The following is a 288,358-nucleotide window of genomic DNA, read 5'->3' as shown; positions in this document are numbered from 1 at the left end:
TAATCTGTCTTTCTATCTCTTAGCGTTACGTCTACTATTTTCCTTTCCATCGCTCGTTAAAAAATTAAATTATGGGGTTTTACGTGCCAAAACCACTTTCTGATTATGAGGCACGCCGTAGTGAGAGACTCCGGAAATTTCGACCACCTGGGGTTCTTTAACGTGCACCTAAATCTAAGTACACGGGTGTTTTCGCATTTCGCCCCCATCGAAATGCGGCCGCCGTGGCCGGGATTCGATCCCGCGACCTCGTGCTCAGCAGCCTAACACCATAGCCACTGAGCAACCACGGCGGGTTTTCCATCGCTCGTTGCCCGGTCCTCGGTTTGGTTAAAAACGTTTCTCTCCGACCCTAAAATATTTGATCCTATAGGTTAGTACTGGCAGAATTTGATTCCATAGAATGATATCGATAGGCTGTCATTTATGATGCGGTAGTGCCTGCCGAGTGCCACAAAATTCTACGTTGTACCCCTAGCTGTACTACGAATGTTAAGTAAAAAAAAAAAATAGAAGAAAACCTCACGTGAGCACAACATAAACCACTATGCAGGAAAATGCCGTGTTCTCCGAGAATTCAAATAGTCGTAGAACACATCTCTCCTCGCACGCTGTCGCACGAAGATGCTGCGTATATATGAGCGACCTATAACAACTTTCAGTAAAATATATGTTAGAACATGCAGAAACTGTAGCACAGGCTTGTCGCACGTGAAATGATAACAATGCGCAAACACGAAAGCTGGGAAACGCTCATATTTGAATTTGACACTACGGTTGCTGCCAAAATGACGGACCTGGCACCACGACATTATCGTGACGTCTAGACAAACAGTAAAATTTTCTTACGTTGTGTAGTAATGAGGCCAGATATGATGATGTTTCTAATAAAAAAAATTCAAAATAAAGTGCAGCAGACATTTCTTCTGGCTGTGGCAGCAGCAGCGATTGCAAGAATGGAGTGAGCCTATGTTTCATGACGTTATGTGGAATCCAGTTCGCGATAAGTAAACTCATTTGTCGAAAGAAGTAGTAATGTAGTAAATAATTTAGGGTGGTGTAACGCTTGTTTGGGCTAAGATTTAGAGGGTTTTGGTCCTCACATAAAGTGAAAAAAAAAATTACATGTCGGAAATCTTATGTCAAAACGCCTCAAAGCGGCTAAGCCTGCAATGAGAGTTTTTTGGCATCCACATCGACCACAAGCTGCAAGGCGGTTGCAGTAGTACATCCCTCACGAGAAAGGGAACAAATAATAAATAAGAGGCTGGGGGCGCTATTCATGCAGGGTGATAATGATGACGATGCTGGTGGTGGTGATAGCGATTATATGTCCAAACCCGCTGCACTCTCTAGGCGCAGTGTGGTGGGCTAGTCATATCATTGTTATCGCGTCTCATTTTATCACGATAGCGCGGCACCCTTGCAGCGAACACGTAATCACTGTTACCGTCCTGATTAGATAACGCGTGCCGACCAGTATTTACTTTCAGCTGCCTGACTAATGCATCATATCGGTCACTTTTTTGTCTGAATTACTGTTACGGCACTGATTAGATAACGCCTGCCGACTAGTATTTACTTATGCCTGCATAACGCACCTTATCGCACACTTGTTTCCGAGGAAAGCGCTGAAATTTAAAAGAAAAATGTGCTTTTGAGGTTTGGCAGAGGGATGCATCTCCTGGCGCGCGGACACCGTAAATGGCTCCCTGCAAGCGGACGGCGTGAACTATTTTGAGGCAAAATTAGTTTAATATTCGATTGAATACTAAAAAGCACTGAACAGTCCCCACTGTGAACTTCCGACTGGATGTTGCTGGACATCTGTTGCTGGACGGCACCGAGAAGATGGCGCCACGCGACACGTGGAGTTCAGCCGTGTCACCAAGGGCACGTAGCTGCGGGCGACGCGTACGCAGACGGAGCGATCGACGGGCCAGTAAAAACCTGCCTCTCACAACCAAGCAGCACTAACGGACAAAGGAAAGCACATCCTCGACATGGCCCAGACGTATGTACTCAAACTAAGAGCCAAATTCACAGCTTTAAGGTCGGTACTGACGTAGCGGGGACTCTGGAAAGTTTGACCACCTGCGGATCTTTAACGCGCACCCAATGCGTGGGACACGGGCGTCTTTGCATTTCGCCCCCATCGAAATGCGGCCGCCGCGCGGCCGGGATTTCATCCCGCGATCTCGTACTTATAGCAGGGCCAACAGCATGGCCGCTAAACGACCACGGCGGGTGACAGCGTCAAATGCGACGACGTTTACACAAGCTCAGCGATGGTAATCGCAAACAGCATTAATTTGACAAGTCGCGTTCAAAAGCACGTTACACAGAAAGGCCCGCGAGCAGTACAGTTCGCGCGGATACTTTTTTTTATTTTGGCTAAATACTTGCATGGTAACCTATATCAATGAAACCAAAAAACCCTCAAGTGATTTTTCGACCTTGCCGAAGGCGAAAGCCATCGCGATTTCACAAAAAGTTGCAGCGCTTTGCACGTATTACGAAATAATAATGGTAATTTATCCAAGAATTCCCACAACCGTTAGCCACGCCCCCCAGTATTTACTACTACTATCGGCTTACTTTTTATAACCAGGATGTTTTCATCAAGCGTTGTACTTCGATTTATTCCAGCTTGTTTTCGCACATACGGATGCCAGAATACGCGTAGCGCGCTCGTATGAATGCGCAGTTTGTTCCTTATCGTGACTCCCCTAACTGCCACAGAGGTGAGGAGTCGCGGAAACAGGGCTGACTCACCTATCTACAGAAGCAGCATGCTTGTAAACAAAGAGGCCGCTGCGACGCAGAGTGTAGTAATGCAGAGCATATACGAATGTATAGATATCAGCGTGCAAGCAAAAAAATAATAATAATAAAAGGCGGATGAGTCCTGTCCAATAAATTAAGTGCTAAGCGACGAGAGCGAATGCTGTAGCGCAGTAACCCGCGTATAGTTGCAGTGCTTCGCGCAGTAGCAGTTGCTGTGAACATCTGCTACGGTGCCCAATCGGCGCATCCCTGTTTGTCTGAAGCTGCGTTTTGTAGTCAGCCCTTCAGATACGACTGGTTCAGCACCTACAGGAGCCACAAACAAAGGATGCATCCGTGGCCGGCCCGCGGCGTCGGCCGTGCTTTCGGGCGAGCCTGCGGGAGCTCGTGCCGAGACGCGTAACACAGGCAACCGAACCGCGGCTACGAGATGCCGTGACAAACTCTCTGGCGCCTCTCCCCAGCCTTTCAAGTGCAACCGTGCGCCTGCGCAACCGCCTCTCTCTGCACATCAGCTCGACTTTCGTGCTTCCTCCGCACGGTGTGAAACTGTGGCTCCACCAGCTTCTCACACCACCAGATGCACTCTACTCGCTGTGATATAATTTCCTGGGCTGCGTTTTTTAGGCAATTAATTCTCCAACAAAGGGCACCGTGTTCGGAGCCCAAACTAGTGCCCTATGTCGGTGAGGTATTTGTCCTTCTTAAACTGCTTCTTGGTTTCGTCCTGTAGGCAAAACAGAGGCGTGCCGAAGGGCACGCCTTCTGTTCTTATTTATATATTTCTGATGATATATTGAACAGGGAATGGCATCGTCGTAGAACATCCGAAAAAGAAAAAACGAAAGTTATCGTCCTGCCGTTCGAAAAGAACCGCCATTGGAATACAGCCATCTGATATGCCTACACAGAAGCTGGCGGCAGTGCTGCCGAATCTTTGTGACGTCAAGCTCTACATTTTGTTCATAACGCGATTGGAAGACGACGTTATATACAGTTAAAACTCGATCTAAGGAAACCCGGTTTTACGAAGTTCCCGATCTTACGAAGAAATTTCTGTTCCCCAGCAGGTACCCATAGGGTTCGATGTTGTCATCAACCTGAATTAACGAAACTAACTTGGCCGAACTCAATTTAACGAAGTTTTTGCTGAAATAAATGAGTAAAAAAAAGCGGTGATTTCTTTCTAATTTTGACACAGACGGGTTTTTCTTCGAGCGTGCACTCTAAAGCTAACGTGTTAAAACATCTAGGTGCCCTAGTCGCGGCCCTAGCTTTATTTTGACGAGGCTGCATGCCGCGCCCATGCACGGAACTGCGGACTCAAGACCGCCTCGCTAGGGGCGGCGGTGCTTGCTTTCGTTATTTCGTGGTTTATGCAACAGATGGCTGGATTAGCGGCAAATACGATGCCGCAGTAACTTTTGCGTGTCACTACGTTACAATTTTAGATTTCGAAGGACCGAAAAAGTCCTTTCTCGATTTTACAAACTTCCCGATATAACGAAATAATTCGAGCGTGGTCACTAATTCGTTAAATCGTGTTTCAATTGCAGTACAAAGTAACGTCTACCGCATAACATGACTAAAAGAGTCGCGCATTGCAGATGGGTGGTGACAGTTTGTGCATAATAAGTATACACATATTCACCCACCGTTAAACTGCATTATATAATGCCGCACGGATTATGAAATGATACTACAATCCTAAGAACCGTGTTTTCCTTTTAATATTATTTTAGTGGCATCACCCGATTATATTCAATCGATGACCGTTGCGTATTCGACAACTTAATGACGTAATCTCGCAAAACCAGCAATCCTGGCTAAGCCTATGCAAGTTCACATCATCGCGTTATACGCTTAATAATAAACAGCGCAGAACCAAACTACCATACCCTAGCCAACTACCAACAACGTCCCGGGCCGCACGCTGAACTGACGCGAGTTGGAAATTCGAGTTAACCTCCTTACAGAGCGCACTAAACAGGCGCGAAACGGTCGAGCTATAGAGAAACTCCTAAAGAGTCGAAATGTATTTTTCCTGCATAACGGCCCCGGCGCTGCAAGTGCCAAAAACGGGCCTTACCACGAATTTATCGGCAGCGCCACACAGCGGTGGCGTGTGTTGTCGGAACCCCGCGCCACAAGCCGGCGCGCCTCGCGCTCGTCCTCCACCGCGACCACTGATCTCCCCCGCAAATGCGAAGCACGCAGCAGACCCGTGCTGGTCTGTCTCAACTGCAGTGCAACGCATCCAAAGCCAACCGGCAGATTAAGCACACATGCGTCAGAAACGATCGCGCTTTCGAGGGAAAGTTCGTTTCGTCTGGCGTTATACTTCCTGCCTGCCCGCGTTTCCGCCTCCTTTCCACTTCCGCATCGCACTCGGGACATGAGTCGCTCCTTCAGCACTGAAAGCCACCGTCGCGGGTTCAGCTTCGTCAAACAAAAATATCTAATTCCCTCCAACCAGGGGAATGTATGGCCAAAGAACGAACATAATAATTACAGCGCACACAAAGCAAGCGCTGAGTGGCCAAAGGTACAGTTTTCTCGTTAATTGAGGCACACAGCTGCCGCTACCCGAGTTAAACGTCGAACCCAACACTTTCTCACACTGACTGCAAAATGTTTGTGCCCCAGCAGTGGCGCCGATAAAAAAAAAATGAAAGCATCCCGTGGTGTTCGCCCCCCCCTCCCCTCCTTTTTTTTTTTTTTAAAGCCATTTTTCGCTCACCGCAATGTCCACACCTGCGCGAGGGAAACTGAGCCACTGCTTGCCCCCCTTTCGGCTCGATTATTCCGACACACAGGCGCAATTTAATCTTGCACAATGGCTAGTTATGAGAGTGCTCGCCACAGGCCAGTGCTTCCCTGGGGCATTACGTGTGGAGTTTCTCAGGCTCTACGATACGTATAAACGTTGTTCCCGAGCTTTCCGTGGACGAATTCAGCGCCATGGTTGCACGAAACCCTGCCCAAGAGAGCGACCTGCGTCACGTCAGATGCCAGTTATACGGAACACGATTACGTTGCTCCGGCCGCTCGGTACGTGCGTCATGCTAGCTTGCACTCCGAAGCGCTGTACAGCGCGCACATAAACAAAAGCAAAACACGCGTCTCAACGGCGTAGCGCGTCCGCTACCACTATACGGTAAAATAAAGCACGTTTATGAATGGAAACTGGCTCAGCTGGGAGAACTAGTAAGAGAAGGTCGGTAAGCGACAAAGAAACTGCAGGTTTCCCAAGAGCCGCGATCACGTAAGCACAGCAGTGGCAGCGATGGAATGGCTCACGCGCTTGCTAATAGACTATAATATAGATTCCAGCTGTTACACTGGGATCAACATACACAACACCTGAAACAGATCTGAAACGAACGAAACCACGTCCGGCTGATTTTGAGAGGCCGTATCAACGTACAGGGACCCAGAGGGGGCGGGGCGAGGGCAAAGCGTGACGAGCGCGCACTGAGCCCAGGCGATCGCCGTTGCCACAGGCACCAGCCCAGCAGTAGGCTGCACTAGAACGACTGATTACGCCAGGCGGCCCGCGACATTCCGGCACACACCAGAACGGCATCAGTGCATGAGTCTACCAAACTAACCAAACAAAGGCCGGCGCCTCCCTTCCCCGTTATTTCCCCCTCGGTGGCGGCATCCGTGCAGCGCTCAGAGCGCCTGGCCGCCGCAGTCCAGCGAACACGTCCTGCGGAGACTTGCCACGGCTTTGTGTCGGGAGGAAGCAGGCGCGCGCGTCAAAAGGAGAGGGGGCCCCGCGGGGTCCGATCGAGGCGTGCCCCCGGCGGGGCTTCGGGTCGCGAGGTGCGGGGACGCCCGCACGACCCCGGGAAGCCCCGTTCGTCAAGAGCCAACTGCGCAGACCGAGTGACGCGAGCGGGACCCCAGCCGTCCGCGATCGCGGCATGTGGGAAGCGGTTGGCATCCGACAGATAACGGCAAGTCAGCCGGCGGGTGCCAGTCGCCCCGTCAGGGACAGCTGACAAGAGGCTCACCTGGAGGCAAGCTTGCGGATCGGGTGAGAATCCATGGTGCGAGCCGGGCCCCGGCGACGGCAGCAGCGGGGGGCTGTGCCGGGGCGGCTTGGGGAGCAGGTAGCGGGACACGGTGCTAGCCGCACTCTCCTTGTGCTGAGGGCTGGCCACGGGCATCGCTGATCCAGCGAACGAGGAGCCGACGGCCGCCCGGTGCGCCCGCCTCAGCCTGTCGGCCACTCACACTCCGCGCTCAGGAGAAGCGACAAAACAACCGCGCGGCTGCCGCCGCCGATAGCGCCGCCGCTGCTAGGCTGCTCCCATTGCACGCGCCTAGGGGGGATCCAGCAGCCGCGATTAGTTGGCCATGGCGGCGGCCGTCCCGCGGACCGGCCTTGCAGGGCCACTGGGCCATTACGAGTGCGCTCGGTCACTGGGCTAGCCTGTACATGTGGGCCAGCTCGCGGGACTTTTGCCTGCTGCCGTCCCGACGGGCCCCACTCGGTAATACCTGTGCGCCAGCACGCAGCCTCCGCGCGTGCTACCTGACCGGCCGGGCGTTCAAGCCAGCTTGCCTGAACAGATATCAAATCATGTCAAATAGTACAGGAATCGCCCAGTTCATGTTCAATCAACAATTGCTTTTAAGTTAGAACATACTCCGATCGACGATTGCTCTCCCTTAGCTATGGCGTTCTGCTACTGACAACCAAGTCGCAGCATCGAGTCCCATCCACGGCAGCTGCATTCCGATTCAGGCAGAAAGAAAAAAAGAAAGAAGGGGAGAGGGGACCTTATCCTGTACCGAGCTTTGCATAAAAACCTGGTCAAAATTAATCCGGAGCCCTCAATTAAGGGGTCGCTTTAGACATCCCCACCAATAACTCGACTGATGCAATGTTTACCGCTGTAGTTGCACTTACGTTACTGAAACGAGGGGATGTGCTCGTGTTCATATTAAACAGGACTGTGTCAGACGTGAACTCTTATAACGGTGAAGTCGGCCACGAGATGCGGACACAGTACGCGTACAGCTAAGGCCTTTTTACGGCTTTGCTTGCCGCGGAAACATGCAGGGCAGGTGATAAAAAAGGAGGTGCTGCACACTATACGGCTGGAGGTTCAAGCAGCCCTTGTTGTCCCTTCTCACTACCCTGAACGAGTTCCTAAGGGTTGCTTAAGTGGCATAAGAGTGACTCTGAACGAGAAAGGGAAAGAAGCCCACTGTTAGAGAATAATCGAAAACGTACAAGCAGATTAGCAGATGTATTAGCATTATTAGCAGATGTATTAGATTATTAGCAGAAGTATTAGCAGATGAGCGAATCTGTACGCCATGGGCAAATTGCGAACGCAGTGCACAATCAGAGCCAGCGTGCCCCACCTTCTGTTTGCCCTACTGTTGGCTCAGTACTTTTTTCATACAGTATACACTTCACTCCACCTACGTTTTCAGGGTGCGTGCTGTCCCGTCAATGAATATGAACAGTTATGACAGTTTATCTGAGCATGTTTTGTGTGAAAAAATTTAAAGGAGATTCAACTCCAGTTGAAATCTACATAACACGAAGCCGTCTTCGTTTGGGAGAGAATGGTTCTTATGAATCATATAACTGTTCTGCAGCGAACTGTTTATGCTTTTGCGATGTCTTGCGAAATGATGCGGTGTGCAGGGCATGGTGTTGTTTGTTCTTGTCGTGATATACACAGTGACCCAATTCGGCGTCAAAGAGGTTCTTTGTGGAGCGGCAATATCCAGTGGTACATACCGACGGGAACGGCTGACATTCTGACTGCACCATCTTCTGCACTACCTAAGATACACTAGGCTGACCTACACTAGGCCCACTAGGCTGACTGCACTACCTTCGGGATCGGCCGGCCCACATTTTTTGACTGCGCTACCTTCGGGGATCGGTCCACAGTTTTCGACCTTCTGGGTTGGGCATTCGCCTCCAGCTGGCCGAATAGCACGGGCGCTTGTCACGGCAGCTCCGACGAGTGTGACACCTTTTACCGGTGCGCCGGGCCCTGGGCCCTCATCACCGGCGTTCGCCAACTCCATGATTTCCCCGACCACTGGGAGACGCCTTCACACGTCCCTCTACCAGAGAACATGGAGTTACAAGCCTCTGAAGCACTAGAAGGCGCGCCTGGAGTACTAAGCCTATAATCAACAGCTCAATGCACGGCTGTCATCGCTCTTCCGAGAACGCTGCGCGAGCCGCTCTCGGACCTCTAGAATTTACAGCGCATCGAAGGCAAGTTCAACGAACCTCCTCCTATATAAGACTCGAATTATTTCAACAACGAAGAACGGTCAGAAGCGAACACGTGGTACATATTCGTCAGCATCAGTGTCCATGCCAGCAAATAAAGCGTCCGATGTGGTTTGATGATGGACTGAGGCGAGTGACCCTTCGGGAAGGCATCAGCATGAGCGAGTTAGCCGAACGTGCAGCTGATGTGGTCTTCCCGCAAATATCATACCCATCGGCGACAACTTACGCGAAGGACAACCCTGACGATGATGACGAGGCCATAAACAGACCATTCACTATGTATGCCCTTAATCACGCGCTCCAACACCCAAAGCGCACGGGCAGCAGACGGAATTTCCACAGCGCACCTTGGCGATCTCCCCGATACTCACAAACAGACACTCTTGGACGAAATCAATCATTTGGGACAAAGGGGAACTGCCTCCGGCTTGGAAGTTTTCTATTGTGAAGTCAAAGCCCGGCAAGCCACCGCACTCCCTAAGCAACTTGAGATCAATATAATTAACATCACGCGTGTGCGAAGCTATGGAAAGTATGGTGAATGCACGTCTGAGTTGGTTTTTGGAAGAACAGAATCTTTTTGTACCAACTCAGAACGGTTTCCAACGGCCTCGTTTATCCACGCAAGATATCCTCCTACAGCTAAAGGAAGACGCACTCGATCATATATATATATATATATACGTCACCGCCGCCGAAGGTTGTAGTTGGAGTGAATATACGGAAGGCTTTTGACGGAGTTCCCCACGACTTTAACATGGCAGAAGTACGTGCCCTGGGTCTGCGAGAACGCACATTTAACTTTGTCGCGGCTCTACTTAAGGACAGAAGCTTTCAAGTCCAGATAGGGCAAGAAACAAGTTCGCCACACTCCAACAGGGTCGGTGTCAAAGTGATTTCACCGACACTGTTCAATATCGCTAGGCACCAACTACCCGACAAATTGGCGAAGATCCCGAACGCTCAGCATGCAGTGTGCGCAGGTGTCACCATATTGACACGGTCCGGATCGGGAGGTGAGCAAGAAGAAGCCTTACAGACAGCACTAAGCACCATTCATGAGTATTCTAAAGGGGTGGGCCTTTGTGCAGCCCCTGAGAAGTCGTACACGACGGAAGACCCACTAAGTCCAAAAACGAAGAGAAAGAAAGCGTTCACCCTTCATATTGGCGACAAAACCATAACACGTAAGGCGTCTATCCGCATTTTAGGCATGCACATCGACAGTATGACACGGCAAACACGTGGCTGTATACAACGCACAGTCAAAAGAGTCAAGCGGATTTATCACGTGCTTCGACGGATATCGAATCGCACCCGAGGAGTGCGAGAGCGTGAAATGCGTCAGTTTGTTCAGTCGTTTGTCATTTCGAGAGTGATGTACGGGCTGCCTATCATCCACTCTCAGCCGTACACAAATGCAAACACTGGAGCAACTCAACCACGAAACACGCCGCATAGCAAACGGCCTTCCTCACTACACACCCACCTGGACACGCTCAAAAGATGCAGTGGCCTCAATGACTACGCCGAACTTGTTGATGCACACAGACATAGTCTAGAAGTCCGCCTACGATCCACGCAAGCAGGGAGGCAAACCCTTGCTAACCATTACCGCGATGCTCTCCGCCTTGGGACCACACTCAGCTAACAGACCCCACAGCAGTGCCGCAAAATATGAAATCAGCGCAGACAGAGCGGCGCATATCGCACGTCAAGAGGCCCCTCAAGTGGACTACACTCGGCGACAACTTTCTGTGACAGCACTGCCAAAGCTACGCGGACGCGTTCGCACGTGCGGAGGTTCTGCTCTTGTGTGCCAAGCAGTGCCGACGTTTTTCTGGCGGCTTACGGGAAAACCGGACATGTACAACAGAAAACCAGAAAACTAGGAACAGCAAAAACGGAAATCGTTTTCCTAAGCAAGTTCTTTTATTTGTTATGAATAATTCTTGAACAAAAAAAATAAAAATAATAATTGGTACGGCTTGTTTTAGGCTACGTAGCTTCTAGTTGCTTACATTCGCGGACTACATGCAGATGCACAGTAAAAAATATTGCTGGCTCTACCGTAATACAGAGTAGATGTACGCATGAAATAGCAACCGGCAAAGCAGATTGGCTGGAGAAAGGGAGCTAAAAGCATGTTATGATTAAAAATGTGCTTTGACTCCGTATACTGACCACGTGTTTCAGCGAACACTTTCAAAATCTTGAAAGATGGCCTGTGGCAAATAGCATAATTCCAGTTCGTCAGCTGGTCTACTCGAAGAGGCAGACATTACTTGCAAAAAAATTGAAATGCATCATCAAATAATTAACAAAAATCGCTAATTAACTTCTAAACTAACTATCTTATGACCCATATTGCAATTCACAAATTTTAGCTGCGGAGTTCGTAAGGCGGATCCAGTCGGAACGAATTCTCAAGATGCACCAGTTTCGAGATATTAATTCCCAAACTTTGCAGAGAAATGCATTCGCGTTTCAGTTACTTTCTTAACAAAACATCGTTATATGCATTCAGGCCAAAAAGTAACTCGAACGCCAATGCATTTCTCCGCGAAGCAGTTGAACGCCCTTTCCTTTCCCAACCTTAGTCGCCGCAGCAAGATACTTGTGCAAAAGTGATATTAAAACGTGTTTCCGATCAACACTTCTAGGTCGGCCCAGGAAAACGGCCAGATACTCGTTATAGAAAACTGAGTTGAACTCGCCAAGAATGCTTCGCAATAAAAAAGAAAGCACTTTGCGCATGGCTGGCCGAGTACCAGTCATATTCCATATGCTTCACCGAGCCGTAATCGGACCCAATGCAATGACGAAAGGAGGAGGATAACCGAAATGGGGAGGAGGGGGGACATAAAGGATGAGAGCAAAGGGACAACTACGTGGGCCATAGCTGTTGCGGAAAGCATTTTAGCGTTAAGCGGGCGGTAAATAACACGGCGTTTCTTGCGAAGCTCCCACGAGCTCGCACAAATATAAACGAAATATCGCTCATATTTCACCCAATTAGCATGCTCCCTTACCCTGTTTCGGCATTTAAGGCTAACATTCCGCTACTTGAAAGGGCGAGCGTCTAATCGGTTGAAACAGTTCTACAGACATGTAGGTCAGCGGTTCTTTCTTTGTAAGAGACATGAAGGCGCGTAAACAGTGCTATAGCACGGCAAGAGCTACGAAACACATGGCTGCCACTTGTATCTTTTCGTCCATGTATTTCTTTTTTTGAGCGCTCATCGCGTTATTAGCACCAGTTCAGACCACTCGATTTACGGACGCAACGAGGAACCGCAAAGCAAGACCCGTCCAAGCCTTAACCAAAAAGCGCCCCCGCCCCCTCCCATTGTGGTGCCATAAGATCGGTAGGTTGTAGTCGAGAGTTATCAGTAATAGATTTATTTGTCATTCAGCGATTCTACAGCGAGCTTACCACTTTCATTGAAAAGAAAGGTGTACAATCATTGCATTCTGCCGGTGTGAACATATGGGGCAGAAACTTGGAGGTTGACAAAGAAGCTCGAGAACAAGTTAAAGACCGCACAAAGAGCGACGGATCGAAAAATCTTAGGCGTAACGTTAAGAGACGGGAAGAGAGCGGTGTGGATCAAAGAGCAAACGGGGATAGCCGATATTCTAATTGACATTAAGAAGAATGGAGCTGGGCAGGCCATGTAATACGTAGGTTCTATAACCGGTGGACCATTAGAATTACAGAATGACTGCCAAGAGAAGGGAAGCGCAGTCGAGGACGGCAGAAAACTAGGTGGGGTGATGAAATTAAGAAATTTGCAGGCGCAAGTTGGAATCGGTTGGCGCAGGACGGGGGTAATTGGAGATCGGAGGGAGAGGCCTTCGTCCTGCTGTGGACATAAATAGGCTGATGATGATGATTGTTATGATGATGTCACGCAACCATGCAAACTTACGTCACTCTCGTACGACATAAATGACGTCAGGAAGCGGTCGCTTGCTTGCCACAGAAGTTTACTAATTGGCGGTGTATCTGCACTGGCAGTGATCCCGAAGACTAGATGAGAGGATAGGGGAGAGAGGCGACCGCTGCATGGCCCCCCCTTCCGAAGCTGCAGACTCAACACAAGTATAATTTTCTGTGTGTTTAGCGTATTTGTGATTTACGCCCGACTCTGCAGCTAACTTATGAACCATACACGCACGCCGCGAAAACAATTCAGCGACGAAAAATCTACATACAGCATAGGCGGCGACTACAGGGGGGCTCTGGGGCCCAAGCCCCCACCCGAGTTTTTCGGGGGGGGGGGGGATTGAGGGCCACCTCCCCGGCGATGTCGGAGCCTCCCTCCGCCCACACACAAACCTAAAGTATCACTACTAGAGCTTTTTCACTCACATATCATTTGCGGTTTCTTTTGACTTGCCTCGACCTTTTCACTTGAAATTTTATTGTGGCTGATAGTTTACTGCATCAATGTTGGCGCGCACATGCTTGGCTTTTAATACATACTTTCGCTTTATTTCTACAAATCCTGACAATAGGAGGAGAAACGCATTAGAAGCACCAGCGGCGGCTGCCATATCCGTATTCTCTCACTTCAACATTATTTTAAATTTACACTATAAGCACTATGCGCATATATACAATGTATTTAAATATATACACAGGACAGATTTAATTATAGTTTTGCAAGAGAAGGAAGTAGCCAATTAACAATTATTTCTAAAGGTATGGATAGCCTATACCTAGAGAATGAATACGTTGCTGCATGTTGACCTCGCTTCAAAATGCTATGCGTGCTTTTTTGACCCTGAAACTAACCTATAGACTTCAGTGACCCCTTCGTTCGAGTATTCTATCAACGGCGTGTAAAATGCACGTGAATGATACGTGTCTCAGTATCGCTTCTCTTTCCAGTAAACAATGCTAACGACTCATGAAAAAAAAAAACATTTCTAATAATTTATAACATTTATTAGGGATGGAAACATCGTCAGTTGCATGAAAAGGTCACAAATAAATGCAGGTTGTCTTAACTATCATGCGCCAATATTTAAAAAAGAGCAATGTGTTACTCGAAAAAAAAAATCCAGTGCATATTATTTCCAGTACAGTGGAGCAGCTGCCAGTAATTTTTTCGTTACTGAGATTTAACTAAATCATTGTAATGATTGATTTAACTCAAGACGCACTATCCTAATTATCAAAGTATTAATGAGGCATATGTAGGCACAGCCAAGGGACATCTAAGTGCGGTATTTTCAGCGATGAACTAATTGCGTACTAATTTTTTACGATTGCTAAATAAACCCTGCGAAATATGGGGAATACCACGTGACTGCGCTCCCACTCACATCATAAAGCAGTGCCCTCGAACATGCTCCCTCTGAGTTAGCCAGGATAAAATAAAGGAAATAAAGAAAAACATCGAGATCAAACTAACACCAAACGGCCGCGCCCCGGCCGTTTGGTGTTAGTTGGAAACAAGCTGTGATAGTTGTTGTCTTTGCGTAGATAACGTGCACGGATGGATTTTTTTTTTTTTGCCACTAAACCTATCACCATAAAAGCGAATTGACAACGTCAGTGCAAATGTTTAAAAGTACGTTTTGTTTCGTTCCAGTCACCATGCCTTTCTCTAATAAGCAGAAGGTGAACATGATCCTTGCCTTGGAAGCTGCAAATGGCAACAAGAGGAAGGTCGCAAATATATATTAGTCATGGAGGTGTAGTGGTAGACCAAATGCGTCAACTATCATCAGAAATTATGAAAACCTGAGACAAACCGGCAGCTTCAAGAATCACCAGCGGAGGATTCCATCTTTGAGTCCTAGCGTACGCGCGGATGTTCTACCATTTATGGCCTCAAACTCTCCTGCTAGCGTGCGGGACGTTGTCGCCCAGGTACCAATTTCCAAGTCATCAGTTTGGAGGATACTAAATGACGGCCCCCCGTACCAACTTAACCAGCACCAATGCTTGGAAGATAGGGACCTCTATAATCGCCTCGATTTCTCGATTGGGGCTTCACAAAAGCCGATGCGTCACCGGACGTTTTGAGCAACATCATGTGCACAGACGAAGCCAATTTTCGCAGCAATGCCTACGTAAATTTGCATAATGCACACTGTTGGAGGGACTCCAATCTACACTGCAGGGGTAAAGCGCAGTCGGCACCAGTACCAGTGGTCACTCACTGTGTGGTTGGGAATTTACGCCGGTGCTATAATCAGCCCAATCTTCGATCACACACTGACTGGACAGCGTTACGTGGACGAAATCCTTGAAGAAGCGGTGGATGAGTTTCTCAGCGAAGTCCCGCTGTCCTGTCTTGCACTTGTGTAGTATCAGCAAGGTGGGGCACCCGCACACAGCAGCAGCCGAGCCTGAAACTGGCTGGATGCGACTTTTCATGCGCAATAAATTGGAAGACACGGGCCGGTAAATTGGCCGGCTAGGTCACCTGACCTCTCTCCACACGATTTCTTTCTTTGGGGTGATGTGAAAGATCGCGCTAACATGATCGAGACGGACGTCAGATTAGTTCAAGGAAAGTATAACAGATGCCTGCCGTAGAATTCCGGCGTCGGTCATCAAGAAAGCCATTGAAGATGTGATAACACGGACAAAGTACTGCGTAGCTGCATGTGTGTGTGTGTGTGTGTGTGTGTGTGTGTGTGTGTGTGTGTGTGTGTGTGTGTGTGTGTGTGTGTGTGTGTGTGTGTGTGTGTGTGTGTGTGTGTGCGTGCGTGCGTGTGTGTGTGTGTGTGTGTGTGTGTGTGTGTGTGTGTGTGTGTGTGTGTGTGTGTGTGTGTGTGTGTGTGTGTGTGTGTGTGTGTGTGTGTGTGTGTGTGTGTGTGTGTGTGTGTGTGTGTGTGTGTGTGTGTGTGTGTGTGTGCGTGCAGGCATCCCGATTGCCAATTCGGCTCATTTAGAAGTGGTATATTTTCTTCAACGCATCGGTTTAGCCTTTTTTTCTACACGTAAGTCTCTCCTCGGTCTGTTTGTTTCGCTTTTATTTTTGCTGTGAACCTGTTTTTGAAGCACGCATACACTTTCATGAAAAATAATATCGTCGCTTTAATTTGGCTTTGGTCCGAAGCAAGTATCTGGCGCGAAATATCGCGCTCACTCTTTTGATGCGGTGCGAGCAAAGACGGGATTTTGAAACATTCTATGCCTATTCTATTGCTTTTCGTGTTTTGTGCATTCTCAGAGCGGCGCTTCGGCCGCATTATCAAGGGGCTTTTGTTATCAGTGTGACCAGTCGGTCTTGGGAGACGGATAAGTGTGCTGTAGAAATGAGAGGATGGAATAGCTGCGAAACGCGAAATTTGCTGTTGGTGCTCCTTGCGTATCATTATCTAGGTAATGATGATGCGCTGTCGCTTCGGCTTTGCGACAGGCAATGCAGTTGCTTTTAATCAGTTTAATTGAGGGCGTTGCTTTATGATGCGGGTGGGAGCGCCGTCACGTGGTATTTTTCATATTTCATGAGGTGTCGTCTTTGCCAGTCAGAAAAAATTGTATGCAATCAGTACGTCACTGAAAACACCGCACTTAGAAGTCATTTGGGGGTGCCTACAACAAATGTTCCATTGACACTTTCATAATTAGAACAGTGCCTTGCTTAGAATATTGCCTTGCTTAGTAACTCAGGGGACCAATTGCAATGCATGCTCACTGACCTGGAGAGGCAAAGGAGAAGAGTGGGTCTAAAAGTTAATCTGCAGAAAACTAAAGTAATGCTTAACAGTCTCGGAAGAGAACAGCAATTTACAATAGGCAGCGAGGCACTGGAAGTCGTAAGGGAATACATCTACTTAGGACAGGTAGTGACGGCGGATCCGGATCATGAGACGGAAATAATCAGAAGAATAAGAATGGGCTGGGGTGCGTTTGGCAGGCATTCTCAGATCATGAACAGCAGGTTGCCATTATCCCTCAAGAGAAAAGTATATAATAGCTGTGTCTTACCAGTACTCACCTACGGGGCAGAAACCTGGAGGCTTACGAAAAGGGTTCTACTCAAATTGAGGACGACGCAACGAGCTATGGAAAGAAGAATGATAGGTGTAACGTTAAGGGATAAGAAAAGAGCAGATTGGGTGAGGGAACAAACGCGAGTTAATGACATCTTAGTTGAAATCAAGAAAAAGAAATGGGCATGGGCAGGACATGTAATGAGGAGGGAAGATAACCGATGGTCATTAAGGGTTACGGACTGGATCCCAAGGGAAGGGAAGCGTAGCAGGGGGCGGCAGAAAGTTAGGTGGGCGGATGAGATTAAGAAGTTTGCAGGCATGGCATGGCCACAATTAGTACATGACCGGAGTTGTTGGAGAAGTATGGGAGAGGCCTTTGCCCTGCAGTGGGCGTAACCAGGATGATGATGATGATGAATTAGAACAGTATTTATCAAGTTAGATAATTAATTGTAATTACCGAAATAAATCTCAGTAACAAAAAATTAATGGCGGCTGGAGTAACGCTACTGCTCTTTATTTAAGTCTTGGTGCATGACAGTTGGAGGACCCTGTATAATTCACTCAGTAACTATATATATATATATATATATATATATATATATATATATATATTCCGGGTATGTGCTACAACTGAGCGACTGTAACGCGACAGCATTATCAAGATTTCACTGCATCCAAGATCGGCTCATGCAGCCCGCCTCGATAGCCCTGTGGCTATGGCGCTACGCTGCTGAGTTGGAGGTCACGGGCTCGACCCCGCCGCTGTGGCCGCATTTTGATTGGGTCCATATACGAAAACGCTCCTTCGCTCACGCGGCGGCAACGGCACTGCGCTACGCAAGATAATTGCGAAAACCGACAATGCTTTTCGCCTCGTCCGAAGGGTCACGAACAGACATCGTGGCCTCAAGGAGGACAACCTGCTTCGGCTCATCAACGCCTTTGTGCTGTGTCACTTCGCCTACACGGTGGCCATGCACAACTGGCTCAGAGCCGAGCGGGAAAAGCTTAATGCCCTCATTAGAAAATTCTTCAAGAGAGCCCTCGGGCTGCCCGTCAGAACGCATACAGAGGACCTCCTTCGGCTCGGCATACACAACACCATGGAGGAGATGGCCGAGGCTCAGGAACGGGCCCAGCTAACTCGGCTGTCCACCACGCCAGCCGGCAGGCGTATCCTCGAGGAGATCGGACACGCACCAACCAAGAACTTGGCTGAAGACACCCAAATCCCCAGAGAAATAGGGGAGAAGATCGTGGTCGCCCCTTTGCCCCGCAACGTTCATCCCGTTCACAACGCAGGTCGTCGCAAGGCAAGAGCATTTAATATACTAAGGCAAATAAACAAAGACAATATCGCAGCAAGCTTCGTGGACGCAGCTGCATACCGAGACGGCAAGGCTTTTGCGGTTTCCGTCATTGACACGCTGGGCAAAGTCATCAACTGTGCTTCCGTCCGGACGACGAACCCAGAGGTGGCCGAGCAAGTGGCCATTGCACTCGCCATGCAAGACGGTCGGAGAGAAAGGGTGTATAGAGATTCTAAAGTGGCCGTCAGTGAAATCCAGAAAGGCCGGGTAGCCCGGCAGGCAATTCAAATTCTAAAAGGCGCCAAACACGGCAACACCTCCATACACTCAATCCTTTGGTTCCCTGCACACCTCGGGGCGATTGAAGGGGTTCCTCTGAACCTCAACGAGTCTGCCCACGAGGCTGCGCGTGGCTTTACCGACCGCGCTGCCCTCGGATCGGGCGACTCTCTCCCCGGACACAGAGACGCTCCTCTCACACACAACGAAATCACGAAATTCTTTTACTTAGAGAGAAGGGTTTTCCCCCCGCCTCACTCCAAGCTAAGCAGGCCGCAGGCGGTCACACTAAGACTTCTGCAAACGAACTCGTACCCAAATCCGGCGTCCCTTAATAGCATATATCCAGAGATTTATCCAAATTGTTCTTGCGTGGCCTGTGGTGAGGTAGCTACGTTGCCTCATATGCTCTGGGAGTGCGGGTCGCTGGGCCCGAAGTTCACCAAGGAAGAGTGGGACGCGCTCCTGCGAAGTCCTGTCTTTGAGGATCAAATCCTGGCCGTCCAGCGCGCCCGCGATCGGGCCGGCAGACTAGATCTGTCAGTCCCGTCGTGGGATTAGCCGGGTGCGCGTTTTATCGCGCTTTGCTGGACCGAATAAAAGTTTATTCACTCACTCACTCACTCAGATTCAGGCGCGCCTTCCGTATCACGGCGCGTGGGCGGGAATGGTTGAGGGGGGAAAGAGTGTCGCAGCGGTGCACGTGGCCTGCGCTTCTGTGTTTACAGCGTCGCGGAGGTTGCGGCAGATGCATCATGGGAGGTGCGGTGACCGCCGCGGCGCTTTTGTAGGCGTAGTGCGGTGCCGTATGAAAATCATAATGTATGCAGCCTAAACAGCTTCGCTGGTATAGTCCGACCAATATAGGAATGCTGCGGCTACACGAATTTTCTTGCATTTTCTTTAGGGGGGGGGGGGTACTTTCTATTAATCCTGCTTACAAGCAAGGTCAAGCGTACCTTGCTTCACGGTCAGAAAACCGACTGATATTGACGAACAAGTGAAGAAAACAATCCTTCCAGCTCGGCATATATGACGGTGGTGCTGCTAACAAGGTGTGATCAGAAGAATTCCGCCAAACAAGTGGATAGCTTTCTGAAAATTAGCCGTATGCGGCTTGTTCAAAAACCACTCCAACAATGTTCGACATCTGGTCAAAGAGTATGTTGAAAATTTCGTACTCTTTGAACTAAAGATGCACTTTGTGCACTACATTTATACATACGCTTTCAGGTCCCGAGAGATGACCAAATTCCTTAAAATCAGGAATGACTCTCAAAAATATGTCACAATTATTTATTACAACGCTATCAAATTGAACTATAAGCAGTACGCATTGACAGCTTTTGGGTTCTCATCTCCGGTAAGAGTTGCGCGTCTATAGATGAGTGCGCAATTCCATGCCGCCTTGAAATGCGGGAAATGATTCGACGCAGGAAGATACACCAAAGTAACAGCTTATGACTTTTCAAAAGCGCGTACACAAAGAACGCCACAAAACCACGACAAATGGCTGAATATTGCGCTGACGGCAATCGGAAAAGGTCACCCTAAAGTGAGCAAAATTATACTTAGCAGAACAGTTGGGCTTGCAAGCATATTTTCCAGCTGTTCTAACCCGGCTGCTACAGTGACGCAAAGGTGTCAGCGCTTTCCCGACAGAAACCACACGTGCAGTGCCCCGGAACACAGCATTGTACTTCGCACGCAAGTATTAAGTATCCATCGTGGGAAGCAAGAAAGGTATCAACACGTTCAGGGAATTCAGGCACCAATAAAATACAGAGATTTGTATATTGTTACCCCTGTAATATTATTTGTTCGAATGGAAAGGTCTATAACGCAAAATAAACAAATAAACAAATAAGAACACCGCCTTATTTTGGTCCTAAGCGACGAAAAGGCTTTGTGCCTTTCTTCTTTTTTTTTTCGTTGAAATGAAAATAAAAGATGTAGTGCACCTTATAATGCTGACGGCTACTCCTTCTCGCCCTCGCCATCCCCACAGTAGTAACAGTAATAATTAAAAAATATATTGTGGAAAGAAACAACGCGAGGAGTCTGCTTAAAGGACAACTCCGGCGTTTTTTTAACCATATTAGGATATTGTCATTTTCAAATTGCACTGACAGTCCTGTCACCGGTAGGGTGGTTCAATTTGCTTAGAAATTCATCAATAATTTCAAATAACCAATAAACGAGATACTGAAACGGGCAGCTGCTTCGTGTGACGTCATGATGAGTCGATTACCTCAGACCCTAGACTACCATAATGTAAACACGCAGTACACGTGGCGCTAACGCCAAAGAAGCGAAGCTGATGATGTGTCTTGACGACGCAGGGTGCTTTTACAGATTTTCCGAACTAGACAGCGGCGATTTCAGCGACAGTGGCGGTGTAGTCTCTGACGTCGCAAACACAGAGTGGCCAGTAGAAAGTTGTGAGTCGGGAACGCAACCAACCTTTAAAATTCATTTTCAGCAAAACTAAATGACTTGCAGCCATATAGTTTGGCACAGATAATCAGTTTGATTTCTTTCTTTCTTTCTTTCTTTCTTTCTTTCTTTCTTTCTTTCTTTTGCACTATACAGTAAGCGTAAATGGCCACCCTGCAGTGATCACAATCATACTGAGGAGAGCACTGACGCCAAATGGATAAATTGGGTCGATGCATTCTTGATTTCTTTGTGATGAATTCAACAACGAACACATTTCTCGCGCCGAGCCGTGCAGTCGTGGTCATACAAGTCCCACCGCGCGCATTGACACCGTGCCATGCGGTGGCGCCTCGCGGTGTGCGCTCAGCATGGCTGTGACGCGCAGCTTTCGGGTGCCAACAGCGCCGCTGGTCCACGCTGACCCCACATGCGAAAGGAAAACCAAGAAAGTTATATAGCTATAATATGCCGACATGGCAAACTCGTGGAAGCTCATCCTGCTAAATGTATCGATTTTGTCAGTGCAAATTTGTCAACTATTCCTCTCTATACCATTGCTCCACATGTGCTTATGCCAATAAATGTTGCTTAATGCTATCGATGCTCGTAACCACGTCGCACTGCCCTGGACGATACTGGCAGTTACTTTAGCTGCACTTTCCAACCAATCGATTGATGGCGCAGGCTGAAACACAGCGGCTCAACAGGCCAGCGTTTTCCCAGACTCAGCCACACAGTTACTCCGAACATCGACGCGGTTTAACTCTGGACAAAAACTCAGCAGACTTGAGCGATTGCTCTGAAGACGCTCGCTGCAGCAGGTTCTCATATAGCGGACGATGCCATCTTGTCGAGGACAACTCCTTAGTTGAAATATCGTCCGCTGCAGTCACTGCTGCTGCTGCGGCCTTCGATAAACATCCACAGACGCCTCCATTCTGCGGGGCGCTCAAAACGCCGCGACGCCAACGCTGCGCTATCGCGCAGCGGTGCCCAGCTCCCCACTCTGCCGCTGCATGGGGCAAACGCCCAGTGGTTTGTCATCTGAGGACGGGGAGGTGACCTGACGGCGACGTCGTTGAAGGAATGAAGCACAGATGCAGCGAAACCCAGCGTAGAACTTTCGGCTATATACCGTCGCAGTGTAAAACCGCACGCAGAAGTGCGCCTCCAAGCGACTGTGCCAACCACGCAGTGGGCTCGGCTACGTGAGGGAGCGAGCCAGCCGCATTTGGGTGCACCGTCCGGAAGGCTCCCCTCTTCCCACCGCGAAAAAATCGATGTTGCTGCTGAGCCTGCTGCCTGATCGATGCCCCGCAGCAACATCAGCCTCGGCCCCCACGTGCACCTTCGGCAACGAGAGAGGCGGTACTCTATTCGAAGGGAACAGCGAGCCGGTTCCATACAAGCAGCATGTTCAGCTGTATAAACACTGCCAGCCAAGTACTGGCCGTCTGGACTTTCATGACTGTCACGTCCGTGCTTTGAACACTTCCAGCGATCTTCTCTGGTCTGGAGACGGAACCGAGATTAGCTCGTTGTCGTAGAGACTAAGACTAACGAATGAAAGGAATTAGTGCCGGCAACTTTTGGTCCACAATCCAACTGAAGTGACGCAAATAAAACGTACGCTACATAACTCCGTCCTGCCCTGCCTATACTGCCTCTGTCTATAAGTCGGACGCTGCAAGGCATTTCCCTTCGCTGGATCACGATTGCTCACTGGAACACCCCGCCTCTCTCGCATGCGCACGCATTCGTGATGCTTCCTCGAAACGGGGGCTACCACAAGACAGTTACGATACGACATTGTTGTGTCTCTCTTGCGTACCGGTATTTTTAGTTTGAGCGATAAATTTTGAAATATCTTTAAACGTCGAAAGTTTGACACTTTTCGCGCATGAATTGAGAAAATAGAATATTCTCCGATTTCGATAAAATTTTCCCATAGTTTTCTACTGTGATCGGCTATCTGTTATATGCAAAAGCATGTTGCATCATTTTGTTCTAAGTACAAAATAAAGCAATGAATAGTGATGTGTATAGGCTGTGGTGTTCGGCGCCTCGTGGCATCATAATCCTCATCACAAAAACTTTATTGAGACTGGAGAGCTAGGAGCACGCCGGCTCCCGGGCCCCCGCACTCGCGACCCTGCAATGCACACGAGCGTTTATTTATGTTCCTTCGGTCCATAACGTTGGCAGCCCGGTCGGTAGTGTTGCGTACTCCAGGGTAGCGTATCGTAGTGCTCCCGAGTTGTAGCGACGCCTGCCTATTGAAGCTCGACCGACGTTACTCATTGGGTAGCGTGGCGTTGTCGGCGGGCTGCAGGCATCCGGTAGACCACGGCGACCAAGCAAGGGCGAGACGATTTTCTAGTGCGAAACTTGCACGGTTTATTCAAAGGTAGACGAAAGAAAATGAGAAGAGCATGAAGTCATTAAAAGTACATTTCGGAGCCCCTTAAATAGGCTCTCTACAATCGTGGGCAGGATCTTGCTTCCGTCGACGTCACGTGACCGGCACATAAAGAGGGCCCCTCCTCCTCTGGTTATACCGAGCTTGCTGAAAGGAAGAAGTCGTCCCGCCTCCTGGAATTGTAGACGCCTGTCCGCCTCTTCTGCGCGTTGCGGGTTCGTGGAAGTTCTCCTTTAGGTCCAATTCGAGAAAAGGGTCTCTCTAAACTCGCACACCCATATACACATACACACACAAAAGAGGCCTGTACACTGCGGGGCTTCCGGCAGACAGGCAGACACTCGAAACGGTCATGGCGAATTAGAAAGTCACGCTTCATTTCGATGAGGCCTGGTGGAAGAAGGTCGGGTGAGAGAAAGTTCTTTCTGCACGTGGATCGGGACACCAACAATTGCAGGCGAAATCACGCCTCATTTCGACGAGGCAGGGTGTGGTCGGTTGAAATTCCTTTCAACACGTGGTGTCAGACGCCAACCCTAACAGTAGCCATGGAACTTAGAACGACAGAAAGCTGAGCTAGTTGGTAAGGATTCATTATGCAAATAAAAGTGAGGCGTGCAGACAGGACACAAGAGTAGAGAACTTGGACAACACGCCATGGTCTGCCATGGCCACGCCATGGTCAGCCAGCAACACGCCATGGTCAGCCAGCCATGGTCTGCCACGACCGGGTCTCCCAGTCCCCCCAGGTCTTCAGGTGCTCTAGGCCCCGCGGGGCAGGATCCGCCGGGCAGTGAGAACGCAGATGGAGAGCAGAAGCGTGAGGTTCAGGACAGAGAGTACAGGCTGAAGTGAGGAAAAGAGGGTGATAGCGAGCTCTTTGAGAATGTTGCGCCGCGCAAAAGTTTAAATATGGCTTCTGGTTGCGCCATGAATAAGCAAACTCAAGTACTACAGAGGGAACATTGGTGACTTTTATAAGCAATACAAAGGCGTGACTATATCTCTAACTACGATGGATCATTGTATAGGGCGTGGTCCTGCTGAACATGATGTCGCGGGTTCAAATACTTGTCGCGGTGGCCGTATTCCAATAGAAACGAACGCAAAGATGCTCTAGTACTTAGATTTAGGTCAACACAAAGTAGGGCAGTTGATACGACCTAATACACAGCCTTCTACTTCGGCGTTTTTTCATAGCCCCACTGTTGCTTTGAGGCAATGAAAACGTTCTATCAACCAAACAATCAACCCTAAATATTAAAGAAATAAATAGATTTTTTTGTGTGTCGTGGTATGGGAGCGTCGTGTTTTGTGATGACTGCTAGTTGATACATTCACTAACAACTTGCAAGTGTTCAAAAAAGAAGGACGTATATTTGAGAATCTTGAAAGGTAAAGATGTAGCTAGTGGTCACGAAACTTTACCTCAAACGTCTAACGACACTGGTTGATTGAGACGCATGGAAATCCGTGTTGGTCATTCCACGACCCGATCTGACGCTAGATGAAAAAAGAAATGTCCCAAAATATATTTACTGCTCATTTCTGTAGTGTTGCAAACGTTCACTGCTTTATTTTGTACTCAGAACAGGATGGATGCACCATCATTTTGCATAGAACAGATAACTGATCAAAGCAGTTAATCCTGGGAAATTTGATCGAAATCTGAGATGATTATTTTTCTTAATTCGCGGGCGAAAACTCAAATTTTTGACGTCTTGCGATTTCCAGAATTTTGCTGCCAAAATTAAAAATACTACATACACTTTACAATAGGGACTACACACACTTTGCCGCGGGTTTAATATGTATAGCAAAGAATGCAAAAAAAATTCTCAAAAGAAACTCGCGGTAACAGGACAGATAAAAAAATTGCTTAAAAGATTAATTTTCAGCCTCTTGTTCAAAAGCCAAGTTTGTCATTTTCGTTTGTTAGGATTTGCCCAAACAATGCAGCGTTTTCTTTATTTTTCATTAACAGATTTGTGTAAAATAGGCACAAAATGTATGAAAGCATAGAAAAATATAATTTTTAAACTCTCACATGCGGAACATCGTGCAACTGCGTAAGCCGCATTTTTTACCTTGTCTCTGTAAAAAAATATATATTTTTTTCCATGCTAAAACAAAGCCATGCGCTGAAAAAGTAGGCTCGGTTCCAAGGTGTAGAAGGATTTCACTATATATACAGATATCGCTGAAATCACAAAATAGTTGGGACTTCCCTATCCTGTCCTTGTCTGAACACAGCCCGCTGCCGTTTTCTAACTGTGACAACCAAATGCGAGATACCCGAGTCGATATTTATGCATGAAAATGGTTGTACGGATGGCGTTCGGCGTTTCACGACTATCCTAATTTCATATCACCGCGCACGAAATAGAGAATCTGTTCGTGTAACACCCCAGGATGTCGCTGCCCACGGAATAGAAGATTTCACTGGAACAGTTAGTAAAGAGCGCCTGTATTCTGCATTCTCAGCTTGTCTTTGTCCTATTTTGCGCTTGGCTTTACTTACTTAAACCGGAAGTGTGTCTGGTTGACCTCCCTACTTTTTCCTTCTCTTTTCTCTCTCCGCCGTCTTGGCAGCCTCTCCCTCTCGCCACTTTCAAACAGCGGGGCAATCGGTAAATCGAACCGGTTGGAAGCTGAATCCTCTGGGCAGGCGTCTTGTGGACCAACGCTTATTGCGGGAGAAAGTGTGCAGTGCTAGTAGCGTGATGATGGCCAATGGCTGTATGCTGAACTATGCTGAATAAGAGACTCGGCCATCAAAACTTAATTGGTTCACTGCGCAAAAGCATAATGTCGATCATACATATGTTACTTAACTCCTTCTCTCTTTTCTTTTCCCTTTTTTTTTGGATTCACTGTTTCTGCATTCAAACGGCGCTCTACAATAAGCAAGGGAATCTGAAGGAATTCAAAATAACATTTACTTATTTATTTATTTACTTAGTTAGTTAGGTGGTTAGTTGATTAATTAATTAATTAATTAATTAATTAAAATAGCCGCAGGACCATATGGCATTAAGTAGGGGAGTGGTTACAAAGTAGTAAAGCAAACAAACAAGTACAGTGAGTTCTGGAAACGTAATTATTCTCCTGAGTATACAATGTTAGCTAATGTTTCGCGAAATAGTTTGGTATCGGTGATGGCTACGATACTTGGGGCAAGTGGTTCCGTTCCCGAGATGTAGGGGGATGAAATACTGAAAGAATGACTTCGTGTAGCATGAATCAATTCCTATCTTACTACGATGATCGACACGGTTTGAAATGTACTGGGGCCGCGGTATGAAGTCGTCGTGAAGTATGATGTGATGGAAGATTTTATCAAATAGCGAAAGGGGGAGTGGAGAGGGGGGCGACTTTGCGGCGGTTAGCTAGTGGAATAAGTTCTTGGTTGGTTCACATTGAGATTATACTCGCGGTACGGTTAGAATTAGAAAGAATGAACCGAGTAGAATTACTTTGTACCAGTTCAAGTGAAGCAGCAAGATTAAATCGACTGGGATCCCATATCGCAGGTGCATATTCAAGTTTCGAGCGTATTAGAGTCTTGTAAAGCTGTAGTTTTAAAGTAGACGGTGCTTTAGAGAAGTTGCGAGCATGCGATTAGCATTGTTAATTATGTACTCTATGTGAATGGTCCAATTTAAGTTATTTGTAATGTGTACAGCAAGATATTTATATGACATGACGAAATCTAAGGGAACGTTGTTAAGACGGTAGCTGCTAGGATTAGAATTAGATCTGGATACGCACATTATTTAGCATTTATTAATATTTAATTCCATTAGCCACTTCCCGCACCAGTCAACTATATTATCAGGATCAGCTTGAAGTGTTACAAAATCATCAGCGTTGGAAATTTCCCAATAGACACAATCGTCTGCGAAAAGATGTATGTTAGAGGACATTGTCAAAGTCAAATAGTTAATGTAGATAGCAAATAATAGTAGTCCCAGCACAGACCCTTGTGGCACACCTGATTGAACTTCAATGAGGGGGAGTTACGACCGTTAGCAGGAACGAACTGGAAGCGTTTAGTAAGGAAATTATATGTCCATTTCAGAAGGTTGCGGTCGATATTTAGTAAGCTTAGTTTTAAAAAGTAGTAGTTTATGGCATACTTTATCAAGTGCTTTGCTAAAATCTAGGAAGACACAGTCAGCACAGGATGAGCGATCCAGGATGCGATGCAGCTGATGAATGAAACATATTTGCTGAGTTTCACGGGAATATGTTTTTCGAAAACCATGCTGTGCGTTAGTGAAATATGAGTTAGACGCTGGAAAGCTAGCCATATTCGTGAAAACTACATGATCTAACAATTTAACTACTTGTAAGGAATACGGGTCGATAATTAACAGGTGAGGCTCTGGAGCCGCGAATCTATAGATTGGAACCACCTTCCCAATTTTCCATTCCTTTGGAAGCTCATAATTCATGGATTGTTGGAAAATTTTTGTGAGTATCATGGAACTAAAGAAGCTAGTGCTTTTAAGGAATTTGCTGTTAACGCAGTCGTAGGCAGGTGATGAATGATACTGTAAACTATCTATTAATTCGTAATTCCAGTTGATCCAACAATCATTTGCAAGCATTTGTAAGTATTTGTACTAGTAGGCGTTAGGAAGTTCAGTATTTCCAGTTTTCAAAAAATTGATTCGTAAATGAATCACTAAGAATGGTCGCGCATATGTTCTCGAAAACAGCATTTCCATATAAATCTTCTAATGAAATAGCATTGTTAGTTGTTGGGTTTATTATTTGCCAAAACTTTTGAGAATTTGTTTTTAGTATTTCAGGTATATACTAGACAAGTAGTTGTCTCTAGCAGTTCTTAGCGCTGCTATATAGATATCTGAAGTGGATTTATAAGCTTCCCAGCGCGCATCAGTAGGGGACGGTTTTGCTAAGTGATAGAAATGCTTTTTCCGGTTGGATAAGCGTTTTAGATGACCGGAGTACAATGGCGCTTGCGCATTTGAAATTATTGTGCGGTTAGGGATTTATTTCTCATTTAATCTGTGAACTGTACGTGCAAAGAAATCCCAGTTAGATTGGACTGAACGATCACCAAAATTTCTAACAAAACTATAATAGAAATGAATAAGTTCATTACTTATTGCTACGAAGTTAGCTTTCCAATAGTCGCGTATGGTTTTTCGGTGTTTCGTCGCTTCAAGGAAAGGAGCGTTAATTATAAAATTGAACGAGAGGGTGGTGACTAATTCCTGGTAAGTATGTGATACAGGAAGCGAGGGCAGCGTGTGTTGTAAAGAGCAAGTCGAGGGTGTGAGGTAAATTATTTGAAATCCTGGTGGCCTGAGTCACTAACTGCATGAGAGAAAAGACGGAGCATATCTTAAGAAAGTCGTCAGCCTGTTGTGAAAGTGGCACGAAAGACGTATTGGCAGGGCGTTCTACATTACGTTTGGAAAGTTAAAATATCCTAGCAAAACAAAGGGTGAGAAGGAAAACGAGAAGATACTATGTTGACAGTGTCGTGCAGTTCGTTAATAAATGTGGATGGTGAAGACGGCGGTCGATAACACGCGCCAAGAATCAGTTTATAATTACCTAGGGTTAATATAACCTATGTTATTTCTAGAGCGCCGTTAACTTGGTCAGGTGATGATGTTATGCCTTTTGAAATCGCAAGCAGGGGCGTTACAACGTAAAGCTATTCCACACTTTTCTATTCCAATTCTGCAATCAGCCCTCCGCGATTGGTCACAAACATTTTTGGACCACCTACACTTCGTCTGTCTGTCACGCGACGTCACGAAAACCGCGATAACTCGCCACATGATATGACGTGTACACACTGATTATGCATGATTGCACCAAACAAAAGAAAAATAGTTATTTCTGATGCGACGCCTCTTTGCCGTTAGACTTCGACTATTGGTCAAAAGCTTTAGGGCTGCACCCACTTCACCTGCCTGCCACGCATTAAAGATGCATTAATATGCCGAACAAAAGTGAATTTTTCTCTGAATAGCCGCAGGCTGCCCCGTTCCGAAAGGATTAAAAGATGGCTGCCGCTGATCGTTCAGGCATTGGCTACTCGCCCCTGCCGGATAGCATGGGTTTACTTGCGTTTAATAAAGCTTTCTGCGTGGCCGTGTAACGTTTTCAAAAACTTTCGGCACGTTTACGACCTCCTTCTGCCAACTATGCTTCGCTGAGGATCCGTTTTAGCGTCATTCTTAAGCTTCCGTTGCATGCCGCCGCGTTTGTCGACGAGCCACCGCAAGCTAAGTAAGTGAAAGCGGACCAATCGCAGACGCCGGCACCACCCTCTTCATCCGGTTATCGATATTCAGTGCAGTGGCTCGGCCCCATCGAATCCCTCTCCACTTGAGCATGCTGCTCGCCTCTTGTGAGCCAATTAGATAAGACAAGCCGCTCAGTCAGTACAGGCATTGTTATTCGTTTTTCAAGCAAACAAAAGTGACCTCCTATGAACGAGGGGAGCATTTCATTGGTTTGATCAGACAACCCTGCCGGTGACCGCCCGATGCTTGCGTCGGCGGTTACGCAAGTTTGACGTCAGGAGATTGGAACAAAAACATATTGGAATAGTTTTATGTTATACGGCCCCAGCACGCCTCCTCATCTGCGCTCGGTGCGGTCGCAGCAGTAAACAGTAAACTATAGTGCGCATCATGAAATATCTCCGAGTCAAGCGCATGCGTGGGTAACCAGGTTTCAGTTAAGGCGATCATTTTCGCACCGCATATATCTATCGCGGATGAGAGGGCGTTACGTTACGTCTGAGGTTAGTAAAGAGTACCAATATTTCAGATGATTGCGATGATATACCACCTGTCAATGATGTACGTTCCGTGCCATAGCGCATGTTGGGGATGCTTGGAATTACGCCATGGCCTCACGTGTGAGACGGAGGGAACTGTTGCGGTTTAGTGGTCAAATTGACCAACGTTTTTTGGAACAGGTTTCTCAGGAGTTAGAAAGTCACTGTGGTTTGTAACCAACACAACGGAAACGCATTTTTTTTATCGGGACAGAACGTGTCGATCAATCGCTCGACACATGACATACTTCTGCGCATGTGCTCAGTTTATCATTCAGAAGAACCGCTGTATGATCAGCACAGACGACAAAGCGCTCCGAGATGCCTTCGAGATACTTACATCGGGCGCCCGAAAGGATCTCGGAGCCCATTTTTGGTCTCCACTAGCCCCCTTTCAGGGATCGAAATAAATCAAGCCAAGTGTGACGATGCCTACCGTGTCGCTCACTGTCGCTGCTGTGGTGCTGTGTATTGCGGGCAGGCGCTGCGAGGTAAGGCCCGCAGTGGACCCTGTGTAGAGTCGCTGGATAGTTTTTTTTTTTTTTCCCAGTGACTCTAGCCTGTGTTCATACTTCGATCTATATCCTACCCCCTGAACTACTGACGGTAAGGCCTAAGCTACACGTGAAAAATTTCGCAGTATTTCTTGAGATAACACCGAAAGTTAAAGCACTTTTTCTGTCCCTATTATCTTCACGTTACAGATAATTTTTCACCGCGTACACTTGATAAACACTGTGCATCACTGCCAATCTTCCAGGCTCCTGTGTGCAAGGCACGCTCGCAGCCACCGCCAGTGGAGAGAACGAATAGGGAAGAGAATGCAGTGACGCTGAACGTCATACATAGAGTGCGGCAGGTTTGGTATAGGCGCGCCCTCGCTGCCGCGTCCAAGCGCCAGGGGCGAAAGAGTGCACAAAATCCAGCGTCGCTTGCCTTTGCACAGTGTCAGCGACTCAAGAAGCGGCCTATATACGACCTATTTGACCTATTTGACCTATTTGACCTCGGAGAACATGAAATAGCCTCGGATCACCCATTTTAACCAAGGTAAGCTATCTGGGTTCTGTTTTCGGGGTTCCACACTGGCGCACGCAGGTTTTGGGCGAAGTTCGTTCTCCACATGAGGCACCGTGCTCCGAGCGCAACGAAATTTTCAGATGCGTCTTTTCTTGTACAGGTGAAAAGAAATCTGATCTTTCTGAACACTATAACTTTCCCCGCGTTTCTGTAATTAGGAATTACGGTAAAACATGTTCTTATATACGCGTTAATAAATGCATCGATATGTCCCTGGTTCTTGTCCTTTGACCAGTTAATTATAATAACATAGAAGAAATGCTTGCACGAAGCCAGCACGCATCTGTTGCAAAACTTGCGCTTGTCTCATAGGAAAGCAGAGAGGTAACGAGAGTAGATGCGTCCTCGTTAGAACATGTTATACGTCACCAGAACTGACAACTTGTGTTTTCAGAAGGGTTCACCATAGCTCGCAAGGAAGTTTCACGTCTCCCTTTTGCATTCCTAAGAGTTTACGGGACGTCTGGGGACGCTTATTTTTATTCGGGGGACTTGCCGCAAGGCGTATATTTAGTAAAAATATGTACACAATGGCATCAAGTAAACGCATGCAGCCCAGTGTGATGCAGGTACTGCAACGATGCGAGCACTTTCCTTCCGTTGTCCAACGGGTAAAGTCATCTGTAACATTCGGCTTTAGTTTAGGCTCCCTCAGCACCTCGTACCTAATATCCTGTGTACAGGGTGCAGCCTCAAAGGTTCACGAATGTCCGCCGTAGACACAGGTGCCGATCACTTAGGACACGTTGCAGCGTTGTCATTTGCAGATCCCCAGGCGTAGGTAACATCAAGTGTCAGAGCCAGCTCAGCCCGAAGCCTTCGTGAAGACAAACTTCCTTCACACGGGAAAGGTTGCGGGGAAGGAAGCAGACACACGGATGCATAAGTGCACGTGTGTACATAAAATCAGCGAGACCGGTAGAAACGCTCAGGCAAGGAAAAATCGCAGCCCTCGATCATCAAGCTATAGCTGCTTGCTCCGCCACTACAGCCGCAGTTACAGGAGTCTGCAATAGACCGATAACAGAACGAAAGAAAAAGAAAAGAAAGAAAATTGTGCTATTTTACAGCGAAGCTGTATACCTCTATCGTCCAAGGAAATTTTCGTGTCGTTGTCGGCGTGGTAAGCAAGAAACTCCCCATATGTGGGCCGATCCAGGAGATAGTGCAAGGACGGGTTGACCCGCGGCGGAGGTGAAGCAGGCGTTAAGCACTTCCCATACGTGGGCCGATCCCGAAGATTGTGAAATGCTGGGCCGACCCGCGGCGGAGGTGCTGTCTTTAGCTCCGGCCCAGCTCCGACGCGGCCTATTCAAATACATGCAAAACGCAAAAACGTTTTTCTGCGATAACCCCTGGACCGATTTTAATTAAGTTTATTGCATTTGAGAGAGAAAGTTAAATTCTAGTGACTGTTGTAAGCGGAATTTCGATTCAGGCACTGAATTTTGTTAAAAAGATCTTCAAATACTCGAGCGTCTGAAAAAAAATTGATGCACGAAGTTTACAAATTCATAGCTCTGCATCAAGAAAAGATATCGCGGTTCTGTAAACGGCATTCATTAGATCATCCAAAGCGGACAAATTCGATATGTCATTTTACATGTTTCGTGAATTTCTTACGTTGGTTACAAGGGCTCTGCAGAAGCTGTATTTCCATGTTACTAATTTTTTTTTTATATTGATGTGTAACATATCAATTTTGTCCGCTTTAGATGTACTATTAGCTGCAATTCACAGAATTTTATTATCCTTTTTCATTGTTGAGTTACAGATTTGTAAACTTGATAGTTTCTTCTTCTTTTTAGATTTCTGTCAATTTTTAATTTAAAAAATTGACGAGCTAACTCAAAAATTCGAAACCAACATTCACTAGATTTTAAGTTTTTCTTTTAAATGCAACAAACCTCGTGAAGTTTGCTGCGGTAGTTGCCGAGAAAAACGAATTATCCTTTTATGTGTATTTAGATAGGAGCACCCGAGATAAAGCTTCCTTTTAAGGGGCCCACATACACAGCTTCGCTGGTCATCCTTGTTCACAGAGTAGAAGGGCACTGAGTTTTTATTTTTACAATGTTTTTGTCTTCTTTTTTTGCGTAATAGTGTACTTGTGACGCTTTCTTTCTTTTCCATGTACATTTGCATATGATGACGATGATGAATTATTGGCATCCCCTTTGAAACAGGGCAGTGAAAAATAGTCATCTAGCCTTCTTGAGCTAATCAGGTAACCTAAACCTGCTTATCAATCTAGCATTCTGCCTATATCTTTTTTTTCCTCTCCCTTAAAACATCTAAATCTATACACTGTACTGTTATACCTATACTTGAAACGGATCCGGCCCTATCAATCCCTTCGCTGTCGCCCCCTTCCCCCTGCAATACTCTAAACGTTTCTTGCTTATCTCGACTATTGACCGGTTAATTGTTTCCATCCGCTTTTAGTCTCAGTGCTTCTGGAAGGTGGATGTTACGTACGGGTCTGGGTGAATACCTTCACATTCCATTAGGATACACTTTGTTGTCTCCGGATTTTCACTGTAGTATGTATGTTTAGATCTTATGTTATATTATGTTATGTTACGTTACGTTATGTTATGTTATGTTATGTTATGTTATGTTATGTTATGTTATGTTATGTTATGTTATGTTATGTTAGTGGCATGTTTTATGTCCTTAGGCAATCAGCTCGGGCCTCAGATAGCAAGGCATTGCTATCTGTTATCGCACAGATTTTCTTTTCTAATTTCTTTCTTGCCGTTCTTGTAAATATCCGTGGTTTTTTTTACAGCGGAGCTGCTAAGCTTTTCGTAGTCCGTTTCGTGCCGACAGAAAACTCGGCCCAGCTGTGCGTCGCCTTGCCACGCAACCACCTCGCATCACACACGTGCAGTGTCGCCTTCCCTCTCCCCAGCCGAGGACAAGGAAGCGTTCGCTTAGCCGTGACGTCACTGATGTGCTAGAAAGCTCGGAGCAGCCTGCGCGCCGACAGAAGTGTTGCCTCTCTCGTCTAGTGAACCCGCGTGTACGGCTACCATGGGGCGGCCGACGAAAGGCAAGACTCCCGAGGAAGAAGCCGCCTACAAGGAAGCTCCGTGCGATGCTCAGCGGGACTACGATGGACGAAGGAGAGCCGATCCTGCCCATCGCGCTGAGCCGAGGATCCCGAATTTTGGGCCAGAGACAAGGAACGCTGCCGACTGAATGCTAGGAAGCCGGAACTAGCGCCGCTGTGACCCAGCCTTGCACCACTAGTGCAAACTGGCCACATTTTTTTTTGTTTCCATCCTTTGCATCCAATTTACTGCCTCTGTTCCTCTCATTATGCTTTTGATGACAAATCCTTGGTTAACTTACAACACCATTCATCAAGCGATTCCCCTTATGATCTGATTAGATTAAATTAGTGATTGGCGAAAATAGTTTATTTGCGAGAAAACTAGCAAATGTCAATTAACTACGACAAAACCGTATTCCCGAGAATAATATTAAACCTTCTCTTCTTCCCTCATTCTTCTAGCAATACTAATATGTACGAATTAACACGCTGTCAATACCGTGGGATAACTAATAATCTTTCTTGGGCACGTAGATACTGCCACTGCGAAATGTCTTCGTAATTTGCTTTTCCTTATGGCTCTCGTTAAAGTTTTCCACATCAGAGGTTCACTTCCTGGCATATAATATCGTAATTCGTCCTGCTTTAGAATATGCGGAAATCATTTGGGATCACTTCACGAAAGCAAATATTAACAAATCAGAAAGAATTGAAAAGAGAGCGGTTAGATTAATTTGCAATTCTTATGGTCGTACATCTATCAGTGACCTACTGAGGAAAAGTGTACTACTGTCTGTGGCAGATAAAGTCGCACTAACCACCTCAAGCTTTTTCAATTTCTAAAACGGTCATTATTAATTGATGTCTCGTGTATACTTACTTTTCAATCAGTCGTGAACAGTAGTCGAACAAGGATGTCGCCAACTTTTCGACGAGGGGACTTGTCAGGGCCCTGACGAAGACAAGTCCCCCTGTAGAGATGTTGGCGACATTTCTTCCTTGTTCGACTACTGCTCATCTCTTCAAGTTTACACTTGAACTTGTGCCCTGTTTGGTTTTTACTCTTCGAGCAGGCTACTCTACAAGAAATAAGCACTCTCTATCAATTACCACACCGCGGAACAATTGCTTTAAGAATTTTTTTTTTCATTTTCCAAGAACAATCGTACACCTTTCAGAACGAACCGTAACGCAATGTCCTCTCCTTTTCTTAAGGCAGCTTATGCTTACGCCCATTTCCGGTAATGTATTTTCGTCCTTTTTATTTTTTGGTCCGTGTAACGTGTGCGACGTGTGTCTGGTAAAGATCGAGGCAACTACACGATGGCAGGAACAAGAAGCAGCGAAGGGTTTATTGGCACGCACTTAAATAGTCAAACGCACGCGTGATATCAGTGCTGTCCTGATAAGGTAGCGCAGACAGCGCATGCCCGATACATCCTCTGATGGTTAACGAAGAAGCACAACAGTTCTGCTCATCTCTTCAAGTTTACACTTGAACTTGTGCCTTGTTTGGTTTTTACTCTTCGAGCAGGCTACTCTACCAGAAATAAGCACTCTCTATCAATTACCACACCGCGTAACAATTGCTTAAATTTTTTTTTCATTTTCCAAGAACAATCGTACACCTTTCAGAACGAACCGTAACGCAATGTCCTCTCCTTTTCTTAAGGCAGCTTATGCTTACGCCCATTTCCGGTAATGTATTTTCGTCCTTATTTTTTTTTTTGGTCCGTTCTTTTCTTACATTGTACTTGGTTACGCTTGTCATTGCTTAATATTGTATTTGTATCAACCTGCAGAGGTCTCGTATAAAATCGCAGTATTACACAAATAAATAAATAGAAGGAAAAACACCACCCTGTGGATACACTGCGAGGCACACGTAGAACAAACTTTACAGGAAGACTTTGACGTCATACCCCATGCACACGGGAGTGCTCCACCTCCAATATCGAATTCACCGCGGTCCCGGATAAACGCGGTACCAAGGCCTGCGAAGTCCTGTCGCTTATCGACCTCCAAGTTGGCAGTCATCCCATCGCAAAACGCTACCATGTGCTCACTCTTCGAATTATGACCACAAGGGTGCACCAAACTGAACGTCTGGATGGTCCAGGCCTCCCCAACAACTATACAGTCCGTCCTATCAACTCTGCGCACTGCAGCGAACGCTAGGGTTCGCGTTGGCCGATCAGTTCCAAAGAAGGGCTCGTCCGTTGTGCGCGACTCGTCCTTCTTCGCAATACTCCCGTAACGTCGCGCGGAGAGTGATCAGAGGCGGACAATAGAACAAGTGCCGTACTTGTGGTTGGCTGACGGTGGCAACGTGGAGAAAGCTTCATAATCGACATGAGCTCAAAAATAGCACGAAACTCTTTCCTTTGAGGAGGACGAATATACTTCATTTAAGTTTCCTTTGCGGCTTCGCACTACTTTTAGGGGGAAGATAATGACTCATTCCATAAAACTTTCTGCAACTCACGAATGCTCGCAGAAGTGATCAAAGTGTCCCTTCGCAAGAAGCAGCCGACCTTCAGGTCACAGCAGAGGCGACCATGCTACACCATCACAACCTTATTACTAAGGACGGATAGTCGGGCAGTGTGCAGGGCACATAACCTCCGTCAAGCTACACCCATCAGACGGGTGCTTTCCTGGGACCTTGAGTACAAACGCTCTCTGAGCTCAACAGACCAGTTCAATGGTACCTGTAGGGAGCAGGGAGCGAATTGCAGGGAGCGAAATGGCGCCTACCAGCTCCTAAACATTACTCCGGGTCCTCATCTGCTGTGGTCCGACACACTAGATACACACACGTATCGCTAACCCTTGCACGTTTAGGCCGTGGTATTCGAAGGGTAGCACAGCGCAAACATTTTCCCTACATTCCTCTCACTTCAAATCATAGAGTTACCTACGGACACTATAGGAACTCTATGCTCCGATAGCTTCGCCTGCGGTTCCCACTTAGTGTTGGACTGTCCGGGAAATGCGTATGCAACATCAGGAATTGCCTGGCCAAGTACTTTCCTACCCCAAGCTAACAGCATGGAGGAATACCTCGGCCACTACTAAGTAAATATACTTGCTTGCTATGATGCACCTACCTATGACCTTGACGGTGCACGACCTGAAAGGAAACGATGCAAAACGCGGAACCCTTAAGAGGAAGCTTTAGATCGGGTGCTCCTGTCTAAATACACGTAAACGCAGAATTCATTTTTCTCGGCAACCAGCGCATCAAACTTCCCGAGGTTTGTAGCATTTAAAAGAAAAAAATGAAAACTTATAGTGACTGTTGGTTTCGAATTTTTATTTATGACGTCAATTTTTTATTAAAAATTGGCCAAAATCTAAAATTTTCAGAAAAAAAAACGAAACTACCATGTTTACAACTCTAATTCAGCAACGAAATATGATCATACCATATTGCGAATTGCATCTAATAGTATCTAAAACGGACAAAATTGATGTCACACATTAATCTCAAAAAATTTAGTAATATGGAAATACAGCTTTTGCAGAACCCTTGTAAACAACATAACAATTTCACGTAAGATATAAAATTACATATAGAATTTGTCCGCTTTCAATGATCTAATGGATGCCGTATATAGAAGCGCGATATCTGTTCTTGATGCAGAGCTATGAATTTGTAAACTTCGTGCTTCTATTTTTTTCAAACTTTCGAATTTTTTAAAATCGCTTTAACAAAATTCAGGCCCTAAATCGAAATTCCGCTTCCAACAGTCACTAGAATTTAACGTTCTCTCTCAAACGCAACAAATTTTATTAAAATCGGTCCAGGGGTTATCTCAGAAAAGCGTCTTTGCGTTTTACATCTATTTAAATAGGCCGCGTCGGAGTTGGGCAACCTTGAACATTATTCAATGGTGTTTCACCCTTCCCGTTCTCGATAAACCAAATCTTTTCACTTCCCTCTCGTGGATACAGCATGCATTCTTTAAATATTTGCCCTGAACACACACTTTTTGTGGGTGCATTCGCACTTTATTTACGATTATGTACCTTTAAATGCAGCATACAAGCAGAAGCAGACTTGGAACAGCAGACTCACACGACGGCAGAATCATGATGGCTCACAAGCAAGTACCTACATGGCATACGACTTCTTAGGACAGCGCTGGTACCAGCACCAATATCATTAGTTATAGTTTGATGTAAAAAGGTCAAAAAGGAGGTAGCAAATGAAGGGCAGCTGGTATCGTAACCGTTTCACTTCTCAGTGCACACCTGAGCTGTGCCTCAGTCCCGGTACCCTCAAAATTTAGTTTTAGAGCGCAGCTCTTGGGCGTCCGCTCCTGCATTGAGCATCGGCGTCCCTCGGCGTAACAAAGCGAACGAGCACAGCGAAGGATGAAAGAGCGAACGCAGAGCGCAGCAGGGGATGAAAGACGGCGAGAGCGAAGAGCGAGGAGAGTATGGCAAAAGGGCGAGAAGGAAAGCGGAGTGCCGCACAAGACGTGCTCCACGGCGGCGACCAAGCATGTGGCGAGCGCGTCCACCGATACGTACCATATATGGAAACAAAGCGCTGGCGTGGGCTTCGGACCCACCGCGCATGCGCTGCTTCGCCTGCGCAGCCGCCGCTAGAGAATGCGCTCCACGCGATTTACGCGTCCCCGTGTTCACGCTTTCGTTCTGAATGGGCTACGCAACTGGTGAAAATGCTTCGCCTGCCCGAGCAGGCGAAGCATTTTTTTGCACTTGTCTTTTCTTCAGCGATCCTCTGCATGTAGAGTACACGAAGCCGACCGGAAAAGGCTCAGCGCCGCCGCCGAGAGGACCCTGTTGTTCAGTATGAAATAATTTGCCACAATATATCGCAAATTTAAAACACCTGAACAGCTGCGCTCAAAATTCGCATTAGGGAGTATCGTAATCGTCGGTGAATTTTTTCGTGTATGCATTTTTCGCAATATTGTCCTGCCCCATGTTTCAACTTCCCAACGTTCCCGAGAACAGAATTCATCTTTCGTGAAACTTTTTGAAACATTCATAAAGTCGTAAAATGAGCCCAAAATTTACAAAACATTACGAAAATTTCGGGAGAATTGGTAGGTATGATTGCCGGATCTCGGCAAGCCTGCACTCATCTCCCAAGCGCTGTCTAATTACTCACTGCCAGAAGCAGTGCGTAATTTATATGGGCGAAAGTTTGGGGAGAAATTGAGAATCTTAAAGAAAAAAAAAAGAACGAGAAAAAGACAGCGGTTTTTCTTTAGTTCTTCCCCCGGTCATACAAAAATTAGATGAATAAATGCAGAAATGAAAATAAATATTACTGATGCCAAAACGAAGGACACGGGGAAATTCTGCATAATGAGAATCAATGTTATGCGAAGCGTGATGTTACTAATGCGAAGAATATCGGACTCTCCCGACCTCCTGACCTCACCGCATAAAGCGCTTCATTCGTACTAATTAACTGGATCAGTGGCGAAGCTAAGCGCTCTCCCATGCATACCATTCAAACGGAGCAAGTGCGGCGGTCGCTCTAAGTAACTAAGCCCGTTTCTCCACGACAAACGAGATAACTTGCCTTTTTTTCAGCGATCCTCTGCATGTAGAGCACACGAAGCCGACCGGAAAAGCTTCGGCCAGAGTAGACACGTGCTTCGCCTGCACACGAGACTCGTTCAAACCATCCCACAACGGGTCTCAGACGGCGCACACCGCTCACAACTCGTCTGCAAAGTGCTTCGCAAAGTACGAGCTGTTGTGCGCGTAGTTGAACGTAGTTTTACTTGCTAACGTTCAACTGCGCCAACTACCGTTTACGCTCGACGCCCGTCTTGTGCATAACGTGATGATGATGATGGCCATGTCCTCTGTATCGGGTTGCCGTTGTTTCCGTCCAAACCGATTATAGGCCCAAGGTTATGAATACCCCATATTAACAACAAAAAACACACGATAAAACACAATAAAATGCGATAACTCAGTGTCGTCCAGTAGAACAGATACTATCATTTTTTGCGACGCTCTGCTCCATGTCGTCAGTAAGATACAACGTAAAAAAAGAACGCAGTTGGCAACCAAGTCATACGGACCACAAGGGGTTGTGTTACTGCCCCCATAGAGTTTAACTCTATGACTGCCCCAGCCAATCACATAAGCAAAAAAAATCGTCGTCATGCGACCTTTTCAAAATGGCGTCGTATTTGATACCTCCAGAGCGTCTGCTGTTCTTGAAAAGTCTTTTCATCGGCAGAAGCGATGAGGCGTGCAAGAGACATATGGACAAAGTGTATGGAGTCTGAACATATCACTCTTCAAAAGTCCACGGTACAGTCCATTTCACTGCTGAGCCCGTTTTACTCATTAAACTTCGCTGCCAACTGAATGAAACTTGACAATAAATATTTGTAGCGAAGCAAGTGTTTTAATTCAGTGCAATAAACAATACGGCTTTCAACGTTCCACTATAGAAGACGTGTTAAAACGTAGAAACTTACGCGCTTATAATTTTATTTTTGTGGTTACCGCCTTATTTACGCAACAGGAAAAGTTTGAAGTACGAACTATTTGCAGTCTCGCGGAGGAACAGTGGCTGGCGGTTATGAGGGCGTGGGTGGGGCTTCACTGCAGATTTAAGTTGCATCTGACAATAGTCCTCCAGGCATGCCTCCAGGCGCCTCTTCCTGTCCTCGATAAAATCTTCGGCCGCGGGGACTGGCCATACATCCGCCGGCTGGGCCGCTCAGCCACAGAACGCCTGGCTACTGTAACCTGGGTTAGCCCCCGATTCCGCAGCGTTCAGTCTGTAGTCTACTGCAGCAGGCAGGGAACACCAACGTTACTAGAACTAAGCTACTAGAACAAACAGCCAACACGCATGAACAGTCGCGGACAGTGTTTTGCCGCCCCGTCCGCGCCGTGCTGACCGAGCAAAGTCAAAGTGCGACAGCAGCGCCACGAGATGCGAGGATCCGTGGTGGGTCCGCGCAGTCGCAGGAGTTTGAAAACTGAACCTAGTATTCAATTCGAGCTCCACCACTGGAAAAGCTAGCGCCACCGTCGGCGTGACGTGCTATTAGAGATCACGTGGACATAGCGGCCGCGTCGGCTGCTTCGGGAGCGCGGAAGCTAGCTGAAAACGAGAGCTTAAATTCCCTCGTACGCTGTGGTCCTCATTTAGTGGCGAGATTTTCCCGCTTCGAGTGTCTCCTTTACAACGCTTGAAAGCACTACAATAGGTAGTGGCTGCTTTTGAAGGCGCGCAACATGGTAGGCTACTGCTCAGTGCCGCAGTGCCGGACGTACGCAACGAAGCCCGGTGTCAGCCTTATTCACACGTAGCCGCAGGACAAGAAGCTGCGTGAAGGTTGGCTCGCGAAACAAAAAACCGGCGAACAGACATCGGCTACAACTCGGGTATGCAGCAAGCACAGACAGCAAGCACAGACGCGAGGAAGATTTCTGCTACGGCGCCGGGTCTGCGATGGTCGGAAAACGCGCATTGAGACGCTCGCCCGAGTCCGCTTCCCGACTAATGTCATGATGGTTTGGTCTATGAACTTGTCGATGCTATAGATGCTGGCAAGTTCACTGGAGTGGAAAGGGAGCGGTAAGAAGCACATTAAAAAAAAGCATGGCATATGGTCATGTTTGTGTTATGAATTAATGCACTGAATTACAAGAAAGAAGCAGCGGGAAATCGCACGCTGAGAACACCGATAAACATACAGTGCGACGCAACTCGCGAAATAATATTGAAACGTCTAAGAATTTAGAAGGGAAAAAAATTGTATCGTCGCGACGGCACATCACAGTCCCCGTAGGCGTCGAAGTCTGTACAATGAAATTATTTTTGAACAGCTCTGATAGCGCCCACGCAACAATGGTTGCTTGTATACTGTCAAATGCTCATATTCTGCGGCTCATGGCACGGTGCGAAAACGCGCACGCGAAAGCGAAGCACTGCGCGGACAAGCATGCAGACGCGCAGTCGGCCGCTGCGAAGCTGTGCGATCGCTGCATTGAGGCTTCATTCTATTACGCTCCATTTAGTCATACAAACAATGTAAGAACATATTTCACATAGTTTGCTCTCAGCGTTTACCTACCTTTCATGCAAGAAGCCGGTTCGGGAGACTCCATCGCGGCGACCGTGCGCAGTGGCGTTCACTGTACGTATTCGGTAAAGAGATAGCGTTTGTAAACGATTCTGTGCTTTTAGTTTGCCCAAGATTATTATTTAGACAGTAAAAAACTTCTCTCGTTTCGAAAGTACTTACAGAAATGTCCGGGAGAGCTCGCGCGTGGTGTTTTCAGTGAGCGCTGACAGCAAAACCTACGAGGACAGCGCCGCGTGATCCCTCATACTACTCCAGCGAGGCGTTTCCGATAGATGGCGACTCCGTAACTCGTCGCCGCCAATAGTCATAGAGTTTAGTCAAGTAACATTGGGGAGCACGTCCTAGCTTGCGCTACAGTGTGCTACTACTTGCGCAAAGATTTTAGGGCATTCCATTACCGCATGAGTAATTGACTCTTCCGCTGCTCCACAGAGGGCGCATGTTGTATGCAGGCCCTGTACAGTATTGGCGGCGATGGGTTACGGAGTCGCCATCTGTCGGAAGCGCCTCACTTGCGTAGCATGAGGGATCACGCGGCGCGCTCCTCGTAGGTTTCGCTTACGGCACTCAATAAAAACACCACGCTGCAGCCCTCCTGGACATTTATGCAGGTACTCTCAAAACGAGGGAAGTTTTTGACTGTCGATATAATAATCTTGGGCAAACTGAAAGCACAGAATCGTTTACAGACGCTACATCTTTACCGAATACGTACAGTATACGTGAACGCCACTGCGCGCGGTCGCCGCGATGGAGTCTCCCGAACCGGCTTCTTTCGTGAAAGGTAGGCAAACCCTGAGAGTAAACTATGTGAAATATGTTCTTATAGTGGGCTGTCTGTATAACCAAATGGGGCATAACAGAATGGAACCTCAGTGCAGCGATCGCACGGGTTCGCAGCGACCGACTGCGCGTCTGCATGCACATGCATGCAGACGCTGTGCTTTCGCTTTCGCTGTAAGCGCGTTTTCGCACCATGCCGTGAGCTTTAGGCCGCACAATATGAGCATTTGACAGTACACTAGCGAACATTGTTGCGTGGACGCTATCAGAACTGTTCAAAAATAATTCCGTTATACAGACTTCGACGCCTAGCTACGGCGACTGTGATGTGCCGTCGCGACGATTCAATCTTTTTTTGTCATCTAAATTCTTGGAAATTTCAATGTTATTTCTCAAGCTGCGTCGCACTGTATGTTTATCGGTCTTATCAGTGTGCGATTTCCCTCTGCTTGATTTTCGTAATCCAGTGCATTAATTCATAACACAAACGTGACCATATACCGTGCCTTTTCTTAATGTGCGTCTTACCGCTCCCTTTCCGTTCTAGTGAACTTACCAGTATCTAGCATCAACAAGTTCATAGACCAAACCGTCATGACATTAGCCGGGCAGCGGGCGAGCGTCTCAGTACGCATTTTCTGCTACTCACCGAACGTCGCGCAGTCCCGGCGCCGTAGCAGAAATCTTCCTCGCGTTTGTGCTTGCTGCATACCCCAGTTGTAGCCGATGGCTGTCTGTCGGTTCTAAGTTTCACCAGCCAAGCTTCACGCAGCTCCTTGCCCTGTGGCTACGTGTGAATAAGGCTGACACCGGGCTCCGTTGCGTGCGTCCGGCACTGCGGCACCGAGCCTACCATGCTGCACGCCTCCAAAGGCAGCCACTACCTGTTATAGTACTTTCAAATGTTGTCAGGCAGACACCCAAGGCGGTAAAGCCTCACCACTTAATCAGAACAGCGGCGCAGGTGGGACTTTAAACCTTCGTTTTCTGCTCGCTTCGGCGCTTCCGAAGCAGCCGACGCGGCCGCTGTGTCCACGTAATCCCTCATGCCTCGTCACGCCGACGGTGGCGCTAGCTTTTCCAGTGGTGGAGCTCGCCGCCAATACATAATTAAATCGAGCAGGCACGATGACTGTCACCATTCCCATTTCAAACGGGATACCAATAAATCATCATCATCACCGTTTGTGTATCATGCATTCAACTGGCGCGTCTGCAGCCCTCCAGCTCTGGCCTCAGCCTAAAGTCTGCTGCTCCGTGAGTTGTCACATGTGGGCTTATTTTTTATTTCCGTCTTCCCTACACAGTAGAAATACAGAGAGGGTTCTGCCTTCGCCACTTTTTCCCATTAAGCCGCCTTTGCACGTTGTACAAAGGTGCCATCACACTCCGACAGGTGGTTTTCCTCTCGGCCAGTTGAGGGCCCTTATTTAGCCACACACAGAGTCGGCAGGGGAGTGTTGTACTTGGACGATAATTCCCGTACACTTCTTGACGACTTCCTTGTTGCCCCCGGAAACAACAGTCAACGCTGGAGGCAATGTACCGTCGCTATACCCTAGTGTGCCACGAGCACTGCTCAAAGCTCAGCTTCACCACTGCCTCTTTGGTATTAAATGTCGACTACCGCAAGGTTCCCCTGCACCGCTTCATTTGGGTAGACCTGTGCGTATTCGTCGCCTATCTCCCCGCTTCTCTTTGCCGCCTTTCCAGGTATTCACGCGTTCCTGCAGAGACACAGCACCGACGAGGCAAACGTTAGACTCGGTGCCACCACCTCCTTCCAGAGTCCACACACTACCTCAAATTGACTATACGCTCGAAGCGCCCGCGCTCTAAGCACACGCTGTACCCGCAATGCTTTCTCGCGGACCTTAATCGCATACTCTCCCAGGTATTCCTGGCGAGTGGAAAAGCGGACACGCAGGTGGCAATATGAGGGGTCCTATACAGGAAGCTTGTCCCTGCAGAAGCAATGGGTCAGCATCGATTTGCTGTCCTCGCTGTCTCCAGCCAACAGAGCACCGCACACTTCTGGGCACTGAAACGCAGCCCCAGCTCCCTCCCGTGTCTGGTACACATATCCAGGAGCCATTGCACGTCATACCTGGATACTGCCGTCAGGACTATGTCGTCAGCATACAACAGAGCCAGAACAGCCTGCTCTTTCACCCGGCCCTCTTCCTATAGCTGGCATCAAAACCTGCCGTCTTCTCCTCCATATAAGTCTCCAAGTTATAAGCCTCCAAAACTATAGATGGTGCATTAGCGGCCGCAGTGAAATGAATAATCGTACATTGTTACTGGCAATCTGTTTTATTGTAACATTATTATGGCTGGGCTAAGTGCGCTCTTCTAGTACGCACTGTAAAGAACCTCTCCCAGGCATGCACCCGCAAGAGGGAGGATTGAGGGAAAGAATGCCCGAGACTTGGTCGCTCTTCGACAGAACCAAGCAACGTATCCAAAGTGACTGCCTAAGTGGCACCCTGCTCTTTCTCCGTCGTTCCTATGTGCGTGCAGTAGAACCGCGCGAACCAGCAAGCTGGAAGATAAAGAATGACGCTTGTGTGCAGTATGCTTTTCGTGTGAGCAAAAAAAACAACAAATTGAAAAGATAATGTCAAAGATTATCTTAACGATTTTAAAATAACAGAATCCACAGAATAAGAAAACGGAATATTTGCAGCTTTGCAAGTGAGTCCTACAACAGGTCGAACTGCATAATACGATAATCAATAGTACTGATTTTCTTAAAGAATCTCGACGACGGCATATTGAAGGAACAAAAAACTTTAGATAGCAGAAAAAACGTAATTGAAAAAAAAATGAGTGGTCTTCATATACTGACCCTTGAGTGACGCCGCTAGTGGCCTTGTACAACGAAGACGTTTGGTCATGGATGCAAACATAGAGATGTCAACTATAGATAGCTCCGCAGAAGAGCGACAATCGAAGTGTCAACACCACAGTGCGTAAGCTTAATCGGAAGCAGTGAGGTTGACCGCGTCAAAACTGAGGTCGTAGTACACGGTATCAATATGTGCCCTCTGAAATGGATGCGAGCTGCGTCATGAAACTCGCGAGGCTGCCGATTGTTGGGCGACCAAAGAGAAATCCATGCTGATTCGGAATCAAAAAGCTCTTCACACTTAATATGTTTAATAAGCGTAATAATTTAAGCCGCGCTTATGCATAAATGCGACATTAGCGCAAAACATCATCTTTACATAGCGCGCATTGCATTCATGCGAACGAGGATAATGCGCTTGGAAGACACGTCGCCTTGATGCGGCAGCTGGGGTTGAGTCGATGAATGAATGACTATATCTACTGGATATTTATTAGAAGAGCTGGCACTTGGGTCCATTTTGGGAAGGACAGTATACTCTCCCGATGAATGCCTGCTTCCAGTGTGAAGGGCCACCGCGATTCGAGTGAGGTGCGAGCTGTCACAGCTGGCGGGGCGATCCATTCTTCCAAGAGCGCACCGTACTCCAGCAGCGTGCCGCGCGTCTTCCAACCCAAAACAGGCCCAGAGCAGGAGTAGAATGTTGGGTGCTGCTTCCGTGCTGCAGTGATGCCATTTGTCAGTAGTTGTAGCAATTTCGAGCTGGTCGTTGAGGCGGCGGCACCACATCTGGCTCGACGTCAGCATCACTGACATTTGTTTGCTTCCTTATCATATGTGTGCGCCATTTCTGCAGCACGTCTGCCAGCGAAGCCGCCGCGTGCTTTGTGCACGAAGCCCACGTGCTCCCATTGGAAGCCCGTTCGGTAGCGGGCTGCTCTTACAGGTATGCTTGCGTCTCTCCTGCTTAGATTTTTCTCATTCCCCGTCGGGGGTCGGTGAGTGGCTTCGCAGGGAAGGAGAAGAGGAAGAGGGAGATAGAGATAGAGATTCTTATTTGAGGAAGGAAGAATTGGGGTAAAGTGCAGCGCAGTAACTGTCTCTCAGATGAGGACACCTCAACCGTGCTGCACAGGGGGGAAGGGATAGAAAAGAGTGGTGGGAGAAAGAGGGAAGGAGCAGCAGCGGCAGGCGAACTAAGAGGGAGATCGCCTTTGAAGGCTGTGATCGCGCTCGCCAAGGTATGGAACCCCTCATTCCTGCGGGAGTTCAGGACTCTCCAACATGGACCCTACTTCTTCCTTGTATTCTGCCACAGTTTCCGGCAGGAGAGCTTTCACATCATGTGCTGCAGTGTCCGCGCTTTTTGATGGCTGAGAATTCATGTAGAAAGCTTGAGAACAGCATCAAAGGGAAGGAGCGAAACGTTCGACCTTTGCTCTCCTCCACTCACGTGAAAAGCTTATATACTAAACGCAGGCGCCATCAGGCACGAGCAAGATTCGTATATATCGTCGCGCGAGAGTAGAGTTGATGCGCTATACGCAAACATTGATGCTACTCTCGTATGGTGCAAAAAAGAAAAGAAAACGTGCACACGCCAAGAATAAAAGAAAAATAAAGAATATGTTCTGTATTTTTCTTTTATTCATAATTTTCTTTTCTTTCATAATAGCACCCACGTGCCTAAGTATGTATTACGTACTCCCTGCTTGGGCAGCTAAGATTGTCTGTCGGGTCTCGCCGCCACGCGCTGTAGCAGATCGGCCGGCCGCAGAAACCTATCGCGCGAGGAGCCACCGCGGCTGCGGCTTCCCGCGGTGCCAGCCGCCCGTGGGACGCATCTTGCACGCATGCATTGCAGAGCCGGGCACTCCAAAATAAGTTTCACCTTCCACCGTTTGCATCGCCCCGTGCTCGTTGGTACCCTCTAACCTAACCATCCTTGAAAACACAAAATCAGCTTCGCGTTTTGTAATTGCCAGTCCGTAATCAGCGTTGTCATTTTAGCGATATTGTCGCTAGCTTTAACGACTTGCTTGTCAGTTTAGCGACAAAGTTTTCCATTTAGCGACCGGTAACCTTTTTTAGGGGCTTGAAGGAACAAAATTAAAATTAAATTATGGGGTTTTACGTGTCAAAACTACGATCTGATTACGAGGCACGCCGTAGTGAAGGACTCCGGAAATCTGGACCACCTGAGGTTCTTCAACGTGCACCTAAATCTAAGGACACGGGTACTTTCGCCCCCACCGAAATGCGGCCGTCGTGGCCGGGATTCGATCCCGCGACTTCGTGCTTAGCAGCCCAACAGCCACTAAGCAACCATGGCGGGTGGGTGGGTGAGAACAGTTGGTGACATTTTAGTGACTTCGAAGATAGGAAAATTCCTTCAAAAATGGCCTTCTAGAACGAAGTTCTACATGTGAGCTACACGTGAGCGACAAAAAAAAAATAAGAAAAGGAAAAGAAAGAACGAAAGAAACAAAACTCGCTGTATACGACGCGATATATATATCTATAGGCTCTGTGAGTATGATTAAGCAACGGTTGCCTTCACATTGATAGTATTCCCTTTGTGGTTGTGTTTCACAGCATAGTGGTCATCACAGACATCACATTGTGTTAAAAAAAATGTGTTTTTTTTTTCATTCTTCACAAAACTGATTTGAATTGGTTTAAACGCTGCAGGATCTGCGGTATCACTACATGGGTTCGATTGGTGAACGTTCGCTAGCATAGCAGTGAATTCATTTATCTTATGTTTTGATTTAGAACACAGTAGGTGAATAAGACATATCCAATGTATAGTATACAAAGGCCTAGATAACTGAGCGGCAGAGCTCGTAAACGAATCTGAACAAACCGCTTCCGCTTTCGGACCAATCAATACTTTATTAGCGGCTTTCAGGTAGATCAAGGGTGGACGTGGAGTAATTTGACCTGTATAAAGTTTGGGTAATGGTCATCGCCGTGTTAACAACACGCCGCCAATTACGTTCCGAATAATTTAGTTCTATAACGAGCGTCGAGAACCAGAAAAATTTAAGGATAATGTTGACTAAGTGCATTTTCGTGCTAGGGAAACTGGGTCATTTGTGTTCTTTTGAATCGTGCTATATATTTAATAGGTGAAGCTGAAGGTAAACGCATAATTTAAGGTGTCATCATCCGCTATGTATTAGCATTAGATATTAGCAAATTAATATAAGGTAAAACCCCTCCGCACCCTGCTGGTATATTCATTGCCTATCCATCACCTGCACGGACATTAGACGAACATGAAAAGTCTAGGAAGACGAGTTAGTTCACGTTAGCATAGAATGGTGTTCCAAAACACCTACGTTATTTAAATTTCAATTCACAGTTCTAGCAAAAATATTAGCGCCATTTTATGTCTCTTTATATAGCTATACGCTTTAGAAAATTTTGTTTACATTGGACTGCAAATATTCATTATGTGTGCTTGATAATCAGGCCTGTCAATGACAAAGATAACTCTCAGCGACGCATTTCGCAGCTATTTTAATGCATTGGTAATTCGCAAATCTCATATTATACCGGGTGTCCCACGAAACTTGAGCCAAACTTTAAAAATATACAGATGCCACGTAGCTGGACAGAACCAAGGCAATGTTTTTTGCCGTCGCTTGGAGATACTCAGATGATTTTTTTGCATCCGCCTAGTTGCAAAATTAGTCTTACTTAATCAATCAACTTCTCAAATATTATATTTATATAAAAAGTGTGAATATAAAAAAAGAAAGTGGAGCAACATGAAAAGCTCCAGATACAGCTTTCTGTTGCTCGATATACGTGCTACCCGTAAAAGTGTTTTTCCGAGCATGGGAGAAGCCCGCGAATACACGCAAAGCGTCGCGTCGCGCGGCGATTTTGCGCGCATTCACGCAATCGAGACAGACCGCGCAAGGAATACACGCCTGGAGGCGTGGCGAACACAAGTCCAGCTAGGGTGCCTCGACGCCATAGGCGGCGCTCGCATCGAGGCACCCCAATTGAAGTCTAGCGATGCAACATGCAGCCATATTCCAATTGCCCAGCACGCAAAATTCCAACACAAGTACTGCAGCGATCTTCGATCTTCACAACTGCATGCTGTGGGGCGGTATAATTCTTCCCTCTTTCTAACCAGTTCCGGTGGAATGGCTCCTGTTGGAATCGGAATGCTTTGCAAGACATGAAGAAGCACCAAAAGTGATCCTGAAAACATGAGCGCCGCAACTCTTTATTATATCCTTAATCGACATGGTTGTTGTATGGAAGAAAAGAATGTTCCTCCCTTCAATTCCGCAAACGTATACGCGTTGCATCATTAAAAAAAATTAATGGTGGGGCTTTACGCGCTAAAACCACGATATAATTATGAAGAACGCTGTAGTGGGGAACTCCGGATTACTTTTGACCAGCTGGGTCTTTTTTTAACGTGAACCCAAGGCACTGGCGTTCTGGCCGGGATTCGCAGTGCTCGTGGAGCGTCTCCTTTTCCTAGTAACATTGCAGTCGGAACGAATACGTTCTGAGCTCGTGGCGCGAAATGCATTGCTGTTCCGGCTACCAGTCCTACACATATACACATTGCGCATTGCAGAAATATATCATTTGGAGCAGCAGTGCGCATCGATTCATATTTCGAGTATGAATACACTTTTCGAGTGTTGAACTACGTCACTGCTATGCAGTCTGTATTAATGCGTTGATTATTAGGCGCGTCGAATTGGGGAAAAAAGTGTACCTGTGTGAAGTGTGGGAAGCTGGTCACGTGGTAGAGAGGGGATGGGAGAGCTAACAAGAGCGTGTTTGTGTGTACGCGCGTATACAGGATGTTTCAGCGAATACTTTCAAACTCTTTAAAGTGTTTGGATCCCACCGATGGCATCGGTTGTTGGGAACTCGGCGCTGACGCCCGTGGTTGTACCTGGGTCGCAAGCCCCAAGGGTAGCGTTGGCCTGGCGGCCTGGGGTACAACTGGAAGCATCCGAAGGTCCCGGCAAAGCATGAGTCGACTGGTAACAACAAAACAACTTGTTTATTTTAACATCGCAAAGAGTTGGCGGTCAGGTTGACCGAAGTAGAGAGACGGGAGAGCACTTTACTCAACAGAAGAAATCGGAGCCCTCCTTTTGGCGTCCGGGGGCAGCTGTTTTTATACTCTCGCAGTTGAGGGCAAGAAGGAACCCCTCAATAGACGAGCACGTGATTGTACAATGGGCTAAGGTGACGCACACTGCCGCCGGTCGGGCACAAAGACTGGAAGGAGAGGGTGACCCCTGCTGTCGCATCGCCTGGTTCGGGCACAATGGCACACACACTCACACACGCACATGAAGACACGTGGCATCGGAACGTGCCTGGAAACGCCTGGAAACGCCTGGCGGGGAGCGTTGCGGCGACGCCGAACGGGCCAAAATGTCTGCCGCCCCGCCGCAGTCGCGCCGGCAAAACCGCGTGTCGCAGGCGAAACGCAACAGACCGCCCCGCCGGGGGAAGGAGATCCCGATGGACAGGGGACTGCATCCGCTGTCCGGAGGGATGTCGCTAGATGATGCTCATAACCGAAGTCGGGCGTCCCTCGACGTTTCTTGAGCGCAGCGCACAGAGAAGGCCTCGTTCTCTCGTTCAGGTTCGCACGGGACACTGCAAAGTGACTTCGGGAGAGTTCACATTTTTGTTCTCGTTCCCGGCAAGCGTTAGAACTACGCTGAAACTCAACCGCTCAGTCAGCAAGCACGGCACAACCCTCACTAAGCCCTGCCAGGCTCTTTCCCCTTTTTATACCACTGCCTAGTTCCTTACAGTAGTCTAGCATCACTCAGAACGCGTCCACAAATTGGAAAATTGCACTAGAAAGCATATCATCACTTTGAAACACTAAACAAAAGCAATATGTTAAAAAAAATCCTGCCTCAGGAAGAAAAACATCAGTAACCAACAATTTTGAGGCTGATTCCTACGTTAGGGGCTTCGACTTAAGCCATCGGCGTTACCGTTGAGACTCCCCTTTTTGTAACGCACCTCAAAGGAATATTGTTGTAAAGCGAGGCTCCAGCGCAGGAGGCGGCCATTTTTGGGAGAGATGGTCTGCAGCCATTGGAGAGGGCAGTGATCCGTCTCAATGATAAACCTCGAGCCGGCTAGATAGCATGACAATTTCTGAACGGCCCACACGAGACATGCACACTCTTTCTCGGTGGCGCTATACGCCTGCTCACGACTGGTCAGCTTACGACTAGCATACAGGACGGGGTGTTCTACTTCTCCCTTTTCCCGTTGGCACAGTACAACGCCCATGCCTCGCTCACTAGCATCGCACTGAACAATGAACCCTTTTGTATAGTCTGGCGATCGTAGCACAGGCTAGTTTGTTAGGGCACTCTTTAGGGCGCTAAAAGCTCTTTCCTTTGTCTCGTCCCAGACGACTGTTTGAGGCTCTGTCTTTCTTAGAGCATCCGTCAGGGGAGCCGCGATATCAGAGTACCTAGGGATGTACCTCTGATAGTAGCCGGCGACACCTAAGAACGACCGAATATCGGTCTTCGTGCGCGGTTGCGGAAAGTCTCGCACAGCGGCCACCTTTATTTCAGAGGGGCGGCGACGACCCTGACCAATCACGTGACCGAGGTAGACAACCTCGGCCTGTGCTAACTGGCACTTAGGAGCCTTTACTGTCAAGCCCGCTTCGCGCAGGCGGGTTAGCACTGCCCGCAAGTGTGCCATATGCTCAGACCAGGATGCGGAGAATATCGCTACGTCGTCTAGATACGGTAAAGCGAATTCTTGCTGTCCCCGCAACACTTTATCCATGAGGCTTGAAAAACAGTATGGCGCGTTCTTCAAACCAAAACTCAACACTTTAGGACGGAATGTTCCCATTGGTGAAATGAACGCCGCATACCTACTAGCCTCTTCTGTAAGTGGAACCTCCCAATAACCCCTGACAAGATCTAGGGTGGAAATAAACTGAGTTCTACTAACTTTCTCAAGGCGCTCCTCGATGTTAGGGATCGGATAAATTTGATCCTTAGTGATGGAATTAAGCCTGCGGTAGTCGACGCAAGGACGAGGTTCCTTGCCCGGTACCTCAACTAAAATCAAAGGGGAGGTATAATCACTCTCACCTGCCTCAATAACACCGAGCTGTAGCATTTTCTTTACCTCAGCCTCCATAATATCGCTCTGGCGGGGTGACACCCGATACGCCTTGGATCGTACTGGCTCTGGGGAGGTAAGTTCTATATCATGAGTAAGTACAGAAGTCCTACCAGGCCTCTCAGAGAACAGACCTTGAAACTCTTGTAATAGCTGGTGTAGTTCGGTTTTCTGCTCGGGCGACAGCGGTGCTTTACTGATAAGGTCACTAATGACTTGACCGGTGTCTTCCCTGTTCGTCACTGAGCCTAGTCCCGGAAGCTCGACCGGAAGCTCTTCAGGAACGTTTACCATCATGCACACTACTGCTTCCCTTTGTCTATAAGGTTTGAGCAGATTACAGTGGTAAACTTGCTGTGCTTTCCGCTTTCCTGGCAGACTTACCACGTAGTTAACGTCCGACAGTTTCTGAACAATTCGTGCGGGGCCCTCCCACTGCACGTCTAGTTTGTTGTTTAGCGATGTGCGCAATATCATGACCTCATCGCCCACCTCAAAACGACGGGCCCTGGCGGTCCGATCATAATAAACCTTGGCCCTCTGCTGGGCCTTTGCCATTGCTTCACCTGACAACTCCTGTGCCCTTCTTAAGCGTTCGAGGAGCTTAAGCACGTATTCCACCACGACTGGGTCGTCGCCCCTGCCTTCCCATGATTCTCGAAGCATGCGAAGCGGAGACCGAAGCGAGCGACCGTACACCAGTTCAGCTGGCGAAAACCCCGTAGCCGCATGCGGCGCGCTCCTTAAAGCAAACATCACCCCAGGCAGACACAGCTCCCAGTCAGTTCGATGTTCAAAACACAACGCTCTCAACACGCGCTTCATGACGGAGTGGAGCTTCTCAACGGAATTCGACTGTGGGTGGTACACTGAGCTGTGTAGCAGCTTTACCCCACACCTTTCGAGAAAAGTTGTCGTCAAAGCGCTAGTAAACACTGTGCCCTGATCTGATTGGATTTCCGCAGGAAAACCAACTCGCGCAAATATGGACAGTAGTGCATTGACTATCTCAACTGAGCTGAGTTCTTTAAGCGGCACTGCTTCAGGGAACTTTGTCGCTGGGCAGATCACAGTCAAAATGTGTCTGTACCCCGTGGCTGTTACCGGCAGAGGTCACACTGTATCAATAACGAGCCGTCTAAAAGGCTCCGTAATGATAGGTACCAATCTCAACGGCGCCCTCGATTTGTCCCCTGGTTTGCCCACCCGCTGACAGGTGTCACATGACCTCACGAAGTGGTCTGCGTCCCGAAAACACCCTGGCCAATAGTACTCTTGCAAGAGACGGTCCTTAGTTTTCTTAACTCCTAGGTGTCCGGACCACGAACCCCCGTGTGACAAGCGCAACAGATCCTGACGATAGCATTGAGGCACGATCAGCTGATCGAACTCCACTCCTCGGCGGTCTAGATACTTCCGGTACAGGACTCCACCTCTTTCCACAAAACGCGCAGTTTTCCTGGCGATACCTTCTTTGACATTGCAGCGTATGTTTTCTAGGCTACCATCCTTCTTTTGCTCGGCTATCAAAGCCGACCGGCTGACTTTTAGCAACCTATCAAGTCCGTCTGACGTAGGCGCGATGAGCAAATCAGTAGATAGCTCTTCTAACTTTCCCGTGTCGGGCGTTTCCTCTCCAGTATCTGGCGCCTTTAACGTTACAGACTCAAGTTTATTCAGTTCGGGCGTGCTCTGAATATCAGCTTGCTGCGCCTCTGACCCTTTTTCGTTGTTTGATAACGTCGGCCCAGCAACTACCGCCTTTGCAGCGAGCTCCCGAACCTTCGATCTGGTTAAGGCCTGAACACTAGCTTCACCAAACAAAAGCCCCTTCTCGCGCAGGAGGTGATCGGACCTGTTTGAAAATAGGTACGGGTACTGGGGGGGCAGCATAGATGACACTGCCGCCTCCGTCTCAAGCGCTCCGAAAGGTCCTTCAATAAGCACTTTTGCTACCGGCAGACACACGCTATGAGCTTCCACGGCTTGCTTGATCCATGCGCACTCGCCCGTGAACATATGGGGTTCTACATAAGACGGGTGAACTACATCCATCGTAGCTGCGGAATCGCGAAGCACTCGGCACTCTTTCCCGTTCAGGAGGAGGTCTCGCATGTAAGGCTCGAGAAACTTCATGTTCTCGTCAGTGCTGCCTATTGAAAAAAACACAACTTTTGGTGTTGTTTCCGGACACTGCGCCGAAAAGTGACCCGGCTTCTGGCACGTATAACAAACGCGCGCTCGCCTCATCTCGAACCGCTTTCTGCGTTTGGCTGCCGCCGTCTCTTTACGTTTGGTCGGACTGCTTTCACTCGCATCCTCACTACGCGTGTCCCCCTTTAATCTCATGGGCGTGAACTTTGGCCTCTCAAACTTCGAGCCAAATTCACCCTTTTGACCGTCCTTAGCTCCGCGAGCCCGACGCGTCACAAACTCCTCGGCTAGCTCAGCGGCTTTAGCCACCGTACAAACGTCTGGCCTATCCAAGACCCAGTATCGCACGTTCTCCGGTAACCGACTATAAAACTGTTCTAGCCCGAAGCACTGCAGAACTTTATCGTGGTCACCAAACGCTTTCTCTTCTTTGAGCCACTCCTGCATGTTTGACATAAGCCTATACGCAAACTCTGTATATGACTCACTTCTGCCTTTCTCATTTTCCCGAAACTTCCGACGGAACGCCTCCGCAGACAGCCGGTACTTTTTTAGAAGACTCGATTTCACTGTGTCGAAATCCTCTGCCTCCTCTCTATCCAAGCGAGCGACTACGTCGGCCGCCTCGCCGGGTAACAAAGTGAGCAAGCGCTGTGGCCACGTTTCCCGAGAGAACCCCTGCTTCTCGCACGTTCGCTCAAAGTTAACCAGGAACAAACCAATGTCCTCTCCAAGCTTAAACGGCCGCATCAGGTCAGTCATTTTGAACAATACGCGTTCTCCTGCACCGTGTGCCTGACTTCCATTACGAGCGCGTTCCATCTCTATCTCGAGACGCTTCATTTCCAACGCGTGTTGACGGTCGCGCTCTTCTTTTTTCTCTTGTTGCTCTCGCTCTTTCTGTTCTTTACGTTCACGCTCTTCTTTTTCTTTTTGCTCTTTAAGTTCGCGCTCCTGTCTTTTTGCAGTCTCCCTCTCTTCAATGGTCTCAAGGCATTCCGACAGCTCGTCATCCTCAGCTTCTAACTCAAGAATAGCCTTTAGCAGTTCAGGTTTTCTTAGTTTGTCTGAGACATCCAGACCCAACTCTCTTGCAAGCTCCAACAATTTCGGTTTGCGCAACGACTTCAAATCCATGGCTGCTCTGAATGCTGCTTTCTCTACTGCTTACTATTGTCTTGCCGCAAACTAACCCGGCAGCAACGACAACCACAATTACCAGCTCTGTTTGTGACACTAACAAAAGCCTGGCAAAGCTCAGAAGAAGAAAGTCCCGCACTCACCAAACCTCGCAGCCAAGAGTCCAGCGCAGTCGTTCCGCTGCAGGCAACCAGTCATCACACAGGGCTCGTTGCACTGCTCCCGGATCGTTGTTGAGCTGCTCAGCATACAGTCAACTGCATTTCTTCGCTGCTGGCCTCCGTTGTCGCGATCTCACCGCTGGCAGACAGTTGTTTGAAGTCGGAGGCGATCTCACCGCTGCCAACCAGATGTTTGGATCCCACCGATGGCATCGGTTGTTGGGAACTCGGCGCTGACGCCCGTGGTTGTACCTGGGTCGCAAGCCCCAAGGGTAGCGTTGGCCTGGCGGCCTGGGGTACAACTGGAAGCATCGGAAGGTCCCGGCAAAGCATGAGTCGACTGGTAACAACAAAACAACTTGTTTATTTTAACATCGCAAAGAGTTGGCGGTCAGGTTGACCGAAGTAGAGAGACGGGAGAGCACTTTACTCAACAGAAGAAATCGGAGCCCTCCTTTTGGCGTCCGGGGGCAGCTGTTTTTATACTCTCGCAGTTGAGGGCAAGAAGGAACCCCTCAATAGACGAGCACGTGATTGTACAATGGGCTAAGGTGACGCACACTGCCGCCGGTCGGGCACAAAGACTGGAAGGAGAGGGTGACCCCTGCTGTCGCACCGCCTGGTTCGGGCACAATGACTGGAAGGAGAGGGTGACCCCTGCTGTCGCACCGCCTGGTTCGGGCACAATGACTGGAAGGAGAGGGTGACCCCTGCTGTCGCATCGCCTGGTTCGGGCACAATGGCACATACACTCACACACGCACATGAAGACACGTGGCATCGGAACATGCCTGGAAACGCCTGGAAACGCCTGGCGGGGAGCGTTGCGGCGACGCCGAACGGGCCAAAATGTCTGCCGCCCCGCCGCAGTCGCGCCGGCAAAACCGCGTATCGCAGGCGAAACGCAACAAAAGGTTGGCTCTGGCAGATAGCACAATTCTAGTTCGTGAGCTGGTCCACTCGAAGAGGCGGTCATTATTGCACAAAAAATTGAAATGCACAATTGACTAAATAACAAAAATCCACTAATTACGTTTATAACTAATTACCTTATCGCTCATATTGCAATTTACAAATTCTAGCCGTGGAGTTCACAAGACTTGGAACGAATTATCAAGATGACACTAGTTTCGAAATATTAACTTCCGAACTTTGCGGAGAAATGCGTTGGCGTTCCAGTTACTTCCTTAACAAAACGTCGTTTTTACATTAAAGCACAAAAGTAAGCGTGACTGGCCGCTCGAGACATTTTGCGTGTATTCGCGGGCTTCTCTCACGCTCGGAAAAACACTGTTATGTAGCACGTATTGAGCAACAGAAAGTTGTATCGGGAGTTTTTCATGTCGCTCTACAATTTTCTCATTGACACTTTTCATCTAATAATAATATTTGAGAAGTTAGTTAATTAATGAACAATAATTATCTAATTAGGTGGAATGAAAAACATAATTTAAGTATCTCCAAGCAATGGCAAACGACATTACCTTGGTTCTGTGCAGCTACGCGACATTCGCACATTTTTAAACTCTGGCTAAAGTTAGCTAGGACACCATATATATATATATATATATATATATATATATATATATATATATATATATATATATATATATATATATATATATATATATAGCTAACTTTAGCCAGAGCTTTAGCCAGGACCGAAAGTTCTTCCTCACGCGTTGTATTTATGGTTGCGTTGTTTACATGCAGATACGGTCCTTCTCCCAAGTAGGCTGTTTAACCGCTCAGAAGCAAGAAAGAAGCCCACACGTAAATTCGGCAAAGGTTTATTGGCCGGTTGTTGACTCTAAAGTAACTGCTGCAATACTGTTTAAAATAATTTGTGAGCAGTTTCATACCTGACTGGACTGGCAGGTAGCAACAACGCAGTCTGTTTCAAACAGCAATTAGTTTAAGGCTGCTTTGTCTGCTTTGTTCTGCATTGCCCTGATGTTTTGTTTATGAACTATGTTTTGAGTGTTGTACGTTTCTTAGCTGTGTGCATACAGGCCAAACTGTTCTTATTTATGTCATGTTTATTGCCTAAGTGAGAAAGTTTGGCATCTTATTTTGTTTTTCACGTGCCCTGTGAGCTCTCATCCAAGCACCACATTCCAGAGGTCTGTTGTGAGCAGACGTGGCATATCGAAGTAGCATGCAGAGATAGTCTAATAAACTACTTGTAGTCTCAGAGAAACCTTTGCAAAGTATAATCAAAACTTCCTTTTAAAAGTCCAAGCACTTATCCAACCTGACATCTTTCCGTTCAAACATCGCACTTTATACACGGTGATCATTTGTAAGTTTTACGGAATTTTTAAAAACTTAGTAGCGTGTTGCAGATAACGTAATTCTAGTCCTCGAGCTGGATTATTCAGAGAGGCGGACATCACTTGCGCGAGAATTCGAAACACTTATTCAACTAATTAACAAAAATTTCCTGGTTATCTTCTGAATTATATATTTTACGGCACGTATTGCAATTTACGATTTGTAGCCAGCGAGTTCGCAAGGCGTATCCATTGGAAATGAATTTCCAGAATGACGCCAGTTTGGAGATATGCGCCATCAAACTCACCGCAAAAACGCGCTGCTGTTCCACTTAATTTTTTAACACGCTGTTCTATGCATTGAAGCACAAAAGCATCTGGAAGCGCATGTATTTCGTGTCACAATTTGGGAAATAATATATCTCTGAACTGTTGTCACCTGGAGATCCATTTCAAGGGGACACGTCTTGCAAACTCACCGGCTAAAATGAGTAAATTGCAATATCTGCCGTAAACTAATTAATAAGTTATTAGCGATTTTTGGTTAATTAGGTGAGTATGTTTTCCGATTTATCGTGCTAGTAATGTCCGCCTCTTCGAATAAACCAGCTCAACGACAAGAATTATGCTACCTGCCACAGGTGATTCTTAAAAATTTCGTAAAACTTAAAGAACTATCACTCTGTATATTTGTGAGGAAAAAATATCTAGAACAGCTGAACACTGCAGTGAGGAAGGTATGAGTGGTTATCATGCTCAAATATTCTATGAAGGATAATTAATTAGTCATTTTATGACAATTTTGTATGAATTTCTGTGCTCTAGCAGAGTTCCACTCAGTATGCTGCATCATGTAGGGAACAGTAACCTTGTAAGAAAAACAGACGCAAAGCTTTAAAACTGGCAAAATGTGCCTAAATATAATATGGACACCGGGAACTCATCCTCTATGCATGTCTACATAAAATACAGAATTTTATCAATAGGGAAACATAAAGCATACATAAAGGGCGGGCACATGAAAGAAACATAAAAGCAGTAGCCAAATTTCAACATCTAGGATACATAAAGTAGGATAACGTGAAGGATTCACAAAGGACGGACACATGAAGGAAAGAGAAAAGCAGTGGCAAAATTTCAACATGTTGGAAACAAAGGACGTTTCCTTGTGTGACCTCCAGGAAACATACTGTAAACATAAAGCAAATAACCATTTTCATAAGGGCGGCTGTGATACAGGTCGTTTCTACCTCTACAGCCTTGCCTAATGAACCTAAAAAATATTAGTTACTCTTCTATTTCACACTATGGTTTTAACGGATAACATTAAAGGTAGCATCATAAAATATGGAATACCCTTCTTTCGCGATATGTAAACTAAACCCCAAATAAGTTATAGCCGCCAGGACCGGAGATATAATGGTTTGTATTCCTAGAGATATACATAAAAAAATCATTTTGAAATTTGAAGATGTGTGTCGTACTTGTACTTTAGCGTACGGCTCCCCTACTCGCTGTCAGGGCCAATGAATCACCTATACGGAATACCAGAATCATAATAAACGTCGTTAGATATGATTGCAATAAATGTAAACTTATCAACAGTGTCAATAATGCGCCGTAACGCTATCGCATTCTCATGGGTAGTCATCAGACATAAATTCAGCAGATATTCTTTTAAGCATTTCAACTTGTGTCATCATGCATAGCCTAGTAGACTATAGTGCTACTCAGAATACGCACGCGTGCTAAGGGACTCGCATGATGCGCAAAAGCGGTTCTTGATCTGTGGTATACAGGCCCATGCATTTTGCTATGTCGGATAGGCTCGCAATGTACCATTCACCACGACTGTTATATTTAAAACGGCTTTATAAACACCTAAAAACGAAAAAAAAACACGATGAAAAAGAATGATCTGAATAAAAGCGGAGCGCGCTCCGAAGATTTTTCTATTGGAAGGCTTCGGAATAAGGGGGGTGGGGGGGGGGTGGAGGGGATGCCTGAAAACCTGCGTCTGGCTGCCCTAAATTAACATAAGGTAGTGAGAAAACGGCACCCGAATGAGCGATACCGAAAAGTATCGCTAAAACGTGAACCGTTGGCGTGCTACGCGCCTGTCAATATTGCAAGGAACAAAAACTAAGAGCTTGCGAAGCGAACAGCGGTATGAACACAGTGCTACCAAGTCCAGAAAAACTTACGTTCGCGATTGTTTAAAAGAGAGACAACAGATCAAAGCTAAGCAGTGACGAGAATCACCGGACGCCGTCTTTTTTTTTTTTTTTTTTTTTCTTTTTGTCAGCGACGTGAAGCTGTAGCGACGTGTTTGGGGCAGGGCAGAGGGCCGCAGAGCACGGCAGAGAAGAGAAGGACCCGAGAGAGAAGCGACTGAAGCGACGCACGGAGCAAAGGAGCGAACAATTTTTTTTTTTGCCGAGAGGGAGTACGCCTGACTTCAGCTTCGCAGCCTGTCGCAGCCGCATTTCACTCTCTGCTTTCCTCTACTCTCTTTCCACCGCCTGTTGTTGGCCGACTTCACATCCCCACCATCTCCCTCACCCCTCAGCCTCTACTAGCCTCCACACAAGAGCAGTGCTTAGGCGTGCTACCATTGGTCCAAACCTAACATTCACGTGACCTCTGACGTGTAATCCTGCAGCGCTTGCTCAAGCACCCTGGCATCCTGCTGTCGCGCACAAACAACTCGTCTGCCAATCTGCGCCATCTTCGATGCTGTGGGCTTCATCGAGAAAATGGAATGCAAGCTGACGTGAGCGCTTTTACTGCGCCTTGCTGGTAGAGAGTTTCTTTAGAGATCGATGCGTGCGTGCGGCACAGCTTCTGCTGACCGTTTTGTTCGGGCAGTCTCGTTTTCGTGTGGCGGCTCGGCGTTCCGAAGTGAAGCAAGTAGCCCTCGAAACTGACCGCCATCTCCTTGTGTGTTCCTGTTTTGTCAACCCTTTCCGAGGTGGGTCGCCCCTTGATTTTGTTTTTTGACTGTTCTCAAGCTACGGAAGCGCTGCGATACCGTGCTGAGAGACTTCGCTGGGCGACCACATCCAGTTGTTTGTGTGCGCAATCACTTCGGCCGCCATCTTGTTTAGACGGGCTCATCATGGCTACCAGGGTCGGGCAAGCCGTCGGTCCGGTCGCGTTCGGTCCCTTGCCACGTCGCCGTGACCAGCCAGCTGGCAGCGGCGCACGCCTTGTGCTGCGAAACAATGTAGTGCCTCCAAAGAAAACATTGAAAGCAGCGTCACCGCCGACAACCAAAAACTCTGGCCGCTTTCCATTGTTCAGTAAGAGCGCTTCGTCATCGCCTCCTTTGGGACACTACGCTGGCCCGAAGTTCAGCGAGCCACCTTCCCCGGCCGCTTTGCCACGACCGCCAGTTCACTGGATGTCTTGCGGCGCCTTGCAAGCCGCCTCACCCGAGGTCTGCCTCGAAATGACCAACCAGCTGAAGACACTCCTAAAAGTGAATGCTTGAGATAAACTCGGCTGCTGGCAGCGGCGGGACTTTTCTCGTGGAGTGCAGACGAACTGACCGCGTTTACACTGAACCGAGCCTGGGCGCTGCCACCGAAGACTTTTGTTTTTGTTTGTTTGAGTGGCTTGTTTTTGGAGTACCTGGCGCGGACATTCCGCGCGAATTCGTCGGTGGATCTTGCTGGCAGGTCGTATTCACTAAGTATGGGTCTAGTCAGAGATATAGTTTTTTACAGAATGACCATACTTGCGTCTGATGGCGTTATTTTTGTGCATGCTAAGGTGTCGCTGGTCATGTGCGTCATGCAGCCAGGGGAATGTGATATTTTTTTTCATTTTTTTTGCCCCTGGCCGCACGGAAAAAAGCAGTCGTGTGGCTGCCAATAGTATGGGTGGTTGTATGTTTAGAAATTGGCTCGGCGATCATTTGTTCGACATTCCGCGTCATGTGTACATTCATGTATAAAAATTCATACGCACCGTATCGTGCCAGTTAACGTCACTTGCGGTTGGAGCGCGTTGCCAACTTCGTAACACTTTCGACGCCCTGTAATCGCCGGTCGTGTCGGTGGAGCCACATTCCATAGTTCACCCATATGGTGCCGACGGAGCTGTTAATAGTATGCGAGGACATTTGATGTGGCGAAAGTGACGCTTGCCATTTTCCCCGCTCAGGATTCGACATCAGAAATGGACGCGACAGCGCCTCGAGTATTCTGCTAGACCAGTGCTAAGCACTGCCCTGGCATGAATGCACTGTTGCGCGAAGAATGATATTTGCCCCACCCTTTAGCGCGGCATGTTAAGGGCGTAGAACATGGGGCCACCCAGCAAGTGATAAAAGCTGGCTCCCAAGACTCGTTCCGTGCTATCGTACGCCTGCCAGGAAGATCCACCGGCTACAAGCTTTGTGAATGCTCATGTAACTTCATCTCCGTCGTTTGTAAACACCCGGTTCCTCTTCGAACTCTTTCCGTCTTAGTATAGTCCTCTTCGTTCACGTAGTGTTTTCCTCTACCTGAAAAAGTCATTGTCTACTACTACAAAAACAAAATGGGTTAAAAAAATGTTTTTTTATACAGTTTTTTTTTACATTTTGCACTCTGATTTAAATTTGGCTCATCTCATGGTCGAAAATTTCCTACTCTCTCACTCTCTTTCATGCCCCCAATAACCCTTCCCCCCTTTTCCTAGGGCCCCTTCGGGGGCCCGCCAATGGTGTCCGGCGGAAGCAGAGCTGCGCTGCGATTCTCCTCCTGACCCTCATGCACTCAATGTGCACTGGGCCTGAAGAGTGCTTTCGAGCACAGTGCCCGAAGCAAGAAGCAAAATTGCCTGGACCGAAGGCGAAGCCATCGCAAGTTCTGCGTGGTTGAGGTAATTTTTATTGCACGCCCGTTCACTGAATAGTGCATTTTTTTTTTTTCAGATCAAAGAACGGCACCTCGCTAGGACTGGCTGGTTACAGTGCTAGTTCACAAGATTGCCTGGCGACAGACTCACGTTCCACCTGCGATTGGCAGCTGCTGACGGAAATAAATGCGATATGTTTACCCGAGGCGTGGTTTATTTGCGTTAAATCGTCCTGTCAAACTGCTGGACGGGTAACAACAGAACCAACTTGTGGCAGAATTTTGATCAACTCAACATGCTTCAATCGCAAGTGATTCTTGGCGGACTCTTCTTGCTTCCGAGGAGAGTTTACAAAGCGAATGGGTGGAGCAGGTAACGGTAGCTCAACATACGCCCCCACTGCAGCGTGAACCCTTGAAACATAAATTTGTATGGCAATGGAGCCATATTTTGGCTTTGGCAGGATATTCGCAGCAGGGCACACTGGAGTATTCGAAGCATTATGGGCCTCAAGTGTCACCAAAATAGAAGGATTTGCAAATTCAGCCGCCTGGGACGGGTGAAAAAGTGTGCACTTAACTTCAAAACAGTCTCGGGCACCGTACCAAATGTTTACACCTCCGGCTCGCATTTAGAGAACTCCGTTATTCTTCAACATCGTACCCAAACTATGGCCCACCTTTCACAAGTGCGCTTGCCGAGTGTGCACGCAGTCGTTGCTAGCTGTTGGATATGCGGCGGTCGCAGTCTCGGTGCCCTGTGCTTGCACTCTAAGGTGAAAGATGCACTTATAAGCGTGTGGCGTCTATTTTAGCGCAAAAAATAACATAATGGACTATTGGTACTACGTATACATTTTCACACTTTGAAAACCTTTTTGCCAAGCGCCGGTATTTTGCTAAATTGGTCTTGGCGCTTGGCAACAAAGTTTTCTCCCTTGTGTCCGCGTTATGCCGGTGCAATTCCTGCCTTCGTCTAAAAAAAAAAAAAAAAAATGGGTAGATGGGTTAATAAATAATGTCAAAGGAGTCTATGCGTACGCAGTTCGATTGCGCTTTCGTTAAACGGTTTGCGAGCTGCCGTCTCCCGTGGCAACTACTATGTTTACAAACGAGTAGCTGTCGAGAGGCCGACCACTGAGCATTATGAAAGCCGTCTTCACGCTTCCGGAGAAAACGCACGGTCCAGGGCCAGTGTTCTTCACGTGGCAAAAGTCGAGCGGCAATTATCTAGTGACGACTGGCTACGATCAGACAGTAAACGTGTACGATCGTCAGGGCGAGCGAAAGGATCAAATCAGCCTGCCTGGAATGTGCACGGGGCTGGGCTACGACAAAGACGGCGACACGCTGGGGATCATCACGGACCGATCGGCGCGGCTTTTCCTGTGGGACGCCAACACCCAGCAGTTAGCCCAGGTGGACACGGGCCTCAGGGATGTGTTGACATTGCTTCTGTGGGCCAAGACGGGGCCTTTTCTGGCTATTGGGACCTCAAAGGGGAACCTGCTTATTTATCATCATCGATCCTGCAGAAAGGTGCCTATTTTGGGCAAACATGCCAAGAGGATCACCTATGGTGCCTGGAGCCAACAAAACATGCTGGCATTGGTTGGCGAAGACAATGTACTGACGGTCAGCAACCAAGAAGGAGACACACTATGCCAAACGACACTCAAATCGGAAGCGACACTGGTACAGTTCTCATGCATGAAAAAGGATGAAAGAAGCACGACCGAAAACACTGTCAGTCTGGTGTTAAATAAGAAGACGCTGCTGCTACTTGACATTTATGACCCGGAAAATCCCTACGTTCTTGCATTCCAGGAAACATATGGGAAGATAATAGAGTACAAATGGTATGGAGCAGGCTATATCCTTCTAGGATTTACAAATGGTTTCTTTGTAACTATCTCAACAAGTCCTAAAGATATTGGCCAAGAGATGATGCAAGTTCGCTGTCACAAACAATCACTGTCACACATTGCCATATGCCTGGCCCAGAACAAAGTGGCATCATGCAGCGACAATATTATCAAAGTGTATGACCTTTCAGACTTGCAAGATGTGCAGTCTGTTGTTACTGTCGACGATGTGCGGAAGATTGAATGGCTTGACTGGTCTGATGATGGCCAATTTCTGGGAGCAGGAGGTGCAGGGGGTAGTTTACATGTCTTTCTCACAAAGCTCCCCACTTTGGGCTACAGCCTTGGTCACCGATTCGCTTATCTCACATCTCTCACTGAGGTAACTGTAGACAGTGTCACAGAGCCAGAACTTCACATGACGCTTAGGGTGGATATAGAGCCAAGTTTCATCGCTTTAGGCCCATTTCACCTCGTTGTAGGCATGAACAATCATGCTTGGTTTTATGCATTGGGTGACAAGTCTAGTGTTCCCCTTCATGACAAAGAATACTTGGGAACTGTGAAAAGTATGAAGCTAAATGGAGACTATGCTGCAGCTCTGTTTGATAGCAAACTGCAGCTGCAGCTCATAGAAATTGAAAACAGTGACCTGGAAGAACGAGAAAGCAAGCTGTTTCCAGACTCGACTCATGGCAATATGAAAATATTGTGCCACACAGTTACAGATGACTTTTTGATATATGGCACGGACTCCGGTTTTATAGAGTTTTTTTTTCTTGAGGACTGGACCATCATCAATAGGTACAAACACTCCAGTGGAATTCGACAGCTTCACCTCGACCCATCAAATACGCGGCTAGTGGCCCTGGATGACCGGTCACAAGGGTTTGTATACAACCCTGTGAATGATCATGTGATAGACATTGCAAACATAGCTCCAGCTGCTAGGGGCGTTTTCTGGGACCAGCATTTGGACAACAGGGGTTGCTTTGTAGTGTCTGACGACCATAATGTCCATGTCTATATGTATGTTTCAGATACAGTGGTAGGTGCCCTTGTAGAGGCTGTTCGTAAGATCAGCATCCCTTCAGGACAGCATCCACTACTACTGCATAATGGCAGCTTGACTTGTCAGACACAGAGTGGGAAAACAGCACTGCTACTAGTCACGGGAACAGAAGACAAGGGAAAGAGCACTGCTGCTCACCAACGAGAAGCACTTGCAGAATGCCTCAAATTGTGCAGGTTTAACAATGCCTGGCAAGTGTGTGAACATCTTAATTCAAAAAAGGAGTGGACTGAATTTGGGAACAGTGCCCTATTTAATTTAGACCTTGACTTAGCAATACGAATTTTCCGGCAAATCGGTGATGTTGGAATGGTGTGGTCACTGCGAGAGCTGTGTGAAATCGAGGACAAAAATCTTCTGGCAGCCTACCTAGCCATGTTCAAAGGAGACTTTGGGGTTGCACAAGAGCTCTTCCTGGCATCCAGCCAGCCAACAGCTGCCTTACAAATGCGCCGTGACCTGCTGCACTGGGAACAGGCATTGCAGCTTGCAAAGCGCCTGGCTCAGCAACAGATACCTTTCATTTCAAGAGAGTATGCACAGCAGCTTGAGCTTGCCAATGACAATGCCAATGCATTAACCTACTATGAGACTGGCATAACAAATGATCCACAGTACATAGACCATGATAAAGCTTGTCGTGCAGGCTTATCACGCACATCGCTTCGATGTGGAGACATTCGAAAAGGAGTCAAAGTTGCCAAAGAGCTGAACAGTAGAACACTATTGCGGGAGTGTGCGGAAATTCTTGAAAGCATGAAGCAAAACCAAGAGGCAGCTCCGCTTTATGAACAGGGAAACTACTATGAGAAAGCCGCCAACCTTTACATAAAACTTAAAGATTGGAACAAGGTTGGTGAACTGCTCCAGTATATAACGTCACCCAAAATATATGCACAGTATGCTAAGGCTAAGGAAGCTGATGGACGGTTTGCAGAGGCAGCAAAAGCTTATGAGCAGGCACATGACATCGAAAATGTTGTTCGTATACAGTTGAATAACCTAAACAATCTGGAAGAGGCAGTACGGCTGGTTAAAGAGACAAGGTCAATGGAGGGTGCAAAACATGTGGCCAAGTTCTTTCAGAAGCTGGGAGACAGTGTATCTGCAATACAGTTTCTAGTGCTTTCAAAGTGCACAGATGAAGCTTTTCATCTAGCAAAAAGTTGCAAGCAGATGGATGCCTACGCTGCTGCCATTGGTGACAATGGGTCTCATGATGACTTCAACGGTATTGCTACTTACTATGAGGAAGAGCGCAATAACTTTGATGCTGGTAAGTTCTATCTTAAAGCTGGCCAGTACAAGCAAGCCATAAAGCTTCTTCTAAAGGCAACTACAAAAGATGACGATGAGCCAATCAACCTAATTGTTCAAGCTGCGGCAGCAGCTGCTGATGACCAGACAACCAGACAAGTAATTGAGTTTCTAATGGGTGAAACTGATGGAGTGCCGAAAGACTTCAAGCACCTCTTCAGGCTGTACATGGGACTTCGTCAATACAAGGAAGCAGGCAAAACTGCTGTTGTCATTGCACGTGAAGAGCAGAATGCCGGAAACTATCGGAATGCACATGATGTCCTACTGAGCATGTACCAGGAATTACGAAAGCAGCAGATCAAAGTTCCTGCTGAAATGCACCACAACCTGATGCTTCTTCATAGCTACATCCTGGTGAAGGTCCATCTTCGTCATGGCGGCCATATGCAGGCTGCTCGGCTGTTAGAGCGTGTGGCAAACAGCATCAGCCGTTTTCCATCACACACAGTTCCGATTCTGACTTCAGCTGTGGTAGAATGTCAGCGAGCTGGTCTCAAGAACTCGGCATTCACCTATGCCAGCACCCTGATGCGGCCCGAGTACCGTAGTCAGATCGACGCCAAGTATCGGAAGAAGGTATCTGGCATTGAAAGACAACACACATCAACATGCATGCTGCAAAGAACCTATGTCATCCTAATTAGCACATTTTAAGACATCCTTAATGCACAAATTACAAAATGAGCGGGAAATGGGCACAGGAAAGCTAGTAGAACAACTTTTCCTTTCATTTGATTTCTTTTATATCAGCTTCTGTGTGCCAGCTGGTTAGTTGTGATGATTTATAGTGCAATGTTCAACAAAAAATTGTCAGGTAAGAGCACCATATGATCAAAATAGGAACACTCGCCTAAGGTTGAAAGAAATAAACATAATTGATGTCTTAGGGCTGCTATGTGTCCCTTGCTCAAAATGAATAGCAACATGAGAGGCCCCAACTATTCATGCTTTAGATGGCACACTACATTCATTGTATATCTTGGGATATATGCTCCTTGTATATCCTGTATACCGTTTATTGTGTGAACTATCGATTGTATATACGACTCCAAGAGCAGTCATGAAGATGGGCACTTCTATGTCATTATTACACCAGCACAACCCCAGCCAATGATGTCGCTAGTGGATATGCTCTACCAAAGTGTTCATACTTGTGTTACCATTTTTTTTTGTCTACATTGTCTTGCCACAGTAGCATTGACCTCAATCTTTGCACAGTATCTTGTAGATTATGCCTGAACACCTCACTTCCAAAGGCCTTTCACTCATACGAGCTGTTGTGTTACTTTCTTTTTTGCACATGGGCGATTTTTGTACTGTATGTACATTCTTGTAACATTCTTGTAAGTGCCTTGCTGATACCTTGCATGTAGAGGGCCCTATGCATACTTCTGCTTCTCTTTTTCCTGTACTGTTTCACGGTTAGCAACAGAAGAGCACAGTTCTTGTGATTTCAGCAGCTTCAAAGGGTAGCCATTGTTTAACAGGTCCTTTTTTTACTATGGCTAGCTCTTCCTAACGTTTTCCAGGGTCAGAGCAGATGCAGAAAGCATGAGAGAAGAGTGCAGCAGCAATGGAGCACTTGTATTCCATAGGATGCACAGAGTCAGTCTCAAGTATTTGCCAGTGTGAGTCGGTTTCCTATACATACCGAGTGAAAGTCCCCTGGAAGTATGTCGTATGAGGATGTCGAGGAAGGCAATCTGTCTGATTACTTTCTTCCATGGTAAACTGAATGTTTTGTATGAAGCAGTCTAGATGTTCAAGGAAACAGAGTACATCTTGGTGACAGATCATGCAGAAACAATCGTTCATGTGTCCAACAAAAAGTTGCGGAGCCAACTTGTATGAAGCTAATCCAGAGTTTTCCAGTGATTCTAGGGCTGTGTTCGCACAGATGATTGGAACGAATGCGCCCATTGCTGTTCCAGTGTGTGTGACGGCAGTGAAGGGCCGCTCTCAAGAAGCTCCTTACAAGGCTGGACCGCATATTTCATGGGGATGCATGTGAACATAGACCCCACGTCAAAAGGGATCATCACCTTGTCATTGTTGACAAGGTGACGAAAAAAAACCCCCAAATTTTACCTACATGGTTTATAAGGTTCCCGCATCCCTATATGAGCGTCTTATTGAATTCGTCAGACTCTTCAGCTTCCCTTTAACACTGGCATCTCTTATGAGTTCAATGAAATTGGTTGAATCCTTGATTTAAGGGGTGCAGGACACGGTGCAAGTAGCCAGATAATTCGTACAGTGGAGAGCATGTGAAGTCTACTATTGGCCTTTGAGGAACACTGGACTTGTGAATCTTTAGCAAACTGTAAATTGCGTACGCCAAACTGTTGTGGCAGAGCAACTTGTAATATAAATGCCTGGTTTCTGTGGGCACAAATTTAAAGACTTCTGTGAGTAGCTTTAGTTGTTCAGATTCTGTCTTTGTAGGGTTCTGGCTCACCTTGATTTAGGTTGCTTTCTCTTTAAAGCAACAATGTCATCTTGGAAGTGTAGTTCAAGTGGACAAGAAAACTGTGGTGTTTCTTTTTACCAGGCACATATGGTGTAAAAATGGTATTGGTATGGTGTAATGGTAAATGGTATCGAAGTGTAATCTACAAGATACTGTGCAAAGATGGTGACACGATTTTGGTGAGACTGGCTGTTTTCAAAGAACAATTCTGCAACATCAGAATGACATCAGTAAAGGCAATGAAAGACCTAATGTATTGGTAGAGCATAACATAAACACAACACCGTCTTGGATTCTGCTGGCATATAATCATGACTGAGAAGTGTCCATCTTCACATCTGCTCCTAGAGTCACGTATCCAACCAACAATACATGTGATAAACCAGATGCTGGGTAATCTTCCTGACAGATATACCTGCACTCAGCACCACCCAACACATGGTTTGATACTCTTGCATCATTCTTCAGTATGAACAAGGGACCCTAAGTGCCCCAAAAACTTTAATTATATGTTTACTTTTTTCAGCCTCAGGAGAGTGCTTGTTTTATTTCAATCTTGTGATGCTATGCATGCAGGGAGGGCACTGCTTGCGGCCAATGATGTAAAGCAAAAAAGAATGAAACTTGAATAGAGTACTGGAATCACTGTAGCATACTTGCTCCAATCTTTGCTATAAGGCTAACAAAAGGAGCAAACGGCTATTAATACCAGTCCACTGTGTAAGTGGGAATCCCACATTTAAAAAAGAAAACTCAATAACAACCTCACCAGAAACTGCATTTCTACAAAGAAAGGCTCCGTCTTAGCTGTTTTTTGTAACTGTATGGCTGCAAAAGGTAAATGTTAACTTTATAATTGCAAAGATATTAAGGGTTGCTAGGGCCTAGTTGGGCTGCTTATTAAACCAGCTTTTTGACCTGGCAATTATTTCTACAGTGCACTTGGAATAAAAAAAAGTGATATTTGGTGTAAAATAATATTGCCCTGCTGATGAATGCATAGATATGTAATTTTACTATGTGCTCTTCATGGTAGAAAATAGTAGCGAGGGAATTGTGTTAGATGGAAATGTTGACACCACAGGGGGTACGTTTCTGGGATATTGTAACAGAAAAGATATTAACAAATGACGTAGTGGAGAGTTTCTGATGTACACTGTGGACATATCTCGGTTGAAAGTCGGGACAAAAAGGTGACACTAAACATTTAAAACAGGGGGCACTAAGCAGATGAATATTGTCGAGCGCTTTTTGTGTATTTTACTGTGTAACAAAACATAAAGGCAACTGTGTGCATGGACAAAACTTTTGCTGGGCCATGTCTCCCACATATGCTGTAATATTGGAGGCCACCAAAGCGTTATAGGGCAATAGGAACAATCCTTCCCAATTATTATTCTTTTTTTATTGGTAGTACAGAAGAAAACCTTGCACAGCAGCCAGCAAATTATTGCTGACATGCAGAGTGGCCTTTTAAACTTTTGACACAGTGTTTAGGCCTTGGTAGCTGATAGCACAGCGAACTCAATAATTTGAACCTAATGGGACATGCAAATATTGGTTGGAATCATGCAATATTTAATTTAAAAGTGTTTAAAAAGCATGTGTGCCTTCTAGGACTTGCAAAAGGCGGTTTAGGTTAAATGATGCTGAATTAATGAAACTGTCTGTATTCAATGTTTAGCATGCTTCACATAAGCATTTCCGGTAAACATTACAGCTGCATAAGCTGCAGTTTCCGGGAAGCGCGAGCAGCAGAACAGGATAGTTGAATGCTATTACGTTCCACTCTTAAAAGGCGAAGCTTAAGCGTCCTACAAGCTTCTTCCTCTTCCGAAACACTGGCATGACTTCTCTGTCCCAGAAACAGCAATCCTAGCATCATAGTTTCCTACAAATATTACTGAAGCAAACCCTGGTGCTGCACCATGGGAATGATTACTGGTATCTAGGATTTGTCTAATCATTGTGCTCCTGGCTTCAGATGTTCTTGTAACATTATTTATTATGCTTTATCTTTCTCAATTTTCAAGCAATCATAGTTTTCTACACACAGTAAGACAATAATTATCTGTGAACATGCATAATCATTACAAATTGTTGCATCTGTAATGCAATATTTTGTTGAAAATGATCAATTTTCAAAGCTGTTTGAAGCCAGAAGGATGAAGTTTAAGCAAATTCATGCATGTATGTATGTCATTTTTATGCTGGCTGAACTGTCGTACTTGCAGCTCTTGTAGACACTAGCACCAGTGTTTCCTCAAGGTATCAAAATGACTTGATAGACAAACTCAACAGTTAAGAGGAAGCTTCAACTCGAGGCCAACTTCGATGTCACCTATTCAGATACATGTAATATGCAGAAATGATTTAATGAGATAACCCTTGGCCAGATTTGAATGAAATTTGTTGCATTTGAGAGGGAAAGTTAAATTCTAGTGACTTTAGGAAGCAGGATTTTGATTTAGGGCCTGAAAGATTTCACAAACATTGCCAAAAGCCAGTAAGGTCCAAAAAATTTAGAAACATCAAGTTTACAGATCTGTAACTAAGGGCAAAAAAAAAAAAGAAGATATTGCAGTTCAGGTAAACATCATCAGTTAAGACATGTACAGTGGACAGATTTGATATATGAATTTACAGTTTACATGAGTTTGTTACAATGTTTACGTGGGCGCAGATGAGTTTTGTGTCTTCTTTCTTTTTTTACCTCAGTGCTCTCTTCAGCTGATAGTCGGCGTTCGTGTTGTCCGCTTCTCTACTCTTGTGTTCTGTCTGCACGCCTCACCTCTTTTTTGCATAATGAATCCTTACCAACTAGCTCAGCTTTCTGTCGTTCTGAGCTAAAGCTTCCTCTCAATCAGCACTAAGTGTGCATTGTTTGGACTATAGTAAACACATCTTTTTCTTCTGTCTTCAAAGGTGGAAGCCATAGTGCGCAAGCCCCACCGGGAGCAAGAAGAAGCAGCTCATTCGCCCTGCCCTTTCTGCAACTTCAGCCTGGCTGAAATGGAGTTGCTCTGCTCCCAGTGCACAGCTAACCTGCCATTCTGTCTGGCAACGGGCAAGCACATTGTGAAAGATGACTTCACACAATGTCCAAGGTGCCACTTCCCTGCCATCCACACACAGTTCTGTGACCTGCTTGCATTGGAGACAAACTGCCCCATGTGCCTTGAGCCAGTGTCTGCCGACCAATTGCAGCTTGGACAGTTCGAGCCACAGGTACATGCAGACACAGAGGAGTAGTATCAAAATCAAGCAGTTTACAAAGGCTTAAGAGTCAATTGTTAAAGGAGCAAAGAGAACAAATTTGTGCCCGATTTGTTTTGCTTTGACCCTTGACACTGGAACTACAAATGAGAGGCAAAATATTTGTGTCCCTTTAGCTTTCGTTCAGCATGTGTAATCAAATGGTATGAATAGTTCTTGTAAAGAGCAAATAAAAAAAATTTTAAAAATAAAGGTTATGTCGGAAATATAATTCGATGACATGCTGTTTATGCTGTGAAAAATATTTATTTTTAGCTACCAGAACACTTCAAGCAATCAAAACCTTAATGTTTTAAGTACACAGTACCACTCTACTTCTCTCTAGTTGCCGCCTTGCATTGACAGCTGTCAAATTTATCGATAAACCCCTACATTACACTTGGGTGACACTTCAAAAACACGTTGCTGACGCAGTCTTCTTGCAGCGTCGGCCAACTCTTGCTGGTGGTGGCAGCGCGTGCCTGGCTTCACGTACTCGTTTAAGGCGCGATTACACTGAGCCTATACGAGACCGACAAGACGCTGACGCCGACGATTGCCCGACTATTCAGCACTGTGTCACTGATCATACTAGGCCGACAATGACACAACCGACGGGTGCGAGTTGATTGCTCCACCGAACCTTACGCGATCGGCCGTCCAATCGACAATGTGATAGCTGCAGTTCACTCACTTGTAAATATAATTATTCGTGCTCAAAATGCGTCGACATGCCTTTGAAGTTGAAATGCACGAGCTTCAGTCCTCTCAAGCCGTGCACGTGAAGTTTGAGTCAATGTTGATCCTGCTTAGCGAAGTTTGGGTTAGGCCTGACCCCGTTGAGTTCGTGCACCTGCTACCGATGGACCTGAACTTAAAAATTAAGCAGTCAGGACGAAGGAAACCGCTCTTATAGTTCAGTTGTGGCCCTATAGCGATATGATAACTAGTCTTCACTTCGCACGGCACGTACCAAATAAGCGGCAAGCGGAAAAACAGCACTGCAGTGTGCCAACATCTTGTACTTTCATCACCGTTCCCGAACGCTGCCGGTCGCATTCCCGTACATGGTGGGTCTGTGTGTGTTGGTATGCTGACACATTTCTTAATTGGACAGAAGCACTGTTTACCTCTCTGTTAAACGGGAAAGAAGAGACAGTGCATTCGCTACAGCAGCATAAGCTCTCTCAGTAACCAACCAACGGTGTCAGCGATGGCATCCGCGTTTTCGCGAGGGAACTACACGGCCTATAAGTGGGGGCTTATGCCGCGCGCAGTTTTCTCTAATAATACTTTATGGCATGCGCAAACTGTAAGTGTGATGAAGTTAAAGAAAAGCGAGAATCAGTAGTAACAGCCCATAATATATATGTGTCTGGATCATAGTTGTAGTAGTTTAAGTGGCTCGGCTGCTCATGTTGAGTCTTCTCGAGGAACAACAACGCGGCTCTGTGCAGATGTGTATGTTTCATTACGTTTTGAGATTATTTCACATCAGCGATGGGCCATTTCTACAATATCTGAAGCTAACAGCGATCTGAAGCTGCAGATGTAGATGTAAACAAATTCAGGGCTTTGGCAAATCTGACGTGGAAGGCTGCGCTCGAAGGCTGCTTGAATATGCAATATGTTTAGTGAATGTCTAAAAGAAATACAAAAAGCGATGTGCAAACACAGACATCAGCGACAATGAACTCCAAGGCAGCCGCGTCGGCAGACGGAACTCAGTGTGCCTTTATTGGCCGCGCTGTTAGCACAACAGCGTGCTCGGGCCTATTCACCCAGCACAGTTGATGGGTGAACAACATGCTGCCCCGGAGAAACCATTAATAATTAATTGGGATACGTGAAACGCACAACCGACGCACACTCAACATGGGTGCAGGTGTACAAATCAACCGGCGAAATCCCCGGCACCCTTCCAAAACGTTTCCAGAGGCGTGCTTCAGAGGGCAGCACAGGAACATGAAAGAGGCGGATTCCACGTGATTGGCGGTTGGCCAAGGTTGTACCAATATTAAAATCTGGCGATCATTCCTCACCACTCAATTATCGACCCATTTCACTAACTAGCCCAGTTTGTAAACTCCTTGAAAACATGATTCATTCACAAATAATTAACTATTTAGAATAACACATCATTTTTAAATACCAACATGGCTTTCGCAAAGGCTACTCGTGCGAAACGCAACTTGCTGGATTCATTCACGATCTGCATTCATCTGTTGATGCCGGTATTCGACTCCATATTTTTAGATTTTTCTAAAGTTTTCGATAGGATACCTCACAATCGGTTATTAGGCAAATTAACACTGCTAAATATTCACCCTCTTGTTATTGCATGGGTTAAAGATTTTCTCTCTTCCAGGTATCAGTTCACCATTGCTAATATGCAACCATAATTCATTCTTCAGCCAAGTACACTCCAGCGTCCCACAAGGGAGGGAGCATGGTGGGCGCTTTGCTTTTTCCAATATTTATTAACGATTTACCTAACTCCATTTCTTCCCAAATCAGACTTTTTGCTGACGATTGTGTAATTTACTGCCAAATTCATTCTAACGATGATCGCTTAGCCCTACAATCTGACCTCGATTCAGTAACAGCATGGTGCTCTGCCTGGCTCATACAACTTAACCTATCGAAAACAAAATTTGTCTTTTCTAACCGTCAGTCTCGAACCGAAACCATGTACACCTTAATGCTACAGTCGAATCGGTAAATACATACAAGTACCTAGGCCTTCACGTTCATTCAGACTTAACATGGAACTATCATTGGAACTATCACATTAACCTTATTCTTGCATCCGCTAATCGGTCATTAGGTCTCCTAAAACATAGCTTGAAGCATGCTCCTTCTCATCTCCGATTACGGGCCTTCTGTACACTAATTAGACCTAAAATTGAATATGCTTCGGTTATTTGGGACCCTCATCAATCATATTAATAAATAACATTGAATCATTGCAGAACTGCGCAGTCCGTTTTATTTACTCCAATTACTCACGTCATACCAGCATCAACAGCATTAAAGAAACGTGCAGGCCTGCAAGAACTATGTGACCGCCAAAAAGCTGCACGTTTATCACTTTTTCATAAGCTGTATCATCACTCAACACTTCATAATGACTTTTTTCGTGTGCCTTTTTCCATCTTTGACTGACAAAACCATCCAAGTAAGGTTTAGTACTTATCACGTCGTATATTTAACTACACACATTCTTTCATACCACGCACCATAACTGACTGGAATGCTCTGCCTCAACGTGTTGCTACAGCCACTGATCCCGATAAGTTTTGCAATCTGCTGTCTGCCTTAACTACTGCTTAACATCGTGCATATATTATCTAACGTTTGAACTGTTTCTTTTTACTTTATATTTCTTATAATGTAGACCTTGTTGTTTTATTTCATTTTATGCTGTTTGGAAGATGTATAATTGGTATAAGTTTTGACTACTGCCTTGTTCATGTTATTGCTTCTTTTTCTTTGTGCTTATCGGAATTAACAGTATTTGGTACTTATATACTAATGTCTCATGATGTGTGCTAAACTTCTTTTTTTTTCAGTGGGTTTGTGGTGTATTGTATTTTTTTATCATTGCCTGTACCCCCTCCCCCCCTCACCCCTATGTAACACCCTCAGCTGTGAGGGCCTTTATTCTGTATAAATAAAAAAATATAAATAAAATAAATAAATAGCCGAACTTGGGGCTGTAAGCATCATAGCGCACCGATAATTCTAGGCTGCATGCACAGCTGTTGATAAGCTCTACTTTTTATGCGACACACCTGGCCAAGCAATATTTTGTCTTCAGCTGTACACAGACATACATATACATGTGTCGTATAACAAGCACGTGCCCAGGATTTTCTTTCAAGGGGGGGGGGGGGGAGTACCTCTACTAGTATGACTGTGAATAACGCCCACCATTTGCCACAAAGACATGTAAACCCGCAAAAAAGAAATGAAATAGGGTGTATCTCACAGGTACGCCTGTGAGATACACCTCTTCTTGGTAGTGCCTAAATTTAGGCAAACTGCAAAAAAGAAGGACGACGACAGAAAGGAATGAAGCGCTGTGTCTTCGTTTCTTTCTGTCGTCGTCGTGCTTTTTTTGCACTTTGCCTCAACTTAAACCTCTCCTTTACTTGGCAAACAAGGAACCATGTCAAATGGACTTGCGTAGGAAAGAAGCACAGGAAGAACACTGCAAAGAACAAGTAAACAAGCGAAAGTGTAAAATAAAAATTACTACAGTATAATACAAATGAAAAAAGAACAGCAGTTGACAGCCAAGGCACACGGACCACGCAGGGTTGTGTTACTCCACCAGCCAATCACAAAAGCAAACAAAATCGTCATCATGAGGCCTTTTCAAAATGGCGTCACACTTGATACCTCCGCAGCGTCTGCTGTTCTTGAAGAGTCTTTTCATCGGCAGAAGCAATGAGGTGTGCAACAGGCACGAACAAAGTGTATGGAGTCTGAGCATTTAACTCTTCAAAAGTCTGCGGTACAGTTCATTTCACTACTGAACCCGTTTTACTCATGAAACTTCACTGCCAACTGAAGTGAAACTTGACAATATATAGTTGCAGTGAAGCAAGCATTTTATTTCAGTTTAATAAAGAATTAGGCTTTCGCCATTACACTATAATAGGCAAGGGAAAACGTATAAAATTACGCGCTAATAATTTTTGTTTTTGTGGCTACCGCCTCATTTGGGTAACAGGAAAAATTTGAAGTACGAATTATTTGCAGCCTTGCAGAGGAGCAGTGGCTGGCAGTTATGAGGGCATGGGCATGGGGTCTGCTTCACTGCAGACTTAAGTTGTGTGCGACTATAGAAGCGTTTTCTGAATTAGCTCTGGAAGAGTTATAAATATATATTTGTGGAACAATAAAATTTCTTTTGGATCCCTTGTTTTCTGCTCTACCAAGTTAAGTGCCAAGATCGACTCGTATTGTTATTTGGGAAGTTGCGTAACGATGCGGGGCCACCAGTCCTGCACAACCGCGTAGAGCGCAGGACGGTGCAGTTCTAGACCTACTGTGCCCAAAGTGGATGGTTAGAAAAACACCCACATAAGCACATCACAGAAGTGGCTACGTCAGGCAGCTCGACCGATAACCGTAGAAGGGTCATTCAAAACACACGGAATTGTTCTCCACTTCCGGCGGTGTTTTCTCGTCCTTTTTATATAAAAAGATGTTGATCCATAAATATTTTCACAAACAACGCTTGTAATTTGTTAATTTTCGCTTTTCCTTCCTGTCTAGCTGTTGCCTCGGCATTCTCCCTCAGTAGATCGCTTAATTTCTCAACTCCTTGCAACTCTTGTTTCCAGTTGCCAATTTTGCATGAAAAGTGTTGCACAATTAGGGAAAAACCAGATGAGGTAACGGGAGACAGCCATATTGCTTATGGGTTTAAGGGTTATTGCAGGGTTTGATGATGGATGCTATCTCGCATTATTTTATTTTCCACCTTATCTAACCCATATTACGAGTATATAGTTTCGAGGATCTGCCAGCATCGTGGCGAGCTGTCACTCGAGGAAATAATGAAGCAAAAGGAAAAGTTAAACGCAACTGGCGTTTTCTCCGGTCGCAACTTGTTCCACGAGCATATGGATCAGCTGACCACGAACTGAATACCTTTCCTGGTCCCTGGATCAGTCTAAACAAGGAAGGTTCAACTAACGAAGCAACAGCGATGTGCGTGACTGTTGAGTAGATGCTGACAACTAAACACATCTCGAGTTAATCGCGCGGGCACCAAATCGATGAGAAAACTGGCCTTCACACCCCAGGAGATGCCGATAACTACCGCCATCCAAACGGAGTGAAAAAGGCAGCAAAATGTTGACTGCTGAATAGCTGTCAAGTCTCAACATTGATTCAGAATGTGTGTGAGGAGTGGTGGCTTGGGCGGAGAGGGGTATGCCGCATAATTTTTTTTTGGGGGGGGGGGAGGCGGGGGGAACCTCCCTGTGGGTATGTGCCTATTGTATACATTTGTACATTGAAACTTCCATAATACACACCAGACAATCAATGCTCATTTGGCCTTAATGAAGCCTGCCTGCCTGCACCATAGGAGTGCGTGGTGGCCATAATTTGTTGGGACTGAATGCAGGTGAGCAGGTGGCCCAAATGCTGAGTATCATAAATTTATGGAATACTATAAGAACAGCAATAGTGGCAGCACAAACAATTGTTAGAGTTTACATTCTGTATGGCCACGTCTGTAATTAAGGAATATGGCAAATTTTCATGAACAGTGAATTGTTTATGCCCAAGCCAATGCACGTGATCAAAGCTTTTGCATGGAGTCCGTTGTCCTCAACGTGGCCAGCAACAACAATTGTAAGTTTTTTAATTGACTGTCACTGATGATGCTGCACCCTGAAGTTGGTGCTACTAAATATAATACTTGCATTCACACATCAAAGCTCCTCCTCGACACCAGTGAGTAGAAGGCAGTGCTGCCCCTTGAATTAACTGCACTTTTACACGCTCCACTGCAATTAAACAGCATTGCTTGGAACCCATGCCACGAGGATTTGTCTGTGCAATGCCCCTCTACCACATTGCCTTTCAGCAGATGCTGAATGCGCATGTTTATGAAATAATAGGTCAAAAATAAGTGAGAAGCATTACTAAAATACAGTGGCCGCTTTCCCAAAGGGTAGCACTGCCTTCCACTCTGGAACATCAGAGCTATAGGAGAAGATTTGCTGATGATGACTGTTCATGTGGAGCATGCGGAAATAGCACACAAACCATTGAGAGTGTCGTTAGCAGGTCGCAGTATCCATCCAGAGGTAAACATGTGGGCATAATTACCCTGCGCAAGACCTTGGCTGTAAATATGAGCGAGAATGAATAGTGATGGAAACCAGTAAAAGATGGCTGGAAGTGGTGTAAAGGTAGGAATGAAAGAAAAATTAGTTATGTTATAAAAGTACTTTATCGAGGGTTTGTTAGTAAGAAACACATATCTTAAAGGGACACTAAAGCAAAACAATAAATAAGTTTAGACTAATGAAGCATTGTTTGAGAACCCTGCAGGCAGTCATTTAAAAAAAATAGTTTGATTATTAGATGAGAAAATGATGGTCCAAGTATCAGTATTTGAATTTCGCGCCGAAACCCCAGCGCCGGTACGTCAGCGTGACGTCAGGGATTCCAAAGTATCTTTTCGCATTTGGGCCGCGTTCGCCGAATAATGGTTCCCGAAACTTGCCACATTTAATACTTGGTTCCTTTAGAACACAATGTAGTCAATCTGTATCACTATATATAATTAGTAGGCCCTAGAAGATGCCATCAAAATCCAAGACGTCACAGCCCCCAGGTGCGGGAACTTAGGTAGGCGTTGCCACCCGTATTTCATTCTTGCGCTTTTCCTGGCTTACCAAACGTCTTATCATTGTAAGAGTGGTGTTTTTGGTGTTGTAGAACGGAAATTTACTGATGCAGAAGAAATCATTTTTCACTTTAGTGTCCCTTTAAGGGTAGAGGATATATGCAGCAGAAAGGTAAAAAGAATGAGCTTGGTGGTACAAGCCACCATACTATTTAAAAATGGGGATGCTCAGAAAATCCATCCATACAGCCAAGGTGGCGCTGAGTGGAGAAATGTCCCACAATGAAAGTGAAGGTAAGTGGTAGGTAAGCCTCAGCATCACTTATTATATATATATATATATAAGTGACAGTCTGCTAAGATTCAGTAGTTGAACAAACCTTGGTGGTGGATGAGGAACATCCTTTCTGCCACAGGCGCCACATACTCATGACGCCTGTGGCAGAAATAATGTTCCACATCTGCCGCCAAGGTTTGTAAGTGGTGGCACTGGCTAACACTCCCAAGGTTAGTTATAGTAGTAAAACATGAATACCCATGAAAGTAGATGGGAAAATGGCGCCACTGTAGCTCAATTGGTTAGAGCATCGCACACATAATGTGAAGATGTGGGATCGTTCCTCACCTGCGGAAAGTTGTTTTTCATTCACTTTCATTGCCATTAATTTATAATTTCTTTAATTCAATTAGTAAGTACAAGCAAATCCTCCAAGTTGTCCTTGGTGCCTTTGTTTGTTGGTTTCTCATGATTTTATATATATATATATATATATATATATATATATATATATATATATATATATATATATATATATATATATATATACACACACACACACACACACACACACACACACACACACACACACACACACACACACACACACACACACACACTGTCCCAGCTAACTTGGACCAAGGTTTTGAAAAAACCTATGCATTCCTCAGAACAGAAATTGCGTGGATGTTGTTAGCGTTTATCTAAACTTACAGTACCATTTCTTTGCTCGTCTTTTTTTTGAGTAATTAGCTGAGACAAATTAATTACCTTTTTAATATAGCTTAAACGTTCAGGTGTCAATAGCAAAGTTGTGGAGCTCCACAAATATTGCCCAACCCAGGCACTTCCAATGAGATAAGACTTCGCGTGGCCATTTTTATTCGGGAAAAACGAAAGCCCGCGGAGTTTAAAAAATACCATGTGACAGCGCACTCCGTGCGCCCGAATGCGCCACTATTACAGCGATCTCCACAGTGCTTTGAAAAGAACATCGCTCGCTTTGCGCCTTTCGTGCTGCCCACGACAGAGCTTTTCATTGTGCTTGGTTCCAAGATAAACGCCAGCGGGTTCGGGCGGCAGTTGAAATACAGCGCGGCTCCGGTTTCTGTGGCGATATGCATAGCATATCAAATATAACATTACACTGATCATTGTCAACAATATTCTGTCTAACAAAAAAAACCCACCCCTTATGTAATACCTCCTCGGGGGTCCTTAAGGAAATAAAAATGAAAATTAATGAAAATGAAAATGATAATTGCACTCTCATGCTAGCAGAATGCATGCGGAGGAAAAATAACAAGCCCATGAGTTCGAATTTGGGAGCAAGACCCCAACAAGCAAACATGCATTATAACAAGCTTGATAACGTCGAGTGAATTACGCTGGTTGTTACAAAAGAAATTGTAAACTGACATGGAAGGTTGCTTTTTAGCTTCCTGTCCATTCCTTGTCGGCAGATAATTTGTAATTTCATATTACTTATGTGCCTTTTCCACATTGTACAAAAGTTTCACACAGATGGCCCTTTTCATGGATAGTGGTTGTAGGGATTTATTCGCTGTGATGTCTGCCTAATGAATGTGTTCAAACAAGTCGCCCTCTGCCATAACGCCGTATTGGCACCTTTTCAACACGTCCGGTGTAGCTCTTTTGATGATGCAAGACGGTATCTCGCTGCAGGCCTCGGCAATCTCTGCCTTTAGCGCTTCTGGTGTAGTTGTAGGTTTGCGGTACCCTCGGTCTTTCACATGTCCCCACAAGAAGTCAAGAGGTGCCAAGTCCGGTGACCTTGCAGGCCATGCCACCGGTCCATTATGCCCGACCCACTGGCGTTTGAAGGCTTTGTCAAGCCAGGCTCGGGCAAGGCTGCTGCTGTGAGCTGGTGCACCCTCGTGCCGATACCAAGTTCGCTTTAAAAATGCAAAAAGAAGATCACAGCGAAAATATTTGAAGGCTTTGTCAAGCCAGGCTCGGGCAAGGCTGCTGCTGTGAGCTGGTGCACCCTCGTGCCGATACCAAGTTCGCTTTAAAAATGCAAAAAGAAGATCACAGCGAAAATATTTGACTGGGCCTTCCAAGATGTCTTTCACATACTGCTGAGCAGTGAGCATGTGGTCAAAAATTATTCCATCAAAGAAATCGCACCACACACTGAATGACCATTGTTACTGGTGTCTGGTCTGTGCCACCCAATGCAGGTTCGTATCACTCCAGTAATGCACATTATGGATGTTGACTTGAGAATTTCTGGAGAAAGTTGCCTCATCTGTCCAGAGACCTTTGTCAACAAAATCCGGTGTTTCGTCACTGTTCACGAGGATCCAGTTTGAGAAATCAAGCCCCCATTGAAAGTCTCTTTCTTGCAGCTTTTGATGCAGTTGGGTGAAAGGGATGCATTTCAGCATTCCTAAGAACTCTTGACACTGAAGACTCTGAAATGCCGACCTCACCACTCACATCACCCACGCTGGAATGAGGGTTTGCAGTCATGAAAGCCAAAATGTCTCCTTCAGCCGCTTCCCTGATGGTCCCCTTTCTGTGTCGCGTCTTCTTGAAGCTACCCGTTTCTTTCAGTGTCAAGTAACTCCTCATAATTGTGTTCGCGCTAGATCTTCCCCCACATTGCCAATTTTGGTATGCCTTGGCAGCTTTTCTCTTGTCGCCCCATGCCGCTCCCAAGGCTAGGACCATGTTCGCCTTCTGCTCACTTGAGTACAACATGCTTTAGGCATTGCGAACAAGTTCTTCGAAACGGTTGCATGGCATGACAACACGAGTAATTGACAGTCGAGCTCACATGCATCTAGCCGCTGGCACAGCTTGGAAGAAAAGCAGCGATGTAAGAAATGTTCTCTCTCGCACAGGTTCCAGATGTATGATGCATGTTTTGTGTGTATTTTTTTCTATTCCGCATTGACTTGAACGCTGGAAAAAAATTGCTCTTCTCGTCATATCGGAATAAACGGCTGATGACGGCGCATTCTTCGGCAACAGGCGTGAGTCTCTGCTGACGAAGCGTTTTTTCAGAGCGCTGTCGCCAGCCGCTGCCAGTAATGTCAGAGCCGAGCAAAAGTTGAAGCCCTTTCTCGTAAATGAAGGGAAGGCGCGGCACTGGCGATGTTTTTACAAATAACTCATGACAGCGCTGCAACTGCGGCACATTCGGACCCACAGAGCGCACTGTCATGTGATTTTTTTAAATCTTCGCAGGCTTTCCTTTTTCCCAAATAAAAATGGCCACGCTAAGTCTATCTCGTTGGAATTACCTGGGTAGGGCAATATTTGTGAAGCTCCACAACTTTCTTATTGACGCCTGAATGTTTCTAACTATATTTAAAAAGTTAATTTATCTCGGCTAATTACTAAAAAAATAATGACGAGCAAAAAAAAAAAAGGTACTGTAAATTTAGATGAACGCTAACAACATCCACGCGATTTCTGTTCTGAAGAATGCATAGGTTTTTTCAAAATCTTGATCCAAGTTAGCTGGGACACCCTGTATATATATTTGTACAGTTCTCGTGCACACATGTTTTTGTTGACCCTCTTTGTATGTTGAAGCACCTTGTCTATGTGTTCACTGACTATATTCACACACATTTTCACACTTCTCTTGTTTGTATTTGCCTTGTCTTTAAACTGCCGTTGTTGTCCTCTCATGTGTATTCGGCGACAACAGCGGCAGTTTATATTATATATCAGTAATGCGCATGACTAGTGCAATTACGAAACACTTCTTTTTTAACATTTAACGACACCTGTTAAGCTCGATCAGGTGACATAGCGGAAAGCGCTCCGATACTACTGTGTGAAACTGTCTTATTTAATAAATTTAGTTGGAGTTCGTACAGCAGTCAGAACGATGCATTGTACACAGTACTGGGTGTACAAGGTATTTGAGGAGATGACTTCAAATAGTCGTACACATTAACATTCTCATTTATATCTGTCTAAGCTCCTAACCTTGTCTTTACCATACCCCTCTGTCACCTATGTAGTGGACTTATTCAAGGGCAACCTTGAATAAGGCAACCTTAGTTGCCTTACATGACAACCATAATGATTTTGAGATTGCCACCTTCTTGAATGCTGGCAAATCCTTTCTTTTAGAGGTGAGGCAACAATTTATACCCAATTACCATGTGGGACAAAGAAGAGCAAGTGGTGCCAGTGGTGAGACATCATTCAGGCATTTCATTTTTGCAGCAGGTGGAAGACATGACGACTAAGAATTTGCTTAAAAGATACTGACAGGCTAGTTGGTGAGCCATAATATTGAAGCAGCGCACTTACATTTGACACGTAGACGCACACATAGAAAGGACATACACAGGTGCTGGACTGCAGCTACTGCTTTTTTGCTCAAAGACTCGCCTTCTGTAGTGTCCCCTTGAAAAGCGCACATGCTTTGATGGCAGTGAGGCATCAACAAGACCTAGAGTAAAACACACACACGTACACAAAAACAAAGATGATCATCTTTGTTTTGTGATCATCAGAGCATGTGCGCTTCTCAAGGGACACTACAAAAGGCAGGTCTTTGAGCAATAAACCGGTAGTTGAAGTCCAGCGCCTGTGTGTGTCCTTTCTATGTGAGCATGTACGTGTCAGATGTAAATACGCTGCTTCAATATCATGAGTAAGAACACTGAAAAGCAAATTATGGCCATTGGGGAGAGTCAACAGCCAAGCTTTCTTTGCCCAGTGTCATACAGTGCTACTTATAAGTGATTGATTAGCTTGCTCCCACAGGGCCTGCACACTCCAAGAGTGGCTGGCTGTCAACTTCTGCGGTGATGTCACCTGAAATGTGGTGTCCTAGTTCCCATATACACTTGCTACACTGCTATTAAAGGGGGCTGTCATTGAGAGGGAGATTAACAAACAGCCACACCATAACTCGTTAAAGGCTGCCATTGCGGAAGCACTACCCAGCATCAACACACACTATCTTATAGAGAATGCAGCCAGTTACAGAAGCCGAATTCAATCAATAATTGAGGCTGAAGATGGTTTTATTCAATACTCTTAGAAATTAGAATCTTAGAAAAATTAGGGATGGCAACTACTTGAAGTTTTGAATATGAAGACAATATTTTGCGCTAACTACTCATATTTGAAAAGGAACATCGGGGCATATTCGGCAATGAGCTGATGGATATGGCAGCCAACGCTGTGGCAACGTCAGGTATAGACAGACGGTCGCACCGCTCATTCAGGGTGGTGCGCGCTGCGTTTTCAGCAGCGCAAAATCAGAGTCCTTGGCATGCTCATTGAGAGCAACGGCTCTAACGCCGTGACAGTGGAGAAGATTGTGGCAAAGTCGAATAATGCCATGAATCTTGTATGACGCGTAGCAAATAGACAACACAGTCTTAAGGAAGAAAATTTCCTCACGCTAACACACGCCTTCGCGCTATGCCACTTCATGTACAAGGCGGCCATGCACAGATGAAAGGTAGCAAAGAAGGACAAACTCAATGCGCAACTGAGGAAGCTAGTCAAACTAGCGCTGGAAATCCCCAAGAGTACCGGGACAGAGCTCCTGCTGCAACTGGGGGTACACAATACCACTTGAAGAAATCGCCGAAGCTCAAGAACGCGCTCAATTGACAAGACTCTCTGGCACCAAACTGGGTAGAGAAATCCTAGCCAAACTAGGTCATGACACCACAGCAATCGAGAATCTATACCAAAGCGTTCCGACGGACACACGCAACTCCTACATGGTTCGCCCACTCCCGCGGAACATGAACCCCGTGCACCATCAACCCAGAAGGCTGGCAGGCGGATCGTTCATCCTGCGCGAAATACGTGATAAGAAGATCCTAGCCTGTTTCTTAGACATGGCACAGTACCCATCCAGGAAGGCCTTCGTTGCCACCCCAGTCAATAAGCAAGGTCAAGTCACAATCGCTCTCACAGTCAAGACCCACAAGTCCGAGATAGCAGAACAGGTTGCCATCGCACTTGTGCTCACAGACCCGACCACCACCATGTCTACAGCGATTCACGCTCGGCCATTAAAGCCTTTCAGAAAGGCGCCGTTGCAAGACAAGCACTACAAATAGTCTGCAGCGTCACACCACCTGCTGGTTCCCGGCACACCTTGGAGAGATCGAGGACGCCCCGTCCCCCAATCTCAATGAGATGGCTCACAGGAGCGCGCAAGACCTAACCCTCCACGACGCCACCTATTCTGGTCGTGACCATCCCAGCAAGAATCGGGACCCTCCCTCCACATACGAGATCACAAAGCACTCTTATCTAGACCACAGAATATACAGCCCACCTCACAATACGCTCACCAGGCCTCAACCCCTCTCATTCAGAATGCTTCAAACCAACATGTACCCCACGCAGAACAGACTACATCACTACATGCCTGAGCTATACACAACATCATATTGTAAAAATTACCTTCGCACACTAGATGTACATCACTTGCTCTGGCCATGTGGTCGGAGCCACGCAAACAAGAATCAAGACTCCGCCACGCAACAAGAAGCATTACGCAGCACGGACCTGGTGGAGCAGCTCTGGGCTGCCCAGCGAGTCCATGAGGGAGTTAAAACTCCGGTCCCAACGTGGGAGTGGCCCGTTCTATGGGGCCTTGCGCCCCGTAGCTTGCAGGACCTTTCAGTAAAGTTATTCCATCCATCCATCTATATTCAGGATTTTCAAATATTGAAACTAACTAAACATTCTGAAGCAACCAACTGTTAAAGCCTTGTTACTGTTCTTTGTCCGCTAAACAAAGTATCGCAAATTCTCAGAAGTGAGACGACAAAAGCTTTCCAAGCAATGCATAAACAAAATGGGTAATGCAAGATTTGTTTTCTGTTTCATGGTGGAAGCCAATATGACAGCCTGCAATTTTTGTATTGTAGTTTGTCGTTAAATGTTTTTAGCAGCCTAGTCATGTAGCAGTTTTATCTTTTATGCTACAACCAGTGATGTTTTCCTTGCAATGGGCCTTTTTACTTGTGTTTATGGTATACAAATCATTCAGCAGCTTCTTTTTTTTTTTTTAAACAACAGACCTGTATGTTTCAAGATTCATTTATTTCTCCAAGAGAAAAAGGCCCGGGACAAAAAGCTGCCTTGAAGCAGCTTAATGGGGCCCGGCTAGGATCCTGGAATTTTTTTGCGCCCGTCGACAGAAAACTATAAACATTAATGGCTCATACCCATGCAAGCACTCATACCCCGTAAGCAAGCAAAACGGCAATAGCTAATAACCCCGTAAGGCAGAGGCTACAAGCACGCAATGTGAAACAAACAGTGCTTACCTACGTTCTTTGGAATCACGCATACAACACACAACAAACTGTCATCATCAATGGTTCATACCCCCGTAAGCTACGTCTATACCCCTGTAAGGCAGAGGCTACAAGCACTTGGCAAAGTGTAGTGAACAGTGCATGCATACTTTGGAATGATGCATACAACATATAGAAAAGCATATGTTTCAATAAAGAGCAAGCTAAAAAAATGCATTCGAACCATATAACTGATGATAAGGCGCTCGTGATAGCAATGCGAAGCATGTAGCACTTCCTGCATACGTTTCGCGGTAAGTATTACTGTTGTGCAAGCTGCCATGGCGACGCCAGCTAGTGACATAGGGTGTGACGTCCCTAGCCATTCATGTATAAAATAATCAGGCTAGCAACTGATTTCAATGTTGTTGCAGCACCGCTATTGGCGGTGGAATGCTGTCAAAATTATGATTACTCCCATTCTTAACATAACTCTAACATAGCACTACTACCATTACTCTAAAGCCATGAAGCATTGCATACCACCCTTAGCAGCTGTAGTGGTGGTTTCAACAGCTTCACTGGACACATCCATTTCTGCAGGGCCGGGATGGTGTTTTTTTTTTTTTTTACAACTTCCGACATTTTTTCCGGCAACATTTTATTTAGAGCTTTTAGAAAGCTTGTCATGCAACAGCCATTCATGCATGGAAAGCTTGGAAGTTTTGGCGATACAGAGCTCACATAAAAAATTATAGAAGCTGATTTCATCAGAAAATTGGGTAGTATGTGCGTTACTGCCCCCTCTCTATCATGCTGACCCCTAGTGAAGTCATGTATCTCAATAGATAGAAATAGTAATGTTCATTTTTTCAAGTGACCAAGTTCTCAGTACAATGACTTGCTGTTAGAACACCCCTTGCGACTGCCATTCATTTTCTGTGCATGCCCCTCTTGTAAATATACACATGATGTAGCAACGCAATAAAATATTGTTGGAAGTCAGCGCAGTGTATGTCGTCTCTCGCAGACCTTGTCCTTCGTGCTGTACGTCGTTTTTATCATGGAAAGCTTGTTTGAAACTAGGCTCTGAAGATGTGAAGCTACTTCTGCAGTTCTTTTAATGTCAATTAGTGATATCATGTTTAAAACTGATCCTTTGTTCCTGAATGGTTACCTAGTTGTCTTTTCTGCACTAGTAAGCACAGGCGTGGTTCCCAATTATACTGAAATAAGTATTCCTGCTGTAAATATACGTGTCTGCATTTGACTATTTCATATTCGATTTGCAGTTGAAAAAGTTTATATTTGCCCACTTATAGAAACACTAAAAATTTGGAATTAGCATTTCGATTCTGGTCTGAAATACCTTTGTTATTTGAGAAGTCATCATTATGTCCTCTAATACCTTGCACATCCAGTACTATGTGCATTATAGCATCTGCCGCATGAGCATTTGACTCAATAGTTTAGCACACACCATGCACCCAGACCTCATTAATGAAATCTGCAACCATGCTACACAAATGAGCTCCTTTGAAGCTTATCTGATAGCACAGCTAGTGTTCATATGGCTGTAGTGGATTGCTGAATACAAGCACTCATAACAAGGCCTGTCTTTGTTTAAAAATATTTGCTTCAGCCATTGTTCAATACTATACCCAGTACCTTCAGAACTTCATTTATTCCTGCCATGCAAAGTACAGAAAGTGACCAGCTAAACTAGGTGTGAACACAGCAAATCTGATAGCTTACAAGTACTTAAAGAAAGCATGACAGCAAATCAGTGAACAGCATTTCAAATTCAGCACAAAGCTACCAGGCCATCACAGAGGCTTCCGCATAACAAAATACACAAATCTGATAACCCCAGTGGCAAAGGAAGCATAACACGTCATCTTTGCTATTCTGACCAGTGGTATTAAATAAGAAAACTGCCATTAGCAGGAAAGTTACAGAATGAAGAAATGCAGTAAAGTCAGGTGCATTGTTCTACAATAAAGCTGTGCTTGGATAGTGTTGCAGAGAGGATGCTTGATAAGCATCTATACTTCATATAAACTTTCACAACTTTGTTGTTCGGAAGTACATGAGAGAGAAATGCCAAATGAGTATCCAGAGTACTTGTATTTAAGCTTGTCAATGACTGGTAACACAATTTTAAGCATGACAGGCTGCATTTTTAAGCATGGATGAAGTCTATATTTACTAGATGGCACAACACATACCATTTACAGAGCTCATATTAGTCCCTTCTTAGTCATCCACTCTCAATAAATTGATTTCAATAATTTGCTTAACAAAGTATGCTATATGTTCTATACATATATATACACACACACACGTATATAGTATTCCTTAGTATATATATATATAAAAACTTTTAGTGAGCGATTATGCTACGATACAGGTGTGCAGTATAGAGCTAACACTGCCCACAGAGGTATAGATGCATCAAAAAACAAGCTCTTGAAAAGATGTGAAGATGCTGAACGGAAGTCTAGCAAGCTGTATCTAATTTGCACTGAATGAAGAGAGTAGGTGTCATTCCAACCAAACCAAATATAAGGAACAGCCCTGTTCAAAGGCATGTGCACACACTCCCTATAGCGTAACAACTGCGAAGATGTTCTGAACATTTGCGAGTGTTCATAACAGTTGCAATGCAACAGTGGACACATAAACATGTTCCTTCTCCTGTAGAGAAAAGCACAAATGACCCGTCAGCATGCACAATACAAGATAATGTCAAGAAAGTAAATATGTCACTCGGCTGATAAAGCTCAGCACAGGAGCAAGTCTTAAATGAAGTTGCTTAGTGCAAAAACAATGAGTGTTATAAGCACGGTAGTGCAATTCTGCTCAAGCTGGCCAGTTTGTGCCTCATTGCAGACACATTCTACAAGGCACGTGGCACAAAGATGTGAAAATGTACAGTGAAAGTTGACAACGAAATAGAATGGCAATATTGCCATTGCTTGAACTTAATACCTGAGCATTTACATGCTACTGTGCACTAAAGCCTAGAGGCCTAGTTTGGATTCATAGCCTCAATGTTGCATGGTGGCAGAGTGGAGACGAATGCCGTCAAACTAGACTATGTACAAAAGAGCCAGTCTCCGTAGCTTCACTTTGACTCAAAGGAGCCAGTGGGTGTAACATGCAGTTATTCCCTTTACTTCCGCCGGCACTGTGTTGCATCAACAAGGCGATGGTCCTTGCTCAGCCGTGCGATCTCCTCCCCAAGGGTGTTGATATTCTCCTGTTGTGGCAACAGAAAAATGGTACATAAATGCTTCTGATTAAAAGCAGCAGATTGAAAGGTTAAAATAAACAAAGTTTAAATAAAGTGGTACGTTTGCTGAGATCATCATGGAGAATGTTGCAGTTCAAGTGTGAGAGCCCATAGTGACATTTTTACCCTAACGTTTCAAGAAAAAGATTATGTAAGTAGCAACATGTTGCAAACATCCACATCGAGCATGTACCAATGATGATGACGGATGTGGTGTTTTGTGGCACAAGGGCCAAGTATGGCCAAAGAACGCCAGGCCAGTGTTAATGAGTTAGAAATGAAGTGATGAATTATAAGCAGCAGGTGTGACGGGGTGGTAAAGGGGCTTAAAAGATGGTGGTTGTAAAGTGCGTAAAACCTATATGTAATAAAATTATGGCAGTAATAATGGAGTGTGCTATGGACACAAAAGATACAATGTGAAAGAATGACAATATACTAAGATATGTCAGAGGCAAAAATTTTCAAAAAGCACTACTGCCTTTCAGAGCCGTTGAAACGCAAGGACCTGGAGGTGTGTGCTATACAAAACTACTATCACAGTGGCATCCTCTGGAGAGAAGTCCTATGAAATTATAGGGCTAGTAACATGAAAGACCACATCGTTCAAGAAACCTAGCGCAGCCTTGGTGTTAAAAAGTGGTTCTTCACCAAGAAACATAGCGGGATGGAAAGGGATGCATTAGTCGTATGCTAGAGAAGAATGTTTCTTTGTCTTTTTCGGCTTGCCCACACTACAGGAGGATGTGGAGGATGGTGAGCCTCTCACCACATCTACCACAGGTTGGAGGTTCATTACCAGTCAATAGAAAACTGTGAGTACCATATGTGTGTCTTATTCTGAGACAACAGAACAGGGCATCAGTTCGTCATCTTTTCGTAACAGAGGGCCAGAAACCTAACTGTGGCTTAATCAAGTGGAGCTTATTATTTGTTACAGAGTCCCACAAGCATTGCCAGTGGCTTCGCAGTTTCTTTTGCAAAAAAGGCTTGAGATCTGTAGCAGGAATAGCAGCGGTAGGACTAATAGCTTGCAATGTAATTGATGTGGCCATTATGGTCATGATGTGGTCTGCTAGCTTATTACCTTCAATGCATCTATGGCCAGGAACCCAGCATACTGTCACGTGTCTACAAGATGAATATTGCACAAGTATGAGTAAAACTCAATAAAAAAAGAATTTTTGCGTTTTCTTAAGGACATTAGTGCTTTTACGACACTTAAGGAGTCTGTGAATATTATTGCCTTCTCTAGTTTTAATTTCTTTGTGTTTAACTGCAGACAGTACAGCATAGTCTTCTGCAGTATTTTGTATGAAGGTTCAATACGTCTGATTCAGAGAAAGAGGGACCAACAGTCGCGTAAAATACGCCAGTATGCAACTTTAATGCATTGGCGTAGAATTAAGAGCAAGAGTACTTTGGGTGGATGTCTGATTTTCCCTTTATTCATTACTTCTCTCCACCTTGCGGGTTTCTGCAGAACTATTACGTCAAACACTTGCCTTTGCTTCGTGTTGTCGACAAATTCGACTTCGCCCTGCCATCTGCTAGCCGCCTGGTTAGCTCAGATGGTAGAGCGGCTGCCCCGGAAAGGCGGTGGTCCCGGGTTCGAGTCCCGGACCAGGACGAATTTTTCTTCAACTATGAAGCCTTTCTTTCGAGGAACCCGTATGGGTTTCCTTTGTAGCAATTGCTACGAATGGGTGGATGTCTGATTTTCCCTTTATCCATTACTTCTCTCCACCTTGCGGGTTTGCGCAGAACTATTACGTCAAACACTTGCCTTTGCTCCGTGTTGTTGACAAATTCGACTTCGCCCTGCCATCTGCTAGCCGCCTGGTTAGCTCAGATGGTAGAGCGGCTGCCCCGGAAAGGCGGTGGTCCCGGGTTCGAGTCCCGGACCAGGACGAATTTTTCTTCAACTATGAAGCCTTTCTTTCGAGGAACCCGTATGGGTTTCCTTTGTAGCAATTGCTACGAACGGGTGGATGTCTGATTTTCCCTTTATTCATTACTTCTCTCCACCTTGCGGGTTTCCGCAGAACTATTACGTCAAGAGTACTTTGATTGGGACTCATGGAAATGCGTTAGAATTTCGAGCTCTGGTGCGTGCTTTGTAATTTTTACAAAAGATATATCACATTCTATCAGCTGCCACTCCCAAGGCGGTAGCAGCTTAGCTGGAGGCATTAAACAATGTTTTATGAGTGGGATATCAATTTCAACGATAAGCTCCCTCACACACAGTGAAAAAGGCTGTCTCACAGGGGGTCGATTATGGAAAAGTGTAGTACAGGTCAAATCGTTAGCAGTTTTAGAACACGGATGTTCATGATTAGAGTGCACTTTGAGTAAATATGTGAAGCTGATGTGTGATCTCTGCAGATGGAGTGACCACTCATTCAATTCTACCTATAAGCTTTCAATAGGGCTCGTTCTGAAAGGGCCAGTGGCCAGGCGGATAAGATGGTGAACAGGATCTAGCATCTTTAGTGCGCTCGGGGTGGCAGAGTGATATACTACAGCACCATAATCCAGTCGTGATCGAATGAGGCTCTTGTAAAGGTTCATTAAACACTTCCTGTCGCCCTATGTTGTGCGAGATAGAACTTTCATTAGGTTCATTGTTTTTAGGGATTTCGCTTGGATATATTTTACGTGTGGAATGAAAATAAGCTTAGAGTCAAATATGATGCCTAAAAACATGTGTTCTTTGTTCACAGGTATTTGTTGTCCATGCAGTTTCACACTAGGATTGGGAACTAGGCCTCTCTTTCTCGTAAAATGAACACAAGAACATTTGTGGGGGTAAACTTTAAATACGTTTTTGTCTGTCCACTTAGACACCTTGTTTAAGCCCTGCTGTACTTGTCTCTCGCACACTGCAAGGTTACAGGATTTGAAACCTATTTGTATGTCATATACGTATGGTATGGTATGGTAAAACTTTATTCTGGTCCTTCGGAACACTTGCCTACGTAGACAGAATAAAATATAGCTGGTGGTAATGAAGCCCGCTGCTTGTTCATCTTAACGACAAAGAGTGTGCTGCTCAGCATACCTCCCTGAGGTAGTCCAGTTTCTTGTATAAATGGACATGACAATACATTGCCAATTTTGATGCGGAAGGCACGATCAGACAAATAGTTTTCTGTTAGGTTTAGCATATTGCCACGGATGCCCATTACCGACAAATCCTTCAAGATTCCGTAATGCCACATTGTGTTGTACGCCTTCTCCATATCGAGGAATACAGATAAGAAAAACTGCTTATGTACAAATGTGTCACGGATATTTATTTCAATGCGCACAAGATGATCAGCTGTGGACCACCCTTTTCTGAAGCCACACTGATAAGGATCAAGCATTTTGTTCAGTTCAAGGAAATGTACGAGTCGCTGATTAATCATTTTTTCAAATAGCTTATAAAGGCAACTTGTGACAGCTATCTGGCAGTAACTTGCTGCTGAGAAAAGGTCTTTTACCCTGCTTCAAAACAAGGACCACAATCGCTTTCCATGCGGATGGAAGGTATCCGATAGCCCAAGTTATGTTGAAAAGTGCGAGTAGTGTCAGTTGCGTGTCAGTGTATAAGTTTTTAATCATGTCATAGATGACTCTGTCAGGTTCCAGTGCAGAGCTCTTGCAAGCAACCAAGGCAGCCCTCAACTCGGTGATACTAAAAGAACAGTTACATGGCTCATTTCGTTGGGATTTATGGCCAAATCCCTCACATTTTTCTATTTGTACTTAAGGAAGGATTGTGAGTAGTGGATTGAGCTTGACACACGTTCCAAGTGCTCCCCAAGAGAGTCTACCTGCTCTTCTAAAGTATTCCCTGGGTCATTCACCAGAGGCAACAGATGGATTTCTTGCCAATTTAGCTTAAGCCATTGCACACTTTCGACTCCTGTGTGTATGACTTTATACCTGAGAGGAACCTAACCCAGCTTTCTCTCCTTGCCTGACGATGCATCCGCCTTCTCTGCGATTTAATGTGCTTCAATGCTATGAGATTTTCTGAATTTGGTGATCTACACAGCACGACCCATGCTTTATTCTGTCTCTTTTGTGCTTCTCTACATTTTTCGTTCCACCAGGGAACATGCCTTTTATGTGAAACACCATTCGCTTGTGGGACAGACTTTTCGGCTGCACCAATAATAAAAGTGGTAAAATATGCGACAGCAGCGTTTATACTAAAATCATTTATAAAATCTCGTGGTAAATAAGCTCATTCTTTAAAATGCTTCCAGTCAGCTGATGGTAACTTCCACTGAGGAATATGGGGAGAGTTGTCCTGCTGTGTTAATAAGCTTAAAGTTACAGGGAAGTGGTCACTTCCAAAGGATTGTTGATGACATTCCATTCCAGGTCAGGCAAAAGAGAGGCAGAGCCAACTGTAAGAGCTATCCTTAAATACGAGTTGTGCAGGAGGTTGTTATAGGTGGGCTCCTTTTTAGTGGGCTCCTTTTAGTGGGCTCTTTTTTTAAATAAAATTTTCAATGGTTCGACCCCTCGTGTCACAGCAGAGTCTCCCCACGAAGTGTTGTGAGCGTTAAAATCACTCACGAGTATGTAGGGTTCCGGCAGTTGTTCTGTGAGGTTATAATAATCTGTTTTTCTGATAGTTGGGTTGGGATAGCTAGAGTCTAAAAATATGCAAATGCCACACAGCTGGACAAAACAATGGGAATGTTGTTTGCCATTGCTTGGAGATACTCAAATTATTTTTGTTCATTCTTCCTAATTAGATAATTAGCCATAATTAATTAATCAACTTCTCAAATATTATAATTATATGAAAAGTAACAATTAGAAAATTCTGGAGCGACAAGAAAAGCTCTCAATACAGCTTTCTGTTGCTGAATATGCGCTACATAAATGTGTTTTTCTGAGCGTGAAAGAAGCCCGCAAATGCACGCAAAATTGCCGCATGACTGGCTGCTTGAGGCACTTCGCGTGTATTCGCAGGCTTCTTTCTGTCTCCTGCCTCCGCATTCTGGGTCTCCTTCCCCAATCCAATGGCAAACACACTGCCGTCCTTTACCGCCTAACTACCACCGTCCAAAAGACCGTCCGACTTATTCGGCGTGTTGCTAACCGGCACCACGGCATGCACGAGCACAACCTCCGTTGTCTTGTCCAGGCCTTCGTCCTCAGCTGCTTTGTCTACTCTCTCCCTTATCTTTCTCTCTCGCACCGAGGAAGACAAGGTGAACTGTCTCATCTGCCAAGCCTACAAGTCAACCCTTGCGCTCCCCACCTACACCCCCAATTCTCGTCTGCTGGTGATGGGCATCCACAATACTCTTACAGAGCTTGTGGAAGCCCATCGCATGGCCCAACTCGACTGCCTTTCTCGTACCCCCCTCTGGCAGAGCCCTTCTCTCTTCCTTCCGCTTGACCCCTGTGTCCCCTGCCTGTGTAACCCACCCCTTACCCTCCTCTGTATCTTCTATGCTCACTGTCAACCCTCTTCCCAAGAACATGCACCCTGAGCATCACGCCGCCCGCCGCTCTACCCGCACCTCCACCCTCTGGTGCCGGTATGGCACACAGTCCAATGCTGTGCATGTAGATGCGGTGCCATACAATTTCCACCCCGCCTACGCCCTTGCCACCACTTCCCATACACTTTCTCCTCTCACCATTGCCACTATACCTGCCCCCACCTCCACTGCTGCAGAGGAAGCAGCTATTGCGCTCGCCATTGCCACTACCCCAGCCCGTTCCATATTCAGCAACTCCAAAGCTGCAGTCCACAACTTTGCAAAGGGTCGCATCTCTTCCTCTGCACTCAGCATCCTCGAGCACTCCCCTCCCCCTTCTTGTCGTATGCAACTCCTCTGGGTTCCGGCTCATGCGGGGCACTCTGGCAACGAGGCAGCAAATTCCATCGCTCGCAAGGTGACACACCTAGCTGGCCCCCTCCACTCCCGGATGGACACGCGCGACTCCCTCTGCACCTTCAAGGACATCACCCTACCGCAACTCTCGCCAGACCCTCCCTCCCCCTCACAAATCCCTGTCTAAGCTCCAACAAAGCATGCGGCACCATTTGCAAGCTTACCCTTTCCTCTCTCCTGCCCGACTTGCCCTTGTTCACCCCGGTGCCTTCTCAACCGAATGCACGCTCTGCAGACATCCACAAGCAAACTATGCTCATATTCTCTATTCATGCCCGAAAAATTCTCCCCCTGCCTTTTGGCATGTATCTAGTCCGCAGCTGTGGGAGGCGGATGTCCAGCTACAGCTAACAATCTGGGCAGCGGATGTCGCCGCCAGGCATGATCTGGAGGCCACAATTGGCAGCCTGAAGGCCACCTACGGAACAGTGGCATCATAATTTTTTCTTTTCTTTTTTTGGCCTTCACTAAATAAAGTTTGTACCACCACCACCACCACCACCACTGCAATATTTGTGAGTCCATTTTGCAGAAGAGGATCATTCTGTGTGTCTAACGTATGAAAGCTGACTTAACCTACAGAGCCCTTTTCGGGCCCTGTGATGCAGGCTTTCTCCTTTTTAGAGCGGTCGAGAGATCGCTGCCGCCCCTTAGGCGCTTGCTGCTGTTACAATTGGCCAGAAGGGAAAGCGACCTTCTAGCTTCTCCTGCCCTACTGCGACGAATTGCTTCGTGAGGCTCACAATACATTGCCTCGGACAGACCAACGGTGACACCAAAACGAGACACAGTTCATAGCTATACGGGTTTGATGGATGGCACTTGGTCGCCGACTACTATGCTGAGACCAAGGAACGCCTCTGAAAGTGCATTATACGCTGCTTTGTTACAGTCACTGCTGGACCATACCAGGAGCCAAGACGTACAAACGGAGTCAAGTGTGACACCCCTATCTTCGGGCTTCCCCTTCTTTCTCTCGGACAGTGAGCTGTGTGTGCCCGGGGGTATTTCTCTGATGGCGTTCCGTGAACAAAGGTGCCAGAGTGATTGTGTGCACTTTCGCCCTCAAGGCAACTACGAGTACTCCGATTAGAAGAGGGTGAAGAATCTAGAGAGGACAGAGGGCTAAAAAGCAGACACCTTTGATGTAGCTGGAGTGTGCTGGTGTGCTCTGGTGTGCTGACGTGCGCTGATGTGTGCCCGCCAAAAATATGTAGCCTTCTGACTTGTAGCTCATGCTACGAGAACGATATACTGTGCTCCGTGCTCCGGCCAGTACGAGTACTCCTTGTTCTATGTAAATAAGTTTGCTTTTACAATGTAAATAAACCCTCTGTTCCGTTTCTCATCCTCTCGACCTCATATTCTTCACTAATGAAGCAACCCTCGTGAAGTAAGCTCAGATGACGGCATGGGCCTGCTTAGCCTTCGTGTGACCTGGTAGCATAGGCCAGCTATCCATTATGAGACGTACCGGTGGTATAAGCTAGAGCGACCCCCTGTATGATGCCAAACTCTGAGGCCGCGAACCCTGGCTCCTACAAGTGGTTGCCAGTGGTGAGAGTAACCTCACAGACCTTGGAACATGGTGACTGACCGGTATTCCGATCAAGTTGGAGGCGACTTAGGATTGACCACCTCTTACAAGTGACTGGATAGGGCGGAGAAGAAATGATGATATGGTGCTGCTTCTATGGGTAAGCGTTTGGTTTTCCCTATAATATTTACCAGGCTTCAATTTCTCTGGGTTTGTAGATTTGACTTGCTGGGGATCGTTTACTTGTATTCTGATTTGTGTGGGTATTGCAGCAAGTATTGTGTGACAGCAGAGCGAAAGCTTAAAGTAGCGACCATGATCCTATTGTGTTTGACAAGAGCTAACTTGCTGTGGTTGTGTGAAGAGCTCGATGTAAACATAGAGGAGGACTTAACAGAAGCAAAAATTCATAAACCCATTCTCCAAAAGTGACAATGATTTGAAGCTATTTGAACATCTAGGTAACCAAATTCTAAGCAAAGGACAGGAACAGGAAGCAATTAGGCAAGAACAGGAAGAAATTAGGCAAAAACAGAAAGAAACGATGCAGAAATGGAAAAGAATTTCGCATGAAAGTGATAGGCCCGAAGTAAGGGAAGTAACGAGGCAATTAATTGCAGCATTGGACAATGAGATTTAGGGTTTAGAGCAGGCAACCGAACAAAGACGACGGCAGCTCGAGAAATCTGTAGGTAGGATGCAGTGAAAGTGGGAGGTAGTCAATAGAAGATTTCTGTCGAAAGTCGAACAAAGGAGTAGCACCTGTGAGATTAGCAGTACGTTGATAGGTGATGCCCGATCTGTAGACTGTGGCGTAGTTGCTGAGATGCCTGCCCATTGATGAGGACTGGATTGAGCACGACGAGATACTGTGCCAATGGAATGCTAGAGACTCAGCTAGGCCAGTTGTGGACGAATTGGCACAGTTATCAAGGGAGTACGTTGCAAAAGTAGCTCTTGCAGAAGCCCTAAGGGACCCTGACTCATTAGACAAGAGCACCAGCGTAAAGCTTAATCAGTCAGAAAAGTGTGCTAAAGCACAATGTAGGCAGGGCAGTGCAGTTGTGGACAGCTCCCTGGTACGTGAGCAATGTTGCGCAAATGAAAATAGCTGCAGTTTCTCGAAGTGTTTAAAGCTCTCCACCAATCGAGGTAGCAATGATAGGAATAACTTACCCTCAAATCATTCAGACTGTGCGGTTGAGATGGCAATTGTGACTGACGATATGAGTACCGGTCAGCCCGAGATGCGAGCGGAAGGCTTAGAAATGAGCACCAGAAAACAGGCTAAAAAAAAGAGGTGTAGCAGAATCAGGAATATGGAAGAGAAAGCAACACGACCGAATAAAGGTACCAAACTCTAAGGCGAGCGTGGTCAAAGAGTTCGAAAGGCGCATTTGTCATTTGGAATGTTTCTAATCAGACCGTGTCTGAGCTGCTCGACGGAGAAGAAAAGAAAGGGCTATTAGGCACAAAGGTGGACAAAAGCCAGGGGGCAATCATGTTCCCCCTCCTTGGGTTCTTTTCATCTACTAGGCATGACACAGAAGAGCGAGGCTGTAAGGTGATCTGAACTGGTAATATGCAGATATGCAGTCGACTATAAGTGCTCCGACTGGAAGATGGTGTGACTGCGGATTTCCATGGATTAGGGATCTAGGGAGGACAGAGGTCTAAAAAGTGGACACCTTTGATGTAGCTAGAGTGTGCTAGTATGCTTTGGTGTGCTGACATGCTCTGATGTGTGCTCACCAAAAGGATGTAGCCGTCTGACCTGTAGCTCATGTTACGAGAACGAAGTACTGGGCTCCGTGCTCCAGCCAGTACAATACTGCCAATACCCTTTGTTCTACGTAAATAAGTTTGCTTTTCCTATGTAAATAAACCCCCTGTTCTGTTCCTCATCCTATTGACCTCATACTCTTCGCTAAAGAAGCAACCCTCGTCAAGTAAGCTCGGACGACGGCATGGGCCCGCTTAGCCTGCATGTGACGTCCCGGTAGTGTGGGCCAGTTATCCATTACGAGACGTACAGGAGGCGTAGACTAGAGAGCGACTCTCTGTGTGATGCCAGACTCTGGGGCTGCGACCCCTGGCTTTTACACTGTGCCATCTGGCTAGAAGAGGTGTCCATCGCCTCTTCAGGGGCACTGGACATCCGCTCTTTCAGGCGGTTTGTTCCTCTTGGAGGACTCGCCTCGGTAGACGAGACCCTGGAAGCCACCAACCCGGGAAACGATGGCTCCGTCTTCTGGGACGGCGGAGCAGCGCTGGCTGCAGCCACCAAGGGGGCAGATGGCGTCACTGTCAGCTCACTGTGTGAGATTGACAGCCGCTGGGGGCTGTTGTGGCACTGCCCCCCGAGATGCCACCTTGGCAAAACTTCTTTGGCAGGTACGCTACCCGCCTATATGCCTCCTTGGAGGTTATGTTTTCCTTAACTTTGATTGTAACTACAGTTAAACCTTGATATAACGAACTTCAATATAATAAAATTCTTGATATACCGAAGTATTTAACATTTCATAACCTCTTGTCTATAGAACACCATGTAATTATAACCTCAATATAACAAAGTGTGCAGGCACGTACGTACCCAAGGCCCCCCCTCCCCCCCGTAACTAAGCGACCTACCCCCCCCCCCCTCCCCGCCCACGCCACCACTCCTCACACACATTCCTAAAGCGCCATCAAATTAATGTTGACACTTGACAGCTATTTGGTGGTCAACATTGCGCTGCCTTTTTCCCTCCTTTTGGATGGCGGTAGTTATCGGCATCTCCTGGGGTGTGAAGGACAGCTTTCTCATAGATTTGGTGGCCGCGCGATTAACTCGAGATGCGTTTAGTTGTCACCACCTATTCAATGGTCATGCGCATTGCTGTTGCTTCGTTAGTTCAACCTTCTTTGTTTAGACTGATCCAGAGACCAGGAATTCCGCTAACAGTCAGCTGGTCTGTATGCACGAGAAACGAGTTGTGGCCTGACAAAACGCCAGTTGCATTTAACTTGTCCTTTTGCTTCATTATTTCCTCGAGTTATGACTCGCCGCGACGGTAGCAGATCCTCAGAACCACATACCCGCGATACTGGTTAGATAAGGTGAAAAATAAAATAATGCGAAACAGCGTCCATCATCACATCCTGCAATAACCCTTAAGAGGAAGCTTTAGCTCGGGCCCAACTCCGATGCGGCCTATCCAAATATATGTCAAATGGAAAAACGCTTTTCTGAGATAACCCCTGGACCAATTTTAATGAAATTTGTTGCATTTGAGAGAGAAAGTTCAATTCTAGTGGCTTTTGGAAGCAGAATTTCGATTTATGGCTTGAATATTGTGAAAAAGGATTTTCAAAAATTCGAAAGTTCTAAAGGAAAAGACGCACCAAGTTTATAAATTAATAACTTTGCATCAAAAACAGATACCGTGGTTCTGAAAATGGCATCCATTAGATCACTCAAAGCGGACAAATCCGATACATCAATTTATATCTTACATTAATTTGTTACATTGCGTACAAGGGTTCTGCAAAAGCTGTATTTCCATATTACTGAATTCTTTAGATTCATGTATAACATCAATGTTGCCCCCTTTAGATGTAACATGAGATGAAATTCACAGAATTGTGATATTATTTTTCCTTGCTGAGTTAGAGAGTTGTAAACATGATAGTTTCATTTTCTGAAAAGTTTTGATATTTTGCCAATTTTTCAATAAGAAATTGACGATATAAATAAGAAATTGAAATCTAACAGTCACTAGATTTTAAGTTTCTCTTTTAAATGCAACAAACCTCGTCAAATTTGGTGCAGTGGTTGCCGAGAAAAACGAATTCTCTTTTTACATGTGTTTAGATAGAAGCACCCGAGCTAAAGCTTCCTCTTAAGCCCATAAGCAATATGACTGCCACCCGTTACCTTGCCTGGTTTTTGCCTAATTGTACAGCACTTTTCGTGCAAAACTGGCATCTGGAAAGAAGAGTCGCAGGGAGTTGAGAAGTTAAGCGATCTACTAAGGAAGAGAGCCAAGGCAACAGCCAAACAGGAAGAAAAACCGAATATTAACAAATTTAACCGTTGTTTATAAAAATCTTTATGGATCAGCATCTTTTTATTTAAAAAGGAAGTAGACAAAACGCCACCGGAAGTGGAGAACAATTCTGTGTTTTGAATGACGCCTCTACAGTTATCAGTCGAGCCGCCTGACGTAGCCACTTCTGCTGCGCTTATGGATAGGAGTTTTTCTAACCTACCGCAGTGGGCTAAGTATGTCTATAACTGCAGCGTCCTGGGCTCTACACGGTTGTACGGGACTGGTGGCCCCGCATCGTTACACAACTTCCCAAATAACAATACAAGTCGATTTTGGCACTTAACTTGGTAGAGCAGAAAATGAGGGATCCAAAAGAACTGCGATTGTACCACAGATGTATATTCCTCTATAATTCTTCGAGAGCTAATTAAAAAAACGCTGCTATAATCGGATACAACTCAAGTCTGCAGTGAAGCCATGCACATGTCCTCATAACCGCCAGCCACTGTTCCTCCGCGAGGCTGCAAATAATTCGTACTTCAAACATTTCCTGTTACCAAAATCAGGCAGTAACCACAGAAATAAAATTATTAGTGCGTAAATTTATACGTTTTCCCTTGCCTATTATAGTGGAATGGCGAATGCTTAATTCTTTACTGAACTGAAATAAAATGCTTGCTTTGCTGCAACTATGCAGTATATTGTTAAGTTGCACTTCAGTTGGCAGTGAAATGAACTGTACCGCAGACTTTTGAAGATTTAATTAATTATGGATTTTTACGTGCCGACACCGTGAGGCATGCCGTAGTGGAAGACTCCGGCAATTCGGGCCACCTGGGGTATTTTAACGAGCACCTAAATCTAAGTAAATGGGTGTTTTCGCATTCCGCCCAAATCGAAAATGCAGCTGCCGTGGCTGGGATTGGGATTCGATCCTGCGACCTCATGCTTCGCAGCCCCACATCATAGCCACTAAGCAACCATGGCAGGTAGACTTTTAAAGAGTGAAATTCTCAGACTCCATACACTTTCTCCGTGTCTGTTGCACACCTCATTGCTAACGTTGATGAAAAGACTCTTCAAAAACAGCAAACACTCTGGAGGTATCAAGTACGACGCCATTTTGAAAAGGCAGCATGACGCCGATTTTGTTTGCTTCTGTGATTGGCTGGCAGAGTAACACAACCCCGTGTGGGCCGTGTGTCTTGGTTGTCAATAGCTGTTTTTTTTTTAAGTTGTATGCTACCATAGAAATCTTTATTTTACACTTTAATTTTTTTTTAATTGTTCTTGGCAGTGTTCTTCCTGCGCTACTTTCCTGTGCGAGTCCATTTGATGTGGTTCCTTGTGTGCCTAGTAAAGGAGAGGGGTATCTCACAGGTACACCTTATTTCATTTCCTTTTTGCGAGTTTACATGTCTTTATGGCGAATAGCAGACGTTATTAACATTTGTACTAGTCTAGTAATAGTCATCTGATGTTACATCTAAAGGGGACAACATTGATATGTTACACATGAATCTAAAAAATTCAGTAATATGGAAATACAGCTTTTGCAGTACCCTTGTACACAATGTAACAAATTAACGTAAGATATAAATTGACGTATCAAATTTGTCCACTTTGAATGATCTAATGGATGTCATTTACAGAACCACGGTATCTGTTTTTGATGCAGAGCTATTAATTTATAAGCTTGGTGCGTCTAACTTTCCAAACTTTTGAATTTTTGAAAATCTTTTTCACAATATTCAAGCCATAAATCGAAATTTCGCTTCCAACAGCCACTAGAATTTAACTTTCTCTCTCAAAAACAACAAATTTCATTAAAATCGGTCCAGGGGTTATCTTAGAAAGCGTTTTTGCATTTTACGTGTATTTGAATAGGCCGCATCGGAGTTTAGTCCAAGCTAAAGCTTCCACTTAAGGGTTGTAGCAGGGTTTGATGATGGACACCGTTTCGTATTATTTTATTTTCCACCTTATCTAACCCATATCGCGGGTATATGGTTCGAAGGATTTGCCACCATTGCGGCGAGCCGTCACTGGAGGAAATAATGAAGCAAAAGGACAAGGTAAACGCAACTGGCGTTTTGTCAGGCTGCAACTTGTTTCTCGTGCATACAGACCAGCTGACTACTAACGGAATCCCTTTCCTGGTCCCTGGATCAGTCTAAACAAAGAAGGTTGAACTAACGAAGCAACAGCAATGCGCATTACCGTTGAATAGGTGGTGACAACTGAACGCATCTTGAGTGAATCGCGCAGGCACCAAATCTATGAGAAAACTGGGCCTCACACCCCAGGAGATGCCAATAACTACCGCCATCTAAAAGGAGTGAAAAAGGCAGCAAAATGTTGACCACCAAATAGCTGTCAAGTGTCAACATTAATTTGACGGCATTTTAGGAATGTGTGTGAGGAGTGGTGGCATGAGCGGGGAGGGGAAGGGGGTATGCCGCTTAATTTGGGGGGGCAGGGGGGGGGGGGGCACATACCCAAGGAGGGGCCCCCCCAGGCCCCTCCTTAGGTATGTGTCTGGTACTAGTAAAGGCAACCCCCCTCATTTGCATAGATACGTTACATTGAGCTGCCCCCCCCGATAACATAATGCTGGGTACGTGCCTGAAAGTGTGTTTGTATATGATTTCAATATAACTAAATTTTGCTTCTGCAGCAAAGGAATGCCGAGACAATAAATGGAAACTTCCGCAGACGCAGATGGTCAAATGATTGAATTACAAGCAGTTGCTTGCAAATTCACATCTAAAGTCACGCGCAGCGCAACAAGAGGCATCGGCCATGCTTACAGCCATGCGCAGCCATGGCCGAGATGTGCGCCAAGTTGGCGCATCTCAGCCGTGGCTGCACATGGCTGTAAGTGCGGCTGAGTGCATACACAGCTGCGCACCCTGCTTTAGAGGTAATCTGCCGCGTGTGCAAAGAGTGGGCGTGCCGAGGCGGCGTGGCATCATGTAAGCTGTCTTCCTGTGCATTTAGTATTGAAGGTTGCGTAATCTTGAGTTTTGGCGACCCATTGGAGCGAGAGGCAGACGAAGCATTCACTCCCCGCTGCTGGCGCTTTCATGATAGCATCATCCCAGTGCAGGTGATGCTATCAGCCGTAGGGATGGAGTGCACGCGAAAGCATAACTGTATTTGCTTAATTTGTTCCGCCTATGTGGAGATGTCGTCGATGTGGCATGAAACCATATCAAAAGGATTTGTTTTCTCATTGAAATCTTTTTTTTTTACTGCCCGATAATGTGGAAAATTCTGCAGCACCTTCCTATGTAAGAAAGATCAATCGATGACTGTACTTATTTGCATAAAAGTTCGAAATTCAATACAACGAAATTTTAATATAATGAAGCAAATTGCAAATTTTACCTAATTCGCTATATCGAGGCTTAACTGTATTTCTTTTTCCTTTTTCCAGGATGGGCATAACCGTGAGAATGTGCGAGTATGCGGCGTGCTGAGCATCAGAGTTGACACACTGTGATTGTGGAGGATTGTTGCATGCTTGGAGGCATGTTCATTGTTACTACACTTGGCGCAAATCAGGTGGCCTCAACATTTCTGTGAACTGTGGCCGAACCTCTGGCACTTGATGTACCCATACTTGATGGACTCGGGCAGAACACTTGAGCCGAACGTATTATGTGCTTGGTCTGGATTTCTTTGCCGTCATGCCTATCTTAATTTGTTTCACATTGACGACATTCTGCTTACTGAAGCCCTCCAGGAGTTCAGCCTCAGTCAGCTCCAGCAGATCATCATCTGAGATGACGTCGCATTGGCGTTCATAGTACGATGCAGGGTTACAGTTACTTGGGTGTCCCCAAATGACACTAGTTTGGGCAGTTTGTCATATTGTTTCTGATCGCGAAGCTCCAAGAGGAAATCACCGCTTGCCATCCTCGTTGCCTTATAACCTGGACCAAAAACTTCAGTGAGAGGCTTTGAGACAAGGAAAGGTGAAATTGTTCGCACTGGTTTGTCTGGTTTTTCAGAATGGATGATGTGAAATTCGAGGAAGTTCTGGATTTGGCGTCCAAAAAACTGGAAGACGTCTTCAATGCACCCTCGTTTTTGAGGGCAATCAGGGAGTTTAGGGAAAGCATTGTCCATAAGTTTAGATGGGGTTTTCGGCAGCGATGCCAACCACTCACCAATGAGCTCAACGCGGAGATGTGATGGAAGCCCCTGTAAGGGAAGCCCTGCCAACGCCAGCTGTAAATAGCTGCTATAACCAAATACAGCAAAACCAAGTGAGCCACACAAGGTTAACCCTTTCCACCCGAAAATTTGGAAGTGAGGAGAAGAGAATAATCGAATCATCATCATCATCAGCCTGGTTATGCCCACTACAGGGCAAAGGCCTCTCCCATACTTTTCCAACTACCCCGGTCATGTGCTAATTGTGGCTATGTTGTCCCTGCAAACTTCTTAATTCATCCGCCCACCTAATTTTCTGCCGCCCCCTGCTACGCTTCCCTTCTCTTGGAATCCAGTCCGTAACCCTTAATGACCATCAGTTATCTTCCCTCCTCATTACATGCCCTGCCAATGCCCCCATTTCTTTTTCTTGATTTCAACTAAGATGTAATTTACTTGCGTTTGTTCCCTCACCCAATCTGCTCTCTTCTCATCCCACCCTTAATGTCACACCCATCACTCTTCTTTCCATAGCTCGTTGCGTCGTCCTCAATTTAAGTAGAACCCTTTTCGTAAGCCTCCATGTTTCTGCCCTGTAGGCGAGTACTGGTAAGACACAGCTGTCATACACTTTTCTCTTGAGGGATAATGGCAACCTGCTGGTCATGATCTGAGAACGCCTGCCAAATGCACCCTAGCCCATTTTTATTCTTCTGATTATTTCAGTCTCATGATCCGGATCCGCGGTCACTACCTGTCCTAAGTAGATGTATTCTTTCTTTCTTTATTGATTTATTTAAGACAATGAACAGATTGTCTTAGGGGACACGGCTAAAGGCAAACATTTGCCTGACTAGGCCGTGCCACCCGTACATTGGCAGCAAAATGGCAGCGGCAGGCTTTCAGGAGAGCACACATGAAATTAAAGTAGTACACATTTTCCAACGTTTGAGTACACAATTCGCGTAAGAAGAAAGAAAAAAGGTTAAAGTTTATACAGTTTTCTAATCACTTGAAGCACAACAACAACAGGAAAAAAAAAAAAACAGGTACAAAATTTTCCATACCTGTAGCTGAAAGGTTAAAGTTTACACAGTTTTGTAAAAACAACAACAACAACAAGAAAAAAAAAAAACATGTACGAAATTTTTTATACCTGTAGTTGAACATTTCTATTAGTCTTCGGATAGTAACAATTCTTTTACCGTTTTCTTAAAGCTTTGCTTTGAAATTCCAGAATTTAGCAGGTCCAATACCAAGGGGTAGTCGTTTAGGAGGTTAGGAAGTTGAACTGCTAGTTTTTGATCTCTGTATTTTGTTCTGCAACGTGGTTTTCCTATCAGAGTTTTTCTGAGGTTATAGCTTGTCATTCTGCCATGGTATTTACTTTGGAAGGAACATTTGTCTTCCCAGAATTGCCGTGAAATTTCGAGGAATAAATTGTAAGTGTGAAGTTTTGATGCTGTTAATATTTTATATTTGTTTTAGTATGGTTTAGTGGTATCAGTACTTTCTAAGTTACCTATCGCGCGCAGTGCGTGGTTTTGGAGTGTTTGAATTGATCTTAAGTTAGTTTGTGTGGTGGTTGACCCAAACTAGAAAACAATAAGTTAATCGAGAATGTATAAGCGCGTTGTAAATATTGCGCTTCACATTTATCGGTAGCAAATATCGCAACCTGTTTAGCACACCGACAGCACAAGCAATATTTTTTCTAAGAACATCTACGTGTGGTGACCAGGACATATTTTCATGGAATATAATTCCTAAAAATTTGGCTGTTGGTGCCTGTTCGAGGTTGACCTTCTGAAATTGGAGTGTTAGCTGAGGGTGGATTATTGTTCCTTTTGATTTAAACACTAGATACTTAGTTATAGTTATGTTTAATTGGAGTTCATTCGAATTTAGCCACAAGCTTAGTTGCTGTAACCAGATGTTAGCTTGCTCAAAAAGATTTCCTATTTCCCTTCCTGAGAAGAACACGTTAGTATCATCCGCGTATAATATAATATTGGAACAGCCTTGAATATTGACAATATCATTAATATAGAGTAAAAATAAGACAGGCCCCAAGACGGATTCTTGCGGCACGCCGTACTTAATGTGCTGAATTTCGGAACTAACTCCATTTATTGTTGTGTACTGTGTTCTAGAGGTGAGATAGCTTTTTATTAAGGATAATGCAACACCACGAATTCCATAAAGAGGTAGCTTTTTCAAAAGGACATCATGTTGCACGCAATCGAAGGCCTTCCTAAAATCTAGAAAGTTGCCTAGAGTTAACACTCGGTTTTCTATGTTGTCAAGGATTTGTTCTTTTATTTCAAGTAAAGCGGTTTCTGAAGATTTAGTCATACAGAAACCATATTGCTCCTGAGCTGTTATTTTATACGTGTTTAGAAACTCACAAAGTCTTTTATTAATTACATGCTCAGCAATTTTCGCGAAGACAGAAAGAACGGATATTGGCCTGTAGTTATTCATGACAGTCACCCGGGCTAGCTTCATCTTATCTGGGAACACACCGTTAGAAAGAATTAAGTTACAGATATGTGCAAGAGGCATGCTTACAATTTCACTGACGGTTTTCAACGGCGTCACTTTTATGTCAACTTCACCTGAAGCACAACTGTCTTTCAATGATAAGATTATGGTCTGTATCTCGTGCTGCTCAGTAGGAGCCAAGAACACCGCAGAAGAACATCGATTTAATATATATTCCGTGCAAGAGACCGGTGTATCATTTTGTAAGGACGCACCAGCACCACTTCCAGTGCCTCGCTACCTATCGTAAGCTGCTGTTCTCTTCCGAGACTGTTAAACATTAGTTTTCTGCAGATTAATTTTTAGACCCACCCTTCTGCTTTGCCTGTCCATGTCAGTAAGCATGCATTGCAATTTGTCCCCGGAGTTACTAAGCAAGGCAATATCATCAGCGAATCGCAAGTTACTAAGGTATTCTCCATTAAATCTTATCCCCCAGAAGAGAATACAAGATAGGAAAGAAGCCACAGTGAAAGAGAAAGAAAATGTGTTGAGAGGGGAACACGAAAAGGCGCTGCCGATTTCCTTCAGGTTGGTCAGTCTGTAGATGCCATCTATGTGAAGCAGAGGCCAAAGTTGTTGCCTCTGCCAGGGAGCCTTAAAGGTCCGAACACCCGGCATCAGCTCAACCACCAGGATCTCCCTTTCCCCAGGCATGGCTCAGCCATGCATGGCTACACGTGGGAGGGTCCAACCCCCATGTGCTCAGGTTCGTGGTGTCATAACAAACTAAATGACTGCTGACGCAGACGCCCCTGCAGGGGGGGTATCAATGCACTCTGCAACATTTAAACTTCCATTTTGTGTCTGCACATGGACATTGTCACATATAAGAGGGAGGCTAAAATAAAATTGTAAATGAAGAAAGGTTTCAAGAAGACGAAGAGGATGGCATTAAGGATGACGTGGATTAACCGAAGACTAAAGAAGATAAAGAAGTACTCAGTGAGGTGACAAGAGAGGATTGGTGGAGAGGAGAAGAAGAAGAAGTATCCGGTGAGATGGAAAGCGATGATTAGTGGAGAAGAGACGAAGACGAAGAGAAGGATTACGTGGACTAACGTGAAGGCTATAAAAGGGCGAGGAAGGGCGAGACACTGGGGGAAGACCAAAGCAGCGAAGCCTTGGCAGGTCAGAGACGGTTCGGCCGGAAGAAAGCGACGCCGGCTACTGCTCCGGTGAGCTCGTGTTCTACGGCTTCGCACCACAGATTTTCTGCCATTCCTGAGCCCGTTCCGGGGAGTCCACGGAGAACGCTACCACCTGCTATGGCTAGGTGGGTCTCCAGCACTGTTGCCACTCTTCCGGGTGGTGCCCCAACGCCAACATCACCGGCAACACCTCCACGGGCATTTGGACCGGGAGCGTGTACGACGCAGCCAACGCCGCCGCCAGCGACGCCAGCTCTAGAACATTGAACGCCACTCCGACGCCGGCTACGGGACCCATACCGCGCCACATCCGCACCGAACCAGACGTGAGCACGAACGCCAACCACTAACAGTAGAACGCTAGTAGCAGTGTTACCGGGTTGTGTGTACTGATAGCCTTTGTATTTTGTGTTAGTTTTGTTAGGTTTGTGTGCTGGTATTTGTGTCGCGTAAGTTGTATTAAATGTGCATCTGTGCGGGTACACCTGTCGCCTAGTCCATTCTTTCGGTCAGAGTGTTCTCCAGAGGAGATCCGTGATAGACATCAGCCTCCGCAACTTATTTATCTCATTATTAAAGCTAGGATCACAAAACTTCCATACTGGAAACAATTTTGCTTGTTCTTTACAAAAATTCAGCCAGTATTTATGTAGTGTCTTCAGTTTTTGTTTTATGAGGCACACTCTTCAAAATGAATTAAATGTTATATGGCTTGGAAAGAGAGCCAAAAAACATGTAGAACAGAGGAAACAGCTAAATGATTACAACATATTTCTTCTGTCTTCTTTGTCTCCTCTGTCTCTAATGTCCTCTGGTGCAATTTGTAAGCCAGGAAAAACCAACTAGCCCCTTCAGTATGTTTTGACTCAACTGCTATAGCTAGTTGGTGCAATGAATAGACAATGGAACCAGACAATAGCAAGCGTAAAGTCATGTGCATAACTCACACCGTTGAAGCCGCTCTCATATACCACCTAAATAAACATTTCCCTAAAACATATCACTGGTTACAAATATTCAATCTTTCACATTACGTCCAATTTAACTTATTGGTTCCACACATATTAGATAATTAACAACACTGACAGAACACCAGGACACCTGTGGCGCAACTTTTCTATGCACACTATTTTTTTAAAATCAATTATTCATTGTTCAAAACTAGTCAACAACAAAAGTCGACCAAGACATCAACAACCAAAGCCTCTAGTGACTGTGAGCTAGAAATCAGAGCAGTTTCTGTGAGACAGCATGTTTTGTGAACACACAAGAAATTAACTGTAAATGTTCCAAGGAAATAGACACTACCGTATATTCCGGTGTATAAGTTTCGTTTTTTTTTCTAAATTTTTCGTCGGTGCATCTTAGAGAATGGTGTGACTTATATGCATCTTTTTTTCGAAAAAAGCTGTCGTCAAAATTGGATTTCATGCTATGGCCATGCGAAGCGTGCTGGATTGACCTCCTCTGGCAGTTGCTACAGGTTGTGTGGGCGCTACGGAGGTATCGGGTTCTTCTCGCGATTGAGTGGCCGAATGCCATGCGAGAAGAACAGAGTAGCAACACAAGCGGCAGCGGGCCGACCGTGAGTCAACTTACTCTGAAGTCGTCGCATCTACAGATTGCTTTCAAAATACGGCGTGCACCGCTGTGCAAACTACGCAGTTGCTACCATAGTACAAGCCAACCCCCCTCCCACCTGCACTACCTTCCTGCTTTCCTTCCTTGTGCACGATTCAGCTCATCGTCGCACGATTTCACTCACACATACAGCATGCGGCACGCGGGGACGATGTCATTGCTCTTGGACTTTATACGAAACATAGCGGCGAGAACGACAGCAGAAATGTGCCTGCAGTGTCCATATCATTGCTATTGCAATTCTATAAAAATGGCACCGATATGCTTGCGTGTGACCTGGGGCCCTATAACGTAGAACTATTCCAATATGTTTTTATTCCAATTTCCTGACGTCAAGCTTGCGTAACCGCTGACGCAAGCATCAGGTGGTCACCTGTAGGGCTGGCTGTCTAAGCAGGCCAATCAAACGCTCTCCTCGTTCATAGGAGGTCACTTTTGTTTGCTTGAAAAACGAATAACATTGCCAACACTGAGCGGCTTGTCTTATGTTATTGATTGACAAGAGGCGAGGAGCACGCTCAAGTGGAGAGGGATTCGATGGGGCCGAGCCACTGCCCTGAACATCGATAACTGGATGAAGAGGGCGGTGCCCGCGTCTGCGATTGGTCCACTTTCTCTTACTTAGCTTATGGTGGCGGGTCGACAATCGTGGCGGCATGCAACGGAAGCTTAGGAATGATGATAAAAAGGATCCTCACCAAAGAGGAGTTGGCAGAACCAAAACCTTACATGGCCACTCAAAATGTTTCATTATACGCAAATAAACCCATGCTCTCCGACAGGTGCGAGTAGCTAGTGCATCAGTGAGCGGCAGCAGCCATCTTTTATTTCTTTCGAAACGGGGCAGCCAGCGGTTATTCAGAAGAAAATGCAGTTTTGTTCGGCATATTAATGCATCTTTAACGCGTACATGTCCCTTTGACGCGGTGAGTTTTTGCAGTATTGTGAGGTGTCGTGACAGGCAGGTGAAGTGGGTGGAGCCCGAAAACTTTTGACCAATAGCCGAGAGCTAGTGCTGAAAAGGCGTCGAATCAGAAATAACTATTTTTCTTTTGTTCGGTCAAATCATGCATAATCAGTTTGTACACGTCATATCAGATGGGGAGCTATCGCGGTTCTCGTGACGTCGCGTGACATAGAGTTGAAGTGGGGGTGGCCAAAAAAGTTTTTGACCAATCGCTGAAGGCTGATTGCAGGATTGGAATAGAAAAGTTTGGAATAGTTCTACGTTACAGCACCCCTGCACTCACGAAGTGAAACGTCACTGTATTTTTTTAAAAATCCCATACAAATGTGTCTTATGCACCGGTGCAACTTATACAAATTTTTTTATAGAAAAACTGTCGTTTTGAGGGGGTTGTGACCTATACAAAGCTGCAAATTATAGACTGGAAAATACAGTATATGCCTAGCTGGCACATGCCATGGAAGGAATGTGAATGGAAGGAAGAACTAGAGGACAAATTGTGGATCATTTGTTGCCTTGGCTTTCTGCAGAAAGGACTGTGAACTCTCACACTAGCAGGCCAATTGTTACGCTATGGAAAATGCTAAGCTCTTAGTATGTACTGCATAGCAAAACCAGCGTGTCTCAATTGCTCAGTACACAATAACCGGGCATAGCTTTGGTTGTGAATTTCCTGAAACTATGTACAAAGCATCACTGCAGCTTGAGTGGTCACGTGCTAATGGTGCTCCATAGTAGCAAGTTATTGTGCTTGCTGAAAATTGTATGATATACATGAATATTGTTAATATGTGATATACGTTTTAGAAAACCTAACTCACCTTAAGGGTGATGTTTTTCAGTAATGTGTCTTCAAGGACTGCCTGGAGCTTTTGGTTGATTTCAAGGGACAGCTCCAGAGTCATGGTTGTGTCCACGGCGTGGCTGTTGTACACAGATGCCATGATGCCTCCCTTTTTAGAGATCTCAGCCTGCAAGTGTAAAAAATGAATGGCTATACTTTTTGCACAGTGCTTCAATGACAGCTACAGTTACCTTTTGCTTTTTTCCTAAGAGCTGCTTGCAAATAAGGACCAATAGGGAAAATTCATTACATGCTATGACAAGCAGAATTCAGCGGGTTCAGTGCCTTGCAGCATAGGAACATAAACTTACCTTGTTGCAGTCCATGCTGGTGGGAACCAATGCACCAGCCTCCTCTCTGGTTATGTAATTCTGGATTATCCTACAAAAACAGAAGAAATACAGAGTTATAGAATTAGTGACATATTTTAGCACAGATGCAGAGGACAGGAACAGATGCTCAAAAAAATGCTTGATGTTAAGTGTTGTCAGGGGTGCATGTTTCATGGCAGCTGCACCAAATTGTGAGCAAACTTTTAAAATGAAAGAGAGAGGAGGTAGGCACTCAAGTTATTTTGTCCTTGAACTTCGACTTTCAACAGACAGTTTTAGCTGAGCATCACTTACAGGCCACTTTTCTCACATTTCATGCGCTCAGCACAGCAAAGAACTGCGTTGATATTGCTTTTTAATGCAAAGCATTCTTTGGCTCACACCAAGCACTTTGTGGTAGGTAAGTAGGCAGGTCTTGTATAGTTTCGGGCATCTTCAATAAAAATAAATATCAAATGTTTGATGGTGGGATCGAACGTCTGACTCCCGAAACAAAAGCTCGATGCTCTAACAATTAGACCACAATCACATGCATATGTCTCTTGTGCCAATGCAATCTAGCTCTTTCAGACGATGTGTACGAGTGCGTGCACCAATTTCCATTCGGCCACATACTTGGGAATGGAACACTTGAGTCGCTTAATCTTAAAACCCCTCCATAAATGTTTCTGTTGCCTGGTGGAGACATGCGGATGGAAGGACTTCAGTCAATCTTACCAGTGCCTTTTGTGAGCATCATTTGCATAGCAACAAGTTGCTTATAAAAGCGAGAGCGTGCCAGTTACAAACGTATTGTAACATTTCTTCGTCCAGAGTATAAAAGATCACACTCATAGTCATCATACTGTTGTCATTGCCATCTTCTTGCTGCTGTCATCACACATACGCTTGAGTCACACATACAGTTGCTTGCCTAACACAAAAACACTGGTCAATCTGGTAATGCTTTGAAAATCCCCAATGATGCTAGATATCCAGCTTAGGGGCAATCAATCACGAAACTGGAGCAAAATTGAAGCAAATTTTACCCTTGCCCCTGTGGAAATAAATAACAGGAAGTTACGTGAGCATACTGTGTTGCTCTGTGAGCCGGACTTTCCCAGCATAACCTCACTCATTTGCACTCAAACTTTACTCAGACATGACATCTTGCAATGGGTACTGTTTGGTACTATTTGTCCTTGCTGAAACTGTGTGTTCTCTTGGGAATAACTCTGGATATGCTCAGCTGCAAGATATTTGGTATATAATATTTGGTATATAATAGTGGTATATATTTTTATTTGGTATATAATAGTGGAACCATCTGCAGTCACAACTGTAACTAGAGAATAAGTTATTTCTTCACTCTGCCACTGCTGCAGCCAACATGTATTTCAGTGTAGTCTTGAAGGTATATGAGGGGCGTTCCACAAAGTTCGTATTATCGGTGCCGTCAATTTGGAACATGCATCAAAATGAGTGCACGTCTCTCTAGTTTTATTGGAATATAAAGATGATATACAATATAACATAGACTAATAATAATACGATTATCGGTGGTGTCAATTTGGAACAGGCATACACAACAGGCATCAAAATGAGCATACATCGCTCTAGTTTTATCGGAATATAAAATTGTGTTCTATATAGTACCGTGGATCAATGCTAGGGTATCAAAACAAAATGGCAGTGTCCAAAAGGAAAGTTCGTTGAAGCATGAGCAGTGATCCGCTTTCTGCATTTCAAGGGACAATGCCAAAAAGATTCATGCTGAGCTGGTGGTGGAGTACAGTCGCCGTGTTTCTAACTGTTACAACCATATGAAGCAAACAGATAATGAAGCCAGGGAAAGCATAGAGGAAATTAACTGCAAAGGTTAATTTAAATGTAGTTTTAGCAAAGAAAAGGGAAATGAAAGCAGACAAAGGGAATTTGCTGCAGGTGGGAGCAGAATCCTCATCTTCTGTGTTACACGTACAATGCTTTACTATTAAGCTGCTGCGACGGCTGTCCTTCTGTAAACTTTCTTGTGTATTTGTGCATGCATACAAGATCAGCCTTAGGAGTGCTAGCCAGCACCACTCACGGGCATGGCAATGGATGTAGAACATCCAGTAACATAGAACGTGAATTTTAGGAGCCGGCAACTAGCCAATAAAGCCTCATATGCTACCTTATGGCGTCAAAGCTGCTGAAGTCGAGGCCCTTAATATGCAATGTGCAAGACTTCTGAGCATCGCAAAACCTAGCACGGCTGTGAAAATACATTAGAGCAAGCAGAATACCCGAGTGTCTAAATTAATGGCTCAATACAGCCAGATGTAACTATGATGGTGTCATGTAGTAAGGTGCTTTTTGTTGTGTGCCTATCCTCCTCACCCACTTTCTTGACTTGTTGCAATAGAGTACATAAACAATCAAAGTAACAATTTTATATTGCTAAAAAATGTTTTTCAGTTGCATGGCAGTGTAAGCAGTGCACATGAAGACACATCCGTTTAGTCTGTTCCAAAACTGCTGGTATTTGCTACATCACCCAAAACTAGCACCCGCAATGCTGTTGCTGGTCCCAAAGCTTCAGTCCCCTATCATTTGACCTTCTGGTACAGGTCTTTGCACAGACAAAAGTCTTATTTGGCACAGAGATAAGCAGTTTTGGTGCAGCGTTCAACATACATCTATATACCAGATATGGTCTCAATTTGAACTGAAACAGTCAATAAATATTGTGGAGCTGGCTTTCTGTGCATCAATGGGCCATTTGGCTGACACGGACCTTGCACTGAGCTATATCAATTCACGAAGTGTGTAGGGCTCCCAGGCTAAAGTTTGCCACCAGCGCCACTGCTTCCACTAGTGGAGAGCCGCACAACCATGTATTAGCGAGCGTGCAATAGATAAAAAAAAAAAGAGAGAGAAAGAAAAAAAAAATGCCGTCCACTGAATATAGTAAGAATGCACTGCAAAAGTGTGCCGTGTTGCTGAAATTTTTGCTAAATATTACCGAAACAGTGTTATTAAAAAAAAAGCCTTTCCAAGTGTGCATATCATGGTATAAATTCGCTTCAACCACTTACCACGAAGCATGCAACAGGCGTTGCGTGCTTGGCAAGTTTGCTGGACTAGGGCATGCATAGGCAAATTTACCAGGTGAGGGGTGGGGGCACTTGTCCCCTCACTGTTGAAAGCGGGCACTTTTGATTGTACGCTAGAAAATCCAACAAAACAACAGCAGAGTCCAAATTTTCTTTGTGGATGCATTAGCCACGTAATTAATGCTTTTCTTTATTACATATCACCTGTTTGGGCTGTGACGATTGTCTTTCATGGCTTGCCACGAAAAGCTGCAGCAAATGACAAATGGGGTGTGCCATATATGCTGGCATTGTAGAGAAGGCTGGCGCTGCGCAGTTCCTGCCATAACACATTTCAAGCTGTGCTTTTTTCTATCATGCCCAATATTTTGGGATTGCCCAATCATATTTCAAAACATAAAGTTAGCTTGCTATATTTAGCCTAAAGGTGAGGGATTATAAATTATCATAACCAGACGCACCTAACGATGGCGTGCCATATGGCATTAAATTTTTTATTATCAAATACCGGAACTATTAAATCTATGTGTGTGTGCGCGTCCAGAGGCTGTCGCATTTCATTGTGTAATCACCACTAATCCTCAATATTTTCGTGAAAGCGATCGTCAGGAATGCCGACAGTTGGGCGAGTGGATTATGTGTGGTGTTTAACCCTTTCAGGGTCGATTTTTTTCGCCATATGCGACCGTCCAGGGTCGATTTTTTAACTGCACATTCCAATTCTCCTGAGGGACCTATTTAAAAAAAAATTTTACCATAATTTTTCTAGGGTGACCGTAAAGTGAGAAAAAAATATTTTGCGTTGGTATATATGTACTATGTATTCATGAATAACAACAATAAAAAGGCAAATAAACGCATAAGAATTAAAAATTTGATGCATTGTTACACACATAGTTCAGGGCTTAGAAAATGCATACACAAGAATATTTCGCAAGTCTGAAATGTTCCTGCTCTTACATTAATATTTACGTCCATAGCGTAATCGAACTGCGCAGGTGAGTGCACTCAAGAAAACTGTGTGGTTGTGTGCCCGTCAAAAAAGCAAAACGTGGCAAACTTCTGCTAATATTCCTCTTATTGCCAACCAGAGGCAATTAGTTTTCGCATGTTTCCAAAAAAGAAAAAAGAAAAGGAAACGCATGCATGGTGGCATCCTGTCTATGCGCACCCCTGTGAACACTAAACGGGCGAGAAACAGGCGGTCGCCCTTTGAGCGATTAGTAACGACATAGCTAGTTTTGCGAGCGTAAGCCGAAACCGCCCGCGAAAAAAACTCAAACCACCGCCTACCCGTGCACCCCCCAACGTGCGAACGGTAGTATACAGATGCGCCGGAGCAAACTAGCTCTAAAACAAAGCATGCGCCGAAAACCGAGAGAGGGAGGCGCGAGAAAAAAAAATTCCCTGCATTCCCACATAGCAGCAGCCCATGTCAGCAAAGGAAAAGTTAGGAAATAGGTGTGCTTTTTAAGCATACAGACGGCGCTGTAAATATACGGCATCGACCATTTTGGACTCCAAAGAGGTCTAAAAATGGGTCGCTATAAACTGCATAAAATATATAAGTATCAAAATAATGACAATGCCTCATGGTGTGAGCTATGAGCATAAAAGTTTCGCTACGAAGGAGTGATATAATAAAATGTACACAAACACTACTGCCTCTACAGGGCTCTTGAAGTTAAGGCCCGAGAAGCACGTGCTGTAAACCTTATGTCACTGCGGATACAGCCTCGAAGGCGAGGCTGTGCTGACCAGGCCAAATCATAAGATGTTAACTTCGTCTAAAAAGCTAAAAACTGTTTCCAAGTTAAAAAGGGAATTGTTATTATGAAAAAATGCTGGGTGAAGTGGAATATGCTGACAATATGCAGAATGAAAGTACTTTTTACACCCAGTTTCTATTTCCCTGCACTGGACGAGGACATGGAGAAGCGTAAGGCTGTTGCTACACCTTCAACATGACAGGGAATCACTTCCAGTCAGCAGGTAAAAGTGGGTGCCGAGGTATGACCTATTCTTAATCGACAAAGGAGCACTTCCTTGCATCATGCTGTTTTCTCCGATATCCAGTACCCTAATTTAGGTTTGATCATGCATAGTTTATTGGATACCTGGGTATCCCACTGTTTCTGCAAGTGCTTCTTCAACTTATGCCGTAAGTATTGCTTGAAGTCTGTGGATGGAATGGGTATGTTTGTGTCGGTGTCACTAAAAGCTACTAAGGTAGTGTTCTCGTCAGCAGCTTCATTGCCTTTTATGCCACTGTGGCCAGCAAAGGACAATGACTTTCTTAGCCATATAAGCTGAGCACAGCAATGCATATAGTTCTTTAAAGACAGTGCTTTTATGTTTTCATAAACTTATTAGGGCTCGGACTGCACACAATAGCCCTCGAGAGACTCATTTGCTTTACGTGTTTAACTGCAGAGAGTATTGCGTATGCGTCTGCCGTAAAAATATTTGTATGTGGATTCAATGTGCCGGATATTAAAAATGCTGGTCCTAGAGTTGTATAAGCAACACCAGTAGGAGACTCAGAAGCATCTGTATAAAATTCAGCACAGGAATACTTCTCCTGAAGCTGAAGAAAATGTGAATGTATATGTGCTTCAGGAGCTCATTCTGATATTTCTACAAAAGAGATGTCGCACTGGATAGTCTGCCACTCCTAAGGCGATGTAAGCCGAGTAGGAGCCATGAGGACATTCTCTAGAAGAGGAACACCTGTTTCTTTGGACAGTGCTTCCAACTGGATGGACAGAGGAGGCCTAGAAGCTGGGCAGTTACAGAACAGCCTGGCCATTGACAAGTCACGAATAATTGAATGACATGGGTGATCTACATCCGATACCTTCAAGGCATAGGAGAAGCTTAAATATGTCCTTTGGAAGTATAGAGACCATTCATTAGATCCAACGTACAGGCTTTGTACAGGAGTAGTCCTGTAGGCACCTGTAGCAAGGCAGATAGCTGAGTGGTGGATATGACCTAACATTTTCAAAGCACTTGACGTAGTAGAATTATAGACTATGGCTCCGTAATCAAGGCGTGATCATATTAGACTTTTGTAAAGCTTATCAGGCATCTCCTGTCACTTCCCCAGGATGTGCATGACAAGAGCTTGAGCATATTCAGTCTTGAGGCATTTTACTTTATGATACTTCAGGTGGCAAATAAAGGTTAGTTTATTGTCTAAGGTAATACCCAAGTATTTATGTTCAGAGCACACAGATAGTTGTTCTTCGTGGAGATCTATCATGGGACCAGTAGTACACCTCTCTTGCTCGAGAAGAGGATGCAAATATTTTTTTGAGGGTTCAGTTTAAGACCGTTCTCGTCCATCTGCTTAGACAATTTATTTAAGCCAAGCTGTACTTGTCGCTTGCAGATACTAAAATTACATGATTTGCAACCTATTTAGATGTCATTCACATATACAGAATAAAACAGTGTATGTGGTATGAGAGTATGGAGCAGGTTCATTTTGACAATAAATAGAGTACAGCTCAGCACACCACCTTGTGATGCACCAGCCTCCTGTGTATATGGACAAGGCAGGATGTTACCAACTCTAACACAAGAACTTGCAATAAGAGAGGTAACTGAATCACATTGAGTAAGTTGCACGCAAACTCCCATTCGATCCAGATCATGGAGAATTCCAAAATGCCAAGTTGTGTTATGTGCCTTCTCCATATCTAAAAATATTGATAAGAATTGTTTATGCACAAAGGCATCATGGATATTAGTCTTGATGAAAACAAGGAGAGTAGGAATCATGTTCTGTGTGACAAGTGATAATTGTTTAGTCTGTGTGGGTTCATTGCAGCCTTTGTAGAAAGTTACTTATTCAAGCATGCCAGAAGAAGTAAAGGAAGTCGTGGGAGCTATGCAAGGGGGGAAGGCAGCTGGGGAGGATCAGGTAACAGCAGATTTGTTGAAGGATGGTGGGCAGATTGTTCTAGAAAAACTGGCCACCCTGTATACGCAATGCCTCATGACCTCGAGCGTACTGGAATCTTGGAAGAATGCTAACATAATCCTAATCCATAAGAAAGGGGATGCAAAGGACTTGAAAAATTATAGACCGATCAGCTTACTATCCATTGCCTACAAAGTATTTACTAAGGTAATTGCAAATAGAATCAGGAACACCTTAGAGTTCTGCCAACCAAAGGACCAGGCAGGATTCCGTAAAGGCTACTCCACAATAGACCACATTCTCACTATGAATCAGGTGATAGAGAAATGTGCGGAATATAACCAACCTTTATATATAGCTTGCATTGATTACGAGAAACCGTTTGATTCAGTTGAAACCTCAGCAGTCATGGAGGCATTACGGAATCAGGGTGTAGACGAGCCGTATGTGAAAATACTGAAAGATATCTATAGCGGCTCCACAGCTACCGTAGTCCTCCATAAAGAAAGCAACAAAATCTCAATAAAGAAAGGCGTTAGGCAGGGAGATACGATCTCTCCAATGCTATTCACAGCGTGTTTACAGGAGGTATTCCGAGACCTGGATTGGGAAGAATTGGGGATAAGAGTTAATAGAGAATACCTTATTAACTTGTGATTCGCTGATGATATTGCCTTGCTTTGTAACTCAGGGGACCAATTGCAATGCGTGCTCACTGACCTGGAGAGGCAAAGCAGAAGGGTGGGTCTAAAAATTAATCTGCAGAAAACTAAAGTAATGTTTGACAGTCTTGGAAGAGAACAGCAGTTTACGATAGGTAACGAGGCACTGGAAGTGGTAAGGGAATGCATTTACTTAGGGCAAGTAGTGACCGGATCAGGATCCGGATCCGGATCATGAGACTGAAATAATCACAAGGTTAAGAATGGGCTGGGGTGCATTTGGCAGGCATTCTCAGATCATGAACAGCAGGTTGCCATTATCCCTCAAGAGAAAAGTGTATAACAGCTGTGTCTTACCGGTACTCACGTACGGGGCAGAAACCTGGAGGCTTACGAAAAGAGTTCTATTTAAATTGAGGACGACGCAACAAGCTATGGAAAAAAAAAATTAAATTATGGGGTTTAACGTGCCAAAACCACTTCCTGATTATGAGGCACGCCGTAGTGGAGGACTCCGGAAATTTCGACCACCTGGGGTTCTTTAACGTGCACCTAAATCTAAGTACACGGGTGTTTTCACATTTCGCCCCCATCGAAATGCGGCCGCCGAGGCCAGGATTCGATCCCGCGACCTCGTGCTCAGGAGCTATGGAAAGAAGAATGATGGGTGTAACGTTAAGGGATAAGAAAAGAGCAGATTGGGTGAGGGAACAAACGCGAGTTAATGACATCTTAGTTGAAATCAAGAAAAAGAAATGGGCATGGGCAGGACATGTAATGAGGAGGGAAGATAACCGATGGCCATTAACACGTTCACTGAGTCGGGGCCCACAGGTGGGTCACGCAACGTAGTCCAGCTGTGCTGGCACAAACAACGAGGTGTTTCTTGCAGTGTGGCGATGATATGCTTCCACAAATGAATGAAAGTGCATTTCCACTATCATATCACAGATGGCGGTAGAGATATAAAGCGCGCCTGTATTTATTGAGATTGGCAATTGCAATGTGTCCGATGATAAAGCTGACGCCTGTCAGGCGTCAAAATGTTTCTGCGTCAAAACGGCGCAGAAAATGTTCCAGCTACCCGCTGCAGCCTTTTGTTCGGGCGCTTTCCACATGCGCAACATACTTTTGAAAAGCGCTCACAATGTGTGCAAGAGCTCAGCTGAAGAATTAGTCAGTCCTATTCGCAATAACTTGGCTCACTCTCAGTGCCAAGCCTCGTGGTCCTCATCCTTGTGCGTTCCATTTTTTACGAGCATTCAAAAATCGTGATGGACTGTCAAAAATTCGACGGAGGTACAGAAAACCAGAAGAAAAGACCGTGCGGTGGAAGCGGATCTGCCAGGACACACGGCAGCCCAAATACGTTGCCATCCACTTCGTGCTCCAGCGAACGTTGAGTGTTCAAGCAGCGACGATGACAGCCTCGAAGAGTTATTGGAAAGTTCTTCTGAACTGTGGGATGGTGAGTCAAGCATTTGCGGTGAAGCGATATCTGAGGATTCAGAAAATGGTGATGTTCAGGCTGAATTACCTACCGAAGGCTGGAATGCGATAACGACTTGAGTTAGAGCGATGTCGTATTCGAGCCCTCCTGTACTAATCAGCCTCCCGACTAGCAACGATGCTCTCCACTTTTTTTCTCTTTTTTTGGCTGACGACATTTGGGACATGATGGTTCATGAGACAAACAGGTATGGGAAGCAGTACATAGAGTCAAACGTCCTACAAGAGAAATTGCGCGTGAAGAAATGGACTGAGACAAACGTGCAAGAAATGAAAGTGTTTGTTGGTGTACTGATTTGCATGGGTCTAGTAAGGCTTCCTAATCTGCAGCACTACTGGGCAAGAAGCGATCTGTATGGCGTGAACTGAATTCGCCAGAACATGGCCCGCGACCGGTTTCTGCTGCTACCAAAGTTCTGGCATTTCGAAGATAACGAGGAACCGAGCGCACAGCAGGATCGTCTCTATCGTATTCGACCCTTGATAGAAAAAATGAATTGCAATTTCTGCTCAGTGATGGAGCCAGGCAAAGAGATTGTCAGTGACGAAGCGATGATTCCGTGGCGTGGGCGCCTCGCCATACATCCCTGGTAAAGCCCACAAGTATGGAGTCAAGCTATACAAGGCCTGCACGAAGGAGGGCTATACATTGAAAGTGCAAATATATGTAGGAAAATCTGGCACCATAGCGGGCATGGGGCATGCCGAAGAAGTAATAGTAAATTTGATGGCTGGCTTCACCGGCTGTGGTCGCACACTTTTCGTCGACAACTTCTACGTGAGCATGCTGCTTGCATCATGTCTGTTGAAAGATGATACATTTTTATATGGCACTCTCCGATTGAACCGAAAGGGGCTTCCGAAAGAAGTTACACAAGCTACAGTAAAAAAAAGGGGAAGTCGTTGGTCTTGAATCCCACAACGGCGTAAAGGTGCTCAAGTGGTTGAATAAACAGCCCGTTCTCATGATGACAACGGTTGCTGAGCATGATGCCAGCCTTGTTGATGCCGGGAAAAAAAACGAGAAAGGGTGAGCCGATCATGAAACCGTGCACAGTCCTCGACTACAACGTGGCGAAAAAGGGCGTAGACTACAGTGACCAAATGACGTCCTACTACTCCTGCCTACGGAAAGGGCTCAAGTGGTATAGAAAAGCTGGGGTGGAGCTCATCGTTGGAACTGTAGTTGTGAACGCATGGGTTGTCCATTCAAAGGTGGACGGTAAAACGTCGCCAATCATCGAATTCAGTGAGGAGTTGGCACGCGCACTCTTCGCCACAGCTCAGATTGAGACCGAAAGGACACGCGGAACAAAGCGCGCCCATATGCTGGAAAAGGCCGATGGACCTGCACGGTCTTTCCGAAGGAGATGTACTGGATGCTACGCATCGCTGAGAGCTCGCAGAAGTCCAGAGCAGGCAAGGGTAATGGCGAAGAAAGTTGTTACATTTTGCGCAAATTGCGCGGGAACGCCATTTATGTGTTTGCCATGTTTCAATCTTCTGCACGAGTAGAACTCCTGAACATAGACTACGTTTTCGACATCGTGAGCTGGTGGCATGTAAGACGTTTAGTTGCAAATGCTGTGATTTGAACGTTTCTTTTTTTTCTTCCGAAAATTATTATGGAAGTACTTCAATAAAATGTCGAGTTTGAGGTCTTGTTCTTGAGTCTTGGTGCTTAGTGAATGCTGAAACGCAGGGTCACGTGGCGTTGCCCCACAAACGGGAGCTGGTCGGTGGGTAATAAACGTAGCAGGCAACGGCTTCAAAATGCAAACTCTTTATTGTGGAAACTTGTGCATGCCCAGGAAAAGAAAGAAGAATCGAGGGTACGAGAGCAACAAGCACCTCTGGCACTTGTTCAGACCAGAACGGCCGAAACTCTTGGCAGCACTCTAGTTACATAAAGCAGAAATTTTGTAGACAGAAAGGGTGCCGTTTTTCAAGGACATCTTTGAGAACGCGCTTCAGTCGCGTTCACTGGGGATGAAGCGAGCAGAGTCGCGGTAATAAATGACTCGATAAATTCTCCAGATGCTGTATGCTACAAGGATCCATTATCCATTTTGTTTTTACGATCCATTTGGTCCTTTACGTCAGGTCATTATTGTTCGATGATGTAGCCGTGCCGTTCAAACGTCCGTGGGAAGCGACCTGACTATTGGCTCATTGGCAACCGGATCTCACTATTGGATGAACCTTGCAGCCCATATTGAACCGCAGCGCGCAACGAATGGCGAAGGCTATCGTCAACGCGGGTATCTGCTGCTTTTCATTTCTGTGATAGGTCGACTGCTGCTTTCGTCTGATGATTCCATCAGGCTTACGTCATGCGAAATGGAGCGGAAAATGGACAATGGATTCTTATAAAATGTGGCCCCAGGGGAAGCAACTTCCCGGAAATGCACGGGCCAAGTGAACCACGTGATGGTTTTCTGAGCTCGCATACATGATTGAAGTAGCCCGCGCAAGCTGCGACCGAAAATGCCAATAGAGCCATCTTTCAGCAGGCGGAAAAAACAGCCTCAGAAGTGTGCCCCACTGGTGTGTCACGTTGCACCGGCGGAAAGCATCGGGTGACCTACCGATGGGCCACGATGCACAGAGATCAAAACTATGATAAGGGGCTATGCAGTGAACGTGTTAAGGGTTACGGACTGGCTTCCAAGGGAAGGGAAGCTTAGCAGGGGGCGGCAGAAAGTTAGGTGGGCGGTTGAGATTAAGAAGTTTGCAGGGACAACATGGCCACAATTAGTACATGACCGGGGCAGTTGGAGAAGTATGGGAGAGGCCTTTGCCCTGCAGTGGGTGTAACCAGGCTGATGATGATGATGACTTATTCAAGCATTCCGTGTTATACTGCCGTTACTCCAAATGTTTCCCAGGCTCCTAAGACAACTGCATGAGGTACAAACATCAAATTCCATGAAAATAAAAATAACTTTTACTGTAATGCATTGCAAAACTTTCACATGCTTTAAACGTAATGTTGTAAATAATTACTGAACCCTCGCTTTTATCCCAATTTTTGTTCATCACACGAGGCTCGCAGTTTGTTTCTCCGGTGTCTTCGGATAACTGAACATGGTACAGTGTTCATAATTGGGGAAAATTAGGAGCACGGCATAGGTAATGTGTAGGCGATGTTTCAAACAGGTTGGTAAAATGTGCCTTTTTACAAAAGATTATGTATGCAAGTAGTGCAAAACATTATCAGTGACGCCCGGTGCAAAACTTACACTGCTGCCCTGGCATAATTACAATTACAACTGAGGTCAAATTTTTGTGAACATAGGGGGAATGCTACCCCAAGTTTGTGTGCGATGTTGAATGGGGCAGAATTTAGCCCATTGCCCTGGTAGAAGTACAAATGATACTGAGATCAATTTTAGCGAAAATTGACGGTACGCTATGAAAAACCTTTATGCGAAGGTAAACAAGTTGGATCAAACACAGCATTTGTAAAAAAATAAAAAATTGTATTAATCGAAGTTTTAGAAAGTGTGATATGGCTGCTATTAACTATGCTTCCCATTGTCCCAACATAGCTGTAGACTAAAGCAAGCTTATATTTTATGGAAATGGCAGGGGTGGTCATGGTAAGTGCCATGTCTAACAAAATTTTTATGTTCCTGGTCCAAGCTTGAAGCCTTGAAAATAATTACTGATGCCTAGTTTTCTTCCCCTATTTTCATGAATCATAACACCTTTGTAGTTGGTTTCTGCGAGGTTTTCGGTGAACTAATCCAGGTACCGTGGTTATATTTGGTGAAAAAAAGGGGCTCATTATGGGTAACGTGTAAGGTAAGTTCAAAGTGAGGGGACCTATAATGACATCTGCAGTAAATTACGCATGCATGCAAGTGATCCAGAGCTTTATCAATGTGTCTTCAAACAAAGCAGAATTTACCTTGCTGTTCTGGGAGATCCGAAAATGAAATCGAGATAAAATCTAGCAAAAATAGTGGGGGGGGGGGGGAGGATGCTGTGCCGTCAGCTATGGTTAATGTTTTGGCGAAGTAAAATGTGTGTTGATGAATTACTGGCTTTCGAAAATACCTAACAATAAGTACTCGAAAGCGTTACATGTGGGAAAGGTTTCAAATGGAACCTAACAACCTTTTAAGGTGTAATTTCAAGAGACTAAAATGCCTATTTCAGCAGCTTGAAATAAACAGCTTCAGTGGAAATTAGTTTATTTTGCAAGGTCACAAACATCTGCTGATGTTTTTTTAATTATTATGAATATTGTAAGTCTTTTACGTTGCCCATACGTTGATGTGTATAACCTCGACAATACTATTGCTTTAACTAGCAATAAGCTTGTATACTGTAGCATTATATACCAATAGTATTGTTTGTTGACTTATTAAAATTGTAGCAAATTACTATTTTTATAAGCGTGGTACTGCTGCTACTGCGTGGGGTCAGGGCCTTCTGTCAGGCCCTATTTGCCTTTTGTCACTGCATCATCTAGAGATTATATATTTTTGGGGGGAATACAGTCAAATAGCTTTTGGTCCACCATGGTTCAATATGTGTCAATGATAATCACGTGTATGGCTGGTAAATATAAAATTAACTGACAGATGCATTTGCTGGCTCTTTCTCATAATGCAATAGCAATTTTCAATATATATATATATATATATATATATATATATATATATATATATATATATATATATAGAGAGAGAGAGAGAGAGAGAGAGAGAGAGGGGTTGGATAGAGAAATAGTTGGTACGCCACTGAAGGCATGTCAACAAGACCATGCCCTATGGTGTGCAAGACTAAACTGGAGTTACATTGAATATGTCCACCACAGAGTTCATTTAAAGTGCACAACCTCTGCATACATGTGAAACAAGTGACAGCTGATTAAATTAAAACCGCAGAATCTGCTCTTCCAATTGCGCAGGAATGCAGGGAAGGTCACAAGCAAATTATATGTCAGCAGATGAGTATGTGCTAACATATGCAAGATATATAAGTACACATGTATAAGTTATATATAAGTGGCATCACCAACTATTCTAAAGAGTGCATGAACAGACGTTATCTGAGACTTCTTTTTGACCTGACATGCTTCTTGAGCAAGCTCTGAACCACACTGGTATAAGGAATACTAAACTGAAGCACAAGCAGCGCAAATAAAAGAGACAGAACAGCAGCAGTACATTGGAACATCCGTCAGAGAGAAATTCAACAAAATTGTGAAAACTTTGAATGATGAACCAACGGCATCACCTATATCTATGGCTGCGCCAATGAATTTGAGAATGATGATGATGATGATGATGATGACAGTGTGCTTTAGATTTTGGTTTGTTTGATTACCGAAGCAGCATCAATGGAAGGAGGCTTTCAGTCTTGTTTTTCATTTGGTGCATACGTGACCCAATTTTCACTACAATGCTGTTTCGAAGCAGAATGGCATAAAGGACTGCTCTTGGCACAATTTGGCACAATTGATACAGTTGTTCCATGACTGTTATCATGAAATTTTCTAATGTATTCTGATGTATCAGCAGGTTTAAACATTGTTGTTAGTACACTGATGAATGAGGGGAAGGAAGGATCCAGGGGATACTGTATGTAAGACAAGATAGCAGAAATTATGGTGATCTAGAGGGTTTTAATCTCAAACTCCAATATCAGGGCCTTGAGACACAATTTCAGAGCGCCCCATGTCAATATTGACCACCCAGCGTACTTTACAATGACCAAAAATCTCAATACATGAATGACACTTTACATTCTGTCCTGTCAAAACAGATCCACTGCAGCTGGGAAATGAGCTCATGCTCAGGAGGAAAATGCCATGGCCATTGCATCACCATAGCAGGAAAGCAGACAAACATCACTTCACAAAGTAACAAGCCATTTTTAAATGATTTCCAGCAGGCATATGAGCTTGGATTCACAAAGTAACACAATGAATGATGATAACAGCGAGCACATCAAAGCTAGTGCTCCAAGGCTTTATGTCAAGGAAGGAGTATGGTTCTTGACACTTTCCTGGTATGGATGCAAAATTCCAGCCCCCAAACACACCATGGAGGATATTGGTTGGGACATCATCATGGAAAATAAGTTAAGCATTGCTGGTTTGGAGTCTGGCAGACAGCACAGTCTGAACATCGCACTTAAAGTGTGCATTACGCTTTAACGTGCAGTCGTACCAGCTACACTTGAGAGAAAAGGTTGCAGCTGACCGCCATGGCTTGACCAAAGTTGCGCAAAGGTGTTGTGTGAAACTGCTTCCAAAGGCTTTAAAAGCCAAGTATGTGCTTTTGGTAGACGTTGTGCTGCCAAGTGGTAAGTAGATCATAATCATAATCATAATCATCATCATCATCATCCTATTTTATGTCCACTGCAAGACAAAGGCCTCTCCCTGCGATCTCTAATTACCCTTGTCCTGCACCAACCGAGTCCAACAAGTGCCTGAGAATTTCTTAATTTCATTACCCCACCTAGTTTTCTGCCGTCCTCGACTGCGCTTCCATCTCTTGGCACCCATTCTGTAACCCTAATGGTCCACCACTTATCTAACCTACGCATTACATGACCTGCCCAGCTCCATTTTTTTGTCTTAATGTCAATTAGAATATCAGCTATACCCATTTGCTCTCTGATCCACACCGCTCTCTTCCTGTCTCTTAACATTACGCCTAATATTCTTCGTTCCATCACTCTTTGCTCGGTTCTTAACTTGTTCTGGAGCTTCTTTGTCAGTCACCAAGTTTCTACCTCATATGTTAGCACTGGTAGAATGCACTGATTGTACACCTTTCTTTTTAATGATAATGGTAAGCTTCGAGTCAGGATATGACAATGTATGCCGTATGTGTTTCAACTTATTTTTATTCTTTTGTAAATTTCCTTCTCAAGATCAGGGTCCCCTGCGAGTAATTGGCCTAGGTAAACATACTCTTTCATAGAATCTAGTGGCTGACTGGCGATCCTGAACTCTTGTTCCCTTGCCAGGCTATTGATCATTATCTTTGTTTTCTGCATACTAATCTTCAACTCCACTCTTACACTCTCTCTGTTAAAGTCCTCAATCTTTGTTGTAACTCATCCCCAGTGTTGCTGAACAGGACAATGTCATCTGCAAACCGAAGGTTGCTGAGATATCAGAGTGCCTACCAAGGTGACATTTCTAAATTGCCTGAGTTTTCCAGGTTTTCCCCGAGTGCCTTTGCAAAATTTCCTGAGTGACACAGAGCTTTGTTTTGTGTCAAGACAGGCTGACACCATGTCGCCTAATGCTTTCACTCTTAATACGCATGTTAAAAAACAAAAACAAAGAATGACTTAATCCAGTTTGAATAGTAAGGAGTAGTGCTTACTTTATTTAAAAAGAAAAGAGAAGGGAGGGGTTAGTAACATGCACAGCAATAAAAGATCTTCGAAAAAATGGTAAATCCCATTGCAAATTGAGTCAAACATTCTCGAATACGAATCAAAAAGATATGAATACAGAAGCAAACATTTTTGAACATGAGCTATTTCTAACAACTAATAGCAAGCTCAATGGCATAAGGCACGAACTTTGTCACAAGTGAGATTCTCTCTCAACAGCTGGTAAGTTGTCAACCTCAACTGTCCTGACATATGATGAAACAAGATAGCAAGGTGGGTGAGTTGGTTAGGACACGTCGTGCTTTTGGTAACAGCGCAAAGGGACATGGATAAAAGGAAGAAACGCGGCAACGTGGACGCCTGTCTTGTCATGTTTCTTACCTCAGTCATCTTACCTCAGTTACCATATTCTCAGTCAGCGCACAATGCCTCAGTGTTGCATTTCACTGCTTTGGTTTGGATAGAGGGACACTTGCATCTCAGCTTCAGCCAATATTTTGTATTTTGAGCTCAAGCTGCTTCAAAGAAACGGCGACACGCTTACCATCATCATCATCGTTGCATGTCGACCTAACAGACTGAGTGAAGGCTCGGCCGGCTGACTGCGGAACGAACTTGGCCGTGATTCCTGGTAGCTCGACCAGTGTGATGAACTGCTCAATGTTTGTGGTAAACTGGCCGTTCAAGATGGAATTTTGGCGGTGCTAGTACGAGTGTATGGCTGCGGGCAACCACGAAACAACTCCGACCGGGTGACTGAAGTGAGCGACTCTTCAGCAATGTGCGGTTGGATTCTGGATGCATGGTGCTCAGTGTCAGTGGACACTATCGCAAAGAGCATTAGAGTGACGGGGATATCAAATGCCACAGACAACACAGAGGACGACCAGCTTTGGGAGCACACCGATGAGGTGAGCTCGTCCGACAGTGGTGAGAGTGCCGATGAGCTGAGCTTGTCCGAGAGTGATTAGCTTGAAAGTGGCGATAAATAGTGAAATAAAATGTTGATATCTGTTACAGTTTTTTAGTTATCTGACACAGTAGTCGCAGTGGCACTACAGTGTGTTAATGTGTAGCTATAGACCCCATTTGTGTATAACCCGCACCAGAGAAAATTTGATGAAAAAAAAAGTGCAGCTTATACATGTACAGGAGTATATACAGTAAGCACTAACATAAATTTCTCCTCAGTACTTTTCTTCCAAACCACCTACTTGGATTTCTTTTTCATTTCAAGTAGCAGCTGCTTGATGTGTTCCTCAAGGAAGTCAATTTTGTCATTGCGTCGTGCAAGGGTCTTCTGTAGTCGTACAATGCGCTCCACCAGCATTTGCTTGTCCAGTTCAAGGTGCACAGGTGCTGTTGGTGCATGTTCGGGTGATCCACTGCTGCTCGCACCAGATGCCCCAGGACTTCCCTGTAAGGCATACCATGCTTTCAAACATGTGTGCACACAACAGTGGTATTGCAAACATGAGATTATGTGCATAGTGCCAGCCACAGCATTATTAAAATAAATGCAGCATACGTGACACTTTTAAAGTTGAGGTGGATGAATTATAAGCCATAACAAATGCATTTTACCGGCATAATATATGGAAAAAACATGCTATAAAGGCATTCTGCCAAATAGATTTGGCTACACAATGGGAAAAATGACTCAATTATGGATTTACACATGGGCATGACACCTCACTTCTTCAGTACCCAGATGGCAGGCAATACCAAGCAAAATCAAGCAAAGGCAAAAGCTACCATAGTCATGAAGCTTTATACTATATTAAGTACTGCTATTTCTTGAGCAGAAGTTCACCAGTTCAGGTGGATACTACAGTAATATATGCTAGGTCTAAAACAGTAAAGGAACATTGTTTCTGCATATATAGTTGTAGAGAGTACGCACATTAAGCAAGACAAACTAACGTTGCCTTGCTGGTTGCAAAACATCCTACAGCATGTCTTTTGTCACGTTGCCATGCTGGTCATACAGTTAAACCTTGACATAACGGGCTTCAATAACGAAATTTTCAATATAACGAAGTATATGATTTTTAAAACTTCTTTTCCATATAACATGATGTATTTTGAACTTCAATATAATGAAGTGTGTTTATATACAATTTCAATATAATGAAATTTCCCTGTCGCTGTGAAGGAATACCGAGACAATAAATGCAAACTTCTGCGGATGCAGATGGTCAAATGGTTTAATTAAAAGCGACTGCTTGCGAACGCACGTCTAAAATCACGCACCGCATGATCAAGAGCAACTGCCAAAGTGGAGCAGCATCATGTTCCAGATAAAATTAGGGGGGGGGGGGGGGGGGGGGCAGATGGCACACACCTTTTCTAACGCGGCCATGGCTGCACATGCCTGTCAGCATGGCTGAGCACATACACAGCCTGTGTGCCCTGTTTCAGAGGTAATCTGCCATGTATGCAAAGACTAGGCGAGTTGAGATTGTGTGGCATCGTACGCTGTCTTCCCACACGTTTATAGTTTAGAGCTGGAGGGTGCATAACTTCGCATTTCGGAGACCCATTGAAGCGAGAGGCAGACAAAGCATTTGCTTTCTGCTGCCGACACTTTTCATGATAGCGTCGCCCCACTGCGGGTGACGCTATTAGCCGCAGGGGCACAGTGGATGTTCGGTGGCGGTGCACTACCTACAAGCACCTAACATACTGCATTTTTGCAGATATCTGCGGTGGAACAGGCATTCTGTGCTGGAACCTTGCGGCACTTCAATGACGGGCAGGGCAGAGAGCTCATACCGTGCTTTTCCAACACATCTCTGTCTGCGTGGGAAAGCTGGGCGCCTGCGCAATGGGATAATGACTGCCAAGATAGCCTGCGGCGGAATATAAAAACAAACTGCAATCGAACTTAAGCTCGGTTCATCGGCGGTGCACTACCGACAAGTACCTAACATACTGCACTTTTGCAGGTAAGAAATATTGCTGTTAATCGTTTGAAATTGAAACGGTGCTTCTTTGTGGCATGGCTGCCAAACACAGCAGTGCGTTTATTTTTCTGTTCTCTTTTTTGGAAATGGGGAAAGAGGCAGCTTGTAAAGATAGCAGTAAAAGCCATGGGAAGGAATCGACCGATTCGAAAGACATGCATGAGTTGATAAGGGCCTTTGAAAACTTTAAACATGACTTTTGAGTGGAAATTCGTGAATTGAGGGACAGTGTGTCTTTTTGCACTTACGTCTGCAAAGGCACAAAAGATTTGGCAGATGAAATCAAGCAACTGAGAATGGAAACAAAGCAACTCACAAAAAAAAAACATGGAATTAAAGGAATAGACAGCTATTGTAACGGTGCGAAGATATTGAGCTATACATATGCCTAAATAACTTGGAAGTTAAAGGAGCACCTTCCGCAGCCAACCCGGTAATGGTCATACAGAAGATACGATAAAGTTTTGGTGAGAAGATTGACATACAGACATCGACACATGTCATTGGATCCACACCACGAAGCCTGGCATCCAAAACATTATCATTCATTTTGTAAGAAGAGACATGCGCCATGCCTTGTTCACGAAATGCAGGAAAAAGAGGCTAGACACCATTGTCCTCGGTCAGTGGGAAGGAAAGCCAATCTATGTAAACGAACACTTTACACTGCACAATAAGGCATTGCTCTCAGCCAGGATAAAAAAAAGAAGGAAGCTAGGTGGGAAGCCATGTGGAAGTATGTTTGGACTTCCAGTGGATGGGTGTTGGCCCGCAGAAATGAGGAGTCGGCTGTAGTTCGCATTACAGGTGAAAGAGATCTTAACCACACCACAGTAGAATATTGAGAGATAGCGCTTTATTCAGAATGGATCACATTTCAAACAACAGTACCGATTACTTTACCACCACTGACTTCAATTCAAAATTTTCTACTGCTGATAAAACATTTGCTGCATTACACATGAACACAACATAAGAAGAAAGGATGTTCCACATCCGCCGCCAAGGTTTGTGAGTGGTGGTGCTGGCTAACACTCCCAGGGTTAGTTCTAGCGGTAACACATAAATAACCCAGAAAGTGGATGGGAGAACGGAGCTGCGGTAGCTCAATGGTAGAGCATTGCACATATAATGCGAAGACGTGGGATCGTTACCTACCTGCGGCAAGTTGTTTTTTCATCCACTTTCATTTTCATTAATATATCATTTCTTTAATTCAGCTAGTAAGTACAAGTAATTTCCCCTGTGTTGTCCTTGGTGTCTTTGTTTGTTGGCTTCTTATGCTATGATTAACAAATATTGGGCCCCCTCGGTTAACCCCCTTTCTTCTCGTAAATGAACACAAGAAGCACAAGAAGCAAGGTAGATGACATAACTACTTGCTATCCTATCATCTGTTAACTTTGATGTGTTGTTGTTCTCTGAGACATGAATCACCAAAATGATGAAATGTCTCACCTATCAGGATATAATTCAAAAGATTTATATTGTGTTAATGAGAAAGGAGATGGAGTTGCAACTTATTTCAAAGAAACATTTTTTTCATGAGGTACTAAAAGATTACTATGTTATTAATGATGATGTTGAATGCTTAGCACTGCGAATTGAAAAAACAGTTGCTGTAGTCATATAGAGACCGCCTATGGGAAGAAAAAGTCATTTTATATGTTTCTTGGAGACTCTACTCTTGAGTTTTTCGCCGAGCTATACGCTTTTAATTATGGGTGACATCAGCATAGACATGATGTCCAGTGATTCATGTGCCAGAGAAATGGTGACATTATTGTCTGCTTACGGTTGCACAAATCCCGTCAACTCGCTCACTAGAATAACTACAACTCGACATCTGCATCTCCAATCAAAATGAAAAGGACTTAAAGAGTGGGATTTTCATACACGAAATAAGTGATCATTTACCAATATTTAGCATCACCTGTTCGGATACCGGTCCACTCAACAAACAAATACGTATTAAATAACGTATGGATGACGCCGCAAGAAAAACATTCTTTGAAATTTTAAATAAAATTAATTGGAAAAATGTTTATGAGGAAAAAAATGCAGATAAAGCTTATGAGTTATACTTTCAGTTATTAAAGAAAAAATATGATGGTTTCCCTTTACAGCAGATACATAACCGTAAGACCAAAAAGTACTGAAAGCCTTGGATGAATTCCACACTTCGTAAGTGAATTGAAGAAAAGAACTCGTATCATACATTCATTCAGTCACGAAATCCAGACTATTTGTCAAATATAAAAACTACAGAAACACTCTGAATTCCGATCTGAAGAGAGCAAAACGAGAATATTTCCAAAACATCTTTGAAAAAATACTAGACAATCGTAAAAAGGTCTGGGAGGTTGTTAACACCCTGACCAGCAACGGCAAACGAAAATCTAATGAATTCACCATAGCCGCTTCAGATGGTTTAATTCTAAGTGGTCAGGCTTTGGTGGATGGTATGAATGACTTCTTTGTCAGCTCGGGCGTGTATCCAGTTGACAATGAAGATACGTGTATCAATTCTGCAGTGGATATCGTTCCGATAAAATCTTCTCTTTTCTTAAAACCGACTGGCCACGCAAAAATAGCACGGAGTATTAAGAAATTAAAGAGAAATGTGGCAGCTGGTATTGATGGCGTAGGTCCCGTATAAAACAAGTGTATATCACAATTAACATGTAATGTTCTTGTCCACATTATTAACCTTACCCTGAGCACAGGTATCCTTCCACAAGCTTTAAAGATGGCAAGAGTGACACCCATCTATGAAAGCGGTAGAAGGGATACGCTTACAAATTATCGACCGGCGTCAGTCCTACCCAAAAGCACCATACACAGTAGACTAATATCATTCATAAATAAGCACAGCATACTAACCAAGAGTCAGTACGGCTTTCAGAGGAGTAAATCAACGGAGCAAGCTTTGACGTTCATTAAAGATAAAATAATAACAACTATTAAAAACAGAAAATATATGCTTGGGTTGTTCTTGGACTTTAAAAAGGCTTTTGACTGCATTCATCAGGAAATATTGCTTAATAAGTTGTCAAGGTATGGTATAAGGGGGGCGGGCGTTAAAACTAGTAGAGAATTACTTAAAAGATCACTTTCAAGTAGTTAATAAAAAAGGTGGAGGAGTGGGGAGAGGGGGGGGGGCACATAATTTTGGTCTAACATTTTTACAGCTGCAGCAATAAATAAATAAATAAATAAATAAATAAATAAATTCGCCCCCCCCCCAATACTAATTTAATCATAAAGTTGTCTGTCCCCTTTGAGCAGAATTCTTGATAATGCATATCTACTACTGCTGTTCATACATGTTTTTTATTCTTTTTGTTAAATGGGGTTTTATGTGCCAAAACCACGATCTGATTATGAGGCATGCCATAGTGAGGGACTCTGGAAATTTGGACCATCTGGGGCTATTTAACGAGGCCCTAAATGTAAGTACACGTGTGTTTTCGCATTTTGCACCCATCAAAATGTGGCTGCCGTGACTGGGATTCGGTCCCGCGACCTCGTGCTTAGCATCCCAACACCGCAACCACAAAGCAACCATGGCGGGTGTTTATAAATGCAAACATAGCTGTACAGATTTGTTCATTTATATGGTACAACCAGGGCCCTTCTATACGTTTCCTTCTGGTCACAAAACTCCAAAAGTTTCATGTAGGGACAGAAGGTGGCACCTGAGGCACTGGCTTAAGTAGAAGGGGATCAATCTGCCGTGCTAGATGGCCGGGCTGTGTGATAATGCAAATCTTTCACCAAGATAGGAGCCTCTCCCACATTTATTTCAGCTTGTTTCCAGAGTGAACATGCAATGAAATTTAGTAGTGTGATTTGCTGGGCCAGTTGGTGCATGGTGAACGTATAGGGGGTTCCAGCAAGTACGGATGCGAGCACAAGTAAAAGGAATGGATAGGACAACGGCGTTGTCCTGTCTGTTCCTTTTACTTGTGCTTGCATCTGTACTTGCTGGAACCCCTTATACGTTCACCATTGTTAGGAATGGCCTGCCGATGTGGCAACATGCACATTTTCTCAGCCAACTGCAGCTGCGAGTGTTGCGAGCTTCCTCGAAGAGAACCATGGAAGCCTATTACAATTGCTGCGGTGACTCATTTCGTAGGGATCTCGAGGTGCCGCTTCAACACCACCTTGGGGCCGTTGTGACTAAACGCGATCGGCGGACCAAGTATTGTTACTGAACCCGCCACCGCCGACATGGTCTCTTTGCAGCAAGAAGAGCTTCCCTAACAAAAGGGTGCTTTGCGGTACGTGGGCCCCAGGATTCGTCACAGTCTGCTGACACACGTGGCGACTACAGGACGCAAGACAATGGACAACTGGCGGCCCCGCTGTGGGTGTCAGCTTGGGGAATAAGACGCGCCTTTCAATACTCAAGATAATGGACAACCGGCGAGTCGACTGCGTTGACGTTTGACGCTGCGAATCAGCGGTGAACTGCCATTTTCCCCTCACCTAGGGAACACGGAGTGTTTATAAGCGGCTGTTTGTCGGCTGCTAATGTGTGCTGTATTACATGTCAGAAACATGTACATGTCAGAAACTAGATTTTTAAAAATAGAAATCGCATTGTGAAGAGAGAGGAGAGCTGGAATTTCGGCCTACACAGAACAGAGTGCAATAAGGTGGATGGAAATGCTAAAAGGACAAAACCACACATTTATGTGGTTTGTGTGCCAATCATTTCAACTGCACAAGCTGATAATCCAGATGATCACAGACACCACCACCTAGCACATTGTCAACACCAGTGCATGTTCATGTACTACAAGGTCCGGATGTCCATAGGAATTCCTTAGCCGAGTGGAATAGGTGAACTGTTGTGTGCAATTGTTCTTCCTCCATGTTCATCTGTGTTGTCACCACTTACTAGTCAGAACTGTTCTATGGTGTACACTAGCATACTTTAGTGTTTTACACTTGGTAACACTTTTCATGTCACTATGCTTCTGTGTTGACTATTGCCCTTTTGAAGATAAAGAGGTGATCTGCAGCAATCCATACTGCATCTGCATCATTTGCCTGAGCGGAAAGGACCTTTAACTTTGTTTTTAGAGCAGCGGATATTTTGCCTAGAAGAGTGTTTTACTAAAGAAGCAGCTAGAACTTAGTGGTTGCATGGCACCTGTTTACATTGACAGTTAAAACACTGCCATTATGTAAGGCTAGTCTCTCTTTATCTTCCGCCCTTCCCCCACTTTATTTTATTTTAATTTTTTTAAGTTTCAGCAGACATGCACTGTGACAGGCTACCCTGGAGTAATCTTGCAGTGCAAACCAGAAACCAGTGGATGTTGAAATGAACCACTCAAGATGTACTGAAAGGATCATCAAACATTCCTTTACATTGAAGGGTAACACCTTGTTATAAAAATGGAGACATCATTTTGAATATTGGGATATTGCTGCTCACTGTGGCTAGCACTCCACTGCTGGCAAGATAAAACAAGTCATCTGTCCAGTACATGCCAGGGCAGTAAGGTCTAACTGCAATTGGCTGTGATGCACCAATATTCAAAATGATGATATGGCTTTCATTACATGGCAATGATCTACAACATTACAAGGGGTTTTGCTTTTGGCACTCCTTGAGCACTTTGTTATCCTTCAACAAAATGAAAATGTCACAGTGCATGTGTGTTTCAGATATATATTGAAAATGAAGACTCCCCTATAAGCAGACAAGATTCAAAATTGCAGCATAAACAACTGCAGTAAAATTCGGAACATAAGAGAAGGAATCATTGTAACTTAGGTTGAACTTAAATGGTAAATCTAAAGAATGTCTAAAAGAAAATTTTCTGCTCTATTTGGAGCAGAAAATGTATCATAACTGTAATATAAAATGTAACATAAAATGTCTGTACCAAAGGCATTCTTGGAACATGAACTGCGTGCTCCAATGGCAGGCTGAGTACATATCACAACATCATTCCATGAAGCATCAAAATAGTTCTGCTAAATCCTGCAGGTTTGACCAGAAGTCTGTCTGAAGTATGCCCTTGAGCTATGCTGCCTTCTTAAAGGGTGGTAACTCAAGAGCAACCCTTTATGCAGTGCGGAATTAGATGATGACTTGAGAGGTGCATTTGACAACCAAGAGGACAAAGTTGTTGGTGAAGTTGCTTGTTGATCCGATTGTCTTTTCACATTGTTCACATTTGAGCATCCACTGAAATAACTAAATGACTATGTGCAATTCAGCTGTATGTATGCGCGGATGTGGTGGACCAGTTCATAGCCAGGTTTGCTGCACATTTGAAACCACTGTCATTTCAAAATGCAGATGACAAGTGCCACTGTGTTGAAAAATGATGAGTAACTTTCATATCTGGTTGTGAAAGTGCACCCTTGCTTGCTCTGGCTGAAGCACAAGTGTTGCAAACACAGATGTGGAGTAAGTGCTCTTCATGGGAGAATGGTGCGCTGGGGCAGTGCTTGAGGACCACTTAGGGTCTGCCATTGCAATTAAGCATTACTAGTTTCCTTAATCATTAGCAGTTTAAGCATAGCAGCTCCTTCTAGCACAATATGACTGCTACTACCAGGAGACTTAATGCAAAGGTGTGAACCACATGGTAGTGCCATTACCTGGCATGTGGTGCCTATTGGTAACTGGTGTGACTGCAATTCAGCAGCTGGCAAAAGCAGTAATTCTATCCCTTGTATAAAGGTGCCACACGCCAGCAGATGGTGCTAATTGGGACATAGCAACCAACCTTCATGACACTAGTGTATGGGCATGGCACTGGTAGTACGACGCTGTATGTGTGCCAAGTACGCTGTTATGATAAGCATTTTATAAAATGCCTTGTACAGTAATACATGCCTGATTATAATGCTTTCACGATGCTGTTAAAAACAGCGATAAGTGATGTACAGGGCAAACACAGCATACTGCACAAGTTTGATGGAACTTAGTTTGGTTGGCTGAATAATTTCAGCAGCGGCAACCACACTTACTGCCTTGCTGTGCTATGTGAAAGACCTAGCCATGCATGTAACCACACATGGGGTTATGAAGGTATTGCAGAATAAAGTATACAGTCAGTGTTGAAAGTTCATGGGGCTTGGGTTCCTTGAAAAAGCAGATTTTCTGCTCAGTTTGTGCGAGCATATTGGTCCCATATATATACTAGTGAAGGCTGAAAATCTTGTTTCCAGGCTACATGCCCATGCTGTGGAGGTATTCAATTACCTTCCACATTCTGAATCCTCAAAACTTTTTGATGCTAACAGTATGTGAATATCTCTCATGGTCACCGATAGTTAAAACATTTACATATGACCTGAACATGAACAGCTTTTATGCAGTGACACAGGAGATATACCACATTGAAGAACTTCCAATTCATTCATGTTTAATCAGACACTGGGTGCCTATAAATTAAGCTTTCATTTAATCCACATATTTGCATAATGGCCCAGGAATAAAGAAATAAATGTGCCTAACAGGATCACTAGCAAGCCCTAAATATACAATAGTGGCCAGTTTCTGGCCAACTTTTCAACGGAACAAGGCCAGGAGCTGCTACGTGGCCGCTGTTTCCCGCCATTACTGATGCTCTCATCTGGCAACCTGGAGCCACCTTGTGCGTGGTCAACGCAGCTGGTCTATTTAACCCGCCTCCATTCCACTGCCAGTCGGGGCACGCTACCGCACAGGCACATGTCATGACGGTCCCTTTCTTGACGCAGGTTAGTTACTTACCCTATGCTGCTTCATTTCGCAGCAGCAACGCTTTCTTGCTTGCGGTATTGTGCCCCCCTGAAATGCGTGACTTTTGCCGACGTTTGCTGAAACTGGTTCATTTGTATGCAAGTGCTGTTGTCGTGACTTTTACGCTCATCTTGTCTGGGGACGTCAAACTTAATCCCGGTCCTGATCATAACACCACACCGTCCCTTGAATCCAGTTCTAAAACCTTGTCGCGACTTGAAGCATCGCAAACTACCTTGCTATCTGAGGTAACAATGATCCGTGTAGCCCAAAGAAATATTGAGCATCTGGTCAACAGTCTTTCAAGTCGTGTTGATGCCTTAGAAAAACTAGCTGAAGATAACCGTCAAGCCTCTTCAGAGTCAGCCTCCTCCCCAAATGCTGAAATTGCCAAGCTTACTGCTGAAGTACATGCCTCAGCCGAAAAATGCGACGACTCAGAAAACCGTCAGCGCCGGTCAAATCTGCTATTTTTTGGAATTCCAGATGAGAATGGGGAGAGCTGGACGTGATCTGAGTCGCAAGTTGTCTCATTTTTGTGCTGATAAGCTAGCCATTACGATTAGCAGCAGTGATATTGAAAGGGCACCTAGACTAGGACGTTACCAGGTTGGAAAGAACCGTCCGATAATTGCAAAGTTTTCGAGATTTAAGGATAAAAGTTCAATTCTTTCTGCAACATCGAAGCTGAAGGATACACTTGCTGCAGTTCGTGAAGATTACTCAGCACGTGTCAGAATCACAGCACGTGTCAAAAACTTTTTGCACATGCGCAAAAGGCTCGGTCCACTTCCTTTAAGATTCGTTTTGACAAGCTAGCAATGAACAACAAATTATTCATTTACGACTCCATGACTGGTACCGTTAGAGAACTAAAGTCGTAGTGCTCATCGCAAACTCGCTTGCTGTTATCCTGCCACACTACATGGCCACGTTCACATCAGCCTAAAGTCCCAGTATACAACAGTATTTCATTCCTTCTGGCAAACGTATGAAGCTATCTTCCTAAAAGAGACTTAATAGAAACCGTTATTGATGACAGCTCTGCCGACAGTGCAATATTTACAGAGTCTTGGCTAACTACTGATATAGACACGCAAGAACTTTTGTCCAGTAACGGGTTCAACGCCTTCAGAATTGACAGGGTTGGTCGTCGGGGGGCTGGTGTTCTCTTACTGATTAAATCTTATATGTCGTCCTCCGCTATACCAACCAAGAACGAACAAGAAATTCTTTGCGTTAAAGTGTCTTTTAGTTTTTGCACAAATATTATTATCGCGTGCTACCGTGCGGCCGACTGCGATAAATCTTTTACAAAAGACTTGCACAACTTGCTTTTGCATTTATTTGCTACATTTCCCAAAAGTAACTTCATCCTCTGCGGTGATTTTAACCTTCCTGACATTAACTGAGATAAAATGACAGCATCTTCTCAGCTATCTAAAGAATTTCTTGATCTTGTTCTAACATTTAACTTCACACAAATGGTGTCTACGCCGACTCGCAGTGCCAATATTCTTGATTTAGTTTTGGTTTCCAACCCCGATGGTGTTCAGTCATTAATGTGTATTGATGGCCTAAGTGATCACAAGATGGTGTTATTTGACCTGACCTTTCAGGTACCAACCAGTCAGCCTTCAACAAAATATATCCGCTATCACAACAAAGCAGACTTCTCGAAAATAAATCAGGAATTAGACGCTTTTTTCGTGTCTTTTGAGCAGTCCGCTTCCTCGCGAAGTGTATAAAGCAATTGGCAACTTTATAAACAGAAGATTTTGTCTCTTGTCGAGAAATATGTGCCACTTGTGCGCATTCGGGGTGATGTCGATAAGCCATGGTTCACCAACTCCTTTAGGAAGCTCGTAAACAAAATGAAGCGCCTTTTTCGGGCAGCTAAGCTCTCGGACTGCAATTCCAAATGGGAAATATATTTTGCAAGCCTCCGCCAATACAATACTTTGCTAAGGCAATCAAAAAAGAAATTTTTTCATATCGACCTCCTTGGTATCCTTCGTGAAAACCCACAGAAATTTTGGAAGTGCTTCTCACAATATAACTTTGTCATATCCTGATGTATCCCCTGTTTCTACTGATCATCGATCCGATGTCATGAATTGTTATTTCTCTTCCGTTTTCACTCATGAATCCCCCTTAAGTAGTAGTATCCTTCCTGACTGCAACTTTTCCCGCATGCCTTCAATTGACATCTCATCTGAGGGCATTTTGGCCCTGATTAATAATATCAAGGTCTCCAGTGCTCCCGGTCCCGATAACATTCCCGCTAAAATCGTCAAAAGCACTAAGGTGCTTACTAGTAAAATTCTACAAATCATCCTTACGCAGTCCATAACTACCAGTACCATTCCTAATGACTGGAAGTTAAGCAAGGTTGTCCTGGTTTTCAAAAGCGGCGACAGAACTGATCCCTCGAATTATCGCTCAATATCACTCACCTGTATTGCCTGCAAACTTCTTGAACACATAATCTATTCTCATGTTGCCTCTCATCTTGAAGCGAACTCTTTCCTTTTCTGTAACCAGCATGGCTTCCGACCAGGTCACTCATGTGAAACTCAACTCTCTGAATTACCTACTGACCTCCATTTAAATCTTGATTCTCTCTTCCAAACAGATGTAATTTATCTAGACTTTCCGAAAGCCTTTGACCGTGTACCTCACGAACGACTAATGATCAAAGTTAACAGCTTGTGTCTACACCCTCTAACCACGTCCTGGATCTGATGCTTCCTAATTGGCTGATCACAGTTTACAGTGATTGGACACCGTCACTCTACAGTCACCGAAGTATTATCTGGAGTACCGCAAGGTTTAGTCCTTGGACCCCTTTTGTTTTTAATTTTCATTAATGATCTCCCTTCTGGTATTTCGTCATCCATCCAGCTCTTCGCCGATGACTGCGTGCTGTACTGCTGTATAAATTCATACAATGATCAGTTGCTTTTACAGCGTGACCTCACTACAACTGAAAAATGGTGCACAGAGTGGCTTATGCAGCTAAACGTCAAAAAATGTAAGTTCATGCGCGTATCGCGGAAACACTCTCTCATGTCATACTCTTACTCTTATTCCCTTCCTATTGAGCTGGTTCAATCATACAGGTACCTCGGTATCATCTTCACTAGCAAGCTTACATGGTCAGAACATATCCAAAATCTAGTTACCGCCACTAATCGATCCCTAGGATTCTTAAGATGATCACTATCATCATCACCCCCTGTGATCCGTCAACTAGCATATGACACATTCATCCATACTAAACTGGAATTCGCGTCGGCAATATGGAATCCCCATCAAGCGTACCTTGTTGAGCTACTGGAAGCCATCCAAAACCACGCAGCCCGGTTTATTACATCCCAGTACGACTATCGGCTAAGTGTTAGAAACATTAAATCATCCCTCCAAATCCAATCATTAGCACATTGCCGAAAAATCTCACGCTTATGCCTCTTTCAGAAGCTGTATTACAATTTCCCACATTTACGCGACACACTTCTTTTTCCACCCAACCGTACTTCATGTTGTCTCTCAAACAACCTCAGTCTTCAACGTCTTCATGGCTCTACTAAATCCTTCAACAGCTCTTTCTTGCCGGTAGCTATTGCAGAATGGAATAGTTTACCTGACCATGTAGTAATCGAACGAAACCCTACCAAGTTTCGAAACATACTAACGAACTTTCTGAATACTGATGCTCAACGTATTTTACTTCTTTTTACTACATCGCTTTTTTTTTTTTAGTGCACTGGTTATCACTTTTTGTGTTTGACAGTCATTTCAGTACACCTTCTTTACCCTTCTCAATGTTATTGTTTGTTACTTCAGTCATGACTGTTTCTAAGTTTCCTTTTTTTATGTATGCTCCCCCCTTATGCAATACACCAACAGGGGCCTTTAAGGGTCAATAAATGATGATGATGATGATGATGATGATGATGTGGCTGCTTTCTGGCTGCTGTCCCCTCCCCAATGCTTCCTTGCCTCTCCTCAAATAGCCAGTAAAATCACAACTCTTCAAGAATAAACAAGCAGTAAGACAGCATCTTTCCTGTGGTGTTCTTTCAACCAACATCTAGTCTCACTGTCTAAGCACCATGGACCATGGCAGTGCAAATCAAATTGACAACAGGCAAGTGCAGTATAGGCAAGTTAGCCAACACTGCAGCAATAGTGTGCCTTCAAATACACAAAGCTTGCGGTAGCATGTCATTTGCAGCTAACATTGTAAAGACAAATACCACTTTTTTTCTGCATTCAATTATGCAAATATGCTTTTCATGTGCTCAAATCTAAGGAACATGACACATGCCTCAAGCTCATAAATTGTGGTGCAAAGTGGTGGAAAAGCCTCTGAACAGGGTCTTCTGTTTCTTGGCCACTAAATTTAGCATCTTGCTTCACAGAGGTAAACTGAAAGTCTCCTGGGATTCTCACAAGTATTAAACACCATAAGCACTTATAGTCAGTGTTGAAAATTCATAGCATTTGTAAGCAAGGTGCCTTCACTTCACTTAGCTGCAATTTAACCCTTGTCCCAACTCTTTAGCTGAACTGAAAAAACAAAACAAGTAGATAGCATAGAACAAAAAGCCAGAAAAGGGAATAGCAACACAAAAGAGAGCAAGTCTACTGCGCACAATTTTCCTCTATTTCCACCTGACATTCCACATAGAAATGAGGATTTTTGTTACATGAAAAGCATCTGCATTTTCCTAGTACTTAAAGCACACCAAAAGGTTTCACTCACAACACAGCTTCGACTGGAACCATTCAGCACAGTCACAGCAGCAGCATGCAAGCGTGATTCCTTGGGCTAACAGAAAACAGGATCAGGAGGAGAAGGCAGGCACAAAGCATATCAGTTCAACAAGCTGTCACAACAATGAAAGCCATGCACATGTTAGCTTCAGATAAACTTGCAAATGGGCTGGTTGATTCTACTTGAAGCTTTCCACACATCCTGTGTAACTATGTAACTGAAATATTAACATATCAGTAACTGAGAGAGTAGCCCAATGAACAAATAAATAAGGTGAGGATGACAGCAAATACCTATGTAATCTGAATGCCTTAATGTGTATGGGTGTGAAATACAATCTAGTGGCCTCTAGAGTCTAGGTAAGGGTGTAAGGTTGGCAGCTGATTGGGGGTTGACTGGGCATTCTCGGTTTATCACTTTTGGGGATACTTTCCCTTTTGAGTGACGTGGCATCCGGAATGATGGTTCACTAGAGCAACAGGCATCGTGCCTGCTTGCTCAGCTGATCAGTGTTCACTGAAAGAGATATCCCTGAAAGCGATCAATTAAGAATACAGCCTCTGATTAGTTTGGTGAGATCATATGGCAGTGGTTTCCATTAGGCCTCGGAGCATCATGCCAGCTAGGGAAACTAGGTTGCGAGTTGAACACCTTCAGTTCTGTAGCACAATCTTATGTGATGACTACTACAATTGCTCAGTTCCTAACGTGCCCTAACTGCAACATGCACCCAATTTTTCATGGTCAGACAAAAAAAAGTGACTTTCTTGACTGCAACATGCACTCTTTGTAAATAGCATCTGTAAATATGTGCTACATTTCCTTGTGCTTGTGGGAGTCAGCTGCAAGCATGATGGGCTTTCATAAACAAATTCCACATGACAGTATTGGTCATGCAAAGTATTTCTTGTGGGCTTGCGTGTCTCAGCATTGGCTTCCAGCAAAGAAAGAAGGAATCAACATGTGCTCGTTTTAAAACTCGCCTGCCAATAAACTTCATAAAGCAGCTGTGCGCAGGTAATACTATAGCATAATATAGCACCACAAATCCAATGCAGCACCTGCCATGGCTGAGTACCCTGAAAGGCACTATTGTTGCAGGGAGTCATGTGGCGAGTAATTATTGCTTTTAACTGCTGCTCAAATAATAGCCAATCATTGTGTTTGTGCACACCACAAATTTGTATTGATATGGGGCACATTGCTTTTGTTAACATGCCCTTTGTGGCGAGCAGCAATCACCCTGCTGTAGCTGCAATGGCACTGCACAAGCAACAGCTCTTTCTGTCACATGGCTGTGAACCTGCGTTTAATGCATGCCTTGAGGAGGGGGGATTCGCACGTGGCAATAGTGCAGCATGCACAGCACATGCAGCACCTCTTTGAGCACAGAAGCGCATGTAGGGGCAGACTTGATGACAATGGCATTAGGATGTGGTACTAAGGCCTTGTTCTCATATTTGACTCAAACGTGCATGCAATTTTAGTCAACTTACTTAGAGAAAAAGTGTGCGTTAACTTCAAGAAAGTATATTATACTCCATGTTTTTTGCTAGCCAGCAGTTTACTCACAAGTGTAAAAGATGCCTTTTGTGTGAGCAGTATGATTTTATTTGTTCTCAAAGGCACAGCCCACCTGCACCATGCTTCACTCATGACAATGGCATGGTGTATAGAGCTTGCAAGGCAACAGTCATGCAACAGCCGATCTCTATGATACAAATCATGTGAAGTCAAGGGAAGTATGAGAGAAATTGACTATTTTTATTGAAATGTATGGTTAATTCCATAGGAGAGCTAAATTTACAATAAGCTTGGTATTCTTAGTGAAGGAAAGGAAAAATGAAAAATTAAAGAAAAGACAACTTTGCTGTGCTGCCCTTGAGAGTCAAACCCACAACCTTGCTATGCAAGTGCTAATCTCACTATGTATTGCATAGTGCAATACATAGTGAGAGTAGCACTTGCATAGCAACGTTGTGGGTTTGACTCTCAAGGGCAGCACAGCAAAGTTGTCTTTTCTTTTACTTTTCATTTTTGCAAGTGAATACATGCAACATTGCTGTGCAACTGGCCGCACGAGGCACTTTGCATGTATTCGCAGGCTTCTTTCACACTCGGAAAAACACTTTTATGTAGCACGTTTTGAGAAACAGAAAGCTGTATTAGAAGTTTTCATGTTGCTCTACAATTCTCTCATTGACATGTTTCATCTAAGTACAACAACATAGAAGTTGATTAACTAATTAAAATTAATTATGTGGTTAGGCAGAATGCAAAAAAAGTAATCTGAGCATCTCCAAGTGACAGCGAACAACCTTACCTCGGTTCGGTCCAGATGTGTGGCATTTGCTTATTTTTATAGCTTGGCTCAAGTTAAGTGAATCCCTGTATAAGGATTTATTGGCCAGCTGTCAGCTCCTGTGATCACATGCTACATGATCACATGCACAGCCTTGGCTGTGAGTGGTCAACACTTCCAGGGCAATGGTACTATAAACATATATATGTAAATACCCAAGAAAGTGGCAAGCGGGTCCACTGTTGTTGGGTTCATTAGTAGCAAAATTGTCTTGTTTTGCACATTTCATTTCCCTTTGCTTCATTAGAAATATTAAGGTTATTGTAAACTTAACCGTTATCTGTAATTAATTACAGATGAGGCTTAAATTAACTGTCCTTATGAAACCATTTAATTAGGTAAATGGTTCAATAAAAAAAGTGTTAATTTCCCCTATACTTTCCTTGGTGTCGTCTGTTGGGCTTCACGTGGCTGCTACTAAAGATCGAGCACCCTTCGTTCCTCTTTTCTCCCCTACGGCATAAAGAAATTCTCACGTTGGAATGTAGCTTACTGGAATATGGGTTCAAATAACCTGGTTGGTCATAGAACGTAGAATGAACATGGCTCACAACTTACTGTTACTTCATGAGGGATAGGGCAGGGGGTGAGGATAAGCAGAAGCAGCCGAATTAATGGTAAAGAAAATGGAAGAGGAATAACAGAAAGGCCAACATTGCATTTGGCATTCCTCCCACATCTAAACCCATTTTATGATCAAACTGCATTCTATTGGTTTCTTGCTACTTACTCATACTATGTGAATTAAAAGTGAATGGAACACGGTTGCATTATCCAAGTACACTTATAAGTGTTTTTCTGATGGGAATTATAAAGCACAGTACACTAATGCATGAATGTGGCACTATGAAACATCGTTCCAGCGCACAAATGAACAAGGACGAGAAGAGAAAGACAACACGAACATGAACGCTTGCTAGAGCATCGCAGGAATGCTACTTCACTAAGTGGCGCTGGTCATTTAGCTGAACACATTCGCCGTTGCTCGCACAAGCCAGCATGCAAGGCGTTTTTCGAACGAACATGTGTGTTGCGCAGATATAGCAATCAGAAAAACCGGGAAATTTTTGAAGCATTTTGTATCTCCAATGAAAACGATTACTGTGTCAGTGCTCCTTCTGTTGTACTCGGGAAAAAAGAACTTGATTATCTCAGGGCAAACGGGTGTGTCGAATCAGCTAGGTAGGGCGGGAGATGAGCAAGATTGTACTGAGTGATGTAAAAAAGAGAGGGAATGGCTTGTTCACCTTTTTTCACTTTTTGCTTTTATTCCTTTCCTCTTTTGGTTTGACACATCTGATGACTGTTGCCTAGACCAAGGAAATATTTTTGGGTGGTCCTGCGCACTAGCAGCCCCCCCTCCCTCCCCCTGCCCTGTTTTCCATCTGGCGTTCGTGTTGTCTTTCTCTTCTCGTCCTTGTTCATTTGTGCGCTGGAACGATGTTTCATAATGCTAATCACAACCAACTAGCCCAGCTGTCCATACTTAGCAATGTGGCACTGACATGCTCATTAATGAGAGTGACATGCTTCTTAAATTCCAGAATGCATTTTCATCGCATAGCCATGTCTTGTTTGCTTCTGGTGCACACACAATGCTACGAAGACACAGTTGACTATATGCTGCTCACCGGCACAGTGGGTCTGCCTGCATTGACAAAAGTGACTGTGGGGTGATTGCTGGCCACCTGGCTGGGTCCTGATCCTAGGGTCTCCAGTGAAGCTGTGGAGCTGGTGCGTGAGCCCAAGCCTAGGGGCTCAGCTGCTGAGCCCTGATGGGGGCTACCTTGGGCATCCTGCTGCTGCTCAAGTCGCTTCTTAGTCAGCTGCAGCTCTCGTGACAGCTCCTGTCCCACAGGGCAAAACACAGGCATGGAGGTGGCAGCAATTCTGGCTATACGACAGCAAATTTGGGGGGAAGCTGACCTACTCTTGGTGTGGCAAAGACAATATTTATTTTGGTCCAACAAAGTAGACTGCAGAAATTTCGGCTTTTGCAAAAGCGGAACTTCAATCAAGACCTAGCACGTATAATATGAATGAGCCGTTGTGTAGCGACATGAAAAGACTGCCACTGCAAAGAATTTCAGCATGGTGATGTTTCCTTATTGTTACATTTTAGCAAAAGTGAAATTCCTTATTATATTGTTTATTTTCACTTACTGGTACATGGTTGAATCACATATTTTGTAGCTTCCTGTGGAAACATTTCTTGATATCTTTTACCTAGCACATAGAGCTCAAACTTTTCATGAAAACTGCATACTTTATAGTCAAAACAAGGCATGGACTTGGGCAATTAAGTTCATGCTGCAATATGGTGAAAAAATCTTTGGTCAGTCCCTGTTAGCTTAGAATTACTTTTACTTACAAGTAGTCGCAGGTTGGGCTGTAGAGACAGCAAACAGCACTAGTGTTCGGTAAAAAAAAAAATTTTTTTTTGTAGTAAGGAAATCATCAGTAGGAATGTTTTTATGCTTGCCAGGCAATCAGGCTACAAAAATGGTGGCTACAGCTCAACCACCCATTAATGTGCTGCTGCTTTAGTTACAGTAGTTAAGCCTCAATCTTGTTTCATTTTTGTTTATTTTTTAACTCAAATGCATGTGCGACTGCCAAGATTGCAATAACAAAACAAAGCTCTGTGTGAGATTTTCACTTAATCAACATGACCAACCATAACAGAATGCATGCTCCTCCACACAAACAATGGTGGAGGGGTTGTGTCACCTTGTGAGGAAGAGAAAAATTATAGGGTTTTACGTGCCAAAACCACTTCCTGATTATGAGGCACGCTGTAGTGGAGGACTCCCGGAAGTTTCGACCACCTGGGGCTCTTTAACGTGCACCTAAATCTAAGTACACGGGTGTTTTCGCATTTCACCCCCATCGAAATGCGGCCGCCGTGGTGAGGAAGAGACATATTATAGAACAAGAGAGGAGAGGCGTTAAAGAAAGAAAAGGAAAAAAAAGGGGGAAAAAGAAATCCCCGGGGCATTACCTCACGTCCTCATAGCTCGAGTTATTACGGCAATTTTTTTTTTCTGTCCCAAAAAAGTAAATAATACACATCCCCTTCAGCAGTTCCAAATAAAAAATGACTGACCAGAAATGTGGTACTGAAACAGTTTGTACTACAAGCAATTAAAATGCGAGCATCTACATGACTGAAAAACCAGCGTAGGCACAACCTTCCTCCCCACATTTACTTGTTTCTGCGCTCTGCATTTATCCTTGCTTGCTAGCTGCTGCAAGCCTACATTAGAAATGCTAGAGAGTCACAGTACCATGCAGTGCTCTTTTTCACTTTTCCTCTGTGGCAAGTTAACCAAACCAAGGTGTCCTCATGCACCATCTCAAACAAAGTTTCTTTTGCCACCAAGAACATGTGCTATGAATGGACAAGAAAAGAGCGAGATATTAGCGGACAGGCAAGACCAAGGATCTCTGCCACGAAAGAGGGTCTAGGATTCTACTCCCACTGCAGCTGGGGATCGCTTTCAGCAGCAGAATGCCATAGCTGCTGAGCCACTGATATGGCGGGTGAGATGGAAAACACAGGTGGGAAAATCAAGCTGTCTAGCAAGGCGCTGCGTAACAGCAGAAGCTTAATTTAATGAGAGCAATACCAAAAGCTGTCATTAGAATGAGGTCCTTCCAATTTAAGCATTTTTATATTGCATATACGAATTACTGAATTGGACATAAGTAATACGCTTTTCACACTCCTCACAATAAAATTGTGCTTTACAGTGGAAAGATGTGCCATTTGCTTTTATGTGTGTTTAGGTGCCCAACTTGTTGCTTTCCTCACATTTAAGAAAGAGGAGGGCATTAGTGGCAAGCATAATGCCATGACTAGCTTGCAGATATATTTATGCCATTCACAGTTGAAATATTTCTTTACATAATGTATTAAAACCTAGAGATGAATATTTTTTCCTTCTTCTAGTAGAAGCCCACATATAAAATATAAGTGGCACATGACAACAGGAAGAGCATATGCAATCAGCATGCTGAGGCCATACCTTGATGCTTGAAATATGCCGCCTCTTCATCACTCTTTGTTCATTTTCAGCATCTTCAACTTGCGTTGTCAATTTTTCAACTGTGCAGGAAACAAAAATGAGAGTGCCAGCACAATAACCCAAGATAAGCTCAGGAAAACAAGGATATTTCTCAAATGAAGGTTAGTTTGTTCATGGCAAGATATAAAATGCAGACAAAAATAAATGGCATTTAAATATGCGAGCTGGTTCATGACTGACGGTATTACAGCTCAAACACATGGCAGAGAGTGGCAGAGAGTGCAGCGATGGCATAGAGGTAGAACACCCGCCTCGCGTGCAAGAGGTCCGTGGTTCAAATCCCGGTGCCGCGCAATTTTCCACCGAATCAAAAAAAAAAAAAAAAAAAAAAAAAAAATCCCAACAACAACCGCGTGTTGATAAAATTGCATAAACAGGCCTGGAGTGTGGCCTGATCCTGGTGACCAGAACGGGTAACGCACTCACTCACCTGAGCAGGATTGGCCACCCTAGTGCAGTACTTGGCCACAACCTCCTATATGAACACAACAATCAAACCCCGGCCCTCAGTCCCCAGCAGCTGCGAAGCAACTGACCACGGTGGCGGTCAGACCTGCGACGCAGCAGAGGATGCTAAGAATCCCTGGCTCTGGACAGGCCGCGATTGGAATATGAACCTGGCAATGTTTAACGCTAGAACGCTATCTAGTGAGGCGAGTCTAGCAGTGCTATTGGAGGAATTAGAGGGCAGTAAATGGGATATAATAGGGCTCAGTGATGTTAGGAGGCCAAAAGAAACATATACAGTGCTAAAAAGCGGGCACGTCCTGTGCTACCGGGGCTCAGCGGAGAGTTGAGAACTAGGAGTCGGATTCTTGATTAATAAGAATATAGCTGGTAACATACACAATTCTATAGCATTAACAAGAGGGTGGCAGGTCTTGTTGTGAAACTTAATAAGAGGTACAAAATGAAGGTTGTACAGGTCTACGCCCCTACATCCAGTCATGATGACCAGGAAGTCGAAAGCTTCTATGAAGACGTGGAATCGGCGATGGGTAGAGTCAAAACAAAATACACTATACTGATGGGCGACTTCAATGCCAAGGTAGGCAAGAAGCAGGCTGGAGACAAGGCAGTGGGAGAATATGGCATGGGCACTAGGGATAGCAGGGGAGAGTTATTAGTAGAGTTTGCGGAACAGAATAATATGCAGAGAATGAATACCTTCTTCCGCAAGCGGGATAGCCGAAAGTGGACATGGAGGAGCTTGAACGGCAAGACTAGAAATGAAATAGACCTCATACTCTGCGCTAACCCTGGCATTATACAAGATGTGGATGTGCTCAGCAAGGTGTGCTGCAGTGACCATAGGATGGTAAGAACTCGAATTAGCCTAGACCTGAGGAGGGAACGGAAGAAACTGGTACATAAGAAGCCGATACGTGAGTTAGCGGTAAGAGGGAAAATAGAGGAATTCCAGATCAAGCTACAGAACAGGTACTTGGCTTCAACTCAGGAAGAGGACCTTAGTGTTGAAGCAATGAACGACAATCTTGAAGGCATCATTAAGGAGTGTGCAATAGAAGTCGGTGGCAACTCTGTTGGACAGGATACCAGTAAGCTATCGCAGGAGATGAAAGATCTGATCAAGAAACGCCAATGTATGAAAGCCTCTAACCCTACAGTTAGAATAGAACTGGCTGAACTTTCGAAGCCAATCAACAAGCGTAAGACAGCTGACATAAGGAAGTATAATATGGATAGAATTGAACATGCTCTCAGGAACGGAGGAAGCCTAAAAGCAGTGAAGAAGAAACTAGGAATTGGCAAGAATCAGATGTATGCGTTAAGTGACAAAGCCGGCAATATCATAACTAATACGGATGAGATAGTTCAAGTGGCTGAGGAGTTCTATAAAGATTTATACAGTACCAGTGGCACCCACGACGATAATGGAAGAGAGAATAGTCTAGAGGAATTCGAAATCCCACAGGTAACGCCGGAAGAAGTAAAGAAAGCCTTGGGAGCTATGCAAAGGGGGAAGGCAGCTGGGGAGGATCAGGTAACAGCAGATTTGTTGAAGGATGGTGGGCAGATTGTTCTAGAGAAACTAGCCACCCTGTATACACAATGCCTCACGACTTAGAGCGTACCGGAATCTTGGAAGAACGCTAACATAATCCTAATCCATAAGAAAGGGGACGCCAAAGACTTGAAAAATTATAGACCAATCAGCTTACTGTCCGTTGCCTACAAAGTATTTACTAAGGTAATTGCAAATAGAATCAGGAACACCTTAGACTTCTGTCAACCAAAGGGCCAGGCAGGATTCCGTAAAGGCTACTCAACAATAGACCATATTCCCACCATCAATCAGGTGATAGAAAAATATGCGGAATATAACCAACCTTTATGTATAGCTTTCATTGATTACGAGAAAGCATTTGATTCAGTCGAAACCTCAGCAGTCATGGAGGCATTGCGGAATCAGGGTGTAGATGAGCCATATGTAAAAATACTGAAAGATATGTATAGCGGCTCGACAGCCACCGTAGTCCTCCATAAAGAAAGCAACAAAATCTCCATAAAGAAAGACGTTAGGCAGGGAGATACGATCTCTGCAATGCTATTCACAGCGTGTTTACAGGAGGTATTCAGAGACCTGGATTGGGAAGAACTGGGGATAAGAGTTAATGGAGAATACCTTAGTAACTTGCGATTCGCTGATGATATTGCCGTGCTTAGTAACTCAGGGGACCAATTGCAATACATGCTCACTGACCTGGAGAGGCAAAGTCGAAGGATGGGTCTAAAAATTAATCTGCAGAAAATTAAAGTAATGTTTAACAGTCTCGGATGAGAACAGCAGTTTACGATAGGCAGTGAGGCACTGGAAGTGGTAAGGGAATACATCTACTTAGGACAGGTAGTGACTGCGGATCCGGATAATGAGACTGAAATAATCAGAAGAATAAGAATGGGCTGGGGTGCGTTTGGCAGGCACTCTCAGATCATGAACAGCAGGTTGCCATTATTCCTCAAGAGAAAAGTTTATACCCCCCCAGCTGTGTCTTACCAGTACTCACGTATGGGGCCGAAACCTGGAGGCTTACGAAAAGGGTTATACTTAAATTGAGGACGATGCAACGAGCTATGGAAAGAAGAATGTTAGGTGTAACGTTAAGGGATAAGGAAAGAGCAGATTGGGTGAGGGAACAAACGCGAGTTAATGATATCTTAGTTGAAATCAAGAAAAAGAAATGGGCATGGGCAGGACACGTAATGAGGAGGGAAGATAACCGATGGTCATTAAGAGTTACGGAATGGATTCCAAGGGAAGGGAAGCGTAGCAGAGGGCGGCAGAAAGTTAGGTGGGCGGATGAGATTAAGAAGTTTGTAGGGACAACATGGCCACAATTAGTACATGACCGGGGTAGTTGGAGAAGTATGGGAGAGGCCTTTGCCCTGCAGTGGGTGTAACCAGGCTGATGATGATGATGATGACATGGCAGAGGATGAAAGGGGAAACATTCCACTACTAACTGGGTTTTATTGGTATACATGAACTTACCTATACAGTAAACTTTGTTAATTAAGGTTCTATGTGACTGGAATGAAATATCGAAACTACCTGTATTTTGCATTACTCAATCAATAAAGAAACAAAAAAAAATATGTGTTGTATCATGACAATCTGCTAGGCTCATTTGTATTTTAAATGAAATCAGTGCAGAAAGAGCAATTTTACTCGAGCTTGTAGAATGGATAAGTGCTTGAAGCATGTTGGGAGAGCTCACCTGAAACTTTTCTAGAATGACAAAGGCCTAGTGACCTCCTTTGCAGCATGATGGTGGTGGTAGCATGACATGTGAGCACATAATTTTTACCATTGCGCTAGCCATATACATATAATTTACCATTTATATGGCTACCCGATTCGTCTGTCCGTCTGTCTGTCGTTTGTACATCGAAAACTCCTCCAGCACAACCCCGTGCGCATGCGCAGGGGGGTCAAGAGAGAGAGACAAAAAAAAAAGGGGGGGGGGGGGAGAAAGGCACAGGATTGGCTGCACCAGTAGTGTTGTTTGCTCTCCAAGCGCGCGCAGCAGTTTCTCTCCGGTTCCGAAATGGGTAGGCCACGCATCACCATGTGTCATTATGGGGCCAAGCCCGATAAGAAAATTTAATTATACACTGGATCTTGTAAAGTACCAACCGTAGAGGATTCTAGCACAGTAATTTCTGAAACAGGTTTAGTAACAGCAGTTAGAAGCAAACAAAATTTTGTGCGGAGGAGAGTTACTCTTTTAACATGGTGTGTTTAACCATGGCCTTCGTAACCTTAACAAATGAAAACAAACCTGTCTCATGTCTGGTAGCTCTTCATATATCAGCACCCCACTGCACATGGCAGAGGAATGCAGACCATGCCCACCTGCCCTAATTTAGTTTTTTCTTCAGTTGAGTTGTAAATTGTAGATCAAGAAGCACACAGCTAATGCTACATACTGTGGCACAAAGTGAAAAAAAAAAATGAGAAAAAAAGGGAGAGACAGAAAGAGCCAAAATACCACCTTGACCCCAAGGTACCTCATAAACTTCCGGCTCAGCTCTGAACTGCAGCGTCTCTCTGAGAGCTCAAGATGAAGACTGCAAGCATTGCCTTCTTGAGGGTGCTGACTCACTCATGAGGAATCAGAACACAGTTCAACCTGATACTTTCAATCAAAAAAGTCATTACTTTTTTCAAAGACCATCATATGGTTTTCAGGTCAACAAAAAAAGGTGTCTTTGTTGTCACATCTCAACCCCTTTTTCTGGAGAAGGCCTCCTTCGCATTTGAGAACTTAGTTCCTTCATCTGCTAAGGCTAATGCATCTGCTAAGGCTAATGCATCTGCTAACTAATGCATTGTTGCAGCTCATTGTAAAAAACTAGATTTGTCAAAACTTGCAAAAATCTGTTAATGATTGCAAAGGTAAATACTTAGATGTGTTTTTAAAGTGAAGACCCATAACCTGAGCAGCCTTTTAGATTTGGCGCTCTTTCTGAATAACTTTTTCCTCAATCTTTTACTTTACACCACAGTATGTCAGTTTAGCTATGCACCAACTTACCCAACACAGTACTCTGCTGAACCCATAAGGGCATGTAAGCAAATAAAACCCACTTGACAGGCAAAGGCACTCGTGTCTAGTTAGCCTCTATCCTGCATTAGATGAAATTCTACAGTGATCATCCACCTGTAGAATTTCATCTGACAAAAATGTGGACTGCCCAGGAATCTTACTTGTTTTGGTCTTTTCAGCTAGCTTGCGTGCTAGCAGCTGTGTTTCTTGCTGACGCTGCTTCTGCTCAGCCTCAAGGCTAGATGCCTGCATAAGATTACGTCCCAGATTTCAGGATATGCAAACACACAAAAATCAATTTAGCAGCTTTTTCATTAATACTTTCTGTACCACAAGAAATGACAAAAAGTGTACCAAATTTCCCAGAGATTTCCGCTGCATGATGACTATACCCGTAATCATCTATACGTTGATGCAAATTTTGATGACGACTATACAGTGGAACCTTGGTTATACATCCCCCAATTTTGCGACGACCCGGGTTTTAAGACGGATTAGCGCAGTCCCAGCAAAGTCCCCATAGAAGCAATGCATTAAAAACCTCGATTATTCGACGCAATTTTACGCCTGAACCACGTTATACGACGACCCTCGCAAAGCGCGAGACGGAACGGTGGACGAAATAAAAGTGCCGCGGGTCTCTTTCCTTGCTCCAATCACTTTCTCCCTCTCTTCTCGGTGGCGTCGCCTCTTGTTGCATTGGGGAAGCATTCCTCTCCTCCCTACCAGCAGCCGCCCGCGACGCCTGCTGTGCTGAAATAGCGCCTTTTCTTCTCCACAACCACTTTCTCCCTATCTTCTCGGCGGCGTCGCCTCTCTTCGTGTTGGGGAAGCATTTCTCTCCTTCCAGTTTCCCTGCAGCCGGTTGCCGACAAGTTAGCGTGGAGGGGCCTAGGTTTATTGCACGTGTTCTTCATTTTAATCCTAGTGACCAGCGTTCAGCGGAGGTATTGAGTTGTGTGGAGGAACGCGACGCATGATGTCCCGAAAGCCGACAGTTCTGTCGCTCAGCGATAAGCTGAATATTATCGAGGAAGCGGAAAAGCGGCATGAAGCCACGAAAGCCAGCATTGCCTGGGACCTTAAGATACCCGAATCTTCGGTTAAGACAATCCTGGCAAACAAAGCAGCGATATTGCAGAATGCCAACAAGTGCGGGCTCAAGCGGAAAGCGGCAAAGAAGGACAGCATGAGAAGTTAGAAAAAGTTCTCGTCAAGTGGCTGCATCAAGCACGGAGCTCTGCAATCAACGTTGACGGCGCCATTCTAAAAGAAAAGGCGGACCTTGTGGCATTGCCTCTGGGCATCGACGACTTTCAGGCGTCGAACAGGCGGCTGGATCGCTTTGAAAAACGAAAAAGAATTGTGTACAGTCGCTCTTGTGGAGAAAGCACTTCTGTGGACGTTTCGACGGTGAACGAGTGGATGGAGTCGAGGCCGCAGATGATTGCTGCATACAAGCCCTGCGACGTTTTCAACACCGATGAGAGCGGTATTTTTTACTATATGCAGCCCGAGCAAATCCTTGCGTTTAAGGGTTACAGCTGTCATGGCGGCAAGCGTAGTAAAGAGCATGTGACGGCACTATTCTGTCCTAACGAGGACGGTTCCGAGAGGCTGCCCATGCTCGTTGTTGGAAAGTTTGCAATGCCATGGTGCTTTAAGAAGTTGAAGACGCTGCCGTGCAGCTACAATTTCAACAAAAATGCGTGGATGACGTCTTCTCTCTTCAGCAATTTTTTTGCAGCAGCTGGATAACAAAATGGGTGCTAAGGTGAGGGAAATATTGCTTTTCGTGGACAATGCACCGTGCCACCCACCTGATATGTCCAGCCTGAGGAACATAAAGGTTTTTTTTTTTCCACCCAACTGCACAAGCTTGCTGCAGCCACTGGATGCTGGCATCATTAAGTACATCAAGCAAGGGTACCGGAAGAGGTTAGTGCAGCGTCGGCTGGCAGCTATGGAGTGCAGTGAGTCGAAAAAAAAAAAAAGATCACTGTGCTCGACGCCATGCATTTTATTGCCAGTTCGTGGAACACAGTGTCGCAAAGCACAATCGCTAACTCATTCAAGCACTGTGGCTTTAAGCGAGAGACTGTCTCCTCTGCTGGGGATGCAACAACCTCAATGCCGCTCGAGGCCGATGCAGGCTTCGCCAACGATGATTTCGATGGTTTAAACCTCACCACGACCTTTGCAGAGTACTTGGAGGTTGACGACAACATTGGGATCTGCGGCGAAGTGTCGCTGGATGACGCTACCGAGGAGGCTTTGCCTAGTGCCGACACCGCTGCGACATCGGATGAGGACAACGACGACGACACAAATGCTGTGCCTGTGCCTACCATGTTCACCGAGGTGCTACGGCACATCGACGGCATCTGGAACTTCATCTGTTCACGCGACGCCGCAGAGGTCCTCCTTTTGGATGTTGCCCAACTCGAGCGAAAGTACTTGGTTCACGCATCAAACCAGGTCCAAAAGGAACTTACCGACTTTTTTTAAAGTTCGCACCGGCTGGTGGGAATTACAGCAGTGGGCAGTGGAGTTCCGTAAAGGTTTGTTTGAATAAAGCTTGATTGGTACCCGTGCTGCAGCATTAATTATTATCGCATTTACTTTTTTGGTAATTCAGGTTTCCAAGCCCTGCAGAGTATGTTAGTAGTTTGCATTGAAGTTTCTCGTAAATCTGTCGCGCGAAATAAGTAGTATTCTTATAGGCATAATTTACGTTCGGATTTTACGACACCCACATTTTACGACACTTTTTCGCACTCCCGAGAAAGTCGTATAATTGGGGTTCCACTATACTTGTCAGTGGTAGAGAAAGAGTTAAAGCTGTTCACATAAACACATGGTTGAACTTCGACAGAACAATGTGCACAAATACTGAAGAAAGGCTTTGGTAAGCCAGCCATAACAAAAACCTATACAACAAGCTCTATGCATGTAAATACTACGCAGTTATCAGAGGCATGACTAAAGTCAAGAAAAACAGAACACGATTTGTCAATTAAGGTTCAGAACAAGCAGGCATTGTGGTGCGGCTGCATTAATTAACACACAAGCCCAAGCTGTACTCGTCCTATCAGGTTGTAGCATATCGTCGAAAGTAGTTTGCTTGTTTTGCTTGACATAATGAACCAGGCTTAAAAGCAGGTTCTTCACTCAGGAGGCAAACAAAGATCCTATTTATAAGCTTGGCCTATATTTAAACCTAGCAATGGTATTTAACTGCAGTGCTGACTATCAGTAGGATTGTTATTTCCAGTTATTTTTCTGCCACAGAAGTTCAAAATATTGTTATGGAAGGATGAAACAAGAGAGAGAACGAAGAAGATCGGAGACACTGGCTGCTGCGTGTCGTTGATGGTCAGCCATCTTAACTACTCTGACTCAGCCTGTATATATATGGCAAATATAGTGTTTCTATACTCGCAACATCCCTGTAACAATATAGTTGAATACGCAAGTAGGAAAGCATGGTACGACCATGGGATGGAGTCAGGCTCAGGCCCACCAGTTCAGCACATGAGTGCCCAGTTTTTTAAACTAGATGCGTGCACACCAGAATTGGACCACCTTTGCACTGCTTTGCCCTTGGGCTGGACGTGGGCCTGACTCCAAGTGAAGAAAAACGTGAATACCACTTATACGGCTGCATGTGTGCAAACCAAGGCATACATTCCCTCCCACCATGATACAGTACAGTATTGACAATACAGGGCTCTGCATTCTCAGTGATAGAATTTTGCATACAACACTTTGCTACAACGAATGCCTGCAAATGAACGCAAGAAATATGTTAGCTTTGTGCTTTTAAGCAAATTTTACTTTGATAAAAACTTTTGGCTGCAGTTCTTGCAAGAAACGTCTGCAAAGATAAGAGTTATGTTTTGTTTCTTGCTCAACCGGGTTGGTAATGCCATTGTGTGCATGAGGTTACGAAGGAGTGATAACTTTGTGTCAAGACTGAAATGATAGTCAACTTTTTGTTTTGGATAATATCTTCTATACTGCGACTTCTTACGGCAGTACAACAGATTACACCTTTGCTATTCAATAGACAAGCTACCTATTTTTTGGCTAGCAGACACTTAGCTTTATGTATGGCCATTATCGAGCTGGGCTGATTGAGAGTGTAGATGTGCACCATAGGGCCAAGCCAGGCTTAACTTTTTTTACAGTACCCCAGACATAAACTGGAGAGATAAAGGGTGAAAATAATGTTATTACATAATCATCACACAATATAATATAAGATTTAAGATTGAAATGGAATCATTAAGGAGATAAATAAAATAAATGCAATGTTTAATGTTTACTTCTAATTGTTTGCATAATGCATAATATAGGACTTCAAGAAGAGCATGAGAAGACAAGAGCGAGCACAGGGCTCACCAGGTCTCGATTCTGCTTCTTGAGCTGTGCAATTTCCTGTGTCAGCTTGCCATTCTGCTCTTCCAGGTTCTGGGCCTACACATTCACCATACGAAAAGAGAGAGAGAGAAAAAAAAACAATACAGAAAAATAACCATTACACAGCAAACACCCTACATTGAAGCATTTTACATTTCAAGTAACATGATTTACAGCAAAAGACAAGGCAAGGACTATGTCTAGAAAGCCAGGCCATGGTCTTACCACAGTGACAGTTGTGTACATATTGGCTAATGGAGCAAAATGTCTATAATCCTCTTACACAATTCTCATATGAAAAATGCCAGCACCCTTCAATTAGCTGCAGTCATATACCATGCAGCAACCTATGCAAATTGACTATAAATAAAATAAGTGCATAGAAATAGGCTGCTGTAACAACAGGGTCCTCAATAATGCTGCATTAAGTCAACTTTTATATACAAATGCATCCTGTGAATTATGCAACATGCTCATCAGCTTTCCTATGAGCACAACTCTGGTTAACTTGGCATTCTTGCTAAAGTAAGGCAGCATAGCAGTTGTGCTATGCTGTGCATATACATTTATGTGGACTAAACACTGGCCTTATTAATATGTTAATGCTATGTAGCTCTGGTATGTTCTACAAAAGCACAAGGAGATGTGAAATTTACAAAACCTTTGAAGGCATAAAAGAAAATGTGAAGAAAAAAGTATTTTTCTAGAAAATTTGGAAAGATTGAAAAAAGTATCCTGATTGAACTACCTTATCACATAGAAGTAAAATAATTGCGTAAGAGGGTCTATATGCAAGGAGATGCTTCCAAAACTTATGCCAAGATAACATCCTATACCATACAGCCCCACCATTTTATTTTATTTACTTGGAGACTCTTGGTAAAATTTGGAACTCGTCTACCAACAACAAAAGCTGAAGCGTAACTGCGAGTCGGCCTAGTTGGAACAGATTCATCTTAAAACATTTTGTGCACAATCAAACAGGGACGGAGAATAGAAGCAACACAAGGATGAGGACTTGTCCTTGTGTTGCTTCTATTCTTCATCCCTGTTTGATTGAGCACAAAAAGTTTTAAAACAAAAGCTGCTTTTTAACTCTGTTAGGAAGAGGAGGGGGGTGCAATGCCTGAATGCTTGTGGAACCTGAGCTTACGGGACAGTTTTTGTGTAACTCCTACATTGCGAGTTAGATGTTGCAACCTCGCCATGGCAAAAGTTAGGTCAAATGTGGGGGTGCCTTTAGAAACACAGAATAGTGGTCACAGCCATATGTAGATTCTGCTTTGCCACCTGCTTAATACCGGTTCAGCATATGAAAGTTTCATGGATTCTGCAGGAAAATGAAGAACAATCTTTCTTTTTTCCTAAAATTCTTGTTGAAACCAAAGTGCCAGCATATATAACTGTTGGATCACAGATTTCGAAGTATTTTCTCATATTTGTGCCATTTTGGTGCAGGAAATTTTTGCAAAACTTGCTGGGTTGAGCCTAGTTTTTTAGAAGTGCAATGTAGCCTTTCATTATTTAAAGGGACCCACACCAGACCACACAGAAAGTTTCGGTTATATGATGGAAGTTGTTACATGCCCTCTAGAGAGCGTCCTGCCACAAGAATTTTTCAAATTGGTTCATTAATAGCCAAGATAGAAATATTTCGGTGCCGCAAACCCATGATTTCAGGAGGTCAGGGCCACTCTGTTGTCTCTCTTGTCAGGCAGGGCCACTGACAAGAGAGACACTATCTCCACTTGCCCCGTCTAGCCTCTGCAAGCGAAATTCCTTCCCTGTATTCTCCCATACAGGGGCTCAAGGATTGCATGACGCATATGTAACAGGCCCTGCCATCATTTTTTTTCCCTCTCGCTTTTTTTACTGTGCGGTGCACTTCCACTGATAGCATTGCACGTGAGCTGTTGCGTTGGTCTTGTTTCGCATAGCACATGATTTTGTGCGCTGTCCACGAGCGGTACCTGACTAGCGGTATTATAAGTCGGTGTTACGCGAATACTGAGGCAGACACGAGCGGGTCACAGAGCATGATCGCACGCTCGAACACAGTAGAAAATCACATACTTTAGTTGTCTGCATGTGTGACTGCACGACGTGAGAATAAGTAGACACAACAAGAACACGCAGACATTCGGTTTGTGTGTTTTATTATTTCTCTAAACTTTAATTCGTCTACTGAAGCAACAGATTACACAAATAACAGATGTTGTTTGAATAATTCTCTCCAAGTCACGTGTCACTATGAGCGACATCATAGCAGTTCGATGTAGGTAGGTGCACTTGTACAACATACGTAGACTCTCCGGCTGGGAGCACGGCACTCGGGATGAGAAGGGCAAACGGCGTCCGGTTTGAAATTTCAGCTCTTTCTACAGCATGTAGTGATGTAATACTTAGCAGACAGGCTCGTTAGCGCATTGTATGCACAGTGCTTGTCAGCTCCAAATGGCCAGACTTGGTGAGGGACAGGGACCCCTTAAAGAAAGTTATCTGGACCAAATTCAATGTTTTTGAAATCCATGATGTCATAAGCTGGTGCGGGAAATTTAAAGATGTCCCCACTAATCTATAATTTTTGCGCCTTATGCCTGACGAAGCATCCTTTGATGTTTGCAAAGAAGAACGGAGCTACAGTAAGCGCAATATTCTTTTTTCTACGATTGTATGCGTTCCATAATGGCTGATGTAAGCTTCACTGCGATACAGATATGTATTGTGAGATCACACAGGACATGAAAATAAAAGTAATACCGGCCTTAGGACCTGAGACTATGATAAAGTGGGTTGCGCAGTACAGAATCTCAGGTGCTATCCATGGATTGGGGCTGCCACAGGGCATGCTGGGAGGTGTTCACGCACAAGATCAGTTGACTGTGATTCTCACTTTTCCAAACAACACACTGAGTGCACTTCACCACACTGCAGAACGATGATGCGGAGAAGTGATATAGACACCTCGTCACGACACCTCCTTTATTCAACTCTTGTTGTTGTTGCCTTTTGAACGTTTCAAGGGTACAAAGCACATTCGCCTGCCATCTTTCTTCTTTTTCTGTGGCATGCTTTAAAGGGCAACTCTGGCAATTTTTCGATTTCCACTGATCTAAATAAAATTTTGAATATACATTCTCTTTTGCACTCTGATTATCTATGCCAAGCAATATGGATGTAAGTAATATAGTTTTCTTGGATATCAATTTTAAAGATTGGTCGCATTCCCGACTCGGCTTTTTACTGGCCACCCTCTGCTTGCGATGTGACAGTCTACACCCACTGTTGCTGAAATCGTTGCTGAAATCGCCACTGTCTACTTCAGAAAATCTGTAAAAGATCCCTGTGTTGTCAGCAGACATCATCAGCTTCACTTCTTTGGCGTTAGCGCCACGTGTACTGCGTGTTTAGCATGCGTTCTGAGTGTTTACATTACGGTAGCGTAGGTTCTGATGTCATCGACTTATCATGACGTCACACGAAGCAGCTACCAGTTTCAGTTTTGGTATCTCATTTATTGGTTATCTAAAATTATTGATGAATTTTTAAGCAAATTGAATCATCCTACCGGTGACAGGTCTGTCAATGCCATTTGAAAATGACAATATCCTAATTTGGTTAAAAAAAAATGCTGGAATTGTCCTTTAAGGAAGTAAAATAATCGCAAAACGCTTGAAAACGGTTGACAGAGGCTTGACAAATGCTTGACAATAGCGGCTCGCAACTGACAACCATGAAAGACAACTCAAAACTTCGAGAGAAAAAAAGTAAAAAAAGTAAAAAGGAAAACATTTTGCACAAGGCATTTATATTTGTATTGGCAAGAGCTGCCCGGCGCACCCTCTTGCCAAAAGGCACCACCAGGGGAAAGTGCGGCACTGCATGTTTCTGAAAAGAGGGTGTCTGAATGGTTTCTCCAAGAGAGACACTGGTTGGCACCTTTTCTCCCTCGCCGCCGCTCCAAGCGGGGTGGGCACATTTTTTGAAGGGGTGCTCGCCACATGGACCGGTCTTTCCTGACCGCCGCCACCATTGTGAATCTCACTTTGCAAAGCGACAGACGCGAGGAAGCAGCTGCGGCTGCTTAGTGGCTTCCTTTTTAGGTGAAATGATTGGCTGCTGCGTGCCCATGTGCACAAACAATTCCAGAAATGGTTTGGAAACTTTTCCATTTTACGACAAAACCAAAGAGAAAGCTGCAGTGGATTGTGAAGACTAGGCGGGACCTTGCCGTCATACTGACAAAAAGTAAACAAGAGTGCAGAGTGGTTTTATATAAAAAGGAAGTTCAAAAGTGCAAGAGGTCTACAACAGTAGCAACATGGTAATTAGTCTTTTTCACTTTCTACCCTCCTAGAGGTCTGTAAGAAGTTCTTTCTTTCTCCTCAATGGCCGTGCAAAAAAAAGAACACAAGATTCATTTATGTGGACGCAGTTGCACACTCACTGTAAGCTTAAACTTAAGAGAAAAAAGCGATCTGATAATAAACCTTGATTCTCCCTCCATCAGATTTGTCAGAGCTACAAGGGTACACACCATAGGTGGTGAAAGAAAGCAGGTTTGAACCATGTAAAATTGGTCCCAAGCACACAAGGAGAAAAACTATACCGAGCGGCTGACAAGCCACACGGCCACCGAGGAGTGTGATAAGTTGTGGTCATAGGAGACAGCGTGCAATAACTAAATTAATGTAGTTTGAGTCTGCAAACAGTCTACGAACACACACATACATATTCTGACCACTCTATTTTGTCCAAAATGCCTTTGGTTGCAAAAAACTAATGCTATATGCGTGTGTCGGCAGTGCATTCCGTAGGCAGTGAGATACGTAATGGCAGACGCAGTAGCAGATGACTCTGTTGTCCTCACCCTGTACAGAACGGCGGCAAGAGGGAGACCATACAGGCACCCTAGTGAAAAGGTCTATTGTCATCCACCTGATGTGCACAATAATTCAACCTTGCTCTGCAGTCTACTACTACTGGCTAGCCAACTGGTAGAGCAATTGCCCTGGAAAGACGTTGGGTTCTGGGTTTGATCCCTGGATCAGGATGAACTTTTCTCCAGTTGCGAAGCTTTCTTTCTGAGAAACCTGCACGGGTTTCCCTCGCGGCTTACCCTTGTAGCTTTAACCTTGTAGCTTTCCTTTGTAGCTTCTTGTACAGTCGGGCGGATGACAACCATTCATGAATCTTCCTGAATCCTGCGGGCTTCCACAGAACTGATTTGCCAAATTCTAGTTCTAGTTCCTCTGAACTTTTGCGGCAGCAGAAAAGCCACCAAACTAACTAAATGTCTGGTGCCTCAGTGGTTTTACTCAGACTGTTGGATATACTTTTTTCCTCTATCCCTACCCTTGAAATTGAACACAATTTTTTGAAGGATTTATCAGTTTATGCAGCAGGTAAGAATAATCCAGCAACACTGATAACAAGTACAGCACTAAAAGCATGCCCTGTGTACCAAGACATCTGCCACAAAAGGATCCTTTGATTTTTTTTAACCCTTTCCTCGCATGAGTTTGTGATACACAGTTTACAGACAAAAAAGTCAAAGCCAACAAACAGCAAAGACTTCCGCAACAGGCAAGCTGGCAAATGCATGTGTTGCTGAGCAGACAGTGGGCACACTGGTCACCTTGAGCTCCAGGAGGCTGTGCTCCGACTGCAGCTGGACGCTCTTGGTCGTGAGGCGCTCTGTGAACTCCAGTAGCTCTCCCTCTTTAAGATGGCAGGCCTCCATGTCAGCCTGCATCTCGGCAGCTGACTGCCGCAGTCGCTCTACTTCCTGCTGCGAAGTGACGACTTTCTCTCGCTCCCTGCACAGAAGCCCACCCACAGTGTGCTCAAAGAGACAGTTCAGCACTAAAGCACACAATCAGTAGCAAGTAATGTGTGAGAAATTCAATAAGTGCCTCCCACTTCAGCAAAGAATTTAACAGAGAAACAGACACCTACACCCGCCGTGGTGGCTTAATACCTATGGTGTGCCCTGCTGAGCATGAGCTTGTGGGTTTGATTCCCAGCTGCGGTGGCCGCATTTTCATGGGGGAAAAATGCAAAAAATGCTTGTGTATTGTGCACTGGGTGCAGAGCCCCATGTGGTCAAAATTAATCTGGAGTCCCCACTATGGCATGCCTCATATCCATATTGTGGTTTTGGGACATAAAACACACGAATAAATTTTTTTTTAATGACACCTATGGTTGGAGTTAGCCTTTACAGATTCGTACTCCTTCCTCCTTAGAATGACTGGCTCCCCCAATGCGACCCCTGCAACTCTGAAAAAACCATCAACCACCTCCTCTGCCAAAGCACCACAATGACGCCCAAGGAATTTTGCAGCCTCGACATTCGAGCTTGTCGGTAACAACTCATCCTTGACTTGGAGCAGTATACAGGAGATAAGGGCAGAAAGAGAGTGGTGTTTTGTCTTCTATGTTTCTGTTCCTAGTCTTTCGCACTCTGCTCAACTTAAAGACTACAAGGAATGACAACAATATACTGTCAACCACTTTTTACTTTGAATCTTGTCATTGCAACCCCTCGTTCCCTCATAAAAAAATCAAAGCAACAAAAGTTCACCATACTGAACTTTTTCGCCATCTGATAAAAGAACATAAAGATTTTGTGAGATCCGCAGCTCCTTTTATGCTTTAATCTGCAATGAGTTGAGCTCATCAATGGCTGTGATTAGGGTTTTGCATTTCGACAGTTTATCTTGGGGCAAAATTAGAGGGTGTTCTTCTGGGATTTTATAAAATAGGATTTTATAAGAGGTTTTTTTCTTATGACGCAATGAAATAAGGAAATTTTGGCCTTTTTAGCATTATTTACCTTTTAGTTTAGCCCACACCCAATAACAGCCTTGGTTACAAGAAAAAGCAGCACATCCAGATAATTTTTTTTTTTTTAACTTTCAGTTAGCATTTATGGTAGGAGAACAGTTTGTCACTCTTAACCCTTTCGCTGTCACGGACGTACCGGTACATCTTCGCGCTTCCCCCCCACAGTGTCACTGATGTACCGGTACATTCTCTATCGTGCGCTCAAAATTTTGCGCGTGAGCGCAAAGCTGGCGCTCCTGGACTGGCCATGCCATCTGTTCAGTTCTGTTCAGTTCAACAGCGCATCAAGTTCAGGGGCACGCGCCGTTGCCTCTCCGAAAAGAGTGACTCGATTGCTGCTTTCGCTTTCTCGCTGCACCTTCGCTTCCGACTTGCAGCAGTAAACGTAAAGCCCTTAGAACTTTGTTTTGGCCTTTTTCCATCTCCCTCTGTCTTCTTGATCACACAACGTCCCATTTCTCTCTGTTGTGCGGGCGACTGAAAGTGCATTCTCCCTGCGCGCGGTTACTTTCGGATAGCTGAGCGCGCGGGACCTTCGTCTGCTGATTGGAGCGGTGGCTCTTCCGATTCAGAATACGAGCCGAGCTCAGATTCGAACTCGAACAGAGTCTCATGCGAGGAAGAGGTGAGTTCCGCATCGTCAGATTCGGATGTTGAACAAATGTTATAGTCAGGCTGATGATGATGATGTTTACTAACAACAGCTGCAGAACACTGAAATGTGCATATTGCATTGGCTATGTTATTTGTATACCAATCATAATCAAAAATAAATTGCTATGTTCATTCCCTGTTATGCTCGTTCCCTGAAACCAAGCCGACACCGGGGGTTGTCACAGGTCCGACAACGAAAGGGTTAAAGGGGTCCCTGAAATGGTTTGGACAAATTTTACAGACACGTAAGGTACAGGTACAGTAAAACATTCATGTCACAAATCAAGTGGAGCATATCATATTAAGAGAGCTACAAATGATTACAAGTTACCCTCCTCCCTAGCCATGCTTTTTCTCCTCAAATCGTTCGCCAAGCGACTCGGGCTAAGCTCTGCCCTCACTGGCTCTGCATCATGATGTGATGTCGTGTCGTCTACTTCCGGTATCAGCATGCGAAGCCACTCCAACCTCTCCGTTATTCGCCTGATCGTTGATCCCCAGTGAGAGCTATCTAAGTAGCCTGCATTAAGGGCGTTTTGTTGCAGCGCCATGCATGTCTGGCATTCCGATAAACAAAGGCGTGCTGGGTGTTTTGATGGATAGTCAGAGGCGTAAACTAAAGCCCATTCATACTACTACCACTGTGATGAAGGGGCTTTCGTGTAAACATGAGAGGACTGCACATTGCAGACACCTGGTGGTGCAGAGTTTAACCAGTCAAACTTGCTGTAGCCAAGTGTAAAAAAAATTCACCAATGTTTACGATACTCCATAATGCGATGTGTTTTCATTTCCCAATATATTAACTGGCGTGGATGATCTGTCTCGTGCGGCACATTGTAAATAGAGCTAAGTGTGGTGCATGGATGACATGTGAACGCGATTCACAGCCATCGCTGCAGACAGATCTCCGCTCACGCAGTGCTTTGTTTCCATATCCTTCTCCTCTGCTTTCTACCTCATGGTTCAGTTGCACCCTCCTCCTCCACTTTCTTCCTCGCACTCTCTTCGCAATCACTGTATTTCATCCACTGCTGCACTCTGCATTTGCTCTTCCATCCTTCCCTATGATGGTTTGCTCGGTTAAGCTGAGGGCCGATGCCGATGGAGGCCAATGCTTAACGCAGGAACAGGTACCTAAGAGCTGCGCTCTACCATTTCAAACATCTAAAAATGACAACATGTTCGTGACTATGCTACTGCTGAAAATTAACACAGGCAGCAAAGTAGAATACACTTGGATACTGCTACATTAGCTAGTTAGGAAGGGTTTATCGTGTGGAACACAACTATTTGAGTTCACGACTGAATTGCATTTAAACCAGGACAAAAACCTACAGACTGACTGCATGTTTTTAGATTTTTCAAAAGTCTTTGATCACGTAGCTCACTGCCGACTAATTTCAATAATATTACATAACGAGGGCCTCGAATCCGGCAGCATTGATGCCTCCAGGTAGCATGTGTAGATTTATTGACCAGTTGCCTTCACCCAAAAAGATCACGTTCTCGTGACGCCTGCGGCGAAAAGGAGGTTCCACATCTGCCGCCAAGGTATGTGAGTGATGGCGCTGGCTAACACTCCCAGGGTTCTACTAGGACACATAAATACCAAAGAAAGTGGATGGGGAAACAGCACCGCGGTAGCTTAATTGGTAGAGCATCGCACGCGAAATGCGAAGGTTGTGGGTTCAGTTCCCACCTGCGGCAAGTTGTTTTTTCATCCACTTTAATTTCCATTAATTTATCGTTTCTTTAGCATAACTGCGAGTCGGCCTAGTTGGAACATATTCATATTTATACTTTTTGTGCGCAAACAAACAGGGACGAAGAATAGGGGCAACACAAGGATGAGCGCTTTCTAACAACTGGTTTCATTTTTGAAGAACTACTTACTTAAATACCCACAGAACTTGCGCGATCTAGAGAACAGAGCACGCCTACAGCGCATATGATACCCGCTGATCTGCGCGATCAAGTCAAAAGAGCAACGTCAATATTACAAAAAGAAAAATGCATCAGCCATCCTTCTGTTTCATTGTTAGATAAAGAAAATTCGCTTCTATCATCACATCTTTAACGCATGTTATTGTAAGTGGTTGTTTTTATGCACTTTGCTCTTTTTAGTATGACTGGGTGGCTTTTGTCCACGCCTTCTTTTTATCACAAGTGTTGTATGTAATATTGACGTTGCTCTTTTGACTTGATCGCGCAGATCAGCGGGTATCATATGCGCTGTAGGCGTGCTCTGTTCTCTAGATCGCGCAAGTTCTGTGGGTATTTAAGTAAGTAGTTCTTCAAAAATGAAACCAGTTGTTAGAAAGCGCTCGTCCTTGTGCTGCCCCTATTCTTCGTCCCTGTTTGTTTGCGCACAAAAAGTATAAATATGTATCGTTTCTTTATTTCATTTATTAAGCACAAGTAATTTCCTCTATGTTGTCCTTGGTGTCAGTGTTTGTTGGCTTCTCATGATATGACTAATAAAAATCGGGACCCTCAGTTAACCCCCTCTCTTCTTGTTTATAACTAGAATTTGTTTCATCAGCCCCTCACTACATTTATTTAACCACTATGCTAGAATCAGTTCGATTCGTCTCACAAAATCACAACTACAACACAAGCATAATGCAAATTATAAACTATTTATCAATTCCTTTTTTGAACACTTGTCATGATGCAGCACGTTTATCGCTGTTTCACAAGCACGATCACGGACCAAGGCCATCACCAATAACTCTGCAAGTCTCTCCTTCACCTCACGACGATTTCATAATCATCTTTTTTTCACGTGCATCTATGGTAAAACAGATACCTTTAACTCATCTGCACTTCCACGTGTTATTCACTTGTGGAACGACCTTCCCGATATCATGGTAGCAGAAGCTAACTAAGAAAGATTCCATCACGACATAAACATGCATTTTTTCCAGTCTTTCTTGCTCTGAGGATTTTAGACTTTGTGTAAACTGGATCCTTCATTGTATCATTATTAACAAAGCGTTCTTATGATTTGTATAATTGTATGCTCCTTATAGTATGTAAAATTTTGAAGCTCCCCTTACCCAATGCCCATTCTTAGAGCCTGTAAGGTATTTTGAATAAATGAATAACTTAATAAATTGAATAAAGGGGCAGGTGGAAACTTAGGGGAGGAGTGCCGCTGCGATCGGTAGTGATGCACATTTTTGAAACTTTATAATAAATTACATGCTTTATGCAGAGAGCTTAAATGCATCACCTAATGATCAGAAGGACCTGCCTAGAGACTCAGTACACTAAAACCTAGATAATTTGGATTTCACGAAACCAAAAAAACAAAAAAAAGCCAAAATTAACTGAATGTCAAATTATCGAGGGCATCAAGGAAAGAATAAGCAAATGCATACTACACTACTGCATACTACTAAGTGATAGGTAGGGTAAAGTGCAGTGATCATAGGTTAGTAAGGGCTAAGATTCACCTCAATTTGAAGAGAGAAAGAGCAAAATTGGTCAAGAAGAAACAGGTCAACCTAGAGGCAGTAAGGGTAAAAGCAGACAAATTCAGGCTGGTACTCGCAAACAAATATGCAGCCTTAGAACAAAGAGAGGATGATGATGACATAGAGGTAATGAATGAAACCGGAACGAGGCTGGCTTCAGAGGCAGCAATTGAAGTGGGAGGCAAGGCACCAAGGCAACCAGTAGGCAAGCTCTCCCAAGTAACAAAGGACCTAATAAAGAAACGACAAAAAATGAAAGTGTCCAACTCAAGAGATAACATAGAATTTGCGGAACTGTCAAAACTGATCAACAGGGCGAAAAAAAGTGATATTCGAAACTATAATGTGAGAAAGACTGAAGAAGCCGTAAAAAATGGACGCAGCCTGAAATCAGTGAGAAGGAAACTTGGCATAGGACAAACCAAGATGTATGCACTGAAAGATAAGCAGGGTAATATAATCAGCAATCTCGAAGATATAGTAAAAGCAGCGGAAGAATTCTATACTGACCTGTAGAGTACCCAAAGGAATCAGGATACCTCAATTGCAAACAGTAACGAACAGGACACAGAAACTCCTCCTATAACTAGCGATGAAGTCAGAAGGGCCTTGCAAGACATGAAACGAGGAAGAGCGGCAGGAGAAGATGGAATAACAGTCGATTTAATCAAAGATGGAGGAGACATAATGCTTGGAAAACTGGCGGAGTTTTATACGAAGTGTCTATCGACTGCAAGGGTCCCAGAAAACTGGAAAGATGCAATATTATACTAATCCAAAAAAAGGGAGACGTTAAAGAATTGAAATATTATAGGCTCATTAGCTTACTTCCAGTATTATATAAAATATTCACTGAGATAATTTCCAATAGAATAAGGGCAACACTTCAGTCAACCAAGGGAACAGGCTGGCTTCAGGAAGGGGTACTCTACAATGGATCACATCCATGTCATTAATCAGGTTATCGAGAAATTCGCAGAGTATAATAAGTCTCTCTATATGGCTTTCATAGATTACGAAAAGGCATTTGATTCAGTAGAGATACCAACAGTCATAGAGGCATTACGTAATCAAGGTGTACAGAACGCTTATGTAAACACCTTGGAAAATATCTACGAAGGTTCTGCAGCTAGCTTAATTCTACAAAAGAAAAGCAGGAAGATACCTATAAAGAAAGGGGTCAGACAGGGAGACAGAATCTCTCCAATGCTATTCACTGCGTGCTTGGAAGAAGTATTCAAGCTAAAAAACTGGGAAGGCTTAGGAGTAAGGATCAACGGTGAATATCTCGGCAACCTTCGGTTTGCAGATGACATTGTCCTGTTCAGCAACACTGGGGACGAGCTACAACAAATGACTGAGGACCTTAACAGAGAGAGTGTGAGAGTGTGGTTGAAGATTAATATGCACAAGACAAAGATAATGATGAATAGCCGGGCAAAGGAACAAGAGTTCAGAATCGCCAGTCAGCCTCTAGAGTCTGTGAAGTAGTACGTTTACCTAGGTAAATTAATCACAGGGAACCCTGATCTTGAGAAGGAAATTCACAGAAGAATAAAAATAGGTTGGATCATATATGGCAGACATTGCCAGCTCCTGACTGGAAGCTTACCATTATAATTGAAAAGGAAGGTGTACAATCAGTGCATTTTACCGGTGCTGACATATGGGGCAGAGACTTGGAGACTAACAAAGAAGCTTGAGAACAAGTTAAGGACCGCACAAAGAGCGATGGAACGAAGATCGCTAGGCATGACGTTCAGAGAAAGAAAGAGAGCGGTTTGGATCAGAGAGCAAACGGGTATAGACGATATTTTAATTGACATCATGAGAAAAAAAATGGAGCTGGGCAGGTCATGTAGTGTGCCGGTTAGATAACCGTTGGACAATTAGGGTTACAGAATGGGTACCAAGAGAAAGGAAACGCAATCGAGGAGAACAGAAGACTAGGTGGAGCGATGAAATTAGAAAACTCGCGGGTGCGAGTTGGAATCGGTTGGCACAGGACAGGGGTAACTGGGGATCGCAGGGAGAGGCCTTCGTCCTGCAGTTGACATAGAACAGGCTGATGATGACGATGATACTACACCAACACGCTTTTATTTACTGAATGAATCAGCAAATCCTGTTTCTATTTTGCACAAAAGCAGTGCAGAAGCTGGGATTCTCATCTTGAGACTGATTAGCGCTCACAGCAGCGAAGGCCTCGCGACTTCCTTCACAGCACGTGTCTTCATCTGAGATGCTGTTCACAACCGTGCGCACATTCTGATTATTTTTTCGCCAGGTCGCCACCCACCACAATGCAGACTGTTCTCTTCATCCTCGACAGCTTTGCACTGAGTAAGAACTACTATTTGCTGCAACCACTGCGGACGAAAGTGCGGTCGCTATCGAGGTGATCATGGATGGTGACTATGCAGTGTTGAGGGCACGCGGTCGACATGCACACCAAGTCAAGGCGAAACTACCATTTACCATAACCGCTGCGGACGAAACCGCGGCCGCTATCGCCGTGATCATGTATGACAACTATGCAGTCATGAAGGCATTCGGCCAACGCAGTGCTAGTGCGGCGGTAAATGCAAGACGAAAGGCTTTAAAGGCACAAGTAGGCATCACGCATTCTGGTGTTGCTGTGATTGATGTATGATTTCCACTGATGACTATGGTGATGCAAACTCCGCCACTTTATTTTGGTGAACGCTAACACCGTTTTTGCTCTTTTGCGTTACACATTTGTGGCGCTCTACACTCACTGCGCTCCGAGAATAGTCCGAATCGATGTGTGGCCAAATACGTCCCAATTAAAGACTTTCATTGCAATTAATAATGCATACGCCTCCTGGGACCAGAGGACGAGACTGAATAATCCGATTTTCCAAATTAACGAGAGGTGAATTAATGAGGTTTCAGTGTATGTTTGTAAAAATCTTCAAAATCATTTCAGGGTCCCTTTAAGCCCAGACCACATGTACGCTCGCCAACGTGTACAAGCTTGCGTCTACGCGTCTATGTGTATTGGCGGACGGCGTGCGACAGCTTGTGCGCATCAAAGCATGCGCGAGCGCAGACCTCTGCACCAGTCAGATATGGGCACTCAGGCTGGCTCGCATTGCCATGTGCCTGGAGCCATGTGACCCAGAGGTCAGAGAGCGCGGTTGTCCGAGTGTAACGGCACCCTGCGGCAGCCGTGGAATCTGTGCAGCTACACGCATGGCTGGGGTGGACTATGCGAGCATGCTCTTTCGAAGCGCACATGTGTTCCAGTCCAGCTTTCTCCTGCACCTAATGGATAGTAGCCAAATCCAGACTGTCCATTTTGAAGCCTGAAGTTATGTGTGTCAAGGCGTCTTGGCAGTTGTGAGTGTGCGCTGGTGCACATCCCTTGTTGATGCTAATCGCCATTCCTCACGAGACACAGCAGGCACAGCGGCACCTAGGAGTGAACTAGCACATGCTGACAAGCATAAGTGTGGTCTGGTCTTTTTAGTTTGTACCTCCCACACTCTCAACGACAAGGATAACAGCCAATCGTGAGCAAGGAGCTTGCAATATATATGTTACAGTAGGAGCTGCTGAAGCTGCAGGGTGCGTTTGGCTTGCTTCATTACATTGGCTAAGCACTAGCATCACAGAAAATAGATGTGGATGAGAAGACATCTGCACACAAAGTACTTGGCCACACAGCTTTTCCTCGCGCGATGTCTTTCCCGAGTGCACACAGAAGGCGATGGGTGGACCGTTGTTTCTGCATTCTCACAAACTATTTTAATGCATAGAAATTCAGGCTCCTGCATGTACATGTTCCTCCACAACAGATCTTGTCACATGGTTTCAATCTGACTTCCTGGTGCAGAGTCAAGGCACTACCGAGTCTATGTCATACAGCCCAGCACTGATAAGATGCAATACCAAGTTTCGTATAAAACTACTGATCAGCAAACTGTTGCTGCAACTTGTTTATTCCAGCGTTCTTTTTTTTTAACATCACAGATATAAATACAGTGTAAGTACGCTATCTATGAAAATAGAATGAACAACAACTACACTGAATGTTGGCACGGTCACCGATAATATGACAGTGTCAACCAAACCCACGCATGCTATTGACTAGTGGCTGGCTGCAGTTCATATCAATGCCAATAAAGTTGTGAGCAAACTCCTTGCATAAATAACTTACAGCTTTAAACTTTGGTAGAATGGTGCATTTAGAAGCTTGTATGATGTGCCATAAAACATAAGTACAAAAATGAAATTCCCTTCAGAGTCCCTTTAAGCAGCTGCTTGAGAGAAAAAGCATCGGAGTGTTGTCCAAATGGAAGGTTTCCAGTCAACTCCTAAATTAGTATGTTAAGGAAAATAACTTCTGTTATTATTAGTCCTTTGACAAAAAAAAATAGGGTGCACAGGCTTTCATGTAACACAGTGCAGGAGATAAATTGACAAAAACCTCTCACGTGCTATCACACACACTATCATCACAGCCACAGTCCGCCTTTACTAAATGCACCACTTGACCAGAAATGACTGCAACCCATTAGCGTAAAGAAAAGCTGCCTTGTTGTAAATGGGATTTACTTCAAAGTTCTTTCTGGCTTCCAACAAGTGGGCCAAACAGCAAGATGTTGACTCCTGCAAAATACTTCCTTCAAATGGAGTTTTGGGAACCAAGAAGCAGTGGAAGAATCCCTCTGGATGGTTCTTGCTTACATTAGATGGTCTGAAGATGTCACAACACACTATATATAATGATGGTTGTTGTCTTTCACCTAATAAGTGGACAGTGACTGCCAACAACCTCTCCAATGCTTGCACAACTCTATGTGAACCTAGAAGAATGCAGGGAACCGAGGGGCCTGATTTTTGTTAGCCACAACATTATGAAGCCAAAGAAACCATAGGAGAAATTTGTTGTCGTTTTAATTGAAATGTAGAAATGATAAGGTAAAGAGAAATGAAAGTGACAAAAAAAAAAATGCCTATGGTGCGAGCCGAATGCACAACCTCCGCATTACCAGGCGAACCTAGTTGCATAACATGATTTGCTCTCTTGGCGTGGATACTAAAATCTCAGCTCAGTTAGATTACTCAACATTTAAAACAGATGCACTACACAGCTAATACTTGGCCCCTTTCCATCAAAAAAGTATGTCAGGATGGGTGTAAGCTTACAAAATGAGTGGTACTGGATATTTATGTGGCAAGAGCACAGTGCACAAGTTGGTGCAACTTATTTATGCTGTAGCAGCATGTAATATACAGGAGCCAATAAGAAGCCTGCGTTGATGAGTACTAAGGCAGTTGGAACAACATTGTGGGCACAGATATGGCTTCAGAAAGCCCAACAATTCAGCCAGGTAGATCTTGCTATATGCATTGTGGATTTGCTGTTAAGTTTAAAGGGCCCTGATACTTACTTGTGCATGTGCAGGTAATTATGCATAAATGTCCCCATTCTTTTGCCCACTCAACCTTATTTTTTTTATCAATGGCACATTATGCAAGCAAGTATCAGCGTGTCTTAATCTTAATAATGCACTTTCAATGTTCAAAAGAATTTATTATCATAATTTATTCCAGATATCTGCATAGCTCAAAGGTGTCAAACTTCCATTTACTACAGGGAATTAATGAACCTGGTCTAGTAAAAGACACCTTAGGGCACCACAGCAAATATGAAAATGAGCAAGAAGACTTACCTCTCTAGCTGAAGCTCTACATTCCTCTTTTCATCAAGTTTCCCATTCAGGTCAACAATCTCCTGCTTTAGGGAGTTGAGTTTTTCCTTGAGCTTGCTCAACGTCTGCTCGTATTCGAGGCGTTCCTTCTCTAGGTTGTGTATCTGCATGCAAATGTGTACAAAGTATGGCTTTCATGCTCGTCCACCTTGTCCACTTTTATGCAGACAACATTGTAGTTAGTGGGGCAATAAAAAAATGCGCATATCAGCAAATGTTTGACTCATACTGAAAAATCAAGAAGAGAAAAAAATAACAGTTTTGTTGAAAGCAAAGAACAGTGATAGCCATAGCCAATGCAAATATGGACATACTAATGCATGCCGTGACCTTTGACAACTTCTGAAAAAGAAATTGTACGGTTTATAACTAGAGACAACAATGTGTAATGCGACATTAACTGTAGGCTTTACAAGCCCCAACCAGTACCCATGTTTTAATATGGAGGCAAAAAGTCTCATTTGAAACAATGTGCCCGACACTGGGTAATTTCATAAAGAATTAAAAAAAGCACAACCAAGTGTATTTGCATCCGCAAAGCCCCAAGCCCTGCTTGCATTCTTTTGCATGCCAGGCATTTGAACCCCTGACTTTAGATGTGCAAAACTTAAAACTCTCTACTCCCTAATATCTCAAAAGAAGATTATGAGTGCTAATCCAGCATATTCCATAATAGAGCTTTAGTTACACAAAAAAGCAACATTTAAAAGTATGAGAAAAGTACAAGCTTGAAAAAAGGTAGAGCAATATTTCAAATACTCCATTTAAGGCACGTTTATGAAAGTATAACTTTTCTGAATAGAGTCATGAGAGCGAGGCTAGAAAAGTTTTAAATCTTCCATTGCAAATTGAAGCACAAACAAATGATCGCAACCTCGGCACAACATCAAAACTAAATGCTGGAGTCTTTAGAAAGTGCATAATGAAGCGGAGTAACGTAAGCCAATTTTGCCGATTCATTATTTTTAATATGGCTGCAACTGGCAACAATTGCTATACTGTGGGCGCCACTATAGTGGTCAGTCTGTCAGTGTGGTGTTCCTCGTTAGCCTCTCTAACCTCTAAGAATCACGTTTTGCTTCTTGCTTTCTTTTCTATCTTTTTCTTGTGCCTGCATTATGTTTCTTGCTTTTTCCCCTTCCTTCTTTCATTGCCGCAAATTTTGTTTACAGACTTCTTTTAACACGAAAGTGTTTTATGCCGTGGTCTACAATCAACTTCCTGTAACGGACGTGATGTCGGCAGCGGACACGTAAAATATGAATTCCTGACAGGGATGGTGCCAACAAGTGTAGCTTGGTGTAGGTAGTGTAGGTAAAGCCCCTAGGTATAGGCGGTGTAGGCCTTCTGCTGAGGTGACGATGTAATTTCCACACATGGTTTGTCTTTCACGTCTGATTAGCCTGTGACGCATCGTCCCCTACGGAGTGCAGCTTCAACATGCATCAGCAGTGCTTACACGCTGCCTACTGCTTTGTTTTCGGTGGCACCAACTAAGAAAACTGCTGCACTATGTAAACTCTACAAACTCTGCCACTCGCATCCCTGAAGCTGAGAATGTTGCAACTGAATTGGCTGCCCAAAACACTACGGAGACGAACCAAAATGCTCGTACCTTCGCTGAAGTGACTTGGCAGCAGGACACTGCTCGCCAACAGGTCGCCGTGCACCAAGCAACATGGTCGCCAACCCACAAATCGTGTGCCTTTCGCTGCAGCGGACCGTGAGCTCACAAAGCGATTTACTAACAACACGTCTGGCTTTGCCTGTATGGTTTGCAAACGCTTGTGGTTTATGGCGGATTTGCGCAGTGCTCCGGCGCGTGCAATGCAGTGTCTCTGGCGATGTTTCCCAGTCATGAGTTTTTCAACAACTTTCACTTATGTGGTAACTGTCGAGGATCTCTGTGCAGTGGTAGGGTGCCAGTGATGGCTACTTTCAACTTAATTCTTCACATACAATAAACATGCAACAGGTTCTGTGAAGACATGTTTCACTTTCGTGTTCTACCGATTCCTATGAAATAGGGATCAACCATATTTTTTTTTATCATTTGGGCAACCTTGTGTGCACTGCATTTTTTATTTAGTGCCTGTGAGCGGTGCGTCAACTTGATGGATAAAAAGAAAGACAACTTTTCCAAAGAGGAGCACACTGAACTCATTAACCTAGTGTCAAAATACCAAGATGTCTTAGAAAACAAGAGAAGTGATGTGGTGTCAATTGCCAGAAAGAAAAATAAGTGAGAAGAATTGGTGACCAAGTTCAACAGCGAACACAACATGTGGCCACGGATGTGGGCAGCAACCCAAAAATAGTGGGAAAACTTGAAGGAAAGTGGAGGAAGGGAAATGATGGAGACGTGTGAGAAATATTTTTGACAGGTGAGCAGGTAAGTGACGAGCAGCTGTAGCAACAGCAGTAAGATCAGGCCACGTTCGTCATTGTTGGGACGTAGGGGGAACATCTCGAGAAGCCATGACATGGCGGGCTTCGAAAATCGGTACCTTGCGGTGCACTCCACATTGTTATAGAACTCCATCGGGTTCTGCCGAACCCTCAAAACATTATGCGAGGGTCCCACGTATCTGTATGCATTCTAAAACTAGCTGTCTAGATGATTTAGTTGCCCTAGGTGATTTCGTCTGCGTGGGCACAAAAATTTTCGAACCCAAAAAATGCATCATGGCAGTCAGCCATTTTGCTTGTGATAAGCATCGGCAATGGCACAACACACAAAACTTGTTGTCCTAGCTGATTTCGTTTGCATGGGCACAAATATTTGCGAACTCAAAAAATGTGTCATCGCATTCAGCCCTTTTGCTTGTGATAAGCACGGGCAATGGCACAGGTAGGAGGTAGCTATGAGGCTACCTTTGCAGCCACTCAACTTATTGACACTAAAGTGTGACAAAAGTATGACTTAAGAGGAAGCTTCGTTCTTGAAATGCCTTAAGGGTTGATCAGTGACAAGTTTTAAGTATAAGCTCGGTTTGTAAATATGGCAGTAAAGGTTGTGCTATAGATACTAACAGTGATCTTAACAGTTCATTGTCTTGGAAAAACATACTAGTATTATGCACAAGGACAGAACTGGGCGAAGCACACACCACAAAGAGTGCTAAAGTGAGGTTTTTGGGCTCTGCGTGCTATGTTCTATGTCCAGTTCTGTTCTTGTGTATAATACAATTGAACCTTGCTATAACGAAGTTGAAGGAGGGGCTGGAATTACTTCTTTATGTACGTTACCAGAGTCCTTCCATGTTTTTCTGGTCACGAAACTCCGCCGTCACGCTATGGAGAGGTTCATATGCTGCCCAAAGGTGCCGCGACGCGGCGCCACTGTGCCACAGAGGGCATCGTTCGCGTACCGAAATGCGTGCGCAGTGCTAGGCGAGCTGACTTTTCGGGTACGTTCTGTGCATGTGCTGTGCTATTTTTCGAGTGTTGGGCTGTTTGGTTGAAGTGGTGGGGTGGGACAACGATGCCGAACACGTGTTGCGTGCCTGGGTGCCGTTCCGGCTACAAAGGCACGACCGAAAAGGTGTCGTTGTTCTGTTTACCTAATAACAAGGAGCAGCGCGAGAAATGGAAGCGGGCCATACCGCGGCAGGAAAGTGGCGGTTTTAATTTCGAATCGAAGTATACACGTGTGTGCGCGAAACACTTTGACGCCTCGGACATCGTCACTGCGTACAATTTCAACATCAACGGCGACGACGTGTCCCTGGAGCGTGAGAAGCCGACGCTGAACACATTTGCTTTATGCTTTGTTGCAAACTCAATTTGTGTTATACCAGGATAGAGTAGTTCACAGCAATAGCGCCCTTACCCCGACCATCTATGAAAGGTATAGCATTAGAATTCCTTTAAATGCAAGTGTTAAAACAGAATAATATGCATTGTTTTATTTTCCATTGTCCTTTAGTCTTGGCTAATGATGGGCTACAATTCAATTGCACGTACTTTTAAGTCTATAAGCTGCTATGAGTAAGAAGGTTATTAGCACACTGTTAGCTACATTTGTATTGTGATTTGCTGAGCAAGTTTTGTCTGCACGTTTAAGTAACAGCTGAAGAAGTAGAAAGGTGGTATCTCTAACAAGCCATTTAAAAAAAATTGCTGTATTTGTGATGTGGCTACTTGTGTTCGTTTGAGAGTTCTTTAGCCGTGTGTTATGAAATGCTTATGCTTTACACTTTCTTGTTTATAGAAACAATCGACTATGCATTCTTTACTTATTGCCATTCGTTTGCTGGTGTTTGTTTCCTGCCTCCCAATGCATACCTCTCACGTTTGATCTTATTTCTTTATGCGTATTATATCAGTGTCATGCTTTTAACAAACTTCTTGCATTGTGAATGGTGGACCATTTGTGACCGGACGCCTCCGTGCTATCTGTATTTCGCTCCGCTTATTTTACATGATAAATAAATGATCGTGCTTGTATTTTGTTTTTGCACCAACACGTTTTATTTATTTTCTTAATCGAATTATAAAGTTTTTTTTTCATTTTTCGACCATGATAAGAATATCAGGACCGGTGATTGCAACATTTTAGCATATTGTAAATAGTTGCGAATTAAGAACCAAAATACCTAGTCCCGTCGTTTCTGCGTCGAAACCACGAGCAGTGAAGTGCTGGGCTTACTGACGCTTCTAAACGACTGCTTGCTAAGGCAATTGCCTAATTACAGCTAGTTTCAACTGTGCAGGTCCTAACACTTCAGGTTCGCCTTAATCCGTTGTTAAAAGCCGCACCGAAGGCATTTAGCAGGATGCGTTGTTGGGCAAGTTGGTTCATTGTAATAGGAAACATTGGTTGCGCTTTCTAGACAATCACATGTAAGAAGACAGGACAGGTCTGTCTGTCTGTCCTGTCTTCTTACATGTGATTGTCTAGGAAGACATTTAGTAGCGAAGTTCGTCTTGCATTAATTCTACCTAAATCTTATTCAGAAATGACATCGCTTTGCAAGAAATCTTAAGCGCATGGAGCAGCTCAGTTCCCTTTTCTTTGTCATTAAGTATTCTACGGTAGCAGCCCTTTGCAATAGCAATTTCATTCTTTTGATCTCGTTATAAGATACTGCCCACAGAGTCCTTCTATGCCACAGTTTAACAGAAACTGAACAGCTGTGCTCGGCGAACAATCTGGCGCTATGCGCAACGGAGAATTGGCGCTTACTCCTCTGGTGATAAGTGGGACCACTGGCGTTTTGTTGCGAATGCGCGGTGTTTAATTTAAGGCAAATATTAAAAAGCGGAACCCACCGAAGCGTTGAGGCGAACGGCGATGACGAAGAAATCCGGACCGGGACCGCCCGGCCGTGTACAGCGGACGCACTTCGACGGGGGCGAAATGCAAGACACCCGTTTATTTAAATTTAGGTGCATTTTAAAGGATCCCAGGTGGTCAAAACTAATCCCGAGTCCCCCACTACGGCGTGCCTCATAATCGTATCGCGGTTCTGGCTCTTAAAATTCCAGATCTTTCTTCTTTTTGGTCTGAGACCGCCGCAAGCTCCATGTTATGAGCGGCTTCTTTTTTTTCGGCCCGTGCGCTCATATCATCGCAGAAGACACGCTCAGGCAGTAATTTAATTATATTCAATGTTAAAAATAGTTACGTGAAACTAAAGCGATCGTTGAGGAAGTTGAGAAAGCTAGAATACCGAGGCTGCCCCACACACAACCACAGCGGTAGCGGCGTTCGCATGCCCTCTCATGCACGGTTGCACCTCTAGCGGCGGGCGCTGGCGCTATATGAAACTGAGGCGGCAGTTTCGTGACCAGAAAAAACATGGAAGGACTCTGACGTTACTTTGTTATATCCATTGTTTTCATTTACTGCAATATATGGCCAATGGGGTGCACAAATGTAAACATGGAAATCAGATGTCCTTGCAGCCTGCAGAACTGCTACACAGCCATGCATGCGAAAAAAAAAAAAAAAAAAACTGCGTGTGCAACATGCAACTTAGCACCTGATTCGACAACCTTTAGATAGCTGATTTCTGTTCTATTGTGATGGTCTTTCGCATCTGCTTTGCACTTGGCTCATCGCGGTCGCACAGCATGTGGCACACAACACAGCGCTCCGCTATGTGATGGAACAAGCAAGTGAACTTTGCCACGCCAGCTTGGCCCAGCTGGCTTGTGGCTTCCGAGAATGCATTGATGCCAACGTGATCTCGAAGGCCACACCCAGCTGCCAGCCCGTGCGGCGCGCTGCAGGGAAAGGGAGAACTGAATGCACGGCCTGGGCATGACCACCGATATTGCACTAGGGAGGTCTCTGAGGCCAGGAACAGCTTCAGCTGCTTGCATGGCACGCTGTAGAGAAAGAGAGAAGTTAATACACTAATCTCTTGCACTGCCGCGCAGCAAGAGTGGGAGGTCACTGGAGGAGCACGATAGTGAGCTTGTGTGCAGGTGCGCAGCTGTGCAGCTACATGCGGCAGTGAGTAAGACCAGTGTTGCTCAATGATGTATTTGACGTGGGGACGCGGGAGTTCTCAACTGCTGTGGCGAACGAGTGCAGAACCTTGCATAAAGCGATGTACTGGACGCGCAACGGTCCGGTATTTTTTCGGTTTCAGAGAAGAATTTAGTACGCCATATCCATTGGCAGGACAATTTCACCTTATTAAAATGAGTTTTTAAATAGATTAATCTCTATGGGGATTTGAAGGGGAATTTCATTTACTTTGTTAATACATGATTTCCTTATATCCCGTTTCGTTGTAATGAGGTTCGAGAGTAATGTGTTTTTCCAAGATTATGTATAACCAACTTTTGTGCAGCCCTACTTTACTGTTCAATTTGTGAGGCATACAAGCAGGCCACTTAGCTAGCTCATGCACATAAAGAACGAATGATAAAACAATATGAGCCGTGCAGAGGAGAAAGAAGAATGCAGATATACATATAATCTTGAGTAAGGGCTGCACCCATGTATGCGATGCAACCCCGTCTTGGCAGCCCGAAATTTGGAAAAAGGAAATCCAACCGAGAAGCAATCGCGTTCAGTGCGCTGATGCACCGTCACATTTCACATTGCGATGGGGGCGAAATGCGAAAACACTCTCATACTTAGATTTAGGTGCACGTTAAAGAACTCCAGGTGGCCGAAATTTCCAGAGTCCTCTACTATGGCGTGCCTCATGATCAGAAAGTGTGGTTTTGGCACGTAAAACCTCATTATTAAAAATTTTTTTTTTCTGTTGTCCTTTTTACAGTTTCAAAGGCACTTAAGGCTATAGTAAGAGCACATGCAAAGTGCTCATGGTGCAATTAATAATAATTTTATTTCTGCCTCAAAAAATACGGACAGGGGAGCTGCAGAAAAAGCTGTCCTAAACAGCTTAACTTGGCCGCAGCCCCGAAATACAAAGCAGCAGCGACAGGCAATCTCATTGCAGACATGGCGGCCTCATGTTAAAATATATATATATAACAATATAGCAAGTACATAAGAGAACTAAACAAAATCTTATCTGCACTTACATGTGCACAAACCAAATTACTTCGTCAGAAGCGTGATTACACTTATTTAAGACAATCGTCAAATAACATGCATCAAATAACAGCACGAATGACACAGAATAATGGGCAAAAAAAAATATAGAACAAGGAAAACATCCTATGTTAAGCTTAACTATACCTAAAGATTACTCAGTGGTATATTCTTTTACATACGAATTGCATATGGAATGTATATCTCGTTGGGTACAGGTAAACAAGTTGATATTAGCAGATTCGTACACGCTGAGAAGGGAAGAAAGTGTGTGTTGGAGGCGCTCTTTTCCCCGTATTGATGCGCGCTGTTAGCACCAACCAGTTTTCGGGGTGTCTGAATGGGTAACTCTTTTTATTTTCTTGTAAGTTTGCTAGATGCCGAATGTGACATATTATTTCTTGTTTCTATTTTAAAACGAACGCTGAGCCGATACTGATACAAATAAAAGATTTTGATTATACCACTTTCAAGAAAAAAGCGTTTGGTGGTTGTTCCATAATTTGCATTAAAGACATTTCAAAGAAACTGTTTTTGCAAAATACAAGTTTTCTGTAGACAGAGCGGTGTTGCAGTGCCCCATACCAGCTCGCAATAGTTAATGTGAGAATAAAATAATGAGTTGTAAAGATGCAGTTTAATTGGCTTAGGAAGAATTTATCTAATGCAGCCAATTGCGCCAGTTATTCTAGCTAATTGCTTGACAACTTGGTCCCCATGTGCTGCCCATGACACAGTTGAAGAAAATACTACACCGAGACAATCAAAATGATCAACTATTTCTATTTGTTTGGAGTTAAATATGATACTTTTGTGTGGAGAAACTGGTTTATTTTTTGGCCTGAAGATTACCGCCTTTGGCTTTCTCTTATTAACACGCATATTATTAGATTGGGACCATTTTTCCAGTGAGATCATCGTCATGTTGCATGATTGTATCAGTTCGTGAATGTCATTTCCGGAGAAAAAAACGCCTGTATCATTTGCATATATTATGAATCTGGCATTTGGGATAATGTTTACAATGTCATTAAGGTAAGTGTTGAAAAATAGTGGTCATAATATACTGCATTGTGGGACCCCAGAATAAACAGGTTTTATTTCTGAGTATGCATCATGTATATCAACTGTTTGTTTCCTTTTAGACAAGTAAGATTTTATTAGTTTTGCAGCCTGTCCTCGAATTCCATAGTACCATAGTTTCTCTAGAAGTAATTTATGGTTTACAAGATCAAATGCTTTTCAATTCGCAGCCTCATCGCAGTAACCTCGAGGATCATTCGCATGACACGTATAATTCGTCAGTTCGCATTCCGAACAGTGGCAATCAATAAAAACTTGGCATGTGTTGCTCATGTTGCTATGAATCATGGTGGGTGCAAATGACCTCGAATGACAATTAGATGCTGTAAATTATTGTCTGCTGAACTTCAAATCTGACATGTCTTTTGCAGAAGGCGCTACACTCATAAACTTGCATTTGGTTCTTGCGTTCATCCGGCATGTAGTGGAATGTGAAACTCAGATGGCATTTGATGCTTTTTCCACTGCACAGCCACGGTGCCACAGTGGTTCAGCTGAAGGTACCAGCAGTCTCAAGAATACCACCGACACATTTGGTACTGAGCCACGTGAAATCTTGTGAAAGTGATTGTATCCCCGAAAGTGAGCGCCCCAGAATACCACTCCATGGCTTACGAGACTGCACCTTGACATACCTTTCACGGCAGCGCTATCTCAGAGGCCACGACCGCCCTTACACGCTTCTGCGGGTGACACAAAGGAGCAGATGACACGCGCTGTGATCAACTGCGGCATAGAACTGCGATGCTGAAAGATATGGGACTGGGCTAGCTGGCAACGCATAGTATCAGTCAGTTGGAAGTCGGTGCTTGTTTTTGTCCCCATTGACTTTATTCATGCCAAAGCACCAAATGGTCCATTAAGTAAAAAAGCCAGTGGCATCTATAGCAGTGAAACGGCACCTAGATTCCAACTAGCTGTGACGCCACATCACGAGCGCACCTCGTTGGAGCAAAGCAGGCGAAATTAGGGTGCCTCAATGTACTCCTCACCCGCCACTCCTGTACGGTGCAGTGGGCGAGGAGGACATAAAGGCACACTAGGTGAAACGGTGTCACTGCAATGTGACATCACCGTCGATGTTGAAAGCCTGTCTTATCGGTGTGTTCCTTGATTGACCAAGCTCTCGCCTGCATTTTAACTGCACCTCGGGAAAGCCAAATCAAAACATGCCAAGCATCTCAACGTGCTGGCTTACCTGTGAGAAGTTCATAACTTGATGGACCGCTCCGCGGTGTACAGTTGGACATGAATGCTTTCGCATTCACAACTTAGAAGAAGTGCTTAGGTGTCCTCGGATTTTTTTCTAGGTCGAGTTACTAAGGGAATACTATCACTTTTGCAAGACAGGGCTTCAGGGCATCTGGTGCAATGGGCATTCGGCTGTTGGTTCTGCCTACTGGCTTTCAGCCAATCAGTGTCTGCTGACGGCAACATCACTGAAGCTATACCGATTCACTGAGAATGCATTTCTGTGCTATGAAAGTAGCACAACGCTGCAGCGACGCGATGTTGGCTCAGGCCAAGTGCGCTGGTCTGCCAATAGGGCTACACGATTGTGCTTTCATGCGCATGGCATATTAAGATTGACATAACTGCACTTTATATGTGGTTTGGCGCTGTATTCTGAAAATTTTTTGGGCAGATACATCCAGAAAGAAAGGGGAAAAAAAAAAAACAGACACTTTTACATGACATTTCTGCCACTGAAGCCTGTGTGCAAGGGGTCAGGTGGTGCAAGTTTCAGCAGATGCTCTCCTACAGACACACGGATCCTTCCTCCACGAGACACTCGAGGTTTTTCTGCATAGCTTGATACAGCCACATACAAATAAAATGCTGAAAAAAAATTATAATAAATAAGAAACAAAAAGCAAACTGCCCTTACTTTCATAGTGAGGCTGTTGTTCTCATCAATGCTCATCTTGTGTTTCTTCTTGAGCGATTCCAGTTCCTGCTTCATTACATGGTACACCTGGAAATAAATACTGTATTTCATTAAGAGCAGGTGGTGGCCCAGCTGCAATATTGTTCTGTGTGGTTGACCAGCAGTTGCCTTGCTGGCAACAAAGGAAACAATGCAGTTGCAAAGTGCAAAATTAGCCTTAAAGGCCAAATGAAATAAAAATTTCAGTCGCTCATTCCGAGTGTTCTGAACATGTTCGACAAGCCTATATGCACTTTCTAAATGCAGTCAGCCACAAAAACTGATCAGTGGAGGTGATGATGATGATGATAGGCGGGTACAGAGCATGAGCACATAAGGCCTAGCATATTCTGCCAGGAATACTTTTTATCACGCATGTTCAAAGGAATAGTTCAAAGCAGAAGATGATGCTTAGTATCATATATCTGCATATCCTTTTTAAATGTATGTAAAAATCTATGCAGAATTTGTGGCAGGATTATGTACAATGAGAAAGCTCCAACATAGTTCTTTGGATATGCATGTAAATAAATGAAGCCTATATTTTTGTTAAATCTATGCATATAATGAAGTAAAGACAACATCAGTGTAAACTGCAAGACCTCGTGTTTTCTTTTTTTATGTTGTGCTTGACATGGTTATTCATTCCAACAGAGGCTGAATGGAAGCAAACTAGAAATTACTTATAGGCATGTTAGACAGTTCAGTGAGCTATACTTCTTTCTCCGTTTGTTGATATAACTGGTATGATCACACTGTGTCAATCACACATTTGCTTGTACGGTGCAAATACTCATCTTTGAAAGGGACACTAAAGGCAAATACTCAGTCGACGTGGACTGTTTAAATACCATTCCAGAAACCTCACAACACTTGTTTCGTGCTATGAAAAGACTTAGTCTACAAGAAAATTGCATCTGAAGGGTCCGAATACCTTTTTCGAAATTCACATCTCCCACCACCCAACCGGGGTAGTGGTGACATTGCATATGCCATCACCACCCTTTGCTGCCGTCGGTGAGTAAAACAGTGACCTACAGAAGGTGGTACTGAGCCAAGACAGAGCAGTGGATTTCCGCAGCAGGTGCGTTTGGTCAAGTGGTGTAGACCGTTTGGGCATCCCGCGACATCGCATGGAAGTTGAATTCTTTGCTACTTGCAGTTTGTGTGTCGCGAGCCAGCAAAACCAGCGCAGCACTACACGATAATGAAACTACTGAAACGTGAAAGCATGGGCAGCGCGAAGTCGAGCGAAAACAAAACATTTCGAATGTCCGCATCGTTGTCAAGGGTAATTGCAATAAATTATTTTTTCTGAAAATGAAATAGAACTGGACAAGTAGCATTTTATTTCATCTTACAATACACGCATGTTTTCTGCAACGAGAAGTTGAGTACTAGTGACAGAATTTAACTCAGGAGTGCTTTCGTCATCAGGCAAGTGCTTGAATGTCCCGGGGGAGTCTCTAATCATGTCCTGCATTTACCTCAATTTCTCTATTATTAAGGCTCTGTTCCTGATAATATTGAAGCCTTGGAGATTCTCGAGCACTAATCTATCACTTTAGCTTGACTTAGCATTTACCTTTAGTGTTCCTTGAAGCCTGCTAGAACATAGCACAGACAACACGTATGGTCACAATAAAGTCAAACAAGCTATTAACTGCATGAAACATAGCACCTTCTTTGAAGATACTCTGTTCCCTCATCTGATCACCTGATGTGCTCACAGCACATACATTGACAGCAATGATAATCTTAGTAAAAGTTTAATGCAAACACAGCAGTAGCCTTAGGTATGCTACATTATTTGTAGCAGTTCAAATTTGCAAGGGCACCGAGCATGTGTGCAACACACTTTTAACAAACACAATGACCTGGATTGTTTGATCCAGCCTGAACATGTACTAGAGTATTTTTAGTGTTTTACTGTAGCTGTTTTTCTTCAGCATCAAAATGATAGGCTTTTTCAGTTAATTTGTAAAATTCTTACATGTACTGTCAAAACCAAATTTTATATCTACTACACTACTCAGACATATTCTCATATAAGTGTTTTGCTGAGCTAAGTATATCAATTGGTTTTTACCAGCATGTAAACACAAGAACATGGTCAAACAACATATGTGGTATTGGACCCACAACTAAGTTTATTGTGATGGGAACATCACTTCTTGAGGGAGGCACCAAAACACTGAAACAATAAAAATAGAGAAAATGATACTTTGCATGACATGCACATGACTTATAATGTGCATCATGTGTTATCAGCAGGTCTGAACCAGAACTGAAAAGAAAATGTTCAAACAAACAAACAAAGCAAGCAAGCAATTATAAAGTGGATAATGTCTCCACGCAAAACCTGTGATGCATTACACCCTACAGAACAACTAATCCTGTCAAAATGTTTAGCTTCCAAACAGGCAAACAAGCAAACATTATTTTCCTATAAACAAGGAAGATATATATTGCGTGTTCTATTTTAAGAAAACTTTACAAAAGACTGCTTGTGGCATTTGCACAAATCTACTCCTTGAGCTGGATTACTTGAAGATAACATTACATGTATGATCAATCAAAGTCCACAATTGAATAATCAATAAAGTTTCCCTATTTAACTTTTTAATGAATCAATTTAGCACACACTGAAATTTACAAATTGGGGCCAGCAAGTTTTTAAGGCATGTCTACTTAGCAGGAGTTCAGAGGCTGGCACCAGTTTTAAGATATGCATTCTTAAATTATACAATGAAATGTCATGGTATACCAGTTAAATGTCCTATACTGCTTAAGAAGGTGTTCTCTTTTAAAGGGCCCTTCACCAGGCCTCATAGCAAATTTTGGTTATATGCTGGAAGTTATGTGTCCTCTAGGGAGCATTCTGCCACAATAATTTTTCAAATCGGCTCAGTAATAGCCGAGATAGAAATATTTCAGTGCCGTGAACCCATGATTTCAGGAGGCGAGCTCCGCTGCCAAGCGAGACACTCTCTCTACTTGCCCCATCTAGCCTCTGCCAGTGAAATCCCTTCCCTGCGTTCTATCATACCGGACCTCGAGGATTGTGTGACGAATACGTTACGGGCCCCGCCTTCATTTATTTTTGCCTCCTTGTTTTTTTTTTGTGGCGCGGCACACTTCCACTGACGGCGTCACATGCGAGCTGTTGTGATTGTCTCGTTTCGCACAGCGCACGATTTTGCGAGCTGTGCATGAGGACACCTGACTAATGGTATAATTCAGTGCTACACGAATACTGAGGCAGAACAAGTGGATCGCAGAGCATGATCACGTGCTGAAACACGGTAGAAAATGGCATAGTTTCGATACCTGCACACGTGACTGCACGACCGTGGGAACAAGCAGACGAACCGGAAGCACATCTCTCTTGCTTCGGTGCGAAGTAAAACAAAAGACACGCAGACATTCTGTTTATGTGTTTTATTATTTCTCTAAACTTCAATTTGTCAATTCAAGCAACAGATCACACAAATAGCACATGTCGCCTTGAATAATTCTTGAAGTCACATGTCACCATGCTTGACGTCACAGCGCAAACACGTGTACGTAGGCGCACTAGCACGTGTACGTCATCCTCCAGCTTGGAGCGCGGCGGTCGCGAGGAGAAGGGAAAACAGTGTTCAGTTTCAAATTTCAGATCTTTCCGCGGCGCATAGCAATTAATACTTTGCAGACACGATCGTTATTGCGCAAGGTATGCTCTGCGCTTGTCAGCTCAAAATGGCAGACCTGGTGAGGGGCACTTTAAGAAAGTAAGTGGTACACCAGTGCATTTTGCAAAAACTTTGACAGTGCTTATCTCAATACTAGTGCTAGTTTAAAAACCACTTCATGTGGACAACCCTTGACAACTCCCTGGCTTGAATTTGAGAATTGCAGTACATGCCTTAAAGGGCCCCTCACCAGGCCTGATTCCAAATGTTGGTTATAGTACACTGGAAGGTGTAAAACGCCATCAAGGCAGTGCTTAACCGAAAGAATGTTTTCAAATCGGTTAATTATCGTAGGATATAAAAGAAATTGAACTGTCCTGTCATCATACCAGCTGAAAGCGAGCGCGGCTACCAACAGAGGTATTCTCCCCCTTTGCCTCGACTAGTGTCCACAAGCAGCATTCCTTCCCGGCTTTCTCCCACACTGGAGTGGAGGGACCACCTCACCTTCATGTCCATGTGATATTTTTATATTTTTTTCACCTTTCTCGTCTTTTTTTTCTTTTTCTTATCTTTCTGTTTTGCTGCTCAGCATGCTTCCAGTGCACTCCACGTTGGATGAATAACCGAGGTTGCATGCCATGGTTGGTGACGTTTCAAGTAGTGTATCTTGAGTAGAGGCGTTTGTGCATGTGACCTTGACTTTCTCAAAGTGCGGCTCCATTGAGAGGAAGAACGTGCGGACTTGTGTTTGAAACTTCAACTGTTTTCGTGCCATGCAGTTGTTTCATACTTTGCAGACATGATCGCCACCATGTGATCTATGCGCCACGCTTATTTGTTTGCAATGCCCATCCAGGAGAGGGGCTCTTCAATGTGATCAGTTAAAAAGTTAATTAGTGAAATTAGCCATTTATGCATTTCAATTTCTCATGCAAGTGATGTTCGTGTCTTTGAGTAATCCAGTCAAGAAGTAGAATTATGACACCAAGAAAGAAACATTCAGTTTTTAAGTTCAAGTAACTCATTTTCTATGCCACTATTTATTTCTGCCTTAGGCATCATGCCACAGACTTGTTGCTAGGTGCCATTACCATCTCAATTAGGTGTGTGCGTGGTCACTACAGCGTAACATGTGCAGAATTAGCACCAGGCAGAGTGATAACTGAACTCATTAAGCATAACAGCACACTCAACCATACAGCTATCAGTTCAGTCATGCCAATCGGTCTGTACAAAGGAATCTATTTTCAACATGATGTCATAGCATGTAGTTGCTTCATTCCTGGGGTTTTTAGTGTGTACTGCTACACGGTCAAATGACAATGGTAAAGCAGGGGGCATCAGGACTGGCCGATAAAGTGATCACGAAATGAAGATATGGAATGAGACACTCAGCTCTCTTAAGATAGCAGCAGGAGGCAGGCATTTTAATGCAGTAGCCTTATGAAGTATAGAAGCTGGTGTGTGACAATGCAATCAGCAAGACAAAGAAAGAAATGCAGCTGCCTAATGGAGAGGCATTCTGCGTAGTTATTTTAGTTATGCTGGTGATGTAGTGGGAGGCCTCATGGCATCACATTATTATGGGTGTGTCTGTGCCACAGTGGCACATCACCAGCTCTTTATTAAGGCTAGCATCTAGCATTACAGCTCGCACTTTGTACACATTTGTGTATATAAACGACTTGATTTTGCCAGATCTGCTTAATCAAACAAGAAAAAAAGGACGATAACATATGCACGCATCCATGTGCACGCACACACGCACGCGCACACGCACACACACACACACACACACACACACACACACACACACCAAGCTTTGAGTCAATTGAGCCCTCTGTACACTATTTACTCTGCAATTACGAGGACTCACCAAAAAAGCACAAAGAATCATTCTTTCACCCAGACTTTCTTTCAACTGAGTCTACAATGCTTTGGAATAAAATTACAAGTGTGGACAGATTTTTCAACAGTCTATCATGATTCATGACTGAAGGGGTAGTCACATCACGCTAGGTGAGTTGTTGAACAATAATGTGATAGATATGAAAAATACTAGTGTTGTGAAGTGATAAGGCAAGGAGCTCCACCCTGTATGCAACAAGCTTCCACAATAGAAAGTGCAGGACGATCCTTCAATGAAATATCCACTTTGTTCAGTTATGTTAGAGACACACTGCTTCTTGTTCTGCCACTCTGCGTCTGTTAAGACTTTCGAATAAGCCCTGAAGGATGGTGAATTTCATTGGTCTCTTTTTTGCAGCTTAAACGAGGCTTCACCTTCTCCTTTATTATGTATTTGACTTCATCAAACAAACTTATGTGGTTTATTCTCTCTGAACCAGAATAAAAAAATATTTGGTTTAACATACTGGTAATCAGATGACATAGAGTTCAAAGCTGTGCAAGTTTGGACATGTCTTTGCTCCCACAACAGCCCTGCAGGAATGAACATGAAACAAATTGACACAACAATTTTTCAGATGATATTTTGCAGGCCCACACTGACCTATGATGCACTGAAGGAGAAGGAAATATAAGCGACAGGCTGCCAACTATAACTCCGAATTGAAGCAGCTATTTTCCTTTTCAAAAAGACTAAGCCTACATAAGCAAACTCTTAGTAGGCATACACCGAAAAGAGCATCAGCTAAGAGCAGACCTGAAAAGGCCTGCAAGTATTTCCAAGTGCTATATTTAGTGTATGCTCTTTGCAGAGACTATTCAAATCTGCAGAAGTTGACTTGAAAATGTTACAAACTTTGATATGCTTGATTCATGTTAGCAGTGCGATAGAAACAGAGTACAAAGGGGAGACACAGACACCACAAATGCTGGACTACAACTGAAATTTACTCAACACCAAGGTACAGTCAACCACAAAAGTTTACAGTCCACGAAACCTCTGAAAATGTTAAATTTCCAAGCAGCCTGTAAAACCGAACATGACAATGTTGTTCACATATACAGGTACAGGCTGTAAATACGAATACTAGGCTGCATTGTGAGGCTGCACAGATATTCAGCTTTGTTTCAAACCTCATGTTCCGTAAAATTTTGTGGTTGACTGCACATATGCAAGAACCTTTAAAGGCACAGAATTTTTACTGTGCATGCATGCCACTCATCCTGTGACTGAGGTATACTCCATTTCTTTCTGTGTGATGCCAAAAGACATGATGCTAACGCAGTCAGCACTTTTTTTTTGATGCTACATGCTTCAAAGACCAATCTTCAGACATGTGCGTGATATCAAAAAGCGGGTTGCATTGACATCTTAAACAATGATCAGCAAGATGCCCTGGCCCAGCTATTGCTTCTAAATGTGCGTGATGTTCACTCAGTCTATCATTTAGGCACCTTCCAGTCTGATCAATGTAGCATTTGCCACACGTCACACATCTAATTTTATGCTTCATGTATGTTTGCGCAGCACGAACACATCCTATTGTTCTTTTTTTTCCCAAGATCCATACTAGAGCGGAACGATTTCACCCAGCTTGTAACACAACAGGATACAACGGATGAATTTTTAGAGCTGGCACAAAAGGCAGTGTTATCTGTGGTTTAGTTCTTATGTCCTAATGAGCTTGTAAGCATATCACAGTAATGTTTTCCCTATCTTTGCAAATGCGTTATGTTTTTTGACGTGTAGTTTATGTGGTGTGTATTTGAATATGTGAACTTCTATATTTACACTAGAACTATGCACTGTGCATGCCTTCTCTCTCCCTTTTTATTTTTTCTGCAATTTCTGCCAAGCATATTCTTGTTCATGCAAATTATTGTTTATCTTTATTTATTCTTCAGAACCTCACTCCTGCAAATAACTCTTCCTCAGGGTTGAAAGTATAATGAACACACACACACACGCACACACGCACACGCACGCGCGCGCACACACACACACACACGCACACACACACACACACGTGCGCGCCTATAGGCTTTTTCCTTATTGGAGGGGAGAGAGATAGAGAGAGAGAGAGAGAGAGAGGGGCACATGCTGTAGCTTTTGCAGTGCTTTCGAGGGGGGCTCCCACATGTTCACAACAGTCTAGAGGGCACTGTGGCGACACTAAAGGGGCTCTTGGAAAGGCCTATAACCCAGTTATATGAACATGCTCACTCAGGACCTACTGCAGTTATATTCAGCACATGAAAGACCTGATGATGATGACTGTGGCGTTTCGTGGTACAAAGGTCAAGTATGGCCAAAGAGCACCAGGCCAGTGCTAATGAATTCACAGTGGAGCAATGAATTTCGGGAGGTAGGTGTAACATGGATGTAAAGGGGCCTAAGAAACAGTCACTGTAAAGTGCGTAAAATCTATATGTAATAAGATTATGGCAAGGACTAATGGGGTGTACTATGGACACGAAGGATACATTGTGAAAGAATGATATGATATACTAAAATACCCCATGAAAGGCCTAACCACAATGACTTTGTTAACCGTGGTAGCACATATAAATGCAGTAAAGGCCTCCTTGAACTGAACTTGACAGCGGCAGGCTGTAGCCAAGGTTCAGCTTAAATGCGTTCAGCATGGCCATGAAACTATGGTAATAACCTGCACAAACACTCATAGAAATGCAACAATGTGTTGTATATTCTACACGAGTAATGGTAGTGCTCTTCTTTTTTTGTTGTTCTGTTTTTGCTGCACGGCAAGACATGGCAGTTGTGCCCAACAGCTTGAATGGAGCAAGATGCTACAGCAAATTAGCGATTTTGGTGGGTGGCAAGATCATGGGGTTTGTACTGCTAGCCATGAGAAAATGTGGGCGAGAAATTCAAAACATAATAAAGTGACTCATAGTAGCCTTGCTTCACATAGGAAAATATTAATCTGTTCAGACAGTACATATGCACACTGACGATGATTAAGTCTATTTGTTTCCTTCATTTGCCATTGTAAAAGGGCTCTCCAAAGGCAGCTCTCGGAAAAGAAGTCGTAAACGGCAGCCTTTTACCAAGCAGCTTAGCTCTGACATGTTACAAGGGGAAACTGAATTTGTAGAGTCACACTTGCCTCCTCCTGGCTCTCCTTCTCCATCTTCTGCTCCTCAAGTTCAGACAGCTTCTCTTTGAGCTGATGATCCAAGGAAACTGACTTAATCTCCTCTGACTCCTGGTAGCGCCTGATCATTTCCTGGCAGTCACGCCGCACTTGCTCTGCTTCCTCACGCAGGTCACGCAGCCGCAGCTGTGCTTGCTCCAGCTTTGCCTGCGTCTCCTGCGTGTAACGGCAGAGGAATACTACCAGCAAAAGTGGCTGCAACATGTTGAGGTCTGTTCATATCTTAGCACCTATATGAAAGAGTGATGATTGTTTTGAACTAACCTTGCATTACTCTCCTTTACTTTTTTCCACAACAAACTACTGTTGAAAAGTGTAAACAGCCAGGAAACGTATCTTAATTGATACCAATTATTCTTGCTTTGCTTCATGTTTAAGAATTAATTCAAACTTCAATTTAAGAACTTCTATTTAACCAAGTTTTCTATTAATAAAAATTTTCTTCAGTCATCTAATATGCTCTCATGTGAGACACTGCATTGTTGCTTTCAATTTGGCAACACACTTTTGCACTGCACTCTAACTCGATGTTTTCACACATTGTATATGCCCTACAACAATTTTCAACAGGAGCCACCTGGAAGCAACAAAGCAAATTGTGCTGCCGTGTCATTTATTGACCTGGCACACTGTCAGCACTTTTGCGAGGTTCGATTGCTGCTTAAGGGGAGGTGGGGGAGGTGGGGGAGGTGGCAGGGTTACATGGGTCTTGGAAACCAAAAAAGTAACAAGAAATCTGTTTTTAATTTCTGTGATTTCTTTATCTAAATATCATGGCGAACCTGCTGGCAATAAACTAGCTCGAAATGACATCTTGTTGAGGAACAAAACACTGTATTTAAAATTCAAAATGCTCAGCTTCACCCCCGAAAGCACTGAAAATGACCCTCATTGTGGTATTTACAATTCCAAAATGGTTCATGAGAGCCAGGCTATCTTGGTCTCATTCGAAAGAGCATCTTTCCGGCTTGCTTTCCTGTCAAAGGCAATCCTTCAATGCTGCTTCAGAAGAAAGCTACCTTGTTTTGTAGCTTAAAAGGTATATTTCTGCACTCTTATTAGTTTTTGGTATTTTCCAAAAAATATTATGTTTGAAAGTCGAAAACTTTTGGGAGCAGCACTATCTCTTTGCTACTTATTCAATTCTAATTTTTTTGTTTCTTGAATGCTAGAGAGTCTTACAGTGCAGTACCACTATTATGTAGTGGTCTAGGACAAGGCAACATTTCAAAATCTTGTAGAAATAAGCAAAAATATAATATCTGCAATGTTGCAACTTTAGAATTTTATAACTTCATCTAAAATATATATATACTAACATTAAGATGACAAGTTGCATCTTTGGACATTCAGAGACATAACTGCTTAATTTTAGCTTTCTTGCTGCAGTACATGTGTTGCAATTTACCGCTCAAATTTATGGTTCAAAATATGCTTTACTTTTTGCGGGACTGACTTAGAGAAAATCTAATTGCACATTTGCAATCGGCTCCCAAGATGAATATTTGCTGAAAATTTTAGGTTCTAGAGTAAACAACAAAAATGTTTTCCCCAGAAGCAGAGTTTACGGACGCCTGCGCACGTGCGATTTCGAGACTACGAGCCCAGAACCATTTATAAATCATTCTATATTGAGTTACCCATAGCGATGAGCAAAACGCATCTATCGTGAAAACCCTTTCAGTGTCACTGACGTACTCGGATGTTTTTTTGTTTCTGTCCCACCATGTCACTGATTACTAACAGTCGGCATAACCTTTATGTAGAGCGCGGGAACGGCAGTCACCGGGCTGCTCTGGAGGCAGCCAGCGACATCTAATGGCAGCTGCTGGGCTCGAGATAAGTGTCTGGGCACACACAGCCGACGCATCTAATCTCGGGCCCAGCCACTCCCATCAGACATCACTGGCTGGCGACGGGGTGCCCCAGCGGCCGTCGTTCCCACGTTCTATGAAAGGGTGATGCCGAATGTGCTTACATGTTTTCTACTCTCTAGTGAGCATCATATTAAGAGTGCATTTGCCATTATCTGAGTCATTTTATCCCTTCTAAAAAGCCAAAAATAAACTGTTGTGCTCATTTCACTTGAGGAAAAAAAAAAAAAAAAACGACACTGGGGGTGCATTCCCTGCAAGAAAATTGGACACTGAAAGGGTTAAAACACCCAAGTGGGTTAAACACCAACTCCTATGACCAATGTAATGGTGACTATGCTCTAACAGAAGAATCTGGCACAAGCCTTTTACTCTAATGCCCATTTTTCAGACATGAGGCATATCCGTGGGTGTGATTCATGCACGGCAACATACATGGTGGTGTTTTCATGAAAGCTGACTTATTTGCATAAATTTGTCTAAATTGATTGAGCAAGCAGGGGGACTTCTTTAAATTGCAGTGCAAACTTTTACTAGCATACAGTTTTGATGGGCAAAATAAGGTGGTCTCACACCCATGGCACTTTGTTACCACCAAGGAAGCAATGATGGCTTGTTGAATTTAATTGAGCTCCAATAAATAAAGTGCAAAAGAAAGATACCCAAATGCATTGTAATCTTTGCAGACTGTCTAACTCACCATGCATTAAAGAAAGCAGGCTTTCCTGCTCACTACAGCCACTTCTTTATATTCCACAGTGGCTTACACTTGTAGAAATATATCTGAGAAGCTATGAAGAGGATCTCAGATGTAAAAAGCTTGCATGTTCTGGACAGATTATAGCTGTAGAAAATGGGTCGCCGCAAAGATCTTGTTCACTGAAACTCCCATAATGGTGGCATTACAATCTGCATTACATTTGATATCTGTTGTATGGTACCTCAAACAGCCTCTTTTTCAAGCTTGTGTGTATAGTAAGGCTACCACTGGAGACAACACATATTTAAAAGTTGCTTTCATACACCAAAAGAATAGAAACATGTTCACAACAGATAGGATATAACAGTCTCTCATTTGAAAGCACATGTAGTTAACGTCCTTTCACCATGCACAACCAATGCAGACTGAAGCAATTTTCATAAATTTAGCCTCAACATCTTCCAATCTACTTCCAAATTCTGACTAGCAAAGTTTTTTGTATCCGTTTATTGCATAGAATTCTTTTTCACATGTACGAATTGAAGACTCAAAATATGCTTGCAAAATTTATTGTTGATGGCAAAGGCCATCTCGAAAGGATGAGATGAGGCTAAAATTGGACAGAAGAAAAACTAACAGCTGGTTTCGTAGAACACCTACAGCATTTTTTCTAAAGTCGACTTTGTGAAACCAGAGGTATTCATAATGGTAACAGCATGAACAAAACGATGACAGAGTGAAAGGACACAAGACTACCGTTGACTCACTACTAAGTTTACTGAAACACACACACACATCAACTTGTGTGTGCTTCAGTAAACTTAGTTGTGGGTCAGTGCTCGTCCTGTCCTTTCACTCCGTCATCGTTTCGTTTGCCCTGCTACCATTATGAATGTATACCAATTGGCCCAACTTTCCACTTTAATATAATAACAGGTACTTTTTCTGCAAGGTACAAAATAAAGTGGCACAGGTTCCTACAAAAACAGCATGCCATCTTCCTATGAATGTGACCCATGGATGTGATCAAAGGAGAGTAAATGTGAGCAAATCCCCAGGCTAATTCACAGAGCTACCAAAAAACTGCCACCCTCCTTACTAATCTTGCTATGTTCCTTGGCTACATAGTTTTACTATCTAATAATGAATAAATTATGGCATTTTACGTGCCAAAACCACAATTTGATTATGAAGCGTGCCGTAGTGGGGGACTCCAAAATAATTTGGACTACCAGGGGTTCTTTAAAGACCACTTAAATCTAAGTACACAGGTTTTTCGCACTTCGCCCCTATCGAAATGCAGCCATTGTAGCCGGGATTCAATCCTGTGATCTCATGCTTAGCAGCCCAACACCGTGGCCACTAATCAGGGCTCAGGCAAAAGTACAATTCCCACTGCACTTGTTGCATCAAATCAGACACACGAGAGAAATAATGAGCTGCTAAGCAATGAGCTCCATTGAAGAAACCAAAAGGTGCGCTGTTCCCCCAAGACCCAAATTATTTTTCATACAAAGGTATTGCACAAAGCACACACTCACCTTGTGGGCATCCACCTCAGTCTTGAGCTTATTTTGAGCCCATTTGATCTTGATGTCTCGGGAAGACAATTCCTCCTTGAGCCTCTCCTGCTCTTTCTGAAGCTTTGCCATGTCTGCTAGCTAAAAGAACATAATTCCCATCAGCTTCCTCCCATTTAGAAATTCTCAAACATCTCTTGGTATATCGTGTGGATACCATGCATACTCAACCGGCACTGTGTAATTCTCACATAGTTGCGTATCATTAATACTACTTCACCTTTCTGGCGGAACTGCAGCCTCTCCCTCTCTTTTGTTTTTCTTTTTCTGTGAGTCTGAGTATAAGCGCTGTTGAGCATGACTGCTGTTGATTCTGATTTCGAGTGAATCTGGCTTGGCCTCATTTCGGTTATTGAGTGAATTATACAGTGTTCCCCAACTATCACGCACCAACACTTAAAAAAAGAGCAGTTGCGTTACTTGAAGAAAACCTAGTGCATATTGTTTTCAGTACAGTGGAGTAGCCATCAGTAATTGTTTCATTACTGAGATTTAATTCGGTAAATGAAAGTACTTATCTAACTCGAGAAGTACTGTCCTAATTTTCAAAGTGTCAATGAGGCATTTGTAGGCACCCAAAATGACATCTAACAGCGGTATGGTATGGTATGAAGAACTTTATTTAGGTCCTGAGGGATCAGTCTGGGACTGATGCGGGCCGCTCCCACGTCGGTACAGAGAGGCCGAGCCCCTCTGCCATCACACGGGCCCTCTGGACAGCCCTGAGTTGGTCCGCCAGCACTTCACTGTGCAGCATTCGCTGCCACCACTGTTCACCTCGAGAACCATCACCGGCCAACGCCAAGCAGCGCCACAGCATGTGTTGTAAATCGAGCAAACACCCACACTTACTACAATAGACTGAAACCCCGCAGTCCGGATTAATTTTATTCATGATGACCGGGTTAGGGTACGTCCGTGTCTGCAAAAGCCTTAATGTAACCGCCTGCGGCCTACTGTTTTCAGCGACATACTAATTGTGCACAATTTTTTCTGACTGGCAAAGAAATCTCATTTAGTATGAAAAATATCATGTGAGTACGCACCCACCTGCATCATAAAGCAGCGCCCTCAAATAAGATGATTGAAAGTAACTGCATTGCCTGTTGTAAACCTGAAGAGACAGCACATCACCTTGATAATGGTACGGAAGGAGCGCCAACAGCAGGTTTCGCAGCTTTGCAGCTATTCCTTCCTCTCATTTCTACATCACACTTATTATCCGTCTCTCAAGGCCGACTGATCAAATTGATAACAAAAGCCCCTTGATAATGGGGCCGAAGCACACCTCTGACCACGCACGAAATGCGAAAAGCGATGAATGTAATAGATATAGAATGTTTCAAAATCCCGGCTTTGCTCGCACTGCATCCAAAGAGTGCGCACGAAGCTATATTTTGCGCCAGAAACTTGCTTTGGGCCAGAACCAAATTAAAGTGACTGTTTTATTTTTCATGAGGGTATATAGGTGCTGAAAAAACAGGTTTGTGTCAAAAAATTAAAGTGAAATAAACAGATGGGGAAGTGACCAACGTGTAGAGAAAAGGCAAAACCAATGCATTCCAGAAAGTAACTACACCACTTCTAAATGAGCTGAATTGGCAATCAGGATGTCTCGGAAAAAAAAAGGAAGAAGAAGAACAACAACCAGAAGGTTTCAGTGTGCCCTTATTATCTATGAATTCGTAAGCTCTGTTGAATGCCAGCTGCTGCCCCGAGGACGTGTTCGAATAGCTCTCGTTTTGCAGTTACGCAGTACTGTGTCCATTTTATCACATCTTCAGTGGCATTCTTGATGACCGATGCCGGAATTATACGGCAGACATCCATTATTCTTGCCTTGAAATAATCTGATGTCCGTCTCGAGCATGTAAGCACGATCTTTCACATAACCCCAAAGAAAGAAATTGATTGGAGGGAGGTCAGGTAACCTAGCAGGCCAGCTTACAGGCCCGTGCCTTCCAATCTATTGCGCACAAAAAGTCGCATCCAGCCAGTGTCGTGCTCGGCTGCTGCTGTGTGCGGGTGCCCCATCTTGCCGATACCTCAGAAGTGGAATACTTGACAGTGGGACATCGCTGAGAAACGCATCCACCACTCCTTCAAGAATTTCGTTCACGTAACGCCGTCCAGTCAGCGTGTGATCGAAGAAGATGGAACCGATTATAGCACCGGCGCAAATTCCTAACCACACATTGAGCGACCACTGGTACTGGTGCCCACTGCGCTTTACCCAGTGTGGATTGTAGTCCTTCTGATAGTGTGCATTATGCAAATTTACCTAGGCGTTTCTGTGAAAATTGGCTTCATCTGTGCACATGATGTTGCTCAACAAGTCCGGTGATTCATCAGCTTTTGTGAGAACCCCGTTCAAGAAATCTAGACGATTCTACAGGTCCCTATCTTCCAAGCGTTAGTGCTGGTTAAGGTGGTACGGGTGAAAGGCCGTCATTTAGAATGCTCGAAATTGATGCCTTGGAAATTGATACTTGGGCGGCCATGTCCTGCACGCTGGCATGAGGGTTTGAGGCCATAAATGCTAGAACATCCGTGTGTAGGCTAGGACTCAAAGATGGAGTCCTCTGCCGCTGTTTCTTGAAGCTGCCGGTTTGTCTCAGGTTTTCATAATTTCTGATGATAGTCGATGCATTTGGTCTACCGCCACACCTCCATGACTGATATACATATTTGCGGCCTTCCTCTTGTCATTTGCAGCTCCTAATGCAAGAATAATTTTTACCTTCTGCTCATTAGAGAAAGACATGGCGACTGAGATGAAACAAAACATACCTTCAAACATTTGCACTGACGTTGTCAATTCGCTTTTGTGGTGATAGGCTTTTTGGAAAAAAAAGAAAAGAGAACATCTGTGCACTTTATCTACGCTAAGCCAACCGTTATCACAGCTTGTTTCTAACTAACACCAAGGTGGATAACTCAGAGGGAGCTTGTTCAAGGGTGCTGCTTTATAATCTGGGTGGGAGCGCAGTCACCTGGTTAATTAATTAAGTTATGGGGTTTTACATGCCAAAACCACTTTCTGATTATGAGGCACGCCGTAGTGGGGGACTCCGGAAATTTAAACCACCTGGGGTTCTTTAACGTGCACCTAAGTCTAAGTACATGGGTGTTTTCACATTTCGCCCACATCGAAATGCGGCTGCCATGGCCAGAATCCGATCGCCGCAGTCACGTCGTATTCTCTATATTTCGCGGGGTTTATTTATCAGTTGGAAAAAAATGGGTACGCAATTAGTACTTCGCTGAACATACTGCCGTTAGATGTCCCTTGGCTGTGCCTTCAAATGCTTCATTGACACTGATAATTAGGATAGTATGTCTAGAGTTATATAATTAATTACAGGTACCTAATTACATCTCAGTAACTAAAAAAAATACTGGTAGCTACTCCACTGTACTGTAAACAATATGCACTGGGTTTTGTTTGAATAACGCATTGCTCTTTCTTTAAATCTTGGTGCATGACAGGGCACACTGTACATATTAATGGGCTTTGCATGCAAGTGACAATGTTTTCATCTCTAATAAATGTTGTAAATAATTAAAGTTTTTTTTTCATGAGTCGTTAGCATTGCTTACTGGAAAGAGAAGCAATACCGAGACAAACAACATTCACGTGCATTTCACATGCCATTGATAAAAGACTCTGACGAAGGCATCACTGAAGTCTATAGGTTTCTTTCATGGTCAAAAAAGCATGCAAAGCAATTTGAAGCGTGGTGAACATACAGCAACACATTCATTCTCTAGGCAGCTATCCATACCTTTAGAAATAATATTTAATTGGCTGCCTCCACCTCTTTCAAAAATATAATAAACTTTGTCCTGTGTGTATTTTTAAATATATTGTTTACGTGCATGGTGTTTACAGTGGAAATTTAAAACAATGTTGAAGTGAGAAAATATGGATGAGGCAGGCGCCGCTGGTGCTTCTAATGCGTGTGTCCTCCTATTGTCAAGATTTGCAGAAATAAAGAGAAAGTATGAATTAAAAAGCGTGCTCATCTGCGCCAACAATGAGTTAGCCAGAACAAAAAGGAAATAAAGAAAAACATTGTGATCGAGCTAGTTCCTCATCTACCACGCCTCGACATAAGGAACGTTTTAGTTGGAAACAAGCTGTGATAGCTGTTGACAGTATAGATAAAGTGCATAGATGGTATTTTTATTTCTTTTTTTGCCATAAAACCAATCACCACAAAAATGAAGTGACATCAGTGCAAAGGCTTGAAGATGCATTTTGTTTCATCCCAGTCGCCATGTCTCTCTAATGAGCAGAAGGTAAACATGATCCTTGCCTTGGGAGCTGCAAATAGCAGCAAGAGGAAGGCTGGAAACATATATCAATTATGGGAGTGTGGTGGTAAACTAAACTCATAGACTATCATCATAAATTATGAAAACCTGAGACAAACCGGCAGCTTCAAGAAATAACGGCGGAGGACTCCATCTTTGAGTCCTAGCCTACGCACGGATGTTCTAGCATTTATGGCCGCAAACCCTCATGCTAGTGTGCAGGACATGGTCGCCAAGGTACCAATTTATAAGCAATTAGTTTCGAATATTCTAATTGACGGCCTTTCACCCATAAAATCTTAACCAGCATCAATGCTTGGAAGATAGGGACCTGTAGAATCATCTAGATTTCTTTAATTGGGTCCTCACAAAAGCCGATGAGTCACCGGACTTTTTGAGCAGTATCATGTGCACAGATAAAGCCGATTTTCGCAGAAACGAGCAGGTATGTTTGCATAATACACACTACTGGAGGGACTCCAATATACACTGGGTAAAGCGCAATCGGCACCAGTACCAGTGGTTGGTCAATGTGTGGTTGGGAATTTACGCCGGTGCTATAATCGGTCGCATATTCGATCACACACTGACTGGACAGTGTTACGTGGACAAAATCCTTGAAGGAGTGGCGGATGAGTTTCTCAGCGAAGTCCAACTGTCACGTCTTCCACTTCTGAGGTATCAGCAAGAAGGGACACCCGCACACCGCAGTAGCCGTGCACAAAACTGGCTGGATGCAACTTTTCACGCAGAACAGGTTGGAAAGCACGGGCCTGTAAATTGGCCGGCTAGGTCACCTGACCTCTCTGAACTCAAGTTTCTTTCTTTGGGGTTATGTGAAACATGGTGCTTACATGATCGAGATGGAGGGGGTGTCTTTTGTAGATTAGGTCATGGCAAGGATAATGTATATCTGCCGTACAATTCCAGCATTGGTCATCAAGGATGCCATTGAAGATGTCAAACCGGACTCAGTACTGCGTAGCTGCAGAAGGAGACCTACTCAAAGACGTCCTCTAGGCAGCATAGTGTTCGACAGCGCTTTCGAATTTATAGATAATAAGGACACACTGAAATATTTTCTTTTTCTTCTTTTTTAATGCAGACTTCTAGGTTGCTAAGTGGGCTCATTTAGAAATATATTTACTTTTGTGAACGTGTGACGTCATCCTGATATGCACTGTGTGTGCCTGAGCCACAGACACGCACTAAGATAAGCACTATGCTTTCATTTCCTTTAACCAGTTCTCACACAAGTCATGTGACCATTCTGGCTGTATATATTTCACGACGGTGCATTAAAAGGGATTCATTCTTGGTCATGGGACGACGAGCGTCTGTCTGACTGTCTGACATGGTGTCAGAAGTGGCTGTCGAAGCTGACTACGATGTAGCGCTGCAACAGCCCGTCAACAAGCGAACGAGCGCCTTCTTCCACAAGAGCAAGTCTTCCCGGTGACAATCATCAAGCTATGCTTCAGCATGGCAGGAATCAAGCCTCCTAGGCCCTTCGACTTCCAGAACGCTGCGGACTGGCCTGCCTGGATGGACGAATTCGACGACTACAGATTCGCATCCGGACTACATGAGAAACCAGATGAAGTATAAGTAAGGACTCTTCTCTATACAATGGGCAGAAAGTCACGGGAGATTCTTCGGTCGCTAAACGTCAAAGACGAAGAAATGGAGGACTTCAACCTCGTAAAGTTAAAATTTAAGGGCTATTTCGTCCGTACCAAGAACACAGTCTACAAGAGTGCTCGCTTTAATCTACGCCGCCAACAACTAGGAGAAACAGTAGACCAGTTTGCAACCGAGCTTAACAGGCTGGCAGACAGATGCGAGTTCAAAGAAATGAAGGAACGCCTATTAAGAGACCGCTTCGTAGTAGGACTACGAGACCAGCTTCTCTCGGAAAAACTACAGATGGATCCTAATCTCAGGCTGAGCACTGCTTTGGCAAAAGCACGTACAAGCGAAAGGGTAAAGAAACAGCAAGCCGAGCTAAAAGAGCGCGAGGGCACTATCCCAGAAGCTTGCATCGCCATAGTAAAGCCAGAAGAAACCCATGGAAAGAGCAAAAAGTTTACACGCAGTCAGAAGCCAGCTTATCATGAAAAGTTCTGCAGTTTCTGCGCCAGACCATTTCATCTGAGAAGCAGTTGTCCAGCGAAACATGAAAGATGCAGGTTTTGCTGAATGTTGCGCCACTTCGAAAAGGCGTGCCGAAAAAAGAGGTAAGCAGACAGGAATCTTGACGACATTGCCGAAGCTGATAAATTTCTTGGCACGGTCGAGCAATCGGCGAACACACCATCTGAGCACTTCATCACGGTACTGATCAACGACCATAAGCTTCGCATGAAAGTAGATAGGGGAGCCGAAGTGACAGTCGTCGGGGAAAATTTTCGTTCACTTCCGCGTTCTCTGGACAAAGCACGTGATCTTAAAGGACCGAACAATGCAAGCACCCGTACGATTGGAAAGTTTGACGCTGAAGTAGCTTGGAAAGACAACTGTTCGAAGCAGACCATTTACGTCGTGCACAACTTGCGCACACCCTTGTTGGGACTACCTGCTATCAAAGCCCTAAGGATCGTTTGCTTCCTAGATGACTTAGGAACTGCTAACGACATCGTAAGCAGGTATCCTAAGATATTCCAAGGCACGGGTTCCATGTCTGGAGAACATACCATACGTCTTGTTCCGAATGCAAAACCGTACGCCCTGTCTACACCCAGACGGATTCCTATTCCCATGAAGGAAAAAGTCAAGCAAGAACTGGACAGGCTTGAACGAGCTCCTATTGTACCCGTAATGAAGCCGTCTGGAACAGTAAGAATATGCGTCCACTTAACTCAATTGAACCAATTTGTCAGACGCGAGTGTCATCAGCTACCAACGGTAGAGCAAGTTATGGGAAGCTTCCAGGAAGCCAAGGTCTTTTCTAAACTGGACACGAATTCTCGATTCTACCAGATAAAGCTTTCCGAAGAGTGTCAAAAGCTCACCACTTTTATAATGGCGCATGGGCGGTACTGCTACCGCAGGTTGCCGTTCGGGATCACATCCGCACCAGAAATTTTTCAAAGAAAGTTCTCACAAGTCGTCGAAGGCCTAGACGGCATACTGAACTACATGGACGACATTCTGGTGTACGGCAAGAACAAAGTGGAACGTGACAACCGCCTTCATAACGTGCTCGACCGACTGGAACAAACAGGAGTAACCCTTAAAAAGGAAAAATGTTGTTTCCCTGTTGAGCAAGTAGCATTTCTGGGCATGATTTTTGACGCCAATGGTGTGCGCCCAGATCCTGAGAAGATCAGAGCAATCAAGGAGTTGCCTCAACCCCAAAACGTCGCGGAGGTTCGTTTCTTATTAGGCATGATGAACCACCTCGCAAGGTTTCTTCCTGATGCTGCGTCTATATCTGCGCCTTTACGCAGCCTCCTCAACAAAGACAGCGGCTGGTGTTGGGGAACTCAACAAGAGGAAGCTTTTGAGAAGATCAAGACTACTCTCAGCTCTAACAGATGCCTGGCAAGGTACGACCCCATGTACTCGACAATCATTTCGACGGATGCGTCTTCGTAAGGACTTGGCGCTGTACTACTCCAGGATCAGCCATCTGGTGAAAGACGTCCGGTAGCATATGCCTCCAGATCGCTCACGAAAACAGAGCAGAGGTATTTTTGACCTGGGCAGCAGAACGCTTCGACGAATTTCTGAGAGGCCTCATGTTTTTATTTGAGACAGACCACAAGCCCCTCCTTCCGCTACTGGGTCGCGATCCTCTCGATTCTCTTCCACCAAGAATCTAAAGGTTCAGAATGCGTCTTATGCGGTACTCGTTCACGCTCACACACGTCCCGGGTAACACCATCGCTACAGCTGACACTCTTTCTCGAGCCAGAGTGATGAACACGGGACTGTCTGAAGCTGACGTCTCGGTTCACGTGGATGGAGTCGTTCGATATGCGCTCTCAGATGACATGCTCGACTGCATACGCTCAGAGCAGGCAACGGACCCCGAGTGCGCATCATTGCTCGATGCTTGCATGCAAGGTTGGCCCGCAAAGAATCGGCTACCGCAAGTTCTCAAACCATTCTGAGTGCACCGTGGCAACATCACGGTTTGCAAGCAGTTGCTTCTAAAGGACCCCAGACTAGTAATTCCAAGATCTCTGTGGAAAGAAATGCTTCATAGAATCCACGAAGGGCATCAAGGCATTTCCCACTGCCGTGCAAACGCTAAGGAATCAGTCTGGTGGCTGGGAATTAGCCAGGAAATTGCAACAACCGTAGCCAACTGCCAAATTGGTGCTGCAGAGTGCACCCAATTTTCCGAACCGATGATTCCATCTGAAACAACTGAGCTTCCATGGGAGAAAGTCGGAATTGATTTATTTGAGATGAAAGGAGCTGTTTATCTTGTTGTTGTCGACTACCATTCCAGGTATCCTGAGCTGGCCCTACTGGATCAAGGAACATCGTCACAGGTGTCATCCAGCACCAGAAAAGCATCTTCGCCAGGCACGGGATCCCGAAAACGGTAATATCAGACAACGGACCACAGTTCATCTCATTTGCTTTCATTGAGTTTGCAAGAAAATACGGCTTCAATCATGTCACAACGAGCCCTCGTTACCCACAAGCTAATGGGGAAGTTGAGCGCATGGTAGGGACTCTCAAAAGATTACTGAAGAAAGCGCCGGACCCTTACATTGCCTTGCTGAATTATAGAAACACACCGGGCTCAACCAGCTATAGTCCAGCGCAACTGCTAATGAGTCGTCGCTTACGCTCACGAGTGCCATGCATGCCATCCGCTTTGAAACTGCGAGTGGTAACCGTTTCTGGGAAAAAGCAGGACGAAAAATGCAGACAGAAACAAAAGATGTATTTTGACAGACGTCATGCTGCGAGACCCCTTCCCAGTTTATCCACAGGCAACCAAGTATGGCTGAGAGACAGATGCGCCGAGGGCACAGTCCTTTATCCTTCCTCAACACCAAGATCCTACTGGGTCCAGACTGCAGGGGGGACCGTATGCAGAAACAGACGCCATCTGTTCCTGCTCCCAAACGGAGGGGAAATCAGTCCCGTCCCGGCTGAACAGCCTCAACAAAGCAGCCTGCCAACGGACACGACCGACAATGCGGACATCGTGGCTAAGCAATCGTCCGACACCCAAGAGACCCTTCCGCTGAACGAAACTTTGAGACCAGAGCAAAGAACGACGCGATATGGGCGCTTCGTACAAGCACCGAAAAGACTCGGCATTGATGACTGATTTGTAGAGTGCTTTCCTTTTTTGGTAGGCACACAGTGCTTGTAAAACGGGGAAGATGTGACGTCATCCTGATACGCACTGTGTGTGTGCCTGAGCCACAGACATGCGCTAAGATAAGCGCTATGCTTTCATTTCCTTTAACCAGTTCTCACACAAGTCATGTGACCATTCTGGCTGTATATATTTCACGATGGTGCATTAAAAGTGCATTCATTCTTCGTCATGGGACGACGAGTGTTTGTCTGACTGTCTGACAGAACGCATCCCATTTACCTTTTCTCTACACGTAGGTCGCTTCCCATTATGTTTATTACCCTTTTATTTTTTTGCCGCGAACTTGTTTTTGCAGCATGTATTCATTCTTCGTCATGAGACGACGAGTGTTTGTCTGACTGTCTGACAGAACGCATCCCATTTACCTTTTCTCTACACGTAGGTCGCTTCCCACTATGTTTATTTCGCTTTTATTTTCTTGCCACGAACTTGTTTTTGCAGCATGTATACACTCTCATGAAAAATAAAACCGTCACTTCAATTTGGCCTTGGTCTGAAGCAAGTATCTGGCGCGAAATATAGCTGCATACTCTTTCGATGCGGTGCGAGCAAAGCCGCAATTTTGAAGCATTTTATGCTTATTACATTGCTTTTCGCATTTCGTGCGTGGTCAGAGCGGTGCTTCAGCTGCGTTATCGAGGGGGTTTCGTTATCAATATGATCAGTCGGCCCTGAGAGACAGATAATAAGTGTGACATAGAAATGAGAGCAAGGAATAGCTGCGAAGCCGCGAAACCTGCTGTTGGTGCTCTTTCCATAAGTGATGCGCTGTTTTTTCGGGTTTGGGACAGGCAATGCAGAAGCTTTCAATCAGCTTATCTGAGGGCACCGATTTATGATGGAGGTGGGAGCGTACTCACATGGTATTTTTTATACTTCGTGAGGTTTCTTCGCCAGTTGGAAAAAATGGTACCGCAGTTAGATGTCATTTTGGGTGCCTACAAATGCCTCATTGACACTTTGAAAATTAGGGCAGTACTTCTCGAGTTAGATAATTGCTTGCATTTACCAAATTAAATCTCAGTAACGAAACAATTACTGATGTCTACTCCACTGTACTGCGAACAATATGCACTAAGTTTTTTTTAAGTAATGCAACTGCTCTTTTTTCAAGTCTTGGTGCGTGATAGTTGGGGAATACTGCATAATTGACTCAATAACTGAAATGAGGCCAAGCCGGATTCACTCGAAATCAGAAGCAACAGCAGTCATGCACAGCAGAGCTTATATTTGGACTCACAGCAAAAGAAAAAATAAATACAGAGAGAGAGAGAGAGAGAGAGAGAGAGAGAGAGAGAGAGAGAGAGAGAGAGAGAGGCTGCAGTGATAGTGAAGTAGACGACAATTACACGAAGGAAGATTACACACTAAGAGATGCTAGATTCCTGGTGGTGCGACAGGACTCAGGCTGTGAAATTGAACTGTCTCCTCCTATATGGTCTTGTAAGTTCTCATATAAGACCATCACTTCAGTGAACATTTCTTCAGGGTCAAACGAAGTTCCTTCAAGTGCAAGATACATACATACATACATACATACATACATACATACATACATACATACATACATACATACATACATACATACATACATACATACATACATACATACATACATAGTTCGGAAAGCTGTCTCTATCCGTAGCGCATGAAAGTGCGCTACGCAAACATCACCGTTATGAGTCTCTACCCAGGGCTTTACAATGGTGGCAAGCACCTCCATGTACGCGGCAGCATTAACACAGAGTCCTTCTGCAAAAAAGTGTGGTGGCATGCAGTCGCCTTAGTTGCTGATGATGGCTAAAACCATCACAGACGACGGAAATTTTGGTTCATCACTGTAGGCACCTCATTAATGCTGGCACAAAGTTACCTGTCATTACGGCGGTTAACTTTTTGGTCTTGGTCAAAGTTCTTTCCATCTGAAAACAAAAACAAAAAACAAAAAAAAAAACACAAAAAGAAACAGAGGCGATTTCCAAGTCACTGCGGTGTGCGGCCATGGCGACGAGGACTGTATGGCGTTTCATTGTCTGCGTCAACCTGTACGCTTCCATCTTTGAACAAACTGTGCAGTAGTGCAGCATGAATGATAAGGCGTCAACCAACAAGAAGCCACACGCCTAGATAGATATGATAAGCTTTATAGTGTCTATGGCAATAAGGAATAGCATTCTCAAATACCTCGCGCACCTGGTATATAACCTTAGTAACAGTTGCACTTGAACGAACTTCGTGTGACCTCGAAGAATTGTTCCTTGAAGTGACGGCTTTATATCAGTATTGACAAGACCTCATAGTAGGAGACAGTTCAATTTCACAGCCTGAGTGCCCTTGTATAACCAAAAGACTGGTGCCTCTCAGATGAGCCCTGTGACAAGCAGATTCAGTTAAACAAGTCAGGGAGATATGTGTATTTTGTGCATGTTAGGTCGCACAAACGCACATCAATGAAAAAAGCCATGTAACGCCTTGTGAAAGCTTTAATGCACAAAGGTACAAACAAGAAATCTTTTCCACACACTGAGCTCGATTGCTTCTCGGTTGGATATTTTCAAATATTGGCTATGAAGTTGGAGATGCGATCCTTACACGGATTTATACGGTTAGGATCTTCCTTCATGTAACTCCGCTATCACTAACACGGCTTTGCCTTTTCGGTGAAACTGCAGCCTTTTTTTGTTTTGTTTTTGCTGTGAGTCCCAGTATAAGTGCTGCTGAGCATGACTGCTATTGAGTCTGATTTCGAGGGACTCTGGCTTGGCCTCATTTCAGTTACTGAGTGAATTATACAGTCGACTCTCATTACAACGGACCCTGATAATCCAACAAAAATTGTCCATTTTATCTGAAGTCCGTAATATCCAAAACACTTCACTTCCGAAACTTTAGTCACGATGCGTAACAATGTTACTGCAAGGAGTGAGTGACAAATGTCTAAAGTAAAAACAAACAAGCAAAAAAGAAGTTGCAGTTTCACCCAAAAGGTGAAGCATAGATTGTGATAGCAAATTAGTAGACAACTATGCGAAGTATGGATAGTAGTTTGATCGGCCGTATAATGTTGTAAACATTCCCTTACTAACTAAATTAACAAGCACTGTGTCACGCGTGGATAGGTTAACATGAATACATCTCGCTCGATGACCGCAGAAAGTCGCTGTCAAAACATTGGAGTGAGGAAGCGCAGATACAACAGCGAGTGAATTGACCTTCGTGCTATCGCTCGCTTCAATGTGAACTAAATGTCGAAAGCACAGCACATACGAAACTACCGGCACTGGGCGCACTTTGTCTACATCGCAGGTTGCTTTTAGATATGGCGCCCGCGCAGGCGCATACTTTGTTCCCATCGCAGATCACGTTTAAGATACGGCGCCCGTCCAGGCGCGCACTTTGTTCACATCGCAGATCACTTTCAAGATACAGCGCCCCTGTGGCTGTGCTGTTAACAGCAGCCACCAGAGTAGAACCCCCTGTCCCTCACCTCCTCCCTCATCCCGTGCCTTGCGCGCGAAAGCCGGCACACTTCTGCCCCGCTTTCCTTCCTCCCTTGCACGCGCAATATTGGGCCGCGATCGTTGGCTGACCCTCGCAAGTCAGTTACCAGCCCGTGCCGACACGTCAAAGTTTCATATGCCAGATTTTGACAAATATTGCTGCCAATTTCGTCCTCTGTAGCAGATAGTCCATTGCAGCTCGGTTTGTTAAAGGCGAACTTCACTGCATTAATAAAATAGGCAGACCAAACTAAGATTAAAATATGGACCGTTATATCCAAAAGTCTGTTGTATGCAGGTCCATTCTAATGAGCGTAGACTGTATACATATATGACCTCTGCATGCAAGTGGTGATGTTTCCACCCCTACTAAATGTTGTAAATTATTAGAAGAGATTTTATTTTCATGAGTCATTACCACTGCCTACTGGAAACATCAACAATACTAAGGCACATATCATTCACATGCATTTCACACTCAGTTGATAAATGACTATGATGAAGGGGTCACTGAAATCTGCAGGTTTTTTAAAGGTCAAAAAAGCACACAAAGCAATTTGAAGCGAGGTGAGCATACAGCAACATATTCATTCTCTAGGCATAGGCTACCCATACCATTAGAAATAACTGTTAGCTGGCTACCACCTCCTCCTCCTTAAAAACATAACAAACGTTGTAATGTGTATATATTTAAATATATTGCCTGTGCATGGTGCTCACAGTGGAAATTAAAAAAAAAATGCTGAAGTGAAAGAATATGGATGAGGTAGCTGCCGCTGATACTTCTAATGTGCTTGTCCTATTGTCAGGATTTGCAGAAATAAAGCGGAAGTATGAATTAAAGGCAGTGCATGTCTGCGCCAACAATTATGCAGTAAGCTTTTAGCCAGAATAAAATTTTATGTGAAAAGGTAGAGGCAACTCAAAAGAAACCTCGAATGATGTGGATAACAGAACTCTGGTAATGACACTTTGGGGTGGGGGTGGGTTCTCAAGCTGAATTAGTAGCGCTACACTTGAGCTCACCTTGGTTGTTGTTAGTTCTTCTCACAATTTACCACCCTCCATGTTATAACAAACAAATCTTTTTATCTGAGCTTGACTCCGAAATATCATCATTCTCCCACGAAGAACATGTATGCATAATCGGTGACATGAATATGATATTATACATCCCACAGTGCCCATGGTCGCAGATTATCTGGATACTTTATCAAAATGGGGATTAGAAACCAAAACCCACAGCCCAACACGTGAGTAATTCTTATTTGGGCAACTGGTCACTTCATGCATTGATCACATAAACGTGCGTTCACAAAACCTGCCTATGCGGCCTTGCTGTGGCTGAGGTTAAGCTTGCAGATCAATGTTTCGTTTGCTGCTCGATAATGGATGGATCTAGCCACTTGGCATCTATGCACAGCCAACAAAAGATAACAGTACTGGATCATAAGCATCTCGATGAGCGAATAGCAAAGCATGATTGGAATTCTTTAGTTGAGAATGTGTCTCCTGATGACTTATATGATAGCTTCGTCAATGTTTTTTGTCCACACAAAACTGAGTCTTCACATATGGTATTAGTTAATCAACGAAATTTAGACAATAAGAGGATGTCACCCGTATTACTAGAGGCCATTAAAAAGGAAGATCTGCTTTTGGCTTGATCAAGACATGCCCCAAACTGCACTGCACTAGGAGTGAAACTTAAACACGAACGAAATCGTGTGAATGCCATGATTCGCCTGGCTAAGCGCAACCATTTTTGGGCTGAATTTAATAATGCACGTTTTAACAGCAAGAAAACATGGTCGTTGGTTAATAATCTGAAAGGAATGAGTGCTGCCATTTATAATACTTATTTTACCTCCCATTTTCATAAATATGGACAGAGCATAGTGTCACGTGGTGGTGACGTTGAAGAACACAGTAGCAATACTGTGAAAGACAAAACTAACTTTTATTGGGTGAACCTGTGCCCACAAAAACAGGCTACACTTATAGCACAACGATAGCGGCGAACACGGTCGGCGATCGTCGAAAATCTCATCAACGGGTCAAGCGCGTCAGCTTTTATACATCAATCGTTGAATGTTCCAGACTAATCGTTGGGACCCGCGTGCATTCCCCAAAGTTCTACACCATTCGCGTCAGGCGATGAAATCAGATAACATAAGGTTCGGCGACAACAGAAAGTGGATAGAAGCATCGATAACTTTCCAGAAACTTCGGATACATGCAGGCGCGTCCCGCGCTGTGCGGCAGCATTTGTTAGGCGGCGAAACGTGGTTGCACGATAAAGATAAGTACATGTGTCAGTAGCAAACAATTTTAAGAATCTGTTTTCTTTTGTGTCTGATGCACCTAAGACTCTGCCTTCTGACTGTCCTATACCTCCCAGTGCAATGGAATCTGCTTTCCTCCATGATGTAACCAAAAGTGATCTGAGGTTTATTATTTTTAGTCTTAAACGTAGCAAATCTCCCAGTCATGAGGGCATCACGGTTTTAGACTTGTGCAGATACTTTGAATGGATTACAGGTGTCCTACTAGCTATTTTGAACAGCATAATCTCTACCGGTATAATACCAACTTCATTAAACATCTTGGCCTGACCTTTGACTGTGATCTTTCTTGGAGCTCGCACCTTTCTTTTGTATGCCAAAGACTTTGTGCCGTATCTTGTGTGCTATATAACATTACATATTTTATGTCTTTTCCTGTCAGTGAATGTGTCATACATAGTGTGCTTAGATATGGTATCACTGTTTATCGTCACTGTATGATTCGTTGGCAACAAAGGGTGAATTCACTTCTGCATTCCATTCTAAAGAATACTGCCTACGACCTGTCTATTGGCAATGACATTGATTCTTTAGAAAACCAATGCTTAACTTTCATCATCTTCATCAGCCTATTTCATGTCCACTGCAGGATGAAGGCCTCTCCCTGCGATCTACAATTACCCCTGTCCTGCACCAATTGATTCCAACTTGCGCCTGTGAATTTCTTAATGTCATCAGCCCACCTAGTATACTGCCACCCTCGACTGCGTTTCCCTTCTCTTGGCAACCATTCTGTAACCCTAAAGGCCTACTGGTTATCTAACCTATGCATTACATGACTTGCCCAGCTCCATTTCTTTCTCTTAATGTCAATTAGAATATTGGCTATCCCAGTTTGCTCTCTGATCCACACCGCTCTCTTCCTGTCTCTTAAGGTTACGCCTAACATTATTCATTCCATTTCCTTAACTTGCTCTCGAGCTTCTTTGTCAGTCTCCAAGTTTCTGCCCCATATTTTAGCACCAGTAGAATGCACTGATTGTACACCTTTCTTTTTAGTGATAACGGTAAGGTTCCAGTCAGGACCTGATAATGTGTACCGTGTGCACTCCAACCCACTTTTATTCTTCTGTAAGTTTCCTTCTCGTGATCAGGGTCCCCTGTGAGTAATTGACCTAGGTAAACGTATTCCTTCACAGACTCTAGAGGCTGACTGGAGATCCTGAACTCTTGTTCCCTTGCCAGCCTATTTATCATTATCTTTGTTTTCTGCATATTAATCTTCAACCCCACTCTTACACTCACTCCGTTAAGGTCTAATGCTCTGTTAATAGAAATTGTTATATTAAAAAATTTTTGGTGCAGTCAGTTCACTATTCCATATGTTCCTCCACTTGATTTAAGGCCAAAATATTGCTATAGCATTCCTTGCTCCTGAACCCGTTATGGAAAACGCACATATTAATACTATGTATCTTTTTGTTTCAATAGCCTACCACATAGTGTGTTCTGCATTAAATATTAATAGGGTCTGAAAAAAATCTTGTGATTCATCCCTATGTTGCTTCCTGCCCCATAACTGTTTTCATCTGCTGTTATTGAGTTCATTCCAAAATGCTGTAATTCCTTTTGATTGTGTAGCTGTTTTGTCTCAGTACATTTTGTTTCCTGTTGTTGATTTTCTGTGCTATTTAAGTCATTTTGCCAGGTTCTCTACAACGTCTGTATTTTCTTTTTTGTATATTTCTGTTATTGTTCGCTGTCTGCTAGGTGCTGCCACTCAAGCCCTTTGAGGCTTTGGTAGGCCTGATTATTATTGTATTCAAAGTGACATGAATAGACGTGCTATCCATCTATCTCCTCATATGCACTGACACAGTCATCTCCAATGAGTGACTGCACCCATGACCCACAAAATATCCGTCATGGTACATTCAACAGTCATGAAGAGCCTACAGGCTCCCCCAACAATGCAAGAAAAAAAAGTTATAAGGCTCTTTGTGCCTGTGCCTGAACTAGTTGCAATGCATTGGTACAGCACATAATATAAGTGCATTTATTAAATGCACACAGGGCACATAGCAACATAGATGAACGCTACTAATTATCAATAAGGTTCGTAGTCTGCTTCATTTAAATGTGCAGTCTGGCTAGAAATTGTTTCTTGCCCTTCAGTTCAGAGTGTGGTTCACTGTTTTCACTTGCTGGATCCCAAACTAATGGTAAGAGAGATCTCACATCAATAACATCATTAGTCACAGCTGGCACACATAGTTCAATGTGTTGTTCAACGTGCCAAAAGGTTGCATACAGGGCCCCTTTCCATCAGACAGTACACAGGATGCTCTTTGTGAAAGAAGAGTTGTCAACCGCTTGAAAGTGGCACACAGCTTTCTACGTACAGTGCGCACAAGGATGAGACATAAGGAAAGAATAGTACACAGAGACAGAGCTCTGTGCCAGCCTTCCTTTTTGTTTCACCCTTGTGTATGCTCTATCCAGAAGATCATGAGCCCCCAACTTGCCAAAGTCTCCATCTTAGCAAGCACAGTACTAGGAAGGAATTATGAAACAGGTACAGTGCTACGAAACACAAGTTTACATGAGATGCACAGAACAAGTGGTGGACATCAACTCGGTTTACTGCACAAAAAGCATGCATAATAGGGGATCTTTACAATATGTCCCTCTCCTGTGGCAAGTGTTACATTGGACAGGCCAAGTACATTGAAAGTGCACTTAACTGCTTCAATCATTGATATATGTAAGTTCTATGCTAAACCTGAGGCTTTCATGTGATTAAACTTTAATAATCCATAATTAGGATCCACATTTGCCTGTGTGCTACTTTTTTCCCCTTTCACATTGACCTCTCGGTTAAAACCTACAGTATTTGGGAAACTAATTTGGTATACTTGTACTTGTCTTCGCATCTTTGCAAGTTTTTACTGAATGTGCTAATCACTAATCTTAAGTTAAGATTAGAATTTTCCCAAGCTCTCAAGAATCGCCACAATCACCTTCACAGGAGTTCCACTAGGGACACAGCAGACGACAGGCAAATGTGCAGTTTTTTTCTTTTGACGATTATTTATGGACCTGCTAATCTCTTTTTTAAACCCCTGTCACATGTACAGTCTGAATGGTCAATGAGCTCTTGTCACTGCAGGAACTTGCCAAGGCCTGCCCATGCTGAATAATAGCCACAGCCACAATTAGATGTCAAATAATAATTGTTAATGAATTAATGACAATTGAGAGGTATTAAAGGTACATTACCTTACTATGACTACAAAAGGGGACTGAACAAGAGCCATGACACTTCTTATCCTACTTTCCTAATAATTCTGATTTAATTGGAGAGTAATTCACTGCAGTTTCTAGCTTCACTCATTTATGCAATTTCTCTCCTTCACTCAATCACTTACACACATATACACATTAACACCTGTAAGCAAAAGTATGCAGACCACACGTACAAAGAATATAAAGCCCAAAAAATACCATATAGACTTGTACAAGGGCTTCACTTTTTTTTTTCCAATTTCGACAAGGTGTGGTCCTTACATGGGACTAAACCATTTGGTCAAAATGGTGCCGGCACAGCATTGACTTGTGCACACCCCAGGTCCCTAGATATGCCATTACATCAGAGGTCAACACGCAGCTCACGCCAATCTAGTAGTGGCATGTGGAAGTACGCAGCATGCAAAAATTTGGCGATGCGTGGGCATGGCATCGGGACACCACACGTGATTGCTCTGCATTGGAAATATTTTTTCCAAATTTTCGGCTGCCAAGTTGGGAGTGTGGCCCTTACACGGGCTTATATGGCATATAACCTAAAAGCAACAAGTGCACTGAGGTCTGCACAACATCAAGTCTTTAGTGCTCATTTCCAGGCTCTGTGTCTAGGCTATAAAACAATCCAGTCATTTCTGAGCACTTATGGTCTGAGGGGAAGTGCAGTTTTAAGAAATTTGAAAGCATAATTTGGAATTAGCTAGCACGAGACAGGGGTAAATGAAGTTCGCTGGGAAAGGCTTTCGTCCTGCAGTGGACATAAAAACAGGTCAATGATGATGATGGTCTGTTTACACAATCACTGAATTCTGCTTCCTAGCTCAACACTAAGCAAAGTTTACAGAGAGGATGGTTGGTACATCTAACATTTCATGGTGTTACACTACACATTCATGAAAAAAATGCTACTGACAGGTCTGCTCACATAAGTTTATTTTTGAGCAAGAAGTATTTAGCCAAGCCCTTGGTTGGTGCAGTTGTAGCAACATCTCCAATACTATGTCATTGTGGAGGATAGATTTACAAGGAGTGCAATGGAGGCAAAACACAAGAGATGCTAACCTTTGTGTCAAGGCTGGAGCAGAGACGAGCACGCTCATTGTTGAGTGATCGTACTCGGCTGAAGTGCTGGTCTCGTTCCTTGACAACTTCCCTGTACTTCTTCTCCGTGTCCTCCAAGGCCTTACGTGCCAGGATAACCTCCTTTTCACTAGTTGCATACTTTACTACCATGCTGTCTTTCTCCTTTGTCACAGCCTCCAGCTGCCTGCACAACTACGGTTGAGGAGCATACCAACAAGTCACAAAGAACACCAAACCAAACCATGGTTCAGAGTTGATTATAGTTGACAAGACACACAAGATGCAAACAACAGAAGACTTTCAACATGTGCAAATGCTATATTGGCCCACTTGTTGTAAAAGCAAGCCCTTTGGATTCTGCAGAAAACTGTTACCTAGTTGCAGCATTTCAGCTGGAGTGATGCTACTGACCAAATGCAGTTTAGGTCAATTCTTGGCAAATGAAAATACAAATTTTGGAGCACTTTGGAGCAGTCACATGTAATCTTTGAAGATTGATGGGAGCACTAAATGACTACTTTTGTGGCATGTACTGAGCTGCCAAATTGACATTTGCAGGTTTTCAATACCTCAAAAGTGGTAAGAGTTTACATAATATGCAGCCTGCATCTTATGCAATTTCTCGCCACTGTCATTAGATAGCCCTACAACTTCTCTCTACATTTCAGTCTTCACTGCAATTTTCTCTGGGAACAATATTGGTCCTTAGTGTCAAATCAAATAAAACAATACCCACAGCCAAACTGCATCTCAGATTTTTATTTCATGTAGTACATTAAAGGTCCAAAGGCATAAATGACTGGGTAAGAACAAACAAACAAACAAACAAACAAACAAACAAACAAACAAACAAACAAACATGTAGTAGGGGCATTAGCAAAAGGCATGGCCTACAGCAGTCTTGAAGCTCTTTCTGTCAGTGATGAGAACAATTGAGACAGGAAGAGGTAATTTCAGTATACACTTGTTCTAGAAATCAGCAAATGACTTTAAACACGAGGTTAAGGGAACACTTGTCCAGTCTGAAAGGTCGCCCTAGCACGCATTTGGCAATGCATTGCCAAGAACATAATTGCTCCCCCTGTCTTAGTAGCACCAACATTTTGTATAGGAATAGGAATCAAACCGCGAGGGAAATTGTGGAAGCACACTGGATTGAAAAACAAAAAGAAAAATGCATCAGCCATCCATCGTTTCATTGTTGGATAAAGAAAATTCACTTCTATCATCACATCTTTAACGCATTTTTATCGTAAGTGGATGTTTCATGCACCTTGCTGTTCTTATGTTGACTGGGTGGCTTTGGTCCACGTCTTTGTGTTTTTTATCACAAGTGGTATATGTACTGTAGATGTGCTCTCTTGACTTGATCGCGCAGATCTGTGTGTATTATATGCGCTATAGGCGTGCTCTGTTTGACTGGATCGCGCAGATCTGTGGGTATATAAGCAGGTGGTTCTTCAAAAATAAAACCAGTTGTTAGAAAGCGCTCGTCCTTGTGTTTCTTCTATTCTTCGTCCCTGTTTGGTTGCGCACAATAAGTTTTAAAGATGACTTTAAAGGTTCACATGGGAGTCTGGTACCCCGACTTCCAGGCTGTGGTCAGTGGAGTTTCAGGGCAAATAAACAAGTACAGGCTAGCAGTAATAATTACATAGTCAACACCAGTTCAATTATACAGTCAATCAATTTAGGTACTTCAATTCAATACAAAGAGGGGATATTTTAAAGACCAAGAAGTGTGAAGGAGCAGCGATACAGCAAACGTTGAGCACTTTTGGTGGAAAAGTCTGACTCCCTGAGCAGCAAATTGTACTCTGCTACTTAACTTTTGGTGCTTTAAGTGCACTTCGTCCGAGTCGAAAGTTATCGCAGTTCTGTCCGAAGTTTAATTTTTGCTCCAGCGCACTCAACGATGCGAAGCATTACAGAAATATTAGAAAATACATAAACTTGCAAATGGCAACTATTCAGTTCAAAATTTGAAAAGTAGAGTACTTTATTTTCTATTCTAAAGTTACAAATATTCACAACACTTCTATTATATTAAAACAGTGATCACCAGTGACTATAAAGCATACAAAAAGCTTAATGTGAAAAATCTGCCTGCTAGCGTTCAGGTGGATGACAGAGCTGGCAAGCTAATGCCACATCCCACCCTACACACAGATGCAAGGTACCATACCTTTTCATTTTTGGACAGTAGTTCAGCCCGTGCTTCTGCCAGCATACGCATATTTTCAGCTTCCCGGGCTGATGTCTTCTCACTGATATACCTGAGTTGCTGCTGAAGTTCAAAGTTGGTCTGCTCTACTCGTTCCATAAGGTCATAGTTGAGGGCACACCGCTTGCACCTGCATGCAAGGCACAGGCAACAACACTAAATGCAGTGATCAGAGGCTTCAAGAACACAAAGGGCCTAATGAAGAATTTCACCCAGTGGACCCCCCCCCCCCCCAGGGCTTCCTACTAAGCTTAACTTAAAGCACCGCCACCCAGGAAGTAGATTTTATGCTCGTAGGTTGGCATACTAACTCATGCACACTCATACACGTACCAGTGCATGTGTGAGTGAGTATATGCAAGTCTGAATAAGAGAGAGTCCAGAGGGTGTCAGTGAACATGAGTAAACACGAGCATGAAGGCAACCCGCTGCGGTGGCTTAGCAGCTATGGTGTTACGCTGCTAAGCACAAGGTCGCAGGATCAAATCCCGGCTGCCGCGGATGCATTTCCATGGAGGCGAAATTCAAAAACGCCCGTGTCTTGTGCATTGGGGCCCGTTAAAGATCCCTGGGTGGTCAAAATTAATCCACAGTCCCTCACTATGGCATGCCTCATAATCACATTATGGTTTTGGCACGTAATACCCCAGAATTCTATTTAATTAAATTCAAGTATGAAGGCGAGTTAGTACTGGTGAGTGTGAGTGGATGCATGCACACAAGTGAGGGCCAGTGACTGACTGCCTATACCACGTTTCTATCTCCAAACTGCTGCATGGGTGATTTAACTGTGTGCACTTGCACTGGCAGCTGCGAATGCTATATGGCCTACAGCAAATATATTCCATGAACCATTCCTTTCAGAAAGTCAAGCTGTATGCAAAAAGAAGGTACAGCACACAAAGCTGAAAACTCTGTGTTGGCTTCAATAAAAGACAACTGAAGGGGGAAAAGAAAGCCAGGCGACTAGTTTTCAGAGCTAGTTCAGTAAGGGAAGTGTTTATATTTCATGCTGGCCCCCGAAGGCACTGAGAGGCATAAAATAACTATCTTAAATGCTGCCAGAACTAGCTGCAAACAATGGCATCATGAAAGGTGGTGGTAAGGGGAGAGGGGAAGAAAAATAAACAGTTCACAGAATGACACTGGAGCTATTTTAGCAAACAAGCTATAATCTTTTAATTAAAATACCTATTCATCCCATCAGCTTTATAATTATTAGCCTTTGTGCTTTTCTGAAAAGTAACAATGTCCTCACAATGTGCCTGGACCCAGAAAATATTAAAAAGAAGCTGAAAAAAAAATAACAGGAGACTGGCTAACACAAAGCTGTTGTGTTTTCTATCACCACTTGCTTTCTCTGACTTACTTGGTTTAATGTGGCCCCATTCTGTACTTGGTATCTATTCATTATAATGGCGTATTTTAGACATATCTAATGGGTTCAGTATTTATTTAAGTACTCTCAATGGCTCTTGGTTCTTACAAATAGAAGTAATCAATTACTAATAGTCAGCTGCATTCATCAGCAAACAAGTTTCACAAGCATTTAAACAATGAGCGTGTAAATTAGGTGGCAAACAGTGAGGCCAACGAAAGCTCCTTCACAGCAGGAGACAAGCCAAACTGATGGTATGGAGAAACCTTGCATGTAAGCTCACCCAGTCATGTCACACTGAGTGGCTGGCACTTTTTGCTTTTTCACAATGATAGCACAGGCTAAAAAGAACACATGTGGGCACGTGGATACACAAGATGCTGTGAACAAGAACATTTACGACATGCCATCATGAAGAAAGGCAAATAATGAAGCTTGGAGCTGACACAGAGCAAGCAACCTCCCCCATCTGCAGTCATTTATTTTGGCCGTTTTGGCCTACTAAAAGGTCAGTGGTGCCACAAATCAATGCTGCCACAAAGCACTTGTGCAGCAATAAGAATGAATGAATGAATGAATGAATGAATGAATGAATTCATTTATTCAGAAAAGGAGGATAGAAGGTCGCTGATGGGTTAAGAGGATATATGGGGCAGAGGAAGGCACCCACTAAGTTGCGCACACCTGGCCACTAGCAACATCGAAGTGGGCTAATGTGACTAGGTGGTCCGGGTAATCGAGAATGTCTTTTTTTTAAGCTTAAATATTAGGAACAAAGACAAAGGAACAAAGTAGTAAGGAAACATGTTTGCATGTCAACTGCTACAGAACCAAACATGGGTTGCTGCATGAAGCCAGTGTCTGATCCAGTCAGCACTTATGCTCTGAAGCACACACCTTGCAAAATTTTTGCCTGACGTGTACCATGAACTTTAACTGTGAGCAATAATAGAAGAATGGGTCACTGATGCAACATATACACATTTCTTCTCTTGCACTGTCTAAGAGAAAAAACACAAGCTTCTAGCTTGGATGCAACTTGGGCATACTCTTCTAGCAGTGCCGTAATCTCAGTTTGCCTGCCCAACTTGGGTGCAAATGTGGCTTGGGTGTTGTCATTTTACATAGATGTGTATTACAAAGCCCTGCATCATGGTACGCCAGTAAAGTGGCATGCTTTCATTCTAAGAACTGTAAAAGAAAATTGTGCACTTACCATTGCATTGATTTCATTAAGTTTCATAACAAGATTGCATTTCTTATCAGCACTATACAGTAAAACAGTTGGAATCTTTGTCTAGTTAGTCTATACATACAGTTACTGACTAGTGCCAAAATAAGTCTACACTGCCTGTACTATCTTTCTTCCCTGATTTCGAGATGTGCATAATACAGTCTTAATTTTTTCTTCCTTTCTTTTTATCACAAAATCGGGCAGGGCACGCAAACATATCAGTTCTTATACTCAAAAATGTGGACTGAAAACATGTGACCTTGCTGCAAAATTTGAGCAATAATAAAGCAGCAGCGAATGCAAGAACTTTCTGTAAAATTTAGAATGACGATGCAGATCATCGTATATTCTATTGTTATGCAGCTGTTCATAGACTGAGAATATTCTAGCTCACACGTGAATGAAGCCAGGCAAATGGACACTGCATGGAACAAGGGCCGGTGCAGTTGCAGCAGACAAGAGCTGCAGGGCTGCTGTGGCCAAGGAGTGGGCGTGAAGAAATAGTAGCGTGTGTTTATGCAGTCAGAATTGTACAGAAAAAATACAAAGTGCTGCCATCTAGAAGTGCTGTTGAGTGCGGCCTTTTGAGCTGTATACTAGCTCAGTTGGGACCCTATGCTAGTCTGTGCTTCTGTGCTTGAAGCTAAAGCAAACAAAGTGAAAAAGTAGTCAAACATTTAATGTGGCTACAGATAACTGGCGTCTAAAAGTAGCCAATGTAGTGTTGAAATGTGCATGATGAAAGAGCCAGAAGCTCAACTAGCAATACGTGTACTCATGTGAATACATATATTCCATGCCCAAATGACTGAATTTAGGAGAAAGCGATCAAGTTTAATAATGACATTAATTAAAGTACTGCTGAAAGCTTTCATTTCATTTGAAACTAGCATACTTTGTTATTCACTAGCCAATTTAAACATAAAGAATTCTGAATAAGCATTAATTCATTAAAAATTTGTTGTGACACTAATAACTTCCCTGAGCATATCACACAAGCAGTGCTAGTGCCTGTGGTATTTTCTGTTGCCCCTTCTTTGAGAATATCTATAAAAATGTTTATTTTTATACAAACTGTACACCAAGTCAAATGCTGCCTGTAAATTTCTCAATTAGGCCAGTGATTTATTGCATTACATTACAAGCCCCATATCCCTCTACCATTTGGACCAATGATACATCCCTAGTAAATAAAGCTTGATCCTCATTACATTACTGACTGGTATATTTTGCCTCCCTCCACACTTCTGAGCATAAATTTGATACGTTAAGGGAGGTAGCACAAAACAAAGTAGCTGGTGTTAGCTAAGTCCAACACATACAGCTAATATTGTAACCACAAGCAGGTACGCCAACTAGCTGAATTTCCTCGTTACTGAAAGTAATGTCATAATGACAGCAAACAGCACGTGAAAATAAATGTAGGACAATCTCATTCTGTATCATGCATGACTGCCTAATTGTAACAATGCAGAAAGCAAAGGAAAAGTAATGAACTATTTTAGTATTGCTCAATGACTTTCCTCAGGCTGAAATTTATAACCAAAATCAATTAAATTCTCAAACAAAGTAACTATAACTGCCCTCAGCCACTATTTCTTGTAATGTGCGCAATATTAGATTTCTGTGTACAACACAGGTTACTGATTGTGCAGGCTTTATCGAGATTTCATGAACTGTTTTCTGGTGTTTATTTCATTTTCAAAAATCGATGTATCTTATAATGTTCCTCATGACAGTGTGAAAAAAATAAAATTGGGGGAAGTTGTTCAAGAGTCTAGCCACTTGATCAATGAAAAATGGAGGCCCATTACTGCTTATACGAAGGGGTCAGACTCTGCACTTGGGAGCTGAAAATTGGCCCAAATGTATTTTCGCATTCATTTGCTCCAGTCTGGTGTAGAGCATTTTAGTTTTGCTTGATTTAATCCCTGTACCATCCTTGATTGATTTAGCCTTTGCCATAATCACCATAAGCATGCCGTGAAATGTTTTTCCTCGTTTTTTTAAAGCAGCATTTCTGGTGGGGGTCACCATTTCGGAGTGATGATATCTCTGGCTCTACTTATCCTACTGCAGTTTCAGTTTCAGTTTATTATTATTCGTTCATAATAATTTGTTACAAAATATGGTATACAGACAAGGGTCCCAAAGTCAGAGACTGCACCGGGACCCTTGGTTTAGAAGTTATACAAAAAGAATAAAGCGTAATACAGAGCAGAGAAACAAATCATGAAATAAGCAAAATATAACCAAGAAACTCAGTGACAACACACATAAAAAACAAAAGGAAAGATGCACAATCAATGGTAATTCCACAGCTTCTAATTAGCAAAATAACATTGTAGGAAATTAATCAGACAGCAAATAATTCTTGAGCTCATATTTGAAAGAGTACAAGGTAGTTGACAACTTAATGGAATATGGAAGACTGTTCCAAAGTTTAAGCGCGCAAAAAGAGGAAGCCATCTTTCCGTAATTAGTATGACATAAAGGCAACAAGAAATTTCCTTGTGCTGCAAACCTTGTGTTATTGGGATTAAAAAGGAGATCAGAACTAACAAAGTTGTAAGAAACTTGTTGATTTAGTAATTTGAAAAATAATATCGCTAAATGATAGTTAAACAAATCAGTAACTTGAAGAATGCGGTTTGTACGCAGTTGTGAAGAGGCGTTAGAGAAAAAATGGCTTCGCGTTATAATGCGGATAGCCTGATTTTGAATGTGCTGAATAGAGGAAAGATGACAATGATAAGTATTACCCCAAGAAGCGATACCATAAATGATATGGCTATGAATGAAAGCGAAGTATAACGATAATAATGCTTCTTTGGAAAAAAATGCACGTGATTTGAGTAGTGCTCTAATGCCAAATGCTGTTTTTTGTTTGATGTGTGCAATGTGGTTAGTAAACTTAAGGTGGGGATCTAATTTGATGCCGAGGAAAGAAACACAAGTGGAGGCAGGAATGTCATGCCCATTCAGAGTTATGGTAGGAGAGCAAGGTAAATGTTTCTGTGATGACTTAAATACCATGAATTGCGTTTTCGTAGGGTTTATAACTAGAAAATTGGCGTTACACCATTCAGTAATTTTTGACAGATCACTGTTTAGTTTCAATGTTAGCGAAAGTAATGATTTATCCGAGAGGGCAACAGTCGTATCGTCGGCGTATAATATAGGTAGGGTATAATTAAGGCAGTCAGGTAAATCATTTATATAAATGGTAAATAATAGTGGACCTAAAATCGAGCCCTGAGGCACTCCTTGGTTAATAATTTTGCTTTCAGCGAAAGCCCCGCCTGCGTACACTGTTAATTCCCGATTAAACAATTTACAATTTAATTACAATTAAACAATTTTTTGTCAAAAAGGTACACAATTAGAAAGTGCAGTAGGCCTATAATTTAAACAAATATTATGACAGAAATTTTCGAAACGTAATAATGAGTCCTGGGTGGGAGTCAAGGGTTCATTTGCTCTGCAAGGAAAGTGAATGCATATGTTATACCAGCACATAAACTCAGAAAGTTTCATCAAAATATATTTAGAAGTCAGTAGCAAAAGTGAGTATTCGTAGGAGCACGACGGTCATTGAGCTCCTGCAATCCAGGTCACCTGCTCGACCAACAGCTAAACAAATGTTGTGGGAGTGCACCAGCTACAATTACATCCAGCACAAATACCTCATGGTGCACATAAAGATCTATGATAACTGGATGCCACGCTGCTGTCCCTGAAGGACTTTGATTTATGAGGGATTGACCATTGTTTGAAATTTTCCCCCCATTCCTCTTTTCTCTGCGCCCCCTATACACGCCTTTCAGCCATCCTTCTTTTACAAAGGTTTATATAATTAAATGACAGGAGCCTCATAAATGTTGTGTAGTGCATGCTATGCCTCTTCTACCTTCGTGATCACTATAATTTAAAAACAATATAAGTGTTACTGGAGAAGAGGTGACAGTAAGAATAGTTACACTGTGAAGCCAGCTCAACAGAGACTACACCCTAAGGAATAATTTGTGTTCCTTGGGGTTTGCATTTGTGTAGGACAATGAAATGATATCTGCAATGCCTGAACAGCATGTGAAGCACGATGTGTGACAGAAAAGAATGAAAAAGCTGGCATACTACATGTAACCTTTTGCAAAAGCTGGCCACAAGATAAGGACATTCTTCAAAACTTTCATTGGATAGTTAAAAACACCCTTCTGGCTGTTGAAGCTCCCATCATTTCAATTTTCAATTTTTGTAGCATGCTGTTGCCATTCTCTCAGTTGTCAGCATTCAGAAAACTTGCCCGTCCAAAAATTCTGTCTGGCATTTCTTCACACATTTTTTGAACTGTTGCGGGTATGGGCACTTCCTATGACAGTCTAGCTATTTCTCTACAAAATGGGGGTAGTTAAATAATATACAGACCCTTTCACAAATTTCTCAGGTCCGTTTTTCACTAAGGTTCAAGAAAAGTAGTGTCTCACAGATCTCTTTTTTTGCACAAGTATCCAAGTTTACTGGTGGCATCACACTACGTACAGTGAGGTTTTGTACTGACAGGGGCTTCTCAATGTACCACTGCTAGCAAGGGGTTCAATGGTGAACCATGCATTTTATAATCATAATTAACCATAATAACTAGTGGTAATGCACCTTACCACTGCAATGTATGGAATAAATTAAGTATAGGAGTTCATGGCTCTTCTTCGTGGACATCCAAAATGGTCTTAATGGTAGCAGTGTATTATACTCATTATGGGTAAACATTTCAGGCCAGAAATATCTAAAAATTGGTGCTTTTGGTTATCACTGATCAGAACATAAATTTCAGTTTTTTAGCTAAAAGCAGTGTACATACTAATGACACATTAAGCTCAAGTCTAAAGGTGTATAAAAAGTATCTTGCAGAATCTATCACTACAAAATATTGAAAGTGGTTAGGAACTGTCATCCTATATTGCTTTTGAGCAATAGGAGTGTGGTGCAATGCGTAATGTAGAGCTTGAAGTCAGTTCTGGCCCAGAGCACAATTGCCTAAGAACTTTAGAAGAGCCATCTACATATGGTCAGAAAGTGTGGATTCGTATGCCACGGCAAAAATTTAACAGATCTATGTAAACTCTTAGCAGGAACCTCTAAACCTCTAAAGGCCTATAATGTTTTCCAAATGCAATCCAGAGTTCCATGCAATTTTGTTAATTATGAGCTTTAGCATATTGCCAGATAATCTTTCTACACTGCGCCTCCTTGCTAAACAATAAGTTTAAGCTTGATATCTCTACTCTCCTGTATTTGAGCATTCTTTTCAAATATATTGCCTCTATGCTTAAGAACATAACATGAAACGACTGAAAGTTGAGCAAGTTGGTGAGGCTTCGGAATACTGAAGGCAGGTACATAGACACACAAGTACGAACAAAAGGGACAAAACATGTCCTTTTAATTTTTACTTTCGTGCATGCTAACACGCCTGCCTTCAGTAACATGAACATAACCTGCAGTGGCACCTGAGGTGGGGCATCACCAAAAGTTATGCCCATATGCCCACCAAAGGTGAAGCCCCATGCTACAAGGTTCCTGGCAACTTTGTTAACCATGGGGTGGCATATTTAAGTAGACACTATCGAAGGGACTCACCATTGTCCAGATATGCTTTAATCACTGCCTGCAAGTTTCAACTTGTTGCCTCTACTTTCCTGCCTGTGCAGGTTCTCTAAAAATCACCCCTACACACATTAAAGATTGTATGAATGGAGGTTGGACGTGGCAAAGCATTAATGAGCTCCTTAACCAGCTCCCACTGAAAAATAAAATTTAAAGATAACCTCATAACGCAGCTTGGCTCAAGGGAGCTTGAGTCAAAACCTGATACGCTGACCAAACACTTCCAATTCCAGGATGTGTGTCATGGCTAAAAAAAAAAAAAAAAAAAAAAAAAAAAAAAAAAAAAAAAAACACAAGTTTCTTCAGAGCTTCGGCACTTTGTAAATGTTTGCAGAGGGGATTAAATGTCAATAACTTATTGGACCTCATCAGCCTTCTGGATTTACTGTAATTTATTTGATGATGTTAGAAATGTAGGCAACTTTTGTTGTCGGATTTTCCACAATATTTGCAGAGTTCATGCACAACATTTGATTCTAAGTTCAAGAACAATGAAAGAATTTCAAGGTTGTTGAAGGGCAAAATTCAAGTAGGCTGAAGCAAACTTTATTCCTACATATAAACTAAGAAATATTCAAATCTCTCTCTTCTTAGGTACAATTTTGTACAGCTAAGCAGGCACTGAGCTGGAAACACGCTTCCATCTCTTCAAGTGGCTTTTGGAAGTCGACATTACGATTGTAATGATGTCAACAGCCTTCTCTCACAACACACTTTGCGATGAGGGTTAGTAGCGTCCAGCTTCATCCAAAGATACTTGTCATGTTAAAGCCAAATGGCTGAAACTTATTCGCCTCCAGGCATTCCTAGGGGCCAGGGCTCAAAAACAGTGCCATGATGGCTACAATGTGAACCAACTAGCACAACAAAAATGGTGGTGCTTGGGCGCTTTATCTGGCTATGTCTACCGCTACGATGGCAATTTAAAATATATTTTTCTAAATTCAAGGGCTTTCAAGAATTTAAAGTAGTATATGAACCTTGCATTTGACTGTCTAATGAATATACAGAAATGGCATGAAGAAATGGGTCAATAAGAATGCAATCATTCACGCGTGTGCACACGCACACATGCACACACACACATGCACACACACACATGCATGCACACACACACGCAAACCAATGAGCACTTGAGCATGAATTGATAAGCAATTTAGTGGGTGCCATAAGACTATGTGCACATAAAGGTTCGGGCAAAAAAAAAAGAAGAAACACACAAGCAATTGAAAACAGTGGGAAATACAAACCAAGAATCAATCAGCATTCTGGATCCACTAAGGCCACGACTTGATGCATGCTTGTATCAAAAAGGAAGCAGTAGCAATGCTCTAGCCATCATACTACTGCAGCATGCACACTCCCGATTTCTCAGCACATTCTATTATTTAGTCAGGAAAATCTATGGCTCTTTAAAAAAAAAAATCAAGTTTTTGACAAAGAATAAAAACACGAACCGAAAGCACAACACACACTGTAAGTGGGATGCAGGCGGAGAAAGCCAGCATTAGCAAACAAAAGTGAACTTAGAGACTCAGCTCACCTTTGTTTGTACACTTTAATTCAGATGATATGACATTTAACAAAGTAATTTTGTACCAAGAGTTGAAAGGAATGGCCAAGTGATAGATACCAATACCGTACCTGGGTGTTCCTGCTTGGGAGCCATTCTGGAGCCCCCATGCATTTTTGGACGTGTCAGAGCCCTCCACTCCCTCAAGCTCAGACTCAAGTTCTGAGAGCAAAGCATCGCTGTCATCACTTTCTTGACTACAGGATGAAAGCTCTGTTGGCGTTCGAACACAGCGTGGCAGGTGCGAGTCTGACGAGTATCGGCACAAGTTGTGCGACTCGCCTTTCTTGTCTTGTCTTTCACAGTGCCTCGAAGAACTGTCCGATTCGGAGCTGACACCAGGGTCCATAAACAAGCGCACTTCAGGAGAGCTATGACAGCTTGAGATCTGCAAAATGGCAGGGCCACCCACATCAGCACTTTGTGCAGAAAGAACCTTGTACATGGAAGCCGAATTCTCCCTCGTAGGGTTGTTTGTCTTGCTGTAAGACTGCACTGAATTTGATGCTTGGACCTCATTCTTGTTCAGAGCAGAAACTTCTGTCAGTGTGACTAATGGTGATGTGGTTGCTGGAACGGAGTCCTCCTGGCTTGTATCTACCAATGGGCAATTCTGCGATTGTGGGGAACTGCTGCTGGTCTGCTTGCATCCTGAGGCACTGGCCTGCTCATTTACGCTGACTAGACATGATCCATCGCTAGTGGTGGCTGCAGGTTGTGTGGCAGCTTTGCAACCAACACCATGAGACTGGGGCAATTCCTTTGCTGATTGAACATCACCCTTAGGAGGCAGTGGCTCACCAGCACCTTTGGTGGTGTTGTTTTCAGGGCAGGAACCAGCCTGTGCTCTGGCAGTGTCTGCCTCAGCAGACCCATCTATAAAGGAAGACTCCATGGCCTAGTGGCTCTCACTTCCATGTTAGCCCTGGGAAGATGAAGAAAGAGGAAGTGGCAAACCAATATAAATGCTTTGGACAGTATTGTACATGTACATAACACTGCCAATATCAATTTTCTGAACAGCACTGGTGCTATCTGCTGCTCAAAAGGAGAAAGTAAATGAGTGAATATAACTGATATTTCAGCTTTTAGAGTGTCAGAACTCCAACAAAAACGTAGGTTTATGAATGTCTTCAGTTTGAAGTGAACAGGGGGAACCAAGATTTTTATGAAATAATTTCACAGCAAAATATTTGCTTGGCGTCATGTGCATCTTTTGGTGTTCGCAAGGCGTAATGTTTACAAATTTATCTTGTTCTGATTATGGTATGTTCACTCGTTGCAGAGATGTTTGTCAAGAGATGTCTGTTGCCGTCATTCTGCCCTTGAATTGTATAATTTCTAGTATTCGAGTTTCTAGCGTTTGCTTCTTGTACCTGTGCATGCATCACATTCTCCTAGTACCTGCATTGGACTTGCTTTGGCAACTTTTTCTGTTGCGCTTCTAGATTTGTTTCTCTTTGTTTCCAAATATGTTGTGTTATAACCCACTCCTGCCTAAGGCCCCAATGAGAGGTCGGCAGTACTCCTGAAATAAATAAATAAATAAAAGCTTATAACACAGTAAAAAAAAAAATGACAGGGCTAAAATACAATTCAGAAAAAAAAGAAAGAAAGAAAAGAAGACCTCAATGTACTTGACTTTAAAAATTGTCAATTTTGTGCGGGAACATTGGCTCTGCTTAGTGAGGACATGCTTCATTCCATAGGTTTAAGTGCTGAAGCCACCTTAATAAGCTTTTTGCTTCTTGAATTTATATACTTCCTCTAGATACTGAAGTTTAAAATTCTCCTGGAATAATGCACAAGTTCTCCTTGACACCACATAGCAATGAATCTGTCATGCTTGTACAAGTGCTCAGCTTTCTAGAACAATTCAGCTCCATCTACTAGCGCTTATAGTGGATTAACAGCACTTTGACATATCCAGCAAAACCAAATACTTAAGACTGGTGGCCATAGATCTGTTGCTCAAACATGTCAATTACCTAAAAGGGGCTGGCAAATGACACAAGCACAAGTTTGACACTGCCAAGTTCTCAGCAAAACAAATTTTATGGAAATGCTAAAAATTGCCAGCACATATGATATGGTTCGTCAGGAGCACATTTAATACCTCACTTTGCATATCCTTAGGTCAATTATACTCATTTCCATTTTTGTTACAGTCTAATAATGCAATCAAAACTAAAAGTTCAGATAAAAGAAGGGAGACAAGACCAATTGCAGGTGTGCTATCACTTAATATCAATTACGAGCTACCAGACATTGTGTCAACATTAGAATTTGATCCCTGTGTTCATAGTGCACTGATGCCCAGTTCAGAATTTCTAATCAATGATATCTTTTTGTGCATACAAATGTTTTCAACCACTCAGGGAAATAGGGATTGTAATACAAAGCTTCTCTTATGAGCATTTCCTCACTGGTTGGCATTCAGGAGTCCATCGCTCATGACAATCGCAGTCACAAGGTGATCACTGCAGCAATTTTCAATTGAGTGGCAAATTATGAGATAGACGCTTTGGGAACAGAAGCCACAAGCCCTTCCATTCACTTATAAGATGGTGTGAAAGGGGCTGCATTAATCCAACGCACTTGGCTATTGCTTATCTCTGGTGGCATTTTGGAAGCTGCAAATATGCCTCCACTATGACATCCTTGACATCCTTGACAGCCCATTAAGGAATACTGACACATATTGTTGAACGCTAACACACACTTCTTGCACATACGAGGATGATACTTAACGAGTATGAATTGAGAAACACATATATTAATTTGATGGTAAAATGGGTTTCGATATGCCAGAGCTGGAATAATCAACATTATCGCTATGCCATGACGCAGAGCAATATTTGTTGACGCTCTTTAGCAATAAGTCTAAGTATGATGACATTGCTTGTAAAGAAAACAAAGAGTGCTGTGCAAGTTTCCTCTGGTTGTGCTCACAAATGGCAGTGATAGTAATCACAGAATTAGAACAAACCAATGACATCCTGAAACATCCACTTTTTGGCTACAGAAAATAGTTTGCAGAAACAATTATAGTCAAATATTTAAGCCATCCTGACGGTTGCCAGGATTTTTTCTAGGGTTTATAGAATTTCGAACTTGACTTACGAAAAAAAAAATTACAAACAACACGCTTACAATAATAACACAGTTTTAAGATATCACAGGTGCAAAAACTTATTTCCGAACTTTTCAATACAGTTAAAATATTTAAAGCGGGATGAGATGGTTCAATACAATGTAAAATTTTTATATTTTGCATTATTTTGATAGCACATGCTTTCAGCTATCAAATACTAGGGTATGCGTGACTTCCAACTACTGCTTTTTGTTGTCGCATAGACTGGAACGCGGACATGTTAAAGCAATATCTCTTGACTATGCGTATTTGTGAAGCTTTGTTGAGCAAAAATATTTCTCCAGGACACAAGTTTCAGTTTTGGTTTGCAAATTTAATGTTCTATGTAGTGATCCAAACAACACAAAGCAGAAGATGAAGACGAAGTGATCAACATTAGTCGGACAACGGATGTCATTGGAGCGAACATTTTGACAAAGTCACTTGCCTTCCATCAGTTGCTGCACCAACAAGGGCAAGTCTTCTTGTCAAAACAATGGCTCCATACCGTCTGCGTGTATGTCTATAAAATTTTATGGGCACCTGTGTTAGTACCTCTTAGACTACTGGACCTGCAATGGACAGCCAGCTGCTAATGGCAGTTTTGTAAACAAATAAAAAGTGTGCCTTAGTATTAGCTGTACTGTGACAAAATGAATGAAAGAGAAATAAAAATTATTTCACATAATTCTCTTCTGTATCTGTATAGCTTTTGTTTCACACATGTAACATAACATTGTCTTTGTGCAAAATTGGAAAAAAATTGCAACCAGCAGTTTTGATGCAAAGTTTCATTTGTACAAACACCACCACCACCACCACCAACAACAACAACAACAACAACAAAATTCGATTTTGTTGTTGTAATTGAGCTCTAGAAACAGGACATTTTAAGAGCCCAGCTGTGTTCATGACTCCTCTGATTGGAATACCAATACGACTTTCATCGTCTTACTTCATCTCAAAGGTCAAAGACATGCAAGCAGCAGAAATTTTACAATAAAGACAAGATGGGATCTATAAACATAACTATATTGCAACCAAAGCAATTATCTCCATGCCACTTATTACAGACGCATCCACATAATTAGCAAAATTTACCAGACCAGTGAGTGTCATCAAAACACAGATTTGTCAGAAATATAATTGTCATCTTATTAATTCTTAAATATCAATGCTTAAACTAGTACCTTGTTTCCGACTTGTTTTGAGGTCCAGTGCAGGTTATATACTTAATTTTAAGGTGTAATAATAAGCTGGAACTTACTGTTTGCCTTCTCGCCCACGAAATTATTTGAAGTAAATAATATGACAACAGAAATGCCACAGTACACTATGTATGTTATCTTTAGGAACATAATGTCTGTTTGTCAAAGGCATCCATGCACAGAAGGGCTCATTCAGAAACAGTGCATTTCGCCAAGTGCAAAACAGCAAATTGTTACATGAAAAAATCTGCAAGAGATGATCCACCACACAGCCTCGTGTAGCATGTCTGTTCCTCGGGATGTTCATGAAACGTCTCACTACTTTACCGAAGACTTCATGCACAAGTCCAGTCCAGGAACTGCTGCAGTTACACGCATCGACTTGCAATGGCAGAAAAATCAAAACGGCTGAAGCGCCGGGTAGTACCGCAAAAGGCAGAACACAGCTTGGTCAGCACTTATTGGTATTGACCAAAGCAGTATGGTGACAAGAGCAATCTCGGAACTACTTCAATCAACAATGATAGCCTAGCATTTCTGTTTCAACATCTATTCTCTTTCCTATCGGATAGCGATTTCGTTCGTTTGACAGCTGTCAGTGACAGCACAACGCACTCGTTCTATGGCAACTATCAACAAGAACACACCACCATCCGTTGTAGAAGGCGCCTTCAATCAAAACCAGTTCCGAGATCGACAACTCATGCAACTAGGCGCAGTGCACACACCAACGATACACTTAGGCGAAGCAGCTGTTAAGGGAAAGCCGTGAGGCAGCAACAGGTGTGGAGGCAATGAAGCTACGAAATGCCTTGACAAAACGGCTTTCAAAACTGGAGAAACAATCAATTCATGCTCTGCGTCTGTTAATTTCTAGACAACGAATTAGTCCGAACTGGTAAATTTGGGCACAGAGTGCACAAATACCCATTATATATATACATAACAATACAATAAAAGTAGGACAGGTATTTGAACAGCCGAGAAAAGGCAGATATAAAGCGTTGCTGTCAAGAAATTTGCGATCGTAATGCCGTATAACCTTTTCGCGACGGAGTTCTATAAATGGAAGTTCTCAAGAGGAATAACCGGCAGCTTCGACCGCGATAAAATGTTTGCAGTCAATGCGTACGTCAGTCGGAGAACATTGATAACGGTTTCTACAAGGACGACGTTGAAATGCTGAAATCAAGGTAAAATACAAAAGTAAGAGCACTCACGTGGAAAATGTTGAAGTGGAATAGCAGAACAGGAAAACAGTACCATTACACAGAAATTCCTAAAATGAACTTCGCTAACAAGTAAGAAGCACAGAAGACGAACCGTGAGAGCGATGGAACGATGTCAGCAGCATCAGTGTTGCCTGATCTGTTTTCATGGCGGCAGCATTATCTGGCGAAATACGGCAGTTAAGACGGCCAAGCAGCATACACTTTACACTCTTAAGCAAAAATTACACCCTTTAGGTCGTATCTTGCCACACAACACTTAAGAAAAGTTTACACCATTTGGAGTGTATATTGATCCTGACCTGACCTGTATACGCTGCCCCCGCGCGTATACAGGTCAGGTGCAGCAGCAAGTGCGCGCAAAAACCAGATCAGAGGTATTTACACATCAAATATGAGCATAAAACATGCCGCACATTACAAAACAAATCAACCTGACCGCCAGCGTGCATACGATATCTTTATTTGCAGCAATTCAAGGTTCTCCTGCATCGCAGCAAAACCAAACGGTACTGGAGTTAAAGGTGCTCATGGCATCTGTCTGGGGTCCTGACTCCTATACAAGATGTTCTGTGCTCCGCAGCAGCGACGAAATGCCAGCAGAGGAGATAAAAGCGATAGTTACCATGACGCAGCAGTCTATAGCAGCAACAAAAGTAACTTTCACTTCAGTCACAAATGACTAAAAAAATACATCACTTAATCTCATACATAAGTAAAACGCCAAGTAAAAACTATGTAATCAACCGAAAGCAGTTCATCTTCATAGCACCTTTTAAATGTAATCAGGGAAGCTTCGTCAATATGATTTAGTAAATTCTTTTTGCTGTTAAGGAGGTGTGCAATTTAGTATTTTAAACTTTTAATGCCATAGTTTTTTAGTTAGTCCTCACGCGTGGGATTCCGTAATGTATTTTTCTTAAGTCAAATGTTTTGTTTATTGGAACGTGCTGTTCCATAAAGGTATCGCGATTTTTCCTAAATTTTTTGTACATCTACGTTTCGAGCTTTCATTTATACATATTATAACTTTAACTAAATATAGCCTTAATTTCTTTCTTGCCAACTTAGTACTTTCGTTTTATCTGAGATTTTCCAAAGCTATATGATGTGTTTCTCTTGCAAAGTGTTTATACTTTTGATAATAGTAATCATCGTTGTGCCCCGTACAAGTAAACAGTACTATAGGTGAGATTGTATAAGCGCCGTATAAACAAAGCGTTTAAACTTGTCAGGTGCGAGATTTCAAACATTCCAGAGAGCACCATTATCACGAGATACTTGGAATTTCACGTAATTCCAATAATTTTAACATTTCTTGCTATGCAAATTATGTGTCGCGCCTTCGTAATATTTATTGCGAGTTTACTAGTGTCTAACCATTTCGATAGCTCAGAGAGCTAATTGTTTGCCACTGCAGCCAATCTAGTTAGGTTAGACCTTTTACAAAAAAACTAAAAAAACTAAAACTAAAAGTAATATAAAATACTCAACATTAGCGTCATCAGTGTATAGCACTATTTTATTTTATTTTGTTCCTTGCACATATGGTACGTCTAATAACGATCCTTGTATACCTCTTGCCGTTCTTTTTTTTACATCGCTATTCTACAACTTAGGTTAGGATATTTTCCCAGTGTTTGCAAAATTTCCAGAAGAAACTTGTTCCTTTCATGTTTTTTTTCCAGCCTTCAAGATTTCTATTTCCAATATCCATGGAATCAATGGGCGGCTATAAACGCCATCTTCAGAGGTCATTGGCTGACTCAAATTAAAATTAAATTATGGGGTTTTACGTGCCAAAACAATAATCTGATTACAAGGCAGGCCGTAGTGGGAGGTCTCCGGAATAACTTGGACCACGTGGGGTTCTTCAACGTAGCACCAAAATTTAAGTACCCGCCGTGGTTGCTCAGTGGCTATGGTGTTGGGCTGCTGAGCACAAGGTAGCGGGATCGAATCCCGGCCATGGCGGCCGCATTTCGATGGAGGCGAAATGCGAAAACACCCGTATACTTAGATTTAGGTGCACGTTAAAGATCTCCAGGTGGTCGAAATTTACGGAGTCCTCCACTACGGCGTGCCTCATAATCAGAAAGTGGTTTTGGCACGTAAAACCCCATAATTAAAGAAAGTGTAAGTATATACACGGGTGTTTTTCGCATTTCTCTCTCTTCGAAATGCCGCCGCCGTGGCCGGGATTAGATTCTGCGACCTCGTGCTTAGCAGCCCACAACGCCATAGCCGCTAACAACCACGGCGGGTGACTCAACAAGTGCCGACGAATTTGTTCAGAAACCAAATACCAACTTCTTTCTTAATGTCCGAGGGGCTATGGGCTGCTGTGTGGCACAGGATCACTGGCTCCATTTTCAGCTGCGGCGGGTGTGTTTCCATGTAGGCGTAATGCAAAAACTCTCGTGCATGCCGAGCGGTAATGCATGGCTGCACGTGAAAGAACTCCAGCTGTGGTCAAACTGGGATCCGGAGCCCTTCATTACGACGTCCCTCATTGTAGCTTTGGCACGTTAAACCAAAGAATGTTATTTCTAGTCAATCACAAATATATTCATTGCTCGCTTAATCCCTTTGTATTTTTTTCCGCATGCTTTTTTTTCTGCATCTATTATATATAATGCGATAACACGCTAGTGTCTAACTCTTCCCTATAATTTTTTATATAAAAAAATTCTAAACCATTCGACTGGGACTTGAAGTTCTTTGGGCGCATTATTATTATGAATTTGATTGTCTTTTCTCTTTTATTGACATGTGCCATTTATAACCGTCGCTTCTGTCCCCTTCGTGAGATATTCCTCCCCCACCCAAAGAAAAGCGAGCATATAAGACGGTGTGGAGGTGAAGTGGCCTCCAAGTGCCTCGAGCGGCCAGTCGCGCGGCAATATTGCGTGCATTTGCGGGTCTTTTTCACGCTCGGAAAAACACTTTTACGTAGCACGTATTGAGAAACAGAAAGCTGTATCGGGAGTTGTTCATGTCGCTCTACACTTCTATCATTGGCACTTTTCATCTAACTATAATATTTGAGAAGTTGAATAATTAATTAAGCCTAATCATCTAATTAGGCGGAATAAAAGAATAGTTTATCTCCAAGCGACGCAAAACAACATTACCTTGGTCCTATCCAGCTACGTGGCAGTCGCATATCTTTAAACTCTGGCTAAAGTTAGTTGGGACACCCTGCATAATTTGTGACTGAATTCGCTATGCACGAAATCGCGTGCTTGTTACACTTGTATGGAGTTGGCATATGCGGAAAAGAATTTCGCTGTCCAATTTTTAACATGGATCGATAGCTTAAAGCCCCGCTGCTGACAAAAAGTCAGGAGCGACGTCAGAGAAAGAGAGCTTATCAGCACTCTCGTCATAGCAACAGCCTTGTCAGTTTTATTGTGGGTCATATATCTATAGGCAAGAGCACCTAAATTGCCCCTTACAGCACGTGTGCGACTCAAATGATGGGGTCGCTATCTCTTGCCAAAACACATTTTCTTCTTTTTCTTTTGACGTAGGCTGACGTTCTAGAAATGAATTCTCACACCTCTCCTCTCCCATTGACATCAAATTAGAACTTGCCTAAACCTCAAGTCTTTGACCTGTCTTGCATGGAATCCGGTAAAGAAATAAGTGGAAGCGCCAGGCTAAAGTATGCTTTCTTATTTTCTTTACGCTCTCTCTGTTTTAGGTGATGATAGATTTAATTAGCCGTAAACTCCCTAATTAAACCTATTGTATTCATAATAGTATATATATATATGCTAATGACCCCTCAAGGAAGTGACTGGTTTAAGCACTGTGATCAGTCAGAACGGGATGAACTTCAAGGGATAAAAATTTAGCGATCAAGCTTGTCGGCAAGAGAAAAGTACAAGTTGGCCGAGCTGTAGCTGCGATGCTGACAGCATGATCGGCAGTTGCCTGGTCGAGTGAATCGGTCACCACCCAGCCCATTCTTATTCTTCTGATTATTTCCGTCTCATGATTCGGATCCACCGTCACTACCTGCCCTAAGTAGATGTATTCCCTTACCCCTTCCAGTGCCTCGCTACATATTGTAAATTGCTGTTCTCTTCTGAGACTGTTAAACATTACTTTAGTTTTCTGCAGATTAATTTTTAGACCCACTCTTCTGCTTTGCCTCTCCAGGTCAGTGAGCATGCATTGCAATTGGTCCCCTGAGTTACTAAGCAAGGAAATATCATCAGCGAATCGCAAGTTACTAAGGTATTCTCCATTAACTTTTATCCCCAATTCTTCCCAATCCAGGTCTCTGAACACCTCCTGTAAACACGCTGTGAATAGCATTGGAGAGATCGTATCTCCCTGCCTGACGCCTTTCTTTATTGGGATTTTGTTGCTTTCTTTATGGAGCACTATGGTGGCTGTGGAACCGCTATAGATATCTCTCAGTATTTTTACAAACGGCTCGTCTACACCCTGATTCCGTAATGCCTCCATGACTGCTGAGGTTTCGACTGAATCAAACGCTTTCTCGTAATCAATGAAAGCTATATATAAGGGTTGGTTACATTCCGCACATTTCTCTGTCACCTGATTGATAGTGTGAATATGGTCTATTGTTGAGTAGCCTTTACGGAATCCTGCCTGGTCCTTTGTTTGACAGAAGCCTAAGGTGTTCCTGATTCTGTTTGCGATTACCTTCGTAAATACTTTGTAGGCAACTGACAGTAAGCTGATCGGTCTATAATTTTTCAAGTCTTTGGCGTCCCCTTTCTTATGGATTAGGATTATGTTAGCGTTCTTCCAAGATTCCGGTACGCTCGAGGTCATGAGGCATTTTGTATACAGGGTGGCCAATTTCTCTAGAACAATATGCCCACCATCCTTCAACAAATCTGCTGTTACCTGATCCTCCCCAGCGGCCTTCCACCTTTGCATAGCTCCCAAGGCTTTCTTTACTTCGATTTCGAATTCCTCTAGGATATTCTCTCTTCCATTATCGTCGTGGATGCCACTGGTACTGTATAAATCTCTATAGAACTCCTCAGCCACTTGAACTATCTCATCCATATTAGTAATGATATTGCCGGCTTTGTCTCTTAACGCATACATCTGATTCTTACCAATTCCTAGTTTCTTCTTTACTGCTTTTAGGCTCCCTCCGTTCCTGAGAACATGTTCAATGCTATCCATATTATACTTCCTTATGTCAGCTGTCTTACGCTTGTTGATTACCTTCGAAAGTTCAGCCAGTTCTATTCTAGCTGTAGGGTTAGAGGCTTTCCTACATTGGCGTTTCTCGATCAGATCTTTCGTCTCCTGCGATAGCTTACTGGTATCCTGTCTAACGGAGTTATCACCGACTTCTATTGCACACTCCTTAATGATGCACACAAGATTGTCGTTCACTGCTTCAACACTAAGGTCCTCTTCATGAGTTAAAGCCGAATACCTGTTCTGTAGCTTGATCTGGTATTGCTCTATTTTCCCTCTTACCGCTAACTCATTGCTATATTCTTATTGATCAGGAATCCGACTCCTAGTTCTCGTCTCTCCGCTAAGCCCTGGTAGCACAGGACGTGCCCGCTTTTTAGCACTGCACATGCTTCTTTAGGCCTCCTAAGTTCACTGAGCCCTATTATATCCCATTTACTACCCTTTAATTCCTCCAATAGCACTGGTATAGACTCGCCTCACTAGATAACGTACTAGCGTTAAACGTTGCCAGGTTCATATTTCAATCACGGCCTGTCCGGAGCCAGGGATTCTTAGCATCCTCTGCTGCGTCGCAGGTCTGACCGCCACCGTGGTCAGTTGCTTCGCAGCTGCTGGGGACTGAGGGCCGGGGTTTGATTGTTGTGTTCATATAGGAGGTTGTGGCCAAGTACTGCACTAGGGTGGCCAATCCTGCTCTGGTGAGGGAATGCGTTACCGGTTCTGGTCACCGGGATGAGGCCACACTCCAGGCCTGTTTATGCAATTTTATTGACACGCGGATTTTTTTTTAATCCGGTGGAAAATTGCGCGGCACCGGGATTCGAACCACGGACCTCTTGCACGCGAGGCGGGGGTTCTACCTCTACGCCACCGCTGCACATCGGTCAACAATCGGCCTCCTATTATATACGGGGGAGTCATCGTGCGTTTTGGAACCGCGGATGTTCATCGCGACAATTCGAGGATACGCTCTGCATCATGCACATGTTACAGTGGCGGACCATCGCGCTAGCTATACCACACTCGTGACGTAATGACGTACAACTGAATAGTACAGATAACATGAAGAAAATGTCAGAATTAAGGAACACGCTGCTATATTATATCATGCGTGTAGTGTTCAGTATATTTAGGTCTGTGGAGTAAACACGCTGTGGCAGGTTTACGAGGCTCCGTTAATTTCTGCGTGGGAGATAAAAACTAAGAGGAGGACAGATAAAGATTGCTCAACCTTTACATCCCGAGGATCCATGACGCGTTGTAGTGGAGAGCTTCGCACTAATTGCGATCTCCTGAGATTCTTCAGACGTGCAGTAACATCTCTGAACGTGGGCGCTTCTGCCCTCGACCTTTGTCGAAACGTGGCCAGCAATCGAATATGTGATCTCATTGTGAGCAGAGAGCACCGCAACCGCCAACTCACGGTGACGCAAGGACAGGGCGGCAGATTACGGAGAGCCGAATAGGAAGCGCAAGTTCGATAGCTAACGCAGAAAAAATAGGAGCAACAGATGAAGGACAAATGAAACGACAGGACGAGGGCCTCTTTTTCTCTTTCACCTTTTGCTCGCGCTGGAGATCAGTTAGCATGAATTACCAACTAGCCCAAATCCGCACTTTGCTTCCGTAGAAAGATGCTTCAATTTTAATATGACTTGCAACTGCAAGTGGGCTGAAGCGGTATCACTGAGAGCGCGCGTACAAAACGCTCTTTTGTTGAAAATATTCCACCTTTACGCTTATACGTGCCTGAATGTTGGAATCAAGAAACCCCGCTCGACGCACTTTGTGCTAAAGGGCGCGCTTGTGGACTATATTATCCACACAAATGTAGTAGTAATTGGTTGTTTATTTTGATAAAATTAAGAAAATGAAAGGTAGTAAGGTACTACTGACCGCACTGTATACATGTCCACCTAGTTCTGCTGACACCTGAATGTAGGTCAGCAGTTGGGGTGGAGTTGAGTGGGGCAGGGAGAGAGGATAGACTAAGACAAGGCCGCAAGGGGTGTTTTCACCGTTGCTCCAAGACAGGATAGGCGTGTCTCAGTACACCATTATTTCTAACTGGTGCTTTTTTATTGCACTAAATTAACAAAGTTATGCAGATCGCCCACGGGCTCTCACAGAACGGGGCTTGTCGTCAAAGACGACCCTTTAAAACGCTCGGTTTAGAGGCTTCCTAGCGGAAAAACTTGAATCGAGGACATTAAGACGTAGTGGAAGACTTTAACATGTTGAAAGGTGTTTAAAGATCCATTTAGTTTATAATTTATTTGCGTGTGCACGGCTGTGAAAAAGTGAGGTGACACGCATTGCGGCTGCCGCCAACGGAGATCGAAAATTACCACTGTGCTAAACCTAGCCGGCCACATTGCGGCAAGTGACCTTGATACAAGCTGATGAGATGCGTAGGCATCCGGAGGAACCTTTTGCATGGCAGGAATTTTAAAGAGGTTTCTTTTTGTTTAAGTTTATTCAAACAATCTTTTACATTGGGAAAAGTTTTTTCTCTGCCAAAACGTTATTGACCCTTGTACGCTGTAGCTTGTAATGTCATTTATTTCAGAATCCTACTCGAGGAACATGGGTGAGATAAAGCATGTATAGTAAGTGTACTGAAGAACTGTTGGCAAAGGAGGTGACTTCTGTCAGGTGACATGCGGGCTATCATAAGTTCGTCGAAATTGGGATGGAAAGGGGGCAGCAGCCACTTGCCTACCGCCGAGTCGTCAGGCACCCAGCCGCCGATTTCGCAACTTCCCGCAACAACTGCGGTGAAATCCGTACTCGCTCGCAAGACGTTGCGAACGGCGACTGTGACTACAGCACCATTGAACAAGAAGTCTCAGTAGAGAGAGAAAAGTCGAGGTCGTCTTTATTTTATTGAACAATGGAAATTACTTTTGCTCGAAGTAAATAACACTCGTGGTTATTCATGCAATATTTTTTTTCAATTCAACATCGTAAGATAACAATAGAGTAAACGCACTAACTCCATTTGTATAGGTTTTTTTCAGAAAAGAATATCCCCTCTTCTGACGGTTATATAGACGTGTACCGCAAAGCAACAGTGAGAGAGTAAACTTCTTTACAAACTTCCTTAATTGGTAAATGTGCAGACCTAACGTAAGACGGAAGTATAGGTTGGTAATCAATGCCAACAGAAATACCAAAGTCCCTGTGCGAGTTCGTGCGATCAAGAGATTGTGAGTGTGCGCGGAGAGGTGGCGTAGGTGTTCCGGAGAAAGGTGTTTAGACGCACGCGTACTCAATTTTATTCGAAATTGTGTCTTTATTGGTCAATAAGCCCCTGTAACGGTCACCAGTGGCATTTTCACGCCCATTGGCATCGTGGGATTGACACTGTCAGGCAAACCGACTGATACATTTTTCACCAATATTTAAAGGGACTGCAACGAAAAAAAATCAGTTGAGCTGGGTTTTAAATTACCCTTCAACAATACGAATTAAGTCACTGTAAGGTTTGGCGCCTGCTCCCATTATCTGTATACTTTTCACCCGGCGTTATACTAGCCAAATGCGTGTACCTGACGTGATACGTCTCACTTACAGCATTGCAGCACAGGGATGCAGCATGATGTAACGATAGACCTGGCCAATGGCGAGGCTGATGCCTGACGTGAGTCAGAGAGAGTGATGACTTGAGCGGTTTGTATATTTTGAGTGGTTGTATATTCAAGTGGCCATCACACTAGGCTTTCCTGCCGTAGACGAAGCGAGGAAGTCTAGTATGATATAAAGCGCGGACTAGGCCCGTGGAAGTTGCTGCAGATTTCCTGCCGCCAGGCAGAGAGAGAGATGAAGAGGAAAGGCAGGGAGGTTAACCAGATATTAACCCTAAAAACCTAGAAAAGGACAAAATCAAGAAAGGGGCTGACAAATGGAATAGCACACTGTGGTATAAAGTTTGTAAACAGGCATAAGGTGCCTCAGAAAGGCTGGCCAACGTTTCGATAGAAGGACTTATCTTCGTCAAAGGCGGCCTCGTCATCCTTGGCATGTTGGTTTTAAGGAAGGAAGGAAGGAAATCAACTTTATTCAGGTCCTGCAGGCCACGAGAGCTTCGGGCTCTCATGGAGTGGGCGTCTCCCACGACGGAACCGGGAGGTTGAGTTTCCTGGCGGCGTCGTGGACCTGCTGGACGGCCCAGAGTTGGGGAGCGAGTTCTTCGCTCCGGATTGCCTCTTCAAACTTGCGCTTGTCCTGTTCGTAGTTTACGTGAGCTTGCGAGCACGGCCAGAGTAAATGATAAACGTTAAGGGATGTATTGCAATTGGTGCAATAAGACTTGTCGTAGAGCTCAGGCATGTAATGGTGTAATCTGTTTTGAGTGGGGTATGTGTCTGTTTGTAGCATTCTGAGTGTAACTGCTTGAGCTCGAGTGAGCGTGCGGTGTGGCATGCTATATTGTCTGCGTTGTAGGTAGTAGTGTTTAGTGACTTCGTTGTATGTAGTGGGCGCGTCCTTATTCTCCGAGTGGTCGGGTGAAGCCGCGCGGTCTGTTAGCGCGCGCGCAGCCTCGTGTGCCGCCTCGTTAAGGTTGGGGACGTCGCCGAGCTTTGGTCCTAAGTGTGCCGGGAACCAGTATATGAAGTGTTTCTTAATCTCTTTCTTTGAAACAATTTTGAGAGCCTGTGCGCAGACCGTGCCCTTCTGGAAAGCTCTGATAGCGGCTATGGAGTCGCTGTAGATATGGGAAAGATTGTCGTCGGTGAGCGCAACAGCGATCGCAACCTGTAAAGAGTTAGTGCAGTGACGTCACGTACGGGTGTTGCCGATGGCGGCTGGTTTTAAAGGGAGAGACTTCAGAGGTAATGACCGCTCTCGTCCGACGTCTGTGAGCTTCGTTCCCAAGACGAGGGGACAAGAGCGGGAGAGTGGGAAAGCGGGGAGAAAAGAAAAGAAAGAAAAGCAGAGCAAAAAAAAAAAAAAACCAGGGCGACACCAAGACAAAAAAAGGAGCGAAAGAACAAGAAAGAAAAAAAAATTAAAGAAAGACGGGCGCAGGGGAAGGCGTTGGGGAGGCGAGAGGTTAGGGAGCATGCAGGGGTGTCGTTGGCGGCATGTTTTTGTGGCATTAGAAGAGCCGGTCAGGCGGTCAGTGCGCGAGTAACACAAAAGACTAAAAAAAAAAAACATGAGTTGAAAGAGTGACTGGAGTAGCATAGCAGCAATACGTCGAGTAATTTTGAAGTAGTTAAAATGGCGACGAGGAGTCTGCGGTGCAATGCGTGGGGTGACTGAAAGGCAGCGGCATGGTCTTTCAAGGGGCATTGCCCCAGTCGCTCAACGTAGGTGTCGTTACGGCGGCATCCAGAAATGGCGATACCCTGGGTTGAGGCGCCGAAAAAGGCATATTGACTTCGGAATGTGTTGGTGAGGGTGTTTCAAAAAATATATTAAAGAAAGGGAAAAGAGAGGGGGAAACGAAACAGAAATAACAAATAGGAGGGTGACGTGCGCAGAAGCGGGCGGGGCAAGTGTACATGGGAGAAGGGGGTCGTACAGTTGATATAAACGTAAAAACTTGAAAGAGTATATTAAATTGAGTAGTGGGCAGGAAAAAATTTTCTAAATGGAAGAGTAGGTGAGGTTAAGAATTACGGTTAGCTGGTGGCATAATGTGTTTTGTGTCTTGGTTGATGATATGAGAATTTCAGATTTAAGTTACCGCCTTTAAAGATTCGAAGTTACCACGTGCCAAATTGATTCCCGTCGGGTGTAGGCAATTAAACTTGTATATGAGGTATGATTCCATATATTTCCTTTCGCGAGGGGAACGGAAATTTGTTTGTAGTATATAGAGCCTTCCTTTGTCAAATATATGACCATATTCATTAAAGTGGCTGGCTACTGCTTTAGGTAAATTGTGTTCTGGGTCCGCGCGGTCACCGTTGAGTCTTGTATGAATTTGTTGTCCAGTCTCACCTATGTATTGTTTGCTACAAGCGGCGCATTCTAGACAGTAGACTACGTTGCTTGATGTTGTTTGGATCGGACTGCTGGTACGATCTGTTGGGAACTCGGCGCTGACGCCCGTGGTTGTACCTGGGTCGCAAGCCCCAAGGGTAGCGTTGGCCTGGCGGCCTGGGGTACAACTGGAAGCATCCGAAGGTCCCGGCAAAGCATGAGTCGACTGGTAACAACGAAACAACTTGTTTATTTTAACATCGCAAAGAGTTGGCGGTCAGGTTTGACCGTAGTAGAGAGACGGGAGAGCACTTCACTCAACAGAAGAAATCGGAGCCCTCCTTTTGGCGTCCGGGGGCAGCTGTTTTTATACTCTCGCAGTAAAGGGCAAGAAGGAACCCCTCAATAGACGAGCACGTGATTGTACAATGGGTTAAGGTGACGCATACTGTCGTAGCGCCGCTGGTCGGGCACAAAGACTGGGAGGAGAAGGTAACTTCTGCTCTCGTAGCGCCTCTGGTCGGGCACAATGACTGGAAGGAGAAGGTGACCTCTGCTCTCGTAGCGCCTCTGGTCGGGCACAATGACTGGGAGGAGAAGGTAACTTCTGCTCTCGTAGCGCCTCTGGTCGGGCACAATGACTGGGAGGAGAAGGTAACTTCTGCTCTCGTAGCGCCTCTGGTCGGGCACAATGGCACATACACTCACACACGCACATGAAGACACGTGGCATCGGAACATGCCTGGACGCGCTTGGCGGGGAGCGTAGCGGCGACGCCGAACGGGCCAAAATGTCTGCCGCTTTGTTGCAGTCGCGCCGGCTAAACCGCGCGTCGTAGGCGAAACGTAACAGACCGCCCCGCCGGGGGAAGGAGATCCCGATGGACAGGGGACTGCATCCTCTGTCCGGAGGGATGTCGCTCGATGATGCTCATAACCGAAGTCGGGCGTCCCTCGACGTTTCTTGAGCGCAGCGCACAGAGAAGGCCTCGTTCTCTCGTTCAGGTTCGCACAGGACACTGCAAAGTGACTTCGGGAGAGTTCACATTTTTGTTCTTGTTCCCGGCAAGCGTTAGAACTACGCTGAAACTCAAGCGCTCAGTCAGCAAGCACGGCACAACCCTCACTAAGCCCTGCCAGGCTCTTTCCCCTTTTTATACCACTGCCTAGTTCCTTACAGTAGTCTAGCATCACTCAGAACGCGTCCACAAATTGGAAAAGTGCACTAGAAAGCATATCATCACTTTGAAACACTAAACAAAAGCAATATGTTAAAAAAAATCCTGCCTCAGGAAGAAAAACATCAGTAACAAACAATTTTGAGGCTGATTCCTACGTTAGGGGCTTCGACTTAAGCCATCGGCGTTACCGTTGAGACTCCCCTTTTTGTAACGCACCTCAAAGGAATATTGTTGCAATGCGAGGCTCCAGCGCAGGAGGCGGCCATTTTTGGGAGAGATGGTCTGCAGCCATTGGAGAGGGCAGTGATCCGTCTCAATGATAAACCTCGAGCCGGCTAGATAGCATGACAATTTCTGAACGGCCCACACGAGACACGCACACTCTTTCTCGGTGGCGCTATACGCCTGCTCACGACTGGTCAGCTTACGACTAGTATACAGGACGGGGTGTTCTACTTCTCCATTTTCCCGTTGGCACAGTACAACGCCCATGCCTCGCTCACTAGCATCGCACTGAACAATGAACCCTTTTGTATAGTCTGGCGATCGTAGCACAGGCTGGCTTGTTAGGGCACTCTTTAGGGCGCTAAAAGCTCTTTCCTTTGTCTCGTCCCAGACGACTGTTTGAGGCTCTGTCTTTCTTAGAGCATCCGTCAGGGGAGCCGCGATATCAGAGTACCTAGGGATGTACCTCTGATAGTAGCCGGCGACACCCAAGAACGACCGAATATCGGTCTTGGTGCGCGGTTGCGGAAAGTCTCGCACAGCGGCCACTTTTATTTCAGAGGGGCGGCGACGACCCTGACCAATCACGTGACCGAGGTAGACAACTTCGGCCTGTGCTATCTGGCACTTAGGAGCCTTGACTGTCAAGCCCGCTTCGCGCAGGCGGGTTAGCACTGCCCGCAAGTGTGTCATATGCTCAGACCAGGATGCGGAGAATATCGCTACGTCGTCTAGATACGGTAAAGCGAATTCTTGCTGTCCCCGCAACACTTTATCCATGAGACTTGAAAAACAGTATGGCGCGTTCTTCAAACCAAAACTCAACACTTTAGGACGGAATGTTCCCATTGGTGAAATGAACGCCGCATACCTACTAGCCTCTTCTGTAAGTGGAACCTGCCAATAACCCCTGACAAGATCTAGGGTGGAAATAAACTGAGCGCTACTAACTTTCTCAAGGCGCTCCTCGATGTTAGGGATCGGATAAATTTGATCCTTAGTGATGGAATTAAGCCTGCGGTAGTCGACGCAAGGACGAGGTTCCTTGCCCGGTACCTCAACTAAAATCAAAGGGGAGGTATAATCACTCTCACCTGCCTCAATAACACCGAGCTGTAGCATTTTCTTTACCTCAGCCTCCATAATATCGCTCTGGCGGGGTGACACCCGATACGCCTTGGATCGTACTGGCTCTGTGGAGGTAAGTTCTATATCATGAGTAAGTACAGAAGTCCTACCAGGCCTCTCAGAGAACAGACCTTGAAACTCTTGTAATAGCTGGTGTAGTTCGGTTTTCTGCTCGGGCGACAGCGGTGCTTTACTGATAAGGTCACTAATGACTTGACCGGTGTCTTCCCTGTTCGTCACTGAGCCTAGTCCTGGAAGCTCGACCGGAAGCTCTTCAGGAACGTTTATCATCATGCACACCACTGCTTCCCTTTGTCTATAAGGTTTGAGCAGATTACAGTGGTAAACTTGCTGTGCTTTCCGCTTTCCTGGCAGACTTACCACGTAGTTAACGTCCGACAGTTTCTGAACAATTCGCGCTGGGCCCTCCCACTGCACGTCTAGTTTGTTGTTTAGCGATGTGCGCAATATCATGACCTCATCGCCAACCTCAAAACGACGGGCCCTGGCTGTCCGATCATAATAAACCTTGGCCCTCTGCTGGGCCTTTGTCATTGCTTCACCTGACAACTCCTGTGCCCTTCTTAAGCGTTCGAGGAGCTTAAGTACGTACTCCACCACGACTGGGTCGTCGCCCCTACCTTCCCATGATTCTCGAAGCATGCGAAGCGGAGATCGAAGCGAGCGACCGTACACCAGTTCAGCTGGCGAAAACCCCGTAGCCGCATGCGGCGCGGTCCTTAAAGCAAACATCACCCCAGGCAGACACAGCTCCCAGTCAGTTCGATGTTCAAAACACAACGCTCTCAACACGCGCTTCATGACGGAGTGGAGCTTCTCAACGGAATTCGACTGTGGGTGGTACACTGAGCTGTGTAGCAGCTTTACCCCACACCTTTCGAGAAAAGTTGTCGTCAAAGCGCTAGTAAACACTGTGCCCTGATCTGATTGGATTTCCGCAGGAAAACCAACTCGCGCAAATATGGACAGTAGTGCATTGACTATCTCAACTGAGCTGAGTTCTTTAAGCGGCACTGCTTCAGGGAACTTTGTCGCTGGGCAGATCACAGTCAAAATGTGTCTGTACCCCGTGGCTGTTACCGGCAGAGGTCCCACAGTATCAATAACGAGCCGTCTAAAAGGCTCCGTAATGATAGGTACCAATTTCAACGGCGCCCTCGATTTGTCCCCTGGTTTGCCCACCCGCTGACAAGTGTCACATGTCCTCACGAAATGGTCTGCGTCCCGAAAACACCCTGGCCAATAGTACTCTTGCAAGAGACGGTCCTTAGTTTTCTTAACTCCTAGGTGTCCGGACCACGAACCCCCATGTGACAAGCGCAACAGATCCTGACGATAGCATTGAGGCACGACCAGCTGATCGAACTCCACTCCTCTGCGGTCTAGATACTTCCGGTACAGGACTCCACCTCTTTCCACAAAACGCGCATTTTTCCTGGCGATACCTTCCTTGACATTGCGGCGTATGTTTTCTAGACTACCATCCTTCTTTTGCTCGGCTATCAAAGCCGACCGGCTGACTTTTAGCAACCTATCAAGTCCGTCTGACGTAGGCGCGATGAGCAAATCTGTAGATAGCTCTTCTAACTTTCCCTTATCGGGCATTTCCTCTCCAGTATCTGGCGCCTTCAACGCTACAGACTCAATTTTATTCAGTTCGGGCGTGCTCTGAATATCAGCTTGCTGCGCCTCTGACCCTTTTTCTTTGTTTGATAACGTCGGCCCCGCAACTACCGCCTTTGCAGCGAGCTCCCGAACCTTCGATCTGGTTAAGGCCTGAACACTAGCTTCACCAAACAAAAGCCCCTTCTCGCGCAGGAGGTGATCGGACCTGTTCGAAAATAGGTACGGGTACTGGGGGGGCAGCATAGATGACACTGCCGCCTCCGTCTCAAGCGCTCCGAAAGGTCCTTCAATAAGCACCTTTGCTACTGGCAGACACACGCTATGAGCTTCCACGGCTTGCTTGATCCATGCGCACTCGCCCGTGAACATATGGGGTTCTACGTAAGATGGGTGAACTACATCCATCGTAGCTGCGGAATCGCGAAGCACTCGGCACTCTTTCCCGTTCACGAGGAGGTCTCGCATGTAAGGCTCGAGAAGCTTCATGTTCTCGTCAGTGCTGCCTATTGAAAAAAACACAACTTTTGGTGTTGTTTCCGGACACTGCGCCGAAAAGTGACCCGGCTTCTGGCACGTATAACAAACGCCCGCTCGCCTCATCTCGAACCGCTTTCTGCGTTCGGCTTCGGCTGCCGCCGTCTCCTTAGGTTCGGTCGCACTGCTTCCACTCGCATCCGCACTACGCGTGTTCCCCTTTGCTCTCATGGGTGTGAACTTCGGCCTCTCAAACTTCGAGCCAAATTCACCCTTTTGACCGTCCTTAGCTCCGCGAGCTCGACGCGTCACAAACTCCACGGCTAGCTCAGCGGCTCTAGCCACCGTACTCACGTCTGGCCTATCCAAGACCCAGTATCGCACGTTCTCCGGTAACCGACTATAAAACTGTTCTAGCCCGAAACACTGCAGAACTTTATCGTGGTCACCAAACGCTTTCTCTTCTTTGAGCCACTCCTGCATGTTCGACATAAGCCTATACGCAAACTCTGTATATGACTCACTTCTGCCTTTCTCATTTTCCCGAAACTTCCGACGGAACGCCTCCGCAGACAGCCGGTACTTTTTTAGAAGACTCGATTTCACTGTGTCGAAATCCTCTGCCTCCTCTCTATCCAAGCGAGCGACTACGTCGGCCGCCTCGCCGGGTAACAAAGTGAGCAAGCGCTGTGGCCACGTTTCCCGAGAGAACCCCTGCTTCTCGCACGTTCGCTCAAAGTTAACCAGGAACAAACCAATGTCCTCTCCAAGCTTAAACGGCCGCATCAGGTCCGTCATTTTGAACAATACGCGTTCTCCTGCACCGTGTGCCTGACTTCCATTACGAGCGCGTTCCATCTCTACCTCAAGACGCTTCATTTCCAAAGCGTGTTGACGGTCACGCTCTTGTTGCTCTCGCTCTTTCTGTTCTTTACGTTCACGCTCTTCTTTTTCTTTCTGTTCTTTACGTTCACGCTCCTGTCTTTTTGCAGTCTCTCTCTCTTCAATGGTCTCAAGGCATTCCGACAGCTCGTCATCCTCAGCCTCTAACTCAAGAATAGCCTTTATCAGTTCCGGTTTTCTTAGTTTGTCTGAGACATCCAGACCCAACTCTCTTGCAAGCTCCAACAATTTCGGTTTGCGCAACGACTTCAAATCCATGGCTGCTCTGAATGCTGCTTTCTCTACTGCTTACTATTGTCTTGCCGCAACTAACCCGGCAGCAACGACAACCACAATTACCAGCTCTGTTTCTGACACTAACAAAAGCCTGGCAAAGCTCAGAAGAAGAAAGTCCCGCACTCACCAAACCTCGCAGCCAAGAGTCCAGCGCCGTCGTTCCGCTGCAGGCAACCAGTCATCACACAGGGCTCGTTGCACTGCTCCCGGATCGTCGTTGAGCTGCTCAGCATACAGTCAACTGCATCTCTTCGCTGCTGGCCTCCGTTGTCGCGATCTCACCGCTGGCAGACAGTTGTTTGAAGTCGGAGGCGATCTCACCGCTGCCAACCAGATGTTTGGATCGGACTGCTGGTAGGATCTGTTGGGAACTCGGCGCTGACGCCCGTGGTTGTACCTGGGTCGCAAGCCCCAAGGGTAGCGTTGGCCTGGCGGCCTGGGGTACAACTGGAAGCATCCGAAGGTCCCGGCAAAGCATGAGTCGACTGGTAACAACGAAACAACTTGTTTATTTTAACATCGCAAAGAGTTGGCGGTCAGGTTTGACCGTAGTAGAGAGACGGGAGAGCACTTCACTCAACAGAAGAAATCGGAGCCCTCCTTTTGGCGTCCGGGGGCAGCTGTTTTTATACTCTCGCAGTAAAGGGCAAGAAGGAACCCCTCAATAGACGAGCACGTGATTGTACAATGGGTTAAGGTGACGCATACTGTCGTAGCGCCGCTGGTCGGGCACAAAGACTGGGAGGAGAAGGTAACTTCTGCTCTCGTAGCGCCTCTGGTCGGGCACAATGACTGGAAGGAGAAGGTGACCTCTGCTCTCGTAGCGCCTCTGGTCGGGCACAATGACTGGGAGGAGAAGGTAACTTCTGCTCTCGTAGCGCCTCTGGTCGGGCACAATGACTGGGAGGAGAAGGTAACTTCTGCTCTCGTAGCGCCTCTGGTCGGGCACAATGGCACATACACTCACACACGCACATGAAGACACGTGGCATCGGAACATGCCTGGACGCGCTTGGCGGGGAGCGTAGCGGCGACGCCGAACGGGCCAAAATGTCTGCCGCTTTGTTGCAGTCGCGCCGGCTAAACCGCGCGTCGTAGGCGAAACGTAACAATGTGCAGGTGAAAGCCGAAGTTACCTTGTGTGCGTAAATCGACGCTGTACTTTTTACTGTAATAGTAGACTGAATATGTTTGCATGTAGAGCACCTGGGGCGGCCACAGGGACTGGTTCCCAACTTCCTCTTTGTCTTTAGTTTTGCGTGCACAAGAACATCTTTCAAATTAAGTGTTGCGTCTGTAGGCTACTCTGGGAGGGTAGGGAAAAATTAAGTTTATGGTTACTGGTGAGAATTGGGTAGTATTTACTGAGGATGTTATTCACGTTTGGGAGTGCGTTTGAGAATTTAGCAGTAAGAAGAGGCGTGGTTGTTCTTGTGATCCTCGGGCGGGGCTTGAGGACCTCGGCTCGATCAAGTTTGGCTGCAGCGGGGTAGGCTGTTTGAAGGTCACTCTTTGGGTGGTTCCTGTTTGATTGGGTTTCTTTAAGGTGACTGAGTATATCTATGTAGTCTTGGTTTTCAACGCAAATGCGACGTAGTCGTGTGTCTTGGTCTTTAAAGATGCCTTGTTTGCAATGTCGGGGATGGTGGCTGGTATATTCTAGGGACTGTTGTTTGTCGAAAGGTTTCCTATACAGCGTTGTCTTTAGCTCCCCATGGTCAATGTATATTGTTGTGTCCAGAAAGTTTATGCGCTCAGTTGAGGATTCTGACGTGAATTTTATTGTTGGGTAAAAAGAGTTTAGAAATGCTACATATTTATCTAGACTGTCTTGACAATGTCCCCATATTATGAGTATGTCGTCTATGTATCGTAGGTATGTGTGGGGCTCGTCAGTGCAGCGCGATAGAAAATCTGTTTCTAGAATCCCCATAAATATGTTCGCGTAGGTTGGTGCAAAAGGCGTACCCATGCTTGTACCATGTATCTGTAGGTAGTAACTCTCCTCAAATTCGAAGTAGTTATGTGTTAGAACTAATTCAAGGAGAGGCAAGTAGACTTCAGTAGAGTGTTGTGCATTGTGTTTAGACAGCGTTTGTTTTATCCAAGATAAACCCTCAGGGATTGGAATGTTGGTGTACAGCGCCGTGACGTCAAGTGTTGCGAAAATTGTGTTGTGGGGTAGTGTGCCTTTAGTATTATTGTCCTCTATAATTCTCAGCAGGTTGGGCGTATCTTGTACAAATGACGGAAGTGCTTTTGGCAAGTCACCAAGGTAGTGGTTAAGGAATGTGGAGATGCTCTCTGTCGGGGTGTTGTTTGTTACTATCGGGCGACCTGGGATAATAGCAGTGTATAGTTCAGCGGATGGAATTTTATAAATTTTTGGAAGGAGGTAGAAACGCCCGGCAGTTTTGTTGCTTGGTTTAAGAAATTTGTATTCTGACGGTGTTATCAATTCATCAGCCAAAAGGGATTTCAGCCTGTTAGTAATTGTCACTGTGTAGGATAATGACGGATCGTTATGTAGCTTGCGGTAATGTTCTGGGTTGTTTACTTGCCTGTAAACCTCGTGCTTGTACTTTTCTACTGGCCAAATAACTATAATTCCACCCTTATCTGCTTCCTTAACAACAATGTCATCCGGCAACTAAGATTTGAAAGGATATGACTCTCCGACGCAGTTATGTTTTTAGGTCGCTTAGATGCCTTGGATTGGCTTATAATTTCTTTAGTGACAGATTTAAGGTATATGTCAAGCTATATGGCATGTTCTGGTTCGGGAGTCCAAGTGGATTGGGCTCTAAGTGGTGTCGTCCGGGTGTCTGGTGTGTCTGCGAAAAAGTGTCTGATACGCATTCGTCGGGAGAATTCTGAGAGGTCCTTGTAAAGCTCGAATTCATTTATTGTGTTGTTCGTGGGAGAAAAGTTTAGGCCCTTGCTGAGTACGTCTATTTCTTTTTTACTTAATGTCTTTGAAATGTTTTGAAATATTTTGAAATCCAGGTCATCGGATGGCGTGGCTCGGTTGACGGCTACTCGAGCGATAGAATGGGCCATCTCATTGCCTGAATGGACTGCGTGCGCGGGCACCCAGATGAGTTGAGAATTTTCCGTGCCGGTCCATGAACTCGGCCTTTCGAGTAGTTGCGGATTGTGGTTTTGCAGTCGCTAAGGATAACCTCGGCAGCGATGGTTGAGATGGCCAGCGCTATGTCAGCCTCCTCCGCCTCTATGGACGTGCGCACCTGTATTGTGGCAGCTGTGATATAACCAAGTTGATGTGACACTGCACTTACGGCATCGGCTCAAAAGCGTGGCGCCTCCACGGCGAAGCTTTGGTGGGACTCGAAGGCTTAATGTAGGATCAAGGTCGGAAATTCCTGAAATGTGGCTCATTCCATTGCGACGTGGTGCCCTGGCGAGCAAGCAGGCAAAGCTTCCGTGCTGCGTCAGTTCTAGAAAGTGGTATTGGTACGTGGTGGTCCTCAGTATGGGCTGAACAGGCAGCTTGATCGGCCCGTTCATTGCCGATAATCCCGCAGTGACTTGGAAGCCATTGGAAAGTTATTTCATGGCCTGCATCACTTATATGGTGCATCGTCTCTGCAATCTGAAATACTAGCTGTTCGTGCGGTTCGCGTCGTATAGGTGACAGTATATAGAGACTGCAGTGCCGCCTTGGAATCGCAGAAGACCGTCCACTTATGTGGCGGTTCATCCCCCATGTAATGAAGGGCGGTAAGGAGCGCTGCGAGCTCTGCTGCCGTGGATGATGTCGCGTGAGCCGTCTTAAATTTGATGGTTGTAACTTTCGCTGGTATCACGATTGCCGCTGCGGAGCTGTTTGGCAGGACAGATCCATCAATGTAGATATGCGTAGAATCACGGTAGTTCTCGTAAAAAGTAGTAATGTGAGCTGTTTAAGGGCTGGTGGTGATAGATTACCATCTGCAGGCTTGGAGTGACGCCTGTCACCAGCAAAAGAAGCCGAGAGCCAGGGGGGCTATACTAATCCAGGTACAACAAAATTAGGATGGCCCACTAAGCTTCAACAAGACACACCCTCACCAGAACAGGAATTGGCGTCCCTGGTGCAGTATTCGGCCACCCCCTCCCACATGGCTCACTCAAGTACTCAATGGTCCTCAGTCCCCAGCAGCTGCGGAGCACCTGACCAAGGCGGCGGTCAGACCTGTAACGCAGCAGAGGGTGCTAAGAATCTCTGGATCCGGACAGGCCGCCAATGGAAATTGACCCTTGCAACGTGTAACCCCCGAACCCTCTCGAGTGAGGCTAGCTTAACAGGACTCTTTGAGGAATTATCAGACATTGTTTGGGATATCATCGGCCTTAGTGAGATTAGAAGAACTGGTGAGGCTTATACATTGCTGAACGACGGACATGTCCTCTGCTGTAGAGGTCTCCAAGATAAGAAGCAATGCGGGGTAGGATTCCTAACCCATAAGGACATAGCAGGCAACATTGATGAATTCTACATCATTAATGAGAGGGTAGCTGTAGTCGTAATCGAGCTTAATAAGAGGTATAGATTAAAGGTAGTACAAGCCTACGCTCCAACGTCCAGTCACGATGATGATGAAGTAGATCAGATTTATTAAGATGTTGAACTAGCGATGAGAAAAGTGCAAACTCAGTATACTATAGTAATGGGCGACTTCAATGCAAAAGTGGGGAAAAGGCAGGCTGTGGAACAAGCAATTGGCAACTACGGCGTCGATTCTAGGAACGCGAGAGGAGAGATACTGGTAGAACTCGCAGGAAGGAATAAGCTTCGAATAATGAACACCTTTTTCAAGAAGTGTAGCAACAGAAAGTGGACCTAGAAAAGCCCTAATGGTGAAACAAGAAATGAAATTGACTTCATACTTTCTGCTGATCCCAGCATAGCGGAAGATCTAGAAGTGATAAGTAGGGTAAAGTGCAGTGATCATAGGTTAGTGAGGGCTAGTATTCACCTCGATTTGAAGAGAGAAAGAGCCAAATTGGTCAAGAAGAAACAGGTAAACCAAGAGGCAGTAAGGGTAAAAGCAGACAAATTCAGACTGGTACTTGCAAACAAATATGCAGTCTTAGAACAGAGAGACGATGATGACATAGAGTTAATGAACGAAACTGTAACTAGGTTGGATTCAGAGGCAGCAATTGAAGTGGGAAGCCAGGCACCAAGGCAACCAGTAGGCAAGCCCTCCCAAGTAAGAAATGATCTAATAAAGAAACGACAAAAAATGAAAGTGTCCAACTAGAATTCGCGGAACTGTCAAAACTGATCAACAAGGCGAAAATAAGTGATATTCGAAACTATAACGTGAGAAAGACTGAAGAAGCCGTAAAAAATGGACGCAGCCTGAAATCAGTGAGAAGGAAACTTGGCATAGGACAAACCAAGGTGTATGCACTAAAAGATAGGCAGGGTAATATCATCAGCAATCTCGAAGATATAGTAAAAGCAGCGGAAGAATTCTATACTGACCTGTACAGTACCCAGAGGAGTCAGGATAACTCAATACAAGCAGTAATGAACAGGATACAGAAACTCCTGCTATAGCTAGCGACGAAGTCAGAAGGGCCCTGCAAGACATGAAACGAGGAAGAGCGGCAGGAGAAAATGGAATAACAGTCGATTGAATCAAAGATGGAGGAGACATGATGCTCGGAAGACTGGCGGCACTTTATACGAAGTGTCTACCGACTGCAAGAGTCCCAGAAAACTGGAAGAATGCAAACATTATACTAATCCACGAAAAGGTAGACGTTAAAGAATTGAAAAATTATAGGCCCATTAGATTACTCCCAGTGTTACATAAAATATTTACTAAAATAATCTCCAATAGAATAAGAGCAACACTGGATTTTAGTCAACCAAGGGAACAGGCTGGCTTCAGGAAGGGATACTCTACAATGGATCACATCCATGTCATCAATCAGGTTATGGAGAAATCCGCAGAGTACAATAAGCCTCTCTATATGGCTTTCATAGATTACGAAAAGGCATTTGATTCAGTAGAGATACCAGCAGTCATAGAGGCATTACATAATCACGGAGTACAGAACGCTTATGTAAATACCTTGGAAAATATCTAAAGAGGTTCTACAGCTACCTTAATTCTGCATAAGAAAAGCAGGAAGATAGCTATAAAGAAAGGGGTCAGACAGGGAGACACAATCTCCCCAATGCTATTCACAGCCTGCTTAGAAGAAGTATTCAAGCTATTAAAAGCTAACCGAACCCTGTCCTGCTCCTGAGTCAGCAACGTCTATGGTACTCGGCCGTGCCCCTGCCACAGAGCTCCAGGTGTCCGGTCCGCCACGCCCGATTTCTACTACTGCTGATCAACAGGTGCCAAACCTCCCCGATGAGCCTCCTTCTACTGACGAGCGCCAGGGAACAACACTCCAAGAACCGACTCACTTGTTTCCTGTTAGTTTGGCTTCAAATAATCATGTTCCCACCCAGAAAGTGTGCCTCGAGAGGACGAATGAGACGGCTTCTCGTTGAGGTAAGAGACAACTACAGACACCCCACAGCAAGAGGTACGTTGCGAGATTCTCCGAAGTGACCCTGCTAAGTGGCCGGACGTTATTACTGACAGCTTTCAGAGTGTATGCCTTGAGAAAGTGCCATTGTATTTTCAAAATCGGGCAGAAAATTTTCCATCTTCCGAAAGGCAATGCAAAACTCAGAAACGCTATATGTCACCTCATCTTTTCGTGCGAAAGGCTGTAAATGGGGAGGCGTAAGAGCGACACTGGTTAATCTACTCGGAGTCCAAAGGTTTCGTTTCCTGTTTCATGTGCAAACTTTTTTCGATTTCAAGCAACCCCAGTGCTTTCACCACGCACGGCTTTTCTGATCGGAAAAGAGCAGAAGAAAAGGTTTGCGCACATGAAAATAGCGTCGAGCACCGGAACTACGTGGCAGCATGGCTCGCCCGCTCTATCTCGAGCAGCACAATTGACAAGGAGCTGGTTAAGCATCTTGTCACTGAGAACGCTTACTGGACAGAGGTGTTGAAGCGCGTAGTCGTTGTAGTTAAGCTTCTAGCTGAGTACCTAGCGTTTAGGGGCAGTGAGGAGATTTTTGGTTCACCCAGAAATGGCAATTATATGGCAGTGCTTGAGGCCAAGTTTGATCCCTTTCTAGAGGAGCACATCAAACGCTACGGAAAGAAAGGAAAAGGTCACCCATCGTATCTGTCAAAGACTATTTGTGATGAATTTATCGACCATATGGCAAAGGCTGTCAAGGAACGTCTCGTTGACGAAGTGAAACCCGCAAAATACTTCTCTTTAATTGTTGATTCGACTCCAGACCTTACTCACGTTGATCAGCTGTCAGTTGTTTTACGGTACTATTTAAATGGGAAAGTGTACGAACGCTTTCTTGGATTTGTTCCAATTGAATCGCATACTGGCTTGTGTCTTTTCGATACCGTGATGTCCCTCTTGACGACCAATGGCGTCTCAATTGATGATTTAGGCGTCAAGCTTATGATAATGCGAGTAAGAAGTTAGGAAAACAGAAAGGACTGCAAGCTCAAATCAAACAGCTGAACGAATTGGCAGTCTACGTCCCATGTGCTGGTCATTCACTGAACTTAGTTGGCGCGCGTAGCGTTGACAGTTGCCATGAGGCAGTCAAAATTTTTACTGTAATTCAGAGACTGTATGTGTTCTTTGCTGCCTCACCTAAGCGATGGAGGTATCTTTTGGACAGCATGGGCGGAACTGGCCAGCAGCTTGTTTTGAAAAGTCTCTCTGAGACCAGGTGGTCAAGACACGCTGAATCATGTAAGGCCATTCTGAAAAATTTCAATGCAGTCTTGTGTTGCCTTGAAGCTATATCAAAGAACGCGGAAGAAAACGGTGACACTAGGCACGAAGAACGCTCTCTCTTTAAGAAAATGACAAAACTAGAGACTGCATTCATGGCAATTTTCTGGAGTGAAATCTTGGAGCGCTTTCACAAAACGAGCTTAGCACTTCAGAAACCAGGCCTAGACATTTCAACTGCTGTAGTCCTGCAGAGCTCTCTAGAAGGCTTTGTTAATTCTTTACGACCTCTCTTTGATACCTTCGAAGAGAGAGCACGCACGCTAAGTGCCAATCAATGTTATCAGGATGAGGGCAAACGCATCGTTTTGAGTAAGCACATGGACGGAAAAAAACGATAGTGCACTACAAGGTAGGAAAAAGTTTATCGTAGAGACCTACAATGTTGTACTTGACAGTCTAGGCTCTGCTTTGCGAGTGCGAAAGGCTGCCTACACTGAACTCTGCGAAAGGTTCGGATTCTTAAAATTGCTGACAGAAGTTGGGAGCGAGGCCTCTCTGGCACAGCAGGCTGAGAAGTTGGGGAGAACCTACAAAATTGATTTGGAGCTAGCATTTTCCGCTTAAATCGTTCAGTTTGCGAACTTTCTGCACAACTCTGTGTGCCAGGACATGAGTCCCCTGGGAATAATGTAGTTGCTGCACGAAAGAAAGCTTATTGATGTGTTTCCGAACCTTTCTATAGCTTGGCGAATGTACTTAAGCATACCCGTGGCAAACTGCGAGACCGAACGATCGTTTTCCAAGTTGTCGCTGATAAAAAACCGCCTTCGTTCGAGCCTCCTTGACGACAAGGTGAACTCGCTTGCTATCATGTCCATTGAAAGTGACCTCCTCCGCGATCTATCCTTCGAACAGACTATATCTGATTTCGCCAAAGCGAAGACGCGAAAGATGCCATTTTAAAAGAGGACTGTTTGCGCTGTACATGGATAGTTCCAATAAGTTCGTTGTGTCGCCTCCCAGCCTCCACGTTGCCAATGAAACGCTGAGCAGTGTACTTCAAGGTATGCAAATCTTCCTTGTTCGTCTCTTGTTTGTTCTTCTTGTGACATTTAGCGTGCTTATAATGAACTGTATTTTTGTTGTTTTTGATAGTGCCACGTTTATTTGGTGTCGTCCTTGATTGGGGGGGGGGGTCTTAGCTTTAACGAAAATATTTTCAAATAATGTTTTGTAATTACAGTTGGTAATTTTCATCTCTATTTTAGTGCATTTTTATGGTGTTTGTATTGCCTTAAGTATTGCATATATCTATTGCATATTTATAGAGTACCATGTATAACGATTACTGCTGTCTGATGCTTGAATTTTAATAAAGAATGTTTTGGATACAACCATGCGTCTCTTCACGGGATTAAACTTAGTGATGCAAACAAAACCTAGCTTCAGAAGGATCGACATCTTAGCTGTGTTGTCTTTTCTACGTTCTTGTTCGTCTTTAGTGCACTAAACTTTTCCTTAAAGCCTAGCTTTTGCTGAAAACAGAATGCAGATTAATCACAAAGTGAACATATGTGTTGGTGTTTACAACAGCACGCGTTTTAAGCAGATCCTTGATAATACTCACAGACTCCAAAGAAGCATGCATTAACTACACGGCAGGTAGAATCAACAAAGGGGCGCTGCGAATCCTCCTCGAGGCAGGCCTTCCGAACGAAAAGATACTGCATACGATTTTCTGGGTGCCGGGTCACACCGGAATAGAAGGTAACCAGAGGGCCGACAGTCTAGCTCGCGAGCTTACTTACCGAGTGGGACAGTCAATGGACCCGGATACCACTATGACGGTGGAACCAACGTACGCGGAAATACTAAACCATCACAGAGGCAAAAGGATAATATATCCACCACCCCACCCATCTTTAACACAACACGAAGCAGTCGGCTGGCGAAGGCTGCAGACAGGAACATTCTGCAATCTACACATCCTACATAAAATGTTTCCCAGTCAATACAGGGACACATGCCCATGGTGTGGGGCCATCCCAACACTATATTACATCACATGAGAGTGCAGAAATAACCTCTCTTTCTACAAAGAAACAAAGAAAAAAAAACTCAGTGCGGAACAGTGGGAGGGCCTGCTCATCAGCGGCGTGCTCACAGTCCAAAAAGGATTGGTGCAGCACGCTCTCAAAGTGGCCAAGCTCAGCGGTGCTCTGGAATAGGGGCGCCGACCACTCAAGAAGACGGAGACCAGTAAAACATGAAGACCTCTGTAAGCCGCTGAAAGCTGTAAATAGGGCAATAAAGTTTTTCCTTCCTTCCTTTGTTTTTTTCCTTATAATAATAACAATAATAATAATCCCGTTGATCGCACTTCGTTCTTTTAAATTTGGTGGAATTAAAATGAAACATGGCATATTTCCAGTAGCGTAGCAGGCGATAGAGGGGGGGGATCAGTATGGGGAAAGGGGGCCTGCATGCGCATTAGCCCAGGGTCCCCATTTTTCTTAATCCGGCCCTGACGCATAAGCAGTTTTATTAATATACATGTTTTCGTATTTATCGGTCCAGTGATGTTTTGATGTAAAATAAACAAAAATTCATTTTCTCCTACAATGTCCAAACTTACAGATTATTTCTTACAGCCACTGAGCGAAAAAGTGTCGACCATATTTAACAGCAGTGCAAGAAAACTGAGTAAAGTAAACACGGAGACACACACGAGCGCAATGTGTGACTTTTGTCCTTTTGCGCTGCAGTTGAACATTCTCAGCTTTGAGCACACAGCCTAATTTTCGTTTTGAGACCAGCTGCATATTTACATGATATTTATTATTTTATAATTATGTGATGCGCATTTGAAAACTCAAACATGACAGAAGTTCACAGGAAAATGGAGGCTAGAAGTGGTAAACAGTGGTCGAAGAAGGAATATCGGCTGCAGTCAACGTTTCTAAAAAAGAAAATTCTCTTCGTGAGGGCGGCAACTACCCTCACGAAGAGAAATACCCTTTCAAAGCGTTCGCTTCACCGACAGTCCTGGTTTGCCAATTATTCGATCATCACGATAAAAAATTGTCTTTATAAATCACACTTCTCTACAGTGGAACAGAAAAAAAGTGAAGTAACAGAAAAATGCAAACAGAAAACAGAACTTTTTCTGTTCCTCAAAATGAATAATTGTTTTACAGATACATATGCTGTAAAATAAAACAGAAAATACTAAAATAACAGAAACTTTTTCAGCAGAAAGCAGAACTTTTTCTGTAATACAAAACATATAACTGTATTTAAACACAAAATTTCTCTTAATGTAAAACAGAAAAAAACTCATCTTAAAACTTTTTGTGCGCAAACAAACAGGGACGAAGAATAGGGGCAACACAAGAACGAGCGCTTTCTAACGACTCGTCCGTAAAAGCGCTCGTACTTGTGTTGCCCCTATTCTTCGTCCCTGTTTGTTTGCGCACAAAAAGTTTTAAGATGAATCTGTTCCAACTAGGCCGACTCGCAGTTATGCTTCAGAAAAAAAGCTTGTTAAATAACAGAAAAAGGAAAAATAGAAAACAGAGCTGTACAGAAATTTTCTGGTAAGGCAGCTGCCAGAAAATCTGTTTTTTAAAGGAAATTTTACAGTGTACTCAAGGGTTGCTAGCACCGGACTCAGAGCGTCCAGTACTTGAAGAGCACTTCTGGCAGACGGTGTGTGCATGTTTGCATGTTGTTTTGCAACACACGAATGGCATTCATTAAAGGCCTATGAAGAGCTAGCTTTTTTATTGATAGGATGTAAGGAGATGTTGACGCACAATTTAAAGCGCCGGCTACTCCTTAGCTCTTGAAAGGGTCTCGCTCACAACAACAACAACAACAACAACAACAACAACAACAACAACAACAACAACAACAAAAGAGAGAAAAAAAAGAAGAGCTATCACTTGCTCATCTGTTTTCCGCGACTCCTCGGATGCAGTACCTTGCTGTACTGGGGCGGCTTCCAATGTGGCTCTTCTGCCGTCGTGTACGCGTACGGGGTGCGTCCAAGCAGATTTTGTATCACCCTTCGTTTTATGCCATTTGCCCATGTTAAATGTGTTCACTTTATATAGTGGCCGTGCCTCGATCTTTACCAAGACCAGTGAAGATTCGGGAAGCAAGAACCTGAACTTACTGTCACTCTTAGCATGAGAGGAGGCTTGATAAGCGAGGAAACAAGAAAAAAAAATATCGGTGGCGACGCCGCCTTCGAGTTCCTGCACCAGCTTGCCATATAACCTCATGGATTTCGTCGGCGTCTGCTTTGGCGTAGTTAATGTTTTATTGCTGGACATCGACTACAATGCATTCTGAAGTACCAATCCTAGCCCGTTTCAAGAACTTTCACAACTCCACAACAACTGAAATAAAAAAAAAACCATTGCAACCGGTGGTTGACGTACCGGCGCTGGGTGTTCGGCGCGAAATGACACGCACCATGGCCTCCGAGATGGGGCGGCACGCAGAGACACCACCCGATCTCGGATGCCATGCCTGCACGCTCGTAACCTGTCCATCAGGTGCATGGTGATGACTTCCACTGGCCAAACCGTGCTTCAGCACGGGACCATTGTGATTGCAGACGAAGCAGTATGCTCGAGAGAGAGTGAGAGAGAGAGAGATAAACGGGATGGGAGAGGCAGGAAGGTTAACAGGATAAGATTCTGGTTTGCTGCCACGGCAGCGTATTTACAATTGCTAGTAGGTACAGCGGGGCGTGACACTTGCGGAGACGACGGACGTTTGCGTGCATGCGCGAGTAAGAGCGGGTGCGAGAGAGGAAATGTGGGGACTTTTGCTCCTTGAATATGTGAGTCTGCCTGGGCACTACGGAGGAGTTTCTTGGCGCGTGTTGTATGCGTTTGTCCATAGGCATGCCGGCAGAAGTGGCGGGGCGTGGTTTAGCGTCGCATGTTGGCGGCTGGACGTAATTATATTTATTCAATCCTGTTTTTTACTAATTGAAACAACGTGTCATCATTTCGCATTATTGGCGGCGCCTTCAGGACACCAAAGCGGCAACGGGAACATGAAAGCTAGAACCCGGACTGGTCCGTTGGTTGGGGCTCGCTGAGGCCTGTGCGTACCAGGGGAGTATAAGATTGGACAGCCGATTTTTTTATGTGAACACACCCTGGCACGCTTCGGCCTCCACGGCCCCAACCCACGAGCCGCCCTGGTTCCAGCTTTGATCCCCCCGCTACCGCTTTGATGCCCTGGAGATCCTGCGCCGCCTGATTTAATATAACTTCAGGTGCTCTCCTGAGGCCTCCGTTTGTCGGCTTCATGTGCCCTCCTGGAGCAGTGCTTGTAAAAAAATGCAATCTATCGTCACGACTAAAAAAGCGACCCGCGGCTTATACAACACCAGTCAGACCCTTGCCCCTCCAGACACAGCGATCACCAAATGGGGCGTCTATGCCCACTGCCTCACCGCACGGGCAGCCAGTGGAACTGGACCGCACTCCGCAATGGCGGCATGCCTAGGGCACAAACGCATACAACACGCGTACGCGTGTTAAGAAAGCTCCTCCGTAGTGCCTAGGCAGGCTCACATATTCAAGGAGCAAAGGCTCCCAAATTTTCTCTCTGGTACCCGCTCTTACTCACGCCTGCGCAGAAACGTCGAGCGCAGTGAGAAACACCACGCCCCGCTGTACCGACTAGCATTTATAAAACGCTACTCAGCACTGGGGAAGGCTCGAGAAATTCGCGCTTACTTGCGCAGCTCAGAGGTTTTAACGGTTAGTTTAATAATTGTGAACATTGAAGTACAAGAAGCGGGGCATGACTCTTTACTATGGGCTGCACGAAGCACTTAACGTGCGCGCGTTACCGCGCCTTTTACATCGGCACCACGGATCCTACACATCAGATTCAATAGCGCCTTCCAGCATGTCGTCGAGTCAACACTCAGTTAAATAATGCCTCCATGGCCGTGAGCGGCGCTGGCCCAGGGATCTGCACACACGCAAACACCCAGAAAAGTGATGCGGGAGGATGGCCGCCGAGAAGATGCGGAGGATGTGGGCTGTCTTTCCGTCAGCGTCCGTTTCCTTTTTCCGTGTATCATTGCTAAATTTCAGTTAAAATAACCATTAATTTTCTATGCGCTTTCCTTAGATTCATGGTCTGTTGGCTTCGTGTGCTTGTAAAGAACGCATAACTGCTGTGAACATTGACAGATTGTCGGCGTCGGTACAGTGTGACAGAGGCGCCGACACGAAGGAAAAAACGCTGTCACCGATAGTGTCATTTGTCGACAACTGCCATTTCATGCTTAAAATGAGAGATCTTGTCGGGGTTGAAAGTTAACCAAAGATAACGGCAAAACCCCAAATGAGGCAGTGAAGGGTGAAATGAATTGGGGCTCTTTTGAAGTTAGCCGCGAAGCGCAGAGCAAAAGTAGTTTTGAAGGGAGACTCGACAGTGGAAGAAAATAAATGGTCTGCTAAAGTGCACAAATATCGATCTATACCTAAAGAGAGTGGACACAGAATGGAGGAAGACGTTAAGAAAGTTGGCAGTGAAGTACAGGGTGATTGATAGCGTAAATAGACAGCTAGGAGAAAAATAGCCAGCGAATTGGATGCAAAGAATGGAAACAAAAAGTACCATGGAGTTTTACAGATACGATAAGAAAGAAATCAGGAGGGAATATTGTATTAGAACATAAAGGGCAGTGTACTGCTATTTTGAGGCCCGAGCGTGTCGTCTGGGGACGAAAACACATCGGAGCAAATATTCGAAACAGGATGAGGCATGTGTCTGCTGCAGCAAAGCTCCGGATGACTGAGCGCATCCTAATGGAACTGTAGGCAGCGCCCGCCTTCAAGAAGCGCTGGGATCCGAAGTGGATGGACGCATCAACTGGTCAGCAGACGAGAGAAGCAAGATAATTGGAGGGAAAAAATCAGGGGAGAGACTGATAGAACCATAGTCGTTAAGGAATAGGTAACTGCAGAATATAGAGCTATATGTTTCAATGAAGAAAGAAAAGACCAGGGACAAGAAGGCAGAATGCTAGACTGCAATAGATATACAGCAAAACCTGATTTGATCAGTCAGCCTAAGTAACTGTTTGTCGTCGCCCGTTTCATAATCGATGTCAATGAAGATCATCATCAGCAGTTATAATGTAACAATTTATTTCGCTTGATGTCATTACTTTCTTATCAGCTCACGGCCGGCCGGCCGATCTTAGCTATGACGCAGGCGAAGCGTCGCACGCATCACTGATGAAGCGAATGGGCTCATCCCGACCCCCGGTTCTGCTGGCCAAGAGCGGCCACAAGAATGCGTGGAACATACATGCGGGGCCTGCCCGATACGCACTCATTTCGCTGCCCGCGAAAACCTGCGCCTCGATGAAAACACAGCGTTGCCCCAAGCGATCTCGCAACTATGCACGGGAACGTCGCAGGCACAGTGGTAGCAGGTGTAGTCCGGAGCCGCCTGCTCTAAGCACGTGCCATCCTCCTAGTCGGTTCGGTTGCTTTTTCTTGGTTTCTTTAATCGGTAACAAAACTTATTTTGCTTTTGTTAAGTAAATATATTTCTAGCTTCCAAAGCGGCTTAATATGAGCTGGACGAGGCCCCCCGTAGCGCTAATAAAAACGAATACAAGACCGCGCAGATCACGGGTGCCCGTGGTGTCCGGTCTTGTGCCCTCTGTGTTCGTTTTTAGTTGTGCTCCAATAGCTTCATAAAATATCAACCAACTAGCCAAAGACCAAGTTATGTTAATATAAATGAACTAGTGTAGTATTGCAGCTTTCCACATGCGCTGCAAAGCGGAGAGAAGACAAGATTTTGCGCATTCTCTGCCTCATCCTGCATACTCAGTGTCCAGTCTAGCCCATGCCGAAAGCCTAACTTCAAAGGCGACCCTGTATAACAGCCAGCCAACATGCCGGAACTTGGGGCGTCGTTTTATCTCAGCAGCAGGACTTGTTCGTTCTGCAGCCTTCCGCTTTCTCAAGCAACGCGCGGGTGCAGCGTATACAATTCCGGCATTCGCTTAATTGTTCGTCTCGGGGGCCGGATGTGCTTGCGTGGGTATAATTATATTATTTATTTTTATTCGTTTTCGCCAACGAAGTCGGAGTCGCCGCAACTTCCGGTGGAAGCTCCGTGGCGGCGGACGCTGGGCATACGTGGTGGAAGGTGGCAACGGTTCCTGCCAGATTTAACGCCGTGTTATCGGCATTACTCGCCTCGTGCTTGCCCAGGCTTGCTCACTCTGAAAGGAAAACGGTGCCCTATCAAGGCCTCGATAAAAATTGCCCACTCGAGTAATCGTTACCGGGTGGGGATTTCCATGCACACTGTTCAAACAAACAAACAAACAAACAAACAAACAAACAAACAAACAAACAAACAAACAAACAAACAAACAAACAAACAAACAAACAAACAAAATAATTTTTAAAAATTTCTAGAATGCCATCAGTTTGGAGATAAGCACCATCAAACTCGACGTGTAAAAATGCACTGTTGTACCACTTCCGTTTTTTAAAACAAAACGCTCTTTTATGCATTGAGGCACAAATGTAACTGGAACGTTCATGTTTTTGTCCCGCAATGTGAGAAATATCTAGAAACTGGTGTCATCCTGGAGATTTAATTCAAGTGAATATGTATACTGCAAGCTCACCGGCTACAATTCGTTAATCGCAATATGCGCCGTAAAGTATTGAATTAAGAAACTAATTAGTATCTTTGTTAATTAGGTGAATATGTGTTTCTATTTCTCGTGCTAGTAATGTCTGCCTCTACGAATAATACAGCTCAAGGAGAATAATTATTCCATCTGCCACAGGTGATTTTTAGAGATGTTTGAAAGTGGCTCGCCCATGTGGCGTGGCCCGGATTTGTCGGAGGCGAGACATCTGTGGAAAGAGAAAAAAGAAGGATAAATTTTCCCGTTAAAATAAATTTAGCAGTAAAAGTAGAGGTCCTTAGTTCTTTGTTTGGTTTTTTTCTCTGTATTTTTTTGCAGTGCTATATCTGTATATCTGCGCTGCACATCGTCATGGTGTTCATTGTTTGCTTGCGATGCTTGCCCTTTTAGCATTTGGATCGCCTCTACTTTTTCAGCTCTAAAAACACGTACCCCTCGTGCACACTGTATTACTTGACCAATAGATATTCACACATATTCCCTGAATTAGAGGAGGTCGCTAAATGATTTTATAGCTACCACTGGTAAGCACGTCGCTAACATGTAAAGCGCTTCTTTTTAGTCATTAATCTTTTTGTGTATGAGTGAATTTTTACTGTATCATGTATAGTAGTGTATAACATTCCCACTCCTGCTATAACCCTATATTGGGCTGCAGTAAGTAAATAAATAAATAAATAAATAAATAAATAAATAAATAAATAAATAAAAAGAATTGAAATGTCGCGTCGCCATGTCTCTAGGAGGTGAGCTTCACTGCCAATAAAGGCTCGCTAAAGCAGCGTACCTAAGCGACATTAGAAACTTTCTTCTGCTTTCTTGTACCATTTTGAATCCAGACGTCTTTTTTTGCAATTCGTACTACTTAGTTCGTTTCCATGTACACTTCATGCCACAGCATCCCATGTTTTCTTTTCGCACATGCAAGAAACTTTACTGTGGCACTGATGTTTTTGTATGCCTTGTTTGTAAAAAAAAGAAGAAAAAAGACATTGCTGCCATACCTGTTATTTCTTTTGCTGTTGCAGTTCAGTTTAGTTTCTTTGGTGCAGCGAAAAGCCCACCTGTTATTTTTTTAGTTTCACTCATTGTCATGTTTTTACTCTTTATTGTTACTTGCAGTATACCTTTTTGTCGGACCTATCACTAGCCTTTGGCTATTGGTCCGGAAAGTTGTTTGTAATTTGGGAAGGCTGCGATGGATGCAACATAATCACTCAGTTAATCAAAAATCAATTCCTTCTCCCACATCGGAGCCGAGGCACGGCATAATATTCACGCCACGAGTACTATTCCCTTCTTTTTTTTTTCGTTTAGTCTTACGCAGCGCAGCGCACTACCAGTGGCAATTTTGCGCGTTCAGCATGGGTCAGCTTACCGAAGTCACGTGCCATAATCGGTGACGTCGCAGGGGCCCTCTTACGTAGAGGCGTTTATGCGCGCGACCTTCATTCTCCGTCGGGAGGCTGAAGAATTCCAACAGCGCCCGGCGTTTATTTGCAATTTGAGCTGTTTTCGTGCCATGGCAGCGGTTTGATTATTTGCAGACAGGATCGTCGGCGCGTGATCCACACAGCGCGCTTATCTGCAATGTCCAAACCTGGTGAGGGGCCCCCGCCACAAGCAATGTACGAGGAAGATTGTACGAGGCAGGCTCTTTGTTGGGACTTTGATCTATAGCGCCATTCTCGTATAGAGCTAGCAGAGCCTGGCTGCGCTAGGCTGTGGACCGCGTTTCAGCGGACAGTGAGCGCTGTTGTGTGGGTCCGTACGTCTCTTTCTGACAAGTTCATTTCTTTTTCTTTTCTTTGTGTCCCATTTGCGTTCCCCCTGTAAAGGATAGCAAACCAGGAACAGCCTGGTTAATATTCATGCCTTTCATTTGCACTTTTTTCCTGAACGGGGAAACTGCAGTGTTACAGCTTAAGAACAAGGAAGGGCCGGGAAGCTTACTTCTTTGTACCTATTCAACTCCATTTGAGAGTTTTTCGTACGGCTCTATAGAACACATTCACTGCGCTTGCGCTCGATCGTGCAGTGAACGTATTCATTACGGTTTACTGAGAAGTCTTGAAGATCGAGTCAAATATGGGGCTAGCAGTTATTCTCGCAATATTGAGTTTCCATCACTCCTTTATTTCGTCGAGTGCATACCATGACTTCGAACCCTATGCGGGAATAAGTGACTGCAAAAACTTCTGGGATATATAAGGCGAATTTAACAGCTTAACCGGTCGCTACGCTTTACGATTACGCAATTACAAGACATAACACAAAATAGAAACAAGACAAGCGCGTCGTCGACTATAAACTGAGTTTGATTTCGCGCATGCGGTAACAAAGATAGCGGAGCACTGGCAAATAAAATAAAATACAGATAAAAAAGAACCGAGGACACCTGATCACTTCTTATGAGTTGCGAATGTGAAAGCATTAACGTCCAATTGAACGCCGCTGAGCAGTCCTTCGCGTTATGAACTCGTCGCGGCCAAGCGAGCACGTTGAGACGCCTGGCTTGGCGCGTTTTGATTTGGCCTTACCGAGAGAGAGAAAGATTTACTGATACGAAATGCAGGGAGGTCGGCCTGATGCACATTCCTCTAGCCAGCTACTCTGCGCTGAGGCTTGCGCGGCCGAGGGACGCGCGGGGAACACAGGCTTCCGAGACTGAGAACGAGAATGACGATGTCGCGACTATGCCCTCTCCCCTCCCGCAACACGTGGTGCGCTATCGGGCAGCCGGTGTTCCCTCTCGCCCGCTCTGCTCCGTCGAGGCACGCTCGTGGCCTGGCGTCGCAGCCACTGGGAATTTAGGTGCCATTTCCGGATTGTCCAGACGACAGACGTTGGCTTTTTCTCTCAACGGGCCATTTGATGCTTTCGCATCAAAATAAATAAATAAATAAATAAAATCGCGCATCTGCGCTTCGTATCGATCACGCAAAGGGGTCAATATATGATTGAAAGGGTCGTTACACTCGCCTTAGTCATGAACCAACTAGCTCCGCTGACTACCACTCTGCTGAGTTTCGCGCAATTCTGGCTCCCTTTATATCCAGCTGTCATTGGACCTAAGCGATTCATAAGAGGAAGCTTTAGGTTGAGGAGAAAACTGATTTAGCTTTACATACGTGAGACGCAAAAACGCTATCGTTAGACAATCGCTCAACCAGTCTAAATGATTTTTTTTGTATCCCACACAGGAAGCCAAATTCCACCCAATGTTAAACGTAGGATATTAATTTAGGGACTCAATTTGTTTTGCAGGAAAAAAGAAAGAAGGAAAGAAAACAGATCGAAACACGAAGTTTACAACTCGGTAACTCTACACTGAATAAAAGTAGGTCTGTAAACAGCACCTGTTAAACCGCCTAAAATGGACTAATAAGGCGTAATAGGTTATCGGACACGTGAAATTGTTACATTGTTCACGTGAGTTCAACGAAAATCTTGCTCATAAATACGGCGCATATTTCGGATCGATTGTAAAATATAAGGTTGAAGCGCTTCGTAGGCGCATCAATACGCGTAGGTTACAAATAACTGTGATATGTGTTTCCTATTGCTGATCGAAAAAAGCTGTAAACGTGACATTTAAAAATTTTGAAAATTTCTACCATTTTTTTTAAAGAATAGCGTAAGAAGAAGAACTCTTCTCAACTGTATTGAAACTCCAAGGAAATACGTGACCGTTTTGCATGCCGCTTCAATACGCAATTCGCGTGTGCCCTGCACAGTCACTGTACAATGTGGCACTACACTGCACGATGTGCATGTGCCATGTATAGTAACAGCGCGTAAAACGAGGGACGCGACATAAAGACGTGTACAACGAGATCATATTCACACTATCAATCAGGTGATAGAGAAATGTGCGGAATATAACCAACCCTTATATACAGCTTTCATTGATTATGAGAAAGCGTTTGATTCTGTCGAAACCTCAGCAGTCATGGAGGCATTACGGAATCAGGGTGTAGACGAGCCGTATGTAAAAATACTGAAAGATATCTATAACGGCTCCACAGCCACCGTAGTCCTCCATAAAGAAAGCAACAAAATCCCTATAAAGAAAGGCGTCAGGCAGGGAGATACGATATCTCCAATGCTATTCACAGAGTGTTTATAGGAGGTATTCAGAGACCTGGATAGGGAAGAATTGGGGATAAAAATTAATGGAGAATACCTTAGTAACTTGCGATTCGCTGATGATATTGCCTTGCTTAGTAACTCAGGGGACCAATTGCAATGCATGCTCACTGATCTGGAGAGGCAAAGCAGAAGAGTAGGTCTAAAAATTAATCTGCAGAAAACTAAAGTAATGTTTAACAGTCTCGGAAGAGAACAGCAATTTACAATAGGCAGCGAGGCACTGGAAGTCGTAAGGGAATACATCTACTTAGGGCAGGTAGTGACGGCGGATCCGGATCATGAGACGGAAATAATCAGAAGAATAAGAATGGGCTGGGGTACGTTTGGCAGGCATTCTCAGATCATGAACAGCAGGTTGCCATTATCCCTCAAGAGAAAAGTGTATAATAGCTGTGTCTTACCAGTACTCACCTACGGGGCAGAAACCTGGAGGCTTACGAAAAGGGTTCTACTCAAATTGAGGACGACGCAACGAGCTATGGAAAGAAGAATGATAGGTGTAACGTTAAGGGATAAGAAAAGAGCAGATTGGGTGAGGGAACAAACGCGAGTTAATGACATCTTAGTTGAAATCAAGAAAAAGAAATGGGCATGGGCAGGACAAGTAATGAGGAGGGAAGATAACCGATGGTCATTAAGGGTTACGGACTGGATCCCAAGGGAAGGGAAGCGTAGCAGGGGGCGGCAGAAAGTTAGGTGGGTAGATGAGATTAAGAAGTTTGCAGGGACGGCATGGCCGCAATTAGTACATGACCGAGGTTGTTGGAGAAGTATGGGAGAGGCCTTTTCCCTGCAGTGGGCGTAACCAGGCTGATGATGATGATGATGATGATGATGATGATGATGATGACAACGCGCTGATTTGTGCCACGTGCCTCGTTTTGCGCGCTGTTACTAGATGAAATATTTCTGCTTGATATTATTGTGACTTCGAGCGGCTATCTGACTCGAGCGGCCAGACACGAGGCAATTTTGCGCGTATTTGCGGGCTTCTTTCACACTCGAAAAAACACTTTTGTGTAGCACGCATTGAGCAACCGAAAGCTGTATCGGGAGTTTTTCGTGTTGCTCTGAAATTTTCTCATTGACATATTTCATTTAACTATAAGATTTTAGAAGTTGATTAAGTAATTAAGACTAATTATCTAATTAGGTAGAACAAGAAAATACTTTGAGTATCTCCAAGCGACGGCAAACAACATTACCTTGGTTCTGTCCAGCTACGTGGCATTTGCATATTTTAATGTATGGCTCACTTTGCGTGGGACCCCCTGTATATACAACGCAACATCACAATAGCAACGCAGCGTCACACGTAGCAAGACTAAAACTAACAGAGCTTCTACCGTGCAGGATAGCTGACAAATGAAAGGTGCAGTACTGCTATAAAAAAAGAAAAAAGAAACAGAAGAACAAAAAGAGTCGTTTTCCAACTCCGCGTATAGACCGTTTGAACAACAGCTCTTGGAAGTGGCCATTTTTTGTCGTTGTACGGAGCTATCTTGACTGGAGCGAACGAGCAGAAAAAAAAAAAAAGTAAGTGCCATCGCGAACAGCAGTAACAGCGTCGCCGTGTCAACACCACAGCACCGAGAAAACGGCAAAGTAGGAGTGCACCGAAGTTAGCGCCCTTAGACACCAGCAACCCCCTCATTTGCCCCCACCACGCACTCATTATTCAAGAAATCTATAAGAGGTAAACTTATCCTTCATTCGAGGAAATACACGGCGTGCCACAAAAGATGGGCGTGAAAGTGAGACGCGCAGCCACGGCTCAATTACCGCAGCGTAAGCGCGCGGCCTCTTTTCACGGTCGAAGGTCGGCTTTCGCAGCGCCGGTCTCGCGCGGAGCGATGTTAGCGCGTCGGGCGCGTGCCTTGCGCCGCGTGGCACCGCGGCAGCTGCGACGACGCCCCTGCAGCCTCGGCGTAAGCGCAGCGAGACGCCCTCAGACTCCTCCTCCCGGATGACATGCTCCAGTTGATGGCTGCCTTGCGCTTTCGGCGTATTGCAGCGAAATACGCTGGCGTTTCACGTATTATCGAGTCAGCGCAGAGAATGACGGCGACGCGAGGAAAGGTAAAAAATAAAACAAAACATCAAGTCCTGTCCGTCGAGAGAGCCCCCCTTGTGGAAACAACACTAAGCAAAACCCTAATAATGTAACCGACCATCATGCTATACGTTTATGAATGGCAAATCGTAAAAAAAGAACAAGAAAGAAATTGAAAAGACAATAAGAATGCGGCAAATTTGGATGTGGATATCTTTTTTTTTCAGTTAACCAGAAATTTGGAAATGCTTGCGCCGCGATTGAGAAGAAGGCATGCAGCAGACAAGAGGCAGTTTTGCTATAAAGCGTCGCAACCCTTTCGTGCCTTGTGGCGTCGTTTACCAGACTTACCTCTCTTGTGAAAGTATATATTGGGTCGAATGGCAGCTGCGTCAGTGTGCGCCTGCTTCAGCATAATAATGCGTTAAAGGGAATGCCTACCTCGCCATTTGTCAGCGCATTGTTCTACGTGAGGGTGCAAGCCTTACTGAAATTTAACAAGAGTTTTCACCGAGCATAGGGATCAAAAAGCGCGTGGGCTGCTTCCTTTCATATACATATAAACGTGACAATTGGGTATCTGAGTGAGACGCGGCCACTCGCTGATTTATTCTGTGACGCGGCTTAATGGCATGCGCGCAGCTGGTCTTTTACTTTATTCGTATTGCTTCTCACCAAATATTACTGCTGTTAGACGTCGCTGTGTCCTGTGTTCGTTTTATGGCATTGTCATCATTTTCCGCGTTGATTTCAATTATTCCTACATTCTAACGAGCCCAGCTCTCACTTATTGTCTTTTCGAAAAGTCCCGAACAAAGTGACATGAAGCGCCAATGCGTTTCGGGGCACCTTCGCGGCGCGCACTGTCTCGAAACCCGATGCCAAGTGCTCTCACTGAATCGGCACGTCATGAGTAAGGGGTGGACTTCTCGCTTACCATCGGTGCAACAATTGTTTGATTTGTGACAGTCAGCTTGAGCAAATAAGGTTTTGTAGTATACACATTTGAAATTTACATAACCTATCAGATGCTGAAAACGTTCTTACGGTGTACGCGGAACTTACATGTGAAGTTGTATAGTCACGCACCTTACGAAAAGTTTCAGGTGTTTCGAACGCTCTTGGAAGACTTGCAAGCCGAAGACGTCCTCCATTACATTGCATTTTAAAAAAGAACTGCTAGCTTTTCTTATCTCGTTGCTAAATTTTGCGTCGTTGGCTTCGTCCGCAGTGGCGGGCCGATCCCGTAGACAGTGAAGTCCACAGTTCCCAAGGGTATGTGCCCCTGGGCATGTGCTCTTGGGTATGTCGTCATGCCACTGGATGTGGGCATGTGTCATCGTGGTCACATCTTCGACTTCTCGCCATCGTCGTCACGCCTTCATCGTCACACTCTGGTCGCCATTCCGTCGTAATCATGCTGTCGCAATTCAATCATCATCATGCCGTCGCCGTCATTCCATCGTGGTCATTCCATCGTCGTCGTTCCAGCTTCGTCATCCGGTTCTCGTCATACAGTCGTCGTCGCGCCACCGTTTTCATACACTCATCCCATTGTCATCATGCCTCCGTCGTCGTCACGCTGTTGTCGTTATACTATCTTCTTCATTTCAGAATGGACGTCCCGTTGTCGTAATGCCGTCGACGACACAGCGCCTTCGGCTGCGCCAGTGTACGCTTAGAAAGCCGGCGAGTACTCGAGCATCGGAGAGGAGCAAAGTAGTTTGTTTAAACGAGAACGCCATAAAACATCCTGTACACTGAGATATCATGGAAGAAGTGGGACCTTCAGACCACCAATCGATTCGGCGAGCTCGAGATCGGGAGCGAAAACACCTAGCCCACACCACAGCTAGCTAAGGCTTAAACATTCGCGTTACACTCTCGTAACCGTATACTGTGAGCTTTCTTATGAATATTAGTCGACTCTCGCGTTCATTACACTACCTTTACTACAACTCTAAGCGTATCGAATGAATATATATATATATATATATATATATATATATATAGAGAGAGAGAGAGAGAGAGAGAGAGATGGACAGATGAGGTGGTAGTGTGATTTTTTTGTCGATGGTTAGTTGCTTCTCGACTCTTCGCACAGCCTGGCAGCCTACGCAGCTCCCTTGCACCTAACCCTTCGATTAATAAAGTTGTTGCTCAGTCAGTTCTCACGTTCTCTAGCAATGCCATTCAACCCTTCCGCCTCGAAGAGCTCCTGATGGGTTTTACAACCGTGCGAGAGTCAGCATTGTGCGTAATGTGCCAAGAAAGCTACCAATATATTTGCGCTCCCTCTCCCTCCCTCCCTCCCCCCTTATCTCTCTCTCTTTATATATATATATATATATATATATATATTCACGTAGTAGTGACGTTGAGGAATGCATCAAAACTGGGAATGACGAAACTAGCGTTTTATTGGGCGAACTTGTGCCCTCAAAAACAGGCTACACTCAAAGAATGGCGACAGCGGCGAACGCAGTCAGCGATCGTCAAAAATCTGATCAACGGGTCAAGCGCGTCGGCTTTTATGCATGAGCCATCGAACGTTCCAGAGTAATCGTCGGTGCCCGCATGTCTTCAAGAAAGTTCTACACCATTCGCGTCGTGCGAGTTAACGAGATTACAAATGAATTGCAATGAAAGAACTGCTTGCCGCAGGTGGGGAACGATCCCACATCTTCACACTACGCGTGCGCTTCTTCAACCCAAGGTTAGTTATCGTAGTAAAACATAAATACCCAAGAAAGTGGATAGGAAAACGGCGCCGCGGTAACTCAGTTGCTTAGGGTATCGCACGCGTAATGCGAAGACGTGGGTTATTATTATTATTCTTCAATATTGTGTAACACGGTAATCTTTTTATAGCACTGTTCCTGTTGGCAATTTGTACTTTTTATACATTTTACTGTTTAATATGCCCCCCTTACTTTATGCCCTGCCATAGGGCCTGTAAGGTTCTTTTGAATAAATATGGTATTTATGAGATGTCGCCACCTTTCATTGGCGCCGGCTACTCCTTTTCACATATGGATATATAAAAAAAGAATAAATCAGTATTAAAATAATGAAATCATAACAATACAAATTCCGGTAACATAAGTACACTAATGTCATACTGTAACTGAAAGGCAATTCCAAATCATAAAAACACAAAGTCCAGTCACGTAAGTAAACTAATGCTACACTAAAACTAAAAGTCCACTAAGGTACACAGCAACACAAAGTCCGGTCACTCAGCGAGAATAAAATAAGGGATTAAGTTCTTATGAAGGTACAAAAAACCAGGCATCGGATTGGCGAAACTCGGACAAAAGAAAAAATATAGAATGCGCTATCACACTTAAATACTCTACTAATTACTTTCTGAGATTATTGCTCACTTGTCGAAATCTTTGACGGGCCAGTAACGCTCGTCTTTGCAATGAGTATGTTGGCCAAGGACCTAAGACATTCCTGAAGCTGAAAGGCCTGCGATCTATTAATGCCCCTAGATCACGTGCTAAGCGTTGTCTGAGTGTGGCGTGTCGCGGACATTACGCCAGGCGATGCCGTCCATCCTCATCTGCGTGGCCACAAGTGCATTCCGGACTATCAGCTCTTGAAATTTGATGTCGAAAGTGTTTCGTGTACGCGGTACCGAGCCGCAGACGATGAATCATCGTTTCAAAGGCTCTGGTTGTGTCTAATGTGGACGGGATCTTAAATTGAAACGATGGGTCAATGCGAAATAAATCTGAAGATTTCGAGTTCTGATCAAACTATGTCGCTTTGATATAACCACGGGTTGAGATCTGCCTTAGTATGTGCCGCAATTTGCCTTGCGTTAGAGGGAGACCATATGTGGCACTATTAACACGCGCTTGTCCAGCTGCCTTGCCTGCTGCAACATTCCCAGTGATATTGCAGTAGCCAAGTATCCATTGGAACATTACTGTGCGGTTTTCCTCACTTGCTTTTGTGCGTTCCCTCTCGTTAACTAACACCATCTTCTGCGAATTGCTGATGTCACTGTGAAGTGAAGACAAAACTGCCTGCGAGTCACACAGGATGACCCATTGTTCCCCTTTATGCATTGAATTTGTGTAGCGTAACAAAGACAATATTGCAAAAAGCTCTGCTGTTGTTGTTGACGTCGTGTAAGATAGTTTAAACGTTTCTATTTGGTTCCATCCTGGAATGACAAAGGAGAAGAATTTCTCTGGCAAGAACCATCTATATGCGCTTGAATACAGCCAGGGTATCGAAACTATATTTGGCATAAAGCCAGTTGTGCTGCTAGCATAAACATATCTCGTTTGGGAATAATTCCCTCAACCGAAAGTTCAATTTTTGGAGCTACGAGTCGCCATGGAAGGTAAGAGATATCTGAGAACCAAAATTCGTGATGTGTATAATAGATCTTCGTGCGCCTGAATCGCCGATTGGATGTTCGCCCTGTCTCTCTCAATTACTTCACTTTCTATTGGGTGCCTTTTGTGCTGCACTGAAACGCAAAGTAGTGTCGACAGATTTCAACCATCCTCATAATAATAAATGGAGGAGGAATAGCCTCGGCACTTACTAAGGAATTTGTGGCCGTTTCCCACCTGCGGCAAGTCATCTTTTTCAGCCACCCTATTGTGATTAATTTATCATTTCGTTAATTCAATAAGTTAGCACAAGTAATTTACCCTATGTTGTTCTTGGTGTCTTTGTTAGCTTCTCATCATATGATTAATAATAATCGGTCCCCTCGGTTACCTTCTTGTATATATATATATATATATATATATATATATATGAGCGTGTGTGTCTTCTGTGTGTCTAGATCACTTATGAACTAATGAGGCAGTCGTTAAACAGGAAAATAAAGCACCGCCTGCGCCGCCTTCGTAGTACAACTTCAGCATCGGATCGAAGTGCAACACATTTCGTTTCTAATGGTTTCAAGATAACTGCGCAAGAGCTGGTACTTCCATAGCTCTGCGAATCTACCTTCACCCCGTGAACGATGGGGTGGGAAATAAATGACACTGTATGGCACGTATGTATACTAGAATAATATACTCCATGCGCTCGTAACCGAAGCAGCCGCCGAAGAGCCGCGGCGGGCACTCCGCAGGCGGTGGGGTGGCCGGCGAAAAATCGTTGACGCGCCCCGCTCTGCCGCTTGCGTCGCCAGCAGCACAACAACGAGGCCGAGCGAGGAGGCCGTGCCAGCCGCCGCCGAGGGGGACTTCGATTGCGACGCGCGGTCGCAACGCGGTCGACGACATGCCGGCGATATCGGGCCGGATGCTGGACGAACGCGCGTGCCTCGAATCGGGGACAACGGCTGTTGGGGCGAGCGTATTCCTCAAGAAGTCTTCTATTCACCCTCCACTGCACCGACTCGGTGCACACCATTCCATTGCGCGTCAACTCGCGGAGTCCTCGTCAGAAAACCCGGGCCCGTGTTTACCATTTGACCGGCTCTCACGCAGGCCCTCCTTGCGATCACTGTGACTTTTATACCTGAGCACTCCTCGCGTTCTCTGGATCCACCGCGCACCGACCTCGTCTCGCCTTCTCTCCAGCACCGACCGAGACATCCAGACACGGGTCCTGACACGAGCTGAAGACGTCATCGAGAAGCTCAGCCCGGCAGCCTACGTAGCTTAGCCTCCCTTGCCCCTAACCCCTTCGATTAATAAAGTTGTTACTCACTCCTCACGTCCTGTAGCAATGCCATTGAACCCTTCCGCTTCGAGCGTGAACATTTATTTATTTATTTAATTAGCATACGTCCAAGGCCGAGGGCATTACAGGAAGGAGTGGTAAATAACAAATATTTGCACAGTAAAAGAGGGAGAAACAGAAAAACAAAGAAAAACATGTTAGCAAACATGCTCGGGAAAAATTGCATCGTAAGTATCCCAGCATGCGGTTTGCGTTGTTAGTAGCATAGTTAACATGTATGCCCAAGAAAGGTCACAACTGTTGTGCATGCTGAAGTACTTGTATGAAGTCACAGGATCTAGTAGGATGCCGTCAAGAAAATACGCGCTGCTAACAGTGAGACCCCGTCGATATATTCACGTGCTTCTACACTTCTTGATGTTGAGCCGCATCATCCATTTATTGCACCATGAGGATAAGTGGTTAAGATATTCTTGAAGTTCATGCTGATCCGAGGGTTGGGCTAATTTTTTATAGAGAACGCAATCGTTGGTAAAAAGTTTAGTTGATGAAGACGTGATACAGTCAGGGAGGTCGTTAATGTAAATGAGAAATAGTAAGGGTCCCAACGCCGATCCTTGTAGGACACCGGATGAGACAGGCGAAAGAGTAGACGAACTGTTGTTAGCAGTCGCAAATTGGGTGCAGCAAGAAACAAAAGATTTTTTCTAGTGGAATACCTCGGTGTCTAAATTACGTTCGCATATTTAAGAAGTAAGTTATGCGCCATCCCATCGAAAGGTTTATCGAAATCCAAGAATATGCAATCAATGTCAGAGCTGATGTCGTTATTTATAAAGAGATCATTAGCAAAAGATAATAGCTGCGTTTCACAGGAAAACATTTTCCTGAAACCATGCTGGGAGTTAGTGAAGAAAGAATTTTCTTCTAGAAATTTCATTAAATGAGGATAAATAACGTGCTCAAAAAACTTACATGGGATGTTTGTAAGTGATATGTGTCTGTATATAATTATCGTGAAGATGTACCGTACTTGACTTATGAACAGGAACCACCTTTCATACCTTCCAATCACCGGGAATTGTGGATCACTCTAAAGATTAAGCAAAAATGTTGGACAAGGTAACAGAGGAGTATACTTCAGTCCTCAATATCTTGACGTAATTGTATCACAGCCATACGAAGATGAAATTTTAAAATTGCTAATGAATTTACCATTGCCCACAGAATGGGATCTACTATGGGATCCATAGGAGGAAAGATCATCATCATCATCATCATCATCATCATCATCATCACCACCACCACCACCACCACCACCACCACCACCACCACCACCACCACCACCACCACCACCACCACCACCACCATCATCATCATCATCATCATCATCATCATCATCATCATCATCCTATTTTATGTCCACTGCCAGGACGAAGGCCTCTCCCTGCGATCTCCAATTAACCCTGTCTTGCACCAACCGATTCCAACTAGCACCCGCGAATTTCCTAATTTCATCGCCCCACTTAGTCTTCTGCCGTCCTCCACTACGCTTCCCTTCTCTTGGTCATAAAAACATGGAAAAGAAACAGGTGTGGTTTTACAGAAAAAAGAAACAAACGCATCGTTAAACACTGAGCAGCACTGTGGAGGAGGGACTGAAGTGTTATCATCGCGTGCCAGTTGGATAAGGCGATTCTCCGAGCCACTGACAATATTCCAGAACTTGCGCGGGCTAGTTTGCAACATTTACGGTAAAGCAATTTTGAAAAACAAATCCTTGCCATGCTCGATGCTGTTATTCTACTGCATGTTGTTAGGATTGGGGGCTCAATCCCATCGCTCGTAACCCGTTGTCAAGATTGGAGTCCAGCATGAATTAGAAGGTAGCCGGCCCATGCCGTCGTCCAACTTATCCACGCTGAGGACGTTGATGAAGGGAAGGACTGCTTCCCATCGAGAACGAGGAATATGGGTTTATTTACAATATCTACATCAGTGGGCTTCTTCGATTTTCCACTTCTGGCTACCCGCGAGCTGCCAGAGCCAGCCAGAGCGTCTTCGTTTTTCTCGGGTTGCTCCGCCCACCGCGCTACG

At 44.4% G+C, this 288,358-nt stretch overlaps 3 protein-coding genes and 2 non-coding genes across 9 annotated transcripts in view; 3 read left to right on the top strand and 2 right to left on the bottom strand.

Moving 5' to 3' along the window:
* mura (ring finger protein murashka) overlaps nucleotides 1-7,044 on the bottom strand; it is a 168,681-nt gene extending 161,637 nt beyond the window's left edge. Inside the window, exon 1 of the mRNA XM_075677384.1 lies at nucleotides 6,807-7,044. Coding sequence (XP_075533499.1) covers nucleotides 6,807-6,962 — 156 coding nt within the window. The 5' untranslated portion in view covers nucleotides 6,963-7,044. The remainder of the gene's footprint in view (nucleotides 1-6,806) is intronic.
* A 57,872-nt stretch (nucleotides 7,045-64,916) lies between these two features.
* On the top strand, nucleotides 64,917-77,640 carry Oseg6 (intraflagellar transport protein Oseg6). Its single transcript, XM_075676874.1, has 2 exons — nucleotides 64,917-68,763; nucleotides 73,583-77,640. Exons 1-2 carry the CDS (start codon nucleotides 65,077-65,079, stop codon nucleotides 73,907-73,909), a joined length of 4,014 nt encoding a protein of 1,337 aa, XP_075532989.1. The 5' UTR covers nucleotides 64,917-65,076; the 3' UTR covers nucleotides 73,910-77,640.
* A 12,859-nt stretch (nucleotides 77,641-90,499) lies between these two features.
* LOC142565928 (coiled-coil domain-containing protein 186-like) lies at nucleotides 90,500-241,075 on the bottom strand. 5 transcript variants are annotated; one of them, XM_075676546.1, is made up of 19 exons: nucleotides 240,895-241,027; nucleotides 238,915-238,989; nucleotides 235,405-236,258; nucleotides 225,446-225,614; nucleotides 223,240-223,452; nucleotides 203,384-203,503; nucleotides 199,221-199,424; nucleotides 190,466-190,552; nucleotides 179,937-180,079; nucleotides 168,888-169,068; nucleotides 163,232-163,306; nucleotides 158,989-159,073; nucleotides 153,696-153,775; nucleotides 151,299-151,514; nucleotides 147,294-147,359; nucleotides 133,015-133,217; nucleotides 115,233-115,302; nucleotides 114,899-115,048; nucleotides 90,500-92,097 (listed from the first exon to the last, which is right to left on the bottom strand). In XM_075676546.1, the coding sequence occupies exons 3-19, from the start codon at nucleotides 236,226-236,228 to the stop codon at nucleotides 92,011-92,013; spliced, it is 2,973 nt and encodes a 990-aa protein (XP_075532661.1). In that variant the 5' UTR covers nucleotides 236,229-236,258; nucleotides 238,915-238,989; nucleotides 240,895-241,027; the 3' UTR covers nucleotides 90,500-92,010. The 5 variants fall into 5 exon arrangements, with proteins under 5 accessions (XP_075532661.1, XP_075532662.1, XP_075532660.1 ...); XM_075676547.1 differs by lacking the exon at nucleotides 238,915-238,989 and having other exon boundaries at nucleotides 240,998-241,075; XM_075676545.1 differs by lacking the exon at nucleotides 238,915-238,989 and having other exon boundaries at nucleotides 240,895-241,033.
* Nucleotides 93,687-93,761, top strand: TRNAS-GGA (transfer RNA serine (anticodon GGA)). The gene has a single exon. It is a non-coding gene; the product is annotated as a tRNA-Ser (tRNA).
* TRNAS-GGA (transfer RNA serine (anticodon GGA)) lies at nucleotides 93,968-94,042 on the top strand. Its single transcript has one exon. It is a non-coding gene; the product is annotated as a tRNA-Ser (tRNA).
* Nucleotides 241,076-288,358: the final 47,283 nt, after the last annotated feature.

This window comes from Dermacentor variabilis, unplaced genomic scaffold, assembly GCF_050947875.1.
Source record: "Dermacentor variabilis isolate Ectoservices unplaced genomic scaffold, ASM5094787v1 scaffold_12, whole genome shotgun sequence".
NCBI lineage: Eukaryota > Metazoa > Arthropoda > Arachnida > Ixodida > Ixodidae > Dermacentor > Dermacentor variabilis.
This window is presented reverse-complemented; position numbering and strand designations above follow the sequence as displayed.

Bases quoted from the DNA above. Each gene is read 5' to 3' on its own strand.
- Oseg6 (XM_075676874.1), top strand. From the start codon at position 65,077: ATGAAAGCCGTCTTCACGCTTCCGGAGAAAACGCACGGTCCAGGGCCA. The intron at 68,764-73,582 runs GTATCTGGCATT...CTGTCTTCAAAG, and splicing joins ACGCCAAGTATCGGAAGAAG to GTGGAAGCCATAGTGCGCAA.
- LOC142565928 (XM_075676547.1), bottom strand. From the start codon at position 236,228: ATGGAGTCTTCCTTTATAGATGGGTCTGCTGAGGCAGACACTGCCAGA. The intron at 223,453-225,445 runs GTATGGTACCTT...CCTCAACCGTAG, and splicing joins TACTGTCCAAAAATGAAAAG to TTGTGCAGGCAGCTGGAGGC. The intron at 169,069-179,936 runs GTAAGTCTTCTT...GCTTCTGTGCAG, and splicing joins GTAGAGCTTCAGCTAGAGAG to GGAGCGAGAGAAAGTCGTCA.